Source organism: Triticum aestivum, chromosome 3A, assembly GCF_018294505.1.
Source record: "Triticum aestivum cultivar Chinese Spring chromosome 3A, IWGSC CS RefSeq v2.1, whole genome shotgun sequence".
Classification (NCBI taxonomy): Eukaryota; Viridiplantae; Streptophyta; class Magnoliopsida; order Poales; family Poaceae; genus Triticum; species Triticum aestivum.
The window spans coordinates 319,592,232-319,880,589 of NC_057800.1; positions in this window are offsets into that span (position 1 = coordinate 319,592,232).

The window sequence follows — 288,358 nt, forward strand, 5'->3', positions numbered from 1 at the left end:
GGTTCCTTCCCTTAAGCGCGCGACCCCTTAGGTTCAAGTCGGCTTGGTCGCAGGTCAGATCACCTCCGACCTACCCGGCTGGTAGTGTCCTCTAGCAAGGTGTGCCGACCACCAAGTAGACAATGAAGCCGGTTGGCGAACCTGTACATCACACTTCCATTCCTTTTGCCACATCGGGCTCAAGGCGAGTCTGTCATCCTTGTGCTAGCTCGACCTCTTTCTCGTTCCAGTGATGCCAACCACAAACCGGATTATCTCATAATCCTTGTCGCATGGCCATGCTTATCCTGGTCGGATCACACGAGGGGCCTAGAGTATATCTCTCCCGATCGGAGGGGCAAATCCCATCTTGCTCGACCATGTCTCGCAGCATGGGTCTGGACAAGCCCAAAACCTACCTTTGTATCTTCCTAGTCACAGAGTAGTGTTTGGTTGGCCCAAAACAAGTCTGCCACCATCCCGAGTACATGCGCCAGCTCAGGTCTTAGGACATAGAACGTATGTTGTACTAGAGACTCACATATGACATATCGCTGTGTCTCATGGTTGGGTCTGTCCGACTCGGACCTTATCTTAATTCGGATCCGACTATGTCGAAACCGACCAGATCCTTCCGAGTCCATATTATCCGGTTAGCATCCAATGCTCCATGGCTAGTGAGACCAAGCCATCGACCGTGTCATATGCTAGTCTAGTCGGTTGCACGTCCACACAGCCCTTTCGACTAGGGACCTTTTAGGATAGTCATCATACAATGCATAGTCCCACAAACAAGTCACATAGTTGTTGATACACATCATTGATAATGTCCAAGGACTATCTTTACTCATAAACACATAGGAAATATCGTCATACATGATTGCCTCTAGGGCATATCTCCAACAGTCTCCCACTTGCACTAGAGTCAATTAAATAGACATCGAATGCCCATAGCTCTAACATGCCCCTCATGCTTGGTTTGTGGAAGTGACTCAGTCAACTGATCTGCAACATATGTATCCATGTGAATTTTGCATAACTCAACATCACCATTCTTTACGATCTTTTGTATCAGGTGATATTTCTGATCTATGTGCCTGGTCTTGTGGTGATTCCTCGGCTCCTTGGCTTGTGCGATGGCACCAAGATTATCACAATAAAGGTCCAATGGTTTTATCGAGGCTGGGAAAATTCCAAGATCATCTAGAAAGTGCCGGATCCAAACACCTTCCTTTGCAGCTTCACAAGCCGCATTGTATTTGACTTTTGTGGTAGAATCGGCCAACGTATCTTGCTTGTAACTCATCTAGCTCACTGCTCCTCCGTTCATGATGTACATGAATCCGAACTGCGATCGACAATCATCGCTGTCGGTTTGGAAACTAGCGTCGGTGTAACCCCTTACGACGAGCTCTTCCTCACCTCCATAAACTAGGAACATCTCTTTAGTCCTTTTCAGGTACTTCAGAATATTCTTCACCGCTGCCCAGTGACTCTCACCTGGGTTGGCCTGGTCTCTGCTTGTTAGGCTTATTGCAAAGGCAACATCAGGCCTACTACATGTCATGGCATACCTGATGGATCCGATTGCCGAGGCATACGAAATCCTACTCATCTTGCTTCGCTCATCATATGTCAAGGACTCTGAGTCTCGCTTAGCCTTATACCTTGTGAGAGTGCCAATAACCCTTTCTTGGCCTCACTCATGTTGAACCGCTTTAACACTTTATCTATGTACGTGCTTTGGCTCAAGCCGAGCAGCCTCCTCGATCTATCTCTATAGATCTTGATGCCTAAAATGTAAATTGCTTCACCGAGGTCCTTCATTGAAAACTTGTCATTCGATGATTCCTTGACCGAGTTCAGCATCGAAACATCATTTCCGATCAGTAGTATGTCATCCACAAACAAGAACAAAAACACTATCAAGCTCCCACTTAACTTCTTGTATAAACAAGAGTCCTCTTCGCTTTTGATGAAGACGAGACCAGTGATGACCTCATCAAAACGAATGTTCCAGCTCCGAGATGCTTTCCTCAACCCATAAATGGATCTCTTAAGCTTGCATATCTTACTAGTCCTAGTCAGATCGACAAAGCCCTCGGGCTGTATCATATACACATCCTCAGTTAAATTTCCATGAAGGAAAGCTGTTTTGAAATCCATCTGCCATATCTCGTAATCAAAATATGTAGCTATAGCTAGTACCATCCTCACCGACTTCAGCATCGCTACCGGCAAGTAAGTCTCATCGTAGTCAATTCCTTGAACTTGACCATAACCTTTAGCGACAAGCCGAGCTTTGTGGATCTAAACATTTCCATCCACATCGGTTTTCTTCTTGTTTACAGCCAATGGCCTTTACGCCAAGCAGCGGATCAACCAAGTCCTAGACTTGATTCTCATCCATGGACTTAAACTCGGATCTCATGGCCTCTAGCCATGCCTCGGAATCCAGGCTCACCATCGCTTCCGCATACGTGGCCGGCTCATCGCTTTCTAGCAACAATACATCATGCACTCTACACAATCTTTCCGACCTCCGTGGTTCCGGTGCCGCTTCCACCACGGGTTCCCTGACTGACTCCGGTATGATCCCATCACCCGCCGAGCTGTCCCCGAGTGGTACTCGAATTTCTTCGAGTCGGACCGTCCTCCCACTGGCCTCCCGAATGTCTTTCTCAAGGAAAACCCCGTTTCAAGCAACAAACACTTTGTTCTCTTCACGGTTGTAGAAGTTGTATCCCAAGGTTTCCCTCGGATATCCCACGAATATGCATTTATCCGACTTGGGTGTAAGCTTGTCTGACATAAGTCGCTTGACAAATGCTTCACAGCCCCAAATCTTTAGAAAAGACAAGCTGGGACTCTTCCCGGTCCACATCTCATGTGGTGTCTTGTCTACGGATTTTGATGGTACCCCATTAAGTGTGAAAGTTGCAGTTTCTAGAGCGTATCCCTAGAATGACAAGGGTAAATCTGATTTGCTCATCATTGACCGAACCATGTCCAACAAGGTCCTATTCCTCCGTTCCGACATGCCGTTTCTCTATGGCGTACCCGAAGGTGTGAGCTGAGGTACTATACCTCGGCTTTTTAGATGATCATCAAACTCCTGGCTCATGTACTCACCTCCACGATCTGACCGTAGAAGTTTTATAGTCTTGCCAAGATGATTCTCAACCTCATTCTGAAACTCTTCAAACTTTTAAAAAGTTTCTGACTTGTGCATCATCAAATAGATATATCCATATCTACTCAAGTCGTCGGTAAAATTCAGGAAGTACTGATGGCCACCTTTGGCAGTTGTGTTCATTGGACCACACACATCACTATGTATAAGTTCCAATATCCCAGACACCCTCTCGCAACTCTTTGCAAAAGGAGACTTAGTCATCTTGCCAAGCAAGCATGATTTGCATGTCTCGAACGACTCAAAGTCGTACAAACTTAGGAGCCCATCATCATGGAGCTTCTTCATGCGTTTCAGACTAATGTGTCCAAGCCAGCAATGCTAGAAGTATGTCGGATTTATCTCATTAGGCTTATGCCTCTTGACATTCACGTTATAGACTGGTTCCTGTTCTAGATTCAATATAAATAGCCCATCAACAATGGGTGCATAGCCGTGGAACATACCATTCAAATAAAACGAACAACCATTGTCCATTGAATTGAATTCATAACCCTGACTCATCAAGCATGAGGCTACACTGGGTGCTCGATGAGGGCGGGAGCATCGACGGAGCCTGCGCCTGCTGGAAGTTGGGTCGTCTCCTGAGGTGACGGGACCCCAAGAGCCTGGTCGCCCACTAGGGCCTCTGCTGGCCCGCGAACGCCGCCTTGCTGGGCCTGGTCACTCGTTGGCGCTGTTGGAGCCTTTGTGGTGCCCTCTGGGTACTGTATCGCCCTGGCTGGGGGCGCGGCAGACCCTTGGCCCGGCGCTCTTCCTGAACCGCCACTAGAGCTACACTAGCGGAGTAGGGAGTGGCGGAAAGGTAAAGCACCAGGGGCTCGAGAGGGCGAGGCGCCACCATCACCGGTGGGCTGGTCAAGTATCTTTTGAGGTCTTGAAATGCTTGGTCAGCCTCCATGGTCCACTCGAACGGGCCCTTCTTCTTCATCAACTTGAAGAATGGCAGGGCGCGCTCTCCTAGCTTGGAGATGAAGCGCCCCAGCGAGGTCACACAGCCTGCAAGCTTGTGTATCTCCTTGAGAGTTTGTGGTGGGCTCATGTCTTCTATCGCCTTGACCTTCTCGGGGTTAGCCTCGATCCCCCTGTGGGACACGAGGAAGCCTAGCAGCTTTCCTGAGGGGACACCGAACACGCACTTCTCTGGGTTGAGCCGCAGGTCTACCTGGTGCAGGCTTGCGAAGGTCTCCTCCAGGTCTTGAATCAAAGTTCTTGCCTCCCGAGATTTTACCACAATGTCGTCGATGTAGGCCTCAGCGTTCCTCCCGAGCTGCTGACCCAGGGCGATGTGCATCAGTCATTGGAAGGTCACGCCTGCATTGCGCAGCTCGAACGACATGCAAGTGTAGCGGTACACCCCACACTAGGTCAGGAAGGCCGTCTTCTCCACATCCTCCACTGCCATCTTGATCTGGTGATAGCCTGAAAATGCGTCCAGGAAGCACAATAGGTCGCACTCGGTGGTGGAGTCGACAATCTGGACGATGCGCGGGAGCGGGAACGGGTCTTGGGGACAGTCCTTGTTAAGGTTGGTGAAGTCAACACGCATGCATGCGCTCCGTCTCGCCTTTCTTTGGTACGACGATGGGGTTTGCCAGCCACTCGGGGTACCGAACCTCGCGAATGACACCTGCTGCCTCCAGCTTGCAGGTTTCCTGGACGATGAAGGACTGCTTCTCTGTGGACTGTCGTCGCGCCTTCTGCTTCACAAGGCGCACATTGGGGCACACCCTCAAGTGATGCTCGATCACCCCTCTTGGGACCCCTACTAGCTGCTTGGGTTCCTAGGAGAATACATCCTTGTTCGCGCGCAGGAACCACACCAATTTCTCCTCTTGATCTAGGTCGAGGTTGGCGCATATGGTGAAGGTGGCTCCTGAGGACCCATCTTCCTCAACTAGCACCTGCTTGGTTTCGACCCTATCTTGAGTGAACAACTGCTTCTTCTTTGCTGGCGCGGCCTCCTTAACCCCTGGGGTGGCCTCGTCGGCTGGTCGCGCTGCCGCGGCGGTTTTGAGGGCACACTTGAGCGCCGCCAGAGCCTCCTTGGTGTCTCAAACTACGGTGAGGACGTCCTTGATCCCGTGCATCTTCATGAGGTTGTAGGCCGGATGGGTCGCCTCCGTAAACTGTGCCAGGGCTGCGTATCCGAGGATGGCGTTGTATGGGAGGCCGATGCAGGCAATGTCGAAGTCGATCAACTCAGTGTGGTAGTTGTCGCAAGTGCCGAAGGTCATAGGAAGGCGGATCTGCCCCAAGGGGCAGGTGGATCCGCCACCGACCCCGGAGAAGGGCTTGCTGGGGCGGAGCCGTTCGAGTGGTACGTGAAGAAGCCTAAAAGCCTCCACAGAGAGCACATTGAGACCGGCGCCACCGTCGATGATGGTTTTGGTGACAGCTAGGCTGCAGATGGTGGGTGAGGGAGTCCTGGATTAGGTGTCTCCGGATAGCCGGACTATTGGACTATGAACATACAAGATTGAAGACTTCGTCCCATGTCCGGATGGGAGTCTACTTGGCGTGGAAGGCAAGCTAGGCAATACGGATATGGGTATCTCCTCCTTTGTAACCGACCTTGTGTAACCCTAGCCTCCTCCGGTGTCTATATAAACTGGAGGGTTTTAGTCCGTAGGACAACATACAATCATACCATAGGCTAGCTTCTAGGGTTTAGCCTCTCCGATCTCGTGGTAGATCTACTCTTGTAATACTCATATCATCAAGAACAATCAAGTAGGACGCAGGGTTTTACCTCTATCAAGAGGGCCCGAACCTGGGTAAAACATCATGTCCCCTGCCTCCTGTTATCATCCGCCTTAGACGCACAGTTTGGGACCCCCTACCCGAGATCCGCCGGTTTTGACACCGACATTGGTGCTTTCATTGAGAGTTCCTCTGTGTCGTCACCATAAGGCTCGATGGCTCCTTCGATCATCGCCAGCGATGCGGTCCAGGGTGAGGCTTTCCTCCCCGGACAGATCTTCATATTCGGTGACTTTGCACTGCGGGCCAACTCGCTTGGCCATATGGAGCAGATTGAGAGCTACGCCCCTGGCCATCAGGTCAGATTCGGAAACTTGAACTACATGGCCGACATCCGCGGAGACTTGATCTTCAACGGATTCGAGCCCATGTCGGACGCGCCGAACAGTCTTGACGAGCATGGCGTAACTCTGCCATCGGACAGTATTCGGGAGATCGCATCCGCAGCTACTCCGTCCATCAATCCGGAGCAAGTCGCGCCATCCGAGAGCGGAGGAATGGACTCCACCATGGAGGCCGCACTCTCAGCGGCGATAGAGCCGGATACTGACTTCACCCCTTATGAGCACCATGTTGCCGAATCACTGGATTCATCTTTGGTCACGGACTCTGAGCCACTCGTATCCGCGCCCGTCGAGTCCGACTAGGCGCCGATCATGGAGTTCACCTCCGCGGATATCTTTCAGCACTCACCTTTTGGAGATGTGCTAAATTCATAAAGGTCTCTCTCCCTATCAGGAGAACCTTGGCCGAACTATGTCCAGATAGAATGGGATGAGGACGACGAAGAAATTTGCCGCCCACCCACCACCCACTTAGTAGCCACTATCGACGACTTAACTGACATGCTCGACTTCGGCTCCGAGGACTTCGACGGTATGGACGACAAAGCCGGAGACGAACCGGAACCGCCGCCCACAAGGTGATGGACCGCTACTTCATCTCATGACGTGTACATGGTGGACACACCCAATGAAGCCAATGTCGACGAGAAAGCGGAGGATGACCCCTCCAAGAAGCAACCCAAGCGCCGACGTCAGCGGCGCCACCCTAAGTCCTGCCATAGCAAAAACAGCGATAACAATAGTCCATGCAACTCTGGAAAAGACGACAACTGTACCACCCCGCTGGCAAAAAACGATCAAGATGCAAACAACAAACATAGTACGGATCCGACGTCTGAACACGATGACGCCAAAGATAAGCATCATCAATCCCCATCTAGGGAAGAAAACAGTCCGGACGATGATGCACCCATCATCCTGGAAATACACTTGGAGCAAGAGAACCTCCGCAAGAGGCTTACTACCACAGCGAGAAGCCTGAAGAAACAGAAGCAAAGGCTCAAGGTCGCACAAGATACACTCAACAACAAGTGGAACAAAGTAACAAAGTATGGTAGAAGTTACCACCCAAATAGCTATCCAAAGCACAAGCTATTACCGGAACTCGACGACGAGGCTTTAGAGCCCATACAGCCGATAAGTGATACGGCCAACCGGCCGGATCCACCGCCCTGTGAACGCGATAGAGAGGCTAACAAAGACACGCATAAGTCAACACACGTTCTACGTGAGAACTTGCGTCAAAAATCCGGCGTGACTAGATCTATCTATGGATCTAGGAAGCGCGCTACGGTACACAACCAGCACCGAATACAACAACCGTCCGAACACTATGGCGCATTCCAATACAGGGGTGCCGCACACCCACTATGTTTCACTGATGAGGTGCTGGATCAGGAATTCCCAGAAGGATTCAAACCAGTAAACATAGAGGCGTACGATGGAACCACAGAACCTAGAGTCTGGATAGAGGACTTCATCCTCCATATTCACATGGCTCGTGGAGACGATCTCCATGCCATTAAATACTTGCCTCTCAAGCTTAAAGGGCCAGCTAGGCACTGGCTGAAAAGCCTCCCCGAAAACTCAATTGGAAGTTGGGAGGAGCTCGAGGACGCTTTCCGGGCCAATTTTCAAGGGACTTATGTCCGACCTCCGGATGCTGACGATTTAAGTCATATAATCCAACAATCCGAAGAGTCCGCCCGTAAGCTTTGCAACAGGTTCCTCACCAAGAAGAACCAAATAGTCGACTGTCCGGATGCCAAAGTCTTAGCAGCTTTTAAACACAGCGTCCGAGACGAATGGCTCGCCAGACACCTTGGTCAAGAAAAACCGAAAACAATGGCAGCCCTAACAAGCCTCATGACCCGCTTTTGTGCGGGCGAGGACAATTGGTTGGCCCGTAGCAGCACCAGCGACCCAAGCACATCCGAAGTAAGGGATGGCAATGGTAAATCACAATGCAACAAAACAAGCGTCGAAATAAAGAAGGTAGCCAGATAATATGGCGGTAAACGCCAGATTCAGAGGCTGCCGACCAGGTCAGCGGAAAAAGCCTTTCAAAGGCAGCAGAGAAGGACAATTTGGCCTAAACAAAATTCTTGACAAACTCAGTCAGATTCACGACACCCAGACAAACCTGCAAATCATACCCACAGAAAATGTTGGGTCTTCAAGCAGGCCGGTAAGCTAAACGCCAAACACAAAGGGGAAGAGACACCAAGCGAAGACGAGGATGAACCTCGCCAGCTGAGAGCCGGAGGATAGAAAAAGTTCCCACCGGAGGTTAAAGCGGTAAACATGATCCATGTGACAAGGAGGAGAAGCAATCACGCACTCTGGTACACACGCGCCATAGAGCCCGTCACCCCTAGGTCCAACCCCTGGCTGGCCTACACGATCACTTTTGATCGTAGGGATCATGATACACATATCCAGCGTGAAGGACTGACGGCCTTGGTGTTAGACCCAATAATAAATGGGTACCATTTCACAAGGGTCCTCATGGACGGCGGCAGTGATATCAATCTGATATATCAAGACATAGTCTGCAAAATGGGGATAGACCCGACACAAATAAGCCACAGTAATACTACCTTCAAGGGAGTAATACCAGGCCAAGAGGCCCACTGTACGGGCTCTCTACTACTAGAGGTGGTATTCGGTTCTCCCGATAACTTCCGAAGTGAAACGTTAACTTTTCACATCGCTCCATTCCGAAGTGATTTTCAAGCACTACTCGGAAGGGCGGCTTTCGCTAGTTTTAACGCAATACCGCATTATGCTTTTCTCAAGCTCAAGATGCCTGGTCCACGAGGCGTCATTACAGTTAGCGGAAATACCAACCGTCCTTCACGTACGGAAGAGGACGCGACGGCTCTAACAGCTGCACACTAGGCGGCCTCACCAACCAGAAAAATGGCAGGTCGTCAAGACCACGGACACGGTTAGACGAGTCCGGCGTTCCATCATACATGCATGAGATTGGTTTTCGAACCCTCATAAAATAATACTAGGGGCTTCCCACGTATAATCAGGGCCAGCCCAGCTCAACAAGGGTTCTCTGGAATTCTGATAACTTATTCTTCTTTTCAGCACCTAAATTCTTTCCTTTTGCAGGTTGCAATCGTGCTACACCCGTCCAGGACACGGCACAACGGAGATACAGGCGCAGACGTGCAACAGGGACCCGCCCAAAGGTTTCTTTTTAAATTAAGGCCCTGCGTAAACCTTTTTTACTGTCTCTTGTTGCTCACATCCTCTGGATACTCCATACAACCGAGAAGGATGCCGGCGTTATTGGCATGTGGCCACGTCAGGATTTTGCACATACCTAGACACATGGGGTTTCTTATAAAGGGCATTGTTTAGCCCGGTATCTGTTATAAAGAACAAACACCTTAGGGAGTGTTTGGCGTCGCGAGTTTGGCCCTATATGCATCAGCTTCGAATCATGTCTTTGGTCAAATGTTGGGTTTGCCCGGCTCCCACATTTTGGTACCTTACGTTCCGTTATATCGGCTAAGGTAGCACTGGCAGAACTACTGCGATTGTGCCCTGGTTCATCCAGATGAGCACCTTAGTAGAGAAAGCCGAAAACTGACTGTCATGATATAGCGAGAGATTGGTCAACCACTCGATGACTAATCGGAATCTTTGGGATTCCTCCGCATTAACGAAAGGCCATTTCCTAGCCATGTATGTACGCGCACCGTATTCGGACGAGCGCAGAAGTGCCAGGGGCTATATAGTAGCCCCACTGTCAAACTCCTATGGCTAAGTGAAAGTGTTAAAGCAATATAGTCCAATTGCCTTGTTCGCTATGCTATCACCTCCTTAATGGACCAAGACATTGGATCAAGTGTGGATATGCATCTTTTGCAAACACCCCCGCATTATATGCGTGGGGGCAGAAGCCGACGACTGCAAACTTTCAGGCTATATACATATATACACAAACAGCCGCACAAGAGGCATCATAGTACTTTCGGGCAAAAGTATAAATACAGCTCTGATTAATTCAGAAAAACATTGTTTGTACAATGGGACTACATGTCACTGGAAAATAATATTCTTCGAGCACTGAGCCTCTATCGAGCGAGCGCCTTAAAGGACTTCTTCAAAGTAGTGCTCGACAGCCACTCGGCCTATGGCCGAACCCTGTGCCACAACAGTGGTGGCCTCCATATCCGCCCAGTATGTTTTGACACGGGCTAGGGCCATCCGCGCGCCTTCTATGCACGCTGATCTCTTTACAGCATCGATGCATGGCACAACTTCAAGGAATTGTTGCACTAAGCTAAAGTAGCTACTCGGCCTTGGCCCTCCCGGCCACAGGTGATCCACAACAGACCTCATGGCATGTCCGGACAACCTATGGAGCTTGGCCCAACCGGTCAATCGCTCATTCAGCAGCAGCGGACGGACTGGAGTGTGAAACTGTGACCAGAAGAGCTTCTCCACTTCAGGACCTTTCTGTCCTTGAAGTACTCGGCTGCATCAGGAGCACCTGCAGTCAAATCCATGTACTCATTCGCAGAACTCCATAGCCGGTCCAGTGGAGCATACTTCGGATCTCTGAACTTAGTCCGCAACAAGAAGGGCTTCCCAGACACTATATCTGCAGCTTGATTCATCTCCTGCTTCATCGCTCAAATTTTGGAGCGGGCTTCCTTGGCAGCCACCCGGGCCTTCTCCAGGTCCGTCGCTTTCGCCCGGTCTTCTTCTTGAAGCCGGTAACGGTCAGCAGCATATTTTAATTCTATAGCCATCTTGGCTATTTTCTCCTTGCTCTCGCAATGCGTGGCTTGTTCGGCCCTTAACTCTTCGACCTCCTTTAAAGCGGCCGCATTGCTACTCCTCGCTTGCTCCTTGGCTCGGGCAAGCTCTGCCCGAAGGGTCTCCACGATGGCAGCTCCATCTGCAGTCACAACATATTAAAGATGCTGGCATCATGCTGCTCTTACTATGTGACGATCACCAGAAAAATCACTCACCCTGCGCCTCGTCAAGCCGCTTGTTGACAAGCACGATGTCGGCATCTGCCGCATTCAGCTGCCGCTTTAGTTCGGCAAACCCATCAGTCCGGCTAGCCATCGGAGCTTCAACCACCTGCACATAAAGGCAGTCTGGTTATTACATGGGACTATAATCCTCTGTTTGCCGTCGTTCTCGACGACAACCAGAGTCTCAGGGGCTACTATCTGCATGGGCATACCTAACGTATGCAGCACCATTAAAGGCATACATTATTTCACATACCTCGAAGCCTTTCAGTAGACTCATAAAAGCTTCATGCAAACCGCTTTTGGTGGATGAAATCCTTTCAATTACCGTACCCATTAGCGTACGATGTTTTTTCGAGACGACAGCTTGCCCCAGAAGATCCTTCAGCATGTCCGACCGCACACTGTATGGACCTTTGATGTTGCTCTCCTCGGGAGCCGGATACTGGGGACGCCGGGTAGCCAAAGGGTTATCTTCCGGCAATAGTGGATCCGGAGATACCCTTCGTGACGACACTTCAAGGTCGGCCACTTCTTGAGTTGGGGAGTCCGGGGGAGGTGTTTCGCTCTCCATCATCTCCGGAAGAAGATCCCCCGAAGATGAACTCTGTTGAGAAGGGATACGATCCAGACTACAATTTATAAGCATCGATCATTGTCTTCGGAAGTAAGATAGGATATCTTCACTATTAAGTACTTTTTGACTACTTACAGCTCGGTAGACGGCTGATCCCTGCGCGGACATTGTGCAGCAAGAATACCCTCTGAGGCAGGACCCTCAGGCGGAGATTTCTTCTCCCGTTTGGAAACCTTAGTTTCCGGATCTTCAGAGGTAGTCCTCTTCCTTCCCCAGGAAGGGAGAATGTCACATTCTTCCCCTTGGTTATCCTCCCTTGCGGAGGCGCTCATTCCTTCGATTGGAATAGGTAGCGATGGAGGCCCACTTTCTCCCTCTTTATTCCCCCCTTCATCTTCCTTTGGGGGCACTAGACGAGGTGCTGGCTCGAGCATCTTTTCCAGCACCGGATTGTCCAAGCCTTCAGGAAGGGGGCCGAACACCGGATCATCTTCGCCTTTGCTATCAAGTCCTGGTCAAAGAGCGATTCGTCAGAATGATGTCATGGTAAAGAAAAGGATAGTGTGTTCGGCCAGGGGATTACTTACTTGGGCAGCGGGGCGGTTGCAGCTCGGGCCCATGTCCTCGATGGTGTCCGGACACTCTATTTGGGGTCCGAAGAACGATTTGTACATCTCCTCATGCGTCATGCCGAGGAAATGCTGAATAGTGCGCGGTCCTTCCGGGTTGAATTCCCACATGCGGAGGGGCCGGCGTTTGCAAGGCTGGACTTCACGAATCAGCATAACTTGCATTACCATAACCAAACTGAAATCTCCCTCTAAGAGATCTCGGATACGGCTCTGCAGTATTGGCACGTCCTTGGCTGGACGCCAACTCAACCCCCTGCTGATCCATGACATCAGTTGTGGTGGGGGGCCCGAGCGAAAGGTGGGGGCAGCTACCCATTTGGCACTTCGGGGAGCTGTGACGTAAAACCACTCCCGTTGCCACAATCCGGACACCTCTGGAAAGGAAACCTTTGGCCATGGAGCGTCAGCAATTTTGCTTATTAGAACACCTCCGCACGCTGCGTACTGCCCCCCGACCATCTTCGGCTTCACATCGAAGGTCTTGAGCCACAGGCCGACGTGAGGGGTAATGCGGAGGAAGGCCTCACACATGACAATTAATGGCGAGATGTGAAGAAGGGAATCTGGGGCCACATCGTGAAAATCCAGCCCGTAATAGAACATAAGACCCCTAACAAAGGGATCCAGAGCGAGGCCTAGTCCTCGAAGGAAGTGGGAGACGAACACAATGCTCTTGTTGGGTTCGGGAGTAGGGACGGCCTGCCCTCGGGCGGGCAGCCTTTTGGCGGTCAGATATCTGGCCTCCCTCAACTTCTTGATGTCCTCCTCTGTGAAGGAGGAAGGCACCCGCCGGCCTTGAAGGCTGGGTTCGGACATGATTGAAGGTCAGAGGAACCTGACCTGAGCTTTGGGTGTTAGAACTCGAGGCGGGGGAAGGATTCGATTGAGCACAAGAGGGAAAAAGAAAAAGCCTTGTCCCTTTATAAAGGGGATGAATATCAGCCGTCCTCCACGTGGCTGTTCGAGACTTACCTAAGATATAGGAATCATACCAACAGGCACGGTTGGGTTACCCACGTTCGTATTGATGAGAATCCCGTGATAAGGGGAACATGATCTCTGCTTTGACAAGACGTGTCAAGAAACCGCCTCGCGTTATGTGCGGGGCTGGTTAAATAAAAACGGTTCCAATGATTACCGGGCCGTGGCATGATGTCATGCTGCCAAAATGCGTCAGCAGATTAGATTTGTGGAAATATTATTCTCTCTATGGTGGTATGTGGAACTTATTTTGCAGGGTCGGACACTATCCTTGTATTCAAACTCTTCCGTGGTGTATTCGGAGGAGGAACCCGCCTTGCAATGCCGAAGACAACACTGCACGCCGGACTCATCGTCATTGAAGCCTGGTTCAGGGGCTACTGAGGGAGTCTTGGATTAGGGGGTCTTCGGATAGCCGGACTATATCCTTTGGCCGGACTGTTGGACTATGAAGATACAAGATTGAAGACTTCGTCCCGTGTCCGGATGGGACTCTACTTGGCGTGGAAGGCAAGCTAGGCAATACGGATATGGGTATCTCCTCCTTTGTAACCGACCTTGTGTAACCCTAGCCTCCTCCGGTGTCTATATAAACCAGAGGGTTTTAGTCCGTAGGAAAACATACAATCATACCATAGGCTAGCTTCTAGGGTTTAGCCTCTCCGATCTCGTGGTAGATCTACTCTTGTAATACTCATATCATCAAGAACAATCAAGCAGGACATAGGGTTTTACCTCTATCAAGAGGGCTTGAACCTAGGTAAAACATCGTGTCCCCTACTTCCTGTTACCATCCGCCTTAGACGCACAGTTCGGGACCCCCTACCCGAGATCTGCCGGTTTTGACACCGACAGTGGGCGTACAAAGCATTGGGAGCATCCCCGAGCCGACGGTGGTGACAGGGTGATCCCCCGGGTCGAAGGTGAGGTCGGCCTTGGGCGTCGCCCAATCCGGGGGAGCTCCTTGCCGCAAGGAGGCGGTGCCAATCTGAAGAAAGAATGGCTTGGTGTGACGGTCTGAGGGTGTTGCTTTCGAGCCGCCGAGGAGGGCCGCGACGGCGAGGGGCGCCGGTGCCGCGAAGCACGCGATGAAGAGGCCGCACAGCTCCTCCCACGATGCCACTGAGGATCCTGGGAGAGCGAGCAACTAGGCATGTGGCACACCAGCGAGGGCCATGGGAAGCCAGTTAGCCATGACCTTGTCGTCGCCTCCAGCCTTCAGGACAACCTCTTCATATGCCAGTAGGAAGGCCGACGGGTCCGCTGCGCCGTCATAGCACGGCGGCATCTCCGGTTTGAACTTGGGCGGGCATTGTACCTATCGCATGGCGGGGGCAAAGGCCCTGAGCCTCCTGGCGCTGTTGTGGCCGTCCGTCATCCCAACCGGGGAAGCAACATCGGCCATGGGGACAAGGCGCGGAGGTGGCGGAGCGTGGATTGACGAAAGGAAAGCTTCAGTGCAGCCTTACCTGGTGCGCCAAATGTCAGATTTCGGGTTCCAGCAAAACCCTTGAGGTTCGAACTATGGGGTGCGCATGAAGATCTCTCCCCCCTAGCTCATGCTCTCATCGCAATCTCAAAGCTTAGCACATCGAACTCGTAGAGCAAAGGACATAAGGTTTATACTAGTTCGGGCCACCGATGTGGTCTAATACCCTACTCCAGTGTGGTGTGGTGGATTGCCTCTTGGACTGAGGATGAACAAGTACAAGGGAAGAACAGCCTCCTGAGGAGAGGTGTCCTTGAGCTCGATGAGCTGGTGAGATGGCCTTGGTGGAGTGGATCTAATCCAAGATGAGCCGATCCTTGACTACGGTGGTGGCTAGTGCTATTTATAGAGGCCCTGGTCCTGTTCCCAAATGTAGGAGGGAAGGGATCCAACAACAGCCAAATTTGACGGGAGACAACTAGTACAAGTTATCCTAACAAAATGTGGTCTTCGCATGCCAAAGGTTCTGGTGGTGACACCGTCCTGGGCTCCACGGTGACCTCCATCCTGCCATCCTGCTGGTCTTGGTCTTGGTGCACTAATACGGAAACCTTTGCCTGATGCCTCGGGACTCCTCGCCTGCGCTTGCCTCTTTAGCACCACAGAGGAAACGAGTACACTATGTGTGCTGGCGCCCGCCTGGCGCCCGTCTAGCCTTGGTCGTCATGGCTTGCGTCACAGGGACCTCGCGAGGTGCCCCTCGCCTTGATCTCTCCGCCCCTCGCGAGCCATCCTGGTGAGGCCGCCCCCGAGGAGGTCTTGCGTCATCCGCCTCGCGAGGCTTGGCCCCTCGCGAGGGTCTTGAGTGTTTGCTGATGAAGATGGGCCGTACAGGGCCGCTGGTGGAGCCACGCCGTGGGCCATAGGTAGGCAAGTCTGGGGACCCCTGTTCCCAGGACGCCGACACCCATTGTCTATGACATGAAATGGGTTACCTAGAAATTCATTGATGAGAATGAGGACTAGTTCCCAGGTGTGCATGACAGCTTCATAACAAATGAAGTTGACAAGTTTGCTGGTCAGAAGTTGACTAAGTGGAACGATGCGATGATCATGCAATTCTATTCCACTGCTCACTTCTACCCTGATGGAAGGATTGTCAAGATGACTGAAGGAACAAACTATCAATCAACAATCTCAGAATGGGCCAAGTTGATCAATGCCCCAATGGAAGAGGAGGATGCCACTGATGCATATGCCAATCCTAGGAAGGATCATAACTCCATGGCCAAAATGTACAATACTATTCCTGATGATGCCTTGGAGACTCACAAGCTTGGACCCATATACTATCTAATGTCTGGATTGACCACTATCAACACTATCTTGAGGCACACTGTTTTGCCCAAGTCAGGAGATTATAGAATGATCCGTGGTCACTTAATCAATTTGCTTCACATGTTTGATGTACCTTAGAAGTTCAAGGTGATGAGCTTGATTGTTGAGGTTGTGAAGAGAACAGTTGCTGATCAAAAGAGATCTTGTGGATATGCCCCTCACATTCAAATGTTGATCAATTCCAAGATGGGAACCAGGAGATATACTCTTGATAAAGAGCATCTTCCCCTGAAGCCAGATTTTGAGGACAACGAGGTTGTCATGGATGCATCCCATCCTACTTGTGCAAAAGCCCAAGAGAAGAGAGAGAAAGCAAAGGCTACAAAAGCAGCAAGTGCACCACATGCTTCTAAAGTGATGCTCAAGACCAAGAAAGATCAACTCAGTTATCTGCTTGAAGCTAAAATCGGAATTGAAAAGGGCTTGGCCACCCTGACTCAAAATCAAGAAAGTATTGAGAGGATCATAGAGACAAAATTTCATGACCTAGATGTGAAGGTGACTGAGATACAGACCACAGTGGAGAAGCTCCAAGAAGAAGCTAAGGACAGGGAGGATAGACCAACCACTAATACTTTCTAGAGAGTTCCAAGGGCATAAAGGTTGTCAGCGGTGTCAGTTGTCAGAAGACTCCAGGACTACTACTTCAGCACCTGCAGCAACTGACACGGTTGCACCTCCAGTGTCAACCCCTCCGGCTCCATAGACATATTCCGAAGCATTTGCAGATGTCGTCCTCCCGACGCCATCTATGCAGACCAGGGCAACCAGCCAGAAGACCCCTTCAGGAGCTCCTAGAGATTGTGCCTAGAGTGCCGTATAGCACTATGCATTTTCAAACTCTTTGGTAACTTGTTGCTAAGGGGGAGTGTATAGATCATTAGGCTTCGAGAGAGAGTGTGTGTCTCATATTTTGTTGGTTTTATTTGCTACTCTTGCTACTTTGATCATTTGGTTAATTAATTCCTATGCTACAATTTGTGTTATGCTCGTGAGATACTCTTGTGATCATGTATTTGATCGTACTATGCCTTAATGTGTTCTTGCATGATGATATCTATCATATTTATGTATGATCAATCATGTTTACCCTTGGTGATGAGTGCATGTTATTTAAATCTTATCATTTTGAGCGCTCCACCAAGATGTATGTGACATGGAAGAGTGACCCGTGATCCTAAACAATTGTGCATTTGCATTCAAAAGCAAATTTTAAATAATGCACAAATTTAGGGGGAGCTCTTGCTTATCACATACTTCTCAAAGAGACGATGTATTTCATTCATATTATCATGTGTCGAAGCTTTGATCTATATGTTGTCATCAATTACCAAAAGGGGGGATTGAAAGTGCAACTAATCCGCGGGTGGTTTTGGTAATTCATAACAACATATAGCTCATTGAACTAATATCCATTCAAGTTAAATATTTCAAAAATTTCAATGATTGGCATGGCATGGACGAGAGATGTGGACCCCTCAAAATGCTAAGGACAAAGATTGGCAAACGCTCAAGACTCTTCATTTCTATTTTAGTGATCCAAGATCACATTGAGTCCATAGAAAAGCCAATACTATTAAAAGGGGATGAGGTGTTGCTTAATGGTCTACTTGCTCAAAGTGCTTAGTGATATTGCTCCAAAACCCTTAGCCACTTTCTCATTTCCACATATGTCCAAAACTCAAAGTCAAACTCGGCCCCACCAAAATGATCCATCCAGCGCCACCAAGTTCATTTGACCTAGCCACTGCCAGAAACCCTAGACAATTCGGTCAAACTTATACGGATCTCAGTCTCACTGAGTTGGCCCTGCAAACTATATGTTGCCTATTGTAATTATTTCGGTCTCACGATAATGTGCAATCGGTCCCACTGAGTTTGCTTGACCAACTCTTTGTTTGCTCTTTGCTGAAATCGGTCTCACCGAGTTCAAGCAATCAGTCTCATCGAGATGAGGTTTTTCCCTAGCCCTAGCACATCGGTCCCACCGAGTTGCTCTAGTCAGTCCCACCGAGATTCCTAATGTTCACATTTTGAACAAAATCGGTCTCACCGAGTTCTTCTATTCAGTCTGACCGAGTTGGGTCAAATGTGTGTAACGGTTGGATTTTGTGTGGAGGCTATATATAGCCCTCCACCCCCTTCTCCATTTTAGAGAGAGCCATTAGAACGTGTCTACACTTCCACTACTCATTTTTTGAGACAGAGCCACCTACTCTTATGTTGAGAGACCAAGACATTCCAATCCTACCACAAGAATCTTGATCTCTAGCCTTCCACAAATTCCTTTCCACACAAATCATCTTCCCACCATAGCCAAATCTGTGAGAGAGAGTTGAGTGTTGGGGAGACTATCATTTGAAGCACAAGACCAAGGAGTTCATCATCAACACACCATTTATTACCTTTTGGAGAGTGGTTTCTCCTAGATTGGTTAGGTTTCGCTGAGGGAGTCCTAGACTAAGGGGTCCTCGGGCGTCCGGCCTGTTATCCATGGGCCGGACTGGTGGGCTGTGAAGACATGAAGGCCGAAGACCGTACCTGTGTCCGGATTGGACTCTCCTTGGCATGGAAGGTAAGCTTGGCGACCGACTATGAAGATTCCTTCTTATGTAACCGACTCTATGTAAACCCTAGATCCCCTCGTTGTCTATATAAACCAGAGGGGTTAGTCTGGAAAGGATACATTCATTACCGTAGTCATATAGGCTAGACATCTAGGGTTTAGCCATTACAATCTCGTGGTAGATCAACTATTGTAACACCCATATTCATCAATATCAATCAAGCAGGACGTAGGGTATTACCTCCATAGAGAGGGCCCGAACCTGGGTAAATATTGTGTCCCCTGTCTCCTGTTACCATCAATCCTATATGCACAGTTCGGGACCCCCTACCCGAGATCCGCCGGTTTTGACACCGACATTGGTGCTTTCATTGAGAGTTCCACTATGACGTCAACAAAGGGTTCGATGGCCCCTTCAATCGTCTATAGTTACGCTGTCCAAGGAGAAACCTTCCTCCCCGGACAGATTTTCGTGTTCGGCGGCTTCATACTATGGGCTAACTCGTTTGGCCATCTGGAGCAGATCGGTAGCTAGGCCCCTGGCCACCATGTCAGATTTGGAAGCTTGAACTACGTCGCGGATATCCGTGGAGACTTGATCTTCAATGGATTTGAGACCGCAGCGATCGCTCCCCCTCACCCCGATGAACATACCTTAAATATGTCATCGGATCAGACCTAGGAGATGGCCCTTGTTGCTGCAACGTCCTTAGAACCGGAGCAGATCGTGCCATCCGAGGCCACCGAGTCCGCGGCGTTGGAGCTGTACACGGACTCGGCACCCTGCAATCTTTGCGTCAATGGAATTTCGGACTCATCTCCGGCTATAAGTCCCGGGCCGTATACGCCTGCGGACACCGAGCTGGATCGGTTATCGATTTCCGAATTTAGCGCCGTAGACATCTTCCAGCACTCACCTTTGGGTGATGTGCTAAACTCTTTAAAGAACTTGTCCTTGGAGAAGGACTCACTGCTGGCCTATATTCGGTTCGAACTAGAGGCTTTCTGAGACACAGTCCAAGCGCTGGCGCCCTAAACACCGCTCTAAGCCTCGTCGCTCAAATGACGGCAACACTGGCACTGGAGAAAATAGTACTCCGGGTGACGCCGAAAACAATGAAGACCCTGTTGGAGCTGCATCCGAACAGGAGGAACAACACAACGGGCAAGATGAGCCTAATAAATAGGCCATGCCCAATGACCCGGATGATGATAGTTATCGTCTAGTCTCCGAAGATGAGGAGAGCCTCAGCAGCGAGGATTTCATCGTGCCTGAGGCACCCCTGGAGCAGGAACACTTCAAGAACCAGTTAATAGCTACTGCCAGAAGCCAGAAGAAGCAACAGCAACAACTCCAGGCTGATCAAGACCTGCTCATTGAAAGGTGGACTGATGTCCTGGTAGCTAAAGAATACGACCTCGAGCGCACAGTCAAGAGTTACCCAAAGCGCAAACTGCTACCTCAGTTCGATGTGGAGGAACCAGATCCCATACCTCCCTCATGCAATGCGGACCGACCACCACGTGGTCAGGATAGTGCGGCGGACCGACCACCCCGGGGTCGGGATAAAATGGCAACTCAGGCCGAACAACAGCCTGCCACACCGCCTCGCAAAATCAGGGACAAAACAGCTCGGGACCATACATACGACCTTCGGCAGGAGCTGGACAGTAGAGCAGGACACACCAGATCAATCTATGGATCGCGAGGACGCTTCCCGACTCGGGATGATGGCTACCTATTCGGACGTGACAAACCTAGTCACACCCGGGCCAATAACCGCAGACGGACTTCATCGGAGGTGCACAGTGACACGGCCCGATATAGAGGCGCTGCACACCCTCTCTGTTTCATAGATGAGGTGCTGGATCACGAATTACCCGAGGGGTTCAAGCCCGTCAATATTGAATCATACGACGGAACAACCGACCCCGTAGTATGGATTGAGGACTTTATTCTCCACATCCACATGGCCCATGGAGATGACCTCCACGCCATCAAATACCTCCCACAAAAGCTCGAAGGGCCAGCTCGACACTGGCTAAATAGCCTGCCCGAAAATTCCATCGACAGCTGGGAGGACTTGGAAGAAGCCTTCCTTGACAACTTCCAAGGTACATATGTCCGGCCACCCGATGCCGATGACTTAAGCCACATAGTTCAACAACCTGGAGAATCAGCCAGAAAATTCTGGACTAGGTTCCTAACCAAAAAGAACCAGATCGTTGACTATCCGGATGCCGAAGCCCTAGCGGCCTTCAAACACAGCATCCGTGACGAATGGCTAGCACGCCACCTTGGCCAAGAAAAGCTGAAGTCCATGGCAGCCCTTACGGCACTCATGAACCGCTTTTGCACGGGTGAGGACAGCTAGCTTGCTCGTAGCAAAAACACAGCTAGCGACACGGGCCCCTTCGAGGCCAAGAACAACACTAGCAAGCTCCGACGCAATAGACACAAACGCTGAAGCAATGGTGACAACATCGATGACACCACCATTAACGCCGGATTCAGTGTCTCCAAGTCCGGCCAGTGAAAGAAGCCCTACAAAAGGAACAGTGAGGGACCATCCATCCTGGATCACATACTCGATCGTTCGTGCGAGATACATGGTACCCTAGATAAACAAGCCAATCACACCAACAGAGACTGATGGGTTTTCAAACAGGCTGGCAAGTTAAATGCCAAAAACAAGGAAAAGGGATCACAAAGTGAGGACGAGGATGAAGAGCCCTAGCAGCCGAACACCGGGGGGCAGAAGAAATTGCCCCCTCAAGTCACAACGGTGAACATGATATACGCTACACACATCCCCAAAAGTGAGCGTAAGCGAGCACTCAGGGACGTCTACGCGGTAGAGCCAGTCGCCCCAAAATTCAATTCGTGGTCGTCATTCCCGTCCACCTTCAATCGTCGAGATCAACCCACTAGTATCCGGCATGGCGGTTCAGCCGCACTGGTCCTCGACCCAATCATCGACGGATTTCACCTAACACGAGTCCTAATGGACGGTGGTAGCAGCCTCAACCCGCTCTATCAGGATACAGTGTGGAAGATGGGTATTAATCCCTCACGAATCAAACCAACAAAGACTACCTTTAAAGGAGTCATACTAGGCATAGAGGCCCGCTATACGGGCTCAATCACGCTGGAGGTGGTCTTCGGTTCTCCGGACAACTTCCGAAGCAAAGAGATAATCTTCGATATCGTCCCTTCCGTTGCGGCTACCACGCACTGCTCGGACGAACCGCGTTCGCTAGGTTCAACGAAGTGCCACACTATGCTTATCTCAAGCTCAAGATGCCCGGTCCACATGGCATCATAATAGTCAATGGCAATACTGAACGCTCCCTCCAAACAGAGGAGCACACCGCCACCCTAGCAGCAGAGGTACAAAGCGGCCTTCTCAAGCAGCACCAGAGTATGGCTGCCGAGCCCCTGGACATCATTAAGAGGTTCTAGACTACACTGCAGCAGGATAGCGCGGCTTGTAAAGAGCTCGACTAGAAATTCGGCCTCCGTCCCAGTCCCGATGAAGTAGTGGCATTCATACCACGCGTACATAATTACACACTCGAAATTCCATGGACATCGACGGAGGCACAAGCCAGCCCGGGATCTACAGTTCGGCCAGACCGATCCTAGACACACATATAACTTTACTATCTCCTTTTCTTTTTCTTTCAAGTTTCTCTTATGTGGGCCTCCTTCGACGGCCTGATTAATGGCCCTGTCAAAGGATAAACACACCAGATTGACACGGAGCACAGGCGTACATGGGAAGCCCTAGAGGCTAACTAAACGATTACTCTATCCATTTTTAGGACCCACCCACAGCTCGCCTTTTGTCGCGGCATGTCAAACAGCCGGTTGCTTATTGCATTATTTCATACTAATGCGCTTGGACGCATTAACCCAACTATAATGGAAACAGTTCATGACCCAAGGGCCCTAGATCCTATCTCTGTTCTCCCTCTGTTTTCCTTTAAATTACTTATTTCCTAGCAACCATACACTCTGGTACGTTTCATATTTGCTAGGGGCTCCCCATCGCCCCACGATACGGCAACAAAGTCCAAACAATCCTTAAAGATAAGTTCGGCACCCCGAATTTAGCATTATATGCATTGGCTCCGAATCATGTCTTTGGTCAATAGTTGGGTTGCCCGGCTCCTGTGCTTGCTACCCTATGTTCCGCTAAATCGGCTAGGGTAGTAAAGGGAGAACTACTGCGATTGTGCCCTGGCCTTGACTAGATGAGCACCTTAGTAGAGAAAGCCGAAACCTGACTGTCATGATACGGCGAGAGCCGGTCAGCTATTCGAGGGTTACAAATCGTTGGAGATTTTTTCCGCATTACGCGAAAGATCGGCACTTCCCGATCACATGCTGACAGCACCTTGGCTTGAACCAGGGGCTACGCTCATGCTTTATTATAAAACTCCTATGGCTATGTGAGGGCTTATAAGCCGTATAGTCTAATTGCCTTGTTCGTTGCGCTAAACAACTCCTTCAAGGACCATATAATTGGATCAAGATTGTTTAGATTCCATCCCGAACACCTCTGTACTACCTACATGAGGGCAGAAGCCGACGACTGGCCAACCCTCAGATTACATATAACACGGCCGCACAGGAGGAAACAATTCAAAGCATAACAAAATTACATTACAAAACAGGCTTTGTTCTCATAATACAAGGCAAAGGCAACATGAATACATTTATTCAAATACAATGTCCTGCAAACATTGTGCTGCCGAAAGGCGAGACCCCTCCAGGACATCCGCAAAATACCGTTTGGGTGTGCGGTGCTCCTTGCCCTCCGGTGGCCCTCTGGTCACCTCGACGACGTCCATCTTCGCCCACCACATCTTGCAACAGGCGAAGGCCATGCGCGCACCTTCAATGCAGGCCGAGTGCTTGAAGACATCCAGTTGAGGACAGGCGTTCACCATCCGCCTCACGAGTCCGAAGTAGCTGCTTGGCATAGCTTGGCTGGCCACAACCGGATTATCAAATCCTTAATGGCTAGTTCGGCCACCCTATGCAGCTCCACAAGCTGTTTCAGCTGATCGGTAAAGGACACGAGATGCTCTGATGCCGCATATTGTGACCACAATAGCTTCTCCATAGAATCCCCTCCTTCGGCTCGATAGAACTCTGTGGCGTCTGATACACTGCGTGGGAAATCCGCAAAAGCCCCCGGGGAACTCCGAACCCGGGTTAGTAAAAGGTACTGCTTCTCCGTACACTTGCTTTGCATCTTAAATGCCTTACCTGCCGTGATCTTCTTGGCCTCCTGGATCTCCTGGAGGGCGGCCTGGGCCTCATTCCGTGCGGTCTCCGCGCTCTGACGAGCCTTGGTGAGTTCGGCCCCCCGAACCGATGCATCATGCTCCAAGGCTTCGCATTTCTTGACCACATCCTAGAGCTCCTGCTGGACTTCTTTGACCCGGGCCTTGAACTTCTTACGGGCGGCTTGCTGCTGGACAACCTTCTCCTCGGCCTCGCCCAGGGCTTTCTTCAGGGCCTCGACCTCAGTCGCAACTCCTGCACATATTACGACACCGTAGTCAATATACAATGCCTACTCCTTCCGAGCACATAGCAAGTCATCACTCACCTTGCTTCTCCTGGAGCCGAACCGTAACCTCGCCGAGCTCGTTCTTGGTCCGCTCCAGCCTCTGCCTCAGCTCAGAGACTTGGGCAGCATGCAAGGTTGCGGCCAACAGCGACACCTGCTTATGCATCCATATTACGTTAGTCTCATATAACAAAAGATTGATCCTCTGTCCGGTTCTTTTTGTCGAACACCGGACAATTTCTCAGGGGCTACTGGCTACACGGGGTTCTTCTCTTTCTTACCTCAAAACCTTTCAACAGGCTACTACAGGCTTCATTTAGTCCACTCTTGGCGGACTGAATCTTCTCAATCACCGCACCCATAAGGACACGGTGCTCGTCCATGACGGAGGTGCCTCGAAGCGCCTCCATCAGGTTATCCGGCGCCCCTGGATGGACAGGGGCCACCGGTGGAAGTGGCGCACCCCCTCCTTCAGAGGGGGCTGCTCGCCCGACTCCGGAGCCATATGGGTCTCCGGAATCGTATTCGGCAGAGGGCCGAACTGGATATGGCCCTCTTCGCTAGTCTCCATGGGGATCGGCTCCCCCATGTGTCCGGTAGTGGAGATCTCACCTTTGGCGCCTCCTGGACAGCATCCTGGGCTCCTCCCTGGTTTGGAGCGGTCCTTCGGGATAACACTTCGGTGTCGTGCTTGGCCCCAAGGGAATAAGCAGGTGGTGGCGACATGCTCGCCATCTTCGATGGAGCTAGCGAGCCTACAGATGAGGATCGCTGGATAAGGTCGTGGGCCGGACTGCAATAGTACAATTAACTATGTCAAGATACCGAAGAGAAAGGGCTGGACACGTGCATGATCGAGCCATGTCACTTACGATGCGGCCAGGGGCTTGGTCTGAGGGCGTCTTTCCAGACTGCTATTAGCATCCTACGCGGTGTTGACCGCAGGGACGCTCTTCCCCTTCTTGGGCGTTTCCGCCTCCGGATGCGTCGAAGTCGCCCTCTTCTTCTTCCTATCCTCCTCCTCCTCCTCTTCCTCGCCATTGTCCTTAGGGATAGAGGAATGAACTTTGTCGTCTTCGGACGTCACGTCCGAAGTGCCCTTACGATGGGGGCCACTCTTGCCCCCTTTGGCCTTCTTCTTGGCGTTCTTCTCCAGCGCCTTATAAGGCGCCGGCACCAGCATCTTCGCTAGACGCGGGATGACTGGTTCTTCAGGCAGCGGAGCCGGACACTGGATCCGCTTCGCCCTCTCCATCCAGTCCTAAAAAAGCAACAATAAAAGCTCATGCATCACCCTCGAAACAAACAAGTGGAGCATGCATCAAAAAATACATACCTCGCTGGCGAGGTGTTTACAGTCGTGACCATGGTCTGAATCCGTGGCTGGTGGTTTCTCGTTGCCCTTAAAGAGCAACTTCCATGCACCTTCGTGAGTAGTCTCGAAGAGCCTCACCAGGGTCTGATACTTCTTCGGGTTGAACTCCCATAGAGGGCAGCTTCAGCGCTGGCACGGAAGGATCCGGTGAACTAGCATCACCTGGAACACATCAACAAGCTTGAATTTCTTGGTCACCATGCTTTGAACGCACGTCTGCAGCGCTATCACCTCATCAGGAGAACCCTAGTACGGACTCTTCTCGACCCAGGAGGTCAGTCGCATGGGAGCGCCGGAGCGGAATTTGGCAGCTGCGGCCCAGGTAGTGCCGCTAGGTTCTGTGATGTAGAACCACTGCTTCTGCCACTCCTTTACCGTGTCCATGAAGGTACCTTTGGGCCAGGAGACGTTGGATAGCTTGCTCACCATGGCTCCTCCGCACTCTGCATGCTGGCCATCCACCACCTTGAGCTTCACGTTGAAGACTTTGAGCCACAACCCGAAGTGGGGTTGGATATGGAGGAAAGCCTCACACACGACGATAAACACCGAGATGTTGAGGAAGGAATTTGGGGACAGGTCATGAAATTCTATCCTGTAATAATACATCAGCCCACAGACGAAAGGGTGGAGTGGAAACCCTAGCCCGCAGAAGAAATGGGGGAGGAACACTACCCTCTCGGAGGGCTTCGGCGTGGGGACGACTAGTCCCTCGGTCGGCAGGCGGTGGATGATCTCCTTCGCCCAGTATCCGGCCGACCGAAGCTCCGTAATGTTCTCCTCCTTGAGGGAGGAGACCATCCACTTGCCCTAACCTCCGGATCTGGACATGGTTGTTTGAGTGGAAAGGAGACGAGAACTTGGGCGCTGGAGCTCGAGATTAGAAAGGCGAAGACAGAGAGAGGGCCTGAGAGAGGAAGAGGGAACCCTTATCCCCTTATAAAGGCAACGAATATTAAACGCCTCCTCACTCGCCTTCAGATTCGCCTATTCCCAAGGGCTGTATAAACGACACGGTTGGGTTACCCATGCCCGCATTGATGAGAATCCCGCGTTAAGGGGAAACGATCTCTGCTTTGACAAGACGTGCCAATGGCAACCGCGTCTCGGGACGTGGGGCGTCGAAACATGAAAACGGTTCGAAATTATGACCGGACAGACGTGATGTCATATTGTAAAAACTGTCGGTGGATTAGACTCGTGCAAAAATATATTCTCTCTGCGGTTGTGTATGGTGTGTGTGACAGGAACGGATACTATCATCGCATCTGAAGACTATCTTGAAGTTTGGATAGAAGGGAACCTGCCTTGCAATGCCGAAGACAATTTGCGCGCCGGACTCCTCGTCATTGAAGCCAGGTTCAGGGGCTACTGAGGGAGTCCTGACTAAGGGGTCCTCGGGTGTTTGGCCTGTTATCCATGGGCCGAACTGGTGGGCTGTGAAGACAAGAAGGCCGAAGACTGTACGTGTGTCCGGATTCGACTCTCCTTGGCGTGGAAGGCAAGCTTGGCGACCGACTATGAAGATTCCTTCTTATGTACCCGACTCTATGTGAAACCTAGATCCCCTCGGTGTCTATATAAACCGGAGGGGTTAGTCCGGAAAGGATACATTCATTACCATAGTCATATAGGCTAGACTTCTAGGGTTTAGCCATTACGATCTCATGGTAGATCAACTCTTATAACACCCATATTCATCAATATCAATCAAGCAGGACGTAGGGTATTACCTCCATAGAGAGGGCCCGAACCTGGGTAAACATTGTGTCCCCTGTCTCCTGTTACCATCGATCCTATACGCACAGTTCGGGACCCCCTACCCGAGATCCGCCGGTTTTGACACCGACAGTCGCTTGGGAGCTTTCGACAAGATTGTGGAGGTGAACCAAGAAGTTTGTAAGGGAAAGGAGATCGCCTACTTCATGAAGATCTACCTAAGTGAGGCTAGTCCTTCGTGGGCGATGGCCATGGTGGGATAGACAAGGTTGCTTCTTCGTGGACCCTTCGTGGGTGGAGCCCTCCATGGACTCGCGCAACCGTTACCCTTCGTGGGTTGAAGTCTCCATCAACATGGACGTATGATAGCACCACCTATCGGAACCATGCCAAAGATCTCCATGTCTACATTGCGTTTACCTTCTCCAAACCCTTCCCTTTAACTTCATATGCAATGTTTTACTTTCCGCTGCTACACTCTTAGAATTGCATGTGTAGGTTGATTGCTTGACTTGTGCTAAGTTATTAAATCTGCCAATTCTTAAACTTGGGAAAATGTTAGATTTTTATTTGGTCAAGTAGTCTAACCCCCCCTCTAGACCTACTTTCGATCCTACAGTATGTCGCTTGCAAGTAGATGCTTGCACTCTGAAAGGTTTCCCATCTTTGGTGGAAATGACTATGTAAACTGGAAGGAATGAATCAGAATCAGAATTCAAGCTGTCAACTATGATCTGTGGAAGATTGTGGAATATGGCCATACCATTCGGTAACAAAACAATTTGACCTCCGATGGTAAGGCAAATCTATAGTTGGATGCTCAAGCGAAAGATATCATCTCTGGCAGTCTATCAAAAGACATTTTCTTTCGGTTCCACAGGCTCAACACTACAAAGCAAATTTGGGATGGTCTCAATAGTGCTCACATAGATTTTGTTGCCCGATTAGACCCTCACATTCAAATGCTTCGTGCTATGTTCACTGGATTCAGAAGCCTGTGCAAGAAAAGTATTATGGAACTCACTAATCGGTTGACAAACATTTTTGAAGGACTAAATCAGTGAGGAGTAACTGATATCACTCATAGAGATGTTGTCAACAAGCTTCTAGGTGCACTTGATGAATCCTTTGACTCTATTGTGTATGAAATCAAGCAAAGAACTGGCTATGAAGAGCTTCACTATGTTGAGGTTATGACACTGTTGTCCATTCATGAAGAAAAGATAGAGCTGGAAAATGCTAATAAAGAATCTTCTTCGGAAAACGAAGGAGAAATTCTCTCATATTATGGCAGTTCTCAAGAAGAAGAAGAAGAAGATGTCGAAAATCAACACACCATCAATCAAGAACTTAAAATGCTCACTCAAAGGCTAAGTGATCTAAAACTACACAATCTCTATCTCATCAATGATGAAGAGTTTCATGCACCTGAATCATCGAGAAGACAATTGCCTCTGAAAGACATGAAGTGCTTCAAGTGCAAATTATACGGCCATGTCATTGCTGATTGCCCTGGTTGGGAAGGAAAACCTAGAAGCAGATGGAAATACCTTCACTTAAGTGGTTTTACTCGAGTGGATCGTCATACTAAGGTCTTGAAGGAAATTAAATCTCCATCATCTTTTCAACGAGACCAGTCACTGACCTAGAAGCTAGCGCTATCACTGAATCTAATATGAAGGGAATGTCTCTCCTAAATAGAGCATGTGCTAATCTGACGATGGACTCTGAAGAAGAAGCCACTGATACTGATTTAGATGATGAAGAATTCTACAAAAAATAATGGGAGCAGCAATGCTTATGTTGCCATTGAATCATCAAAGAATACTAGTAGATCAGATACTAATGATGATGCTTCAAGCTACGATGATTCAAGTGATGATGAATCAGCCGCCTTCTATCTCATGGAAAAATCTTCTAAGGATCAGATATCCGTAGAACACCAAATATCCATGAATGAATATTCTCCGGAATATATATCATATGCCAAGCTAGTCAAGATACCTAAATCCCAACATGATGAACTTGAAATGTTTGAGAGAAATCTCAGGAAAACTGAAGGATTACTGGTCAAAGAAATGGAGAAAGATCAGAAGTTGATTGAAGAGGAAGATGCTTTTTCATCAACTATTGATAATCTTACCATTTGATATGACTCACTTGTTGTTGACTATGAGAGTTTGTCAAATGAACTCCTTAACAGGAATCAAGAACTCGTGTCACTGAAAGAGTCTCATAACGAGCTAGCATTAGAAAGAGCTTATCTCTTTGCCGAGCATTTTTTTCAACTTCCTGATGGTTTTGTACTCCCGTGTTTAACTTGTCTATAACGTAGCAAGGCAACAAATAGGCCCAACTCCATTAAAGGCAATGCCCTGGTGTCAATTTCTTAGGGAATCAAGTTTGACATTCCTAGCCTCTTTATTTGGAATCTGGCATGTGCTACAGACAACCCTCAATCATTGAAGACCTATGCTCCTTGGATTATGTTTGCCATTGAGTAGCTCACAAATGAAAAATTCTTCTAGGCCTATGCATCAAAGGTTTTCATGGCACATGTCCGTGACACTCTGCGCATTGTGAAAGAATATAAAAAAGGGAAGGAACATGTTGATGCTGCTGCAACTGCTTCTACATCAGAGGATGTACCGAACGTTAAAGAACCCAAGATTGGAGTTCCTCATGAGGAAAATGCATCACTCTATGAGAGTTGCATTCGCACGCTGCAGACTCTGGAAAGACACATCAGAATGGATAGAAAGGAAAAGATGGAATTGCTGGCTAAACTGAATCTCCTTCATAATCACACCCGACAAATTCTTCTGCATGGGAAGGATGCAAGGAAGAGATCATGGAACTTGTTGAGAAGGCATTTCTCTTGCAAGCACTATGACCATCTGGACTTGCTCGTAGTACCGCGAATCCAAAGACAAACTCCAGTGCTCCCACAACGTTCTGCTTCAACGGATATGTTGTTTGTCAACCATGATGATGAAATCACAGACACTACCGACACTCGTATCTACAAGCCAGATGCCCATCCTTCGAAGCCCTTCAAAGCCAAGGCTGCCACACCTGCTTCTACCTCAACCATTCCGCATTTCTTCTGCCTCTGATTCATCGAGTGGTTTCAATTCTGATTCATAAGAAACTCCAATGGAGTAATTCCTTGTGTCTCTTTGATGTCTACTACACACCTTTATTATTGTAGACTCATGTTGGGCCTCCAAGCGCAGAGTTTTGTAGGACAGTAGCAATTTTCCCTCAAGTGGATGACCTAAGGTTTATCAATCCGTGGGAGGTGTAGGATGAAGATGGTATCTCTCAAACAACCCTGCAACCAAATACAAGAAATCTCTTGTGTCCCCAACACACCCAATACAATGGCAAATTATATATGTGCACTAGTTCAGCGAAGAGATGGTGATAAAAGTGTAATATTGATGGTAGAAATATATTTTTATAATCTGAATAAATAAAAACAGCAAGGTAGCAAATAGTAAACGGGCACAAAAATGGTATTGCAATGCTTGAAAGTGAGGCCTAGGGTCCGTACTTTCGCTAGTGCAATCTCTCAACAATGCTAATATAATTGGATCATATAACTAGCCTCAAAGTGCGAGGAAGAATCACTCCAAAGTTCCTATCTAGCAGAGAACATAAGAATAAATTGTTCGTAGGGTACGAAACCACCTCAAAGCTATTCTTTCTGTTTGATCTATTCAAGTGTTTGTACTAAAATAACACAAAGCTATTCTTTCCATTCGATCTATCCTAGAGTTCGTACTAAAATAACACCAAAGCAAATTCATATTCATAATACTCAATCCAACACAATGAACTTCAAAGAGTACCCCAAGATTTCTATCGGAGAAACAAAGACAAGAACGTGCATCAACCCCAATGGATAGATTACCCCAATTCCACCTTGGGAATCCGTGAGTTGAGTGCCAAAATATATATCAAGTGAATCAATACGATACCCCATTTTCACCACGAGTATTCAATTGCAAGACATATATCAAGTGTTCTCAAATCCATAAAAGTATTCAATCCGATAACAACGAAATCTCAAAGGGAAAAACTAAATCCATCACAACAAGATAGAGAGGGGAAAACTCCATATGATCCGATTATATTAACAAAGCCCATGATACATCAAGATCGTGACATCTCAAGAACACGAGAGAGAGAGAGATTAAACACATAGCTACTGGTACAAACCATCAGCCCCGAGGGTGGACTACTCCCTCCTCATCGTGGTGGCCGCCGAGATGATGAAGATGGCCACCGGAGATGATTCCCCTCTCCGGCAGGGTGCCGTAATGGGGTCTAGATTGGTTTTCGGTGGCTATAGAGCCTTCCGGCGGTGGAACTTCTGATCTAGGTTAACCCCTAATGGTTTCTCTATTTATAGGATTTTTTGGCGTTGATTTTAAGGTAAGATGGGCCCACCAAGCCCGCCCTGGTGGGTTGTGCCCTCCTCGTGGCTATTCTGGCCCTCCCACGAAGCTTCGGGGGTCTCTTTTGTTCCAAAAAAAACCGTCAAAAAGTTTCAGCTCATTTGGAGAACTTCCATTTCTGCACAAAAAAACAACACCACGGTAGTTCTACTGAAAACAACGTTAGCCCAGGTTAGTTTCATGCAAATCATACCAAAACCATATAAAATTGTTGTAAACATGGCATGAATACTTCAGACGTATCAGTCGTCTATTTAATTTTTGACACATGTTGACAAAAAGTGGGAGAATTACATCGAGTGATAGTTTATTGGGGTTTGCAGGGTGTTTTGCTTCTAAATTTCATTTGGTTTTTCTTCGAACAAATTGCTTCAAGAACCTTCTCGGACTACATTTGGTGCTAAAACTATCGATCGTCATGTAAGGTTAATAACCCCCCGCCTGCAATGCTATTTGTTTTGCTTTATTTGTCTACAGGTACCTTTAAATATGTTGTTGCTATGAATGACTATAACAGACGATTATCTATCTTACAGGGACACATAACTATGCCTCGAAGAAGAACAGAGAACCATCAAATGATGATACCATGTTGTGGTTGGATAAGCCCTGATTGCTATCTCATTATCTATCCTTGTAGGAAGATAAAATCAGCCTATGCACGACTCCCTCATTAAAGGTTATCTATTTGACTGACAAAGTGTTTTTCCTCAAATATATCACATCCTTCATCTTTATTGAAGGAAAATCACCCCCGAAGCATATCCACTCCGAGCAATATATTACTAGTCTATCCTGCTCTGATATTATGGAATGACTGACTTGCAGGAAAACTACGTCTCGTAAGGATTCAAATTGTGCTCTAAGAAAACCTTCAGTACATGCCCTTGTCACAAATCACTCAAAAACGTGTCTTACATCTAACCCTTGCCGAAGTTTCTGTGACAGGAACTGCCCGAGACACCATCGAGTGCATTGAAAGAACTCTAGTATGAAATTTGATGTCAATGACACTCATACGAAGAGAAATATATTTTCCCGAGCCGAAGCATATATTAAGGGGGAGAATATCTTATCTTCATACATTCCACTCATTATCTATCATTCGATGTGATCTATTTTTCGAACAATCATCCAAAAAGGGGGAGATTGTTGGTGCAATATCTGCCTTCCTTATGTTTTGGAGATTATTGACAGAAACAGGTATGGACTAATTTGTTTGCTACTTCATACATAGAGAAAAAGGTCCATACACAACCAAAGACAATGTTGTCTCCGGTGCTGAGTTCAAAGAACTTCACTGAAGCATATCCGCGCTGCAGAGAAGAATGAGCTATACTTGTTGAAGTGATAAAGTCGAGAAGATTAATGAGAAGAAATCTACCCCTCAAAAGTTTACTTCTTAAGCAAACTTTGTTTTTCTTCGAAGAAATTGACTGGAGTGATTGAAGTTGAAGACAAAGTGAAGATGTAGAATTCATTTTGTTTTTCTTCTTTCAGTCTTTCGAGTCATAGGACCACTGTACTATTAAGAGGGGTATAGGTTCTTGATGCTTAGATCAGCTATGATGCTTAGATGCAACCTATGAAGGTTGCGAGAGAGATCTCTTTGTGCTTCGAGCAAATACTTGCCAGCAAGAGACTGTCATCTTCTTCGCTGCAAGGGATTTGCCTCGAACCGAGGAGTTAGCATTACTTGCTCCGTAATAAATGTTACCATTGTGCTCAAATCCAACCATTGGAATCGTGTCGTTCGGCCATTAGCTGAGCCCGATGTCGAATTTGGTCATTTCCCATTAGGGAAGGATGAGGCTATAAATAGCCACCCCGCTCCAATGTTGTCCACTGGTTGGTCCACTTGAGATTTCTGAGAAGATTGATTTGAGCAACCCCTCTATGAGTGATTTGAGTTTAAGATCCACCGAGAGAAAACCAAGAGCCCAAATTTATACATTGGTTTAGTATCATAGCAGTTCTGAGTCAGAGTTCTTGTACCTATTACTCTTTAGAGCTGTACACTCTCTAGACGGATAGGTTTGTCTTCAAGTGTTGAAGAGTTGTTGTCTTCACCGAGCCTGATCTTCAACAACCAAGAGTGATTTTGGGTCGCAAAGGTCGACCGAAGGTTTGAAGATCACCAAGAAGGATCTACCACGAGTGTTATCGACCTGAGTCTCATTAGATATGCGTTGAAGGAGAATAGAGTGAAGAGAGTTTATCTTCCGTGTTGAATCACAGCCCCTCCAACCAGATGTAGCCCTTTGGCAGAAGGGTGAACTAGTCTACCAAATCTCTTGTCGCCATCAAGCACCACTAGTTATATCTTCTCTATTGCAATTCATTCAATAGTTTGTCATTCATGCTCTATGCAGATAGATTACCTGATCATTTATCCTGTTCTGTGGCCCTCACCATGTGTATTTGTGTTTATTCCTATCACTGATGACCATTCAAATGAAACTCACCGTGTCCTCTATACTCTCAGATTCAACTATCTGTACCTTCATTTTAGTTGTGTAATCATTCAGTTGCATTACTCTCAGATTCAGCTATGTTATGTCTCATTCTGTTACATCTTGTTGGTTGCTGCATAACCCTTGTTGTAGTTAAACCTATAATCTATCAAGCTCATTCTATTGTAAATGCTTTTCTCGATGAATATTCTTCTGACGAAGAAAACTGATTCAGTGCATTTCTCCTGATACTCTATTCTGCTGATATGTTTGAATCTCCCATTCACCCCCCTCTGGTCGATATACTCTCGATCCTAACAATTTATTATTGATTGTCTTCCTTAGCGTGGAGGTCGGGAGCGGGTAATGGTTAACTCCTACCAACCTCCCCCATAGAGGCATGTGTAGAACTTTGCTTCGAGGGCTAATTAACTTTCACAATAAGTCTGTGTGTTCTTTAAGACTAATGTGAGTTCATGGATTAAACGCGCTCTCACCTTTCCGCAATATGCTAGCCTCTTCGGTACCGTGCATTGCCCTTTCTCACCTCGAGAGTTGGTGCAAACTTCGCCGGTGCATCCAAACCCCATGATATGATACGCTCTATCACACATAAGCCTCATTATATTTTCCTTAAAACAGCCAGCATAGCTACCTATTATGGCATTTCCATAGCCATTCTGAGATATATTGCCATGCTCCATCATCATATACATGACTTGAGCATTCATTATCATAGTGCTTTGGATGATCGTAAGATAGCTAGTATGATATTTTCATGGCTTGTCTTTTTTTATATTTTTGCTACGCTAGATTATTGCACATCCTGGTACATTGTCGGACACATTCATATAGAGTCATACTTTGTTCTAGTATAGAGTTGCAATTTTTTGAGCTGCAAGTAAGTAGAAGTGTGATGATCGTCATTATTCATTATTAGAGCATGTCCCCGTGAGGAAAGGATGATGGAGACTATGATTCCCCCACAAGTTGGGATGATACTCAGGATAAAAACAAAAAAAGAAGAAAAAAAGTGAGGCCAAAAGGAGCCCAAGAAAAAAATGAAAAACATAAAAAAAATGAGAGAAAAAGAGAGAATGGGCAATGTTACTATCCTTTTATCACACTTGTGCTTCATTGTAGCACCATGTTTTTCACATGGAGAGTCTCCTATGTTGTCACTTTCATATACTAGTGGAAATTTTTCATTGTAGAACTTGACTTGTATATTCCGATGATGGGCTTCCTCAAATGCCCGAGGTCTTCGAGCAAGCAAGTCCGATGCACACCCACTTAGTTTCATGTTGAGCTTTCATACACTTATAGCTCTTAGTGCATCCGTTGCATGGTAATGCCTAATCCTCACATTGATATAAATTGATGGGCATCTCCATAGCCCATTGATTAGTCGGGTTGATGTGAGACTTTCTTCCTTTTTGTCTTCTTCATATTAATATCTACCATCGTATTCTATTCCACCCTTAGTGCTATATCCAAGGCTTCTGCGCATGTATTGTGTGGCGGTTGAAAAAGTTGAAGCACGTTAAAAAGTATGAATCAAGTGCTTGGCTGACACTGGGTAGTATGATACGACTCCAATGTATCTACTTTTCCTAACGCTTTTCCACTTGTTTTGGACCCTAATATGCATGATTTGAATGAAACTAACCCCAGACTGACGCCGTTTTCAGCAGAACTACCTTGGTGTTGTTTTTGTGCAGAAATAAAAGTTCACAGAATGGAATGAAACTTTGCAAGGAATTTTTATACAATAAACAATAATTTTTGGAGCCAAGACCTACCGGAGAGGCGCACCCGGGTGGGCACAACCAACCAGGGCGCGCCCCCTCTCCTGGCCTGCCCAGGTGGGTTGTCCCCACATGGTGGCCCCGCAGACCCTGAAACTGACGCTATAAAATCCTATTTTTCCAGAAAAAATCACGGAGAAAGAATTATCACGATCCAATGCCTACGAATTTACCTTATATTGTTCTTGCTAAGTTACAACTGCTATCATCACTTTTACACTTGCTACAAAATTACTGCTATCACTATTACCGTTACCGTTGCAGCTGCTACTATTATGAAAACTATCATACTACATTGCTACTGATCACTTTGCTGCAGATAATTAATCTCCAGGTGTGGTTGAATTGATAACTTAGCTGCTAATGCCTTCAAATATTCTTTGGCCCCCCTTGTGTCGAATCTATAAATTTGGGTTGAATACTCTAGTGTCAGAAACTTTTGTGATCCCCTATACTTGTGGGTTATCAAGACCTTTTTCTGGCGTAGTTGCCGGGGAGCATAGTTATATTTGTTGAGTCACTTGGGATTATTATTATTATCAATTTATCACTATGAAGAATCTGAAGGATGCTAAGACTAAGATTTTTTCCCTCAAAGACGAGGGGAGGTAAGGAACTGCCATCCAATTCTGCTTTAGATTCACCTTCTGTTATAAGTAAACTTGCAACACCAACACATGATATCAATTCTAATATGTCGCAGGTTATTGATGATGCTACTTCTCCTATGGATGATAATGATGCTACTTCTCCTATGGATGATAATGATGATGTACCTTGCTTGATAATGATGATGTGCCACTTGGTGAATTTCTTGATGAATAAATTGCTAGAGTAATACAACAAGATGTTGTTGAATCTGATAATGAGCTTGAAACTGAATCTCCTAAAACACCTACTAGAACTAGTGTTCCTAGATATGAATTGCCTAAGGTACTGGAAGGTTATGTTATGAGTGAAGAAACAACTAGAGATATTTTTGCTTGCAGAGATAGAGATGATCTAGAGAAATTATTATACAAGTATAAAGAAAAATCTCTGAATGCTACAAGGAAATATGATCCTAAGTTTTCTACTTCACCTATTTTTATTCATGATCAGGATTATGAATTCTCTATCGACCCAGAGTTAATTACTTTGGTTGAATCTGATCCTTTCCATGGTTATGAAACTGAAACTTTTGTGGCACATCTTACTAAGTTGAAGACATAGCCACCCTTTTTACTAATGATGAGAAAACTCGCTATTACTTTATTCTCAAAATATCCCCTTTCTCATTAAAGGGTGATGCTAAAGCTTGGTACAATACTCTTGCTCTTGGTTGTGTGTGTAGTCCACAGGATATGATTTATTACTTCTCTGAAAAATATTTCCCTGCTCATAAGAACAAGCTTCTTTACAAGAAATATTTAACTTTGTGCAAATTAAAGAAGAGAGTCTCCCACAAGCTTGGGGGAGGCTTTGCCAATTACTTAATGCTTTGCCTGATCATCCTCTGAAGAAAAATGAAATACTTGATATCTTCTATAATGGACTAATTGATGCTTCTAGAGACTTCCTAGATAGTTGTGCTAGTTGTGTTTTTAGGGAACGAACTGTTGGACAAGCTGAAGAATTGCTGAACAACATATTGAAAAATTATGATGATTGGACTCTTCCTGAACTACCAGCTAAACCCACTCTGAAGAAGAGGGGTATATTATATCTCAGTCCTGAGGATATGCAAGAGGCAAAGAAATCTATGAAGGAAAAGGTATTAAAGCTGAGGATGTTAAAAATTTACCTCCTATTGAAGAAATACATCGGCTTAATACACCACCACTGTCTAAGGTGGTAGAGGTAAATTCTCTAATGAAGTTCAGTGATAATGACAGTCCTCACAATATGCATCCTAGCCAATGCCTTTATGAGTTTAAAAATTATATTAGAAAACAAGATCACTTCAATGCAAATGTTATGAAACAATTGAAATATAATTCTGATATGATTGCTCGCTTGAGTGACTTGTTATTTAGAATCTCAAATGATGTTAGAGGTGTTGGAAAACACACTTCTATGGTTCAAACTCAGTTAGAACAAGTTGCTAAATCACAAACAAAATTGCTTGATGAAATAATTAATAATATACATGACTTTGCTGTTAGAGTTGCAACTAGAGGAGGCAAAATGACTCAGGAACCACTTTATTCTAAGGGACACCCAAAAAGAATACAACAAGATTCACAAAGGAACAACATCACTACACCTAGTCCTTTTAAAAAGAAAAATAAAAAGCAAAATGGTAGGACTTGGCACACTTCTATTGAACCTGAAATAGAAAAACCTCATGATAATTATAATGAAACTTCCATCTCAGATGCTGAAACTCAGTCTGGTAACGCACACTCACATAGTGATAATGAAAAAGATAATGCTGATGTTCATGAAAATACTCAACCAAACAATAAAGAACAAGACAATGATGTTGATATAGAACCACCAGTTGATCTTGATAATCCACAACCTAAGAATAAAAGGTATGATAAAAGAGACTTCATTGCTGGAAAACACGGTAAAGAAAGAGAACCGTGGGTTCAAAAAGCTATGCCTTTTCCACCCAAGTCAACTAAAAAGAATGATGATGAAGAATTTGAATGCTTTGCTGAAATGTTGAGGCCAGTCTTTTTGCGTACTCACTTGACTGATATCTTGAAAATGCCTCCTTATGCAAAGTACATGAAAGACATGAACACAAATAAGAGAAAAATACCGGAAGCTGAAATCTCCACTATGCCTGCTAATTACACTTTTAAAGATAGAGTACCTAAAAAACTTGGAGATCCAGGAATACCAACTATACCTTGATCCATCAAAAAGAATTATGTGAAAATTGCTCTGTGTGATTTAGGAGCTGGTGTTAGTGTTATGCCTTTCTCTTTATATAAAATACTTGATTTGAATAAACTCGCACCTACTAAAATATCTTTGCAAATGGCTGATAAGTCAATTGCCATACCTACCGGTATCTGTGAGGATGTGCCCGCTGTTGTTGCTAATGTTACTATTTTGACTGACTTTGTTATACTTGAGATGCCAGAGGACGACAACATATCAATTGTCCTCGATAGACCCTTCTTGAATACTGCAGGGCTGTTATTGATTGCAATAAAATCAAGGTCACTTTTCATATCAATGGTAATGAGCATACGGTGCACTTTCTGACAAAACAATTCCAAGTGAATGGTATTAATGTTATTGAAAAATCTCTGACAATCACTGTTGGAACTTTTCAAATACCTCTACCTACTGTCAAAAAGAAATATGAAATGCTTATTGTTGGGTACATTCATATCCCCATTGAGGTTACGTAGTGATTTACGAAAGTTCTTCGGTTTCATGCTAATCGAAGGTGGTTGTTAATAAGACTTGATCAACCTTATTAATGGATCATTTTTGAACGGTATGAAGTTGATGAATTTAGTAAGCACTACCTTCTGTCCTTACTTTTTGTTCTCTGATTTTATTAGTGAAATAAAATAAAATGCCATGTTTTGTCTATTTTCTGAATTTCCCGTGCAATAAAAAATGTCCCAAAAATAAAAGTTCTCAGAATGCCCTGAACATTTACTACGGCTTTTTCTGATTATTTTTGAATTTCTGGTGCAAATAATATCAGAGGGAGGTGCACCACGTGGGCACAACCCACCTGGGCGCGGCAGGACCCCCAGGCGCGCCCTGGTGGGTTGTGGTCCCCACGTGCCCCCCTCACTTATCTCTTTACACCACATCATCACCTACCTCCAGAAAAAATTCTCCATAGCTCTCTCTCTCTCTCTCTCTCGTGTTCTTGCTCTCAAACCCGCGGATTTCGATCTCTTTGCTCGAAGCTCCATTTCCGAAACTGTTTCGGGGGATTGTTGCTTGGTATGTGACTCCACCATTTGTCGAATTAGTTTTTGTTGTAGTGGTTTATATTTTGAATAATAGCTACTCTTGTTGCTGCTGTAGATGAGCTTGCACGTTGAATTATTAGAGTTCTAAGTAGTTCGAATGCTTGCTATGGCCTCTATGTATCCCTATGAGTAGTTGGTATCATTTTTGTGAAGTTCTGTTGAGAAAATTTTGTGGGCTAATAAATTTTAAAATTTTGTTCATAGGAAAACCATGAATATCTTTACGAAGTTTGGCTCTAAGAACTCCAAGGGTGTTATTGGGGAGTCATTTGATAGTGATCTTCATCCTCGGAGGTTGGCGGAAGTACAGCCGTGTGAATGGCCTCACACCACGTTCATGGAAGAGGCTGGAATCCTTCAGGAGTTCACACAATATGCTGCTAATGCCAGCCCCACCGACTTCGTCGCAGATGAGTGTGAACAGCACCAAATCCTCACAAACATCTTTGTTCAAAGCTTTACTTTCCTGCCTAGGAATAATCCTCCTGAAGTGAGTTTTTATTTATATGCTAAAAACCATCAGAAACCACTTACTGAATTTTGTGACATATGCATGATCCCTTCTGATAGGACCTTAGCCGAGCCTAGGCTAGCTGAGTTTGAGGATTTTTATCGCACTTTGACAGTGGGAGATGAGAGAGGGGTGTCAGCTATCCCTAGCGCTAGCTTACATTTTCTTCCTATTCATTATTTTGCTCTTTTCATTGCAAAAATCTTGCTTCCTAGAGAGAAGGTGGGCACACTCAGTTCACCAGACCTTGCTGTTTTACGTTGTGCACTGGAGGGCGACAACACTTATAGCTTGGGAGCTATTGTGGCTCGTCGCCTCCACATTAATAAATCCAAAGTAAAAATACATGGTGGGATTTTTGCTACTCGTTTGGTGGCTCACTTTAATGTTGAGATATGCCATCATGATTACCCTCTGACTAAAGATTACCTAGACCGCACAGCCATGCATCACCACCATTTCACTAATAAAGAGTCTCCTAACATCCCTGTTCCACATAACCTGGTTTTCAGTGTCATTGTTGGGGAACATAGTAATTTCAAAATAATTCCTACGCACACGCAAGATCATGGTGATGCATAGCAACAAGAAGGGAGAGTATGTCTATGTACCCTCGTAGACCGAAATCGGAAGCATTTATCAATGCGGTTGATGTAGTCGTACACCTTCACGATCCATCCCGATCAAGTACCGAATGTACGGCACCTCCGCATTCAGCACACGTTCAGCTCGATGACATCCTCGCCTTCTTGATCCAGCAAGAGGGGCGAAGTAGTAGATAAGTTCCGGCAGCACGACGGCATGGTGACGGTGTTGGTGAAGAACAATCTCCGTAGGGCTTGGCCTAAGCACTAAGAAAACTATTACGGAGGATAAACTAGAGGGGACAGGGTTACCGACACACGGCTTGGTGTTTCTTGATGTGTCTTGGGTGCTAGCCCTACCCCTCTATTTATATGTTGAGCCTTAGGGTCGAAACTTGGAGAAAAAGCCTCCACAAAGTCGGTTTCACCCGAAAGGCAAGAGTCCTTCTCGGACTCCAGGGCCAGAAGCCAGGCTTCCTGGCGTCTGGCCCCTGGACTCCGCAAAACTTCCTTTTGCGCTTTCCAAAAACCTTGTGGGCTTTCCCCTTTGGCCCAAATAAAGTGTTCTCGTACCCAAACATTTTGGGAAACATTGGGAACCCCTTCCGGTGAATTCCGGAACCCTTCCGGAGACCAAACACTGTTATCCCATATATCAAACTTTATCTCCGGACCATTCCAGAGTTCCTCGTTATGTCCGTGATCTTATCCGGAACTCCGAACAACATTCGGTTACCAACATACATAACTCATAAATACTATATCGTCAACGAACATTAAGCATGCGGACCCCACGGGTTCGAGAACTATGTAGACATGACCGAGGCACTTCTCTGGTCAATAACCAATAGTGGAACCTGGATGCCCATATTGGATCCTACATATTCTACGAAGATCTTTATCGGTCGAACCGCATAATAATATATGTTATTCCCTTTGTCATCGGTACGTTACTTGCCCGAGATTCGATCGTCGGTATCTCAATACCTAGTTCAATCTCGTTACCGACAAGTCTCTTTACTCGTTCCGTAGTGCATCATCCCGCAACTAACTCATTAGTTACATTTCCTACAAGGCTTATAGTGATGTGCATTACCGAGAGGGCCCAAAGATACCTCTCCGACAATCAGAGTGACAAATCCTAATCTCGATCTATGCCAACTCAACAAGTACCATCGGAGGAACCTGTAGAGCACCTTTATAATCACCCCGTTACGTTGTGACGTTTGGTAGCACACAAAGTGTTCGTCCGGTAATCGGGAGTTGCATAATCTCATAGTCATAGGAACATGTACAAGTCATGAAGAAAGCAATAGCAGTAAACTAAAATGATCAAGTGCTAAGCTAACGGAATGGGTCAAGTCAATCACATCATTCTCCTAATGGTGTGATCCCGTTTATCAAATGATAACTCATGTCTATGGTTAGGAAACATAACCATCTTTGATCAACGAGCTAGTCAAGTAGAGGCATACTAGTGACACTCTCTTTGTCTATGTATTCACACATGTATTATGTTTCCGGTTAATACAATTATAGCATGAATAATAAACATTTATCATGAAATAAGGAAATAAATAATAACTTTATTATTGCCTCTAGGGCATATTTCCTTCAGTCTCCCACTTGCACTAGAGTCAATAATCTAGATTACATAGTAATGATTCTAACAGCCATGGATCCTTGGTGCTAATCATGTTTCGCTCGTCAGAGAGGCTTAGTCAACGGGTCTGCAACATTCAGATCCATATGTATCTTGCAAATCTCTATGTCTCCCACCTGGACTTGATCGCGGATGGAATTGAAGCATCTTTTCATGTGTTTGGTTCTCTTGTGAAATCTGGATTCCTTTGCCAAGGCAATTGCACCAGTGTTGTCACAAAAGATTTTCATTGGACTCGATGCACTAGGTATGACAACTAGATCGGATATGAACTCCTTCATCCAGACTCCTTCATTTGCTGCTTCCGAAGTAGCTATGTACTCCACTTCACACGTAGATCCCGCCATGACTCTTTGTTTAGAACTGCTCCAACTGACAGCTCCACCGTTCAATATAAACACGTATCCGGTTTGCGATTTAGAATCGTTCGGATCAGTGTCAAAGCTTGCATCGACGTAACCATTTACGACGAGCTCTTTGTCACCTCCATAAATGAGAAACATATGCTTAGTCCTTTTCAGGTATTTCAGGATGTTCTTGACCGCTATCTAGCGATCCACACCTGGATTACTTTGGTACCTCCCTGCTAAACTAATAGCAAGGCACACATCAGGTCAGGTACACAACATTGCATACATAATAGAGCCTATGGCTGAAGCATAGGGAACACTTTTCATTTTCTCTCTATCTTCTGCAGTGGTCGGGCATTGAGTCTTACTCAACTTCACACCTTGTAACACAGGAAAGAACCCTTTCTTAGCTTGATCCATTTTGGACTTATTCAAAACTTTATCAAGGTATGTGCTTTGTGAAAGTCCAATTAAGCATCTTGATCTATCTCTATAGATCTTGATGCCCAATATATAAGCAGCTTCACCGAGGTCTTTCATTGAAAAACTCTTATTCAAGTATCCTTTTATGCTATCCAGAAATTCTATATCATTTCCAATCAACAATATGTCATCCACATATAATATTAGAAATGCTATAGAGCTCCCACTCACTTTCTTGTAAGTACAGACTTCTCCAAAAGTCTGTATAAAACCATATGCTTTGATCACACTATCAAAACGTTTATTCCAACTCCGAGAGGCTTGCACCAGTCCATAAATGGATCGCTGGAGCTTGCACACTTCGTTAGCACCATTTGGATCGATAAAACCTTCAGGTTGCATCATATACAACTCTTCTTCCTGAAATCCATTCAGGAATGCGGTCTTTACATCCATTTGCCAATTTTCATAATCATAAAATGCGGCAATTGCTAACATGATTCGGACGGACTTAAGCATCGCTACGGGTGAGAAGGTCTCATCGTAGAAACTCCTTGAACTTATCGAAAACCTTTCACAACAAGTCGAGCTTTGTAGACAGTAACGTTACCGTCGGCGTCAGTCTTCTTCTTGAAGATCCATTTATACTCGATGGCTTGCCGATCATCGAGAAAGTCAACCAAAGTCCACACTTTGTTCTCATACATGGATCCCATCTCAGATTTCATGGCCTCAAGCCATTTTGCAGAATCTGGGCTCATCATCGCTTCCTCATAGTTTGTAGGTTCATCATGGTCAAGTAACATGACCTCCAGAACAGGATTATCGTACCACTCTGGTGCGGATCTTACTCTGGTTGACCTACGTGGTTCGGTAGTAACTTGATCTGAAGTTTCATGATCATCATCACTGGCTTCCTCACTAATTGGTGTAGGTGTCACAGGAACCGGTTTCTGTGATAGACTACTTTCCAATAAGGGAGCAGGTACAATTACCTCATCAAGTTCTACTTTTCTCCCACTCACTTCTTTCGAGAGAAACTCCCTCTCTAGAAAGGATCCATTCTTAGCAACAAATGTCTTGCCTTCGGATCTGTGATAGAAGGTGTACCCAATAGTCTCCTTTGGGTATCCTATGAAGACACATTTCTCCGATTTGGGTTCGAGCTTATCAGGTTGAAGCTTTTTCACATAAGCATTGCAGCCCCAAACTTTAAGAAACGACAACTTTGGTTTCTTGCCAAACCATAGTTCATAAGGCGTCGTCTCAACGGATTTAGATGGTGCCCTATTTAACGTGAATGCAGCTGTCTCTAAAGCGTAACCCCAAAACGATAGTGGTAAATCAGTAAGAGACATCATAGATCCCACCATATCTAGTAAAGCACGATTACGACATTTGGACACACCATTACGCTATGGTGTTCCGGGTGGCGTGAGTTGCGAAACTATTCCACATTGTTTCAAATGAAGACCAAACTCGTAACTCAAATATTCTCCTCCATGATCAGATCGTAGAAACTTTATTTTCTTGTTATGATGATTTTCCATTTCACTCTAAAATTCTTTGAACTTTTTAAATGTTTCTAACTTATGTTTCATCAAGTAGATATACCCATATCTGCTCAAATCATCTGTGAATGTGAGAAAATAACGATACCTGCTACGAGCCTCAATATTCATCGGACCACATACATTAGTATGTATGATTTCCTGATAGAGGCGAAGGTGTCCCGATGTTTTGATGAGATAGATTTTGTTTTCTGTGGGAGTCGACTTTGACGATCCGACTACGATCGTGCGAACATGTCGCGCCTTAGCAATCGCTAAACAAATTCCGAGGGTTATTGACCACGCCGGAGCACGATCAACCTGACCACGAGGGTCTGTTTCCTGTGAGCAAACAAAGAACAGGCAAGAAAATGAGATTGCAATCTGGATATTGTGAATAAAGAGGAAAGCTTTATTATTGAAGGTGGGGTTCTATGACGTCTTGGTCTAGTCGTTGGACACAAACAAAGTACGCAAAGTTGCAGCTATGGTGAACTTTTAATCTAAACAAAACCCGAAGTCTAAGCGACACCCTAAGGGCTGTATATATGGAGGAAGAGGGGGGAATCTCGTGGCCCTTGGAGGAGGGGTCCGAAACAAACCCTAACTCTTGTTTCCTCACACATGCGGACTCTAAAAACAGCCTATACTTAAGTATTTCGAAAATACATGGGCCTGACCCAATAATAAGGTGACGCAGCACCTAGAATAGCCTCTAGACGAATTTATGAAGTGGCATCTTGTATATTTCGTCCAAGGCTTCTTGCACTCCTTACAGGGGCTTCAAAGTCCTGAAATCATCACTTGTAACTCGATCCTTGATCCCCTTGCGCATGCCATCATCTCCATGCTTGGTCTTGCTCCATTGTTAGTCCCTCTTATCCATGCTAGGCCCTTCATTTGAAAGCAAAACAAATGTATCCAATTTAGGCAGCGTCATATTCTCATGAACATCAAAATCATTACCAAGAAATGAAAGTACCTGATAATTCAATTGGCGTGCACGAGCTCTAGTAATTGGTCCAGTATGTATAGCAGCAGGGGCTGTGATTGCAACAATGGTATTAATGTCCTCATCATCCTCCCCTTCTTGAAATGAAGTCGTCCTCGACGGAAGCTCATCTTCCTCACCCAAATAAGGCTTCAAATTTGCAATGTTAAAAGTGGGACTAACCCCAAAATCTGCAGGAAGCTCAAGTTTATATGCATTATCATTTATTTTCTCTAACACCATAAAAGGACCAGCATCACGTGGCATTAGCTTTGATTTGCGCAAATTAGGAAATCTATCCTTACGCAAATGTAACCAAACAAGATCTCCAGGTGCAAACACAACATGTTTTCTACCCTTATCTCCAGCAAGTTTATATTTAGCATTCATACACTCAATGTTTTCCTTAGTTAACTCATGCATTTTTAAAATCAATTCAACACGTTCTTTAGCATCAAAATTAACCTTCTCCGAAGATGGAAGAGGCAACAAATCAATAGGTGCATGAGGTACGAAACCATACACAATTTCAAAAGGGCACATCTTAGTAGTAGAATGCAATGAACGATTATAAGCAAATTCAATATGAGGCAAGCATTCTTCCCACATTTTGTTATTATTCTTCAAAACAACCCTAAGCATAGTAGACAATGTTCTATTGACTACTTCAGTCTATCCATCAGTTTGGGGGTGACAAGTAGTACTAAAAAGCAGTTTAGTCCCCAACTTAGCCCATAAATATCTCCAAAAGTGGCTAGGAAATTTAGTATCATGATCTGAAACAATAGTATTTGTCACACCATGCAAGCGAATAATTTCAGAAAGAACAAATCAACAACATTAACAGCATCATCGCTTTTATGACATGGTATAAAGTGTGCCATTTTCGAGAATCTATCCACGACAACAAATATGCTATCCCTCCCCTTCTTTGTTCGAGGTAAACCTAAAACAAAGTCCATTGATATATCCTCCCAAGGAACACTAGGTACAGGAAAAGGCATATATAAACCATGAGGATTGAGTTGTAACTTAGCTTTTTGACATGTAGTGCAACAAGCAACAAAACGCTCAACATCCCGTCTCATCTTTGGCCAAAAGAAATGTGTAGCAAGTATATCCTCCATCTTCTTGACGGCAAAGTGTCCCATTAATCCTCCTCCATGCGCCTCCTGCAACAACAAAAGACGAATGGAGCTAGCTGGAATGCATAGCTTGTTAGCATGAAACACAAATCCATTGTTAAGAACGAACTTGTTCCAAGTTCTCCCTTCCTTACAATTCTGCAATACATTTATAAATTCAGCATCATGCACATATTGATCTTTGATGGTCTCCAAACCAAATATTTTAAAGTCAAGTTGTGAAAGCACAGTATAACAAGGAGACAATGCATCAGCAATAACATTTTCTTTACCCTTCTTGTGTTTAATGACATAAGGGAAAGTCTCAATGAATTCAACCCATTTAGCATGTCCATGGTTCAGTTTTGCTTGACTTTTAATGTGTTTCAAAGATTCATGATCAGAATGTATAACAAATTCCTTGGGCCATAAATAATGTTGCCATGTTTCTAAGGACCGAACAAGAGAATATAATTCTTTATCATAAGTAGAATAGTTCAGACTAGGCCTACTCAATTTTTCAGAAAAGTATGCAATAGGTTTGCATGTTGTAATAACACACCTCCTAATCCAATTCCACTAGCATCACATTTAAGCTCAAAAGTCTTATTAAAATCAGGAAGTTGGAGTAAAGGAGCATGTGTCAACTTATCTTTCAATACCGTGAAGGCTTTTTCCTGTGCGGTACCCCAAACAAAAGGCACATCCTTCTTTGTAAGCTCGTTGAGAGGAGGTGCAACAATGGTGCTGAAATCTCTCACAAAACGCCTGTAGAAACCAGCGAGGCCAATGAAACTCCTCACTTGTGTGACCATTTTGGGTTGCAGCCAACTCTCAATAGCTTCAATATTGGCTTTATCAACTTCAATTCCCTGTGGAGTAACAACATAGCCAAGAAAAGATACTCGATCGGTGCAAAAGGTGCACTTTCCAAGGTTACCAAACAAACGTGCATCACGTAGAGCAATAAAAACAGCACGTAAATGTTCCAAATGTTCCTCCAAAGATTTGTTATAAATCAATATGTCATCAAAGTAAACTACCACAAATCGTCTAATGAAAGCACGTAAAACTTCGTTCATTAATCTCATGAAAGTACTAGGTGCATTACTTCACCTAAAAGGCATGACTAACCACTCATATAATCCAAACTTAATTTTAAAGTTTGTTTTCCATTCATCTCCCAATTTCATACGAATTTGATGGTATCCACTACACAAATAAACTTTGGAGAAAATTGTAGAGCCACTCAATTCATCAAGCATATCATCTAGCCTAGGAATAGGATGACGATAACGAATAGTAATGTTATTAATGCCTCTACAATCAATGCACATACGTGACGTACCATCCTTTTTGGGCACTAAAATTATAGGAACAACACAAGGACTAAGGGATTCACGTATATAACCTTTGTCGAGCAGCTCTTGTACTTGACGCATAATCTCCTTCGTCTCCTCTGGATTGGTACAGTATGGTGCACGGTTGGGTAATGATGCACCGGGAATTAATTCAATTTGATGCTCAATCCCTCGAATAGGTGGTAATCCCGGTGGCACGTCTTGTGGAAAGACGTCAGCGAACTGCTGCAAAATGTTAGTGACAGTAGGAGGCAAAGAAGAAGGCACGTCCTAGAATGAAAATAATGCCTCTTTGCACACAAAAGCATAGCAAACAGATTTGCTAAAATCTAGATCATCAATATCAGATTTGGTGGCAAGTAAACATGCACTTTTCAATTTAATTTCAGAAGCAAGGCTAGATGGTTTATTATTAGGCTTCATTTAGTGCTCAAATTTCTTTGCCACAATCTGATTTTCACTCTTATTTTGCTCCTATTTTGCTTTATTAGCTCTATTAATATCATCTTTCAAAATGGAATCAGGAGTCATGGGAAGCAAATTAATATTTTTATCGTTATGAACAAGAGTATACTGATTGTTTCTACCATGGTGTACAGAATTTTTATCAAATTGCCATGGTCTACCAAGTAATAAGGAACAAGCTTGCATAGGTGCCACATCACAATCAACATAATCAGCATATGTAGAGATACTAAAATGCACACGAATAGTATGTGTTACCTTAACCTTGCCGTTGTTGTTGAACCATCAGATGTAGTAAGGATGTGGATGTGGTCTTGTGGTGAGAGATAGCTTCTCCACCATATCCATGCTAGCCAAGTTGTTGCAGCTCCCTCCATCTATGATGACGCGAACAGAATGTTCCATCACAACTCCCTTTGTATGGAACTAATTATGCCTCTGATTTTCCTCAGCTTGTCTGACCTGCACACTCAAAACACGTTGATCAACTAAACATTCATACCTGTGAGCATCTTCAGGAGCCATGTATTGCGTCTCATGATGAAAATCATCTCCACCGTGTTCTTCACATGTAATAAGAGCCAAAGTCTCCTCATCATAGTCACTAGCGGACTCATACCCACCATCCTAAGTAGCAACCATCAAACGCTAAGATTTGCATTCTCTCGCAAAATGTCCCCTTCCCTTACAATGACGACAAATAATATCACTTGTGTTCCATGTTGATGCCATGGAAGAAGAAGAGCTTTGCGTAGGCCCGGCAGGTGTGCTCTTGGTAGATAGTGGTGGTTGTGCCTGCTTTCTTGTATCATGGCTGGAGGTGGCACCTGATGGAGATGCTGGTGTAGTGGAAGTAGAGCATGCACGTGGTGTCCATGATGAAGGTCGACTTGCAGAAAAATTAGTTCACGCCAATGCTTGTCGATCTTGCACTTCACGTTCAGCTTTACAAGCAAGATGGAATAAACGAGTGATATTAGTATACTCCTTATACTCTAGAATGGTCTGAATCTCTCTATTTAATCCACCCATAAAACGTGCAAGCATAGCTTCATTCTCCTCAACAATACCACATCTAATCATGCCATTTTGTAATTTCTGATAATATTCTTCTACACAATTTTTTCCTTGTCTTAAACGCTGCAATTTTTGAAGTAATTCACGTTGATAATATGGTGGAACCCAACGAGTATGCGTAGTAGTTTTCAAAGCAGCCCAAGTACCTGGAATAGGATATAATCTACAATGCTCAGACCACCAAACACATGCAAAACTAGTGAAAGCACAAATAGCAGCAGGAACACGTCTCTCCTCGGGATATTGTAAACATGTAAATCGTTGTTCAGTTTCTAACTCCCAAGTAAGATATATATCAGGAACATATCTACCATCAAATGGTGGAATATTCAGTTTCAGTTTAGGGAGATGGTCATGATCTCGTACCTGAGCGGGAGCCCTACCATTGCCATTATTTGCATGTGGACGACCTGGTGGTTGTGGTGCTGGTGGTTGCACGTAGTTCTGATTTTGATCAACCTCATCCTCGTAATCTCCCACAACATCATCCTCCTCTGCATCAGCAGCAGGAGCCAAAGAAGTATCAACAGCAGCACCAACAGTTTGGCCAGGCGCAAGAGGGAGACGGCTTGCTCGGCGGAGGGCTATTTCGCGACGTGGAGGTAGTCGTTGTTGTTGTTGTAGAGGTGCGTTAGGTGCAGCCGGTGGTGCTGTAAGATGCGCGAGCAATTCATTAAACTTGTTATCAAGCTTTGTTTCAAACGTCTTCTCCATGCCATCTATCTTCTACATAGCCTCTTCAAATCTGTTTAGCACATCTTGCACCTGTCCACTCATCATTTGATGAAATTTATCATGCAACTCCTTATTCATCATGTTCTCCCAGTCAGTCTTGTCAGCTTGTGATCCTGCCATGGTTAGCAGCAATAGAAACACACAAGAATATGATACTATAGACTACTAACAAGAGGTGGTGGTGGGTGTCACAAATCCGTCAAGCAAATCTCAAATTCTTACCAGTTCTTACCCAGCAGCAGGCCGTGATCGGCAACCGTCATAGTCAAAACTCTCAAAGCTTGGATAGAGCGATTACCAGGGAGAGTCAAACGCACGACGTAGATGTATGTGGAGCTGGGAAGGCTTATAAGATGGTAGCAAAAAGGGTCAGCAATAATCAATTCAGAGATGCAAAGTTGAATAAACGCTCAACGACGGTACTGTGCAGCTCCTAGGCTAGACCGTGCTAGAAACGCGAGCCTAGAACACTAACGAAATCACGACGCTATACAGAAACAAGGGAGGAGCACGCTCTGAATTTTTATTTTTGCACTTTTTTTCCTCTTTTTTTGCTCCGCAACAATTTTTTTTTGAAAAAGTCTACAAATGGTCTAAAAACTGCCTAGCCAGAATTTTCCGGACTTAGTTTTTTTTTGAGTTTGGCACTATTTTTCTACTGTGGGTAGCACAGAAGTTGGGGAGTCCTACTCTGTCACGAATCGAAGTATCGCGTGATCTAGAACTCGAACGCAAGGCAACAAATACTGGACTCGGACTACGACTGATGGCGGAGATGAATCTGGTGGAACTCGGACTGGTGGCGAATATATGTAGGGCGGTGGAACACAGACTCGTGGCGAATTTGTGATGGAGGTGGACTCAGATTATCGTGACGGCGGTGGATATGTGGTATATGGCAACGGCGATGACGATGGTGGTATATGGCAGTGGTGATTACCATGGTGGTATATGGCAGCGGTGATGATGATGATGCGGCGGCGGCGTGACTACTTGTGAACAGAACTCGAAACTCTAAAGGACTAGACACTAAGACCAGCAACTAGACACGATGATGCAACCACAAACTCAACAATGCAAAACCCTAAAAAGATTATACAAAGGCTCAGATTGGTTCGGATATGATGAACTAACCCTAATTTTTTTCTGGCTTTTTCATGGACTGTAGGTATGAAGAACAGACTTGATCTAAACTACGAAGAACTATAAAATCTCACCGAGCAACCTGAAAATCTGATACCACTTGATAGAGGCGAAGGTGTCCCAATGTTTTGATGAGTTAGATTTTGTTTTCTGTGGGATTCGACTTTGACGATCCGACTACGATCGTGCGAAGACGCCGCACCTTAGCAATCGCTAAACCAACTTCCGAGGGTTATTGACCACGCCGGAGCACGATCTACCTGACCACGAGGGTCTATTTCCTGCGAGCAAACGAAGAACAGGCAAGAAACTGATAATGCAATCTGGATATTGCTAATAAAGAGGAAAGCTTTATTAATGAAGGTGGGGTTCTGTGACTTCTAGGTCTGGTCGTTGGACACAAACGAAGTACGCGAAGTTGCAGCTATGGCAACTTTTAATCTAAACAAAACCCAAAGTCTAAACGACACCCTAAGGGCTGTATATATGGAGGAAGAGGGGGGAATTCCGTGGCCCTTGGAGGAGGGGTCTGAAACCAACCCTAACTCTTGTTTCCCCACACATACGGACTCTAAAAATAGCCTATACTTAAGTATTTCGAAAATACATGGGCCTGGCGCAATAATAAGGTGACACAGCACCTAGAATAGCCTCTGGATGAAATTTATGAAGTGGCATCTTGTATACTTCGTCCAAGGCTTCATGCACTCCTTATGGGGGCTTCAAAGTCTTGAAATCGTCACTTGTAACTCCGTTCTTGATCCCCTTGCGCATGCTATCATCTGCATGCTTGGTCTTCCTCTAGTGTACATCCCTCTTATCCTTGCTAGGCCCTTCATTTGTAAGCAAAACAAATGTATCCAATTTAGGCAGCATCATATTCTCATGAACATCAAAATCATTACCAAGAAACAAAAGTACTGATAATTCAATTGGCGTGCGCGAGCTCTAGTAATTGGTCCAGTATTTATAGCAGCAGTGGCTATGGGTGTAACAATGGTATTGATGTCCTCATCATTTCCAACAAATCTGTTGCTCACTCCATAGTTCCGGAGAACGGCATTTTAGTCATCTTGCCCATGAGGCACGGTTCACAAGTACCAAGTGATTCATAATCAAGTGATTCCAAAAGTCCATGAGAATGGAGTTTCTTCATGCGCTTTACACCAATATGACCTAAACGGCAGTGCCACAAATAAGTTGCACTATCATTATCAACTCTGCATCTTTTAGCTACAATATTATGAATATGCGTATCACTACTATCGAGATTCATTAAAAATAGACCACTTTTCAAGGGTGCATGACCGTAACAGATATTACTCATATAAATAGAACAACCATTATTCCCTGATTTAAATGAATAATCGTCTTGCATCAAACAAGATCCAGATATAATGTTCATGCTCAACGCTGGCACCAAATAACAATTATTCAGGTCTAAAACTAATCCCGAAGGTAGATGTAGAGGTAGCATGCCGACGGCGATCACATCAACTTTCGAACCATTTCCACATGCATCATCACCTCGTCCTTAGCCAATCTTCGCTTAATCCATAGTCCTTGTTTCGAGTTGCAAATATTAGCAACAGAACCAGTATCAAATACCATGGTGCTACTACGAGCTTTAGTAAGGTACACGTCAATAACATGTATATCACATATACCTTTGTTCACCTTGCCATCCTTCTTATCCGCCAAATACTTGGGGTAGTTCCGCTTCCAGTGACCAATCCCTTTGCAGTAGAAGCACTCAGTCTCAGGCTTAGGTCCAGACTTGGGTTTCTTCTCTTGAGCAGCAACTTGTTTGCCGTTCTTCTTGAAGTTCCCTTTCTTCTTCCCTTTACCCTTTTTCATGAAACTAGTGGTCTTGTTGACCATCAACACTTGATGCTCCTTCTTGATTTCTACCTCCGCAGCTTTTAGCATTGCGAAGAGCTCGGGAATCGTCTTATCCATCCCTTGCATATTATAGTTCATCACGAAGCTCTTGTAGCTTGGTGGTAGTGATTGAAGAACTCTATCAATGACACTATCAACAGGAAGATTAACTCCCAGTTGAGTACAGTTGTTATGGTACCCGGACATTCTGAGTATATGTTCACTGACAGAACTATTCTCCTCCATCTTGCAACTGTAGAACTTATTGGATACTTCATATCTCTCAATCCGGGCATTTGCTTGAAATATTAACTTCAACTCCTGGAACATCTCAGATGCTCCATGACGTTCAAAACGTCATTGAAGTCCCGGTTCTAAGCCTAAAGCATGGCACACTGAACTATCGAGTAGTCATTAGCTTTGGTCTGCCAGACGTTCATAACATCTGGCGCTGCTCCTGTAGCGGGTTTGGCACTTAGCGGTGCTTCCAGGATGTAATTCTTCTGTGCAACAATGAGGATAATCCTCAAGTTACGGACCCAGTCCGTGTAATTGCTACCATCATCTTTCAACTTTGCGTTCTCAAGGAACGCATTAAAATTCAATGGAACAACAGCACGTGCCATCTATCTACAGCAACATAGAGAAGCAACATACTATCAGGTACTAAGTTCATGATAAATTAAAGTTCAATTAATCATATTTAAGAACTCCCACTTAGATAAACATCCCTCTAACCATCTAAGTGATTACGTGATCCAAATCTACTAAACCATGACCGATCATCACGTGAAATGGAGTAGTTTTCAATGGTGAACATCACTATGTTTATCATAGCTACTATATGATTCACGCTCGACCTTTCGGTCTCAGTGTTCCGAGGCCATATCTGTATATGCTAGGCTCGTCCAGTTTAACCCGAGTATTTCTGCGTGTGCAAAAATGGCTTGCACCCGTTGTATGTGAATGTATAGCTTATCACACCCGATCATCACGTGGTGTCTCGGCACGACGAACTTTGGCAATGGTGCATACTCAGGGAGAACACTTGTACCTTGAAATTTAGTGAGAGATCATCTTATAATGCTACCGTCAATCAAGCAAAATAAGATGCATAAAGGATAAACATCACATGCAATCAATATAAGTGATATGATATGGCCATCATCATCTTGTCCCTGTGATATCCATCTCCAAAGCACCGTCATGATCACCATCGTCACCGGCATGACACCTTGATCTCCATCGTAGCATCGATGGCGTCTCGCCAACTATTGCTTCTACGACTATCGCTACCGCTTAGTGATAAAGTAAAGCAATTACAGGGCGATTGCATTGCATACAATAAAGCGACAACCATATGGCTCCTGGTAGTTGCCGATAACTCCGTTACAAAACATGATCATCTCATACAATAAAATATAGTATCATGCCTTGACCATATCACATCACAACATGCCCTGCAAAAACAAGTTAGACGTCCTCTACTTTGTTGTTCCAAGTTTTACGTGGCTGCTAAGGGCTGAGCAAGAACCGTTCTTACCTACGCATCAAAACCACAACGATATTTCGTTAAGTTAGTGTTGTTTTAACCTTCAACAAGGACCGGGTGTAGTCACACTTGGTTCAACTAAAGCTGGAGAATCTGACACCCGCTAGCCACCTGTGTAAAGCACATCGATAGAACCAGTCTCGCATAAGCGTACGCGTAATGTTGGTCCGTGCCGCTTCATCCAACAATACCGCCGAACCAAAGTATGACATGCTGGTAAGCAGTATGAATTGTATCGCCCATAACTCACTTCTATTCTACTCATGCATATAACATCTACGCATAAACCTGGCTCTGATACCACTGTTGGGGAACGTAGTAATTTTAAAAAAAATTCCTACGCACACGCAAGGTCATGGTGATGCATAACAACGAGAGGGGAAAGTATGTCTACGTACCTTCATAGACCAAAAGCGGAAGCGTTTATCAACGCGGTTGATGTAGTCATACACCTTCACGATCCGTCCCGATCAAGTACCGAACGTACGGCACCTCCGTGTTCAGCACACGTTCAGCTCGATGACGTCCTCGCCTTCTTGATCCAGCAAGAGGGGCGAAGTAGTAGATGAGTTCCGGCAGCACGACGGCGTGGTGACGGTGTTGGTGAAGAACAATCTCCGCAGGGCTTCGCCTAAGGACTACAAAAACTATTATAGAGGATAAACTAGAGGGGAGGGGTTGCCGGCACATGTCTTGGTGTTTCTTGATGTGTCTTGGGTGCTAGCCCTACACCTATATTTATAAGTTGAGCCTTGGGGTCGAAACTTGGAGTAAAAGCCTACACAAAGTCGGTTTCACCCGAAAGGCAAGAGTCCTTCTCGGACTCCAGGGCCAGACGCCAGGGTTCCTGGCGTCTGGACCCAGACGCTAGGGACCCTAGCATCTGGCCCCTAGACTCTGCAAAACTTCCTTTTGCGCTTTCCAAAAAGCTTGTGGGCTTTCCCCTTTGGCCCAAATAAAGTGTTCTCGTACCCAAACATTTCAGGAAACATCCGGAACCCCTTCCCGTGAATTCCGGAACCCTTTCGGAGACCAAACACTATTATCCCATATATCAAACTTTATCTCTGAACCATTCCGGAGTTCCTCGTTATGTCCGCGATCTTATTCGGAACTCCGAACAACATTCAGTTACCAACATACATAACTCATAAATACTATATCGTCAACGAACGTTAAGCATGCGGACCCTACGGGTTCGAGAACTATGTAGACATGACCGAGACACTTCTCTGGTCAATAACCAATAGCGGAACCTGGATGCCCATATTGGTTCCTACATATTCTACGAAGATCTTTATCGGTCGAACCGCATAACAATATACGTTGTTCCCTTTGTCATCGGTATGTTACTTGCCCGAGATTCAATCATCGGTATCTCAATACCTAGTTCAATCTCGTTACCGGCAAGTCTGTTTACTCGTTCCGTAATGCATCATACCGCTACTAACTTATTAGTTACATTGCTTGCAAGGCTTATAGTGATGTGCATTACCGAGAGGGCCCAGAGATACCTCTCCGACAATCAGAGTGACAAATCCTAATCTCGATCTATGCCAACTCAACAAGTACCATCGAAGACACCTGTAGAGCACCTTTATAACCACCCAGTTACGTTGTGATGTTTGGTAGCACACAAAGTGTTCCTCCGGTAATCGGGAGTTGCATAATCTCATAGTCATAGGAACATGTATAAGTCATGAAGAAAGCAATAGAAGTACACTAAAATGATCAAGTGCTAAGCTAACAGAATGGGTCAAGTTAATCACATCATTCTCCTAATGATGTGATCCCGTTTATCAAATGACAACTCATGTCTATGGTTAGGAAACATAACCATCTTTGATCAACGAGCTAGTCAAGTAGAGGCATACTAGTGACACTCTCTTTGTCTATGTATTCACACATGTATTATGTTTCCGGTTAATACAATTATAACATGAATAATAAACATTTATCATGAAATAAGAAAATAAATAATAACTTTATTATTTCCTCTATGGCATATTTCCTTCTGTCATCACTCGTGATATTATCTCGTTGCCTGCTCATGCTTTGTTTGATTCTGTTGCTAGGGCGGATATAGGATTATGCATGCGGACATCATCGCCTACCAAAACACTCAGGCTGCTGCAGAGGCAGCGGAGGAGCTTCAGCAGTGGGATGAGTGGATGCCCGCTCCTCAGTACCCCAACTACTATCCAGGTTTCTGATCCACTACCAAGTTAGGCCAAAAGCATAAGCTTGGGGGCGTACGTGTTTCTCACCGACATTACATTCATGCCCACTTATTTTCTTTTGTCGTTGCTCACACTTTTTCATTGTATAATCCATGGTTAGGTTTATTGTTCTTGCTTCCTTCTTGTGTGTTTGAAAAACTTTAGAAAAACCAAAAAAATAGTTGTAGTTATTTTACTTCCTATGCATGCTTAGTTGTAGCATTAAAAATAAAATCCAAAATGATTTCCTTGTTCTTCTTTTGCTTGTTGGGAGCTTTCCGGTGTAAATAGTTTTTTTGGTTTTTTCTTTTTCCCTTTTTATTTGTGTAGGATCAAAAGTATGTCTAGAGGGGGTGATTAGACTACTTGACCAAATAAAAATCTAACCTTTTTTCAATATTAAGTTTTGGCAGATTTTAGCAAATTAGAACAAGTCAAGCAATCAACCTACACATGCAAGTCTAAGAGTATAGAAGCGGAATGTAAAACATTGCATATGAAGGTAAAGGGAGGAGTTTGGAGGGAGCAAACGCAATGTAGACATGGAGATTTTTGGCGTGGTTCCGATAGGTGGTGCTATCGTACATCCACGTTGATGGAAACTTCAACCCATGAAGGGTAACGGTTGTGTGAGTCCACGGAGGGCTCCACCCACAAAGGGTCCACAAAGAAGCAAACCTTTTCTATCCCACCATGGCCATCGCCCACGAAGGACTTGCCTCACTACGATAGATCTTCACGAAGTAGGAGATCTCCTTGCCCGTACAAACTCCTTGGTTCAACTCCACAATCTTGACGGAGGCTCCCAAGTGACACCTAACCAATCTAGGAGACACCACTCTCCAAAAGGTAATAGATGGTGTGTTGATGATGAACTCCTTGCTCTTGTGCTTCAAATGATAGTCTCCCCAACACTCAACTCTCTCTCATAGATTGGGATGTGGTGGAAAAGATGATTTGAGTGGAAAGCAACTTGGGGAAGGCTAGAGATCAAGATTCATATGGTTGGAATGGAATATCTAGGTCTCAACACATGAGTAGGTGGTTCTCTCTCGGAAAATGTATGTTGGAACTGTAGGCACGTTCTGATGGCTCTCCTTACTAATTAAGGAATAGTGGAGGGGTATATATAGCCTCCACACAAAATCTAACCGTTACACACAAATCACCAAACTTGGTGGGACCGAATCATGAAACTCAGTCAGACCGGTTTAGTTCAAAATGTGAACGTTAGGTTTTTCGGTGGGACCGACATGTCAACTCGGTAGGACCGATTTCATTAGGGTTAGGGCATAACATAATCTCGGTGAGACCGATCACATAAACTCGGTAGGACCGATTTCTGTAATAGGCAAACAGAGAGTTGGTCAGGTAAACTCAGTGGGACCGATTCACTCATTTCGGTTGGACCAAAATGTTACGAAAGGGAAACACATAGTTTGCATTGGGAACTTGGTGGGACCGATTGCTCATCTCTGTTGGACCAAAATGTTACAAAGGGAAACAGACAGTTTGCAATCCCATCTCGGTGAGAATGAGATCGCTACCGGTAAGACCGAAGTGACTAGGGTTTCTGGCAGTGGCTATGTCAAATGAACTCGGTGGCGCCGGATAGATAATTTTGGTGGGGCTGAGTTTGACTTTTGGTTTGGGACATATGTGGATATGAGAAAGTGGTGGGGTGCTTTTGGAGCGTATCACTAAGCATTTTAAGCAAGCAAGCCATTAAGCAACACCTCATCCCCTTTTAATACTATTGGCTTTTCCTATGGACTCAATGTGATCTTGGATCACTAAAATGAAAATGTAGAGTCTTGAGCTTTTGCCAATATGTGTCCTTAGCATTTTGAGGGGTCCACATTCCTAATCCATGCCATGCCAATCATTGAAATTTCTGAAATGATCATCTTGAAATAGCATTAGTTCAATGAGCTATATGTTGTTAGTAATTACCAAAACCACCCAGGGATAGTTGCACTTTCAATCTCCCCCGTTTTGGTAATTGATGACAACATATAGATCAAAGCTTCGACAAATGATAGTAAGATTTAGTACATCATCGCTTTGAGAAGTATGTGATAAGCAAGAGCCCCCCTAGATTTGTGCATTATTTGAAATTTCCATTTGAATGCAAATGCACAATCGATTAGGTTCATGGGTTACTCTTCCATGTCACATACATCTTGGTGGAGCGCTCAAAATGATAGGAATTAAAACATGCACTCATCACCAAGCAAAGTGAATGATCATATATGAGATAGCAAAGATAATATCATCCAAGCAAGCATTAAAGTTGAATATGATCAAACACATGATCATACAAGTATCTCACACACAGACATAAAGAGTATCAAACGAGCACGCACAAAAGTATCAACCAAATAGCAAGAGAGACAAACAAGAAAAACACAACACTCTCCCTCGAAGCCTATGATCTATACATTTCTCCCCCTTTGGCAACAAGTTACCAAAAAATTTGAAAATGCATAGTGCTATGCGTATCTCTAGGCTTGATCTTCGGGAGGTGGTGTAGAGAGGAATCCAAGTACGAAGACATCAGTAGATGTTGTTGGAGCTGATGGAGTAGCAACTAGAGGTAGCACTGAAGCTGTTGATGTTGGTGCTGAAGTAGTTGCTCTAGAGTTAGGCACTGGCACTGCAGCAGATCTCTGACCTCTAGGCACTCTCTGAAAAGCATCTGTAGTAGCCTGCCCTTTCCTCTCCTCTGCTTCCTCCTGGAGCTGCTCAACAGCTGACTGCGTCTCAGTTACTTTAAGATCAAGATCATAAAATTTGGTCTCTATGATCCTCTCCAAGCTCTCCTAATTCTTGTCCAGGGTGGCCAAGCCCTTCTCAATACTCAAAGTTGCTTGAATTAGATATGCAAGCTGATCTTGTCTTGACTTCAGCAAAACTTGAGATGCCTCCTCAACACTTGGCATTTTTGCAGCCTTCTCAGCCTTTGCCTTTGCTCTTTTCTCTTGTGCTTGCACTAATGTGGGATCATCCTCATTCATCACAAATGTGTTATCCTCAAATCTGGTCTCAAGGGTAAGTGCTCCTTGTCCAACAAATAAGTGCATGTGCCCATGTTGGAGTTCATGAGCACCTGAATGTGTGTCGCATACCCACAAGATCTCTTTTGATCAGCAACTGTCCTCTTGATTGTTTCAAAAATCAGACTCATGACCTTGAATTTCTAAGGCACATCAAATATCTGCAGCAAGTTGATTGAATGGCCTCTGGTCATCTTGTGATCTCTAGATTTGGGAAACAATGTATCCCTCAAGATAGTGTTGATTGTAGCTAGACCAGACAACATGTAATGTACATATCCAAGCTTATGTGTTTCCAAAGCTTTGTCTGGGATCTCTTTGTACATGTTGTACATAGAGTTGTGGTCTTTCTTCTTCTTGGCATAGACATCCAAGTCATCTTCATGCTCTTCATGGGCATTTATCAACTTGGCCCACTCATCAACAGTTGACTGGTACCTTGTACCCTCAAACATCCATACAATCCTAAGATTTGGATAGAAATGAGCAGTGGAGTAGAATTGCATGATGAGTTCATCATTCCATTTTGTCAGCTCTTGACCCACAAACTCAACACCACATGATTTGAAGCTCTCATGTACACCGGGAAAATAGTCTTCATTCTCATCAATGAATTCCCAATTAACCCATTTCATATCACAGACTATAGGCTTCTTGTCAAGCAAAATAGTCTCATAGAAATCTTGTTGTTCTTTGGTGTGGAACCTATAGTCCACTACAGTCTTCCTCCTCACAGCATAGGGATCAGACTATCTCCAAAGTCTCAGACCTGCATCCTTATCCTCTACCACTGGATGGGTGTCATTGTGATCTGGAATCTTTGGCTTAAGTTTCCATAGCACTTGAGCTTTAGCATCTTCTTCTTCCATCTCAGGCACTAGGGCCTTGTTCTTCTCTTCAGCTGGAATGTTCCTAGTGCTTCTCTTGGGCTTAGAAGTCTTTTGAGCTTGAGCAGCAGCCTTGGGGGCAGTCTTGGGCTCTGAAGTGGCAGCCCCTGACTTAATGGCATCCCCCATCAGCTTTTGGGACTTGGGTGCTGGTGCAGCATCCTCTTAATCTTCATCTTCTTCAGCTGGATCTCTCATTATAGAGGATCTACCAATGACTCTGGCAGTGGTCTTCTTGACCCTTTCTTTCCTTTTCTTACTCTCTCCAGCAGCCTCTTCAGTTGGCTTAAAAGTTGTCACACCCACGATGCAGCTATATCTCCCACATGTCGGAGCACGACTTAGAGGCATAACCGCATAGTAGCCATGTCTCAAGAGGGGTAATCTTTACACATCCCATGTACTGAATAAGATAGAGATATAGAGTTGGCTTACAATCTCCACTTCACACAATACATAAATATAGCATTACAACATCCAGAATACAAACGAGGTCCGACTACGGAACCAAAATAAAAGAAGACCACCCCTAATGCAAAAGATCCCCGATCGCCCCGATTGGACTCCACTACTGATCAACTAGAAACGAAACAACACAACGAACATGAACTTCATCGAGCTCCTCCTTGAGCTCAGTTGTGTCACCTGCACGATATCATCAGCGCCTGCAAACTGGTTTTGGAAGTAATCTCTGAGTCACGGGGACTCAGCAATCTCACACTGTTGCGATCCAGACTATTTAAGCTTATGGGTAGGAAAAGGTATGTGAGGTGGAGCTGCAGCAAGCACTAGCATATATGGTGGCTAACATACGAAAATGAGAGGGAGAAGAGAAGGCAAAGCACGTTCGAGAATCTATGATCAAGAAGTGATCCTAGACTACTTATGTTCAAGCATAACTGCAACACCGTGTTCACTTCCTGGACTCCGCCAGAAAGAGACCATCACGGCTACACACGCGGTCGATGCATTTTAAGTAAGTTAAGTGTCAAGTTCTCTACAACCGGACATTAACAAATTCCCATCTGCCCACAACCGCGGGCACGGCTTTCGGAAGTTCAAAACCCTGCAGGGGTGTCCCAACTTAGCCCATCACAAGCTCTCATGGTCAACGAAGGATATTCCTTCTCCCAGGACGGCCCGATCAGACTTAGAATCCTGGTTACAAGACATCTCGACAATGGTAAAACAAGACCAGCAAAGCCACCCGAATGTGCTGACAAATCCCGATAGGAGCTACACATATCTCGTTCTCAAGGCACACTGGATTGTCCAAGGTTCCAGTAGGCCAACCCAGAGTTGCCTCTGGTGGCCACCGACAGCTGACAGGTTGGACCAACACTCTTAGGAGCACTGGCCCGGGGGGATTAAAATAAATATGACCCTCGGGCTCCGGAAACCCAAGAGAAAAGAAAAGGCTAGGTGGCAAATGGTAAAACCAAGGTTGGGCCTTGCTGGAGGAGTTTTATTCAAAGCGAACTGTCAAGGGGTTCCATTATGACCCAACCGCGTAAGGAACGCAAAATCAAGGAACATAACACCGGTATGACGGAAACTAGGGCGGCAAGAGTGGAACAAAACACCATGCATAAGGCCGAGCCTTCCACCCTTTACCAAGTATATAGATGCAATAATTAAATAAGATATATTGTGATATCCCAACAATAATCATGTTCCTACATGGAACAAACTCCAAATCTTCACCTGCAACTAACAACGCTATAAGAGGGGCTGAGCAAAGCGGTAACATAGCCAAACAACGGTTTGCTAGGACAAGGTGGGTTAGAGGTTTGACATGGCAATATGGGAGGCATGATAAAGCATGTGGTAGGTATCGCGGCATAGGCATAGCAATAGAGCGAGCAACTAGCATGCAAAGATAGAAGTGATTTCGAGGGTATGGTCATCTTTCCTGAGATCCCGCAAGGAAGAAGAACGAATCCATGAAGAAGAAAAACAGACGTAGTCAAACGGATCCTCACACACGCGACATTACGGGAACCAACAAGAAGAAGCAACACCGGAAAGGAGCAAACAACATAGTGAACAACCATCACAAAAGCATGGCATGATGCGCAAGCAAGTATGATGCATGTCCGGTTTAAAGAGGCATGGCATGGCAAAGTGCACAAGCAAAACTACAAGTTAAGTGGAGCTCAATATGCAACGAGATGCATATTGACAAAACAACATATCCTGTTATTTAGTTCGATCTCGTTTATGTACCCAACAATATTAAATGTTGATTAACATGGCAAGAGGTGAAGCAAATGAAAACTACCTATCTAGTCAAGTTTAAATGAGGCCGGAACAACAAGCAACAAGTCCGAAAAAAATCCTCATATGCAATTTATGGATTTGGTACTGTTCTGCCCTAAACCATATTTTAGATTTATTAAACATGCAATAAGAGTGCACCATGTTAAACTAGGCAATTTTCTACCCCATTTACATATAAAGTTTATTAAATTCCGAGTTACGGTTATTTAGTTATGAATTAAATCATTTTAGCAAGCCATTTATGAAAAAAAGCAAACAACAATTTTAAGCAATTTTATCATGGATGAAAGTGTGTGATATTGTTAAATCAGATGAAAATATGAGCAAGATGCATATATGACATATTTCATTTGGATGCATGGATCTTTTGTTATTAACATTGCAAAACAATGGCAGTTATGTAATTATGCATGCACTTAGATAAATACTAAAAAACCACAGAGAAGGAAAAGAAAAAAACATACGCGAGCCAAATGCAACAAAGTGCAGCGGCCCAGGAGGAGATTTGGCCCAGTGGTTGGGGTGAGTGTGCAAATCTAAAGAAGCTGGTAAAAAGAGGGGCGCCTGGGACTCAAACCCCAGACCCCTCGGATGGATAGAGGCTGCGCTAGCCACTAGGCTAGCCATGTCTTCTTGACAACGAGAGCTCCCTGCATATAATGACTTATCTCATAACAGAACGAGCTTGGCAAGGCTGCACGGCGACAACCGGCGTCGACTGCAGCGACCAAAGGCGGCGACCTCTACAACAATAGAGAGGCGCCGGGGTGCGGAAATAGGTGGCGGGTGCTGCTACATGAACCACGGAGCAACAGCGGGGCATGCGTGTGCATGTGTGGGTGTGCGCGGGCAGAAGCCTGCTGCCATGCAGCGAAGCACAGCGAGGCGAGGCTACGAGCGCGCTGCAGCATGAGCGCGGGCTGTGGAGCGCTGCTCTGACATGCGCGTAAGCCAGAAGCAGGGGAAACAAGAGGATCCTAAGCCTACCGTTGCAAGGAAAACAGGCAGGATGCCACCGGAGGAGCTCCGGCGATGACGACGCGCGAGGGCGCTCTTGGCTGGGAAGGAATCGAGAGGGACATGAGTCAAGTCATAGGATGCAATCGAGCAAAACAAGGACATAGGGAGGGCCGAGTGCTCACCACAAACACGCAAGCGTGCTTGGATTGTCGAGAGGTGGTCGGAGACGTCCGGAATCGAGGACGCTCTTCGGCGGAGGCATTCATGGCTCCGAGAAGAAGAAGCCGAGGAGTGGAGCGACGTGGACGACGCCGGGAAGGCGAGATGGCGTCCGATCCATGGCATAGAGGAAGTAGTCGACGTCGGGGCCGGAGACACGAAGTTGAGGCCGAGGTGAGGCGCTGATCGTGGTGGCGTCCGGCTCCCTGAAGAAGAGGAAGCAGAGGAGGCCAATCCAGGGCTCTAGGGACTTGCCGCGGGGTCGAGGACAAAGGCAGGGAAGGCGTGCATCGCTCCCCGAGGAAGAAGACGACAACGTCGAGCTGGGCCACGCCGGAGTATAGCTCGGGGCCTCGGGCATGGCGTGGCGAGGCTTTTTTTGGAGGCGGGGATCTCACCTGGCGGCGGAGGAGGAAGGAGAGGGGAAGAAAGGAGGAAGGAGGAAAAACCCTAGGGGGCTGGCGCGGGTCTTATTGAGAGGGGCGCGGCGCCGTGGTGGCCACGGTGGCCATGTGTGCTGCCCCTCTAGTTTTACTGTGAGAAGGAGCACCTGACAGAGGAGGAAGAAAAGGAGCGAAGGGAGAGGCTGCCAGGTGGGGCGCGTGGGTGTCCAGCATGGAGTTACCAGCGAAGGAGGAGTCTCACGGGGATCGGTGTCCAGGTGGGCTGGGCTACGACTGGCCTTCGCAGAGAAGCGGGTAAGTGGGCTCTGCCCTGTTTGTACCATTTCCTTTTTCTGTTTGAAATTTCAAACAGAACACAAAGGAAAATACACAGGGGCTAGAAGAAAGAGTATATGATATATGAGAGTATACCTGGACTCCTGGAATTATTCACAATTTGAAAAAAATGGTTTGGGTATTTTTAGAGATAGAAAAATAGTTCAAGTTTGAATGGAATTCAAACTTGATCCATTTTTCAACCCAACCAAATCAATTCCAAATAAGCTGAAATTTGACAGAGAGGTTTTTGGCATGGTGTAAGATTTACAGAAAAATAAACGAACATTTTAGTGGGATAGGAAAATGCCACTTGCAATAAGTGGGTGAGAATTGAAAGGAAGAAGCTAGTGATGGGGTGTTGCACTTGATGATTGTTTAGATGAAAAGGGCAAGATGAAACAAAAAAAGATGAGGAGAGGGAGTTCACAAGGATGACAAGCACACAACAAATATGCACACTACAATGATGATCATGATGCAAATACAACAACAAGGATGGCACAATGCAATATAGTAAAAGATGGACATGATGCAAGACGGAAGATATTTCAAAGGCAATCATCATGTTCAGGCATAAACACATCGGAATGAAATATGCAAAACAATTATGATAAAGCAACAAACACAACAAACACACGACAACAACTAAAATAAAGGAAGGTATCTGGAGCATTAGACTCGGGGCGTCACAAAACTCCACCACTATGAGAGGATCTCGTCCCGAGATCTAGTATGGCACCGGAGGGAAAATGGAAGATGAATAGGTAAAACAAAGTTGCTTCTTCGACAAACGAGTGACACCATGAACCTTGAGAGGTTAAACCATTTGAGAAAAGAATATAACAGAGATGATCAGAGTTGAAAACACTCCATTAGAAAAGACGAACGAGGAAGAACAAATTCGAACAACACTCCGGTTGGGAAGATATGGAAGACTTGATAAGATGAAAAGAACTTGAGCAGAGGACACAACACTCCGGTTAAATGGATAAGCATGAAAAGAACACGATCCTCGCAACTCGAGATGATGAGAGAAGAGAGCAACATCACAATGCCTCCGAAAGAAAAGAAAGAATGGAATTAAAGGAACGGGGAAGAAAACAACATCCTCTACCTCCAATGAGCTTGAAAAGCTTATTTAGGAGAAGGGTCGAACGGAGTTGTTGGAACACCAACAACGAAAGGATAAGCTTGAAGTGGCCTTATGGAAAGCATGTCCAAATTATGAGGTGAAATTCTGCCACTAGCGGAAAAAATGGATTTGGATTGATATGAACAAGGAGACGAGAAACTATTTCACCGGGAGGATAAATGAAGAACTTGGGTCATTTATAAGCACCATAAATAGCAAAATCCTTAGGGAAAGCTTTAGGTGAAATATAACCCAATATAACTCCAATGAAGAGATTGATGGATTTAAAATACCTCATTCTTAACAACATGTGAATCATGAAACATGAACTCAAATTATCTAGAATGACATAATACCACCTCAAATGATACTGTAGAAAGAATTGCACTTCGAAATGCAAGAAGAGGAATAATTGAGCTCCTCTGAAGAGAATCTCAATGAACACTTCGAGAAGAAATTAAATCCTTGATGAACCACCATGTAAAGCCTTCATGAAGAACTCCGGTAACAAAAGGATGATCAAACAAAAGGAAAGAGAAATTGAAAACACAAGGTGAAGCCTTGCAATGATTAAATGGAGCTTTGCAACGAGATAATGCGGAAAACTTGAAACTCCGGAAAAGAAAAGATGAAAACAATTGAAATAGAGAATTTGATGAACCTCCGGAATAAAGAAAGAATCACTTGGAAGAAACAAGAATAAGAATTACATTATGCGTATCCCTCACCAATTAAATTGATGACAAGCAACGGATTTGGCATACCACTTATTCTTGTAAAAAGGATTAAGATAGCTATAGTGCAAACTTGGGAAAAAGACTTCAACGAACCACCGTTAGGATTTGAAAGAACGAATGAATTAATAAGAAACCAAGACAAGAGTAATCTTGAATGGACCACCGTAAGAATTGAAAATGGAAGTAGCAAGGGCACAATTCACCAGGAAGAATTGGAAAAAATGAATGATGATACTTGAGGGAACTTAGATACATGAGAACGAATAGATCATGAGCTGATTAGATAATACTTGAATGATGCACCGGTAAGATTTGGAGAATCATAGCTGAAAACTGGAATGAATACTTCTGAGATGATGGGCTCCGGAGAATCAAACTGAGAAGACTCTTGAATTGCTCCGGATGGGTGAAAAGAATTGTCACAATTGAAAACAATTATGAGAGGATGGCATAAATCTAGCACCAAGAATCTTCAAGAGAACGGATATGATTGCAGAGAAAACTCTTCTTCGGTCTTCAACTCCGAGAATGACGACGAGAAACACCACCATGAATTGTTGAGATACTCCAGAATGATTAAAAGATGAGAGGTTGAGCCAAAGATGAAAAGAATTTGACCGATCTTGGAGAAATACATATGACTGATGATAATTCATTCTTACGTCAAACTTTGAAAAGTATTTGGGAATCACTCCGGATAAATTAGAAGAGTCAGGTAAGATCCTGGAAAAGACCTGTGGGTTAGGGCCCACTCAAAAGAAAAGCACCGTTGAACGATTTAAAAGATAGATTGCGCCAGTTGAGTTAAATGGCTTGAATAAGGTAAGACCTCGAAATAGATTGAACGATTGCAAAGTGGAAACACGAATCTTCGAGATATCTTCGGCGCTCCAGAACAATTGAATAGCACGCGGGGAATGATTATGAGGTGCACCGGCATGAGAAGGTATTTGAAACGAGGAAAAAGATATGATCGACAAAACTTGAATTGAAACCACTGTAGAAGAAAGCGAACAGAGAATGATAAACTTGAGGCCCCGTTAGAATCTTCATGAGAATCACCGAATAAGAACATTGATTGAAAATAAAGAAGAGACGTCACATGAATAAAAGAATGCTTGATTAAGAAATCCGAGTCCTTGAAGAAACAAGGGGTGGGAGGGTGGGAAAACAAAGGCAACTTGGGACGGATGAAACAAACAACATTGAGAAGACTTGAGCTGATCTTGCGGATGTTGAAAAAGATCGGATCCACTTGAAGAGAGAACACGTCGGTTGAAAAATAATTAACATGACAAACTCGATGATCAAGAAGGATTAGTACTCCCATAGGAATATGTGAACACCACTTAGAAAAGGTATGGAATCAACATTTGACTTCGGAGCAACTCGAATACCACAACTCAAAACAAAAAACAAAGGATTGGCTTGCAGAATAAGCCGGAACAAACATATGATAGAGATTTCATCTGAAGTTTTCCTGGTGGGGCCCACACGGGCTCGATTGTACAGCACCATCATGTACAAGGCAGTGCACATGACATACGAAGCGTCCCCGAGTCAGCATAGCCAAGGACTTTTTAAGACACAACGAGACCACTGTAAAACCAACCGTGGATAGGCGGACCACTAGACGTCAAACCCCAATCTCATATCATGCATCTGTCGGAAAGATATCCTAAGAGCTACTTGAATTCCCACTTATAAACTCCTGAAACTTTCCAGTTATGCAATCAGGTGTTGGGGATACAGGGGAAGAATAATATCTCACCCAAACTAACAATACCTACATCCAGCTGTATCCATCCTTCAACACATAACCAAGAAACCTTCGGAAATCATTTACCTCAACCTTCGAAAAGCATCCGTTATACGATTTATGGCAATACTCCCGAACTCCCGCCCCAGTACTAGGTGGCGTCGAGGTTATCTCACCAACAACTGCATAAAGGAGATTTTTTATGTCGGTGAAACTCAGGTATTCCAGAACTGCAACGATAAAATTGTGACGACAACACCTCGGAGCTCAACTCCTCGGGACACTGCCACAACCCCTAAATGTCAGGAGGCACCAAGAACAATGTTCTCATCACAAAACCATCAGAACGATTCCAAAATACCCGCGTGATCCTAAATTTTTTTAGTGAAATTTGAGGAGAGAAGAGTCAAAACTCTACGTCAGGAGGCCTCACCAGAGCGACGAAGGGACTGAGGAGTAAAAAGAATCCTACTCTCTGATAAATATAATCCTATAAGACTCAAAACATTTTTCTAGACTCAACAATGCCAGCGATTCGATCAAGCAGGGGGCTCCTAAGTCGGGGAAGGCTTTGATTACCAACTTGTCACACCCACGATGCGGCTATATCTCCCACATGTCGGAGCACGACTTAGAGGCATAACCGCATAGTAGGCATGTCGCAAGAGGGGTAATCTTTACACATCCCATGTACTGAATAAGATAGAGATACAGAGTTAGCTTACAATCGCCACTTCACACAATACATAAATATAGCTACTACAGAAGCAAAATAAAAGAAGACTACCCCTAATGCAAAAGATCCCCGATCGCCCCGACTGGGCTCCACTACTGATCAACTGGAAACGAAACAACACAACAAACACGAACTTCATCGAGCTCCTCCTTGAGCTCAGTTGCGTCACCTACACGGTATCATCAGCACATGCAAACTGGTTTTGGAAGTAATCTATGAGTCACGGGGACTCAGCAATCTCACACCCTCGTGATCAAGACTATTTAAGCTTATGGGTAGCAAAAGGTATGTGAGGTGGAGCTGCAGCAAGCACTAGCATATATGGTGGCTAACATACGCAAATGAGAGCGAGAAGAAAAGGCAAAGCACGTTCGAGAATCTATGATCAAGAAGTGATCCTAGACTACTTACGTTCAAGCATAACTCCAACACCGTGTTTACTTCCCGGACTCCGCCGGAAAGAGACCATCACGGCTACAGACGCGGTTGATGCATTTTAATTAAGTTAAGTGTGAAGTTCTCTACAACCGGACATTAACAAATTCCCATTTGCCCATAACCGCGGGCACGACTTTCGAAAGTTCAAAACCCTGTAGGGGTGTCCCAACTTAGCCCATCACAAGCCCTCACGATCAACGAAGGATATTCCTTCTCCCAGGACGACCCGGTCAGACTCGGAATCCTGGTTACAACACATCTCGACAATGGTAAAACAAGACCAGCAAAGCCACCCGAATATGCCGACAAATCCCGATAGGAGCTGCACATATCTCGTTCTCAGGGCATACTGGATTGTCCAAGGTTCCGGTAGGCCAACCCAGAGTTGCCCCTGGTGGCCACCGGCAGCTGACAGGTTGGACCAACACTCAGAGGAGAACTGGCCCGAGGGGTTTAAAATAAAGATGACCCTCGGGCTCCAGAAACCCAAGGGAAAAGAAAAGGCAAGGTGGCAAATGGTAAAACCAAGGTTGGGCCTTACTGGAGGAGTTTTATTCAAAGCAACTGTCAATGGGTTCCCATTATTACCCAACCACGTAAGGAACACAAAATCAAGGAACATAACACCGGTATGACGGAAACTAGGGCGGCAAGAGTGGAACAAAACACCAGGCATAAGGCCGAGCCTTCCACCCTTTACCAAGTATATAGATGCATTAATTAAATAAGATATATTGTGATATCCCAACAATAATCATGTTCCAACATGGAACAAACTCCAATCTTCACCTGCAACTAACAACGCTATAAGAGGGGCTGAGCAAAGCGGTAACATAGCCAAACAATGGTTTGCTAGGACAAGGTGGGTTAGAGGTTTGACATGGCAATATGGGAGGCATGATAAAGCATGTGGTAGGTATTGCGACATAGGCATAGCAATAGAGCGAGCAACTAGCAAGCAAAGATAGAAGTGATTTCGAGGGTATGGTCATCTTGCCTGAGATCCCGCAAGGAAGAAGAACGAGTCCATGAAGAAGACAAACGGATGTAGTCGAACGGATCCTCACACACACGACGTTACCGGAACTAACAAGAAGAAGCAACACCGGAAAGGAGCAAACAACATAGTGAACAACCATCACATAAGCATGGCATGATGTGCAAACAATTATGATACATGTCCGGTTTAAAGAGGCATTGCATGGCAAAGTGCACAAGCAAAACTACAAGTTAAGTGGAGCTCAATATGCAACGAGATGCATATTGACAAAACATCACATCCTGTTATTTAGTTCAATCTCATTTATGTACCCAACAATATTAAATGTTGATTAACATGGCAAGAGGTGAAGCAAATGAAAACTACCTATCTAGGCAAGTTTAAATGAGGCAGGAACAACAAGCAATAAGTCCGAAAAAATCCTCATATGCAATTTATGGATTTGGTACTGTTCTGCCCTAAACCTTATTTTAGAGTTGTTAAACATGCAAGAAGAGTGCACCATTTTAAACTAGGCAATTTTCTACCCCATTTACATATAAAGTTTATTAAATTCCGAGTTACAGTTATTTAGTTATGAATTAAATCATTTTAGCAAGCCATTTATGAAAAAAAAGCAAACAACAATTTTAAGCATTTTTATCATGGATGAAAGTGTGTGATATTGTTAAATTAGATGAAAATATGAGCAAGATGCATATATGACATATTTCATTTGGATGCATGGATCTTTTGTTATTAACATTGCAAAACAATCGCAGTTACGTAATTATGCATGCACTTAGATAAATACTAAAAAACCACAGAGAAGGAAAAGAAAAAAACATACGCGAGCCGAATGCAACAGAGTGCAGCGGCCCAGGAGGAGATTTGGCCCAGCGGTTGGGGTGAGTGTGCAAATCTAAAGAAACTGATAAAAAGAGGGGCGCCTGGGACTCGAACCCCAGACCCCTCGGATGGATAGCGGCTGCGAGCACTGGTCTAGCCATGTGTTCTTGACAACCAGAGCTCCCTGCATATAATGACCTATCTCATAACAGAACGAGCTTCGCAAGGCTGCACGGCGACAACCGGCGTCGACTGCAGCGACCAAATGCGGCGGCCTCTGGAACAACAGAGAGGCGGCGGGGGTGCGGAATTAGGTGGAGGGTGCTGCTACGCGAACCACGGAGCAACGGCGGGGCATGCGCGTGCATGTGTGGGTGTGCGCGGGGAGAAGCCTGCTGCCATGCAGCGAAGCACAGCGAGGCTACGGGTGCGCTGCAGCACGAGCACGGGCTGCGGAGCGCTGCTCTGACATGCGCGTAAGCCAGAAGCAGGGGAAACAAGAGGATCCTAAGCCTACCATTGCAAGGAAAACATGCAGGATGCCACCGGAGGAGCTCCGGCGATGACGACGCACGGGCGCGCTCTTGGCCGGGAAGGAATCGAGAGGGACAGGATGCAATCAAGCAAAAAAAGGACATGGGGAAGGCCGGGTTCTCACCACAAACACGCGAGCATGCTTGGATTGTCGAGAGGTGGTCGGAGATGGCCGGAATCGAGGACGCTCTTCGGCGGAGGCATTCCTGGCTCCGAAAAGAAGAAGCAGAGGAGTGGAGCGACGTGGACAACGCCAGGAAGGCGAGATGGCGGCCGATCCATGGCATAGAGGAAGTAGTCAACGTCGGGGCCGGAGACACGATGTCGAGGCCGAGGTGAGGCGCTGATCGTGGCGGCGTCCGGCTCCCTGAAGAAGAGGAAGTAGAGGAGGCCGATCAAGGGCTTTAGGGACTTGCCACGGGGTCGAGGACGAAGGCAGGGAAGGCGTGCGTCGCTCCCCGAGGAAGAAGACGACATTGTCGAGCTGGTCCACGCCGGAGTATAGCTCGGGGCCTTGGGCATGGCGTGGAGAGGATTTTTTGGAGGCAGGGATCTCACCTGGCGGCGGAGGAGGAAGGAGAGGGGAAGAGAGGAGGAAGGAGGAAAATCCTAGGGGGCTGGCGCGGGTCTTATTGAGAGGGGCACTGCGCCGTGGTGGCCATGTGTGCTGCCCCTCAAGTTTTAGTGTGAGAAGGAGCACCTGACAAAGGATGAAGAAAAGGAGCGAAGGGAGAGGCTGCCAGGTGGGGCGCGTGGGTGTCCACCGTGGAGTTACCAGCGAAGGAGGAGTCTCAGGGGGATCGGTGTCCAGGTGGGCTGTGCTACGACTGGCCTTCACAGAGAAGCGGGTAAGTGGGCTCTGCCCTGTTTGTTACCATTTCCTTTTTCTGTTTGAAATTTCAAACATAACACAAAGGAAAATACACAGGGGCTAGAAGAAAGAGTATATGATATATGAGAGTATACCTGGACTCCTGGAATTATTCACAATTTGAAAAAAATGGTTTGGGTATTTTTAGAGATAGAAAAATAGTTCAAGTTTGAATGGAATTCAAACTTGAGCCATTTTTGAACCCAACCAAATCAATTCCAAATAAGCTGAAATTTGACAAAGAGGTTTTTGGCATGGTGTAAGATTTACAGAAAATAAATGAACATTTTAGTGGGATAGGAAAATGCCACTTGCAACAAGTGGGTGAGAATTGAAAGGAAGAAGCTAGTGATGGGGTGTTGCACTTGATGATGGTTTAGATGAAAAGGGCAAGATGAAACAACAAAGAAGATGAGGAGAGGGAGTTCACAAGGATGACAAGCACACAACAAATATGCACACTACAATGATGATCATGATGCAAATGCAACAACAAGGATGGCACAATGCAATATAGTAAAAGATGGACATGATGCAAGAAGGAAGATATTTCAAAGGCATTCATCATGTTCAGGCATAAACACATCGGAATGAAATATTCAAAACAATTATGATAAAGCAAAAAACACAATAAACACACGACAACAACTAAAATAAAGGAAAGTATCTGGAGCATCAGACTCGGGGCGTCACAAAGTTTCAGCAGTTGAGACCCTGGCCTTTAAGGTTGGCACCCTCTTGGCAGGGGCCTTCTTATGCAATCCAGGCTTTGTTGTAGCAGTAGTACCATATTCCTTCTTCAGTACTTTCTTTTTGGAGCTCACTTCTTCCTCAACAGCCACATAGTTCTTATCCTCAAAATCTGAGGTTTTCTTCTTCCTTGATCTGGTGGCTGCCTTGGGCATATTGCTTGGAGTGCTCCTGCTGCCCTGATCATAACAGCTTGACGGATAGTACCCTCACTCATGTGCACTTGCTCTTCTAATTTGTTCTGGCTATCACTCTAGTTAGACATCCTGGAAAGAAAACTGACACCAGACCCTGTGAATAGATATAGATGAGGTAGAGTGGATGAGCATCACAAAGGGCAGAGTTTTTGCCAAACAAATGAGTCAAAAACTTAGTTTTAGTTCTCCTCAGAAAGCATTTCAGAGCTATCGATTTGTTAAACTCAGTGACACCGAATAACTTTTGGAGTCTAAACTAGTGAACTCGGTCAGACCGAGTCACAGTTCGGTGGCCCCAAGATCGCTAGGGTTTCACAGAGAGTCGAACTCGGTCGCACCGATTTGCAACTTTCGGTCAAACTGAAAAGTGCAAGTGCAATGGCCTAAGCCAAATCAGTGAGACCGAATTCTACAACTCGGTCGGTCCAAGATGAGTTCGGCGGAAACCTAACCCTAAATTTTCAAATCAAACCTAATCTAAGGAATGGTTTCTATGGATAGATTGATATCATACGAGGTAAAGAACATGGCATTGCATTGTGCTAAGAATCGGAGTAAGGAATTAGCACAAAAGGTCGAACTCATACCCTAGTTCGGCGGTGAGTTCGCTACGGCGGCAATGGTGGGGTTGAATCCCGTTGACGGCAACGGAAACCAGTGGCGGGAGGTCACTGGCGACAAGGAGATGATCCGGAGACCCGAGACGACAGAGCAAGACACGCGCGGGATGGAGGGTTTTGAAGAAATTTCCAAAATCTCAACCGTGGGTATATATATCGTGACCCTATCGGTGTGACCGAGTGGAACAACACGGTGGCACCGAGATGCAGAATCGCAAGCGGTTACTGCAACTCGGTGTGCCCGGAAAGTTCAAATCGGTTGCACCGAGATTGAAAACCTAGATCAACTTGGTGAACTCGTTGTGACCGAAGTGGATGGATCGGTCAGACCGAAATGCACAGAGAGGTTTTGGAAGTTTAAGTCTATGACGAATCGGGGACTCCGAGTGCTCCTCACACAGAGTGGTTCGAATCTGACTTCATCAAACTTTGTGATGTATCAAGAATAGAGTTTGAGACGAGAAAAACGTAGATAGATAGAGGTAGTTCTTAGGCATTTTTGTCCATCCACTTGGCAAAAGAGCCAAAAAATCAAAGCAACAAGTGGATGTCCTTGAATGAGTAAAAAATGCAATCAACATGCTCACACAATAAAATGGATAATGGAATATGTGACAAAGCATGCACAAACACTCTAGCATCTACCAAGCAATTGGCAATGACTAGGTCATCTATATATGAGTATATTGACTTAGGAGTCAAATGAGAACATTTGATCATAGGTCATACTCATCGTTTAAGCACAAGTGCAGTTGCCACTTTTACATAAAGCATAGTTGTATTCACACCATTAGAGTTGCTTTAGCTCCCCCTAGATGTGATATCCCCCCTAAGAGGGATGAACTAACCTTGGGTTTTGTCGATGATGACTTCATGTAGATGTTGAAGATGTGGATGCTCTATGTTAATGTAGATCATTTGGAGCAATCCATTGGAGTGAGTTGCACTTTCAATACCTACACGAGTTAGTCCCACAAGGAACATACAAGGATATCCATAGACATAGAGTGATATACACACAATATGATGTCCATGAAAGCATTAGGTTAGCTTGTCCCTTATCTTACCAACAAGAAGGTTTGTGACTCCTTGAACTAGTGCAAGATGTGGAAGTTGTTTGCACTTGTCCTCGCCAAAATAATATGAGTGAAGTATGTTGGCGGAGTCACCCTCAAGAACTCTCTAGTTCTTCTTCTTCGGGATCCACATCATCTTGATGGGAATCCTTGGAGTTGTAGTCGTACTTGATGTAGTCTTGGGAACCCACTTGACCAAGGCCTTAGGAGCTTCTTAAAATGCATCAATCTCCTCTTGAAGCTTGTCCTTGCCCTTTTTCTTGTGGTCTTGTGGTGGAAGATCATCTTGAGCTTGTGTCCCATGGAAATAAGTAGGATCATACTTCTTTTGTTTAGGAACAAACTTTGTCTTGGGGTATTGATTTTCATCCCACTCAACTCCATTGGCATTGAATTTCGTTCAAAACCAATACCTTGATTCTTCTGGTGCCTTCATTGCTTGCGTACAATTTCCTCAAATTTCTTAATCCCGGCAGGGATCTTGTAAACACCTTTCTCTATAATTCCCTTCACTAAGCTATTTTCTTGCTCAAGTGTAACTTGGCTAAGAGAATCGTTAGTGGAATCAAGAAAACTTACTAGAAGCAACAATATTGGGTTTAACATGATTATTGTTACTACCAGAAGAAGAATCTTTCTTACTCTTGTTGCTAGATTTTACTTGTGGCATATAAGTAGACAAGAGTAAACACTTGGCAATGTAAGAAGAACTTTTCTTGCAAAGATCATCATTGATTGCTTTTAAGAACCCATGCTCTTGCTCAAGGTTGAGCTTTTCAAAGCGTAGCTTCTCATGAGTGTTTAGAAGCTCTCGATGATTTTCCAAGGTAGTTTCATCAGCTAACTTAAGAGTGTTTAGTTCTTTAGTTAGATGCTTAATCTCCTTCTTATCATCATCATCATTCGTTTTATCTTGATTAGCATGATTAATAGCAATTTCATCATAGTTTTCATCACTAGAGTTGTCAACAAGTAAATCATCATCACCTAGCAAATCATCTTCATCACTATTGAAATCAACATACTTGGGGTGTGATACCTTTGGGCCTTTAGCCATGAAGCATCTTCGAATCCCTTCATTTGGTGAGTGAAATATGTCGTAGGAGTTCGTTGACACAAGTGCTAGATCAGCAACACCTTCATCTTGAGTATATTCGGAGATGGAGTGATAACTTCTCTCGGAGTGATTGACGGAGTCAGAGCCCGATACCCATTCACCAACATGAGCTTGATGTCTTCGTTTTGTGTAGCTCCTTAATGACTTGTCCTTCCTTTCCTAATCCATGCTTCTCCGAGATGTTCTTTTCATAATGATGATCTCTACTCCTCCTTTCTCTTGGTGGTGATTCTTCTCTTCTACTTCTCCTTTTGGGTGAATCTTATCTTTGTTTGTAGGGATCCATACACTCATTTGAGTAGTGTTCGGGTCTTCCACAGTTGTCGCAATTACGTTCATGACTCGAAGATCTTTTTTCATTGTAGGACCTTGACTTGGAACTTCTTTCCTTGCTTCTACTCTTGTAGAACTTGTTGAAGTTCTTCACCATTAGGTTCAGTTCCTCATTGAAGGTTTGTTTCTCACTTGATGATGTAGGAGAATCACATGAGGCCTTGTAAGTACCACTTGACTTGTTGTGAAGCTCTTCCTTATCCTTGAGTGACATCTCATGAACAACTATTCTTCCATTGACTTCCGTTGGCTTGAGATCTTTGTAGTTGGGCATCATTTGGATCAATGTGCACACGGTATCATATTTTCCATCCAAGGCTCTTAGGATCTTCTTGATGATGAATCTATCGGTCATCTCCTCACTTCCTAAGCCGGCAATCTCATTTGTGATGAGAGCATGCCTAGAGTACATTTCAGCGACACCTTCACCATCCTTCATTTTGAACTTGTCAAGTTGACTTTGAAGCACATACAATTTGGATTCCTTGATGTAGTCGGTACCCTCGTGCATATCAATCAAAGTATCCCAAATTTCCTTTGCATTCTCAAGATGGCTGATTTTGTTAAATTCTTAGGGGCACGGTGCGTTGAAGAGGATATCGCAAGCCTGGGCATTGTATTGCAGCATCTTGAACTCTTCCTCGCTAGCTTCACGGTTCGGTTCTCTCCCATCAAAGAATCCACATTGCAAGACAATACACACAATAGCCCAAACGGCGGGGTTATGTCCAAGAATATGCATTTTCATCTTATGCTTCCAACTAGCAAAATTAGTACCATCAAAGGAAGGACCTCTACGGTGGTAATTTCCCTCGCTAGATGCCATACTCTCCTAGGTTGTGAGACCAATGCTATGAACACCAAAAGCTATGGAAATCAAGGAAAATGGAGACCAAAGCTCTGATACCACTTGTAGGATCGAAAGTATGTCTAGAGGGGGTGATCAGACTACTTGACCAAATAAAAATCTAGCCTTTTCCCAATTTTAAGTTTTGGCAGATTTTTGCAAATTAGAACAAGTCAAGCAATCAACCTACACATGCAAGTCTAAGAGTATAGAAGCGGAATGTAAAATATTACATATGAAGGTAAAGGGAGGAGTTTGTAGGGAGCAAACGCAATGTAGACACGGATATTTTTGGCGTGGTTCCGATAGGTGGTGCTATCGTACATCCACGTTGATGGAGACTTCAACCCACGAAGGGTAACGGTTGCGCGAGTCCACGTAGGGCTCCACCCACAAAGGGTCCACGAAGAAGCAACCTTGTCTATCCCACCATGGCCATCGCCCATGAAGTACTTGCCTCACTAGGGTAGATCTTCACGAAGTAGGCGATCTCCTTGCCCGTACAAACTCCTTGGTTCAACTCCACAATCTTGACGGAGGCTCCCAAGTGACACCTAACCAATCTAGGAGACACCACTCTCCAAAAGGTAATAGATGGTGTGTTGATGCTGAACTCCTTGCTCTTGTGCTTCAAATGATAGTCTCCCCAACACTCAACTCTCTCACGGATTTGGATTTGGTGGAAAAGATGATTTGAGTGGAAAGCAACTTGGGGAAGGCTAGAGATCAAGATTCATATGGTTGGAATGGAATATCTTGGTCTCAACACATGAGTAGGTGGTTCTCTCTCAGAAAATGAATGCTGGAAGTGTAGGCCATTCTGATGGCTCTCCTTACTAATGAAGGAATGGTGGAGGGATATATATAGCCTCCACACAAAATCTAACCATTACACACAAATCACCAAACTCGATGGGACAGAATCATGAAACTCGGTCAGACCGATTTAGTTCAAAATGTGAATGTTAGGTTTTTCGGTGGGACCGACATGTCAACTCGGTAGGACCGATTTCATTAGGGTTAGGGCATAACGTAATATCGGTGAGACCGATCACATAAACTCGGTAGGACCGATTCCTGTAATAGGCAAACAGAGAGTTGGTCAGGCAAACTCGGTGGGACCGATTCACTCATTTTGGTTGGACCGAAATGTTACGAAAGGGAAACAGAGAGTTTGCATTGCGAACTCAGTGGGACCGATTGCTCGTCTTGGTTGGACCGAAATGTTAAGAAGGGAAATTGAGAGTTTGCAATCCCATCTCAGTGAGACCGAGATCCCTATCGGTGAGACCAAAGTGACTAGGGTTTCTGGCATTGGCTATGTTAAATGAACCCGGTGGCGCCGAAGAGATAATTTCGGTGGGGCCGAGTTTGACTTTTGGTTTGGGACATATGTGGATATGAGAAAGTGGTCGAGGGCTTTTGGAGCATATCACTAAGCATTTTGAGCAAGCAAGACATTAAGCAACACCTCATCCCCTTTTAATAGTATTGGCTTTTCCTATGGACTCAATGTGATCTTGAATCACTAAACTGAAAATGTAGAGTCTTGAGCTTGAGCCAATATGTGTCCTTAGAATTTTGAGGGGTCCACATGTGATAGCCTGGCTTATTAGGGATGATAGACTACTCATATCAATAAGGAATTCCTTCTTTTCTGGGAGCCCATTCGTAAAGAACTCCAAAGTTAAGCATGCTCAGCTTGGAGTAATTTCAGGATGGGTGACCGACTGGGAAGTTTCTGTCTGGTGCGCACGAGTGAGGACAAAGTGCGCAGGAAAGACTAGTATTGGTCTGTGGGGCCAGTCTAAATCCTGCCAGGAGTAACGACCACCAGCGGGTGTGTCCAGGGCATTGGGAACTCGGTGGGACCGATCGCTCATCTCTGTTGGACCAAAATGTTACGAACAGAAACAGACAGTTTGCAATCCCATCTCGGTGAGAACGAGATCCCTATCGGTAAGACCGAAGTGAGTAGGGTTTCTGGCAGTGGCTATGTCAAATGAACTCGGTGGTGCCAGATAGATAATTTTAGTGGGGCCGATTTTGACTTTTGGTTTGGGACATATGTGGATATGAGAAAGTGGTGGGGTGCTTTTGGAGCGTATCACTAAGCATTTTAAGCAAGCAAGCCATTAAGCAACACCTCATCCCCATTTAATACTATTGGCTTTTCCTATGGACTCAATGTGATCTTGGATCACTAAAATGATAATGTAGAGTCTTGAGCTTTTGCCAATATGTGTCCTTAGCATTTTGAGGGGTCCACATTCCTAATACATGCCATGCCAATCATTGAAATTTCTACAATGATCATCTTGAAATAGCATTAGGTCAACGAGCTATATGTTGTTAGTAATTACCAAAACCACCAAGGGATAGTTGCACTTTCAATTTGCTTGTTCAAGAAACTCCAAAAACTCTAAAAATATTTCAGTGTGTTTCTCTGAATTTCTTTTCTTTTTATTCGAGTTGCACCAAGGAGAAGACCACGATGAAAATGTTGAGAGGCTCGCATATGAATAATTGTTGAACTAATAAAGAGCACTGAGGGAGTACTGGATTAGGGGGTCTCTGGACAACCGGACTATATCCTTTGGCCGGACTATTGGACTATGAAGATACAAGATTGAAGACTTCGTCCCGTGTCCGGATGGGACTCTACTTGGCGTGGAAGGCTCGCATATGAATAATATGTATATCTCCTCCTTTGTAACTGACCTTGTATAACCCTAGCCCCCTCCGGTGTCTATATAAACCGGAGGGTTTTAGTCCGTAGGACAATAGACAATCATACCATAGGCTAGCTTCTAGGGTTTAGCCTCTCCGATATCGTGGTAGATCAACTCTTGTACTACTCATATTATCAGAAATAATCAAGCAGGACGTAGGGTTTTACCTCCATCAAGAGGGCCCGAACCTGGGTAAAACATCGTGTCCCCTGCCTCCTGTTACCATCCACCTTAGACACACAGTTCCGGACCCCCTACCCGAGATCCCCCGGTTTTGACACCGACATTGGTGCTTTCATTGAGAGTTCCTCTATGCCGTCACCATAAGGAAGGATGCCTCATCTCGTTGTTAAGAACAACATCACCGCCAGGGGAGCCCTGCTATCGGCCAAACTCTCCGGCTAGGCAGTTTCATCATGACCGCCCGTTCGGCTGCTGCCCCGACGATGACTTCTCGGGTCATCAAAAACAACCTCCACGTCGGCTCGGAATTCGCCGAGCAGATGGATCCAATGGAGCTCTCTTCCCTAAACAAGCTCTTGGATCGCATCGCCGCCTTGGGAGTTGCTACGGACTATGATCGGATTGGGCTTAAACCCGATCAAAGGGAGATTAACTCTCCACTGGTCACCCACCATGTTGCAGTGGTGGAGGAACAATGCGGCGATTCCTCTTCTATCTTGAGGACTAACTATGTCCGAATTCCTGAGCTCTCCGAGCCGGATACCCGTTTACGGGAGGACACCACCCAGGCCTTGAACCTAGAGCTAGGCAGCGGGCCAGACTTATCGGGCAACATACCGGAACCCAAAATTCCAATATTGGAAACACCTCGGCCCCTGGGTCTCAGATTGGGCAGGGGTTCGGACTCAATTCCACCCACCCACCCAGACATAAACGATCTTTCCCACATCAGGCAAGAGCCCCATGAAATAGTACATCATTATTGGGCCAGATTCCTCCCCTGTGATGAACAAGGTTAAGGACTGTCGTGAGGAAGACGCCATCTCATTTTTCTGCAATAATTGCACGAACAAGTGAATCCTTAACGCCTTAAGTCGCCGTGACATATCATGCTTCGCTGACCTGGCGTCCATAGTATGAAAGTACTGTACGATGGAAAGCGCCTGGAAAACCAAAACCAAATTTTGGGATAATCCGGCTAAGAATATACACCCAGTCTGAATAAAAGGGTGCACTATCATAAGACACCCGAGTTTGTTACAAAGAAACAAAAACCCTCTACAGGGCATGGAACCGTATTGGAGGGATGGCTTAATGGACCCTGCAAAATTCATAGCACAGCGGATACCATACCAACGCACAGCCTTAGAGCATGTTGGATACTCCAGCAGGTGGACAAAAGTGGTGAGGATCTTCTTATCCCAAATGCCACAGAGCGCCATACTGTGGATAACAATACGGTATTAATAGTTTTTGAAACCTTCGCATCAAATAATAGGCGCAAGCGAACACTCCGCAGCCTCGCCGAAATCTGGCACATAGCAGCGTTGAATCCATGGAGTGACACGGCTATTACCTTCAATGCGAGTGATGAACCTAAATTCCGAACGGCCCGAGCACCAGCTGCACTGGTGCTCAGTCCAATCGTGGACGGCTTTCGACTGACCAAAGTACTCATGGATGTCGGCAGTGGATTAAACCTCATCTATGAGGAAACTCTTCAAAAATGGAAATAGACTGGAACCGCATTGAGCAAAGCAGCACAACCTTTAGAGGAATCATCCCCAGTAGGGAAGCACACTGTGCTGGGAAAATCACACTAGATGTGGTATTCGGCACACCGGAGAACTATAGGTCCGAAGAAATTACATTCCAAGTGGCCCCGTTCAGTAGTGGATACCACGCCCTTTTAGGATGGGAGGCGTTCACGATCTTCCAAGCCATACCCCATTATGGGTACATGAAGCTCAAAATGCCCGGGCCTAATGGAATCATCACTTTCGCTAGTGATCCGAACACAACACTCCGCACCGAAAACAAAACAGCCGCATTGGCCCTCGAGGCATTATCTGAAGCCCTCTCGACCGAGGAACTAACTGCGCTACGCTCCTCGGTGGACAGGGATGACATAATACTTGACAAGAGATCCAAGTCCACCTATTTTAAACCAGCGGATGAAATAGTCAAATTCCAAGTCCACCCAACGGACCCTACAAAAACAGCCTCCATCGGGGCACAGTTAAACCCCGCCGTGGACGCCACACTACGAGAGATCCTGCGCGAGAATTGGGACATATTCGCCTGGCACCCCTCAGACATGCCAGGAATCCCACGCAGGCTGGCTGAGCAGAGTCTCAATATCCTAAAGGGATTCAAGCCGGTCAAGCAGGCTCTTTGGCATTTCTCTGAACCTAAGAGACATGCTATGGGAGAGGAACTAGCCAAGTTATTGGAGGCCGGATTCATTAGAGAAATAAAACAGCCAGACTGGCTAGCAAACCTGGTGATGGTACCAAAGAAGGACAAATCCTGGCGCCTATGTGTCGATTTCAAGGACCTCAACAAGGCTTGCCCAAAGGATCCCTTCCCCCTTCCCCGCATCGATCAAATTATCAATGCTACCGCATGACACGAGTCATTGTGTTTCCTCGACGCATACTCCGGCTACCACCAAATCAACATGGCGGAGTCCGACCAAGCCGCAACGGCATTTATCACACCATACGGCCCTTTCTGTTTCAACACAATGCCTTTTGTGCTCAAAAACGCTGGCACAACATATCAGCGCATGATCCAGACATGTCTGGAGAAACCGATCGGCAAAACAGTAGAGGCACACGTAGATGATGTGGTCGGTAAAACCAAACACGTCGACTTTCTAAAAGATGACTTGAGGCTCACATTCGACAACCTCCAAACATACGACATCAAGCTCAATCCGGAAAAATACGTTTTTGGCGTACCAGCCGGAAAGCTCCTGGGCTTCATTGTCTCCAGTAGAGGAATTGAATCTAATCCGGCGAAAATCCGAGCTCTATCACAGTTGGCTACCCCAACGGACCTCAAACAAATCCAGAAACTAACTAGATGTGTGGTGGCTCTAAGTCGCTTTATCTCCCACTTAGGAGAAGGAATTAGCCCTTTATCGCCTCCTTCGGCGCACCGAACTCTTCGAGTGGACGGACGCTGCCACAGCCGGATTGGAAGAAATAAAAGCCATACTGGCAACCAACCCAATCCTGGCCGCGCCAAACATCGGCGAACCAATGTTGTTGTACATTGCGGCAACTCGTCAAGTTGTAAGCGCAGTGCTCGTCGTCGAACGAGAAGCTGACGGACATAAATTCCCTCTTCAAAAGCCGGTATACTATGTATCTAGTGTCCTCACTCCATGCAAATCACGGTACCCACATTATCAAAAGATAGCCTATGTGGTATTCATGGCATCCCGAAAGCTGCGACACTACTTTCAAGAGTGTTCAATTACAGTAGCCTCGGAAGTGCCACTTAATGATATTATATACAACCACGGCGCCATGGGCCAGATTGCCAAATGGGCCATTGAGCTCCTCCCATTCGACATAACATACAAACCTCGGCGAGCCATTAAATCGCAAGTATTGGCCGACTTTATCGCCGAATGGACGGAAGCCGAACTCCCTAAAGAGTACGGCGCATACTCCAATTGGATCATGCACTTCGACGGCTCCAAAATGCTGGCCGGTCTGGGGGCTGGCGTCGTCCTGACATCCCCAACCGGAGATACCATTCAGTATGTACTGCAGATACTGTATACAGACTCCAACAACGCAGCCGAATATGAAGCCCTGTTGCATGGTCTTCGGATGGCAGTCTCCATGGGCATTCAACGCCTGGAGGTGCGGGGGGATTTGAACCTCGCAATATCCCAAATAAATGGAGACTTTGATGCCAAGGATCCGAAGATGGCGGCCTATCGAAACACCGTCCTAAAGATGTCAGCTCGGTTCGAGGGGCTCGAATTTCACCATGTGGCTCGGGAAAATAATTAGGCGGCGGATATCCTCGCCCGCAACAGTGCAAAACGCGACGAGGTCCCCCCCCCCCCCAACATCTTTTTGGAGAGGTTGTTTAAACCATCGGTGGTATGGGAAGGGGACACCGGTAACAATAGTCCGGACCCGGCCTAAACGCCCGATACCGAACACTCTGACATAATCGGAGGCTCTGCCACCGAAATAACACCTTCAGCCGACGTAATAATGGCCGTCATCGCCCCGTGGACAGAACCATTCCTGGCCTACCTAACTAGGTAGGAACTCCTCGAGGACCAAAATGAGGCACGCTGCATAGTGCGGTGATCTAATGCCTATAGTGTCCACGAGGGAGAGCTGTATAAGAAAAGCACTACCGGAGTCCTTCAAAGGTGCATCTCCGAAGAGGAAGGGCGGATGCTTTTGGCAGAAATTCACGCCGGACTCAGCGGCCACCACGCCGCAACCCGGGCCCTTCTAAGCAAGGCCTTCCGCATAGGTTTTTATTGGCCGACGGCCCGGACAGACGCGCAAGACTTGGTCAGATGCTGCGCCGATTGCCAGCTGTTTGCAAACCAAAGCCATATGCCACCCACCACCCTCCGAACAATCCCCATTACCTGGCCTTTTGCGGTCTGGGGGCTTGACATGGTTGGACCCCTTAAAGGGGGAACCCATAAGAAAAAATACTTATTGGTCATGGTAGATAAATTCACCAAATGGATAGAAGCCAAACCTGTTAAAACAGCTGAATCCGGACCGGCGATAGACTTCATATCCGGGGTTGTACACCGTTATGGCGTCCCCCACAGCATCATCACGGACAATGGCACGAACTTCACGGCCGACGAGGTAAAACTCTGGTGCAACAACATGGGCGTCAAGCTCGATTATGCTTCCGTCTATCACCCACAAACCAATGGCAAAGTTGAGCGAGCAAATGGTCTTATCATGAGCGGCATTAAACCCAGATTAGTGCGATCCTTAAAGGAGTCTAACACGCACTGGATAGAGGAGATCGACTCCGTACTCTGGGGGCTGCGGACCACGCTGAATCGCACTACCGGATATACACCCTTCTTTATGGTGTACGGCGCAGAGGCAGTTTTGCCCTGCGACATAATTCATGACTCACCTCGAGTGCGCATGTACGAAGAAAGAGAAGCCGAGCTCGATCGGCAGGACAGTCTGGACACCCTGGAGGAGGAGCGCGACGTGGAAAAAGCCCGTTTCGCATTTTATCAGCAACAGGCTCGCAGATACCAAAGCAGAGAAGTACGGGCCAAAACTTATAACGTTGGCGAGTTAGTTCTACGCCTGCCGGAGAAGAAAAAGTCCAAGCTCGAGCCCAAATGGGAAGGTCCCTTCATTATTGACCAAGTTCCGAACGGTGGAGCGTACCGTCTGCGGGATGTATCGAATAATAGACTTCAGCCGAACCCATGGAACGCCGCCAGACTCCGAAGATTCTACTCCTAGTGCCAGACTCTATGTTCGTCTCCTTCCTCTGTCCATTGTTTGCATATGCATTATCTGTCTTTTTTCTCTTTCTTTCTTTTCCTCTTTCTCTAGGCCTTCAAGGGCCACCTTGTGCCTCGCTTGCACATTACAGATGCGCTAACCGCGCTCATTATACCTGGGGGCTTCTTACACAGAAGCTTAATTATCTATCCGGCGCCCCGCACATGTGTTATTCTTCCGCATGTACCTTTTCTTCGCCACTGTATGCATCGATATGACTTAAGTTTTGGCCAAGCTGGGTTGCCTGGCTCTTGTATTTATGCCCTACATTCCCGTTAATTCGGCTAGGGCATAAGGGGAGCACCTCTGCGATTGTTACTGCCGGGTCACTCGGATGTGTACCTCAGACTGGGTGAAGCCGAAAGCTAGCGTTCTTAAGGGAATATTCGGTCAGCGAACAAAAGATGATTTTTTTTTTCATTTTCCATATATGCCCCCAGATGTTTTTCCTGCGTTTCCTCTTGCAGTCCAGACATGCACTTTAGGGCATGCGTACCCACGGAAAGGAACCCTTAACGGAACTATTCTCCCTGGAAGATGTTTCTTACTACCCATGTAATATAACATAACTAGTCGGGCACTTGTCTGTTCAAGCACTAATGACCCCTATGCCTGGTCTCCATGCATACCCCGGTTCTTATATAACTGAGCAGGTATTCGGATACACTCCGGACTATCGGGTCCCGAGGTTGAAGCGAAAAGGTCCGCCATGACAAATGATCTACAATCTGGCTAGAAGGCATTAAACATGTCACTTTAATTACATAGTCATGTAGACTGACTAAATTCCTCTTCTATACCATCCAACAGGCGGTCTAGCCTACAATCCTGTTGGGAATATTTTGCGGCTAATTCTACTTGCCCACAGACTAAGCTAGCGGGGATCTCTTTTCCATCGGGCCCCACAGGTCCGACCTCGGCCATGTGATTTGGGTCAGCCTTGGTATACCGCGTCTTCACCATGGCCCAAGCTTCCCTGGCACCTTGACGGCAGGCAGATATCTTCCATAATCGGAAGCGCCGCCGCGCTCCCTTGAGCTTCTCCACAAGCTCTCCAATGCCTTCTGGCAGGGAGACGGATGACCACAAGGCCTGGGCAATGCCTTGCATCACCTGCCAAACTTGTTTGTGTAGTTGTGAGAGCTCAGATAGAAGATCACCCGTAGACCCGAGCATCTCCTCTGCGGGACGACCCGTTAGCATACCTGCAGACATAACTCTGTTAGCCGGCTTCTCCGCCGTCCCCTTCATTAAAGGTTCGTTCAAGCACTTACTAAATATGCTGTGTCGAAGCCGCTTATTCACCTTCTCGGAGTCCGCAAGCTAGGCTCGAACATCTTTCAGTTCCATGCTCAGCTTGGTATTGGCGTCTTGGAGATTGTTTTTCTCCCGCCTGACCTCAGTCAGCACGCATTCGCCAGCCTTTATCTGTCGTGCGGCATGCTGCTCCTCTGCATTCTCTCCGGATTCATCTGCAAACATCTATTGTTAGACCTGCAGCCATGCCGCATGCTATACGGTACCTGTTATTCTTTGAAAGAAACGTTACCAACTGGGGACTTTTCCGGTTCCTTCAATGCGGCAACAGCGGCCCAAAGTTGGGTCTTGCATTCCTCCAGCTCCTGTGACAGTCTACTATTCTTCTTTGTAAGAGCCTGCACAATACGATGATCCTTAAATCAGTTCTGCTAACTGTTTCATGTCTCAGGGGCTACTGATACATATAATCGTCAGATTTACTTACCCGTACATCCTTTACATACTGGTCCGTGGCTCTGGCTAGACCATCTTGAGCAGCACGGAGGTACGCCTCTCCAGAATTGAAGGCATCAAATGCCTCTGGTGAAAAGAAAGCACTGCGGAGTATGGCCCGGCGGCGCCTATGATTCATGGCGCTCTCCACTTCTGAATTTGTAGCAGATAGCCTATCTGCATCCTCTGTAGGGAGAGTATCCGGCATCCGCCCCATGTCGGCTTCTGTCTCTATGTCCGGTCCTGGAGCTCGGCTGGTGGAAGCATGATCGGCAGCCTCACCGGACATATTCCGGCGAGCATTTTTTCTGTTAAAGAAACATGGACGTCATTACATTTCAAGAAAGACGACAACCACGGAGCGGGGTTTCTGTCATACCTCTGCGCCGGTGTCTCCGTCCTGACCACCTTCCTTTTTGGCCTGCCCGGCCTCGGTGCCTCTTGTGGGCGAGTTGCTGCGGGTTTGGCATGGCGTCCCGAATGCCTTCCCTGTAAAAACACCATATGTATATGGTAGGTGAAGTGTCTAAAAGGGGATCCTAGTTTTTGGAGTTGGGATTTTTGGTTTTTCTTATGTGAGACGCAGGAAGCAGTCCGGGATAGTCGGCCGTAATGGCCACCGTGGCATTATCACAACTTAATTGATAGAACTGCCGGTTTATCAGCTCCACGAATATGTCTGGATCTTCTTCGAGTCCGGAACCGAGGGCCCGGTCAGGGTCCTCTGGTTGAGGAGATGGGTTGCTTACCTCCCTTATGGCTTTTCGCAGGTCCTGCCACAAAATGGCAGGGTGAGTTCCTATGACAGAGAATGCGGGAAGAATGGGAGCAAGTAGATATAACTCACCCAGCTTGGAGGGTTGTACATGGAGAATCCATCCCGTGGCTTGAGGCGGATGAACTCCTCTTCCTCTCCCTTGAACAATTCGGATAGAATTTTTGCTAAGGAGGCAGCATTGTCCGGGCCCTTACGCCCGCAATGGGTGGTGTCATCTTTTCCGTTAAAACACCACAAAGGGTGCCCTCGATATTGAAGCGGTTGCACTCCCCACATTATGCATATTGACATAACCTCGATTACTGTCAATCCTGATTGAGCCAGTGCTTTAATCCGGTTCATCAGGTAGAGGACTTCTCTTTTGTCTTCCTCCTGGGGGCTCCACGGGTGCCAACTTTGGTGTTTCTTCAGAGGAGCATTGCTGAACTCAGGAAGACCCCGCCAAACAGGGTCTGGAAGGGGGACGTCCTCCATATAAAACCATTCCGAAGGCCGTTCTTCGGACGTCTTCTCTGGAGTACTGGACAGGTATCCGGTTTCGGTGATACGCCATATCTCGGCTCCGCCCACTTGATAAAGTGACCCCTTCTGTGTGTGAGGGACGAGGCAAAATAACCTTTTCCACAGCTCAAAATGAGCCTCGTAGCCCAAGAATAACTTGCAGAGGGAAACATAGCCAGCGATGTGTAAAATGGAAGCAGGGGTGAAATTATGTAGTTGGAGGCCGTAAAACTCCAGGAGCCCATGAAGGAACGGATGAATCAGAAATCCGAGTCCCCTCAATAAGTAAGGGACAAGGCATACCCGCTCCCCCGTAGAAGGGCTGGGGAAGCTCTCCGCTTGCTCCCCGCCATTGTAGGTGGCGAGCCCGGCTTGGACGGGCACCATATACGCCGGAGGGAGAAATCCCTTAGTCTGCAGTTCGACTAATCGACTGTGTGGGACTGAACACCTCTCCCAATCACCGGGCTTAGGGCTACGGGGGCGGGAGGAGGAGCTGCGGAGGTCGGCCATGCTGGAGTGGATCTTTCCGAAGCACGCTCCGATGGATTCTTGCTGGGGGAGGATGGTATGGATTGGATCTAAGGATCCCCATCCCTTTAATAGAAAATTTAATTATCTGGCTAGGGGGGCGAATGTAAAAATGCACTGGCACCTTGCATTCATTCGACGCGTGGAAGATAGCCCTTATTGGGCGCAGAAGCCAAGATGTTCAACATTTATGGGACCAGACACTGCTTAGTAAACGTTCGAAATTTGGAGAAGAACCCTCCTTGCAATGTCGAAGACAACACTGTGCACCGGACTCATCATCATTGAAGCCTACTTCGGGGGATACTGAGGGAGTCCTGGATTAGGGGGTCTCCGGACAGCCGGACTATATCATTTGGCCGGACTGTTGGACTATGAAGATACAAGATTGAAGACTTCGTCCCGTGTCCGGATGGGACTCTACTTGGCGTGGAAGGCAAGCTAGGCAATACGGATATGTATATCTCCTCCTTTGTAACCAACCTTGTGTAACCCTAGCCCCCTCTGGTGTCTATATAAACCGGAGGGTTTTAGTCTGTAGGACAACAGAAAATCATACCATAGTCTAGCTTCTAGGGTCTAGCCTCTCCGATCTCGTGGTAGATCAACTCTTGTACTACTCATATTATCAAGAATAATCAAGCAGGACGTAGGGTTTTACCTCCATCAAGAGGGCCCGAACCTGGGTAAAACATCGTGTCCCCTGCCTCCTGTTACCATCCGCCTTAGATGCATAGTTCGGGACCCCCTACCCGAGATCCGCCGGTTTTGACACTGACAAGCACATTTTACCTTGTATTCTCTTGTTGAATAAAATATTTGCAGATTCCAGCTTAGTCCATGGCACTCTTGCACTATTATTATTTTCATATCGTTCAGTCATGCAAGTGAATGGCAATAATGACGATATTGGATGAACTGGTCGTGGCAAAGAGAAACTGGTATGAACTCAACTTGTTCTGTTTGTGTAAATATATTATGATTCAACCAATTATGATTAAACATGTTTGCAACGACATTAGAGATTACAGTATCTCATGCCATGCATAAGTAGCTGAGAGTGGATAATGATTTATCTTGGATATCAACATTGCGTTAAAATGATTGTGATGTAGTATGATGATATGGTATCCTCCTCTGAATGTTCGAGTGGCTTGACTTGGCACATGTTCATGCATGTAGTTGAATCAAAACCAACATAGCCTCTGTGATATTTATGTTCATGGTGTTCATATCCTACTCATGCTTGTGTTCAATGTTACTTATGCATAATGCATGTTCATGATCATTGTTGCTCTCTAGCTGGCCGCTTCTAAATCTAATTGCTAGCCTTGGCCTGTACTAAGTCGGGATTCTGTCTGTACATCAAAAACCTTGAACCCAAAAGTTATTCCAGATGATTCCACCATACCTACCTATATACACTACTACCCTGCCGTCCTAAGTAAATTTGCACGTGCCACCTCTAAAAACTTCTAAAAAATATCCTTTTTGTGTGCCTGTATCATTCATGGAATGATAGGAGGTGGTCGGTATGTTCCATGTTAAGAGGGTTATTCTCAGGTCGAGTGTTTATTCACTCGCCATCGCACGAGAAAAGGGCGGTAATAGGGATTCCCAATCTCAAACTAAAAAATGCAAATAACTAAACAAAACTCCCGCGGGACTATTGTTGGTTTGGATGGCACCCGTTGTTTCAAACAAGCCGTGGAATGTGATTGTTGGTGGAGGGGGAGTAAACCTTTACTTTTATCGCTTGGGAACCGCCACTGGTGTGCTTAGCATGGAAGATATTGATAACTGATGGGCGTGAAGTAAATGAGAAGGGTGCATGTCTCAAAGTATCATTTACCTCTGCTTTAAAACCTGAGCTCTGGCACCTCTGCAAATCACTGTCTCCCTCTGCGAAGGGACTATCTATTTACTTTTATGTTGTGTCATCACCTTCTAAAACAAGCGCCAGAACCTGAGAGCACAGCTGTCATGACTTATGCATTGTGTGTAGCTAATGTTGGGTGCATCATGACTGGATCTTTTCTACCATGAATTACAATGTCTAGTTGTTGCTTGGACTTCGGAGGTGCTCTGCATTTATGTTTTGTGGTCTCAAAAAGGCTAGCAAGATACCACTATTGTCATATTATATCATGGTTGTTTTGACAACATGTTATCGTTTGAGATATCTTATTATTGCTCGCGAGCTAATTATGTCATTGATATGAGTTAATATAATCTTTAAGAGTTATTGTCGGCATGGTTAGTTATAATGTTGGCTGAAAACCTGGGTGCTGTTTAAGCTTATTTATGAAAACAAGAGCAAAAGAGTTCATAAAAGTTTTTGCTTTTTCACTTTCAGTTTATCAATTGAATTGCTTGAGGACAAGCAAAGGTTTAAACTTAGGGGAGTTGACACATCTCCAATGTATCTACTTTTCGTAACGCTTTTCCTCTTGTTTTGGACTCTAATTTGCATGATTTGTATGAAACTAACCCCAGACTGACATTGTTTTCAACAGAACTACCATGGTGTTGTTTTTGTACAGAAATAAAAGTTCTCTAAATGGAATGAAACTTTGTGAGGAATTTTTATACAATAAACAAGAATTTCTGGAGCCAAGACCTACCGGAGAGAGGCACCCGGGTGGGCACAACCACCAGGGCACGCCCCCTCTCCTGGTGCGCCAAGGTGGGTTGTCCCCACCTGGTGGCCCCATAGCCCCAGAAACTGACGCTATAAAATCCTATTTTTCCAGAAAAAATCACGGAGAAAGAATTATCACGATCCAATGCCTACGAATTTACCTTATGTTGTTCTTGCTAAGTTACAACTGCTATCATCACTTTTACACTTGCTACAAAATTACTGCTATCACTATTACCGTTACCGTTGCAGCTGCTACTATTATGAAAACTATCATACTACATTGCTACTGATCACTTTGCTGCAGATAATTAATCTCCAGGTGTGGTTGAATTAACAACTTAGCTACTAATACCTTCAAATATTCTTTGGCTCCCCTTGTGTCGAATCTATAAATTTGGGTTGAATACTATCGGTGTCAAAACTGGCGGATCTCGGGTAGGGGGTCCCGAACTGTGCGTCTAAGGCGGATGGTAACAGGAGGCGGGGGACACGATGTTTACCCAGGTTGGGGCCCTCTCGATGGAGGTAATACCCTACGTCCTGCTTGATTGATCTTGATGATATGAGTATTACAAGAGTTGATCTACCACGAGATCGTAGAGGCTAAACTTTAGAAGCTAACCTATGGTATGATTGTATGTTGTCCTATGGACTAAACCCTCCGGTTTGTATAGACACCGGAGGGGACTAGGGTTACATAGAGTCGGACCACAAATAAAGTGTCCAGACACAACCGAGGATGCGGGTCTGAGCTGTAATCGCCCGGATACCCAAGTAAGTAATCCCGTGGCCGAACACGCTATCTTTTTATTTATCATAACATTATTCTGAAAAGTCGGTCCTTGACTAGGACTGGGTAACAAAGGAAAAGATGATTAGGTGTTCGGCCCCCCTTCCCGAAGGCTCGGCCGATCCAGTACTAGCCAGAATGCTCGAGCCGGCGCCTTATCAGGCGCCCTCAGGGGAATACAAAGGGTTGAATAAAGAGGCTGAAAGCAGGCCTCACGCATTATTCATCCCAACCGGGGGAATTAGCGCCTCCGCGAAGGAGGACAACCAGGGAGAAGAATCTGAAATCCCCTCTCCCCAAGGAAGGAAGAGGACCACCTCTGAAGACCCAGAAACAAAGGTTTCCAAACGGGGGAAGAAATCTTCACCAGAGGAAACTACCTCAGAGGGTACTCTTGCCGCACAGTGCCCGCAAGGGAATCAGCCCTCTACCGAGCTGTAAGTAAAAAAGTACTTAATAGTAAAAATATCCCACTTTACTTCTGAAGATAATAACTGAAGCATATATCTTGTAGTTCGGATCGTAGCCCTTCTCGACAGAGTTCGTCTTCGGGGGATCTTCTTCTAGAGATGATGGAGAGCGAAACACCTAACCATGCCACCCCGCCTCATGAGGCGGGCGACCCCGAAGTGTTGTCGCCGAGGGTTTCTCCTGATCCGTCAAGGCCAGAGGGTAATCCTTCGGCCACCCGAAGTCCTCAGTATTCGGCTCCTAAAGAGATGAACAGAAAGAGTCCGGAACCGTCTGGTGTGCGATCGGACGCACTGTAGGATCTTCTGGAGCAAGCGTCCATCTCAGAAGCGCATCGTACGCTAATGGGTACGGTGATTGAGAGGATTTCATCTGCCAAAAGCGGGTTATATGAAGCTTTTATGAGTCTGCTGAAAGGCTTTGAGGTACGTGGAAGAGTGTATGTTTTTGATAGTACCGCACACATTAGGTGTGCCCTATGCAGATAGTAGCCCCTGAGACTCTGGTTGCCGTCGAGAACAGCGGCAAACAGATGATCATAGTCCCAGGTAATAATCCGGCCGCCTTCATGTGCAGGTGGCTAAAGGTCCGGTGGCTAGTCGGACTGGTGAGTTTGCCGAGCTGAAGCGGCAATTGGATGCGGCGGATGCCTACATCGTGCTTTTCAACAAGCGGCTCGACGAGGCACAGTGTATGTGATTTCTTCGGTGATCGACACATAGTAAGAGGAGCATGATGCTAGTATCTTTAATATGTTGTGACTGCAGATGGAGCTGCCACCGTGGAGACCCTTCGGGCGGAACTTGCCCGAGCCAAGGAACAAGCCAGGAATAGTGATGCGGCCGCTCTAAAGGCGGTCGAAGAGCTGAGGGCCGAACAGGCTGCGCATTGCCAAAGCAAGGAAAGAATAGCCAAGATGGCCGTTGATTTGAAAGATGCCGCCGACCGTTACCAGCTTCTTGAAAAAGAAAGCCGGGCGAAGGCGGCGGACCCGGAGAAAGGCCATGGTAGCAGCCAAGGAAGCCCGCTCTAAAATCAGAGCGGTGAAGGAGGAGCTGCGTCAAGCTGGAGATATCGCGACTGGGAAGCCCTTTTTGTTGCGGACGAAGTTCGGAGATCCGAAGTATGCCCCTCTTGATCAACTATGGAGTTCTGCAGACGCATACGTGGATTTGGCAGCCAGTGCTGCCGATGCGGCCGAGTACTTCAAAGATCAAAAAGATCATGAAGTGGAAAGGCTATTCTGGTCACAGTTCCATGTGTCCAGTGCGTCCACTGCTGTTGAATGAGCGAATGGCCGAGTGGGCCGAGCTCCATAGGTTGTCCGGGCTTGCCATGAGGTCTGTTGTGGATCATCTGTGGTCGGAGGGGCCACCGCCGAATAGTTATTTTAGTCTAGTGCAATAGTTCCTTGGTGATGTGTCGCATATCGATGCTATGAAGAGGTCGGCGTGCATAGAGGGTGCGCGTATGACACTTGCCCGTGTCAAGACATACTGGGCAGAGATGGAGGCCACCACAATTGCAACCCAGAGTTCGGCCGTAGGCCGAGTACCTGTCGAGCACTACTTTGAAGAAGTCCTTGAAGGCACTCGTTCAATAGAGGCTCAATGCTCGAAGAATATTATGTTCTAGTGACATGTATTCCCATTGTAAAAACAACGTTTTATTGAATTATAAAGGCTGTGTTTATACTTTTGCATGAAAGTATTATGATGCCTCATGTGCGGCCGTTTATGTATATATGTATATAACCTGAAAGTTTGGAGTCGTCGGCTTCAGCCCCCACGCATATAATGCGGGGGTGTTCGCAAAAAACGTGTATTCACACTTGATCCAACGTCTTGGTCCATTAAAGAGGTGGTAGCGCAGCGAACGAGGCAATCGGACTATATTGCTTTAACACTTTCACTTAGCCATAGGAGTTTGATAGTGGGACTACTATATAGCCCCTGGTACCTCCGCGCTTGTCCGAATACGGTGTGCGTACGTACATGACCGGGAAACGGCCCTTCGTTAATGCGGAGGAATCCCGAAGATTCCGCTAACTCATCGAGTGGTTGACCAGTCTCGCGCTTTATCATGACAGTCAGATTTCGGCTTTCTCTACTAAGGTGCTCATCCGGATGAACCAGGGAAAAATCGCAGTAGTTCTCCCGGTGCCGCCTTAGCCGATAGAGCGGAACGTAAGGTAGCAAAACACAGGAGCCGGGTAAACCCAACATTTGACCAAAGACATGATTCGAAGATGATGCATATAAGGACAAACTCGCGACGCCAGACACTCCCTAAGGTATTCGGTCTTTATAATATATTCCGCGCAGAACAATGCCCTTAATAATAAACCCCGCGTGTCCAGGTATGTGCAATATTCTGATGTGGCGAAATGCCAATAACGCCAACATCCTTCTCGGTTGTATTGAGTGTCCGGAGGATGTGAACAACAAGAGATAGTAAAAAAGGTTTACGCAGGGTCTTAATCTGAAAAGAAACCTTTGAGCGGGTCCCTGCTGCACGTCTGTGCCTATGTCTCTGCTGTGTCGTGTCCTGGATGGGTGTAGCACGATTGTCATCTATAGGAGAGAAGAACGAAGTTGTCGTGCCAAAAAATAAAAAAATTGGTTATTCTCGATAAACCATTAAAATTCAAGATAAGTCAAGTTGAGCCGAACTAGCCCTGATTACACGCGGGAAGCCCCTGGCACCGTCTATGAGGGTTTAACCATCAAACCAATCTCAGGTATATCTAGTGATGCGCCGGACTCGCCTAACCGTGTCTGCAGTCTTGACAACCTGTCATTTATTCTGGTTGGTGAGGCCGTCTAGTGCTCGGCTATTAAAGCCGCAGCACGTTCTTCCGCGCGTAGAGAACTTTCAATATTTCCACTAACTGTGATGGTGCCACATGGACCCGGCATCCTAAGCTTAAGAGAAGCGTAATGTGGTACCGCATTAAAACCAGCGAAAGTTGTTCTTCCGAGTAGTGCTTGATAGCCGCTTCGGAATGGAGCAATGTAGAAGCCTAACTTCTCACTTCAGTAGTTGTTGGATGAACCGAATACAACCTCTAGTATTAGAGAGCCCGTGGAGCGGGCCTCTAGGCCTGGTATTACTCCCTTGAAGGTAGTATTACTGTGGCTGATTTTTGTCGGGTCTATCCCCATTTCACGGACTGTGTCCTGATATATCAGATTAAGACTACTGCCGCCGTCCATAAGGACTCGTGTGAGATGGTATCCGTTTACTATTGGGTCTAACACCAAGGCAGCCAATCCTTCGTGCCGGATGCTTGTTGGGTGATCCCTGCGATCAAAAGTAATCGGGCAGGCCAGCCAGGGGTTGAACTTAGGGGTGACGGGATCTACGGCGTGTATGTCTTGGAGTGCATGTTTGCTTCTCCTCTTCGTCACGTGGATCATGTTTACTGTTTTAACCTCTAGTGGGAATTTTTTCTGTCCTTCAGTCCTTTGTTGGCGAGGTTCCTCCTCGTCTTCGCTTGGTGTCTCCCTCCCCTTGTGTTCGGCGTTTAGCTTACCGGCCTGCTTGAAGACCCAACATTCTCTGTGGGTGTGATTTGCAAGTTTATCGGGGGTGCCATGAATCTGGCATAGTTTGTCTAGAATCTTGTTTAGGCTGGACGGTCCATCTCTGCTGCCTTTGAAAGGCTTCTTCCGCTGACCTGGTTGAGAGCCCCTGAATCCGGCGTTTACTGCCGTATTATTTGGGCTATCTTCTTTATTTTGACGCTTGTTTTTACTGCGTCGTGGTTTTCCATCGCCATCCCTGACTTCGGATGTGCTTGGGTCGCTGGTGCTACTGTAGGCTAACCAGCTATCTTCGCCCGCACAAAAGCGGGTCATGAGGCTTGTTAGGGCTGCCATTGTTCTTGGTTTTTCTTGGTCGAGGTGTCTGGCGAGCCATTCGTCTCGGATGCTGTGCTTGAAAGCTTCTAAGGCTTCAGCATCCGGGCAGTCGACGATTTGGTTCTTCTTAGTGAGGAACTTGTTCCAAAGCTTTCGGGCTGACTCTCCAGGCTGTTGAATTATATGACTTAAATCGTGTGCATTCGGAGGTCAGACATAGGTCCCTTGAAAATTAGCCCGAAAAGCATCCTCGAGCTCCTCCCAACATCCAATTGAGTTTTCGGGGAGGCTTTTCAGCCAGTGTCAAGCTGGTCCTTTAAGCTTGAGGGGCAAGTACTTGATGGCGTGGAGATCGGCTCCGCGAGCCATATGGATATGGAGGATAAAGTCCTCAATCCAGACCCCAGGGTCTGTGGTCCCTTCGTACGCCTCTATGTTCACTGGTTTGAATCCTTTTGGAAATTCGTGGTCCAACACCTCATCGGTGAAACATAGGGGGTGTGCGGCACCCCTATATTTGGATGTATCATGGCATTCGGACGGTTGTAGTATTCGGTTTTGATTTTGTGCCGGAGCGCGCTTCCTAGATCCATAGATGGATCTAGTCATACTGGATTTTTGGCGCAAGTCTTCATGTAGATCGTGTGTTGACTTATGTGCGGCCTTGTTAGCCGGTCTATCGTGGCCACAAGGTGGTTGATCCAGCCGGTTGACTGGTTTTTTTTGGCTATGTGGGCTCTAAGGCCTCATCGTCGAATTCAGGCAGTAGCTTGCGCTTTGGGTAGCTCTTTGTGTAGTAACTTCCACCATACTTTTCTTCATTGTCGAGCACTTTGTTCCATCTGCTGTTGAGCATATTTTGTGCAGCCTTAAGCCTTTGCTTCTGCTTCTTCAGACTCCTTGCTTTGGCAATAAGCCTTCTGTGGAGGTTCTCTTGTTCCAAGTGCCTTTCCGGGATGATGTGTGCACCTTCGTCCGGACTGTTTTCCTCCCCGGAGAGGGGTTGATAAGCTTTATCCTCGGCGTCGCCGTGTTTGGATATCGGATCCGTACTATGTTCGCCGCTTGTAGTTTCATCGTGCTCTGCCGCTGGGTCAATATGGTCTTCGTTTCCTCTGGAATCGACTGGGGTGTTATTTTCTCTTGGGCTATTATTGCTGTTTTTGCTATGGCGGGACTTAGAGCTGCGTCGCTGACGTTGGTGCTTGGGTTGCTTCTTGGAGGGGCCATCCTCCGCTGTCTCATCGCCATTGCCTTCTTTGGGGGTGTCCACCATGATGGGGTGGCTGTCCAGTGCTCTGTGGGCACTGGTTCCTGTTCCTCTCCTGCATCGTCGTCCATGCCATCGATGTCTTCGGAGTCGAAATCGAGCATGTCGGTTAATTCGTCGATAGAGGCTACTAAGTGGGTGGTGGGTGGGCAGCGAATTTCTTCGTCGTCCGCATCCCCTCCTAGCCGGACATAGTTCGGCCAAGGTTCTCCTGACACAGAGAGGGACCTTAATGGATTTAGCACATTGCCGCAAGGCGAGTGCTGAAAGATATCCGCGGAGGTAAACTCCATGATCGGTGCCCAATCGGATTCGATGGGCACAGATGCAGGTGGTTCGGAGCCCATGGCCGGGGACGAATCCAATGCTTCGGCAACGCGGCTCTCGTAAGGGGTGAAGACAGTATCCGACTCTATTGCCACTGAGAGTGCGGCCTCCACGGCGGGGTCTATCCACCCGTCCTCCGATGCCGCAATTTGCTCCGTATTGAAGGCCGGAGTAGTTGCAGGTGTGATCTCCTGAACACTGTCCGATGGCAGAGCTAAATTATGCTCATCATGATTGTGTGGCGCACCTAACATGGGCTCGAATCCGTCGAAGATCAAGTCTTCGCAGATGTCGGCAGTGTAGTTTAAGTTTCCGAACCTGACCTGAAGGCCAGGGGCGTAGCTCTCGATCTGCTCCAGATGGCCAAGCGAGTTGGCCCGCAGTGCGAAGCCGCCGAATACGAAGATCTGTCCGGGGAGGAAAACCTCACCCTGGACCGCATCGTTACCGATGATCGAAGGAGCCATCAAGCCTTACGGTGACGACACAGTGGAACTCTCAATGAAAGCACCAATGTCAGTGTCAAAACCGGCGGATCTCGGGTAGGGGGTCCCGAACTGTGTGTCTAAGGCGGATGGTAACAGGAGGCGGGGGACACGATGTTTACCCAGGTTCGGGTCCTCTCGATGGAGGTAATACCCTTCGTCCTGCTTGATTGATCTTGATGATATGAGTATTACAAGAGTTGATCTGCCACGAGATCGTAGAGGCTAAACCCTAGAAGCTAGCCTATGGTATGATTGTATGTTGTCCTACAGACTAAACCCTCCGGTTTATATAGACACCGGAGGGGGCTAGGGTTACATAGAGTCGGTTACAAGGGAGGAGATCTACATATCCGTATTGCCAAGCTTGCCTTCCACGCCAAGGAGAGTCCCATCCAGACATGGGATGAAGTCTTCAATCTTGTATCTTCATAGTCCAACAGTCCGGCCAAAGGATATAGTCCGGTTGTCCGGAGACCCCCTAATCCAGGACTCCCTCAAATACTCTACCCTTAAAAACGGTTGCGATCCCCTATACTTGTGGGTTATCATAGTACATGATAATTATTTTGTGTTAAGTAAATGGAGCATGACAAGACTATATGATTTGTAGGGATAACATTCTTTAGCATTGATATTTTGAAATACATGATTGTTTGTTGCGATGCCTGAGTATTGATGTCTTTATCTCAAATTATTGACTATTGCTTTGAATCACTCGTGTCCTAATAATCAGAATTAAGCTTGGGGATGATGATACATCTCCATCGTATCTATAATTATTTATTGTTTCATGCCAATATTCTACATCTTTTATACACTTTTGGCAACATTATATATTATTTTTTGGGACTAACATATTAATCTAGTCCCCAGTGCCAATTCCTGTTTGTTGCATGTTTTTTTGTTTTGCAGAGTATCCATATCAAACAAAGTCCAAACGTGATAAACAATTGTGGAGGTTTATTTTGGAATATAGGTGAATTTTTAGAACAAGAATCAATGCAATATGATGCTCGAGGGGCCGACTAAGCATCACGGCGCCCCAAGGGATAGGGCGCGTCGTGGTACCTAGTGAGCACCTCGTAGGTCGGTTACTGCCCATCTTTCGCTGCAAAAGATAATATTCGGAAAAAATCGTGTTAAAATTTTAGCGCAATCATGGTTACGGATCTCCGTGAATTTAAGAGACGGTGAAAGTCCAGAAAAGAAGAACACAAAACAAGAGAGAATAGAGAGAGATCAAATCTCGGAGGGTCTCCTGCCCCTCCATCGCCGTGGCGGCCATGGACCAGAGGGGGAACTCTCCTACCATCTAGGGGGAGGCCAAGGAAGAAGAAGAAGGAGGGGGATGTCTCCCCCTCTCTTCCGGTGGCACCGGAACACCGCCGGGGCAATCATCGTGACGGCGATCTGCACCAACAACTTTGCCGCTGTCAGCACCAACTTTATCACGTTCTATGCAGTAGTCTAACACCTCTCCTCCCCACATTAATATCTACATCAACATGGTGCTTAATGCTATATATTATTTCCCAATGATGTATGGCCATCCTATGTGTCGGTGCAACAAACCCCAGGTGTATGTTGCCTAGACTGTACACAGGCTTAAGAGCAAGGTTGCAGCATCCAAGACCAGACCAAGCTGAAGAGATAAGCTCTTTGAGAAATCAAAATGCGGATCAAAAAGACCAAGACAAGACCAACAAAAAAGATACCACTAAGGAAAAACCTGTCACATCCCTAGTTCTGACAATGCCTAGTGCATGCATTAGAGTGTTGCCTCATGTTTAAATTTCAGTTAAACCTGAAATGGGGATTGACTAAACCCTAGCACCAAATGAACTCAACTAGGGTCAAAATAAAATCTTTTTCATTAAACCCAAAATGCCCTCTAAAAATGTTCAACATTTCTGGTTTGAGGTGGAAGCATCTTCCAAAAATGATTTATATTTTGCAGGACATGTTGGGCTTTGAATTAATCCATATTTTATTTGAATTGGGGCATTTAAATACTATTAATATTTTTAAATGCTCCAACAATTCTGAAAATTGATAAGGGTCACTGGAATAATTCAGAAAGCACCCATATTTATTTCCAGGATTTTATAAAATGATTTGATATTTAAAACAAATCAAAAACAAATTGCAGAAATAGAAAAAAAAAATAAAACAGAGCAGAAATAAAAGAGGGAGAAGGACATACCTGGCCTCACCCGTGCAGCCCACCAGCCGGCCCAGCTCCCCCCCCCCCTGGCCGGCCCAGCCCGCCACCGCTACTCCCCTGTCGTCTTCCTCCTCGCCAGAAGGACGCGGACACCGCGACGCCGCCGTGCGCGCCACCTCCACCCCGCTCTGGCCACCTCCTGCTTCCTCCCCGAGCCCTCTGGTGACGCCACGCACTTCCCCTCGCCCCCTGCACCTCCCCTCTCCTCCCCTGGACCCCGTTCCCTCCTCTGCTTCCCTCCCTGCACGCGCCCGAGCGGAGCCCATCGCCGCCGACGCCGTTACCGGGGCCACAGCCACCCCCTCGCTCCCACTATGCATCCCTGAGCTCCGCCCTGACCCCGTGAAGCTACCCACGCGACGCACGCGACCAGAGGAGGCCGCAGTCGACCGGAGCATCGTCGTCTTCACCTCCGGTGCCCGGAGATCGACTCCACCGATTCGGCGCGTCCAGAGCTTCCCCGACTTCGTCGTCTCCTCCGCTAGCCCCTCCGTGAGCTCTCCTACATTTCCCCTCACCTTTCCCTCTCGCTAGCTTCCTCTAGCCACCGCCCCACGAGCTCCCGAGGCCGCCGTCCGCCATGGCCGACCTCCTGCTCACCGCTGAGCTTACCACGCCCAGCTGTGCTATCCACCGTGCTCCCTGGGCCCCCTAGATGCGGCCTAGCTACCTGGTTCCCTCGAGGGCGAGCCATAGCCCTGCGCCCGTGCACCACCGAGCTCCGGCCACCACACCTGTCGCCATTGCCGTCGCTACGGGCCGCCATAGCCACTGCTGCTTGCACTGCTCGATGCGGACGAGCACGGGCAACGCGTAGATGCCCTCCGCCATGCTTTTGGTGGCCGGAGGAGCGTTCCCGAAGCCCTCCGCCGTGCCTGTTGCCGCCGGCATTGAGCCGCCGGCCTGTTTGGGCCATTTGACCCGGGTTTGACCCCCCCCCCCCTCTCTCTCTCTCACTGACCTGCTGGCCCCGCGCGGCTAATTAGGCTAGGATTAGTATTAACTAAATATTAGTTAGTTTAATAGACACTGACAGCAGGGCCCCACCTGCTAATTAATCATAGATTAGTTTCTGTTTAGTTTTAAACTAATCCAGTGGCCCCACCCGTCAGCATTGACTCTGCTGACGTGGCCTTTGACCCGGCCCCACCTGCCATTGACACTAAACAGCCCTGGGTCACTGACCAGTGGACCCCACTGGTCAGGTTTGACCCGGACCAGCCCGTGTTGACTATGCTGAGGTCAGCATGACCTAGTGCTGACGCAGTAATTCCTTTCTGGAATTTAAATAAATCCTAAATGATTTATAAATTCCAGAAAATGCCTAAAACTTCAATAAATCATAGAAAATTAACCGTAACTCCAAATTAAATAAATTATATATGAAAAATTATCAGAAAAATTCAAGGAATCCATCTGTACCATTTTCATGCATGTTAGAACAACTTATCACTACTGTTTAGGGCAAATGAAGTGAATGACATTTAAATAACCACATACGGAGTTTGAATTTGAATCTTGTATTCAAACCAACTTCATTTAATCTGGTTTTAGGTGCATTAGCCCAAAACACATTCATATTGCCATGTCATAGCATGCATCATATTGTGCATTGCATTGATCGTGTCTTTTCTGTATTTGCCGGTATTTGTCCCCTCTCGATAGACGTGTACCGATGATGTGATCGTTGACACTGATGAAGACTCAATGTTATCTTCAGAAGTGCCAGGCAAGCAAAACCCCCTTGTTCATTCCGATACAATCCTACTCTCTCGCTCCTGCTCTCTTTTAATGCATTAGGACAACACCGATTCATCTGTTACTTGCTGCGGTAGCTGAACCCCTTCATCCTCTGCATGACCTGTCATTGCCACAGTAAATAGATGAAACCCACTAGCATGAGTAGGAGTTGTTTGAGCCCTGTTGTGCCTACTCATTCATGTTTGTTTGTCATGCCTGCTACTGCTTAGAGTTGAGTCAGGTCTGATTCATCGGGGATGAATCAGAGGCGTGTGAACATGTCCTACTGTGTGTGAGCTAAGTGTGTGAACACGATTTGGTAAAGGTAGCGGTGAGAGGCCATGTAGGAGTACATGGTGGGTTGTCTCATTGTAGCCGTCCTCAGGAACTGAGTTCTGTGTTCGTGATCCATGATTCAGCTACTACCATACATTGGGCCCTGAAATATGACCCCGCTCGACTTCTTATTCACCCTTGTCCTCTGTCCAGGAGTTGCAAGTAGTTTCTGGTGTTTGTAGCTTACTGGAGGCCGTGGACAGCGCTGACCGTAGGGGTGGGCTGTGATGCGGTAGGTACGTGGCACGGTGTACCGGATGCCCGTTAGGTATCTCGGGAACCCTGTTCACATCGTTTGGGGCTGTGAGCGAAACTCCGGCCGGATCTTCTCATGGATGGAACCCGAATAGGCGATAAACCTGGACTAGAGACTTGAGTGTTTAGGTAGGTCATAGGTCGGTTACTGCCCATCTTTCGCTGCAAAAGATAATATTCGGAAAAAATCGTGTTAAAATTTTAGCGCAATCATGGTTACGGATCTCCGTGAATTTAAGAGACGGTGAAAGTCCAGAAAAGAAGAACACAAAACAAGAGAGAATAGAGAGAGATCAAATCTCGGAGGGTCTCCTGCCCCTCCATCGCCGTGGCGGCCATGGACCAGAGGGGGAACTCTCCTACCATCTAGGGGGAGGCCAAGGAAGAAGAAGAAGGAGGGGGATGTCTCCCCCTCTCTTCCGGTGGCACCGGAACACCGCCGGGGCAATCATCGTGACGGCGATCTGCACCAACAACTTTGCCGCTGTCAGCACCAACTTTATCACGTTCTATGCAGTAGTCTAACACCTCTCCTCCCCACATTAATATCTACATCAACATGGTGCTTAATGCTATATATTATTTCCCAATGATGTATGGCCATCCTATGTGTCGGTGCAACAAACCCCAGGTGTATGTTGCCTAGACTGTACACAGGCTTAAGAGCAAGGTTGCAGCATCCAAGACCAGACCAAGCTGAAGAGATAAGCTCTTTGAGAAATCAAAATGCGGATCAAAAAGACCAAGACAAGACCAACAAAAAAGATACCACTAAGGAAAAACCTGTCACATCCCTAGTTCTGACAATGCCTAGTGCATGCATTAGAGTGTTGCCTCATGTTTAAATTTCAGTTAAACCTGAAATGGGGATTGACTAAACCCTAGCACCAAATGAACTCAACTAGGGTCAAAATAAAATCCTTTTCATTAAACCCAAAATGCCCTCTAAAAATGTTCAACATTTCTGGTCTGAGGTGGAAGCATCTTCCAAAAATGATTTATATTTTGCAGGACATGTTGGGCTTTGAATTAATCCATATTTTATTTGAATTGGGGCATTTAAATACTATTAATATTTTTAAATGCTCCAACAATTCTGAAAATTGATAAGGGTCACTGGAATAATTCAGAAAGCACCCATATTTATTTCCAGGATTTTATAAAATGATTTGATATTTAAAACAAATCAAAAACAAATTGCAGAAATAGAAAAAAAATAAAACAGAGCAGAAATAAAAGAGGGAGAAGGACATACCTGGCCTCACCCGTGCAGCCCACCAGCCGGCCCAGCTCCCCCCCCCCTGGCCGGCCCAGCCCGCCACCGCTACTCCCCTGTCGTCTTCCTCCTCGCCAGAAGGACGCGGACACCGCGACGCCGCCGTGCGCGCCACCTCCACCCCGCTCTGGCCACCTCCTGCTTCCTCCCCGAGCCCTCTGGTGACGCCACGCACTTCCCCTCGCCCCCTGCACCTCCCCTCTCCTCCCCTGGACCCCGTTCCCTCCTCTGCTTCCCTCCCTGCACGCGCCCGAGCAGAGCCCATCGCCGCCGACGCCGTTACCGGGGCCACAGCCACCCCCTCGCTCCCACTATGCATCCCTGAGCTCCGCCCTGACCCCGTGAAGCTACCCACGCGACGCACGCGACCAGAGGAGGCCGCAGTCGACCGGAGCATCGTCGTCTTCACCTCCGGTGCCCGGAGATCGACTCCACCGATTCGGCGCGTCCAGAGCTTCCCCGACTTCGTCGTCTCCTCCGCTAGCCCCTCCGTGAGCTCTCCTACATTTCCCCTCACCTTTCCCTCTCGCTAGCTTCCTCTAGCCACCGCCCCACGAGCTCCCGAGGCCGCCGTCCGCCATGGCCGACCTCCTGCTCACCGCTGAGCTTACCACGCCCAGCTGTGCTATCCACCGTGCTCCCTGGGCCCCCTAGATGCGGCCTAGCTACCTGGTTCCCTCGAGGGCGAGCCATAGCCCTGCGCCCGTGCACCACCGAGCTCCGGCCACCACACCTGTCGCCATTGCCGTCGCTACGGGCCGCCATAGCCACTGTTGCTTGCACTGCTCGATGCGGACGAGCACGGGCAACGCGTAGATGCCCTCCGCCACGCTTTTGGTGGCCGGAGGAGCAATCCCGAAGCCCTCCGCCGTGCCTGTTGCCGCCGGCGTTGAGCCGCCGGCCTGTTTGGGCCATTTGACCCGGGTTTGACCCCCCCCCCTCTCTCTCTCACTGACCTGCGGGCCCCGCTCGGCTAATTAGGCTAGGATTAGTATTAACTAAATATTAGTTAGTTTAATAGACACTGACAGCAGGGCCCCACCTGCTAATTAATTATAGATTAGTTTCTGTTTAGTTTTAAACTAATCCAGTGGCCCCACCCGTCAGCATTGACTCTGCTGACGTGGCCTTTGACCCGGCCCCACCTGCCATTGACACTAAACAGCCCTGGGTCACTGACCAGTGGACCCCACTGGTCAGGTTTGACCCGGACCAGCCCCTGTTGACTATGCTGAGGTCAGCATGACCTAGTGCTGACGCAATAATTCCTTTCTGGAATTTAAATAAATCCTAAATGATTTATAAATTCCAGAAAATGCCTAAAACTTCAATAAATCATAGAAAATTAACCGTAACTCCAAATTAAATAAATTATATATGAAAAATTATCAGAAAAATTCAAGGAATCCATCTGTACCATTTTCATGCATGTTAGAACAACTTATCACTACTGTTTAGGGCAAATGAAGTGAATGACATTTAAATAACCACATACGGAGTTTGAATTTGAATCTTGTATTCAAACCAACTTCATTTAATCTGGTTTTAGGTGCATTAGCCCAAAACACATTCATATTGCCATGTCATAGCATGCATCATATTGTGCATTGCATTGATCGTGTCTTTTCTGTATTTGCCGGTATTTGTCCCCTCTCGATAGACGTGTACCGATGATGTGATCGTTGACACTGATGAAGACTCAATGTTATCTTCAGAAGTGCCAGGCAAGCAAAACCCCCTTGTTCATTCCGATACAATCCTACTCTCTCGCTCCTGCTCTCTTTTAATGCATTAGGACAACACCGATTCATCTGTTACTTGCTGCGGTAGCTGAACCCCTTCATCCTCTGCATGACCTGTCATTGCCACAGTAAATAGATGAAACCCACTAGCATGAGTAGGAGTTGTTTGAGCCCTGTTGTGCCTACTCATTCATGTTTGTTTGTCATGCCTGCTACTGCTTAGAGTTGAGTCAGGTCTGATTCATCGGGGATGAATCAGAGGCGTGTGAACATGTCCTACTGTGTGTGAGCTAAGTGTGTGAACACGATTTGGTAAAGGTAGCGGTGAGAGGCCATGTAGGAGTACATGGTGGGTTGTCTCATTGTAGCCGTCCTCAGGAACTGAGTTCTGTGTTTGTGATCCATGATTCAGCTACTACCATACATTGGGCCCTGAAATATGACCCCGCTCGACTTCTTATTCACCCTTGTCCTCTGTCCAGGAGTTGCAAGTAGTTTCTGGTGTTTGTAGTTACTGGAGGCCGTGGACAGCGCTGACCGTAGGGGTGGGCTGTGATGCGGTAGGCACGTGGCCGGGTAACCGGATGCCCGTTTGGTGTCACGGGAACCCTGTTCACATCGTTTGGGGCTGTGAGCGAAACTCCGGCCGGATCTCCTCATGGATGGAACCCGAATAGGCGATAAACCTGGACTAGAGACTTGAGTGTTTAGGTAGGTCGTGGTCTACACCCACGTCGGCTTTCGCTTGAAGTCTGCCGAGCACATGTCGTGTGCAGACGCTAAGTGGTGGAAACATGTATGAAGAAGTACACCCCTGCAGGGTTATCATCATCTATTCGAATAGCCGTGTCCGCGGAAAAGGACTTCTGGGTTGCTTATATCAGTTCATAGACAAGTGAAAGTGGATACTCTAAAATACGCAAGATAAGCGTGAGTGCTATGGATGGCGTTCTCGTAGGGAGACGGGAGCGATTCCATAGTGGTGTATTGATATGGGGAATATGTGGACTCGTGTGCGCCACCTCAAAAGAGTTACTTGCAGTCGTAGTTCAGGATAGCCACCGAGTCAAAGCTGGCTTGCTGCAGTTAAACCCCACCATCCCCTTTGTTGATAATGAAGCATATGTAGTTAGTTCTGATGTAAGTCTTGCTGGGTACATTTGTACTCACGTTTGCCTATTTATGTTTTTGCAGAGAGACTTCGGTCTCGCTAGTAGTTCCGCGTGGACTTCGACGTTTAGCTTGTTACCTCAGCTACGATCTTGTGCCCTCGGCAGGATCTGGTAGATAGTCAGGCTTCTCAGCCTTTTTCATTTATAGATGTCTGTACTCAGACATGATAGCTTCCGCTTGTGCTTTGACTTGTATGCTCTGATTGTTGGGTCATGAGACCCATGTTTGTAATATCTCGCTCCTCGGAGCCTATTGATTAAATTACTTGAGTCATAGAGTCATGTTGTGATGCCATGTTGTGTTTGCACATATCGAGCATATTGTGTGTATGTTATTGAAATGCTTGGTATGTGTGGGATCTGACTATCTAGTCGTTTATCTTCAGTAGCCTCTCTTACCGGGAAATGTCTCCTAGTGTTTCCACCGAGCCATGGTAGCTTGCTACTGCTCCGGAACACTTAGGCTGGCCGGCATGTGTCCTTCTTCGTTCCTGTGTCTGTCCCTTCGGGGAAATGTCACGCGATGAATACCAGAGTCCTGTTAGCCCGCTACAGCCCGGTTCACCGGAGTCCTGCTAGCCCAGTGCTACAGCCTGGATTCACTCGCTGATGACCGACACGTTCGATGCTGGGTCATGGATGCCTGTCCCTGTAAGTCTGTGCCACTTTGGGTTTACGACTAGCCATGTCAGCCCGGGCTCCTTATCATATGGATGCTAGCGACACTGTCATATACGTGTGCCAAAAGGCGCAAACGGTCCCGGGCAAAGGTAAGGCGACACCCGTGGGAATACCGTGCGTGAGGCCGCAAAGTGATATGAGGTGTTACATGCTAGATCGATGTGACATCGAGTCGGGGTCCTGACAGCGTTGGTATCAGAGCTTGACTGCCTGTAGGATTACCAAGCCAAACTGGTCGAAGTTGAGTCTAGAAATTCTTTAGTTATATAAGGGAATTGATTGTGGGATGGAACGTAAGGCTCTTTTTACTCCTTATACCTTATGCCTTCTGATCTGAGTCATCTTATCTTTCCTGCGGGGATTAAGAACTAGGCTATCTCTTCTTTCCATCAGGATCACGTGTTACTAATCCGTAGACTTATAAGATTGTTGGACTTAAGCCTCGTTTCAGTTCCTACTACTTCTGTATGTTAATTATTGATCTCGAGACCTTGATATTGTGCTTCTGAGTGGTTATGCCACCATTTTTGTGAATGTCTCAAATCTTTTCTGAGCATTTACAGCCGTTATGCTGTCCGAGTCATCCCAGGTTTCTAAGTAGTCTGATGCAATTGCAAATCCTTTCTTCCTGTTTCAATGTTCCCATGGGCCAGATTAACCACACTAATCAGTGAGTTGAGGTACTCCGTTACCTTGACATATATGTTGGAGATACTATTATGGCCCTAGGTGTTTAGGGAGTCACCTAGTAATCTAGCAATGTTTTGTGATCCCCAGTGTGATGATTCTGGCTTTTATTCTCGAAAGCATCCCGTGATGCCACTTAGTAGTAGGTATTCTATTCCTTGGGCTTTGAACCCGAGATTCACTCTACTTACTTCATGTTGATAGTGTTTGCTAGTTCCTTCAGGATATTAGTAACTTTGCGATAGTCCTCGAGGTCCGTGGTATTTCCTTCTTCCAAATACTATGAACCGCTTATGGCAGATGTTTATTGGATCAAAAGATCACAATTAGAGTACTCTTGAGGAGTTCTCCATTCATAAATCGTGACTCTGCCAGTTCTACCTTTCTGCATGGGTTATCCGGAAGAAATATGTTGAACTTGGTTCGACATACTAATCTATGCATCCACAACTCAGAAAATTATATGTTCCTTTGAGTTGTTCTCCGTAGTTGCATTCTGACCCTCGTCTATCAATTGATAGTCAAGAGTATGCGTGCGTTCGTTTATCGATGCCTATTACTCTTGTGGTCCGTCAAGCCATTCTGTCCTGAATGACTTGGAGAAACAAACTCCAGTACCTCTTCCATATCCAGGATTGGGTCAAAGAAGTTGTGCTCCGCAGATCTAATTGCTAATCCAGCTTTTGGTTCTGTTCTACCTTGGAGTATTACCTTATTCTATATCGAGATTGTTATAGGAATTGCACACCATCCTATGAACTCTTGGTACAGTGATACTTCTCACCATCATTAGTCATTCCTCGGCCCTCGTGTTGATGCAACCGGAATACCGACAAATGAGTTGTGATGTGTGAGATCAATACTCCCAGCAACCTCGTTGCTTGGTAGTTAAAGGATAATAATTTCATTCTTAGTATGTTGGTTTTTGAATCATCCTTCTAAGACTGATCGTGCTACCTAGTCCTTATTTCGGTGCACCCTTCGATTGATGAATTAGGATCTTGTCAAGCCCTCGCTCACTTGATCATATCATCTTGCCCCGAAAAGCAAGATTGTTCTCGAGCTTAGTAACATATCGGTGGTTCGTGATTTTCCGAAGATCTTCTCGGAAGTACTACCAGGTTGTCACCTGACCGCTATGTTGAGCTCGTGATCAAGTTGGTTTATTGTAAACCACCCTTTCTCCAAGAATCTGTGATGGATATCCCTGAGCTAGTTGGTTAAGCTAGACAACAACTTGGAGAGTTGGAAGGTAAAAGCTTGCCTGACTTAGTTCGTTCCAAAGGGATATTCTTGTGTAGTGTGTGTTGAAGAAAGATGATATCTTCATCGGTTGGTCCCTGTGATCAGTTGCTGGACCTATTGCCTTATCAATCCTTTGATTTGAGTGTGGGCTATCGTCAAATCAAATCAATACCAATGATGCTCGTAATGTTGTCTTGTTCGTGGTTGATCCCTCGAGCATACACCATTACATCTTTGGCCTGACCAATGCTATCACTTGTTCACTTAACTATGGAATTCCTTTTAAAAGGAAACCCAGATGAATTGTTGTTGAGCCCATTGACAACATCCTTATCTCCTCCATAATTTTGTTGGACATTAAGCTAGTGTTGGAAACTTTTGAAAGCATTTTCTTCATGCTAGCTCATGAAGTATTTGTTGATGAAAGGAGTGACTTCCTTTTATACACGTGCATTTGGTGAAAGATGCCGCCGTGAATTTGAGAAAGTTAGTTTTGCTTCCTCTGGAATCATCCCAAGTCAGTCATGCATACGTGCGAAGTATTCTGTGGTCTGGAGATTTGCAACCTCCATTCTATATGTATATCCTAGCACACCAAGCCACTGATTGAGTTGTTCAAAGATAAAGGAGTCTGTCCAAGGTGAACTCTTTGGACTTCCACGCGTGGAGACTTCGATGTCATTAATGATGGTTCCCCCTCCTGAACTCGGTAGTGTTTTATTATAAGACTACCTTGTGATCATGCTTGTCTTGGACAACATGTTCACATGTTTGTAGCAGAACCAGCTCATGTTTTGGAGCTTGCTATCGTAGTTCATCTCCCGAGAATCCCGCAACGTCATCTCGTCGATTTGTGTTGCAAACTTTCATTTTCTTCCTAGACTCGATGAGTCTGGAATATCCGGACACCAACCAGATCTGAATCTCAGGTAGATATGATGGTTTGGAACATTTCCCAAGAACTATAATATCGGTCTCTCGATAACCGGTAAAGTGGATGTTGTGGCCAACACACCCAGCCGGAAGACCTATTATTGTAGTATCTTGTTTGAGGAAGTTGGCCACCTCCCCATAGGGATTTCGTAGGATTTACTCCCTAGTTACCCCTATGGATTTATGTGTTCCGAAGTCCGACCTTTTACTTGATGTTCTAGTTATCAAACCATATCTATGAATGGGATACACTAGCACGTCAAGGAGAACATTAGAAGCGGAGTGCTAAATGTCTCTCGGTCGATCGCCCAGATTTTGTCTCCTTGGCCTCGCTAGGGTGAAATCTGAGATGATGTTATCTTCCTTTGCATCTGCATCATCCATCATCATTCATCATGGCAGCAAGTTGTGTTACCGGACCCTTGACACGGATGTTGGTAAAACCTTGATGAATATGGAAATGCTCAAGTTCTTGAGAGCACGCACAAGCTCTAGGTGTTATCGTCGGCACTAACTGGGTTTGCTCTCAGTTTCCTCGGCAATGCTATGACCTACTCAAACAGTGAATTCACTCTCTATTGTTGAGTCTCTCCCCAGTTACTAGAATCATTCCCAGCATTTGCATTTTGTTCCCAGCTTGCACCGCCAATGTGCCATTCTACCACGGGTCTCTTCCATCTCCGGTGACAAGCAAATTCATCCATTACGTTGTCTTCAACAAGGTAATCCACATCATCCAAGTCCGAGTATGCCATTCTACTGACCCCCTCCAAACGATCGCTCGAAAATTGCATTAGGCTGGTTCAAAGAGTTTCAATGATCTTTGAATCAAAGGTAATTCTTGTTGCCACTTAAGGGGATATTTCTATGAGTCACCTTCCCTAAGGTGCATCATTATGGTGTCATGGCAACTCAACTCCTCGCTACGTTGACAATCGTTTACCACCTTCTTAGGTGTGGAATTGTTGTCTACCTAGTGAACCTTCGTCATCCGTTTCTTCCCCCCCCCTCTTGATGTGTATCTCGTGTCTCAACCGAGAGATGGTTCTATGTCTCATTCCGTGAGTTAATCCTGAGTTGTTCGACCTTCGAGAAGACCGATCCTTCTAGAGTTTTCCTTTCCTCTTCTTTTCATGATTAGCTGGAGTTCTCAGAGCAAGACGACAAGACAAAGATGGTGTTCGAATCAACGTTTCTATGAAGTGCACCCTGGATCGTGAAGATTATGCTAGTTTGCATTCCCCTTTCACCTTACCCTATGCTTGAATCTCGAGACGAGATTCTTGCTTAGTGGGGGTGAGTTGTCACATCCCTAGTTCTGACAATGCCTAGTGCATGCATTAGAGTGTTGCCTCATGTTTAAATTTCAGTTAAACCTGAAATGGGGATTGACTAAACCCTAGCACCAAATGAACTCAACTAGGGTCAAAATAAAATCTTTTTCATTAAACCCAAAATGCCCTCTAAAAATGTTCAACATTTCTGGTCTGAGGTGGAAGCATCTTCCAAAAATGATTTATATTTTGCAGGACATGTTGGGCTTTGAATTAATCCATATTTTATTTGAATTGGGGCATTTAAATACTATTAATATTTTTAAATGCTCCAACAATTCTGAAAATTGATAAGGGTCACTGGAATAATTCAGAAAGCACCCATATTTATTTCCAGGATTTTATAAAATGATTTGATATTTAAAACAAATCAAAAACAAATTGCAGAAATAGAAAAAAATAAAACAGAGCAAAAATAAAGAGGGAGAAGGACATACCTGGCCTCACCCGTGCAGCCCACCAGCCGGCCCAGCTCCCCCCCCTGGCCGTCCCAGCCCGCCACCGCTACTCCCCTGTCGTCTTCCTCCTCGCCAGAAGGACGCGGACACCGCGACGCCGCCGTGCGCGCCACCTCCACCCCGCTCTGGCCACCTCCTGCTTCCTCCACGAGCCCTCTGGTGACGCCACGCACTTCCCCTCGCCCCCTGCACCTCCCCCCTCCTCCCCTGGACCCCGTTCCCTCCTCTGCTTCCCTCTCTGCACGCGCCCGAGCGGAGCCCATCGCCGCCGACGCCGTTACCGGGGCCACAGCCACCCCCTCGCTCCCACTATGCATCCCTGAGCTCCGCCCTGACCCCGTGAAGCTACCCACGCGACGCACGCGACCAGAGGAGGCCGCAGTCGACCGGAGCATCGTCGTCTTCACCTCCGGTGCCCGGAGATCGACTCCACCGATTCGGCGCGTCCAGAGCTTCCCCGACTTCGTCGTCTCCTCCGCTAGCCCCTCCGTGAGCTGTCCTACGTTTCCCCTCACCTTTCCCTCTCGCTAGCTTCCTCTAGCCACCGCCCCACGAGCTCCCGAGGCCGCCGTCCGCCATGGCCGACCTCCTGCTCACCGCTGAGCTTACCACGCCCAGCTGTGCTATCCACCGTGCTCCCTGGGCCCCCTAGATGCGGCCTAGCTACCTGGTTCCCTCGAGGGCGAGCCATAGCCCTGCGCCCGTGCACCACCGAGCTCCGGCCACCACACCTGTCGCCATTGCCGTCGCTACGGGCCGCCATAGCCACTGTTGCTTGCACTGCTCGATGCGGACGAGCACGGGCAACGCGTAGATGCCCTCCGCCACGCTTTTGGTGGCCGGAGGAGCAATCCCGAAGCCCTCCGCCGTGCCTGTTGCCGCCGGCATTGAGCCGCCGGCCTGTTTGGGCCATTTGACCCGGGTTTGACCCCCCCCCCCTCTCTCTCTCTCACTGACCTGCGGGCCCCGCCCGGCTAATTAGGCTAGGATTAGTATTAACTAAATATTAGTTAGTTTAATAGACACTGACAGCAGGGCCCCACCTGCTAATTAATCATAGATTAGTTTCTGTTTAGTTTTAAACTAATCCAGTGGCCCCACCCGTCAGCATTGACTCTGCTGACGTGGCCTTTGACCCGGCCCCACCTGCCATTGACACTAAACAGCCCTGGGTCACTGACCAGTGGACCCCACTGGTCAGGTTTGACCCGGACCAGCCCCTGTTGACTATGCTGAGGTCAGCATGACCTAGTGCTGACGCAATAATTCCTTTCTGGAATTTAAATAAATCCTAAATGATTTATAAATTCCAGAAAATGCCTAAAACTTCAATAAATCATAGAAAATTAACCGTAACTCCAAATTAAATAAATTATATATGAAAAATTATCAGAAAAATACAAGGAATCCATCTGTACCATTTTCATGCATGTTAGAACAACTTATCACTACTGTTTAGGGCAAATGAAGTGAATGACATTTAAATAACCACATACGGAGTTTGAATTTGAATCTTGTATTCAAACCAACTTCATTTAATCTGGTTTTAGGTGCATTAGCCCAAAACACATTCATATTGCCATGTCATAGCATGCATCATATTGTGCATTGCATTGATCGTGTCTTTTCTGTATTTGCCGGTATTTGTCCCCTCTCGATAGACGTGTACCGGTGATGTGATCGTTGACACTGATGAAGACTCAATGTTATCTTCAGAAGTGCCAGGCAAGCAAAACCCCCTTGTTCATTCCGATACAATCCTACTCTCTCGCTCCTGCTCTCTTTTAATGCATTAGGACAACACCGATTCATCTGTTACTTGCTGCGGTAGCTGAACCCCTTCATCCTCTGCATGACCTGTCATTGCCACAGTAAATAGATGAAACCCACTAGCATGAGTAGGAGTTGTTTGAGCCCTGTTGTGCCTACTCATTCATGTTTGTTTGTCATGCCTGCTACTGCTTAGAGTTGAGTCAGGTCTGATTCATCGGGGATGAATCAGAGGCGTGTGAACATGTCCTACTGTGTGTGAGCTAAGTGTGTGAACACGATTTGGTAAAGGTAGCGGTGAGAGGCCATGTAGGAGTACATGGTGGGTTGTCTCATTGTAGCCGTCCTCAGGAACTGAGTTCTGTGTTTGTGATCCATGATTCAGCTACTACCATACATTGGGCCCTGAAATATGACCCCGCTCGACTTCTTATTCACCCTTGTCCTCTGTCCAGGAGTTGCAAGTAGTTTCTGGTGTTTGTAGCTTACTGGAGGCCGTGGACAGCGCTGACCGTAGGGGTGGGCTGTGATGCGGTAGGTACGTGGCACGGTGTAACCGGATGCCCGTTTGGTATCACGGGAACCCTGTTCACATCGTTTGGGGCTGTGAGCGAAACTCCGGCCGGATCTCCTCATGGATGGAACCCGAATAGGCGATAAACCTGGACTAGAGACTTGAGTGTTTAGGTAGGTCGTGGTCTACACCCACGTCGGCTTTCGCTTGAAGTCTGCCGAGCACATGTCGTGTGCAGACGCTAAGTGGTGGAAACATGTATGAAGAAGTACACCCCTGCAGGGTTATCATCATCTATTCGAATAGCCGTGTCCGCGGAAAAGGACATCTGGGTTGCTTATATCAGTTCATAGACAAGTGAAAGTGGATACTCTAAAATACGCAAGATAAGCGTGAGTGCTATGGATGGCGTTCTCGTAGGGAGACGGGAGCGGATCCATAGTGGTGTATTGATATGGTGAATATGTGGACTCGTGTGCGCCACCTCAAAAGAGTTACTTGCAGTCGTAGTTCAGGATAGCCACCGAGTCAAAGCTGGCTTGCTGCAGTTAAACCCCACCATCCCCTTTGTTGATAATGAAGCATATGTAGTTAGTTCTGATGTAAGTCTTGCTGGGTACATTTGTACTCACGTTTGCCTATTTATGTTTTTGCAGAGAGACTTCGGTCTCGCTAGTAGTTCCGCGTGGACTTCGACGTTTAGCTTGTTACCTCAGCTACGATCTTGTGCCCTCGGCAGGATCTGGTAGATAGTCAGGCTTCTCAGCCTTTTTCATTTATAGATGTCTGTACTCAGACATGATAGCTTCCGCTTGTGCTTTGACTTGTATGCTCTGATTGTTGGGTCATGAGACCCATGTTTGTAATATCTCGCTCCTCGGAGCCTATTGATTAAATTACTTGAGTCATAGAGTCATGTTGTGATGCCATGTTGTGTTTGCACATATCGAGCATATTGTGTGTATGTTATTGAAATGCTTGGTATGTGTGGGATCTGACTATCTAGTCGTTTATCTTCAGTAGCCTCTCTTACCGGGAAATGTCTCCTAGTGTTTCCACCGAGCCATGGTAGCTTGCTACTGCTCCGGAACACTTAGGCTGGCCGGCATGTGTCCTTCTTCGTTCCTGTGTCTGTCCCTTCGGGGAAATGTCACGCGATGAATACCAGAGTCCTGTTAGCCCGCTACAGCCCGGTTCACCGGAGTCCTGCTAGCCCAGTGCTACAGCCTGGATTCACTCGCTGATGACCGACACGTTCGATGCTGGGTCATGGATGCCTGTCCCTGTAAGTTTGTGCCACTTTGGGTTTACGACTAGCCATGTCAGCCCGGGCTCCTTATCATATGGATGCTAGCGACACTGTCATATACGTGTGCCAAAAGGCGCAAACGGTCCCGGGTAAAGGTAAGGCGACACCCGTGGGAATACCGTGCGTGAGGCCGCAAAGTGATATGAAGTGTTACATGCTAGATCTATGTGACATCGAGTCGGGGTCCTGACAAAACCTCCCTTGCCGGGAAGGTGAGCCTGGCAAGGCCGAGGTTGCCCCGAAGACAAATCTCAAGATTGCCCCGGCAAGCTTTCCAGGGACGACGAGGGCAGATTGCCCTGCCAAGGCCCCACCGCTCCCTCACAGCAACGCAAGTCACCTATCAGAGTGGTGTCGATCCCTCAAGTGACTAAGTGGCTATTATTTGGCACGTGGCAGCCATCTCCGAAGGAAATCACCTCCAAATGACACTCGTCCAGGGATGTCTCACACAGGCAGGTAAGGAGGTGGCCGAATGGCACGGCAAGGCTAGCCGGACTATGCTACGATGTGAGACTAAGCGGTGCATTTCATGCACCTTGTCCTGTCTGCAGAGTTAGGTATGATAGCATGGTTTGCTATCTAATCAGTACGCAATCACTAATTTTCTATTTTGGTGACCACTTGTCCTATAAAAGGAGGGCCGTGGCAACCTTAGAAAGGATTCAGACCCTTGTACACTCATACGCGCATAGGTACTCTCGTCCCGAGGCAACCTTGCCGGGCTAGAGCGATGCATCTCCATCACGGTTCTTTCATCAATCCACCAAAGGAGGAGTAGGGTTTTATGCCTCGCAGCGGCCCGAACCCGGGTATATGCTGCCCGTGCGATCACTGACGTGCTACTCTGCACCCTCCACTCTTTGCTCAATGTGTTCTTCCCCCCTGCCGAACCACAAGGGGCTGATGGCGCCATAGGTGGCCGTGTTTTCCCGTGACATCTTTGGCATGCTAGGTAGGGCGAAGCGCTTGCACGAACCTGAGAGTGTAAGAAGTGTGTCGTATTCATCATCATTTTCTCCTTCAACGGCTTCATCATCCATGGCGCCCAAGAAAAAGCCCGGTGTTGCAGCTCAGCCGTCCACCACGAAGGCCCCTTTGCACGTGGCTGCCGATGTCATGGGGGCTACGGGGATGCACAGGGACATGGACGCTGCGGGGGACATGGCCGGCGCAGGCGGCATTGTCACCACTCCCCCTGCGGTCGAAACAGGAGTGGGAGGCACCGGAGAAGGACAGCGCTAACAGCATCCCAGTGGCCACACTCCACAATGTGCGGGTGGAGAGATTATTTCGTCTCCGCCTCTTCACCCCACCGAAGGACACAGCTGCAGCGATGGCGCTTGCTCTAGCGTGAACTGCGACCCTCTGGCCGCCCCGCTGCGGGGGTGGCTATAGGACACGCGCCACCCGCGTGAAGAGCTAGCTGAGCCGATGCGCCAAATGGAGCCGCCGATCCCCAAGCGCATCCACCTCGTCACCATGCCACCCTGGCAACATGGCGACAAGAGCACGACACTGCCACTACCAGCACCGTTAGAAGCCAGGTAACATCGGGATCTGCGGTGTAGTCCATGTCGAGCACCACTTCAGAGGCAATGGCGCGGGCCCAGCTCCTATTGAGATTTTCGCCAGCGGCCGATCAGATGGATGAGTGGAGAGCCACCATTCAGAGCTTGGTTGGTTTCGCTGAGGCGGGAGGATCATAGTGAGCAGGCCCGCCACTGCCTCCAAAGGCGGCGACAACGGCCCGAGCCACTGGCTATACTGAGGGGGCCACCCCCACCGTGCAATCATCCTCCCCCACGGCAGCCAGTGCAGGGGCCGCAGCAAGAGCCACGCGACCAAGAACCCAATGATGTATCAATGGCTTCATCCGATCCTCGAGCACGCCGAGACCAGTGACGAGTATTGGAAGTTAGGCAGAGGGAAGACGCGCATGTCACCATTGAATGATGTTGCGAAACCCGCCGCCAGTCTGATAGGCGCAACGGCCCCGATGTCGACGAGTCCATGCCCGGTGAAGGCGTGTACCTGCCTTTCGAGGTTGGGTGCCCTGCCTTCACTCGCGAGTTGTGGCAAGTCGATTGGCTGCTTCTCACACGTTCAAGTCAGAGATACCAGAAAAGTACGATGGAAGGTTGAACCCGGCAGAGTTCTTAAGCATCTACCCCATTGCTGTTCAAGCTACCGGGGGAAGAGACAAGAAGGTATTCGCCAACTACTTCCCTTTGGCACTCAAGCCAAACGTGAGGTCATGGCTGATGCACCTACCAGAGAACTCCATCTCGACCTGGGCTGTAATGCCCCGTATGTAACTTGCCATATTTGTATTCCAACTCTTGTCATTTTCGGCACTAAGTTATGATATTCCATCGTGGTTGGGTTTTGTCTTCGTTTTGCTTTTTGCCCATGTCATGCATCTCATATCATGTCATCATGTGCATCGCATTTGCATACGTGTTCGTCTCATGCATCCGAGCATTTTCCCCATTGTCCGTTTTGCATTCCGGCACTCCTATGTTCTCCGGCGTCCCCTTTTGCATCTTTTCATGTGCGAGTGTTAAACGTTCCCGGATTGGATTGAGACTTGCCAAGCGGCCTTGGTATACCACCGGTAGACCGCCTGTCAAGTTTCGTGCCATTTGGACTTCGTTTGATACTCCAACGGTTAACCGAGGAACCATAAAGGCCATGTGTGTGTTGCAGCCCAGCACCCCTCCAAAGTGGCCCAAAACCCATCTAAACCCCCTCCATACTATCGGTCGTTCGATCACGATCGCGTGGCCGAAAACTGCACCTCATTTGGACTCTCCTAGCTCCTCCTTCCTATAAATATGTGTCTCCCCCGGATTTTCGCGCAGTACAAAACCCTAAAACTTTCCCTCTCCGCGCCGGACGTGTTCGCCCGCCGCCGGACACGCATCCGCCACCACCGCGCCCAATCGGGGCTCGCCATGTGGCGCGCCGCCGCCTCCCACCGTGCCGGCCCTCCCAGCCCGAGTCCCCGCGCCGCTTCGCCCCCTCCCCGCCGCCCGAGCGCCGCCAACGCTGCGCCGCCTCCGCCTCGTCGCGACGACCCGGCCGCCACCGTGCGCTGCCACATTGTCGGTCGCCTAGCCGGTCGCCACCAACCGCCGGCCTCCTTCTCCGCCGCCCCCGACCCTGTCCTCGCCGCCCCTTGCCGTGCCGAGCTCCGGGATCCGGCGCCCCCCCTACTCCGGCGAGAGCAGCAACTCCGGCCGCCACGTCCCTCCACTACGGCGAACTTCCCGACCAACCTTGGTTCGTGTGCCGGCCAAATCCAGCTGCAATAAACCCTAGGTCAATTTTGCCTAAGTCCTTTTTCTGCATATTTTTTTAGCTATGTTCATCAGGCCATATCTCATCATCCGTAGCTTTGTTTTGCGCGTGTGAGATATCGAAATGTTTGTTAGGATGCGCTCTTCATTTCATTCAATTGCACCATGCTCGTTTGAGACCATCTTGATGCCTAAAATGCTGTTGCAAGAGTGCTATAGAATGTTAGTTTCTGTTTCTTAACAGATTATGGACATTTGTCATTTTTGCCATGATTATTGTGTGCCTCCTATGAACTTGAGCCCTACATGTGTTTTGGGCTATGACATGCCATCTTTACAGGGGTGTATGCCATGTATTTTTGTGATCAATGTGGTGACTAGCACATGCATTCAAAGTAGCTCTCTTGATGTTGCTGATTTCAGGGACTTAGAATTCTTCTAAGTCATTTCCCTGATGTTATTTTTATGCCATGTATTCATGTTGCTATAGAGTGCTCCATGCCTCTTTCGAGCGTGTTCAGTAAGGATGATTTTGAGATATTGTTATGTCCTATCCATCCATGTCTTTGTTTGCAATTAAGGAGTACCCTAGCATGACTCAATCTTGCTCTACTTTTGCTACAAAATGTTCCTGGCAGATTGTTTAAATTTTATTCAATTTTGCCAAGGTTGTTGTAGTTGATCCATGCATGCTATGAGGTTGTTCTTGCCATGTTTAGCTTCTTGATCATGTCTTGTTGCTGGGTGTATGCTTAGTTTTTCATGCAATGCCTTGTGGTGAGTGCATCGAGCTTGCAAACATGCCTACGTAACTCTGTTTGTGACATTTGCAAACCGTGCATCCGATTCCGGTGATCTTTATATCGATTCCAACCGAAATCAACTCATCTTTCCAGCGGCACTCTTGGTTTGCCAAGTTGAGGCCTGGATCCGGCGAGCCCCCCTACTCCGGCGAGAGCACCAACTCCGGCCGCCACGTCCTTCCACTCCGGCAAACTTCCCAACCAACCTCGGTTCGCGTGCCGGCCATATCCAGCTGCAGTAAACCCTAGGTCAATTTTGTCTAAGTCATTTTTCTGCATATTTTTTAGCTACGTTCATCAGGCCATATCTCATCATCCGTAGCTATGTTTTGCGTGTGTGAGATATCGAAATGTTTGTTAGGATGTGCTCTTCATTTCATTCCATTGCACCATGCTCGTTTGAGTCCATCTTGATGCCTAAAATGTTGTTGCAAGAGTGCTATAGAATGTTAGTTTCTATTTCTTAACAGATTATGGACATTTGTCATTTTTGCCATGATTATTGTGTGCCTCCTATGAACTTGAGACGTACATGTGTTTTGGGCTATGACAGGCCATCTTTACAGGGGTGTATGCCATGTATTTTGTGATCAATGTGGTGACTAGCACATGCATGCAAAGTAGCTCTCGTGATGTTGCTGATTTCAGGGACTTAGAATTCTTCTAAGTCATTTGCCTGATGTTATTTTTATGCCATGTATTCATGTTTCTACAGAGTGATCCATGCCTCTTTTGAGCATGTTCAGTAAGGATGATTTTGAGATATTGTTATGTTCTATCCATCCATGTCTTTGTTTGCAATTACGGAGTACCCTAGCATGACTCAATCTTGCTCTAATTTTGCTATAAAATGTTCCTGGCAGATTGTTTACATGTTATTCAATTTTGCCAAGGTTGTTGTAGTTGATCCATGCATGCTATGAGGTTGTTCTTGCCATGTTTAGCTTCTTGATCATGTCTTGTTGCTGGGTGTATGCTTAGTTTGTCATGCAATGCCTTTTGGTGAGTGCATCGAGCTCTCAAACATGCCTACGTAACTCTATTTATGACATGTCCAGTTTTCTGCTAAGTCTGAATCTGTTAATGAAACTTGCTATGTTTACATGGGTGCCATCATATCTTCTGATCCTTTTTGGCTTATGGTCAGTAAGGGACTTTTGTTATATGCTTTGAGTAGTTTCATACCATGCCTCGTGTCTCTATGTTCTGATCCTGTAGCATGTTCATATCTTGCTCTAAACATTGCTTCCTAATGTTAATTCCTGGCATGTTGTTATTTTCACTAAGCCTATGATGTTGTTATCTTTTGCACATTTGCCATGCTTGTTTGAACCTGCTATTGTGTGCTTTAGCCGTAGCTCAGTGTTCATCTTTTGTCAAGCATCTTGAGGGGATCACTACCATGTGCTTTGTTGCTATGTTGGAGTGCAGTAGCTTAGTTTCTTGTTGCATTCTATGTGGCATTGTGCTGTTAATCGCAGAATAGTGCCATTATTGTTTTGCTTGACATTTGCAAACAGTGCATCCGATTCCGGTGATCTTTATATCGATTTCGACCGAAATCAACTCATCTTTCCAGCGGCACTATTGGTTTGCCAAGTTGAGGCCTGATTCAATCTTTTCCTTCGGGAGCACACATATGCATTGCATATTACATCCCGCATATCATGCCATGTTTTGCATCATGTTGCTTGCGCATTGCACCGTGGTTGATTGTGTTTCCCTTGATTGTGTTCTAGCCTTGGGTAGAGCCGGGAAAAGAGTATGTGATCGAGGAACCCATTGAGTATGCTTACGAGGATCAAGCTTACGTAAATCCGGAGAACTTTGCAGGCAAGATGACCATTCCCTCGAAATCACTTCTATCTTTGCTTGCTAGTTGCTTGCTCTATTGCTATGCCTATGCCGCGATACCTACCACATGCTTTATCATGCCTCCCATATTGCCATGTCAAACCTCTAACCCACCTTGTCCTAGCAAACCATTGTTTGGCTATGTTACCGCTTTGCTCAACCCCTCTTATAGCATTGCTAGTTGCAGGTGAAGATTGGAGTTTGTTCCTTGTTGGAACATGATTATTGTTGGGATATCATTATTATATATTGTTTAATTCAATGCATCTATATACTTGGTAAAGGGTGGAAGGCTCGGCCTTATGCCTGGTGTTTTGTTCCACTCTTGCCACCCTAGTTTCCATCATACCGGTGTTATATTCCTTGATTTTGCGTTCCTTACGCGGTTGGGTTATAATGGAAACCCCTTGAAAGTTCTCCTTGAATAAAACTTCTCCAGCAAGGCCCAACCTTGGTTTTACCATTTGCCAGCTAAGCCTTTTTCCCTTGGGTTCCACGGACTCAAGGGTCATCTTTATTTTAAACCCCCGGGCCAGTGCTCCTCTGGGTGTTGGTCCAAACTAGAGTCCTTTGCAACGCCCCCTCGGGGAAACTCGAGGTTTGGTTTTAGTTGTACGGGGCGCTCGTCCGGTGTGCCCTGAGAACGAGATATGTGCAGCTCCTATCAGGATTTGTCGGCACATTCGGGTGGCTTTGCTGGTCTTGTTTTACCATTGTCAAAATGTCTTATAACCGGGATTCTGATTCTGATCGAGCCGTCCCGGGAGAAGGAATATCCTTCGTTGACCGTGAGAGCTTGTGATGGGCTAAGTTGGGACACCCCTGCAGGGATTTGAACTTTCAAAAGTCGTGCCCGCGGTTATGGGCAGATGGGAATTTGTCAATATCCGGTTGTAGAGAACTTGACACTTAACTTAATTAAAATGGTTCAACAACGTGTGTAGCCTTGATGGTCTCTTTTCGGCGGAGTCCGGGAAGAGAACACAGTCTCGTGTTATGCTTGAACGTAAGTATTTCTAGGATCACTTCTTGATCATAGATTCTCGAACGTGCTTTGCCTTCTGACAAGCAAAGATGACCATACCCTTCTCTTCTCGCTCTCTTTTGCGTATGTTAGCCACCATATATGCTAGTTCTTGCTGCAGCTCCACCTCATACATTTTCCCTACCCATATGCTTAAATAGTCTTGATCGCGTGGGTGTGAGATTGCTGAGTCCCCCTGACTCACAGATTACTTCCAAAACCAGATGCAGTTGTCGATGATGCCATTCCAGGAGATGGGACTGAACTCAAGTGGGAGTTTGACGAGGACTCAGGATGTTATTACGTTTCCTTTCCAGACGATCAGTAGTGGAGACCAATTGGGGCGATCGGGGATCTTATGCATTTGGGGTTGTCTTTATTTTGGTTCTGTAGTTGGACCTTGATTGTATCTTGATGATGTAATGCTATATTTATGTATTGTGTGAAGTGGCGATTGTAAGCCAACTCTGTACCTCTTTCTTATTCAGTACATGGGAGGTGTAAAGATTACCCCTCTTGCGACATGCCTACAATGCGGTTATGCCTCTAAGTCGTGCTCTGACACGTGGGAGATATAGCCTCATCGTGGGTGTTACAAGTTGGTAATCAGAGCCTCCCCCGACTTAGGAGCCCCCTGCTTGATCGAATCCCTGGCGTTGTCGAGTCTAGAAAAATGTTTTGAGTCTTATAGGATTATATATATCGGAGAGTAGGATTCTTCTTACTCCTTAGTCCCTTCGTCGCTCTGGTGAGGCATCCTGACGTAGAGTTTTGACTCTTCTCTTCTCAAATTTCACTAAAAAAAAATTAGGATCACACGGGTATCTTGGAATCGTTCTGATGGTTTTTTGACGAGAACATTGTTCTTGGTACCTCCTGACATTTAGGGGTTGTGGCAGTGTCCCGGGGAGTTGAGCTCCGAGGTGTTGTCGTCGCAATTTTATCGTTGCAGTTCTGGAATACCTGAGTTCGCCGACATCGAAAATCTCTTTTATGCAGTTGTTGGTGAGATAACCTCGACGCCACCCAGTACTGGGGAGGGGAGTTCGGGAGTATTGCCATAACTCGTATAATGGATTCTTTTCGAAGGTTAAGGTAAATGATTTCCGAAGGTTTCTTGGTTATGTGTTGATGGATGGATACAGCTGGATGTAGGATTTGCTAGTTTTGGATGAGATATTATGCTTCCCCTATATCCCCAACACCTGATTGCATAACCGGAAAGTTTCGGGAGTTTCATAGGTGGGAATTCATGTAGCTCTAGTATTTCTTCCGCAGATATTGGATTTGTGATTGGGTAATCCTTACCAAGTATTTGTTCATGTCCGTACCTTGTTGTTTTATTCATGTACCTCTATCTAAGTGGCTTCTCAATTTATGGAAGTGTGACCATTTAATTTGGAATTCATTCGTTCATTTTTGTTCGAATGTTAAGGCTATATGTTGCAATTTTGATCCATTTGATTCAGCTTGAATATATATCTTTCAAGATGCTAACGGATGTCACCCTCTTCAGGATGGCTCCTCCAACGCGTCAGAATCCGGAACCGCCGCCACCACCTCCACCTGTGGAGGCATGGCAAGCTGTGATGGCCGTTACCAAAGCCAACACGCAACTGATTATGCAACTCTTACAAGAGCGCAACCAAGGAAATCAAGGCAATGGCAACAAGCAAACTCAGTTTGCTACCCTCAACCAGTTCCTCGCAAACCAGCCGAAGCCTTTCAGTAACTGTGTCGAGGCCACAGACGCTGATGATTGGCTCATGGATATCTGTAAACATTTTGAGTGTAGCAACGTCAGGCCTGAGGACTTTGTCAAGTTTGCTTCGTTCCAACTCAAAGACCAAGCTGCTGAGTGGTATCAACAATACAAAGATTCCAGAGGAGGTCGTGTGATTACCTGGGATGATTTCCGCCAAGACTTCAAAGCTCACCACATTCCTTAGAGTGTTGTTGAGAGTAAGCGTGAGGAGTTCCACAATCTGAAGCAAGGCAGCTTGTCTGTTTACCAATATAACATCATGTTCCAGAAGCTCGCTCGCTTCGCCAAGCAAGACGTCCCTGACGAGAAGAGCATGATTTATTAGTTCAGAGGTGGCCTCAGAGAAGATCTACAACTAGCCCTTGTGCTTTTTGAGCCGAAAAAATTATGATGAGTTCTACAATATGGCATTAAAGCAAGAGGTTGCTCAGCTCAAGTGCGATGCTTCCAAGAAGAGAGTCAGGGATGCAACTCCTTCTTCTTCTTCAACTCAAGTGGCAGCTAAGCAGCAAAAGTATTGGTTGCCTCCTCCTCCTCCGTTCCGTCAGCCTTATCAGCAAAAGACCAAAGGTGGCAATGGATCCTCCCACCGATCCAACCCAGGCTTTAGAACAAAGCTTCATCTCATGCTCCAAGGTCAAGTGCTCCATATCACCGGCCGCTCTTAGAGGTTACGTGCAACAAGTGTCAGCAGAAGGGTCACTATGAAAACAAATGCTTCAACCAGAGGCGTCTTCCGCCTCCTCCTCCTGTGAGATCTGCCAGCAATGCAGTGGTCAAGCATAATCCCAAGCATGTCAAGGTTAACATGATGAACGCAGCTCAGGCAGAGGACTCGTCAGAAGTGATCATGGGTAACCTTCCAGTTAACTCTATTCCGGCAAAAGTTCTTTTTGATACTGGTGCATCGCATTGTTTCATTTCTAAACCTTTTGCATTAAAGTATGAGTGTGATTATCAACATTTGCCAAGAACTTTATCAATTGTGTCCCCGGGCAAGCAAATGTCAGCTAATATCTGCGTCCCGGATGATTCTATCGAGATGGGCGACTACAAATTTCTAGCTTCTCCTATTGTTCTTGGTGACTCAGATATTGATCTTATTCTCGAAATGGACTAGCTTTCTAAGCACAAGGCTCAACTTGATTGTGCTGCCAGGCAGATTCAATTGACACACTCGTCGGAGGATGTGATCGTCTTTGCCACTCATGATGATACCATCCGACTGTTTTCTATCAATGAGAAGGGCGAGTTGAATGCCATCTCTCAGATTCCAGTCGTTTGTCAATATCAAGACGTCTTTCCAGAAGAGCTTCCAGGAATGCCTCCTCACCGGCCAGTTGAATACGTCATTGATCTTGAGCCTGGCACGGAACCTGTTTGCAAACGTCCTTACAAGCTTGGACCAGAAGAGTTGAAGGAGCTGAAGAAACAACTCGATATACAAGAGCATATGGGTCTCATCCGACCAAGTTCTTCTCCATGGGGTTGTGGTGTTCTTTTTGTCAAGAAGAAGGATGGAACGGACCGACTTTGTGTCGACTACCGTCCATTCAACAAGAAGACCATAAAGAACAAGTACACACTTCCCAACATCAACGAGCTTTTCAAGCAACTCAAAGGTTCTCAAGTATTCTCCAAGCTTGACCTCCCTATGGGCTATCATCAGATTCACAATCGTGAACAAGACATCCCCAAGACAGTGTTCAGAACAAGCTATGGTTCTTATGAATACACTGTCATGTCTTTCGGCCTTGTCAACGCTCCTCCAATGTTCTCTCGCATGATGAACTTCATCTTCAACCCTTACACAAATGACTTCGTCTTGGTCTATCTCGATGACATTTTGGTCTTTTCTAAGAACAAAGAAGATCATGCCAAGCTCTTGAGATTGGTGCTGGACAAACTCAGAGAACATCAGTTCTATGCGAAGTTTTCAAAGTGCAAGTTTTGGCTCGATGAGGTTCTCTACCTTGGGCATATCATCTCCGCCAAGGGCATAGCTATTAATGCTGAGAAGGTGTCTGCAATTGTGAATTGGGAACCACCTCAGAATGTGAAGCAACTCCGCAGCTTCCTTGGGCTCGCAAGCTATTGTCGAAGGTTCGTTGAGAATTTCTCTAAGATCGCGAAGCGTCTTTCCAACCTTCTCCAGAAGCATGTGAAGTATGTCTGGACGCCTGAATGTGACATCGCTTTCAACACCCTCAAAGAGAAGTTAGTCACAGCTCTAGTTCTGACTCCTCCTGATGAATCCAAACCATTCGAGGTTTTCTGTGATGCTTCCCTACAAGGTCTCGGCGTTGTGTTAATGCAAGAGAAGAAAGTTTTCACCTATACCTCTCGCTAGTTGAAGCCCAACGAAAAGAACTACCCCACTCATGACCTCGAGTTGGCGCCAGTTGTCCATGCTCTTTTAACATGGAGACATCTCTTGTTGGGAAGAAAAGTGGACATCTTCACTGATCATAAGAGTCTCAAGTACATCTTCACTTAGCCCAACCTCAACCTCAGGTAGACTCATTGGGTCGAAATGATTCAAGAGTATAATCTGAGTATCGAATATACTCCAGGCAAGGCCAATGTCATTGCTGACGCATTGAGCATGAAGGCTTACTGTAACAGTTTGATTCTCAAGACCTTCCAACCGGATATTTGTGAAGTTTTCCACAAACTTAATCTCCAAGTTGTTCCTCAAGGATTCCTTGCCAACCTCCAAGTCTCTCCTACTTTGGAAGATCAGATTCGTGAGGCACAACTTCTTGATGCAATGGTGAAGAAGGTGAAGATTGGGATCGCCAAGAGCCAAGCCAAGTACAAGTGCTATCGCCTTGATGACAAAGATACTCTTTTCTTTGAGGATCAAATTGTTGTTCCTAAAGGTGACCTTCCTAAAGTCATTATGAACGAGGCTCACAATTCACTTCTATCTATTCATCCTGGAAGTACAAAGATGTACCATGACCTCAAGCAGTCGTATTGGTGGACTCGAATGAAGCGCGAGATTGCTCAGTTTGTGAATGAATGTGATGTCTGCAGAAGAGTGAAAGCAGAACACCAACGGCCAGCTGGTCTCCTCCAACCTCTTGCCATTCCAGAATGGAAGTTTGACCATATTGAGATGGACTTCGTGACTGGATTTCCCAAGTCCAAGCGTGGCAATGATGCTATCTTCGTTGTCATCGACAAGCTCACTATAGTGGCTATTTTCTTCCTATCAAAGAATCTATCACAGCAGCTCAGTTGGCAGAGCTATATACCTCTAGGATTGTCTCTTTGCATGGCATTCCGTAGTTGATATCTTCAGATCGTGGAAGCATCTTCACTTCTATGTTCTGGGACACCTTTCAGAAGGCCATGGGCACCAGCATTCGCTTCAGCACAGCCTTTCATCCTCAAACTAGTGGACAAGTCAAGCGAGTCAATCAAATTCTTGAAAATATGCTCAGGGCTTGTGTCATTGCTTTCGGTATGAAGTGGGAAGATTGTCTTCCATATGCCGAGTTCTCCTACAACAACAGCTTCCAAGCGAGTTCGGGCAAGGCCCCATTCGAGATTCTCTATGGCAGAAAGTGTCGTACTCCACTTAATTGGTCAGAGACTGGTGAACGCCAACTTCTTGGCAATGACTTGATCACAAAGGCTGAAGAAATGCAAAGTCATTCGTGAAAATCTCAAAGCCGCGCAATCACTCCAGAAGAGTTACTATGATAGCAAGGGCCAGTTCTTTTGGGCGGCTTAAAAAATAAGCTGCCTCTCCCCAGCTTAAAAAATAAGCCGCTCCCAAAATTCATGGAGTCTTCTAGATTAGTAATCCCATAACTAGTTCAGAAGCCTCAATAAATAAGGGAGGGGGCTTATGACAAAAGCTAGGGAGGAGGCGGCTTATTTTTTAAGCCGCCAAAAGAACTGGCCCCAAGCATCGTGACTTGGCTTTCGAGATCGGAGACCATGTCTACCTCCGCGTCTCTCCAATGAAAGGTACTCCTCGCTTTGTTATCAAAGGGAAGCTTGCCCCTAGATACGTGGGTCCTTTCAAGATCATTGGCAAAAGAGGCGATCTTGCCTATCAACTTGAGCTTCCATCCAACTTTGCAAATGTGCATGATGTGTTTCACGTGTCTCAGCTTTGCAAGTGTTTCAAGACTCCTGACCGCACCATCAACTTCGAAGAGATTGATCTCCAAGAAGACCTGTCTTATCATGAGCATCCCATTGCTATTCTTGAAGAAACTGAGCGCAAGACTCGCAACAAGTCTATCAAATTCCTGAAAGTGAAGTGGTCACATCATTCTGACCGTGAAGCCACCTATGAACGCGAGGACCACCACCGTTCTGAATATCCGGAGTTTTTCCATTCCTAGATCTCGGGACGAGATCCTTTCGTAGTGGTGGATTGTTGTAACGCCCCATATGTAACTTGCCATATTTGTATTCCAACTCTTGTCATTTTCGGCACTAAGATATGATATTCCCTCGTGGTTGGGTTTTGTCTTTGTTTTGCTTTTTGTCCATGTCATGCATCTCATATCATGTCAACATGTGAATCGCATTTGCATACGTGTTCGTCTCATGCATCCGAGCATTTTCCCCGTTGTCCGTTTTGCATTCCGGCACTCCTATGTCCTCCGGCGTCCCCTTTTGCCTCTTCTCGTGTGCGAGTGTTAAACGTTCTCGGATTGGACCGAGACTTGCCAAGCGGCCTTGATATACCACCGGTAGACCGCTTATCAAGTTTCGTGTCATTTGGACTTCGTTTGATACTCCAACAGTTAACCGAGGAACCGTAAAGGCCTCGTGTGTGTTGCAGCCCAACACCCCTCCAAAGTGGCCCAAAACCCATCTAAACCCCCTCCATTCTATCGGTTGTTCGATCATGATCCTATGGCCGAAAATCGCACCTCATTTGGACTCTCCTATCTCCTCGTTCCTATAAATATGTGTCTCCCCCGGATTTTCACGCAGTACAAAACCCTAAAACTTCCCCTCTCCGCGTCGGACGTGTCCGCCTGCCGCCGGACACGCATCCGCCGCCGCCCGCGCCCAATTGGGGCTCGCCACGTGGCGCGCCGCCGCCTCCCACCGCGCCGCTCGCGGGGCCCGACCGCGGCCCTCCCGGCCCGAGTCCCCGCGCCGCTTCGCCCGCCTCCCCGCCGCCCGAGCGCTGCCCGAGCGCCACCCGCGCTGCGCAGCCTCCGCCTCGTCGCCGGGACCCTGCCGCCACCGTGTGCCTCCACCTCGCCGATCGCCGCGCCACTCGCCGCCAACCGCCGGCCTCCTTCTCCGCCGCCGCCCGACCCTCTCCTCGTCGCCCCTTGCCGCGCCGAGCTCCGGGATCCGGTAAGCCCCCCTACTTCGGTGAGAGCAGCAACTCCGGCCGCCACGTCCTTCCACTCCAGCGAACTTCCCGACCAACCTCGGTTCACGTGCCGGCCAGATCCAGCTACAGTAAACCCTAGGTCAATTTTGCCTAAGTCATTTTTCTGCATATTTTTTAGCTATGTTCATCAGGCCATATCTCATCATTCGTAGCTTCGTTTTGCGCGTGTGAGATATCGAAATGTTCGTTAGGATGTGCTCTTCATTTCATTCCATTGCACCATGCTCATTTGAGTCCATCTTGATGCCTAAAATGCTGTTGCAAGAGTGCTATGGAATGTTAGTTTCTGTTTCTTAACAGATTATGGACATTTGTCATTTTTGCCATGATTATTGTGTGCCTCCTATGAACTTGAGCCCTACATGTGTTTTGGGATATGACATGCCATCTTTATAGGGGTGTATGACATGTATTTTTGTGATCAATGTGGTGACTAGCACATGCATGCAAAGTAGCTCTCGTGAAGTTGCTGATTTCAGGGACTTAGAATTCTTCTAAGTCATTTCCCTGATGTTATTTTTATGCCATGTATTCATGTTGCTGCAGAGTGCTCCATGCCTCTTTTGAGCATGTTCAGGAAGGATGATTTTGAGATATTGTTATGTTCTATCCATCCATGTCTTTGTTTGCAATTATGGAGTATCCTAGCATGACTCAATCTTGCTCTACTTTTGCTATAAAATGTTCCTGGCAGATTGTTTACATGTTATTCAATTTTGCCAAGGTTGTTGTAGTTTATCCATGCATGCTATGAGGTTGTTCTTGCCATGTTCAGCTTCTTGATCATGTATTGTTGCTGGGTGTATGCTTAGTTTGTCATGAAATGCCTTGTGGTGAGTCCATCGAGCTCGCAAACATGCCTACGTAACTCTATTTATGACATTTGCAAACCGTGCATCCGATTCCGGTGATCTTTATATCGATTTTGACCGAAATCAACTCATCTTTCCAGCGGAACACTTGGTTTGCCAAGTTGAGGCCTGGTTCTATATTTTCCTTCCGGAGCACGCATATGCATTGTATATTACATCCCGCATATCATGCCATGTTTTGCATCATGTTGCTTGCGCATTGCACCATGTTTTGCATCATTGATTCCGGTTCTATATTTTCCTTCCGGAGCACGCATATGTGTTTCCCTTGCTTGTGTTCTTGCCTTGCGTAGAGCCGGGAGACGAGTACGTGGTCCCGATACAGTCGGCGCCCGTTGACCCCGCGCTCGGATGGCCCTGTCCCGGGGATCCGCTCGACCAGTGATCCAAACGCGTCCCCGAGCCATCCCGTACCCCTCCATCCAGATTTCCGCGAGGTGATAATTCTGCTAAGTCCCAAAAATCTCATATTCTGGAGCCCTGTTTATCATGCCATAACTTTGTGTGTGCTGCTCCGTTTTGTGCGCATGATACATTAAAATGTCCATCATGATGTGTTCTTCATTTCATTCCATTGTGGCATGCTTGTTTGAGTCCATATTGTTGCCCAAATCATTGATGCAAGAGTGCTATAAACTATTAGGTGCTGATTCTTATCAGAGTATGAGGATTTGTCATTTTTGCTACAATTATTGTGTGCTACATATGGGCATGATCTCTACATGTATTTTGGTCTATGCCATGGCATCTTTACAGGAGTGTATGCCATGTATTTTTGTTATCTTTGTGGTGACTAGCACAAACATGCAAAGTAGCCTTCGTGTTATTGCTGATTTCAGGATCATGGAATTTCACTAAGTCATTTCTCTTCTGTTATTTTTTATGCCATGTATTCATGTTGCTACAGTGAGATACATGCTTTATTTGAGTTGCTTCAATAAGGATGTTTTGGACATATGGTTATTCTATATCCATCCATGCCCCTGTTTGCAATTATGGTGTACCCTAGCATGTTTAAATCTTGCTCTACTTTTGCTATAAAATGTTCATGGCAGATTGTTTACGTGTTAATCAATATTGCCAAGGTTGTTGTAGTTGATCCATGCATGCTATGAACTTGTTCTTGCCTTGGTTAGCTTCTTGAACATGTCTTATTGTTGATGCTATGCTTATCTTGTCATGCAATGCCTTGTGTTTAGTGAATCGAGCTCGCAAAGATGCCTTCATAATTCTGTTTATGCCATGCTCTGTTTTTCTGCTAAGTTTGAATCTATTAACGAAACTTGCTATGTTTACATGATTGCCATCATATCTTCTGATCCTTTTTGGCTTATGGTTAGTAAGGGACTTTTGTTATATGCTTTGAGTAGTTTCATGCCATGCCTTGTGTTTCTATGTTCTGATCCTGTAACATGTTCATATCTTGCTCTAAACATTGCTTCCTAAGGTTAATTCCTGGCATGTTGTTATTTTCACTAAGTATGTGATGCTGTTATCTTTTGCACTTTTGCCATGCTTGTTTTAACCTTCTATTGTGTGATTTAGCTGTAGATCAGTGTTCATCTTTTGTCAAGCATCTTGAGTGGATCACTGCCATGTGCTTTGTTGCTATGTTGGAGTGCAGTAGCTTAGTTTCTTGTTGCATTCTAGGTGGCATCGTGCTATTAATCGCAGAATAGTGTCATTATTGTTTTGCTTGACATTTGCAAACCCTGCATCCGGTTCCGGTGATCTTTATATCGATTTCGCCCGAAATCAACTCATCTTTCCAGCGGCACTCTTGGTTTGCCAAGTTGAGGCCTGGTTCTATCTTTTCCTTCCGGAGCACGCATACGTATTGCATATTACATCCCGCATATCATGCCATGTTTTGCATCATGTTGCTTGCACATTGCACCGTGGTTGATTGTGTTTCCCTTGCTTATGTTCTTGCCTTGGGTAGAGCCGGGAGACGAGTACGTGATCCCGATACAGTCGGCGCCCGTTGACCCCGCGCTCGGATGGCCCTGTCCCGGGGATCCGCTCGACCAGTGATCCAAACGCGTCCCCGAGCCATCCCGTACCCCTCCATCCAGATTTCCGCGAGGTGATAATTCTGCTAAGTCCCAAAAATCTCATATTCTGGAGCCCTGTTTATCATGCCATAACTTTGTGTGTGCTGCTCCGTTTTGTGCGCATGATACATTAAAATGTCCATCATGATGTGTTCTTCATTTCATTCCATTGTGGCATGCTTGTTTGAGTCCATATTGTTGCCCAAATCATTGATGCAAGAGTGCTATAAACTATTAGGTGCTGATTCTTATCAGAGTATGAGGATTTGTCATTTTAGCTACAATTATTGTGTGCTACATATGGGCATGAGCTCTACATGTATTTTGTTCTATGCCATGCCATCTTTACAGGAGTGTATGCCATGTATTTTTGTTATCTTTGTGGTGACTAGCACAAACATGCAAAGTAGCCTTCGTGTTATTGCTGATTTCAGGATCTCGGAATTTCACTAAGTCATTTCTCTTCTGTTATTTTTTATGCCATGTATTCATGTTGCTACAGTGAGATACATGCTTTATTTGAGTTGCTTCAATAAGAATGTTTTGGACATATGGTTATTCTATATCCATCCATGCCCCTGTTTGCAATTATGGTGTACCCTAGCATGTTTAAATCTTGCTCTACTTTTGCTATAAAATGTTCATGGCAGATTGTTTATGTGTTAATCAATATTGCCAAGGTTGTTGTAGTTGATCCATGCATGCTATGAACTTGTTCTTGCCTTGGTTAGCCTCTTGAACATGTCTTATTGTTGATGCTATGCTTATCTTGTCATGCAATGCCTTATGTTTAGTGAATCAAGCTCGCAAAGATGCCTTCATAATTCTGTTTATGCCATGCTCTGTTTTTCTGCTAAGTTTGAATCTATTAACGAAACTTGCTATGTTTACATGGGTGCCATCATATCTTCTGATCCTTTTTGGCTTATGGTTAGTAAGGGACTTTTGTTATATGCTTTGAGTAGTTTCATGCCATGCGTTGTGTTTCTATGTTCTGATCCTGTAACATGTTCATATCTTGCTCTAAACATTGCTTCCTGAGGTTAATTCCTGGCATGTTGTTATTTTCACTAAGTATGTGATGTTGTTATATTTTGCACTTTTGCCATGCTTGTTTTAACCTTCTATTGTGTGATTTAGCTGTAGATCAGTGTTCATCTTTTGTCAAGCATCTTGAGTGGATCACTGCCATGTGCTTTGTTGCTATGTTGGAGTGCAGTAGCTTAGTTTCTTATTGCATTCTAGGTGGCATCGTGCTATTAATCGCAGAATAGTGTCATTATTGTTTTGCTTGACATTTGCAAACCCTGCATCCGGTTCCGGTGATCTTTATATCGATTTCGCCCGAAATAAACTCATCTTTCCAGCGGCACTCTTGGTTTGCCAAGTTGAGGCCTGGTTCAATATTTTCCTTCTGGAGCACGCATACGCATTGCATATTACATCCCGCATATCATGCCATGTTTTGCATCATGTTGCTTGCACATTGCACCGTGGTTGATTGTGTTTCCCTTGCTTATGTTCTTGCCTTGGGTAGAGCCGGGAGACGAGTACGTGATCCCGATACAGTCGGCGCCCGTTGACCCCGCGCTCGGATGGCCCTGTCCCGGGGATCCGCTCGACCAGTGATCCAAACGCGTCCCCGAGCCATCCCGTACCCCTCCATCCAGATTTCCGCGAGGTGATAATTCTGCTAAGTCCCAAAAATCTCATATTCTGGAGCCCTGTTTATCATGCCATAACTTTGTGTGTGCTTCTCCGTTTTGTGCACATGATACATTAAAATATCCATCATGATGTGTTCTTCATTTCATTCCATTGTGGCATGCTTGTTTGAGTCCATATTGTTGCCCAAATCATTGATGCAAGAGTGCTATAAACTATTAGGTGCTGATTCTTATCAGAGTATGAGGATTTGTCATTTTTGCTACAATTATTGTGTGCTACATATGGGCATGAGCTCTACATGTATTTTGGTCTATGCCATGCCATCTTTACAGGAGTGTATGCCATGTATTTTTGTTGTCTTTGTGGTGACTAGCACAAACATGTAAAGTAGCCTTCGTGTTATTGTTGATTTCAGGATCTCGGAATTTCACTAAGTCATTTCTCTTCTGTTATTTTTTATGCCATGTATTCATGTTGCTACAGTGAGATACATGCTTTATTTGAGTTGCTTCAATAAGGATGTTTTGGACATATGGTTATTCTAGATCCATCCATGCCCCTGTTTGCAATTATGGTGTACCCTAGCATGTTTAAATCTTGCTCTACTTTTGCTATAAAATGTTCATGGTAGATTGTTTACATGTTAATCAATATTGCCAAGGTTGTTGTAGTTGATCCATGCGTGCTATGAACTTGTTCTTGCCTTGGTTAGCTTCTGGAACATGTCTTATTGTTGATGCTATGCTTATCTTGTCATGCAATGCCTTATGTTTAGTGAATCAAGCTCGCAAAGATGCCTTCATAATTCTGTTTATGCCATGCTCTGTTTTTCTGCTAAGTTTGAATCTATTAACGAAACTTGTTATGTTTACATGGGTGCCATCATATCTTCTGATCCTTTTTGGCTTATGGTTAGTAAGGGACTTTTGTTATATGCTTTGAGTAGTTTCATGCCATGCCTTGTGTTTCTATGTTCTGATCCTGTAACATGTTCATATCTTGCTCTAAACATTGCTTCCTGAGGTTAATTCCTGGCATGTTGTTATTTTCACTAAGTATGTGATGCTGTTATATTTTGCACTTTTGCCATGCTTGTTTTAACCTTCTATTGTGTGATTTAGCTGTAGATTAGTGTTCATATTTTATCAAGCATCTTGAGTGGATCACTGCCATGTGCTTTGTTGCTATGTTGGAGTGTAGTAGCTTAGTTTCTTGTTGCATTCTAGGTGGCATCATGCTATTAATAGCAGAATAGTGCCATTATTGTTTTGCTTGACATTTGCAAACCCTGCATCCGGTTCCGGTGATCTTTATATCGATTTCGCCCGAAATCAACTCATCTTTCCAGCGGAACTCTTGGTTTGCTAAGTTGAGGCCTGGTTCAATCTTTTCCTTCTGGAGCACGCATACGCATTGCATATTACATCCCGCATATCATGCCATGTTTTGCATCATGTTGCTTGCACATTGCACCGTGGTTGATTGTGTTTCCGTTGCTTATGTTCTTGCCTTGGGTAGAGCCGGGAGATGAGTACGTGATCGAGGAACCCGTTGAGTACGCTTACGAGGATCAAGCTTACGTCAACCCGGAGAACTTTGCAGGCAAGATGACCGTACCCTCGATATCACTTCTATCTTTGCTTGCTAGTTGCTCGCTCTATTGCTATGCCTATGCTGCGATACCTACCACATGCTTTATCATGCCTCCCATATTGCCATGTCAAACCTCTAACCCACCTTGTCCTAGCAAACTGTTGTTTGGCTATGTTACCGCTTTGCTCAGCCCCTCTTATAGCGTTGCTAGTTGCAGGTGAAGATTGGAGTTTGTTCCTTGTTGGAACATGATTATTGTTGGGATATCATTATTATATCTTGTTTACTTTAATGCATCTATATACTTGGTAAAGGGTGGAAGGCTCGGCCTTATGCCTGGTGTTTTGTTCCACTCTTGCCACCCTAGTTTCCGTCATACCGGTGTTGTGTTCCTTGATTTTGCGTTCCTTACGCGGTTGGGTTATAATGGGAACCCCTTGACAGTTCGCCTTGAATAAAACTCCTCCAGCAAGGCCCAACCTTGGTTTTACCATTTGCCACCTAAGCCTTTTTCCCTTGGGTTCCGTGGACTCAAGGGTCATCTATATTTTAAACCCCCGGGTCAGTGCTCCTCTGAGTGTTGGTCCAAACTAGAGTCCTTTGCAGCGCCCCCTCAGGGAAAATCGAGGTTTGGTTTTAGTTGTACGGAGCGCTCATCCGGTGTGCCCTGAGAACGAGATATGTGCAACACCTATCGGGATTTGTAGGCACATTCGGGCAGCTTTGCTGGTCTTGTTTTACCATTGTTGAAATGTCTTGTAACCGGGATTCCGAGTCTGATCAGGCCGTCCTGGGAGAAGAAATATCCTTCGTTGACCGTGAGAGCTTGTGATGGGCTAAGTTGGGACACCCCTACAGGGATTTGAACTTTCGGAAGTCGTGCCCGCGGTTATGGGCAGATGGGAATTTGTTAATATCCAGTTGTAGAGAACTTGACACTTAATTAAAATGGTTCAACAGCGTGTGTAGCCGTGATGGTCTCTTTTCGGCGGAGTCCGGGAAGAGAACACGGTCTCGTGTTATGCTTGAACGTAAGTATTTCTAGGATCACTTCTTGATCATAGATTCTCGAACGTGCTTTGCCTTCTCTTCTCGCTCTCTTTTGCGTATGTTAGCCACCATACATGCTAGTGCTTGCTGCAGCTCCACCTCATACCTTTTCCCTACCCATAAGCTTAAATAGTCTTGGTCGCGAGGGTGTGAGATTGCTGAGTTCCCGTGACTCACAGATTACTTCCAAATCTATATGCAGGTGTCGATGATGCCATTCTAGGAGATGCGTGTAACACCCTTGATGCGACTATATCTCCCACGTGTCGAGGCACGACTTAGAGGCATAATCGCATTGAAGGCATATGTCGCAAGTTAGGTAATCTTCACAACATCCCATGTAATATAATATATAAAGGGGAGATAACATAGTTGGCTTACACTCGCCACGTCAATCAAGTACATAAATAACATTACATCATCCAAACACTCATGGCCCGACTACGGCGCCAAAATAAAAGAGAACCCAACATGCGACAACGGTCCCATTCACCCCCAACTGGGCACCACTACTGATCATCGGGAAAGGAAAACATAGCAACATTGAGAGTGTTCGTCGAACTCCCACTTGAGATCATACGCGTCTGCTGGAGCGGAATCATCAGGCCCTGCATCTGGTGTAATAGTTATCTGTGAGCCATAGGGACTCAGCAATCTCGCACCCTCGCGATCAAGACTATTTAAGCTTATAGGTAAGGCAAGGTAAAATATGAGTGGAGCTGGAGCAAGCGACTAGCAAGTATGGTGGCTAACTTATTCGCAAAAGAGAGCGAGAAGAGGAGGCAAAGCGTGAGCGAGAAACTAGAGAGCAATCCTGCGCAAACATTACTCCAACACCGTGTCCGCTTCCCAGACTCCGCCGAGAAGAGGCCATCACGGTAACACACTCAGTTGATTCATTTTAATTATTTAATGTTCAAGTTATCTACAACCGGACATTAACAAATTCCCATCTGCCCATAACCGCGGGCACGACTTTCGAAAGTTCAAATCCCTGCAGGGGAGTCCCAACTTAGCCCATGACAAGCTCTCATGGTCAACGAAGGAATAGACCTCCTCCCAAGACGTTCCGATCAGACTCGGTATCTCGGTTACTCAAGACACTTCGACAGGTTAAAACAAGACCAGCAACACCGCCCGAATGTGCCGACAAATCCCGATAGGAGCTGCACATATCTCGTTCTCAGGGCACACTCAGATAGGTCAGGCTACGAGTAAAACCAACCCTCAAGTTTCCCCGAGGTGGCCCCGCAGGCTGCCCGGTTCGGACCAACACTCAGAGGGAGCACTGGCCCGGGGGAGTTTAAAATAAGATGACCCTCGGGCTCTGGAAACCCAAGGGAAAAAGAGGCTAGGTGGAGAATGGTAAAACCAATGTTGGGCATTGCTGGAAAAGCTTTAATCAAGGCGAACTATCAAGGGGTTCCCATTATAACCCAACTGCGTAAGGAACGCAAAATCCGGGAACATAACACCGATATGACGGAATCTAGGGTGGCAAGAGTGGAACAAAACACTAGGCGAGAGGTCGAGCCTTCCACCCTTTACCTAGTATATAGATGCATTAAAATAACAAGGCAATATAGTGATATCCCAACAAGTAAATAAAAGATGTTCCAACAAGGAACGTCCTCCAATCTTCACCTGCAACTAGCAACGCTATAAGAGGGGGGCTGAGCAAAGTGGTAACATAGTCAATCAACGGTTTGCTAGGACAAGGTGGGTTAGAGGTTTGACATGGCAATTTGGGAGGCTTGAAAGCAAGTGGTAGGCATCGTAGCATTGGCATAGCAAAAGAGCGAGCAAAACTAGCATAGCAAAGATAGTAGTGATTTCGACGGTATGATCATCTTGCATGCACAGTTGTCAGAGTTGACTGGATCCTCAAAAGCAAACTCAACGGGCTCCTCATTAGCGAACTCGTCTCCCGGCTCTACCCAAACAAGACAAACAAGCAACAAGGGCACAATCAACCACGTGCAAACTCAAACAACACAATGCAAAGATGGTATGCTATGCGAGATGCGATGCGGGATGCAAAATGCAAGATATGATAGGAAATGCAAGAAACTGGCCTCGACTTGGAAATCCAAGTGTGCCCGTGGAAAGATGAGATGAAATCGCTTGAAAACGATATAAAGAACGCCGGAATCGGAGTTACGGTTTGGAAATGGCAAGCGATTCAAAAATGACACCGGTCTGCGATTTACAGCAAGTAGGCATCTAAATGCAATGAGATGAACATGCTACAGCACCCAAACATGACAGCAAAATACATGGCAGGGATGCACACAAGATGCTTAACAAAAGTCTAGCACTGAGCTACGGCCAAATCATCCATTAACAGGTTCAAACAAACATGGCAAAAATGCATATGACAAACAGATTTTAGACTTGGTGAAATTAACACTTGTCTGGAATTTCAGATCAGGTAGCCCTCTTCGGAGCCATAAAACTACATGCTACAGGATCCGAACATGGCAAAGTAAAGCATGGCATGGAGCTACTCAAAGAGCTTAACAAAAGTCCCTTAGTGACCTTGAGCCAAAAGGGATCAGAAAATACAATTGCAAGCATGTGAACATGGCAAAAACATAATCAGTTTTCGTACTTAGTGAAAACTGGGACATGCTGAAACATAACTCAAGTAGGCATGTTTACGAGCTTGATGCACTCACTATGGAGCAAGTCATGGAAATACAAGCATACACCCATGAAGAAGGCACAAAATGCAAGATAGACATGGCAAGAACAATAGGATAGCATGCATGGATCAACTACAATATCATCGGCAAAATTGCAAACAAGTTGACAATCTGCCCAGATTCACAAAGTAGCAAAAGTAGAGCTCGATTAACTCAAGCTAGGGTGCTCCATAATTGCAAACAAAGACATGGATGGATAGAGCACTACACGATTAACAAAACATCCTTATTGATCATCCTCAAAAGAGGCACGGATCACTAGGAAACAACACGAACATATGGCATCATGAGATAAACAGCTCCAGGACTTAGTGAAATTGCTAAGTCCCTGAAAACAGAATTAGCAAGTGCACCACTTTGCAAGCTTGCACAAGTCACCACATACATCCTAAAAATACGTGGGTTGCACCTCTGGAAAGATGATAAAACCCTTAACAAAACACATGTAGAGCATCAGGGCATATCATGCACACAGTAATCATGGCAAAAATGACAAAAACCTAAATGGAGTAGCAGATCTGACAATTTACTTAAGTAGCCCTCTTCTAACAGCATTCCGGGCATCAAGATGAGCTCAAATGAAAATGATGCAATGGAATGAAATGATGCACTCTCTGAGATGAACATTTTGATATGCTATATGCATGAATCGGAGCTACGGATGCGAAGTTACAGAGCTACGAACATGTGCACTTGGACTGAGAATTTCGGGAGTTAGAGAAAAAAACGACCTAGGGTTTCCAGATCTGCACGCAAAGCGAGGCGGCGGCACGAGCACTGTTCACGGCGGGGACGAGGACGGCGGCCGGCGAGGGCGAGGTCGCCGGTGGCCAGGGCCGGCGGCGCAGGGGCCCGCGGTGGCCGGAGCTGGGGCCGGCCGGCGTCGCGGGGCTGGGCCGGCGTCGAGGCGGACCGCGTCGACCGGCGCGGAGGCGGCTTGGCGGCGGCGGCGGTGGCGGCTTGGCGGCAGCGGCGGCTGGCGGCGGCGGCGGTGGCGGCTTGGCGGCGGCGGCGGCTGGCGGCGCGAGGCGGGAGGCGGCGGTTAGCGCGGCGCGGCGGCGGCGCTCGGTGGGGGTGGAGTGAGGAGAAGGGCGCGGGCGCGCGGCGGCGGAGGGAGTGGGCCGCGGGGGCCTGGCCCGGACCCCGGATGTAACTTTCCCAATTTGTACTCCAACTCTTGCCGTTTCCGGCGTTAAGTTATATTTATTTCCTCGGGTTCGGGTTTTGTCTCCATGTGTTGTTATCGTTGTCATGCATCTCATATCATGTCATCATGTGCATTGCATTTGCATACGTGTTCGTCTCTTGCATTCGAGCATTTTCCCCGTTGTCCGTTTTGCATTCCGGCGCTTCGCTCTCCTCCGGTGGTCATTTCTAGCTTTATTTCGTGTGTGGGGATTAAACATTTCCGGATTGAAACGAGACTTGCCAAGCAGCCTTGGTTTACTACCGGTAGACCGCCTGTCAAGTTTCGTATCATTTGGACTTGGTTTGATACTCCAACGGTTAACCAAGGGACCGAAAAGGCCTCGTGTGTGTTGCAGCCCATCACCCCTCTATTTTGGCCCAAAACCCACCTAACTCTGCTCCATCATCTAGAGCGTTCGATCACGATCGCGTGGCCGAAAACCGCACCTCATTTGGACTCTCCTAGCTCCCTCTATGCCTATAAATAGGACCCCCTCGAAATATCCCGGATCCCCTCTCCCCGAAACCCTAAATCCCAGATCCGCGCCGGCCGGACACGTCCGCCCCGGCCGGACGCGTCCGCTTCGCCGCCCGCGCGAACCACCGCCCGCCACGTGGCATCGCGCCGCCGCCGTCGCCGAAGCCCGCCGCGGCCCGGGTCAGGCCCCCGCGGCCCAATCCCTCCGCCGCCGCGCGCCCGCGCCCTTCTCCTCGCTCCGCCGCCATCGAGCGCCGCCGCCGCGCCGCGCTGCCGCCGCCTCCCGCCTCGCGCCGCCAGCCGCCGCCGCCGCCAAGCCGCCTCCGCGCCGGTCGCCGCGGTCCGCCTCGACGCCGGCCCGGCCCCGCGACTCCGGCCGGCCCCAGCTCCGGCCACCGTGGGCCCCTACGCCGCCGGCCCCGACCACCGGCGACCTCGCCCTCGCCGGCCCCAGCTCCGGCCACCGTGGGCCCCTACACCGCCGGCCCCGACCACCGGCGACCTCGCCCTCGCCGGCCGCCGTCCTCGTCCCCACCATGAACAGTGCTCGCACCGCCGCCTCGGTTTGTGTGTAGATCTGGAAACCCTAGGTCGTTTTTTTCTCTAACTCCTGAAATTCTCAGTCCAAGTGCACATGTTCGTAGCTCCGTAACTTCGCGTCCGTAGCTCCGATTCATGCATATAGCATATCAAAATGTTCATCTCAGAGAGTACATCATTTCATTCCATTGCATCTTTTTCATTTGAGCTCATCTTGATGCCAGAAACGCTGTTAGAAGAGGGCTACTTGAGTAAATTGTCAGATCTGCTACTCCATTTAGGTTTTTGTCATTTTTGCCATGATTATTGTGTACATTATATGCCCTGATGCTCTACATGTGTTTTGTTAAGGGTTTTGTCATCTTTCCAGAGGTGCAACCCATGTATTTTTAGGATGTGTGTGGTGACTTGTGCAAGCTTGCAAAGTGGTGCACTTGCTAATTCTGTTTTCAGGGACTTAGCAGTTTTCACTAAGTCCTGGAGCTGTTTATCTCATGATGCCAAATGTTCATGTTGTTTCCTAGTGATCCGTGCCTCTTTTGAGGATGATCAGTAAGGATGTTTTGTTAATCTTGTAGTGCTCTATTCATCCATGTCTTTGTTTGCAATTATGGAGCACCCTAGCTTGAGTCAATCGAGCTCTACTTTTGCTACTTTGTAAATCTGGGCAGATTGTCAACTTGTTTGCAATTTTGCCGATGATGTTGTAGTTGATCCGTGCATGCTATGCTATTGTTATTGCTATGTCTAGCTTGAATTTTGTGCCTTCTTCATGGGTGTATGCTTGTCTTGCCATGACTTTCTCCGTAGTGAGTGCATCGAGCTCGTAAACATGCCTACTTGAGTTATGTTTTAGCATGTCCCAGTTTTCACTAAGTATGAAAACTGATTATGTTTTTGCCATGTTCACATGCTTGCAATTGTATTTTCTGATCCCTTTTGGCTCAAAGTCACTAAGGGACTTTTGTTAAGCTCTTTGAGTAGCTCCATGCCATGCTTTACTTTGCCATGTTCAGATCCTGTAGCATGTAGTTTTGTGGCTCCGAAGAGGGCTACCTGATCTGAAATTCCAGACAAGTGTTAATTTCACCAAGTCTGAAATCTATTTGTCATATGCATTTTTGCCATGCTTGTTTGAACCTGTTAATGGATGATTTGGCCGTAGCTCAGTGCTAGACTTTTGTTAAGCATCTTGTGCTCATCCTTGCCCTGTATTTTGTTGTCATGTTTGGGTGCTGTAGCATGTTCATCTCATTGCATTTAGATGCCTACTTGCTGTAAATCGCAGACCGGTGTCATTTTTGAATCGCTTGCCATTTCCATACCGTAACTCCGATTCCGGCGTTCTTTATATCGTTTTCAAGCGATTTCATATCATCTTTCTAGTGGCACACTTGGATTTCCATGTTGAGGCCAGGTTCTTGCATTTCCTGTCATATCTTGCATTTTGCATCCCGCATAGCATACCATCTTTGCATTGTGTTGTTTGAGTTTGCACGTGGTTGATTGTGCCCTTGTTGCTTGTTTGTCTTGTTTGGGTAGAGCCGGGAGACGAGTTTGCTAACGAGGATCCCGTTGAGTTTGCTTTTGAGGATCCAGTCAACTCTGACAACTGTGCAGGCAAGATGATCATACCCTCAAAATCACTACTATCTTTGCTATGCTAGTTTTGCTCGCTCTTTTGCTATGCCAATGCTATGATGCCTACCACTTGCTTTCAAGCCTCCCAAATTTCCATGTCAAACCTCTAACCCACCTTGTCCTAGCAAACCGTTGATTGGCTATGTTACCGCTTTGCTCAGCCCCCCTCTTATAGCGTTGCTAGTTGCAGGTGAACATTGGAGGTCGTTCCTTGTTGGAACATCTTTTATTTACTTGTTGGGATATCATTATATTGCCTTGTTATTTTAATGCATCTATATACTTGGTAAAGGGTGGAAGGCTCGGCTTCTTGCCTAGTGTTTTGTTCCACTCTTGCCACCCTAGTTTCCGTTATATCGGTGTTATGTTCCCGGATTTTTCGTTCCTTACGCGGTTGGGTTATAATGGGAACCCCTTGATAGTTCGCCTTGTTTAAAGCTTTTCCAACAATGCCCAACATTGGTTTTACCCTTCGCCACCTAGCCTCTTTTTCCCTTGGGTTTCCGGAGCCCGAGGGTCATCTTATTTTAAACCCTCCCCCCCGGGCCAGTGCTCCCTCTGAGTGTTGGTCCGAACCGGGCAGCCTACGGGGCCACCTCGGGGAAACTTGAGGGTTGGTTTTACTCGTAGCCTGACCTATCTGAGTGTGCCCTGAGAACGAGATATGTGCAGCTCCTATCGGGATTTGTCGGCACATTCGGGCGGTGTTGCTGGTCTTGTTTTAACCTGTCGAAGTGTCTTGAGTAACCGAGATACCGAGTCTGGTCGGAACGTCTTGGGAGGAGGTCTATTCCTTCGTTGACCATGAGAGCTTGTCATGGGCTAAGTTGGGACTCCCCTGCAGGGATTTGAACTTTTGAAAGCCGTGCCCGCGGTTATGGGCAGATGGGAATTTGTTAATGTCCGATTGTAGATAACTTGAACCTTAACTTAATTAAAATGAATCAACCGAGTGCGTTACCGTGATGGCCTCTTCTCAGCGGAGTCCGGGAAGTGGACACGGTGTTGGAGTAATGCTTGCGCAGGTTGCTCTCTAGTTTCTCGCTCGCGCTTTGCCTCCTCTTCTCGCTCTCTTTTGCGTATGAGTTAGCCACCATATTTTTGCTAGTCGCTTGCTGCAGCTCCACTCATATTTACCTTGCCTTACCTATAAGCTTAAATAGTCTTGATCGCGAGGGTGCGAGATTGCTGAGTCCCTATGGCTCACAGATTACTATTACACCAGATGTAGGGCCTGATGATTCCGCTCCAGGAGACACACTTGAGCTCAAGTGGGAGTTCGACGAAGACTCTCAACGTTACTATGTTTCCTTTCCCGATGATCAGTAGTGGTGCCCGGTTGGGGGTGAACGGGACCGTTGTCGCATGTTGGGTTCTCTTTTATTTTGGCGCCGTAGTCGGGCCATGAGTGTTTGGATGATGTAATGTTATTTATGTACTTGATTGACGTGGCGAGTGTAAGCCAACTATGTTATCTCCCCTTTATTTATTATATTACATGGGATGTTGTGAAGATTACCTAACTTGCGGCATATGCCTTCAATGTGATTATGCCTCTAAGTCGTGCCTTGACATGTGGGAGATATAGTCAAACTTCGAAAAGCAATTTGAGGATAGCTCCGGGAAGATTGGAAGAGTTAGGTAAGATCCTGGGAAAATACCTATGGGTTAGGGCCCACTCAAAATAAACACTATTGAACGATTTAAAAGAGAGATTGCACCAGTTGAATTAAATGACTTGAATGAGATAACATCCTCGAAATAGGTTGAACTGATCTTGAATGAAAAGACGAGCCTTCTGAGATATTTTGAGCACTCCGGGACAAATGAATAGTGAGAAGTGAATTATTATGAGGTGCACCAGTATGAGAAGGCATTGAAATGAGGAAAGGGTAAGATCACCAAAGCTTGACTTGAAACCACCGGGGAAGATAAAAGAAACGAAGAATGATGAACTAGAAGCTCCGTTAGTATCTTCATGAGAATCACTGGATAAGAACCTGAAGGAAAAAGAATGGAGAGGCTTCCATAATAAAATGGATACTTGATAAAGAAATCCGAGTCCTTGAGGAAAAAGGGTGGGTGGGCGGGAAAAACAAAGGCAACTTGGAGACGGATGAAAAAAACACCGTTGAGAAGAACTGATAATTGATCTTACGAATGTTGAAGTGATAGGATTCACTTGAAGAGAGACACACCGGTTGAAAAGAATTGACATGACAGACTCGATGATCGAGAAGGATTAGTATTCACATCAGAGTATGAGAACACCGCTTAGGAACAGGTATGGAATCAACATTTGACATTGAAGCAACTCGAATACCACAACTCAAAACAAAACAAAGGATTGGCTTGCGGAATAAGCCGGAACAAACATATGATAGAGATTTCGTCTGAAGTTTTCGTGGTGGGTCCTACACTGGCTCGATCGTACAGCACCATCATGTACAAGGCAGTGCACATGACATACGAAGCGTCCCCGAGTCGGCATAGCCAAGGACTCTTTAAGACACAACGGGACCACTGTAAAACCGACCGTGAATAGGCGGACCACTAGACGTCGAACCCCAATTTCATATCATACATCTGTCAGAAAGATATCCTAAGAGCTACTTGATTCCCACCTATGAAACTCCCGAACCTTTCCGGTTATGCAATCAGGTGTTGGGGATATAGGGGAAGCATAATATCTCACCCAAACTAGCAAATCCTACATCCAGCTGTATCCATCCTTCAACACATAACCAAGAAACCTTCAGAAATCATCTACCTCAACCTTTGAAAAGCATCCGTTATGCAAGTTATGGCAATACTCCCGCACCCCCAGCCCCAGTACTGGGTGGCGTCAAGGTTATCTCACCAGCGAACTGCATAAAAGAGATTTTCGATGTCGGCGTACTAAACTCAGGTATTCCAGAACTACAACGATACAATTATGATGACAATACCTCAGAGCTCAACTCCCCGGGACACTTCCACAAAACCCCTGACAGGAGGCACCAAGACAATGTTCTCATCATAAAACCATCGGAACAATTCCAAGATACCCGCGTGATCCTAAATTTTTTTAGTGAAATTTGAGAAGAGAAGAGTCAAAACTCTACGTTAGGATGCCTTACCAGAGTGATGAGGAGACTGGGAAGTAAAAGAATTCCTAAACTCTCCGATATATAATTCCTAAATGACTCAAAACATTTTTATAGACACAACTCAGCTGCTAAAAACGATCAAGCAATGGGGCTCCTAAGGTCGGGGAAGGCTCTGATTACCAACTTGTAATGCCCTCGATGCGGCTATATCTCCCACGTGTCGAAGTACAACTTAGAGGTATAGCAAAAGAGCGAGCATCTAGCAAGCAAAGATAGAAGTGATTTCGAGGGTATGGTCATCTTGCCTGAAATCCCGCAAGGAAGAAGAACGAGTCCATGAAGAAGACAAACGGACGTAGACGAACGGGTCCTCACAAACACGACGTTAACAGAACTAACCCGAAGAAGCAACACCGGAAAGAAGCAGACAACATGGTAAACAACCATCACATAATCATGGCATGAAGCACAACCAAGTATGATGCATGTCCGGTCTAAAAATATGCATGGCATGGCAAAGAGCACAAACAACTCTACAAGTTAAGTGGAGCTCAATATGCAACGAGTTGCATATTGACGACACGCCACATCAAATATTTAGTTCTCTCCCGGTTAGGTACTCAACAATATTAAATGTTGTTAAACATGGCAAGAGGTTAAGCATATCAAAACTACACCATCTCAACAATTTAAATGGGGCCGAATATAACAAATAAGGAATCCGGTAACTCCCCATATGCATTAGTAATTTAATGCAAACAACAATTTTAAACATTTAAATGTTATTATCATGATGCGAATGACATGAACAAGTTTATGCAATTTTTATTAAAAGTTGACAAGAGTATTATGAAGCATTTGTCACCGTGGTGGAAACGAAAGGGGTGCCACGGCAACGATAACGAAAACGGTGCCACGGCAATGTTCCGGTTCCGACAACTCATTGAGACGTCGATGCAAAAGAAAGTGTGGCGGGAGCGTGCAAAGGATGGTGGGGTGATCCCGGTTACCGGGTTCCCACGGGTTAGCTGCAGAAGAGGAGGACCGAGCAAGTGACAACTCGGGCACGGTGCAAACATAGGGTGCAACTCATACATCACACAACATGCATTCGTTCCACGGGTCATTGTCTCGGCGGTTATACCTTCGAAGTGTGCAAATGGGACGGTTCTCATTCGATGGGACGTAGTGGAAGTAGGCGTTCTCGCGATGGTAGAGGAAGTAGTGGTACACGTCTCGAAGAAGGACTTGACGCATTCAATGTTTCCGAGGGGACGGTAGGGGAACATGGTGTTAGTGCTGCACGGGTCTTCGGTGACGGTCGATGTACATGGCAAACATAGAGGTACTATGCTTTGGTCGACATGGTACTTGGTGATAGTAGTGGTACAAGGGTTGTAGCCGGCCTTGGCGGTTCATCGTGTAATCGTAAACGTTCCGCAGATGTTCATGTCGTCGTAGCTGTTCAGATCATGGAGCGATGGTAGTGGTACATGTCATCGGTAGTCGAACTTAGCAATCCGAAGGGGTACTTGGCGAACAACGGTCGTCAAAGTACTTGTCGGTCCACGAAGTCGATCTCAGAGGTCTTGCCGGATCCACAGCGACGGTTGTTGTTCACTTGACGGCCCTCGGCGACGGTAGTTGTACATGGTTCGTAGAGGTACTTGACGTCCACGGGGTCGACGGTAGGCGTTCTAGGCATCGGGCGTCCAGGTACTTGCCGGGCTTGAAGAACCGAAGGGGTACTTGTCGACAGGAAACCATAGAGGCAGTCTTGTGTCCTTGTGTTCACTAGTCTTGGCAACGACAAGAAAGGCAGTGGGGCGACGTCCTTGTCGGACGGAGCTGGTACATGCGAACCATGGTGAGGCCGAAGGTGGGTCTCGGGCAGGAGGTGAAGAAGACGACATGGACGCAATCTCCGGCAAGAAGGCAAAGCAGAGGAGGCTGGGGTCGAGCACGGGGAGGCTGGATGTCGGCAGCGAGGAAGGACGACGTGGCGCGGAGAGCTGGTGGTGGCGCTCCTGGATGCAGCGGGAGGAAGAGCATCCAGGCACTGCTCGGGAGGCGCGAAGCAGAGGCGCGGGGAGGGAGCCGCACGGAGAAGAAGCCACTCGGGGCGGAGGAAGGCAACGATGCAGGTGGCTAGAGATGAACTTGGCGCGTGCTCCAGCGAAAAGACGGACGACGAGGCGTCTGAGGCAGGGAAGGAGCACGGGCGACGCGCTTGGGGGCCGGCACAGTGGTCTCCATGGTCGTGCGGTCTACGAGAAGGTACAGGGCAGCGCCCCTCACCGGAGGCAGGGAGGCAGCGGCGATCTGGCGACGCGGTGCAGTAGAGGGAGGCAAGGGGACGCGAGCTCCTGGCGCTGGCTGTGGGGTGCGGTGCAGGTGTGTGTGTGCGGCGGCGTTGGGAGGGAACGAGGGAGAGAGAAGGGATCGAGAGGGAGGACTCTGGTGCGCGAGAGCGGCGGCGCAAGGGGAGGTCGAGGGAGAGAGGTGGAGATCGAGAAAGAGGACTCTGGGGAACAGCTCGGGATAGGCTAGGGTTTGGAGGGGCAGCTGGGCCTTAGGGAAATTGGGCCGGCCTGGCTGGGATGGGCTCTCTCTCCCTCTATCTCTTCTCATTAACAGAAGAAAGAAAGGAAAGAGTGGAAAGAAAGAAAAAAAGGAGAGAAGAAAATGGAAAAACAAAGAATCTGGGCACAGGGATTATTTTTCATGGACTCACAAAATTGAGCTTGACCCAAGAAAAATGGAAAAACGCATGTGAATGAAGTTTGGATTCAAACTCATTCAAAATATTTCAAATGGGTTCAAAAGTAAGGGGGTTTGGAAGGCCCCAAAAATGTTCGGTTTTAGAGGAACCTTGATAAAAGAGATACAGACTTGTGGACAAGATTTAAAGGTCAAACTCGAAGTGGAAATAGGCATGAGGATCATTTGTGCACGTGTGGTATGGTGAATATCAAATTAAAGAAATATTGAACATAGCTCCCTACTATCGGGAGGATAGGTTATAAAGAGAAACCACCATGTGAGTTCCCTTGATTTAAATGGACCGAAGATCCATGCAATTTATTTAGTGAGTTGAGGTGCAAAGATTAATGGCATGATGGCATGATGACATGATGCAATGCACAAATAAAAGGGCAGGCACAAATGAAACACACGGCGAAACCCGGAACATATGGAAGTCTTCTCGAGCATCGGTCTCGGGGCGTCACAACACTCCACCACTACGAGATATGGTGGTTGATAAGGCTTAAGAATCAGACTGTTGTAGTAAGCTTTCCTGCTCAATGCGTCAGCAATCACATTGGCCTTGCCTGGAGTATACTCAATACTCGGATTATACTCTTGAATCATTTCGACCCATCGAGTTTGCCTGAGGTTGAGATTAGGCTGAGTGAAGATGTACTTGAGACTCTTGTGATCAGTGAAAATGTCCACTTTTCTTCCCAATAGAAGACGTCTCCAAGTCAAAAGAGCATGCACAACTGCCGCCAACTTGAGATCATGAGTGGGGTAGTTCTTCTCATTAGGCTTCAACTGGCGAGAGGTATAAGCAACAACTTTCTTCTCTTGCATCAATACTGCGCCAAGACCTTGGAGAGAGGCATCACAAAAGACCTCGTACGGCTTGGATTCATCAGGCGGAGTCAAAACTAGAGCAGTGATCAATTTCTCTTTCAAAGTGTTGAAAGCAATGTCACACTCCGGACACCAAACGTACTTGACGTGCTTCTGAAGAAGATTTGAGAGAGGCTTCGCGATCTTAGAAAAGTTTTCAACGAATCTTCGGCAATAGCTTGCGAGACCGAGGAAGCTACGGAGTTGCTTCACGTTCTGAGGAGGTTCCCAATTCACAATTGCAGACACCTTCTCAGGATTCACGGCAATGCCCTTGGCAGAGATGATATGACCAAGATAAAGAACCTCATCAAGCCAAAATTCACACATGGAGAACTTGGCGTAGAACTGATGTTCTCTGAGCTTATCAAGAACCAAACGCAAGTGCTTGGCATGATCTTCCTTGTTCTTGGAGAAAACCAGAATGTCGTCGAGATAGACCAAAACGAAGTCATTGGTGTAGGCGTTGAAGATGAAGTTCATCATGCGAGAGAACGTCGGAGGAGCGTTGACGAGACCAAAAGACATGACAGTGTATTCATATGAACCAAAGCTTGTCCTGAAAGCCGTCTTGGGAATATCTTGCTCACGGATTCGAATCTGATGATAACCCATATGGAGATCAAGCTTGGAGAATACTCGAACACCTTTGAGTTGTTCGAACAGCTCATTGATGTTGGGAAGGGGATATTTGTTCTTGATGGTCTTCTTGTTCACTGGACGGTAATCAACACAAAGTCGGTCCGTTCCATCCTTCTTCTTCACAAAAAGAACACCACAACCCCACGGAGAAGAACTAGGCCGGATGAGACCCATTTTCTCTTGAATATCGAGTTGCTTCTTCAGCTCCTTCAACTCTTCAGGTCCGAGCTTGTAAGGACGTTTGCACACAGGTTCCATGCTAGGCTCAAGATCAATAACGAATTCAACTGGCCGGTTCGGAGGTATTCTTGGAAGCTCTTATGGAAAGACGTCTTGATATTCGCAAACGACTGGAATTTGAGAGATAGCATCCAATTCACCCTTCTCATTGAGAGAAAATAGATGGATGGTATCATCACGAGCGGCAAAGACAATTACATCCTTAGACGAATGAGTCAATTGAATCTGCCTGGCTGCACAATCAAGCTGGGCCTTGTGCTTAGAAAGCCAATCCATTCCGAGAATAAGATCAATATCCGAGTTACCAAGAACCATTAGGGAAGAAAGGAACTTGTAGTCGCCCAATGTGATAGTAACATCTGGCACCTCCAGACTAGCACTCAAATGTTTGCCAGGAGAAACGATATCCATTTGTTTACCCAAATGAGAAGAAACGAACTCATGCTTGGTAAAAAATGGCTTTGACATGAAACAATGCGATGCACCCGTGTCAAAAAGAACTTTTGCAGGAATATCATTAACAGGAAGGTTACCCATGATGACATCTGAAGAATCCTCTGCCTGAGCTGCGTTCATCAAATTGACCTTGGCGTGCTTGGGGTTATGCTTGACCACAGCTATACTTGCCGATCTAACAGGAGGAGGAGGAAGACGCCTCTGGTTGAAACACTTGTTGGCATAGTGACCCTTCTGTTGGCACTTGTTGCATGTGACCTCTGAAAGCGGACGGTGATACGGAGCACTCGATCTTGGAGCTTGAGACGAAGTCTTGTTCTGAAAGCCAGGGTTGGGTGGGTGGGAAGAACCACTGCCACCTTTGCTCTTCTGCTGATACGGTTGACGGAACGGAGGAGGAGGAAGCCAATACTTCTACTGCTTGGCCACTTGAGTAGAAGAAGAAGGAGTAACATCTCTGACTCGCTTCTTGGAAGCATCACACCTCAACTGAGCAGCCTCTTGCTTCAGTGCCATGTTGTAGAACTCATCGTATCTCAAGGGTTCAAAGAGAACAAGAGCTAGCTGAATTTCTTCTCTGAGACCACCCCTGAACTGGTATATCATGCTCTTCTCATCAGGGACGTCCTGCTTGGCAAAGCGGGTGAGCTTCTGGAACAACTTGTTGTAGTCATAGACAGACAAAGAGCCTTGCTTCAGATTGCGGAACTCCTCACGCTTGCTTTCAACCACGCTCTGGGGAATATGATGAGCTCAGAAATCTCGACGGAAATCATCCCAAGTGACAACATGTCCACCTCGGGAATCCTTGTACTACTGGAACCATTCTGCAGCTTGATCTTTCAGTTGGAAGGAAGCGAACTTAACAAAGTCCTCAGGCCTGACGTTACTGCACTCGAAATGCTTACACAGATCCACAAGCCAATCGTCAGCATCAGTTGCCTCAACACAATTGCTGAAAGTCTTTGGCCCGTTAGCAAGGAACTGGTTGAGTGTAGCAAAGTGATTCTGATTGCTGCCTTGATTCCCTTGGTTGCCTTGATTGCGCTCTTGGAGAATTTGCATGATCAACTGTGTGTTTGCATTGGTTGCGGCCATCACAGCTTGCCATGCCTCTGGAGGAGGTGGAGGTGGTGGCGGATCAGGATTCGGAGTCGCGCGCGTTGGAGGAGCCATCCTGAAGAGGTTGACCACCATTAGCACATTGACAGACAATATTGAAGCTGAATCCAACGGAATGAAAATTGCAACATATAGTCTTCACATCCGAACAAAATGAACGAATGCATTCCTCTTGAAATGGTCACATATCCATAAATTGAGAAGCCACGTAGAATTAAGGTAGAGAAATAAATCAACAAGGTACGGATCAAGAACGAATAATCGGTAAGAAATCCCAATCTCAAACCAATATCCGTGGAAGGAGAATTAGATCTACTAGAATTCCCACCTATGAAACTCCCGAACCTTTCCGGTTATGCAATCAGGTGTTGGGGATACAGGGGAAGCATAATATCTCACCCAAATCTAGCAAATCCTACATCCAGCTGTATCCATCCTTCAACACATAACCAAGAAACCTTCGGAAACCATCTACCTCAACCTTCGAAAAGCATCCGTTATACAAGTTATGGCGATAATCCCGAACTCCCGCCCCAGTACTGGGTGGCGTCGAGGTTATCTCACCAATGAACTGCATAAAAGAGATTTTCGATGTCGGCGTACTAAACTCAGGTATTCCAGAACTGCAACGATAAAATTATGATGACAACACCTCAGAGCTCAACTCCCCAGGACACTTCCACTAAACCCCTGACAGGAGGCACCAAGACAATGTTCTCATCATAAAACCATCGGAACGATTCCAAGATACCTGTGTGATCCTAAATCTTTTTTTAGTGAAATTTGAGAAGAGAAGAGTCAAAACTCTACGTCGGGATGCCTTACCAGAGCGATGAGGGGACTGGGAAGTAAAAAGAATTCCTAAACTCTCCGATATATAATTCCTAAAGACTCAAAACATTTTTCTAGACACAACTCGGCCGCTAAAAACGATCAAGCAATGGGGCTCCTAAGGTCAGGGAAGGCTCTGATTACCAACTTGTAACACCCTTGATGCGACTATATCTCCCACGTGTCGAGGCACAACTTAGAGGCATAATCGCATTGAAGGCATATGTCGCAAGTTAGGTAATCTTCACAACATTCCATGTAATATAATAAATAAAGGGGAGATAACATAGTTGGCTTACACTCGCCACGTCAATCAAGTACATAAATAACATTACATCATCCAAACACTCATGGCCCGACTACGGCGCCAAAATAAAAGAGAACCCAACATGCGACAACGGTCCCGTTCACCCCTAACTGGGCACCACTACTAATCATCGGGAAAGGAAACATAGTAATGTTGGGAATCTTCGTCGAACTCCCACTTGAGCTCATATGCGTCTGCTGGAGCGGAATCATCAGGCCCTGCATCTGGTGTAATAGTTATCTGTGAGCCACAGGGACTCAGCAATCTCGCACCCTCGCGATCAAGACTATTTAAGCTTATAGGTAAGGCAAGGTAAAATATGAGTGGAGCTGCAGCAAGCGACTAGCAAGTATGGTGGCTAACTTATTCGCAAAAGAGAGCGAGAAGAGGAGGCAAAGCGCGAGCGAGAAACTAGAGAGCAATCCTGCGCAAACATTACTCCAACACCGTGTCCGCTTCCCGGACTCCTCCAAGAAGAGGCCATCACGGTAACACACTCAGTTGATTCATTTTAATTATTTAAGGTTCAAGTTATCTACAACCGGACATTAACAAATTCCCATCTGCCCATAACCGCGGGCACGGCTTTCGAAAGTTCAAATCCCTGCAGGGGAGTCCCAACTTAGCCCATGACAAGCTCTCACGGTCAACGAAGGAATAGACCTCCTCCCAAGACATTCCGATCAGACTCGGTATCTCGGTTACTCAAGACACTTCAACAGGTTAAAACAAGACCAGCAACACCGCCTGAATGTGCCGACAAATCCCGATAGGAGCTGCACATATCTCGTTCTCGGGGCACACTCAGATAGGTCAAGCTACGAGTAAAACCAACCCTCAAGTTTCCCCGAGGTGGCCCTGCAGGCTGCCCGGTTCGGACCAACACTCAGAGGGAGCACTAGCCCGGGGGGGTTTACAATAAGATGACCCTCGGGCTCCGGAAACCCAAGGGAAAAAGAGGCTAGGTGGTGAATGGTAAAACCAATGTTGGGCATTGCTGGAAAAGGCGAACTATCAAGGGGTTCCCATTATAACCCAACCGCGTAAGGAACACAAAATCCGGGAACATAACACCGATATGACGGAAACTAGGGCGGCAAGAGTGGAACAAAACACTAGGCGAGAGGCCGATCCTTCCACTCTTTACCAAGTATATAGATGCATTAAAATAACAAGGCAATATAATGATATCCCAACAATTAAATAAAAGATGTTCCAACAAGGAACGGCCTCCAATCTTCACCTGCAACTAGCAACGCTATAAAGAGGGGGGCTGAGCAAAGCGGTAACATAGCCAATCAACGGTTTGCTAGTACAAGGTGGGTTAGAGGTTTTACATGGCAATTTGGGAGGCTTGAAAGCAAGTGGTAGGCATCATAGCATTCGCATAGCAAAAGAGCGAGCAAAACTAGCATAGCAAAGATAGTAGTGATTTCGAGGGTATGATCATCTTGCCTGCACACAGTTGTCAGAGTTGACTGGATCCTCAAAAGCAAACTCAACGGGCTCGTCGTTAGCGAACTCGTGCCCCGACTCTACCCAAACAAGACAAACAAGCAACAAGGGCACAATCAACCACGTGCAAACTCAAACAACACAATGCAAAGATGGTATGCTATGCGGGATGCGATGCGGGATGCAAAATGCAAGATATGACAGGAAATGCAAGAACCTGGCCTCAACTTGGAAATCCAAGTGTGCCACTGGAAAGATGAGATGAAATCGCTTGAAAACGATATAAAGAACGCCGGAATCGGAGTTACGGTTTGGAAATGGCAAGCGATTCAAAAATGACATGGCATCTAAATGCAATGAGATGAACATGCTACAGCACCCAAACATGACAACAAAATACATGGCCGGGATGCGCACAAGATGCTTAACAAAAGTCTAGCACTGAGCTACGGCCAAATCATCCATTAACAAGTGCAAACAAGCATGGCAAAAATGCATATGACAAACAGATTTTAACTTAGTGAAATTAACACTTGTCTGGAATTTCAGATCAGGTAGCCCTCTTCGGAGCCACAAAACGACATGCTACAAGATCCGAACATGGCAAAGTGAAGCATGGCATGGAGCTACTCAAAGAGATTAACAAAAGTCCCTTAGTGACCTTGAGCCAAAAGGGATCAGAAAATACAATTGCAAGCATGTGAACATGGCAAAAACATAATCAGTTTTCATACTTAGTGAAAACTGGGACATGCTGAAACATAACTCAAGTAGGCATGTTTACGAGCTCGATGCACTCACTAAGGAGCAAGTAATGGCAAGACAAGCATACACCCATGAAGAAGGCACAAAATGCAAGCTATACATGGCAAGAACAATAACATAGCATGCACGGATCAACTACAACATCATCGGCAAAATTGCAAACAAGTTGACAATCTGCCCAGATTCACAAAGTAGCAAAAGTAGAGCTCGATTGACTCAAGCTAGGGTGCTCCATAATTGCAAACAAAGACATGGATGGATAGATCACTACAAGATTAAGAAAACATCCTTACTGATCATCCTCAAAAGAGGCACGGATCACTAGGAAACAACATGAACATATGGCATCATGAGATAAATAGCTCCAGGACTTAGTGAAATTGCCAAGTCCCTGAAAACAGAATTAGCAAGTGCACCACTTTGCAAGCTTTCACAAGTCATCACACACATCCTAAAAATACATGGGTTGCACCTCTGGAAAGATGACAAAACCCTTAACAAAACACATGTAGAGCATCAGGGCATATCATGCACACAATAATCATGGCAAAAATGACAAAAACCTAAATGGAGTAGCGGATCTGACAATTTACTCAAGTAGCCCTCTTCTAACAGCGTTTCTGGCATCAAGATGAGCTCAAATGAAAAAGATGCAATGGAATGAAATGATGTACTCTCTGAGGTGAACATTTTGATATGCTATATGCATGACTCGGAGCTACGGATGCGAAGTTATGGAGCTACGAACATGTGCACTTGGACTGAGAATTTCGGGAGTTAGAGAAAAAATGACCTAGGGTTTCCAGATCTGCACGCAAAGTGAGGCGGCGGCGCGAGCACTGTTCACGGCGGGGACGAGGATGGCGGCCGGCGAGGGTGAGGTCGCCGGTGGCCAGGGCCGGCGGCGCAGGGGCCCGCGGTGGCCGGAGCTGGGGCCGGCCGGCGTCGCGGGGCCGGGCCGGTGTCGAGGCGGACCGCGGCGACCGGCGCGGAGGCGGCTTGGCGGCGGTGGCAGCTGGCGGCGGCGGCGGCTTGGCAGCGGCGGCGGCTGGCGGCGCGAGGCGGGAGGCAGTGGCAGCGCGGCGCGGCGGCGGCGCTCGATGGGGGCGGAGCGAGGAAAAGGGCGCGGGCGCGCGGCGGCGGAGGGAGTGGGCCGCGGGGGCCTGGCCCGGGCCGCGGCGGGCTTCAGCGGCAGCGGCGGCGCGATGCCACGTGGCAGGCGGTGGTTGGCACGGGCGGTGGAGCGGACGCGTCCGGCCGGGGCGGACGTGTCTGGCCGGCGCGGATCTGGGATTTATGGTTTCAGGGAGAGGGGATCCGGGATATTTCGAGGGGTCCTATTTATTGGCATAGAGGGAGCTAGGAGAGTCCAAATGAGGTGCGGTTTTCGGCCACGCAATCGTGATCGATCGCTTTAGATGATGGAGCAGAGTTAGGTGGGTTTTGGGCCAAAATAGAGGGGTGACGGGCTGCAACACACACGAGGCCTTTTCGGTCCCTCGGTTAACCGTTAGAGTATCAAACCAAGTCCAAATGATACGAAACTTGACAGGCGGTCTACCGGTAGTAAACCAAGGCCGCTTGGCAAGTCTTGGTTCAATACGGAAATGTTTAATCCCCACACACGAAAGAAAGCTAGAAATGACCACCGAAGGAGAGCGAAGCGCCGGAATGCAAAACGGACAACGGGGAAAATACTCGAATGCAAGAGACGAACACGTATGCAAATGCAATGCACATGATGACATGATATGAGATGCATGACAACGATAACAACACATGGACACAAAACCCGAACCCGAGGAAATAAATATAACTTAACGCTGGAAACGGCAAGAGTTGGAGTACAAATTGGGAAAGTTACATCTGGGGTGTTACAATGCGACTGAACTCAAGTGGGAGTTCGACGAGGACTCAGGACGTTACTACGTTTCCTTTCCAGATGATCAGTAGTGGAGCCCAGTTGGGGCGATCGGGGATCTTATGCATTTGGGGTTGTCTTTATTTTGGTTCCGTAGTCGGACCTTTATTGTATTTGGATGACGTAATGCTATATTTATGTATTGTGTGAACTGGCGATTGTAAGCCAACTCTGTACCTCTTTCTTATTCAGTACATGGGATGTGTAAAGATTACCCCTCTTGCGACATGCCTACAATGCGGTTATGCCTCTAAGTCATGCTCCAACACGTGGGAGATATAGCCGCATCGTGGGTGTTACATGGGCTGACATGTGCCATGAGTTTGTTGGCACCTTCACAGGCGGCCATCAGGAACCAGGGCAACCCAGCGACTTGCAGCTTCTCCCACAGAAGGAAGGAGAAATTTTGCGGAAGTACATGTAGAGGTTCAGCCGGGTGCATAGGAACATTCCAGACATCCACCCTGCAGCTGTGGTAGTTGCATTCCAGTCCAACATGCACAACCGCAGGATACGTTCTAAAATGAATGCCCGGTTTCCCAAGACTGTGAATGAGCTATACACTCTGGTGGATAAGTGTTCCCGTCAAGAGGAGGGTAGGTGACTCCCCGGTGAAGAATATGGCGTCGACGTTGACTCAGAGGACGACGATGATGCCGCCAATCAGAAGAAGAAGAACAAGAAACACAACAAGAAGTGGAAGGACAAAGCAATGCTGGTTGTTGAAGGACCGAGCACCCCAAGTACCGGCAAGATGGCTAAGGCCGAGGCTCCCGGAAAGGAAATTGCCGCATGCACTGATTGCCAGGAAGTCACGGCTGCCGAGAAGGCTGGGAAGGCTGATGGGCCGTACTGCAAGATCCATCAGACCAAGGGTCATGATGATGCAGAGCATCCTATGGACATCACCATGTCAAGAGTCCATTTGGCAAGTGACACGTGCGACATCTACTTGACATACCCAAAGGTGAATCATCTCCTTTACACGTGCTCACTTGACCCCTTCGAGGATGGTATACTACTAGACACCCCTCTCGTGCACATGCATAGGTATTGTCGGAACACTACGGACGACGAGGAGGAGTGCAAGCGCCAAGGAACAACTACACCATACGCGAGGGAAGCATGGAAGCAACGACGAAAGAAGACGGAGACATCTCCCAGGACCCGGACATCCAGCCCTTGCCCCGACATCCGGCCCTCGCCCGCACATCCGGCCCCTGAAGATGTCAACAACAGCAGCAGCCCTGCAGCCGAAGTGCTACAGGTCCGGGACATTCAGCGTCAGCCCCGGACATCGGGCGCCTCGCCAACACCTGGACATCCGGCCTCGCCCCCGGAAATCCGGACAAGCCATTCCAGAGAGCACCATGACCAGCTCCGTCAGCCCGGACATCCGGCCTGCCTGCCCGGACATCAGGCTCCCCGTGAAGCCCCGGACATCCGGCCCGACGCCCGGACATTCGGCCCTCCCTGCCTGCGTGCAGTGCTTCTGGGCCGAGGCCCATGTACCCCTTCGCCCCTTAGACTATATATACTTTCCCTCCACCTACGTTTTAGGGTTAGCATTGGTTTAGCTCATTTTAGAGATAGAGCATTGCTCATCCACATCGGATCTACTCCACGAGAGAGACTGCGGCCTCTACGGAGAAGATCCCTTAGGATTCAAGACCTCCTTGCGGAGAAGATCATCAAGACCCCTTCTTGGGCGGCCCCCTCAAGACCTCCTCATGGAGAAGACCGTTACCTCTTGTATCGTCTGTTGTTGACTTTGGATCTTGTATCTCTCTTTGTGTTCATGGATCTAGCGCATGTGTGATCATTCTTGTTGGTTTGAGTGTTCTCTTGTGTTCCCCTCGTGATTTTCGCCTCGTTTCCCTCCTCGTGTTCTTCGTGTTCATTGTGATATTCGCTCCTTTCTGAAAGATCGGGCCACTAGGGTTCTACCCTACATCATCTTGGTATCATGAGCCACGTTGATCACGATTTCGGAGCCTCCCCGTTGTGTTTTCTAGCCTAATTTTGTTATTTCGTCCTAAATTCGAAATTTCCCCACCAAAAATAGCCCCAATTTTTTTGTGATTTGTTGGCTTTGATGATGTTTTGTTGATTTTGATCCACGGTTTTGCTTGGTTTCAAGTGGATCTAGCATATCCCCAATTTTCCCCACTTTCCATCCATGAAATCCATCAAATTTTTCCCTTGGAATCATCAATTTCCGCCCCCAATTCGAAAACTTCCGCCCCAAACAAGATCTATATTCGTCGGGACGGACATCCGGGCCATCGGGCCGGACATCCAGCTCCTGGAGCATAAAACCCGCACGGTTCTAGACATCAGCGCCCGGATATCCGGCCCCCACCCCCGGATGTCCAGCCCCTGGCATTTCAGCCTTCACCATTTCACCATTTTGTCCATAACTAATTCATCTGGAGTCCATTTTTGACGTTCTTTAGCTCGTTGAAAAGCTATTGACATCCCCCTTCCCAAAAAAATACAACCATCACCATTTGACTCCACCAAAATTTTGGAACTTTGGCATCTTTGCCTAGGGCTTCCACCACAACCTCCGCATAACCACCACTGACTTACGCAACCTAACCAATATTGTTCCCCATCGCATTAGTGGTTGCTTGAGGAGTGATTTGAGTCTCCTAAGGTGTCTAGGCTACTTAGGGGCGGTTGCTTGTTCATCAACCACCACCACCATAACTTCCGCATAGGCTTGTCCACCATACACTTCCATCATCCCAACTTAACACAATTTTGTTTGTGTTGTGCGTTGTGTCTCCTAATGTGTTTAGGCTACTTAGGGACCGTGCTTCCAACTCCGACACTGTGTATAGCCAACCTTACCCTCCACTTCCACATCGCCTACTCTTATAACCCATCATTGCACTTCCACAAAACCACCACCGCATTCCTGCTACCACCATTTGACGTTTGAGATTTTGAGTTCGCGGTTTTTTCGTTTCCTAAGGTGTTTCGGCTTCTTAGGGACGAGTCTCCATCATCTTGGTATCTCCATCAAGATCACTGCCACTCATCATCACCGCGGACGGTAAACTCCATATCATCTTGGTATCGTGGTATCCGTCCATTGTATATTCCCTTGCCATTGCATTGATAACCCCTAGCCCATTTTGTGTCACTTGCCTATCGAGACTAGCCATGTGAGATGATGCGGAGCATCCTATGGACATCACCATGTCAAGAGTCCGTTTAGCAAGTGAGACGTGCGACATCTACTTCACATACATAAAGGTGAATCATCTCCTTTACACGTGCTCACTTGACCCCTTCGAGGATGGTATACTACTTGACACCCCTCTCGTGTGCATGCATAGGTATTGTCGGAACACTACAGACGCGGAGGAGGAGTGCAAGCGCCAAGGAACAACTATACCACCCGCGAGGGAAGCATGGAAGCGACGACGGAAGAAGACGGAGACAGCTTCCAGGACCCGGACATCCGGCCCTGGCCCAGACATCCGGCCCCTAGACGGGTCACCAGCAGCAAGGAGCCAGCAGCCAAGTCTACAAGGCCCAGACATTCGGCGACCAGCCCAGACATCCGGCGCTTCCTGAGCCCCCGGACATCCGGCCTCCAGCATGGAAATCCGGACCCCGCCATTCCAGAGAGCAGCAAGGTTGGACCCTGCCAGCCCGGACATCCGGCCCCAGCGCCCGGACATCCGGCGTCTCGGGAAGGCCCGGACATCCGGCCCGAAGCCCGGACATCTGACCCCCCTGCTTGCGTGCAGCGCATCTGGGCCGTGGCCCATGTACCCCTTCGCCCCTTAGACTATATATACTCCCCCTCCACCTACGTTTTAGGGTTAGCGTTGTGTTAGCTCATTTGTGAGATAGAGCTTCGCTCATCCATATCGGATCTACTCCTTGAGAGAGACCGCAGCCCCTCTTCAGAGAAGATCCACCTTGGATTCAAGACCTCCTTGCGGAGAAGATCATCAAGACCCCCTCTTGGGCGGCCCCCTCAAGACCTCCTCACAGAGAAGACCGTTACCTCTTGTATCGTCCGTTGTTGACTTTGGATCATGTATCTTCCCCTTTCTACTCGAGGATCTAGCACATGTGTGACTATTTCTTGTTGGTTGAGTAATTCTCTCGTGTTTCCCCTCATGATTTCCCTTGTTTTCCCCCTCGTGTTCCTCGTGTTCTTCGCGGGATCTGCTCCTTTCATGAAAGATCAGGCGATTAGGGTTCTACCCTACATCATCTTGGTATCAGAGCCATGTAGATCACGATTTCGGAGCCTCCCTGGTGTGTTTTCTAGCCTAATTTTGTTGTGTTCTTCCCCAATTTCGAAAATCCCCAGCAAAAATAGCCCCAAATTTTTTTGTGATTTGTTCGTTTGATGATGTTTTGTTGATTTTAATCCATGGATTCGTTGTGTCTTGAGTAGATCTATCTTTCCCCCAAGTTTCCCCACTTTCCATCCACGAAATATCTCCAATTTTGCCTTTGGAATCATCCATTTCCGCCCCCAATTCAAACATTTCCGCCCCAAACGAGATCTGGATTCTTCGGGCCGGACATCCGGGCCATCTGGCCGGACATCCGGCTCCTGGAATGCAAAATCCGCATGGTTCTGGACATACACCCTCGGAAATCCGGCCCGAGCCCCGGATGTCCGGCCCCTGTACATTTCAGCTTCCCCGTTTCACCGTTTTGTCCATAACTAATTCATCCGGAGTCCGATTTTCACAGTCTTTAGCTCATTTAAAATCTCTTGACATCCCCCTTCCTACAAAAATACCACCAACATGTTTTGACTCCATCAAATATTTGGAACTTTGGCATCTTTGCCTAGGGCTTCCACCACAACCTTCGCATAACCACCGCCGACTTCCGCAACCTAACCAATTTTGTTCCCCTTAGCATTAGTGGTTTCTTGAGGAGTGATTTGTGTATCCTAAGGTGTCTAGGCTACTTAGGGACGGTTTCTTCTTCATCAACCACCACCACTTCCGCATAGGCTTACCAACCATACACTCCCGCCACCCCGACCAAACCCAATTTTGTTTGTGTTGTGGCACAACGGGGAGTGGATGAAGCAACAACCGCAACCACTATCCCCTCTGGAGAGGAAAGTGAACTCATCCCGGCAAGGCCAGATACAGACCAGAACAAGGAGGAGCGGAGCAACAAGGACAGTTCCAAGATCACGGCAAGGAAGAAGGTGGTGCAGCGGCCAGTGTACTTCATCAGCTCCCTACTGCGGTGGGCTAGGTCAAGGTACTCTGGTGTGCAAAAGTTGATTTTTGGCCTCATCATGGCTTCAAGGAAACTGCACCACTACTTCTAAGCCCACGAGATCACGGTAGTCACCCGTTTCCCCTTGCAACGCACACTCAGAAACCACGAGGCCATTGAAAGAATAGTGGAATGGACTTTGGAGTTATCCAGCTTTGGTTTGAAGTTTGAGAACACTTCAACTATTCAGGGCAGAGAACTAGCAGAGCTCATTGCGGAGCGGACATCTACCCCTGATGAAGAAGTGCTGGAGATAGTTATCCACGGCAAGGAATCACCCCAATAATGGATCATGTATTTTGATGGTGCCTTCTCCCTACAAGGTGCAGGAGCTAGCGTGCTTCTCGTTGCTCCCACTTGGGAGAATCTCAAGTACGTCGTTCAAATGCATTTTGCTTGGGGGAACGCTACCAACAATTCTGCAGAGTACGAAGGACTCCTTGTCGGGCTTAGGATTGCAACAGAATTGGGAATCAAGAAGTTGATAATTCATGGAGATTCGCAACTTGTGGTGAGGCAAGTAAACAAGGATTATCAAAGCCCATTGATCGAAGCTCTCGTCGAGGAAGTGAGAAAGTTGGAGGATCGCTTTGATGGATTGCAAACAGAGCATGTGCCACGTGTGAAAAACAACATTGCCGATCATCTGTCAAAATTCGCTGCACAAAACTCCCTATGGAACCAGGGACTTTTGTTCTCCATCTGACTGAACACTCCATATCGCCGGCAACAATCTCCAGAAAGAGGAGGAAACTGGATTCTGGCAAGCCCCTCCCAGCAGAGCTTCCCGAAGCCCCTAGCAAAGAGCTTGGCGGGCACAACTTCACTTCGACCGGTGAGTTGCACCCTCCCGCCAAACTACCAATCTTTGTGGTTGAGGCGTGCGCTCTCGTGAACAAGGAGGTGCCACTGGTCCTTGTTGTCGAGCCTCAGACTCTAACTTGGGTGCGGCACATACTCTATTTCCTCTAAACAGGAGAACTTACAGAAGAGCAAGAATAAGCTGAAAGAGTAGCCCAGAGGGCCAGTTGTATCAGTTCATTGACGACACCCTATACAAAAGAAGGCCCAACGGTGTGAAATTGAAGTGCATTTGCCGGGAAGAAGGGTATGTGTGTCTCCCATATTGGATCAAGTGCCTTGGTTGGGAAAGCTTTCCGGCAAGGTTTGTACTGGCCCACGGCCCTCTGATGCAATTGAGCTAGTCACCAAGTGTGAAGCCTGCCAGTTCCACTCCAAGAATATCCATCAGCCTACTCAAGCTCTCCAAATGATCCCTTTGTCATGGCCATTTTTGGTCTGGGGCATCGACATCCTGGGCCCCATCCCCCATGCTACCGGGGCTTTGAATTCTTATAAGTTGCAATCGACAAGTTCAAAAAGTGGCTAGAAGTGGAGCCCGTGAGGAAGGTGACCGCACAGTCAGCTATCAAGTTCTTCAAAGGATTGTTGTGCCGTTCGGGAGTACCCGCCAGAATCATCACCAACAACGGCACCCAATTCACAAGCCGCGCCTTCATGCAATACGTTCATGCCCTCGGAAGCAAGATCTCATTTGCCTCTGTTGCCCATCCCAGAAGCAACGAACAAGCTGAGAGGGTAAACACTGAAGTGCTGCAAGGTCTCAAGACAAGAACATTTGATAGGCTGTAGAAGTGTGGCAAGCGATGGATCGACAAGTTGCCGGTGGTTCTTTGGTCCCTCCGTATGACACCAAATTGAGCTACCGACCAGACTCCCTTCTCCCTAGTATATGGATCACCTCGAGTACTTGCCTACGATGAAGTAGTGCAAGAACAGCACCGACGTGATAATGATGTGCTACTTGAGGAGAACCGTCTTTGGGCTGCTACGCGCGCTGCACTCTACTAGCAAGCCCTGCGTCGCTATCACAATTGTAGGGTTCATGCTCAGAGCTTTGAGGAAGGCGACCTTGTCCTTAGGCGTGTTTAGTCTGCCAAGGGTACAAACAAGTTGACGCCAAAGTGGGAAGGTCCTTACTGGGTAGTACGAGTCACCAGACTCGGCGCAGTCCGTCTAGAGGCCGGAGATGGCATTCAGTTGCAAAACTGATGGAACATTGAGCATCTCCATAAGTTCTACCCGTAAGGCACGGCTGTCAGTCCCTGCCTGGTAGCCACCCTTTTGTACAAGCCTTGCTGATGTTGCATGTAAACCTTTGTACAAAGCCAGGCGCAGACCCTGAGCAACAGATAAATAAACGAAGCGTTGGGGCCCCAAAGAAGATTGCATGGATGCATAAGCATATTATGAGCATAGCATGATCATGTAGATAAGACCGTGTGTAGCTCTGTTTTCATCTGCACTAAGATGCACGATTCTTACTGCAGACTTGGTCCCGAAGAGAAGAAACGAAGACAAGCCTACATAGAGGTCCCCGGCAAGCCAAACAGATAAGTTCCTTCTTATCCATATGTGTTCTGTAAAGTGGAACTTTTGCATATGAAAACCTTGCCGCCTTCGAAACATAGGTGCTCCCATCCTTTGGTCCGAACGTTGCTTCGGTCAAAGATGGTCGAAGTGGCCTTTGACGGAGAATGGTTCGGTGAGGGGCTGGTCTCTCTTTCATAGTTTTGTGCCCGACAGGCCTAGCCCTGCGGCAACAAATTGAGGGCACCAGGAGGATAGCCTGTCGGGGAAAACTTGTTGACTTAAATGTATAGAGGCATCTCACCTCTGCATGGACATGATACATGCACAAGTACCTGGCAAGGCTTGTCTTTTTCATTAATATGCTGATAAGCAAGTACAGATTTTACAGAACACAAACATGGATAAAGAAGATTACATAATTTAGACTAAAGTTTGGCAAGTGCCTACGCATTTTAGACTAAAAAAGATAAGTACCCCGTAATCCCCTTTCTTGTCCCTCTCCTCCTAGTCATTGCAGTGGGAGGTGAAGAGGGCAAAGGGACTGCCTGAGCAGAAGCCGAGCTCGATCCCGTCAGGACCTGTCGAGCGCAGCCTGACAAGATCGGGAGTGGCAAGGCTGCGAAGGATGAGGGCGGAGGGATCAGCTCGGCGGTGCCCTGGTCACCACCCCCAAGGCCATCAAGAAGCCCTGGCACAAGCACCGGCGGGGAGAGCCGCCGAAGCTTAGCTGGAAGACTGTTCGAGAAGGCGAAGACACCAAGAGAGAGAGACAATCTTGTAACGCCCTCGATGCGGCTATAACTCCCCGGGACACTGCCACAACCCCTAAATGACAGGAGGCACCAAGAAGAATGTTCTCGTCATAAATCGATCGGAACGATTCCGAGATACCCGCATGATCCTAATTTTTTTTAGTGAAATTTGAGAAGAGAAGAGTCAGAACTCTACGTCAGGATGCCTTACCAGAGCGATGAAGGGACTAGGGAGTAAAAAGAATTCCTAAACTCTCTAATATATAATTCTAAATGACTCAAAACATTTTTCTAGACTCAACAACACCAACGATTCGATCAAGCAGGGGGCTCCTAAGGTCGGGGAAGGCTCTGATTACCAACTTGTAACGCCCTCGATGCGGCTATATCTCCTACGTGTCAAAGCACGACTTAGAGGCATAACCGTATTGAAAGCAATGTCGCAAGTAAGGTAATCTTCACAACAACCCATGTAAATAAATAAAAGGGGAAATGATACATAGTTGGCTTACACTCAACACGTCACACAAATACATGAATAACATTACAATCATCCAATACCCTCATGGTCCGACTACGGTACCAAAATAAAAGATCAACCGCAACATGTGACATGGTCCCCGATCGCCCCAACTGGGCACCACTACTGATCATCTGGGAAAGACACATAGTAACGGCAAGAGTCTTCATCGAACTCCCACTTGAGCTCAAGCGCATCGTCTGGAACGGTATCATCGGTCCCTGCATCTGGTTTTGGAAGTAATCTGCGAGTCACGGGGACTCAGCAATCTCGCACCCTCGTGATCAAGACTATTTAAGTTTATAGGTAAAGGTAAGGTAATATGTGGAGCTGTAACAAGCGACTAGCATATATGGTGGCTATCCTGTTCGCAAAAGAGAGTGAGAAGAGAAGGCAAAGCATGAACGAAGAACTATGATCAAGAAGTGATCCTAGAACAACCTACGTCAAACATTACTCCAACATCGTGTTCACTTCCCGGACTCCACCGAGAAGAGACCATCACGGTTACACACGCGGTTGATTCATTTTAATTAAGTTAAGTTTCATGTTATCTACAACCGGACATTAACAAATTCCCATCTGCCCATAACCGCGGGCACAACTTTTGAAAGTTCAAATCCCTGCAGGGGAGTCCCAACTTAGCCCATCACAAGCTCTCATGGTCAACGAAGGATATTCCTTCTCCCGAGACATTCCGATCAGACTCGGCATCCCGGTTTTACAAGACATCCTCGACAATGGTAAAACAAGTCTAGCAACACCGCCCGAATGTGCCGACAAATCCCAATAGGAGCTGCACATATCTCGTTCTCAGGGCACACTCGGATGAGACATCCTACGAGTAAAACCAACCCTCAAGTTGCCCCAAGGTGGCCCCGCAGTCTACTCGGTCGGACCAACACTCAGAGGAGCACTGGCCCATGGGGGTTTAAATAAAGATGACCCTCGGGCTCCGGAAACCCAAGGGAAAAAGGGGCTAGGTGGAAAATGGTAAAACCAAGGTTGGGCATTGCTGGAGGAGTTTTATTCAAGGCTAACTGTCAAGGGGTTCCCATTATAACCCAACCGCGTAAGGAACGCAAAATCTGGGAACATAACACCGATATGACGGAAACTAGGGCGGCAAGAGTGGAACAAAACACTAGGCAAAAGGCCGAGCCTTCCACCCTTTACCAAGTATATAGATGCATTAAGTTAACAAGATAATATGGTGATATCCCAACAATAAACAATGTTCCAACAAGGAACAATCTCCAATCTTCACCTGCAACTAGCAACGCTATAAGTGGGGCTAAGCAAAGTGGTAACATAGCCAATCAAAGGTTTGCTAGGACATGGTGGGTTAGAGGTTTGACATGGCAATTTGGGAGGCATGATAAGCAAGTGGTAGGCATCGTAGCATAGGTATAGCAAAAGAGCGAGCATCTAGCAAGCAAAGATAGAAGTGATTTCGAGGGTATCATCATCTTGCCTGCAAAGTTGTCAGAGTTGACTGGATCCTCAAAAGCGAACTCAACGGGCTCCTCGTTCGTGAACTTGTCTCCCGGCTCTACCCAAACAAGACAAACAAGCAAAAGGAACACAATCAACCACGTGCAATGCTCAAACAACATGATGCAAACATGGTATGCTATGCGGGATGCGATATGTGATGCATATGCAAGATTTGACAAGGAATGATTGAACCTGGCCTCAACTTGGAAATCCAAGAGGTCCACTGGAAAGGTGAGGTGATTCCGGTTAAAATCGATATAAAGATCACCGGAATCGGATGCACGGTTTGGAAATGGCAAGCAAAACAAATATGGCACCGGTCTGCGATAAACAGCAAGTGACCAACTAAATGCATCAAGATAAATATGCTACAACACTCAAACATGACAACAAAATACATGGAAGGGATCCACTCATAATTCTTGACAAAAGATGAACACTGAGCTACGGCTAATTCATCCATTAACAGGTTCAAACAGGCATGGCAAAAATGCAAATGATAACAGGTTTCAGACTTAGTGAAATTAACACAAGTCTGGAATTTAACATCAGGAAGCACACTTTAGAGCACGAAAACTACATGCTATAGGAACTTATCATGTCAAAGCAAGGCATGAAATGGAGCTACTCAAAGCACTTAACAAAAGTCCCTTAGTGACCTTGAGCCAAAAGGGATCAGAAAATACAATTGCAAGCATGTGAACATGGCAAAAACATAAACAGATCTCAGACTTGGTGAAAAACTCGAGCATGCAAAACAGTTAACGAGTAGGCATGTTCACGAGCTCGATGCACACACTACAGAGCATGGCATGACAAACTAAGCATACACACATCAATAATACATGACATAGAAGCTAGACATGTCAAGAACAACAACATAGCAAGCACGGATCAACAGCAACATCCTCGGCAAAATCGCTAACAAGTCAACAATCTGCCAGGAATCAAGAAATAGCAAAAGTAGAGCTCGATTGGCTCAAGATAGGGTGCTCCATAAATGCAAACAAAGACATGGATGGATATAGCACCACAATATTAACAAATCATCCTTACTGATCATCCTCAAAAGAGGCACGGATCACTAGGAAACAACATGAACATATAGCATACCGACAAAAACAGAGCAAGGACTTGGAGAAATTCCAAGTCCCTGAAATCAGCATTACCGATTACGCTACTTTGCAAGCTTGTGCTAGTCACCACACATATCACAAAAATACATGGTAAGCACCTCTGTAAAGATGGCATGGCACTAAACAAAACACATGTAGAGCTCAGGAGCATATCATGCACACATTAAACATGGCAAAAATGAAAAATAGCTATTTGATGCAACAGATCTGACAAATTAACCACATAGCCCTCTTCCAACATCATTTCGGGCACCAATATGAGCTCAAATGAAAATGATGCAATGGGATGAAATGATGTACTCGTTGAGGCGAACATTTGATATGCTACACGCGCAAATCGGATCTACAGATGGAGAGTTATGACATGACAAAGATTGCAAAAAAATGACTGAGAGAAGGCAAAAGTCAACCGAGTTCAATCTCAGATCTAGGGTTCCTCCGAGGTACTGTAGCAACTGCACGCGAACCGAAAACTCCGGCGAGGAACTCCTGCTCCGGCGAGGAAGAAGCGCCGATTCGGCGAGGGGGCAGCCGGATCCGGCGGGTGGGGGTGGCGGCGCGGCTTTCTGGCGCCTCAGGACGCCGCGGCGCCGTCGGAGAAAGAGGGCGGCGAGGTGGCGAGGAGGGACGCGGCGGCCGGCAATGGCGGGCGCGGCGGCCGGCGCAACGGCGGCGAGGTGGCGGGGCGGCGCAGGCGAACGGCATCGGGGAAGACGAGGCGGCGCGGGCAAGATGCCTGTGGCCCGGCTCGGCGGCGGGGAGGGCCGCGCGCGGGCCAGGCGGGCCGGCACGGGCGAGGCGGCGATGTGGGGCGCGCGCTGCCATGTGGCACGCCCCGGTTGGTGGCAGCGATTTCGTCTGGTGTGGGCGGACGTGTCCGCGTGCGGAGAAAGAATTTCTAGGGTTTCGGGGGAAGAAGACCCGTGATTTCGGAAGGGGATCTATTTATAGGCATAGAGGGAGCTAGGAAGCTCCAAATGGAGTGCGGTTTTCGGCCACGCGATCGTGATCGAACGAACGAGACGATTGAGAGGGTTTAGGTGAGTTTTGGGCCAAAATGGAAGGGTGTTGGGCTGCAACACACACAAGGCCTTTTCGGTCCCTCGGTTAACCGTTGGAGTATCAAACAAAGTCCAAATGGCACGAAACTTGACAGGCGGTCTACCGGTAGTAAACCAAGGCCGCATGGCAAGTCTCGGTCCAATCCGGAAATGTTTAACCCCCACACACGAAAAGAGGTAGAAAGGGGCACCGGAGGAGATAGGAGCACCGGAATGCAAAACGGACAACGGGGAAAATGCTCGGATGCATGAGACGAACACGTATGCAAATGCAATGCACATGATGACATGACATGATATGAGATGCATGACAAAGGCAACAACACACGGAGACAAAAACCCGAACCCGAGGAAAATAAAATAACTTAGCGCCGGAAACGGCAAGAGTTGGGATACATATAAGGTAAATTACATCCGGGGTGTTACAAATCTCCCTGGCAACCGTCCTGAAGAGGCCTATGATGTTGTTGTCGGGGAGGGAGGGGAAGAGAGGAAAGATGAGGCAACGGGCCGGCAATACGAGACGAAGGCGTCAGTGCCATCATACTTCGACCTGACTCCCTGCCACCCACCTTCTCCACCTTCCCTTGTTTTTTCCTCATCACCACTGCTCCAGGAAGACGATGGACCCTCGGATCGTCACCTTCCCCGTAGAAGCAGCGGACAACGGCAACTTCCGAGGTGCGCGGGGAGCAATGCTCCCCACTTTGGCGGGCGGGAAGGCTCCACCATCTTCAACATTAACCCCGGATCCACTAGAAGGAGCAGTGATGGGATTGCCAAGGATCCCGAGCACTGCACCCCAGACAGGCGCCGGAAGACCCAAGAGCCCTATCGTCGGAACGACGAGCCTCGGAAACTCACAGTAAGGGCTAGTGCCCCCCACCAAATGGCGGGCTCTTGTGGGGGGATGAGTGTTTCACCTTTTTGGAGAAGCGCAACACCTCCCACACTGCGGGTGACTCCGCGCTCACATCTTCGACTGCCGCACCCCCTTTGGCCCCGGACCAGACTCACTCCTCGACCATTGACACGAGTGTCCGGCGTCATCGACCCCAAGCTAGAGCCCGGGGCCTGGCCCCAGTATCTCCCCCTCAACATAGTAAAGAAGAAGGCAAGGAACGAAGGACGAGAGGTGCGTGAATGAGCACTTCCACTCCTTCTCACCCCCTTTTTATAAGCAGACCAGGGCTGGGGGCTGGTCCTTCACCCTAACCTCAGGGGGGTTCTCTCTGATCTGACCCGTCTAAACCACCATCGACGGCCGGATACAACCGTCATCCCTCTCCACGAACCCAAGAAGACCGGGGCCCTGCCATGACACTATCTCCCGCACCAGGCAACATAAGTGGCAAGGGATAAGAATGTGGTGGGAAGAGTGAATTGGCAGTTACTCCCTTGTGCGTTAAAGTCATTCTCGGGCCATTACAAAGATGGCCCCACTACAATTGGCGTTACGCGACGCACGGGGAAACCAAAAATAGATTCAAGCACAGGTTAATGAAGAAGCAAAGAAGATCTCAAATGGTGAACTACCGCAACTTCCTCGCCTATGTACTAGACAGGGCCTACCCCGACGACGCTCAGCATCGCGTTCTGGCTAGGCCCTGGGGCTCCTGTCGGTGGAACAAACCCCAGGCGTATGTTGCTCAGACTGTACACAAGCTTAAGAGCAAGGTTGCAGCATCCAAGACCAGGCCAAACCGAAGAGATAAGCGCTTTCAGAAATCAAAGGGCGGATCAAGAAGACCAAGACAAGACCAACAAACAAGATACCACTAAGGAAAAACCTCCCTTGCCGGGCAGGCGAGCCTGGCAAGGTCGAGGTTGCCCTGAAGACAAATCTCAAGACTGCCCCGGCAAGCTTGCCGGGGACGACGAGGGCGGATTTCCCCGCGAAGGCCCCACCGCTCCACCTTGCAGCAACACAAGTCACCTATGGGAGCGGTGTCGAGCCCTCGAGTGACTAAGTGGCTGTTATTTGGCTTGTGGCAGCCATCTCCAAAGGAAATCACCTCAAAATGACACCCGTCCAGGGACGTGTCATGCAGGCAGGCGAGGAGGTGGCCGAACGGCATGGCAAGGCTTGTTGGGCTACGCTACGATGTGACACTAAGCAGTGGATTTAATGCACCTTGTCCTGTTTGTAGAGTTAGGTATGATAGCACTGTTTGCTATCTAATCAGTATGCAATGACTGATTTTCCATTGTGGTGACTCCTTGACCTAGAAAAGGAGGGTCGTGGCAACCTTAGAAAGGATTTGGACCCTCGAACACTCATACGCACGTAGCTACTCTCGTCCCAAGGCAACCTTGTCGGGCTAGAGTGCTACGTCTCCACCACGGTCCTTTCATCAATCCACTAAAGCAGGAGTAGGGTTTGATGCCTCGTCGCATCCCGAACCTGGGTAAAAACTGCCTATGCGATCACTATTGTGTTGATCTAGACCTTCCGCTCTTTGTGCAATGTGCTCTTCCCCCCTGTCGAACCACAAGGGGCTGATGGCCCCATAGGTGGCCGTGTTTTCCCATGACACTATGATGTTTGAGTAGATCTGTTTTGTCCTTGTGACGCCCCCGATTTAATCGTACACTAATCATGCACGCAAATGTGTACGATCAAGATCAGGGACTCACGGGAAGATATCACAACACAACTCTAAAACATAAATAAGTCATACAAGCATCATAATACAAGCCAGGGGCCTCGAGGGCTCGAATACAAGTGCTCGATCATTGACGAGTCAGCGGAAGCAACAATATCTGAGTACAGACATAAGTTAAACAAGTTTGCCTTAAGAAGGCTAGCACAAACTGGGATACAGATCGAAAGAGGCGCAGGCCTCCTGCCTGGGATCCTCCTAACTACTCCTTGACATCGTCAGCGGGCTGCACGTAGTAGTAGGCACCTCCGGTGTAGTAGGGGTCGTCGTCGACGGTGACGTCTGGCTCCAGGGCTCCAGCAGCTGGTTGCAACAACCAGAAAGAAAGGAAAGGGGAAAAAAGGGGGAAGAAAGCAACCGTGAGTACTCATCCAAAGTACTCGCAAGCAAGGATCTACACTACATATGCATGTGTATATGTGTAAGGAGGCCATATCAGTGGACTGAACTGCAGAATGCCAGAATAAGAGGGGGATAGCTAGTCCTATCGAAGACTACGCTTCTGGTCACCTTCGCCTTGCAACAGGCAGAAGAGGGTAGGTCGAAGTCCTCCAAGTAGCATCGCATAGCATAACCTACCCGGCGATCCTCCCCTCGTATCCCTGAGGGAGAGCGACCACCGGTTGTATCTGGCACTTGGAAGGGTGTGTTTTATTAAGTATCCGGTTCTAGTTGTCATAAGGTCAAGGTACAACTCCAAGTCGTCCTGTTACCGAAGATCACGGCTATTCGAATAGATTAAACTTCCCTGCAGGGGTGCACCACATAGCCCAACACGCTCGATCCCATTTGGCCAGACACACTTTCCGGGGTCATGCCCGGCCGCGGAAGATCAACACGTCGCAGCCCCACCTAGGCAAAACAAAGAGGCCAGCACGCCGTTCTAAACCTAAGCGCGCAGGGGTCTGGGCCCATCGCCCTGAGCACACCTGCATGTTGCGTGGGCGGCCGAAAGCAGACCTAGCCTAGTGGCGTTCCAGTCCAATTCGGCGCGCGCCGCTCCGTCGCTGACGTCTGAAGTGCTTCGGCTGATACCACGACGTCGGGATACCCATAACTACTCCCGCGTAGATGGTTAGTGCGTATAGGCTCGTAGCCAGACTCAGGTCAAATACCAAGATCTCGTTAAGCGTGTTAAGTATCCGCGAACGCCGAACAGGGCCAGGCCCACCTGTCTCCTAGGTGGTCTCAACCTGCCCTGTCGCTCCGCCGCAAAGTAACAGTCGAGGGCCGTCGGGAACCCAGGCCCACCTCTACCGGGATGGAGCCACCTGTCCTTTCAGCCCCCTCGTCAGAATCACTTGCGGGTACTCAATGAGCTGACCCGACTTTAGTCACCATCTGTATAGTATGTATGTATGTATGTAAAGTATATACCCGTGATCACCTCCCGAGTGATCACGGCCCAATAGTATAGCAAGGCAGACTGACAAGAATGTAGGGCCAATGATGATAAACTAGCATCCTATACTAAGCATTTAGGATTGCAGGTAAGGTATCAACAGGTGTAGCAACAATGTCAGGCTATGCATCAGAATAGGATCAACGGAAAGCAGTAACATGCTACACTACTCTAATGCAAGCAGTATAGAGTAGAATAGGCGATATCTGGTGATCAAGGGGGGGGCTTGCCTGGTTGCTCAGACAAGGAGGGGTCGTCGGTGACGTAGTCGTACACGGTGGCATCAGCGTCGGTCTCGTAGTCTACCGGAGATAAGAGGGGGAAGAAACAATGAATACAATGCAAACATAAACACGACGATGCGTGACGCGACAATGAGCGGTGCTAGGTGTGCCCTAACGTGGTATGAGGTGGTACCGGTTAAGGGGGGAAACATCCGGGAAAGTATTCCCGGTGTTTTGCGTTTTCGGACAGATGAACCGGAGGGGAAAAGTTGCGAGTTCGATAGTTTAGGGGTGTGTGGCGGACGAACGGACTGCGTATCCGGATTCGTCTCGTCGTTCTGAGCAACTTTCATGTTGAAAATATTTTAATCCGAGTTACGAATTAAAAGATATGATTTTCTAAAGATTTTATTAGTTTTTGGAATTTAATTAATTATTTAATTTAATTCGAAATTTGGTTTTATGACATCAGCATGATGTCATGCTGACGTCAGCAGTCAACAGAGTTGACTGGGTCAACTATGTGTGGGACCCTCATGTCATTGATTGATTAGTCTAATCAGGAGGTTAATTAAGTTAACTAGTAATTAGGTTAATCTAATCAAGACTAATTAATTTAATTAAGCCTTTAATCAATTAATTAATTATCATTTTAATTAATTTTAGTTATTATTTATTAATTCATTTTTAAAAAAAATTAATTTAATTAGTATTATATTTTTTTTTTCGTTCACAGGGGGTGGGCCCCGTTGTCTGTGGCACAGAGGCCTTGCGGGTCGGGCCCTGGGTGCGGGCGTGGTGCCCGTGCCCGAGGCCGAACGGGGCTGGCCTCGGACGCGGCCCGTGGCGTGGGCGCCGGCAGCCAGTCGGGGGCGAGCTGCGGTGGATGCAGCTGCAGGCCGGCGGCGGGGCGCTGCGACTCGAGGCGAGGTGAGCGACGGGCTGCGCGAGAGGAGGCGCCCGAGCGAGGACGGATGCAGGGGAGTGTGGGCAGCGGCGGCAGTAGGGCGGGCTACGGTCGTGCGCGCGCGAATGAACGGCGCCGGTGACGGAGAATAAGGGGAGAGAGGGAGGAAGGCCGGAGCTCACAGCGGGGCGCAGGGCACGAGGCAGTGGTGCTCGAGGTGGGGGACGGGGACGACACACGCGGAGGAGGCAGTCCGGCGAGGTGGCTAAGGCGGAGGCGCAGCTCCGGGCGGCGAGGATCGGCGGCGACGCGTCGTGGGGAGGAGACGAAGTCGAGGTGGCGTTGGGCGACGGCGGAGCGGTGGCGGCCCGGTGACGAGGGGCGATGGAGAGGAGAAGAGGATGCGGCTGTCCGGTGGGGAGGCGGCGCTGGCGAGGTGGCTTCGGGCGGCGGCGACGGGCGATCCGGTCGACGTCAGGGTCGGGCCCCTCCCCGATCCAGATGGGATCGAGAGGAGGGAGGGGAGAGGGAGACGTGGGGAGTGGGGGGGAATGTGCGGTCGTGGGTGCTAGGGTTTCGGGATGTGGGGGTGGATAAGGGAGCGGTGGTGGGCTGGCCGGTTGGCCCTTGCCAGGTTCGGCCGGCCTGGTGGGGTGGTCGACTGGGCCGGCTGGGTCGAGGCCCAGTGGGGGAAGCGGGGGTTCTTTCCCCCCCCCTTTTTTTCTGTTTCCTTTTCTTTTCTTTTTTTTATTCTATTTCTTTTCAGTTTTCTTTTATTTTTGTTTTATAAAATATAAAAGTTGTATCTTAAATAGTAACACTAATTATACCTCTGCCACAAAAAGGTTTAACCCCCAAATAATATAGTTTAGTATTTTATAAAAAATCAACACATTTATTTATTTGTTTTACCGACAGTTTTAATTAATTGAATGCATTTAGACATTTTATAAAAATGTGGTTTCATCACCATAATTACCCATGTATTATTTGGTTCACTCCGAACATTTAAATTTTAATATTAGCAAACTTTTATTGTTTGCTCGATTTTGAATTTGAAATTCGAACTAGGTTCCGAACCAACGCGAGTTTATCCACAGTAACCGAGGTGACGTGGCATCATTAGCGGGGATTACTGTAGCTTAATTACCCGGGCGTCACAATTCTCCTCCACTACAAGAAATCTCGTCCCAAGATTTAAGAGGGGAGTAAGGGGGAACGGTCTGGTTACGAAATCCTAACGAATCTTCTCAGTCTTGGTTGCTCTTCTCGAAGAGGTCGACCCATTTTATTGATGTCTTCCTTTCTCTGCTTCAGGTCATCATGATGAAGTCATCATCCTTTCTTCGGAAATTTCATCGTACTAACGAAAGATTAAGGGGGTATACCGAAGAATGGATCTCTGCAGGGTAGATTATTTGGTAGACAACAACGAGGAAGGTGGCGGAAAGTAACTCTCGAATTGAAATTCAAGACAATATCGAGAGCAAATCAAGAAGGTGCAAAATAGAAGTTTCAAGCGCATAGGCAATCGTTCATTGCCTGAAGCGAAGTGTGAAAGGGGTTCAGAGCAATGGGAATAAGTATTGCGTCTGATACCAGATTGATGATCTCATTGGAAGGTGGCTCGTGAATTACACACGAGGCCACGCGTGAGGAATAACTTTGGAAACATGAGGGTGTACAGGAGAGTCAGGTTTCGATCCTGGGACCTGTGCGTTATGGGCCCACCTTGTGGTTTTATTTATTATTATTAATTTAAATTTTTAAATTTTTTTTTAATAGGAGCAGTGACATCTTACACGGTCATGATAGCAAGGCATGTCAGAGAGTACCATGTCAGTTATGTCGGCAACAACGCTGGTACCAAGGGCGAGGGACGAAGAGAACCATTTTCCTGCTCGTTGAACGAGGCGGACCAGTAGGCAAAGTTCTCGTCCATCGGTGGTTACCGGAATGTCATCAACAAAAGTAACAGGGTCTTACTGACAGAATTGTACAACAAGGTGTTTACATAAGCAGGAAAATATTACTTCTCAGATCATATAGATCACAAGAAAGGTTAAACCAACAATGGAAGGAAAATATGATCATCAGATTAAACAGAACAATGGAAAGGAAAATGTGTTTAAGCACATATTTCAGGGGTATATCCTTCCCAATGACAAGCAGAGCATGATATCCATGACAGGATATAAAGTAGAAAACCATTTAGGTAAGGGGGAAGGAATCTCATGATATTACCCATACAACGGTGTTAGGATAAGTGATAAATAAAATTTGGCATCGTGCTTCAAATGTTCCTGGTGAAAATCGGAGTACCATTGACATGCTTCCAGATAGCATTGACATGGTCTTCAGGTGAAGATCAGACTTTGGAAACACGAAGGATCCATCAGGGATAACTTGTAGAATAAGTCTTACAATTTCCTCATGGATGAATGGATAACCTTGCTGAAAAGGAATCTATAATGATAGGTCCTCCAGCCGGGGGGGGGGGTGCTAGGCATGACATCATGTTACCGGGTCATCAAAGGATCAACATTATAACTCTTGGATAGTTGTCCCAACCATCATATCTGACCGAGATTCATATCCAATTGGCGTCATGAAACCTCAGACTCAAGGGGTCCGAGATGAAAAGGTGCAACACAAATAGACGAAATGACATTTCAGGATTCTCAGGAGATGAACTATGGGAGTAAGTTCCGAAACAAGAGTTCATCATTAAATAAAGAAGAGGATGAGGAGGTGACTGATGGACTCAGCGATAATTCATCGAGGTATCCAAAGGATGGATCTCCACAATTATGTGGATAAGGAGATAACATTTGTCATATCAAATGATATAAGGAAGTAAGCTCGAGGAAAACATACACAATTAAACACTGGTTGAAGGGTGCGCCCGAAGTACGGGTCGGGTTGCACGACCAATGTTAGAATGGTGATTCAATTAGCGAAGGACTTAGAATGAACTATCGCCCATTCACTTCAAAGCAATAGGGTTGTTAGAAGTTTTGAATTCACACGTCATAGCTCCATTGTCGGTATTCCGGTTGAAAACAATACGGGGACCAAGGAATGAACGAAGATGGCAAGAAGTATTATGATATCAAGAATTATTAAGAGGTGGTGAAATTCTCACCACATTCTTGACAAAAAGAGATGGTAATACTTCCGAGGTAAGGAAGATCAACTGCTGGGTAGCAGTGATCTCAAGGTTTACACAAAACACGAACAAGTTGTGTTGAACGGAAGGCAATAAGGTGGTCGATGAGAACAGGAATCATCGAGGGGCAAGGATGGTATTACCCATTATGAATTCAATTGAATTCCTGGAAGAGCTCATAAGGTTGATGATGACCACGACACAATTGTCGAGAGATTTCATGCAGATATAGTCAATCAGCGACGACATCAAGTCAAAGGAATGATGAAGCAAGAGGTTATTGGAACCACAGTTACGACACAAACTCGAACTCAAGCTTGTTGTTTAAGGTGAAAGGTTATGACGAGGAAAATCGACGTAAGGTTAGTTCATCGTCGAAAATTGGTGCTCCGAGAATAAGGACCAGGTAGCACCGTTAGAATCGTCACGACAATGAGATAGCCAAACAGGCTAGGAATGGCGTGATCGGGTAACAAACTCGTACTTATAGAAGCTTACTGAAGAGTTGTTGAACCGTAGAGCGGACTCGGTTCAGTTATCGGTTTCTTTGAGTGTTCAATAACTCAGAGCCCGCAAAAAAAAATTGGAATCAGTGGGAAGGTAGCACTTGATGAAGAACTCATAAAAAATTATGCAGTTCCATGATAATCTCGAGATACCAGGGGGGTAATACTCGACACAAGATCAAAGTAAAGGTTGGACTGGTGTATTGATCCATAGAAGACAATTGTTTTAACTTGTCCGAGAAATGAGATCAAAGAAGAACAATCATGGTCGGAACCACGGTTGCAAGGGATCAATTCACAGATACCATATGTTAGTTATCAAGGAAATAGTTATTGTTACAAGAAGCTTCCATGATAGGATATACATCGCGTCCATGGGCATGAACACAAGTTCAAGGTCGACTCCCACTTCTTCAATGTATAACCCTCCATTCACTTCTCGCTTTGATAAAGGCATTAGTGTTGAAAGTTTTACCTGGTGAAATACCAGATGAGTATGACTCGTGAAAACTTCCGAGTTCACACATATTAAGGAAGGCATAGGTTCAACCCATCCGGGCATCTTACGAACATATACCACAAACTTCAGGGTAATTAATACAAGCTCGAAAGTAGAGCATTGTTGGTCAAGCAGAGGATACAATGTACCAAAGGCATTATGTATCAGGGGAAAGAACTCACAAGGTGATTAATTACGAAGGACATAAAATCCAACAAAGGAACCGATGGTCCACAACGGAGCTGGTGTGGGTATCGGTACTCTATCAAAGGAAGAAGGAATGCAAGTGCACCGGATTATAGAAACAACTGACTAACTCAATTGTCAAATGCAAAGGAATTATGATTCCCAAATCAAGGGATCAGAAGCAATGTTCTGATTAGGGGTGGATAAGTTGAATAGCCTTAGGGTACAATCAATGACAGATAGTTTGGTCGAGAACCAACTCATGTTCAAAATGACGTCTGAGCCGGAAGGATGAATTCTAGGATCTATTTGAGTATTGCGAGAATTCGCAACATATTGAATCAACAGACTCAAAATGATAATGACAAGGTATGCCATTAAGATTACGAGACTTATGGGATTAATCATATTGCAAGCAAGCAAGAATTTCAAGAGCAATAGGCTGCTCAGGATTTTCGGAAGATCGAGTAGTATTTGAAAGTATTTTGTGAATCACATGAACAACTGGGTTGAGCGGATACTCGACAAGTGCGAGGATTTATTTGAAGGGGTATTCATGTGGCAAAGAACTGCTAGGCAGTAGGCACAAAGTATTCTCGGAACAATAGAGAAAACTTCGGAGTATCTTGCAATAATAAGATCAATGGGGGATGATCGTATGAATGGCAAGTGTAAGTAGTTATCCACGGATTTATCGGTGGTCAGGAATAGCAAAAGTGATGGGCACAAAGTCTCGAGAGAATATCCGAGAGTATCTTCGGAATCTTCTGATTAGCAGACGATCATCTGAAGTGAGGGGCTCTCCGGGAGAAAGTACTTGCGAGAACCTAAAGTTAGTTTTGTTTTTAGCAAAATCGTTTAACCCGAATAGAAGAGAGTTTAGAATCCCAGAGTAAAGATCGAGGAGTAAAAGATCCTAATACCACCCAATGGCAACGTGGGCCCATGGGCCGCACCGCCATGTTAGTAAAAGTTTTGTAAAGTCTAGACTCGACTTCGGCCAAGGAGTTGGAAGGGGGATTCCTACAGGCAGTCGGCTCTGATACCAACTTGTGACGCCCCCGATTTAATCGTACACTAATCATGCACGCAAATGTGTACGATCAAGATCAGGGACTCACGGGAAGATATCACAACACAACTCTAAAACATAAATAAGTCATACAAGCATCATAATACAAGCCAGGGGCCTCGAGGGCTCGAATACAAGTGCTCGATCATAGACGAGTCAGCGGAAGCAACAATATCTGAGTACAGACATAAGTTAAACAAGTTTGCCTTAAGAAGGCTAGCACAAACTGGGATACAGATCGAAAGAGGCGCAGGCCTCCTGCCTGGGATCCTCCTAACTACTCCTTGACATCGTCAGCGGGCTGCACGTAGTAGTAGGCACCTCCGGTGTAGTAGGGGTCGTCGTCGACGGTGACGTCTGGCTCCAGGGCTCCAGCAGCTGGTTGCAACAACCAGAAAGAAAGGAAAGGGGAAAAAAGGGGGAAGAAAGCAACCGTGAGTACTCATCCAAAGTACTCGCAAGCAAGGATCTACACTACATATGCATGTGTATATGTGTAAGGAGGCCATATCAGTGGACTGAACTGCAGAATGCCAGAATAAGAGGGGGATAGCTAGTCCTATCGAAGACTACGCTTCTGGTCACCTTCGCCTTGCAACAGGCAGAAGAGGGTAGGTCGAAGTCCTCCAAGTAGCATCGCATAGCATAACCTACCCGGCGATCCTCCCCTCGTATCCCTGAGGGAGAGCGACCACCGGTTGTATCTGGCACTTGGAAGGGTGTGTTTTATTAAGTATCCGGTTCTAGTTGTCATAAGGTCAAGGTACAACTCCAAGTCGTCCTGTTACCGAAGATCACGGCTATTCGAATAGATTAAACTTCCCTGCAGGGGTGCACCACATAGCCCAACACGCTCGATCCCATTTGGTCGGGCACACTTTCCGGGGTCATGCCCGGCCGCGGAAGATCAACACGTCGCAGCCCCACCTAGGCAAAACAGAGAGGCCAGCACGCCGGTCTAAACCTAAGCGCGCAGGGGTCTGGGCCCATCGCCCTGAGCACACCTGCACGTTGCGTGGGCGGCCGAAAGCAGACCTAGCCTAGTGGCGTTCCAGTCCAATTCGGCGCGCGCCGCTCCGTCGCTGACGTCTGAAGTGCTTCGGCTGATACCACGACGTCGGGATACCCATAACTACTCCCACGTAGATGGTTAGTGCGTATAGGCTCGTAGCCAGACTCAGATCAAATACCAAGATCTCGTTAAGCGTGTTAAGTATCCGCGAACGCCGAACAGGGCCAGGCCCACCTGTCTCCTAGGTGGTCTCAACCTGCCCTGTCGCTCCGCCGCAAAGTAACAGTCGAGGGCCGTCGGGAACCCAGGCCCACCTCTACCGGGATGGAGCCACCTGTCCTTTCAGCCCCCTCGTCAGAATCACTTGCGGGTACTCAATGAGCTGACCCGACTTTAGTCACCATCTGTATAGTATGTATGTATGTATGTAAAGTATATACCCGTGATCACCTCCCGAGTGATCACGGCCCAATAGTATAGCAAGGCAGACTGACAAGAATGTAGGGCCAATGATGATAAACTAGCATCCTATACTAAGCATTTAGGATTGCAGGTAAGGTATCAACAGGTGTAGCAACAATGTCAGGCTATGCATCAGAATAGGATCAACAGAAAGCAGTAACATGCTACACTACTCTAATGCAAGCAGTATAGAGTAGAATAGGCGATATCTGGTGATCAAGGGGGGGGCTTGCCTGGTTGCTCAGACAAGGAGGGGTCGTCGGTGACGTAGTCGTACACGGTGGCATCAGCGTCGGTCTCGTAGTCTACCGGAGATAAGAGGGGGAAGAAACAATGAATACAATGCAAACATAAACACGACGATGCGTGACGCGACAATGAGCGGTGCTAGGTGTGCCCTAACGTGGTATGAGGTGGTACCGGTTAAGGGGGGAAACATCCGGGAAAGTATTCCCGGTGTTTCGCGTTTTCGGACAGATGAACCGGAGGGGAAAAGTTGCGAGTTCGATAGTTTAGGGTTGTGTGGCGGACGAACGGACTGCGTATCCGGATTCGTCTCATCGTTCTGAGCAACTTTCATGTTGAATATTTTAATCCGAGTTACGGATTAAAAGATATGATTTTCTAAAGATTTTATTAGTTTTTGGAATTTAATTAATTATTTAATTTAATTCGAAATTTGGTTTTATGACATCAGCATGATGTCATGCTGACGTCAGCAGTCAACAGAGTTGACTGGGTCAACTATGTGTGGGACCCTCATGTCATTGATTGATTAGTCTAATCAGGAGGTTAATTAAGTTAACTAGTAATTAGGTTAATCTAATCAAGACTAATTAATTTAATTAAGCCTTTAATCAATTAATTAATTATCATTTTAATTAATTTTAGTTATTATTTATTAATTCATTTTTAAAAAAATTAATTTAATTAGTATTATATTTTTTTTTGTTTTCGTTCACAGGGGGTGGGCCCCGTTGTCTGTGGCACAGAGGCCTTGCGGGTCGGGCCCTGGGTGCGGGCGTGGTGCCCGTGCCCGAGGCCGAACGGGGCTGGCCTCGGACGCGGCCCGTGGCGTGGGCGCCGGCAGCCAGTCGGGGGCGAGCTGCGGTGGATGCAGCTGCAGGCCGGCGGCGGGGCGCTGCGACTCGAGGCGAGGTGAGCGACGGGCTGCGCGAGAGGAGGCGCCCGAGCGAGGACGGATGCAGGGGAGTGTGGGCAGCGGCGGCAGTAGGGCGGGCTACGGTCGTGCGCGCGCGAATGAACGGCGCCGGTGACGGAGAATAAGGGGAGAGAGGGAGGAAGGCCGGAGCTCACAGCGGGGCGCAGGGCACGAGGCAGTGGTGCTCGAGGTGGGGACGGGGACGACACACGCGGAGGAGGCAGTCCGGCGAGGTGGCTAAGGCGGAGGCGCAGCTCCGGGCGGCGAGGATCGGCGGCGACGCGTCGTGGGGAGGAGACGAAGTCGAGGTGGCGTTGGGCGACGGCGGAGCGGTGGCGGCCCGGTGACGAGGGGGCGATGGAGAGGAGAAGAGGATGCGGCTGTCCGGTGGGGAGGCGGCGCTGGCGAGGTGGCTTCGGGCGGCGGCGACGGGCGATCCGGTCGACGTCAGGGTCGGGCCCCTCCCCGATCCAGATGGGATCGAGAGGAGGGAGGGGAGAGGGAGACGTGGGGAGTGGGGGGGGGAATGTGCGGTCGTGGGTGCTAGGGTTTCGGGATGTGGGGGTGGATAAGGGAGCGGTGGTGGGCTGGCCGGTTGGCCCTTGCCAGGTTCGGCCGGCCTGGTGGGGTGGCCGACTGGGCCGGCTGGGTCGAGGCCCAGTGGGGGAAGCGGGGGTTCTTTCCCCCCTCTTTTTTTTCTGTTTCCTTTTCTTTTCTTTTTTTTTATTCTATTTCTTTTCAGTTTTCTTTTATTTTTGTTTTATAAAATATAAAAGTTGTATCTTAAATAGTAACACTAATTATACCTCTGCCACAAAAAGGTTTAACCCCCAAATAATATAGTTTAGTATTTTATAAAAAATCAACACATTTATTTATTTGTTTTACCGACAGTTTTAATTAATTGAATGCATTTAGACATTTTATAAAAATGTGGTTTCATCACCATAATTACCCATGTATTATTTGGTTCACTCCGAACATTTAAATTTTAATATTAGCAAACTTTTATTGTTTGCTCGATTTTGAATTTGAAATTCGAACTAGGTTCCGAACCAACGCGAGTTTATCCACAGTAACCGAGGTGACGTGGCATCATTAGCGGGGATTACTATAGCTTAATTACCCGGGCGTCACAGTCCTTTGGTTTGATTGATGATCGTGATTGGTTTGACTTGTATGTTTTTATTTTTGTGTTGTCCTATGGTGCCCTCCATGTTGCGCAAGCATGTGGGATTCCCGTTGTAGGATGTTGCAATACGTTCATGATTCTCTTATGGTTGGTGGCGAGAATGACAGAAGCTTATACCTGAGTAAGGGGTTGTTGCGTATAGGAGTGAAGAGGACTTGATACTTAATGCTATGGTTTGGTTTTACCTTAATGATATTTGGTAGTTGCAGATGCTTGGTAGAGTTCCAATCATAGGTGCATATCATCCAATTACGGGAAGTATGTTAGCTCATGCCTCTCCCTCATATAAAACTGCAATAATGATTACAGGTCTAGTTATCAATTGCCTAGGGACAAAATGCTTCTCTTGTATTAGAAGAATATTTCTATTAAACAACTAACTATTATTATCTAGAAAAGTACTAGTTTATTCTTGCAATGTAGTTCTAGCATCACACCTACAAAATACTTGCATACTTGTTCCAGGTAAAGCGAATGTTAAGTGTGCGTAGAGTTGTATCGGTGGTCGATAGAACTTGAAGGGAATATAAATCCTACCTTTAGCTCCTCATTGGGTTCGACACTCTTATTTAACGAAAAAGCTACAATTCATACCCTACACATGCGGGTTATCACCCCCGCGTGGCTGCTTCACGAGGCAGGGCGTACAACGCCAACCCTGGGGCTCCGAGTCCATCACATGGATGATGTCCCGCTCTCAGGATAAGGATGGCGAGCCATGACCAAGACCAGTTTCCATTCTGGTGATAGGGGGTAGAAGCGTCTACCTCCCCCAAAGCAAGTCCAAAAGCCTTCCGCTTTGGTGCAATGAGATCAGGACGGATCAAAGCGCTAGGGAGGACGTCATCATCAAGCCCACAAGCGCGTCAGGATGGCATCTTTGACAGGCGAAGACCTCCTTTAGTCGAGATAAGCCTGGGCACATGTTGCCCTTTGAATTTCCACCCTATGGCCACCCTTTCCCGCTCATATTTCGCGGAAGAGGTCCACAACACTACAAAAGGGGCAGTGCCGCTTCCATGTAAGGGGATCAAGTCATTCTCACCCCACACCTCGTGTACCTCGAGCTCCAAGCGCTCAATTACACAGCAATCCAACACAAGCAGGAGTAGGTTATTACACCACACAATGGCCTGAACCTGGGTAGCTCGCGCGTCCCCGCACTACTAGGGAAAACCTTATACAAAGAGTTATAGCAGTAGCGCTGGACAGAACAAAGCGCTCCTACTACTTAGTAGTAGCGCGCGTCAACAAAGCATGCTACAACTATAGTTGTAGCAGTAGCGCGTCTGCATGAAAAAGCGCTACTACTATAATTCCCACACTATTGCCGGTAGGCTAGGAATAGTAGTAGCAAACCTAAGGAAAACCACGCTATTGCTAAGTGCCTCGTAGCAGCGCATTTCTGTTGCCGAGCGCTACTGCCAAGAAAAATAAAATAAGTTGAAAAATAAATAAAAAAGTAAAGGAAAATGAAAGAAATAGAAAAGGAGAAATGAAAAAAATGAAAAACAAAAGGAAAAGGAAAATAGAGGAGAAAGGCATAGCAGTGGCGCTTGTTTTCACAATGCGCTATAGCTACCTTAGCAGTAGCGCTTTTTGCGTTCCCGCGCTATAGCTAAGTTCCTTAGATAAAATGAAAAGAAAAAGGGAAATAATTAGCTACTTCCTGTAGCAGTAGCATGTTTTGTTGGAAAGCGCTATAGCTAACTTAGCTATAGCACGTTTTTCCTACAAACGCTACTACTAGTTTGACTTAACCACACATGGGCTCAAAGTTTTGCAAAGTCATTTTGTAACGCCCACGATGCGGCTATATCTCCCACGTGTCGAGGCACGACTTAGAGGCATAACCGCATGGTGGTTTTGTCGCAAGAAGGGTCATCTTCACACAATCCCATGTAGTGAACAAGAAAGGGATAATAGAGAGTTGGCTTACAATCGCCACTTCACACAATACTTAAATAAGACATACATCATCCAAAATACACACATAGACCGACTACGGTCAAATCCAAATGAAAAGGAAGATGACCCCAAATGCTAGATCCCCGATCGTCCCAACTGGGCTCCACTACTGATCATTAGGAAACGAAACATAGTAACGACCAAGGTCGTTGTCGAACTCCCACTTGAGTTCGGTAACATCACCTGCACTGGCATCATCGGCACCTACAACTGTTTTGGTAGTATCTATGAGTCATGAGGACTCAACAATCTCAAAACCCACGAGGTCAAGACTTTTTAAGCTTATGGGTAGGATAAGGTAATGAGGTGGAGTCGCAGCAAGCACTAAGAAAATATGGTGGCAAACATACGCAAATAAGAGTAAGATGAGAAGCTACGCAATGGTCGTGAAGCTAGAAGTGATCAAGAAGTGATCCTAAAACTACTTACGTTCAAACATAACCCAAACCGTGTTCACTTCTCGGACTCTGCCAAAAAGAGACCATCACGTCTACACACGTGGTTGATTCATTTTTATTAAGTCAAGTGTCAAGTTCTCTACAACCGGATATTAACAAATTCCCATCTGCCACATAACCACGGGCACGGCTCTTGAAAGTTTATACCCTGGAGGGGTACCCCAACTTAGCCCATCACAAGCTCTCATGGTCAATGAAGGATATTCCTTCTCCCGGAAAGACCCGATCAGTCTCGGAATCCCAGTTACTAGACATTTTGACAATGGTAAAACAAGACCAGGAAGACCGCCCGACTGTGCCAACAAATCCCGATAGGAGCTGCACATATATCGTTCTCAGGGCACACTGGATGGGTCAAGCTACGAGTAAAACCAACCCTCGAGTTTCCCCGAGGTGGCCCCGCAGGTTGCCCGGTTCGGACCAACACTCAGAGGAGCACTGGCCCGAGGGGTTAAATAAATATGACCCTCGGGTTTGCAACTCCCAAGGGAAAAAGGCTTAGGTTGTTAGGCAAATGTAAAACCAAGGTTGGGCCTTGCTGGAGGAGTTTTATTCAAAGTGAACTGTCAAGGGGGTCCCATAACCCCAACCGCGTAAGGAACGCAAAATCAACGAACATAACACCGGTATGATGGAAACTAAGACGGCAAGAGTGGAACAAAACACCGAGCAAAAGGCCAAGCCTTCCACCCTTTTCCAAGTATATAGATGCATTAATTAAATAAGAGATAAAGTGATATCCCAACATATCCATGTTCCAAGATGGAACAACCTGCAAGGCAAAACCACAGAGAGCCCAAATTTAATCCAAATGCCATGATTCAAATTCCTAGATACTTCTATGTTCATAACTTAGTTTATGAACATTTGTTCCAACACTTTCTGTGCCACATCAAATATTGGTCCATCTCTTGATGAATAGCCAACTTCTAAAGTTCATAGGAAATTCCTCTCAACCCCAAATATAGTGAAAACAACTCCTAGATGATTCTAAAATAATGCTTTGTGAAATGGGTGCCTTTGCTCATTTTTCAAAATAATGTTTCTGTACACTTCTTGCAAATCCACAAATCCCTTGATCCCATCATATTGAAATGTTCAAAAATATCCAATGATCCACTTCCAAAGAAACCACCTTGCTCATTTTTCATATGACCAAAGGAATCATAGAAGAGTATAAATCACATTTTTAGAGCACTTTTGTTTTTGCCTTGTTGCGTTGCTTATGGTGATTCTTTCCAACGTTAGTTGACGAGGTAGACGGAATACTCAGAGATGGACCAGAAGGATTTAAGACCTTGAGGATCTAGGCAAGCCGCCGCCCATTGACCATGCCTATGAAACCCTTTTTATCCATGTCATATAGCACCTTATTATTGTTGCATCGGAATCATGAAGAGGTGGTAACCACTTTGATGGGTTTCCTCAGTTACTTGTTGATACTTGCATTGTGCATGACCCTACCTATTGGGAAACTTAGCATGCAGTTTCAAAAAAATTCCTAGGATCACGCAAGATCTATCTAGGAGATGCATAGCAACGAGAGGGGGAGAGTGTGTCCACATACACTCGTAGACCGAAAGCGGAAGCGTTAGGTTAATGCGGTTGATGTCGTCGAACGTCTTCGCGATCCAACCGATCAAGTACCGAACATACGGCACCTCCGAGTCCAGCACACGTTCAGCTCGCTAACGTCCCCCGAGGGAGAGTTTTGTCAGCACGATGGCGTGGTGATGGTGATGGTGATGTCACTAGTACAGCGAGGTGATATACAAACGGTTTTTAACCCCTTTCTGCGATGGCATTTGGAACCGTCGCCTAGTGAGTGTGGGCGATGGGGGGTCCTTCCCACACGACCCAGAAACCGTCGGGGATATGCCCTCCTGGCACACACGCTCGGCAAAATGAGGTTGTGTGCGACCGGCAAGCGACCAAATACGGTTATACATACAGTAGTGCTAAAAAATACAATTATATAGGCGAAATAATTTCCGGTCGTAAGTACATCCTACACAGTCAGTCCCCGCTAAACGTTTTTGTTCGTATATACATCCCACATAGACAGTCCAAGGAAACCGTTTCTGTTTGCAAATACATCACACACAATTTTTCCCGTTAAATCGTTTGTGATAATGTTTCCATTGCACACAGTATTAACAATTTTATCATTTGCGTTATTGAATGCATCACACACGGTGCTTAGAGGAAATTGTGTGTCAAAGGTTGTCCATCACACACAGTTTTTATGTGGTAAACGTTTGCGCCAGGTGGCCTAACGCAAACAGTTTCTAAGAGGATGTCGTGTGTGATTGTTCATTAATCTAACACGGTTTATTCCTAGAAACTATGTGCGTCATTGAATGCATCGCACACAGTGTTTTTTCAATAACCGTTTGCAATAGAAAACCCCAATTAGCAAGAAAATTATTTGATTATTAATAATCCATTTATTAATCTAATTGACATTTCATATTAAGCACACAATATATTTCATTTTCATAATTGAAATACATCAGAGTACAACATCATATAGCTTCAGCACTCAGCTACCCCATTACACAACTACACCAGCACAAAGTTTCACATGCAACATCTATAACCTTTCAAAATTACCATCATAGACTGTACATAGACATATGTATTTCATCTGGAAAATTGCTGAAGCAGAAGGCGAATATTGAGCCTTCATTGATGTTGAAGGTCTTTGTAACTTTAGGCCAGTGCTTGTGGATGATTGACCGTCCATCCTTCGTCCTCTTCAGGAACACTTCAATATTGAACTGTGGGTGTTGTATGAATACCTTCCTCACCTCCTGACCATACAAGTGGTTTGAGAGGTAATCATCAGTGAACTGCTTTGGAAAGGCCTGGAAACAAGGATGTGCATAAATATCTTGTTTATCTTGGAAATGAGGCAAAAGAATAAAAAAGGCAAGGTATAATAGTTAGTACCATCCTATAGTAAACTGATGTCTTCTGCATTGTGCAGACAAAGATCTCATTGTTTTTTGTTGCTAATTTCTTTATCCTAAAAATCTTTCTGAGTTTCTTGACTTGACTGATATTCATGCACAACTCATTTCTCCATATGCAAAAAAGGTCGAACAGTGGGTCAAAACCTCTGATAGGAAGACCTACATGTGCAAGACCAAATTGTTAAAAACCTAAATATTAGAATGGTTCCTACAATTGCACAATAATGTGCTATTAGACAACGGCCATGCACGTGCTAACCTCGATTGTAAACCTCAGTGCTTCCCATTGTTTCCCTGCAACACATATAAGGTAGTTAGTCATCAGGTTAAGTAAGGGTTCGCATGCTATCGGTAAAATTTGTTGATGAAAAATAAGCGCATTGCAGATTCATTAGATTAATTCAAGCCACATGGAAAAACCCATTTATCCAAACCAAGCATGATTAAGAACTAGGAAATATAGAACTTGTATATGTTTCTCATGTATTAAGTGCAGCCAAATTCAATTTATTCCTCACATGCACACCAATACAAAATTCTACCCGCGACAATTGGACATTGCATTGCAGAATTGAACCAGGCAGTTAACTGAACACCACAACAAATGAACCAAACATTAACTGAGCACCACATTGCACAATATAACATACTCCTAATAGAAGATCAGATAGTTAACCAAACCAAGCATGCTTAACAACTTGGAAATATAGCAATTGTATTTGTTTCTCATGTATTTAGTACAACCAAATACAATTTATTCCTCACATGGTATACAATAATAGAATGCACCCACAAGAATTGAACATCGCATTGCAGAACTGAACCAAACAGTTAACTAAACACCACAACAAATGAACCAAACATTAAATGAGCACCACATTGCACAATATAACATACTTCTACTATAAGATCAGACAGTTAACCAAACCAAGCGTGCTTAACAACTTGGAAATATAGCAATTGTATTTTTTTTCTCATGTATATAGTATAGCCCAATTTGATTTGTTTCTCACATGGTATACGATAACAGAATGCACCCACAATAATTGAACATAGCATTGCAGAATTGAACCAAACAGCCAACTGCGTCGCGTCGGCAGCGCGCGAAGCGTCGACGGTGGCCTCAATGGCAAGGTGCTCCTCCAAGATCCGGGGGTCGACACGAATGGCAGCCATCGCGACCTCATCCGCGTGTGCGGCCGCGATTTGCTTCTCCGCTGCAAAATACTCCTTGAGATCCTGGCTATATTGCGCGCACCATGGCTTTGGGTGGCGCTTATTTGGTGGAGGGGTCGGTTGTAACGCCCCAGATATACTTTCCATATTTGTATCCAACTCTTGTCGTCTCCGGCGCTAAGTTATATTTATTTCTCGGGTTCAGGTCTTTGTCTCCGTGTGTTGTTTTTCTTTTTCGTGCATCTCTTATCATGTCATCACGTGCATTGCTTTTGCATACATGTTCATCTCATGCATTCGAGCATTTTCCCCGTTGTCCGTTTTGCATTCCGGCGCTTCGTTCTCCTCCGGTGGCCTTTTCTAGCTTTCTTTCGGGTTTGGGAATTAAACATTTCCGGATTGGACCGAGACTTGCCAAGCGGCCTTGGTTTACTACCGGTAGACCACCTGTCAAGTTTCGTACCTTTTGGACTTCGTTTGATAGCCCAACGGTTAACCGAGGGACCGAAAAGGCCTCGTGTGTGTTGCAGCCCAACACCCCCCAAATTTGGCCCAAAACCCACCAAACTCTGCTCCATCGTCTCGGTCGTTCGATCACGATCGTGTGGGCGAAAACCGCACCTCATTTGGACTCTCCTAGCTCCACTTATGCCTATTTATACCCCCTCCATTCGGATCTCTTCTTCCCCCGTCCGAAACCCTAGTTAAAAAAAACAGATCAACCCCGCCACCGACGGACGTGTCCGGATCCGACCGGACAACGTCCGCCCGCCGCCGCCATCCAACCCGCCGCCGCCACGTGTCCCCGCGGGACCAGTTCGCCGCCGCCACCGACGCGGGCCCGAGGCCCAGCGCCGGCCCCCGAGGCCCGATCCGCCGCCGCCTCCTCCTTCGCCCGAGGCCGCCGCCGCCCGACGCTCCGCCGGCCGCCGCCCTCGTCACCGGCGCGCCCCGCCGCCGCCCGCATCGGCGCCGGCCGCCGCCGCCCTCGCCGGCACGCGGGCCGCGTCCACCGCCGCCGGGCGCCGCCACCGGTCTTCCCCGGCGCCACCCCGGCCTCTCCCCGCCGCCTCGCCGGCCTCCCCTCCTCCACCGGCTCCGGCGACGAGCTCCTCCGGCGACTCGTGCTACAGTGCCCCGGCCGCCTCGTAATCCGTGCCGCTGGATCTAGATCTGGGTTGACCTCTCTCCCCCGAAACCCTAATTTTCGTGCTATCTTTGACTGCTTGTATCTCCGCAACCGTAGCTCCGTTTTGGGCATATGATATATCAAAATCTTCGCCTCGACATGTACATCATTTCATTCCATTGCATCATTTGCATTTGAGGTCATCTTGATACCCAAAATGCTGTTAGAAGGAGGCTTCGTGAGTTAAATCGCAGATCCGTTAGTTCATCATGCACTTTTGTCATTTTTGCCATGTTTAATTCGTGCATGATATGCCTGTGCCCCTTTGGGATGAATTGTTAAGCATTTTGTCTTCTTTCCAGAGGTGCCACCCATGCATTTTTAGGATGTGTGTGTTGTCTTGTGCAAGCTTGCGAAGAGAGGTACCTGAGATTGCAGATTTCAGGGACTTAGTGATTTTCACTAAGTCTGGGATATTTTAGTTCATGATGCTATATGTCCAGCTTGTTTCCTAGTGATCCGTGCCTCTTTTGAGGATGATCAGTAAGGGAGTTTTGATATTTATGTTATGCTCTATCCATCCATGTCTTTGTTGGCATATGTGGAGTGCTCTAGGTTGACTCAATCGAGCTCAACTTTTGCTTCGTTGTTAATCTGGGCAGATCGTCAACTTGTTTGCGATTTTGCCGATGCTACCGTTAGTGTTCCATGCATGCTATGCCTTTGTTCTTGCCATGTCTAGCTTGTATTTTGTGTCTTCTTAATGGATGTATGCTTGCCTTGCCATGACTTGCACCGTGGTGAGTGCATCGAGCTCGTTTACATGCCTTCGTGAGTTATATTTCAGCATGTCTCAGTTTTCACTAAGTCTGAAAACTGATTGTGTTCGAGCTATGTTCGTGAGCTCGGTAGAGTATTTTGTGAACCCTTTTGGCCCCAGGTCACTTTGGGTGTTTTGTTAAGCTTGTTGAGTAGCTCCATGCCATGTTCTTACTTGTCATATTCAGGTCATGTATCATGTTGTTTTGCTGCTCCGAAGAGAGCATCGTGATCTGAAATTTCGGGCTAGTGTTAATTTCACTAAGTCTGGAATCTGTTTTGCATATTCATTTTTTTCCATGCTTGTTTGAACCTCTTAGTGGATGAATTTGCCTATGGCTCAGTGCTAGTGTTTTGTTAACCATCTTGTGTACATCACTGCCATGTATTTTGTTTTCATGTTGGGTGGCTGTAGCATGTTCATTTCGTTGCATTTAGGTGCCTACTTGCTGCAAATCGCAGACCGGTGTCATATCTTAAAACGCTTGCCATTTCCAAACCGTAGCTCCGATTCCAATGATCTTTATATCGTTTTCAAGCGATTTCATCCCCTCTATCCAGTGGCACACTTGGTTTTCCAAGTTGATGCCAGGTTCATGCATTTCCTGTCATATCTTGCATTTTGCATCCCGCATCGCATCCCGCATAGCATATCGTCATTTCATCATATTGCTTGGTCTTGCCCGTGGTTGATTGTATCCTTGTTGCTTGTTTGTCTTGTTGGGTAGAGCCGGGAGACGAGTTCGCTACCGAGGAGCCCGTTGAGTTTGCTTGCGAGGATCCAGTCAACTCTGACAACTGTGCAGGCAAGATGATCATACCCTCGAAATCACTACTATCTTTGCTATGCTAGTTTGCTCGCTCTTTTGCTTTGCCACTGCTACGATGCCTACCTTTTGCTTGTCAGCCTCCCAATTGCCATGTTGATCCTCTAACCCACCATTGTCCTAGCAAACCGTTGATTGGCTATGTTACCGCTTTGCTCAGCCCTTCTTATAGCGTTGTTAGTTGCAGGTGAAGATTGGAGCCGTTCCTTGTTGGAACATTTATTTTCTTGTTGGGGTATCATTATATTGCTATGTTATCTTAATGCATCTATATACTTGGTAAAGGGTGGAAGGCTCGGCCTCTCGCCCAGTGTTTTGTTCCACTCTTGCCGCCCTAGTTTCCGTCATATCGGTGTTATGTTCCCGGATTGTTGCGTCCCTTACGCGGTTGGGTTATAATGGGAACCCCTTGATAGTTCGCCTTGATTAAAGCTTTTCCAGCAATGCCCAACATTGGTTTTACCTTTTGCCACCTAGCCTCTTTTTCCCTTGGGTTTCCGGAGCCCGAAGGTCATCTTATTTTAATCCCCCCCCGGGCCAGTGCTCCTCTGAGCGTTGGTTCAAACTAGAGTCCTGTGCAGCGCCCCCTCGGGGAAACTCGAGGTTTGGTTTTAGTTGTATGGAGCGCTCATCTGAGTGTGCCCTGAGAAAGAGATATGTGCAGCTCCTATCGGGATTTGTCGGCACATTCGGGCGGTGTTGCTGGTCTTGTTTTAACCTGTCGAATTGTCTTGTTGTACCGGGTTGCCGAGTCTGATCGGTGTGTCTCGGGTGGAGGTCTATTCCTTCGTTGACCGTGAGAGCTTGTCATGGGCTAAGTTGGGACCCCCCTGCAGGGATTGATCTTTCGAAAGCCGTGCCCGCGGTTATGGGCAGATGGGAATTTGTTAATGTCCGGTTGTAGATTACTTGAACTAAACTTAATTAAAATGAATCAACCGTGTGTGTTACCGTGATGGCCCCTTCTCGGCGGAGTCCGGGAAGTGGACACGGTGTTGGGGTTATGCTTGCGCAGGATGTTCCTTTAGCTTCTCGCTCGTGCTTCGCCTTCTCTTCTCGCTCTCTTTTGCGTATAAGTTAGCCACCACATATGCTAGTCGCTTGCTGCAGCTCCACATATTTTTTGCCTTATCCATTCCTATGAGCTTAAATAGTCTTGATCGCGTGGGTGTGAGATTGCTGAGTCCCTGTGGCTCACAGATACTACAACTCCAGATGCAGGTCCAGGTGTTTCTGCTCCAGTTGACGATTACGAGCTCAAGTGGGAGTTCGACGAGGACTCTCAGCGATACTATGTGTCTTTTCCGGATGATCAGTAGTGGTGCCTAGTTGGGGTTATCGATTCAGGACCTTGTCGCACGTTGGGTTCTTTTCTATTTTGGCGCCGTAGTCGGGCCATGAGTGTTTGTTTGATGGATGTTATTTATGTACTCTGATGTGACGTGGCGAGTGTAAGCCAACTATGTTATCTCCCCCTTTTTATTATGTAATACATGGGATGTATGACGATTTCCCGACTTGCGACATTGCTTTCTATGCGGTTATGCCTCTAAGTCGTGCCTCGACACGTGGGAGATATAGCCGCATCGAGGGCGTTACAAGTTGGTAATCAGAGCCTTCCCCGACCTTAGGAGCCCCCATTGCTTGATCGTTTTTAGCAGCCGAGTTGTGTCTAGAAAAATGTTTTGAGTCCTTAGGAATTATATATCGGAGAGCTTAGGAATTCTTTTTACTTCCCAGTCTCCTCATCGCTCTGGTAAGGCATCCTGACGTAGAGTTTTGACTCTTCTCTTCTCAAATTTCACAAAAAAAATTTAGGATCACGCGAGTATTTTGGATTTGTTCCGATGGTTTTGTGACGAGAACATTGTTCTTGGTGCCTCCTGTCTTTAGGGGTTGTGGCAGTGTCCCGGGGAGTTGAGCTCCGAGGTGTTGTCGTCACAATTTTATCGTTGCAATTCTGGTATACTTGAGATATGTGCGCGACATCGGAAATCTCTTTTATGCAGTTCGTTGGTGAGATAACCTCGACGCCACCCAGTACTGGGGCGGGAGTTCGGGAGTATCGCCATAACTTGTATAACGGATGCTTTTCGAAGGTTGAGGTAGATGGTTTCCGAAGTTTTCTTGGTTATGTGTTGAAGGATGGATACAGCTGGATGTAGGATTTGCTAGTTTGGGTGAGATATTATGCTTCCCCTGTATCCCCAACACCTGATTGCATAACCGGAAAGGTTCGGGAGTTTCATAGGTGGGAATTCTAGTAGCTCTAGTTCTTCTTCCACGGATATTGGTTTGAGATTGGGATTTCTTACCGATTACTCGTTCTTGATCCGTACCTTGTTGATTTATTTCTCTACCTTAATTCTACGTGGCTTCTCAATTTATGGATATGTGACCATTTGAAGAGGAATGCATTCGTTCATTTTGTTCGGATGTGAAGACTATATGTTGCAATTTTTCATTCCGTTGGATTCAGCTTCTATATTGTTGTCTATCAATGTGCTAATGGTGGACAACCTCTTCAGGATGGCTCCTCCAACGCGCACGACTCCGAATCCTGATCCGCCTCCACCTCCGCCTCCTCCGGAAGCATGGCAAGCTGTGATGGCCGCTACTAATGCAAATACACAGTTGATCATGCAAATTCTCCAAGAGCGCAATCAAGGCAGTCAAGGGAATCAAGGCCATAATCAGCACCACTTTGCTACACTGAACCAGTTCCTCGCAAATGGCCCAAAGACGTTCAGCAGTTGTGTTGAGGCTACCGATGCTGACGATTGGCTAGTGGATCTGGGCAAGCATTTTGAATGCAGCAACGTCAGGCCTGAAGATTTCGTCAAGTTCGCTTCTTTCCAGCTCAAAGATCAGGCTGCAGAGTGGTTCCAGCAGTACAAGGATTCCAGAGGTGGACGTTTGATCACTTGGGATGATTTCCGTCAAGATTTCCGCGCTCATCACATCCCTCAAAGTGTGGTTGAGAGTAAGCGTCAGGAATTCCGCAATCTGAAGCAAGGCTCTTTGTCTGTCTATGACTACAACAAGTTGTTCCAGAAGCTCGCCCGTTTTGCCAAGCAGGATGTTCCTGATGAGAAGAGCATGATCTATCAGTTCAGGGGTGGTCTTCGTGAGGAAATTCAGCTCGCTCTTGTCCTCTTTGAGCCGTTGAGATACGATGAGTTCTACAACATGGCACTGAAGCAAGAGGCTGCTCAGATGAGGTGTGATGCTTCCAGGAAGCGTGCCAGAGATGTTACTCCTTCTTCCTCTACTCAAGTGGTCAAGCAGCAGAAGTATTGGCTTCCTCCTCCTCCGTTCCGTCAGCCGTTTCAGCAGAAGAGTAAAGGTGGCAGTGGTTTCTCCCACCCACCCAACCCAGGTTTTCAGAACAAGGCTTCGTCTCAAGCTCCAAGACCGAGTGCTCCGTATCACCGTCCGCTTTCAGAGGTCACGTGCAACAAGTGCCAACAGAAGGGTCACTATGCCAACAAGTGTACCAACCAGAGGCGTCTTCCTCCTCCTCCTCCTGTCAGATCGGCAAGTACAGCTGTGGTCAAGCACAATCCCAAGCACGCCAAGGTCAATATGGTGAATGCAGCTCAGGCAGAGGACTCGTCAGATGTGATCATGGGTAACCTTCCTGTTAACGATGTTCCTGCAAAAGTTCTTTTTGACACAGGTGCATCGCATTGCTTCATTTCCAAACCTTTTGCATCAAAGTATGAGTGTGATTATCAGTATCTGCAAAGTTCCTTGCAAATTGTGTCACCGGGCAAGCAGATGACAGCTAACACCTGCGTCCCTGAGGTTACTATCACATTGGGTGACTACAAGTTCCTTTCTTCCCCAATTGTTCTCGGTAACTCGGATATTGATCTTATTCTCGGAATGGATTGGCTTTCTAAGCACAAGGCACATCTTGACTGTGCTGCCAGGCAGATTCAATTGACTCATTCGTCTGAGGATGTCATTGTCTTTGCCGCTCGGGATAATACCATCCGGTTGTTTTCTCTCAATGAGAAGGGTGAATTGGATGCTATTTCGCAGATTCCGGTTGTTTGTGAGTATCAAGACGTCTTTCCAGAAGAGCTCCCAGGAATGCCTCCGCACCGGCCAGTTGAATTCGTTATTGAACTTGAGCCTGGCACGGAACCTGTGTGCAAACGTCCTTACAAGCTCGGACCTGAAGAGTTGAAGGAGCTGAAGAAACAACTCGATGAGCAAGAAAGATTGGGTCTCATCCGGCCTAGTACTTCTCCGTGGGGTTGTGGTGTTCTTTTTGTGAAGAAGAAGGATGGATCGAGTCGACTTTGTGTTGATTACCGTCCAGTGAACAAGAAGACCATCAAGAACAAATACCCACTTCCCAACATCAATGAGCTGTTCGAACAACTCAAAGGTGCTCAAGTATTCTCCAAGCTTGATCTCCGTATGGGTTATCATCAGATTCGTATTCGTGAGCAAGATATTCCCAAGACGGCGTTCAGAACAAGCTTTGGTTCATATGAATACACCGTCATGTCTTTTGGCCTCGCCAACGCTCCTCCGACGTTCTCTCGCATGATGAACTTCATCTTCAGCCCCTACACCAATGACTTCGTTTTGGTCTATCTCGACGACATTCTGGTTTTCTCCAAGAACAAGGAAGATCATGCCAAGCACTTGCGTTTGGTTCTTGACAAGCTCAGAGAACATCAGTTCTACGCCAAGTTCTCCAAGTGTGAATTTTGGCTCGATGAGGTTCTTTATCTTGGTCATATCATCTCTGCCAAGGGCATTTCCGTGAATCCTGAGAAGGTGTCTGCAATTGTGAATTGGGAACCTCCTCAGAACGTAAAGCAACTCCGCAGTTTCCTCGGTCTCGCAAGCTATTGCAGAAGATTCGTTGAAAACTTTTCTAAGATCGCCAAGCCTCTCTCAAATCTTCTTCAGAAGCACGTCAAGTACGTTTGGTCTCCGGAGTGTGATATTGCTTTCAACACTTTGAAAGAGAAATTGATCACTGCTCCAGTTCTGACTCCGCCTGATGAAACCAAGCCGTACGAGGTCTTTTGTGATGCCTCTCTCCAAGGTCTCGGTGCTGTACTGATGCAAGAGAAGAAAGTTGTCGCTTATACCTCTCGCCAGTTGAAACCTAATGAGAAGAACTACCCCACTCATGATCTCGAGTTGGCGGCAGTTGTGCACGCTTTGTTGACTTGGAGACATCTTCTATTGGGAAGGAAAGTGGATATTTTCACTGATCACAAGAGTCTCAAGTACATCTTCACTCAGCCTAATCTCAACCTCAGGCAGACTCGATGGGTCGAAATGATTCAAGAGTACAATCCGAGTATCGAGTATACTCCAGGCAAGGCCAATGTGATTGCTGACGCTTTGAGCAGGAAAGCATATTGCAACAGTCTGATTCTCAAGCCTTATCAACCCGAGCTTTGTGAAGCTTTCCGCAAGCTGAATCTGCAAGTTGTTCCTCAAGGTTTCCTCGCCAACCTTCAAGTTTCTCCTACCTTGGAAGACCAGATTCGCCAAGCCCAGCTTCTTGATGATATGGTGAAGAAGGTGAAGTTTGGTATTGCAAAGAGTCAGTCCAAGTACAAGTGCTACCGACTTGATGACAAGGACACTCTCTTCTTCGAGGATCGAATGGTTGTGCCCAAAGGTGAACTTCGTAAGGTGATCATGAACGAGGCTCACAATTCTCTCCTCTCCATCCACCCTGGGAGTACGAAGATGTATCAGGACCTCAAGCAAGCTTATTGGTGGACTCGAATGAAGCGCGAGATCGCTCAATTCGTGAATGAATGTGATGTCTGCAGAAGAGTGAAGGCAGAACACCAAAGGCCAGCAGGTCTCCTCCAACCTCTTGCCATTCCAGAATGGAAGTTTGACCACATTGAAATGGACTTCGTGACTGGGTTTCCAAAGTCCAAGCGTGGCAATGATGCTATATTTGTTGTCATCGACAAGCTCACCAAAGTGGCTCACTTTCTGCCTATCAAAGAGTCAATCACTGCAGCTCAATTGGCGGAACTCTATACCTCTCGCATTGTCTCTCTGCACGGTATTCCTCAAGTGATATCTTCAGACCGTGGCAGCATCTTTACCTCCAAGTTTTGGGATTCTTTTCAGAAGGCCATGGGCACCAGTATCCGCTTCAGCACAGCTTTTCATCCTCAAACGAGCGGTCAAGTCGAGCGTGTCAACCAAATTCTTGAAGATATGCTCAGGGCTTGTGTGATTTCTTTCGGCATGAAGTGGGAGGACTGTCTTCCTTATGCTGAATTCTCATACAACAACAGCTTTCAAGCAAGTTCGGGCAAGGCCCCCTTTGAAATTCTATATGGCAGGAAGTGCCGTACCCCTCTCAACTGGTCTGAAACCGGTGAACGTCAGCTGCTGGGTAATGACTTAATCACAGAAGCAGAAGATATGTGCAAAGTCATTCGTGATAACCTCAAAGCAGCTCAATCCCGCCAGAAGAGCTACTATGATAGTAAGCACCGTGAATTGGTTTTCGAGATCGGAGATCATGTTTACCTCCGCGTCTCTCCCATGAAAGGTACTCGTCGCTTCGGTATCAAAGGGAAGCTTGCCCCTAGATACGTGGGACCTTTCAAGATTGTCAGCAAGAGAGGCGACCTCGCCTATCAACTCGAGCTTCCTTCAAACTTTGCAAATGTTCATGATGTGTTCCATGTCTCTCAGCTTCGAAAGTGCTTCAAGACTCCTGACCGCACCGTCAACTTCGAGGACATTGAGCTCCAAGAAGATCTCTCTTATCGTGAGCACCCAGTTGCTATTCTTGAAGAGACTGAACGCAAGACTCGCAACAAGTCAATCAAATTTCTCAAAGTTAAGTGGTCACACCATTCCGACCGTGAAGCTACCTGGGAACGCGAGGATCACCTCCGTTCTGAGTACCCGGAGTTCATTCAGTCCTAGATCTCGGGACGAGATCTTTTCGTAGTGGTGGAGTGTTGTAACGCCCCAGATATACTTTCCATATTTGTATCCAACTCTTGCCGTCTCCGGCGCTAAGTTATATTTATTTCTCGGGTTCGGGTCTTTGTCTCCGTGTGTTGTTTTTCTTTTTCGTGCATCTCTTATCATGTCATCACGTGCATTGCATTTGCATACATGTTCATCTCATGCATTCGAGCATTTTCCCCGTTGTCCGTTTTGCATTCCGGCGCTTCGTTCTCCTCCGGTGGCCTTTTCTAGCTTTCTTTCGTGTGTGGGGATTAAACATTTCCGGATTGGACCGAGACTTGCCAAGCGGCCTTGGTTTACTACCGGTAGACCGCCTGTCAAGTTTCGTATCATTTGGACTTCGTTTGATACTCCAACGGTTAACCGAGGGACCGAAAAGGCCTCGTGTGTGTTGCAGCCCAACACCCCCCAAATTTGGCCCAAAACCCACCAAACTCTGCTCCATCGTCTCGGTCGTTCGATCACGATCGTGTGGGCGAAAACCGCACCTCATTTGGACTCTCCTAGCTCCACTTATGCCTATTTATACCCCCTCCATTCGGATCTCTTCTTCCCCCGTCCGAAACCCTAGTTAAAAAAAACAGATCAACCCCGCCACCGACGGACGTGTCCGGATCCGACCGGACAACGTCCGCCCGCCGCCGCCATCCAACCCGCCGCCGCCACGTGTCCCCGCGGGACCAGTTCGCCGCCGCCACCGACGCGGGCCCGAGGCCCAGCGCCGGCCCCCGAGGCCCGATCCGCCGCCGCCTCCTCCTTCGCCCGAGGCCGCCGCGCCCGACGCTCCGCCGGCCGCCGCCCTCGTCACCGGCGCGCCCCGCCCCGCCCGCATCGGCGCCGGCCGCCGCCGCCCTCGCCGGCGCGCGGGCCGCGTCCACCGCCGCCGGGCGCCGCCACCGGTCTTCCCCGGCGCCACCCCGGCCTCTCCCCGCCGCCTCGCCGGCCTCCCCTCCTCCACCGGCTCCGGCGACGAGCTCCTCCGGCGACTCGTGCTACAGTGCCCCGGCCGCCTCGTAATCCGTGCCGCTGGATCTAGATCTGGGTTGACCTCTCTCCCCCGAAACCCTAATTTTCGTGCTATCTTTGACTGCTTGTATCTCCGCAACCGTAGCTCCGTTTTGGGCATATGATATATCAAAATCTTCGCCTCGACATGTACATCATTTCATTCCATTGCATCATTTGCATTTGAGGTCATCTTGATACCCAAAATGCTGTTAGAAGGAGGCTTCGTGAGTTAAATCGCAGATCCGTTAGTTCATCATGCACTTTTGTCATTTTTGCCATGTTTAATTCGTGCATGATATGCCTGTGCCCCTTTGGGATGAATTGTTAAGCATTTTGTCTTCTTTCCAGAGGTGCCACCCATGCATTTTTAGGATGTGTGTGTTGTCTTGTGCAAGCTTGCGAAGAGAGGTACCTGAGATTGCAGATTTCAGGGACTTAGTGATTTTCACTAAGTCTGGGATATTTTAGTTCATGATGCTATATGTCCAGCTTGTTTCCTAGTGATCCGTGCCTCTTTTGAGGATGATCAGTAAGGGAGTTTTGATATTTATGTTATGCTCTATCCATCCATGTCTTTGTTGGCATATGTGGAGTGCTCTAGGTTGACTCAATCGAGCTCAACTTTTGCTTCGTTGTTAATCTGGGCAGATCGTCAACTTGTTTGCGATTTTGCCGATGCTACCGTTAGTGTTCCATGCATGCTATGCCTTTGTTCTTGCCATGTCTAGCTTGTATTTTGTGTCTTCTTAATGGATGTATGCTTTCCTTGCCATGACTTGCACCGTGGTGAGTGCATCGAGCTCGTTTACATGCCTTCGTGAGTTATATTTCAGCATGTCTCAGTTTTCACTAAGTCTGAAAACTGATTGTGTTCGAGCTATGTTCGTGAGCTCGGTAGAGTATTTTGTGAACCCTTTTGGCCCCAGGTCACTTTGGGTGTTTTGTTAAGCTTGTTGAGTAGCTCCATGCCATGTTCTTACTTGTCATGTTCAGGTCATGTATCATGTTGTTTTGCTGCTCCGAAGAGAGCATCGTGATCTGAAATTTCAGACTAGTGTTAATTTCACTAAGTCTGGAATCTGTTTTGCATTTGCGTTTTTCCATGCTTGTTTGAACCTCTTAATGGATGAATTTGCCTATGGCTCAGTGCTAGTGTTTTGTTAACCATCTTGTGTACATCACTGCCATGTATTTTTTTTTCATGTTTGGTGGCTGTAGCATGTTCATTTCGTTGCATTTAGATGCCTACTTGCTGTAAATCGCAGACCGGTGTCATATCTTAAAACGCTTGCCATTTCCAAACCGTAGCTCCGATTCCAATGATCTTTATATCGTTTTCAAGCGATTTCATCCCCTCTATCCAGTGGCACACTTGGTTTTCCAAGTTGATGCCAGGTTCATGCATTTCCTGTCATATCTTGCATTTTGCATCCCGCATCGCATCCCGCATAGCATATCGTCATTTCATCATATTGCTTGGTCTTGCCCGTGGTTGATTGTATCCTTGTTGCTTGTTTGTCTTGTTGGGTAGAGCCGGGAGACGAGTTCGCTACCGAGGAGCCCGTTGAGTTTGCTTGTGAGGATCCAGTCAACTCTGACAACTGTGCAGGCAAGATGATCATACCCTCGAAATCACTACTATCTTTGCTATGCTAGTTTGCTCGCTCTTTTGCTTTGCCACTGCTACGATGCCTACCTTTTGCTTGTCAGCCTCCCAATTGCCATGTTGATCCTCTAACCCACCATTGTCCTAGCAAACCGTTGATTGGCTATGTTACCGCTTTGCTCAGCCCTTCTTATAGCGTTGTTAGTTGCAGGTGAAGATTGGAGCCGTTCCTTGTTGGAACATTTATTTTCTTGTTGGGATATCATTATATTGCTATGTTATCTTAATGCATCTATATACTTGGTAAAGGGTGGAAGGCTCGGCCTCTCGCCTAGTGTTTTGTTCCACTCTTGCCGCCCTAGTTTCCGTCATATCGGTGTTATGTTCCCGGATTGTTGCGTCCCTTACGCGGTTGGGTTATAATGGGAACCCCTTGATAGTTCGCCTTGATTAAAGCTTTTCCAGCAATGCCCAACATTGGTTTTACCATTTGCCACCTAGCCTCTTTTTCCCTTGGGTTTCCGGAGCCCGAAGGTCATCTTATTTTAACCCCCCCCGGGCCAGTGCTCCTCTGAGCGTTGGTTCAAACTAGAGTCCTGTGCAGCGCCCCCTCGGGGAAACTCGAGGTTTGGTTTTAGTTGTATGGAGCGCTCATCTGAGTGTGCCCTGAGAAAGAGATATGTGCAGCTCCTATCGGGATTTGTCGGCACATTCGGGCGGTGTTGCTGGTCTTGTTTTAACCTGTCGAATTGTCTTGTTGTACCGGGTTGCCGAGTCTGATCGGTGTGTCTCGGGTGGAGGTCTATTCCTTCGTTGACCGTGAGAGCTTGTCATGGGCTAAGTTGGGACCCCCCTGCAGGGATTGATCTTTCGAAAGCCGTGCCCGCGGTTATGGGCAGATGGGAATTTGTTAATGTCCGGTTGTAGATTACTTGAACTAAACTTAATTAAAATGAATCAACCGTGTGTGTTACCGTGATGGCCCCTTCTCGGCGGAGTCCGGGAAGTGGACACGGTGTTGGAGTTATGCTTGCGCAGGATGTTCCTTTAGCTTCTCGCTCGTGCTTCGCCTTCTCTTCTCGCTCTCTTTTGCGTATAAGTTAGCCACCACATATGCTAGTCGCTTGCTGCAGCTCCACATATTTTTGCCTTATCCATTCCTATGAGCTTAAATAGTCTTGATCGCGTGGGTGTGAGATTGCTGAGTCCCTGTGGCTCACAGATACTACAACTCCAGATGCAGGTCCAGGTGTTTCTGCTCCAGTTGACGATTACGAGCTCAAGTGGGAGTTCGACGAGGACTCTCAGCGATACTATGTGTCTTTTCCGGATGATCAGTAGTGGTGCCTAGTTGGGGTTATCGACTCAGGACCTTGTCGCACGTTGGGTTCTTTTCTATTTTGGCGCCGTAGTCGGGCCATGAGTGTTTGTTTGATGGATGTTATTTATGTACTCTGATGTGACGTGGCGAGTGTAAGCCAACTATGTTATCTCCCCCTTTTATTATGTATTACATGGGATGTTGTACGATTTCCCGACTTGCGACATTGCTTTCTATGCGGTTATGCCTCTAAGTCGTGCCTCGACACGTGGGAGATATAGCCGCATCGAGGGCGTTACAAGTTGGTATCAGAGCCTTCCCCGACCTTAGGAGCCCCCATTGCTTGATCGTTTTTAGCAGCCGAGTTGTGTCTAGAAAAATGTTTTGAGTCCTTAGGAATTATATATCGGAGAGCTTAGGAATTCTTTTTACTTCCCAGTCTCCTCATCGCTCTGGTAAGGCATCCTGACGTAGAGTTTTGACTCTTCTCTTCTCAAATTTCACAAAAAAATTTAGGATCACGCGAGTATTTTGGATTTGTTCCGATGGTTTTGTGACGAGAACATTGTTCTTGGTGCCTCCTGTCTTTAGGGGTTGTGGCAGTGTCCCGGGGAGTTGAGCTCCGAGGTGTTGTCGTCACAATTTTATCGTTGCAATTCTGGTATACTTGAGATATGTGCGCGACATCGGAAATCTCTTTTATGCAGTTCGTTGGTGAGATAACCTCGACGCCACCCAGTACTGGGGCGGGAGTTCGGGAGTATCGCCATAACTTGTATAACGGATGCTTTTCGAAGGTTGAGGTAGATGGTTTCCGAAGTTTTCTTGGTTATGTGTTGAAGGATGGATACAACTGGATGTAGGATTTGCTAGTTTGGGTGAGATATTATGCTTCCCCTGTATCCCCAACACCTGATTGCATAACCGGAAAGGTTCGGGAGTTTCATAGGTGGGAATTCTAGTAGCTCTAGTTCTTCTTCCACGGATATTGGTTTGAGATTGGGATTTCTTACCGATTACTCGTTCTTGATCCGTACCTTGTTGATTTATTTCTCTACCTTAATTCTACGTGGCTTCTCAATTTATGGATATGTGACCATTTGAAGAGGAATGCATTCGTTCATTTTGTTCGGATGTGAAGACTATATGTTGCAACTTGGAAAGGAAGGCGGAAATAGGGGAAATGTGGCTTTTGGTAAGGGGAGGGGGGGCGGGGAGGTCGATATTTCCGCAGATGCCGAAAATTTGGATTTGCTTCAGCGAAAAAAAGGGCGCGCAAAGTGTCATCAAACACGGCCCCTTATTCAGAACTATGTACGATATGTGAACATCACAAACGATTCAGATAGCTTAACCCGTGTGTGATGAGTTTGAACATCAAAAAATTTGGTTTGAATTTCCCTGGTTACAGTGGTCATCCACGTCATTGCATAATTGGGTACACAAAGGAGACTATAGCACACCCATGCTTCTTAATCGAGCAAGTTCAGCAATTAAATAGAGCTAGCTAACCTAAACATTACTCTAACAAATTAAAGATCGGCGCTCCTAATTGAAAAAAGAGAGTACTACTATAGCTGGTGTTCGTCGATCTCTGTCGCCGCCTCCATGTCCAGCTCGCGCCCGATGGTCTCCTAGGGAAGGGGCTCCATGGCATCAATCGCACCATACTCGGCAAGCATCCCGCCATCCACGTCCGCCATATCTTTGGAATAGGCCGCCATGAGCTGGGCATGGGCGGCCGCGATTTGGGCTTTGGCGAGATCCGTCCTTGCAAGGTATGCCGCGGAGGAACGGACGGCTGCTCGAACTCTCTCGGCGATTGCCAACTCTTCGGCCGTGGGTTGCCAACCGTTGTTGGAGAAGCTTAGTTCAATTTTTGCGGTGACCGCCATGAGCCGGGCGTGGATGGCCTCCACATGGTCGTGGGCAGCCTCCATCAGGGCTAAGGCCGCTGCTGCAAAATGGACGGCTATTGTGCCACTCTTGCCAGTTGCTATCCCTAAGGCAGATGTTGCTGCCGCCGCTGAGAAGCAACATCGGCCGTTTGGGCTGCCTTGGCCGCCCGGACGCAGAGTGTGGTCGCCCTCACGAAGCTTGTTAGCATGCGCCTGGCGGCTGCGGCCGTGCTGTCGCCTGAGTAGGCCGCCGAAGTTGCCCTCACGATGCGGGTCCACGTCCACATCTTTCACCGGCGATGATTGGACAGTGAAATGATATTTGAGGAGCGGCCTAGTGTGCTTGACACTCCGACGGTGCTCCAAGATATTTTGTGCTGCATCTCGAACGGTTGGTGATAATAAACTGTGTGCAATCTACTTGATTTTTCGTCTTGATTTGAATTACATAATGGCATCACAGCTGCAAAGGATGGTGTTGGAATTGCTGGAACTTTTATCTGTAGTGAACATGCAACTATAGGTGTGTCGTCAAAAAATTGGAATTATTCAGGGTTCGTTTGGACGTTTTATACATTAAATTGGTTTTGTAGGCATTTCAGGTGCATAATTCAAATTTGAACTGCATGCACATGCTCCAGTGCATGTAAACGGGTTGAAAAATCAAATCCGTGTCCTTAGTTGCATGCTTAGGTGCCATGCAAGTAATGGGAATGAATGTCAAACACCCTGCCACCGTCACTCGGCCGCAAACATTGAGATACTTGGTTTTTAAATTCTAGTAAATCCAAAACTCATCTGAAATTCATAAAACTTGGCATGCTATCATGGAGCGGCATCACCATGCCGTGGTAAAATTTTTGTCCCATTTGGGGCAGGTTTGGATCTAAATTTCTCAAAACAAGAGTGATGGTTTCGGTAGGGAACGTGCCACCTTTGGGGACGAAACGATATCGATTGCCTCTTATTGCTGTCAAAAAAATTCTAGTGTCAACATAGAACAACAGGAGTGTTATGTTTAATTTTGGAATTTTTCGGGGTTCCTTTGGACATTTTTATGCATTAACTGGGTTTTCTAGGCTTTTTATGTGCAAAATTCAAATTTGAAATACATGCACATTGATAGAGGCGAGGGTGTCCCGATCTTTCGATGAGATGATAACTATCGATTTGGTGGAGACGACTTTGACGATCCGACTACAAACATGCACGATGTTGTGCCTTAGCAATCGCTAAACCAATCTCCTGAGGTTACTGACGATGCCGGAAGCACGGTCAGCCTGACCACGAAGGTCTATTCCTGCAAGCAATCGAAGAACGAGCAAGAATATGATAAAGCAATCTGAATATTGCAAATATATATGAGGTATTGATAATGGTGGGGATCCGGAAGCGGTCTTGGTCTGGTCGTTGGACACAAACGAAGTACACGAAGTTGCAATGGCTAACTTTTAACTAAACAAATCCCAAGGAAAAAGCTACTAGATGGATCTACTTATATAGGAGCAAGGGGTGGCGGCCAAGGAGGTGGGAGGACGTCCCAAGGCAGCCTAAAACTAACCCTAGGTCGTACAAGGCTCATGGGCCCAAGTGGAGGTGATGCAACACCTTTGGGCTTGTAGTTTGACTCGGATTCTGCTGCAATGTCAGATTGTTTCGTCCGTAACTCAACGCTCCGGACGAATTTGAAGGTGAATCCAATTGGGATGGAAAGAGCACGAAATCTAGTTTCCAACAAAAAAAGAATCACCCAATTCGGAGTCCGTATGAAAAAGTTGTTGGCGTTTTGAGTCAGGTATGTCTGTGCAGTCCGAATCTGAATCCAGAACGTGAGAGACTTGGACTCTATCTTCTCTTGGCCCAAAAGTGACGTGAGAGGACTTTTTGAACACAACCTAAACATCTCCTTTTCCCTTATCTTCATATGTGGATTGTACAAATGTCCCATACACCTGCAATTAGACAAAACACAAAAGTATGTGAAGTATTTTTGTTCTGGATAACATAAATAGACTATTGAATAGTTTGCATTTGAAATCACCTGATAAATATGCATGTATGCAATATTTTTGGTCGTATCCAAGGTAGTCATGTCCTCATCATCCTCCCCTTTTTGAAAACAAAGCCGTCCTCGGCATTGCTTAGTCTGAAATGTGGCTAACAAAAGAGACAAGGTGTACATGTTGTATATGTATATGTCATCCATTTTAACTTCCCTTGATTTTTGCACATATGTCACATGTATACATGAGTAACTTTCATTGTTCATAAAATCTAAAGCCAAAAAATTATCACAAGAAGTAGAAGGCATGAAAATATTGCAACTCAGTTTGCACATATAAGTGAAGCTCTTATTCACTTCAAAAGATTGGCAATGTTCATCATTAAACCATCCTAACTTCGATGAATAAACCTTACTTGCATCAAATTTACATGCTACAACATGCTTAAATAAGCAAACATGCAATAAGTCATTGGACACAGAATCATCATCAAGATTAGAGGTCATATCAAAATGATTAAACATTGGTTCTTTTGCATCAACAGTTAATTCAATGGGTGCACTCAAAATTGTTGATATTTCAGTTGTTTGATCACATGACGCATTCATGACAGTAAAAAGAGTCTCTAAAATAGGTGGTGTGCTCAAATCAACAGGTAACTCAACACATGATGCATTCAAGTTAACTAGGCATGCTTCATTCTCATGTGAAGTTATATCATCAAGACCTTTACTGTTACCTCGCAGAGATGTAGCTGATGTAGGTACGGACGTTGACAATGTACCATACTCTTGAGATGATATCGCGCTCACAATCCGAGGTGGGGCTGCTCTAGTAGGTGCAATAGTGGAGTAACCAACCGGCGGTGGTGAGCATGAACTGGAATAGTAGTTGTTGTAGTCACCCAATGCATCCTCCTGTATTTGTCTCTCAAAGGTACAAGCACGGACATACATACCAGTAATGCAACGAGGAATATACTGAAATCTTGCCTGAATATCATGGTTCAAACCACCAAAAAATCTATTCATTGTATCATCCTCAGATTCTTCTATGTCACAATGATGCATATAAGATTTGAACTCTTGGTAGTAAGCATGAACAGTGTTACTGCCTTGTTTTAATTGCTCCAATTTGCGACGCAATTCACGACGATAGTAAGGAGGAAAAAATTGTTGTCTCATTACAGCTTTCAAAACTTTCCAAGTTGTGGGTTGGTTATCAATGTTTTTCTTACAATGTACACTCCACCAAACAGAAGCAAAACCAGTAAATGCTCTAATGGTAGCTCGTACTCTCTCAAGTTCAGAAAAATCATGGTGACTAAAAACTTGTTCTACTTCAAGCTCCCAAGCTAGATAAATAGCAGGATTAAATCTACCCTCAAATGATGGTAAAGAGATAACCTGACCATATGCTTGTGTGTGTTGTCCCAACTCTCGTGATGGTGAAGATGTGTCCGTCATCCAAGAACTTCTATCTCTGGAACCTGTCATGATTAGTAGAAACAAGAACCAAAATTCGAGAATAATGTTCCTATGAACTACTAGGATGTGGTTGTAAAGTGCTCACAGTAAAGCAAATATCAATATCTTACAAGTTCTTACCATGCGGCAGGTGGTGACAGGCAACCAGCGGTGTCAAATAACTCCGAAGATTGTGTAAAACGATTGCCAGGGGAACGTACGTATACACGGTGTAGAAATATGTGGAGCTGGGTTGGCTATATATGGTAGCAAAAGATTAGCAATAATCAATTCAGAGATGCAATGTTGAATAAACGCTCAACGACGGTACTGTGCTGGTCCTAGGCTAGACCAAACTAGAGACGCGAGCCTAGAACACTAATGAGGTCACGTCGTAGCACAACTAGCATCAATAAAGGATATGAAGTAGCTCTGGACAGCAAGATATAAGTGAAGATCACAATAGCAGTAGACCTATTTAGAAGCTGATGTTGAGGTGCCAAATACTGAACTAGCTTCTGCAACTATTTAGATGCGGCTCGTCGCTAGCTTTCATTTGAGTACTCGCGGAGCCAAAACAGACTTCATATGAGGAAGTTATGCCTGTTTTACTGAACAGTGCACAAAACAGATTCCAATCCGAATTCAACTACGAGATTGAGTCTAGATAGATCCGAATTTTGTTTTTTTCTCCTCTCTTTTTTTCTCACACTTTTTTTCTTTCCTTTCTTTTTTTCTCTGACTTTTTTTTACTTTTTTTCTCTCGTTTTTTTCTCTATCTTTTTTTCTCTCTCCCTCTTTCCAAAACAAACTAGATAAGATGTAGATTGGATCAAGCGAAGATGGGAACGATCTCAACTATGATTATGACAATGAACGGTGGGTAGCACGTGGAGGAAATTGATGGATGGGTGGTGGACAGCGGAAGGGATAATGATGCAGCGGCGACGTGACTAATGTGAACAGAACTCGAAACTCTAAACGACCTAGACACTAAGACCAGCAACTCGACACGACGATGCAACCGATAATTCAACTATGCAAGCAATGAAAAGAAAATTGCAAAGGCTCAGACTGGCTTGGACAAAGGATGAATAGATCTAACTCTTTTTTGTGGATTTTTCTTGGACAATAGGTAAGAAAATAAATCTAATCTAGGAAAACTGGAAATTCTCACCGAGCAACCTGAAAACTGATACCACTTGATAGAGGCGAGGGTGTCCCGATCTTTCGATGAGATGATAACTATCGATTTGGTGGAGACGACTTTGACGATCCGACTACAAACGTGCACGACGTTGCGCCTTAGCAATCGCTAAACCAATCTCCTGAGGTTACTGACGATGCTGGAAGCACGGTCAGCCTGACCACGAAGGTCTATTCCTGCAAGCAATCGAAGAACGAGCAAGAATATGATAAAGCAATCTGAATATTGCAAATATATATGAAGTATTGATAATGGTGGGGATCCGGAAGCGGTCTTGGTCTGGTCGTTGGACACAAACGAAGTACACGAAGTTGCAATGGCTAACTTTTAACTAAACAAATCCCAAGGAAAAAGCTACTAGATGGATCTACTTATATAGGAGCAAGGGGTGGCGGCCAAGGAGGTGGGAGGACGTCCCAAGGCAGCCTAAAACTAACCCTAGGTCGTACAAGGCTCATGGGCCCAAGTGGAGGTGATGCAACACCTTTGGGCTTGTAGTTTGACTCGGATTCTGCTGCAACGTCAGATTGTTTCGTCCGTAACTCAACGCTCCGGACGAATTTGAAGGTGAATCCAATTGGGATGGAAAGAGCACGAAATCTAGTTTCCAACAAAAAAAGAATCACCCAATTCGGAGTCCGTATGAAAAAGTTGTTGGCGTTTTGAGTCAGGTATGTCTGTGCAGTCCGAATCTGAATCCAGAACGTGAGAGACTTGGACTCTATCTTCTCTTGGCCCAAAAGTGACGTGAGAGGACTTTTTGAACACAACCTAAACATCTCCTTTTCCCTTATCTTCATATGTGGATTGTACAAATGTCCCATACACCTGCAATTAGACAAAACACAAAAGTGTGTGAAGTATTTTTGTTCTGGATAACATAAATAGACTATTGAATAGTTTGCATTAGAAATCACCTGACAAATATGCATGTATGCAATATTTTTGGTCGTATCCAAGGTAGTCATGTCCTCATCATCCTCCCCTTTTTGAAAACAAAGCCGTCCTCGGCATTGCTTAATCTGAAATGTGGCTAACAAAAGAGACAAGGTGTACATGTTGTATATGTATATGTCATCCATTTTAACTTCCCTTGATTTTTGCACATATGTCACATGTATACATGAGTAACTTTCATTGTTCATAAAATCTAAAGCCAAAAAATTATCACAAGAAGTAGAAGGCATGAAAATATTGCAACTCAGTTTGCACATATAAGTGAAGCTCTTATTCACTTCAAAAGATTGGCAATGTTCATCATTAAACCATCCTAACTTCGATGAATAAACCTTACTTGCATCAAATTTACATGCTACAACATGCTTAAATAAGCAAACATGCAATAAGTCATTGGACACAGAATCATCATCAAGATTAGAGGTCATATCAAAATGATTAAACATTGGTTCTTTTGCATCAACAGTTAATTCAATGGGTGCACTCAAAATTGTTGATATTTCAGTTGTTTGATCACATGACGCATTCATGACAGTAAAAAGAGTCTCTAAAATAGGTGGTGTGCTCAAATCAACAGGTAACTCAACACATGATGCATTCAAGTTAACTAGGCATGCTTCATTCTCATGTGAAGTTATATCATCAAGACCTTTACTGTTACCTCGCAGAGATGTAGCTGATGTAGGTACGGACGTTGACAATGTACCATACTCTTGAGATGATATCGCGCTCACAATCCGAGGTGGGGCTGCTCTAGTAGGTGCAATAGTGGAGTAACCAACCGGCGGTGGTGAGCATGAACTGGAATAGTAGTTGTTGTAGTCACCCAATGCATCCTCCTGTATTTGTCTCTCAAAGGTACAAGCACGGACATACATACCAGTAATGCAACGAGGAATATACTGAAATCTTGCCTGAATATCATGGTTCAAACCACCAAAAAATCTATTCATTGTATCATCCTCAGATTCTTCTATGTCACAATGATGCATATAAGATTTGAACTCTTGGTAGTAAGCATGAACAGTGTTACTGCCTTGTTTTAATTGCTCCAATTTGCGACGCAATTCACGACGATAGTAAGGAGGAAAAAATTGTTGTCTCATTACAGCTTTCAAAACTTTCCAAGTTGTGGGTTGGTTATCAATGTTTTTCTTACAATGTACACTCCACCAAACAGAAGCAAAACCAGTAAATGCTCTAATGGTAGCTCGTACTCTCTCAAGTTCAGAAAAATCATGGTGACTAAAAACTTGTTCTACTTCAAGCTCCCAAGCTAGATAAATAGCAGGATTAAATCTACCCTCAAATGATGGTAAAGAGATAACCTGACCATATGCTTGTGTGTGTTGTCCCAACTCTCGTGATGGTGAAGATGTGTCCGTCATCCAAGAACTTCTATCTCTGGAACCTGTCATGATTAGTAGAAACAAGAACCAAAATTCGAGAATAATGTTCCTATGAACTACTAGGATGTGGTTGTAAAGTGCTCACAGTAAAGCAAATATCAATATCTTACAAGTTCTTACCATGCGGCAGGTGGTGACAGGCAACCAGCGGTGTCAAATAACTCCGAAGATTGTGTAAAACGATTGCCAGGGGAACGTACGTATACACGGTGTAGAAATATGTGGAGCTGGGTTGGCTATATATGGTAGCAAAAGATTAGCAATAATCAATTCAGAGATGCAATGTTGAATAAACGCTCAACGACGGTACTGTGCTGGTCCTAGGCTAGACCAAACTAGAGACGCGAGCCTAGAACACTAATGAGGTCACGTCGTAGCACAACTAGCATCAATAAAGGATATGAAGTAGCTCTGGACAGCAAGATATAAGTGAAGATCACAATAGCAGTAGACCTATTTAGAAGCTGATGTTGAGGTGCCAAATACTGAACTAGCTTCTGCAACTATTTAGATGCGGCTCGTCGCTAGCTTTCATTTGAGTACTCGCGGAGCCAAAACAGACTTCATATGAGGAAGTTATGCCTGTTTTACTGAACAGTGCACAAAACAGATTCCAATCCGAATTCAACTACGAGATTGAGTCTAGATAGATCCGAATTTTGTTTTTTTTCTCCTCTCTTTTTTTCTCACACTTTTTTTCTTTTCCTTTCTTTTTTTCTCTGACTTTTTTTTACTTTTTTTCTCTCGTTTTTTTCTCTATCTTTTTTTCTCTCTCCCTCTTTCCAAAACAAACTAGATAAGATGTAGATTGGATCAAGCGAAGATGGGAACGATCTCAACTATGATTATGACAATGAACGGTGGGTAGCACGTGGAGGAAATTGATGGATGGGTGGTGGACAGCGGAAGGGATAATGATGCAGCGGCGACGTGACTAATGTGAACAGAACTCGAAACTCTAAACGACCTAGACACTAAGACCAGCAACTCGACACGACGATGCAACCGATAATTCAACTATGCAAGCAATGAAAAGAAAATTGCAAAGGCTCAGACTGGCTTGGACAAAGGATGAATAGATCTAACTCTTTTTTGTGGATTTTTCTTGGACAATAGGTAAGAAAATAAATCTAATCTAGGAAAACTGGAAATTCTCACCGAGCAACCTGAAAACTGATACCACTTGATAGAGGCGAGGGGTCCCGATCTTTCGATGAGATGATAACTATCGATTTGGTGGAGACGACTTTGACGATCCGACTACAAACGTGCACGACGTTGCGCCTTAGCAATCGCTAAACCAATCTCCTGAGGTTACTGACGATGCTGGAAGCACGGTCAGCCTGACCACGAAGGTCTATTCCTGCAAGCAATCGAAGAACGAGCAAGAATATGATAAAGCAATCTGAATATTGCAAATATATATGAAGTATTGATAATGGTGGGGATCCGGAAGCGGTCTTGGTCTGGTCGTTGGACACAAACGAAGTACACGAAGTTGCAATGGCTAACTTTTAACTAAACAAATCCCAAGGAAAAAGCTACTAGATGGATCTACTTATATAGGAGCAAGGGGTGGCGGCCAAGGAGGTGGGAGGACGTCCCAAGGCAGCCTAAAACTAACCCTAGGTCGTACAAGGCTCATGGGCCCAAGTGGAGGTGATGCAACACCTTTGGGCTTGTAGTTTGACTCGGATTCTGCTGCAACGTCAGATTGTTTCGTCCGTAACTCAACGCTCCGGAAGAATTTGAAGGTGAATCCAATTGGGATGGAAAGATCACGAAATCTAGTTTCCAACAAAAAAAGAATCACCCAATTCGGAGTCCGTATGAAAACGTCGTTGGCGTTTTGAGTCAGGTATGTCTGTGCAGTCCGAATCTGAATCCAGAACGTGAGAGACTTGGACTCTATATTCTCTTGGCCCAAAAGTGACGTGAGAGGACTTTTTGAACACAACCTAAACATCTCCTTTTCCCTTATCTTCATATGTGGATTGTACAAATGTCCCATACACCCACAATTAGACAAAACACAAAAGTGTGTGAAGTATTTTTGTTCTGGATAACATAAATAGACTATTGAATAGTTTGCATTAGAAATCACCTGACAAATATGCATGTATGCAATATTTTTGGTTGTATCCAAGGTAGTCATGTCCTCATCACACATGCTCCATTGCATATAAATTGGTTGAAAAATCAAATCTGTGTCCTTGGTTGCATGCTTCGGTGCCATGCAAGAAATGGGAATGAATGCCAAACACCCTGCCGCCATCACTCGGTCGCAAACATTGAGATACCTGGTTTTAAATTATAGTAAATCCAAAACTTGTCTGAAATTCATGAAACTTCGCATGCAATCATAGAGTAGCATCAACATGCCATGGTAAAAAATTTGTCCCATTTGGGGCAGGTTTGGGTAAAAGCTTCTCACAAACCAGAGCTTCTCACAACAAGTGTGATGGTTTCGGTAGGGAATGTGCCACCTTCGGGGACGAAACAATATCTGTTGCCTCTTATTGCTTTCAAAAAATTTCTAGTATCAACATAGAACAATAGGAGTGTTGTGTTTAATTTTGTAATTTTTCGGGGTTTGTTTGAACATTTTTATACATTAACTGGGTTTTCTAGGCATTTTATGTGCATAATTCAAATTTGAACTACATGTGCATGCTCCAGTGCATATAAATTGGTTGAAAAATCAAATCTGTGTCCTTGGTTGCATGCTTAGGTCCCATGCAAGAAATGGGAATGAATTTCAAACACCCTGCCACCGTCAATCGGTCGCAAACAATGAGATACTTGGTTTTTAAATTATAATAAATCCAAAACTCGTCTGAAATTCATGAAACTTGGCATGCTATCATGGAGCAGCATCACATGTCGTGGTAAAAAGTTGGTCCCATTTGGGGCATGTTTGTGTATAAGCTTCTCACAAACCAGAGCTTCTCACAACAAGCGTGAAGGTTTCGGTAGGGAATGTGCCACTGATACGTCTCCAACGTATCTATAATTTTTTATTGTTCCATGCTGTTATATTATCAATATTGGATGTTTTAAAATCATTTTATAGTCATCTTATATCATTTTTTGGTACTAACCTACTGACATAGTGCCAAGTGCCAGTTGCTGTTTTCTGCATGTTCTTTACATCACAGGAAATGAATACCAAATGGAGTCCAAATTCAACGGAACTTTACAGAGATTTTTTATGGACCATAAGACACCTAATGGGATAAGGCAGCGCCTAGGGGGTGCTCCGAGGGGAGCACAAACCACCAGGGTGCACCAGGAGGCCCAGGCGCGCCCTGGTGGGTTGTGCCCACCTCGGGTGCCCCCGGACTGCCTCTTTTCTCTATAAATACCACAACATTCCAGAAACCCTGGGGGAGTCAACGAAATCAATTTCAGCCGCCGCAGAGTCCCAAACCACCAAATCCAATATGGACACCATCACGGAGGGGTTCACCACTTCCATTGGTGCCTCTCGGATGATGCATGACTAGTTCTTTGTAGACCTTCAGGTTCGTAGTTAGTATCTAGTTGGCTTCCTCTCTCTCGTTTGATTCTCAATACAATGGTCTCTTGGAGATACATATGATGTAACTCTTTTTGCAGTGTGTTTGTTGGGATCGGATGAACTTTGAGTTGATGATCAGATATATCTTTTTATATCCATGAAAGTTATTTGAGTTTCTTTGATCTCTTATATGCATGATTGCTTATAGCCTCGTATTTATTCTCCGATATTTGGGTTTTGTTTGGCCAACTTGATCTATTTATCTTGCAATGAGAAGAGGTGCTTTGTAGTGGGTTCAATCTTATGGTGCTTGATCCCAATGACAAAAGGGGAACCGACACGTATGTATCGTTGCTACTTAGGATAGAACGATGGGGTCTATATCTACATAGATAGATCTTGTCTACATCATGTCATCGTTCTTATTGCATTACTCCGTTTCTCCATGAACTTAATACACTAGATGTATGCTGGATAGCGGTCGATGTGTGGAGTAATAGTAGTAGATGCAGGCAGGAGTCGGTCTACTAATCTTGGACGTGATGCCTATGTAATGATCATTGTCTGGATATCGTCATGATTATTTGAAGTTCTATCAATTGCCCAATTGTAATTCGTTTACCCACCGTCTGCTATTTTTCTCGAGAGAAGCCACTAGTGAAACCTACAGCCCCCGGGTCTCTTTCTCATATTATTTGCCTTTGCGATCTATTTTATTTGCCTTTTATTTTCAACCCTATTAAACCAAAAATACAAAAATACCTTTCCGCATTTTATTTTATTTGGCGTTCGATCTATCAATATTTACAACTCTCTCACGTTCGTGTGCCAATTTCCGGCGTCGTTACCCGAAGGGGATTTACAACCCCTTTTAACACGTCACATTGCGAGTATTTGTTATTTGTGTGCAGGAGCTGTTTACGTTGTGTTGCTTGGTTCTCCTACCGTTTTTATAACCTTGCTTTCATATCTGAGGGAAATACCTACTGCTGCTGTGCTGCATCATCCCTTCCTCTTTGGGGAAATACCGACGTAGCTTCAAGCAACATCAAAAGGAATTCCTGGCGCTGTTGCCGGGGAGGATCTTCAACATATACCAGGTTCCTAATCACAAATCTCATCTCCTCGTAATTTACATTATTTGCCATTTTCCTGTCATTTTCCTCTCCCCCACTTCACAAAAATATGTCATTTTATTCGCCCCTCTTTTTCGTTCGCCGTTTTCTTGCCGGATCTGTTTTTGTGTGTGTTTCTGTTTGCATAGTCATGATGCCTCAAAGAAAATAGTATGATGTTCCTTACCCCAATATTTTTCTTGAAATTGAAAAAGTACTAGGGAATATATGACTACACAGTTTGAGCATAATAAGTATTTTACCGACGAACTTAAGGAACACTCCGTTGTGCTTGATGCTATAACAAAACATCTTGATGATATTAGTAGACAAGTTTGCAATCTCCAATCTAAGTATGCTTTTACTAAAACTTTGTTAGGAAAGATATCCAATGCACAAGCTACTCTAGTAAATCAAATGGCAGCTAAACCAATCTCACTAGAGGATAAAAACGAAGATCTTAAAATGATTAGTGTTTCTTCTATTGATTCCTTGTTTAGTAAAGTTAAGATTGATGAAAAAGAGAATGGAGAAGAGTCAACTTTAGTTAGAAGGCGTCCCGATATTTTGGAGGGTGATAATCTTGTTGAGAAAATTGATAAAAGGTGGGTTTGAAGAGGTCAAAACTTTAGCTAGTGATGTGCCCACTCTTTTGGATTACAAAGACTTTAATTATGATAGTTTCTCTTTGATTGATTGTATTTATTTGTTGCAATCCATGATAAATTCACCCCCATGCTTATGAACAAAATAAAGCTTTTACTAAACATATTGTTGATGTTATGATGAAAGCTTTAGAAGAAAAGTTGGAATTAGAAGTTTCAAGTCCTAGAAAATTGCATGATGAATGGGAACCTACTATTAAAGTCAAGATTAAAAATTATGAGTGCTTTGCTTTGTGTGACTTGGGTGCTAGTGTTTCTACAATTCCGAAATCTTTATGTGATGTCCTTGGTCTTATCGATATCGAATCATGTTCTTGGAATTTGCACATGGCGGATTCCACTATTAAAAAACCTATGGGAAGAATTAATGATGTTCTTATTATTTCAAATAGGAATTATGTGCCCACATTTTATTGTGATATTGATTGCAATCCGTCTTGTCCAATTATTCTTGGTAGACCATTTTTACGCACTATCGGTGCCGTGATTGATATGAAAGAAGGGAATATTAAGTTCCAATTTCCTTTGAGGAAGGGTATGGAACACTTACCTAGAACAAGATTAAGGCCACCATATGAATCAATCATGAGTGCCTCTTATGGATCTCGAACCGGAGATGACAAAACTTAGATCCTTGCTTTATACCTAGCTAGGGGCGTAAAACTATAGCGACTGTTGGGAGGCAACCCAATAAATAAAATTTATTTTTGCTTCCTGTTTTTGAGTGTTAGCATAATTATGCTACTGTTATGATTGTGTTTTTATGTTTTAATTAGTTTTTGTGCCAAGTAAAGCCTTTAGGATCTCCTTGGGTGATAGTTGTTTGATCTTGCTGGAAAAAAATAGAAACTTTTGTGCTTGAATTTTCATTTTTAACCAGAGAGCAATAAAATATAAATTCCTTTTGAAGTAGATTAATTTACAAATTGCCAAGATCGTCCTAATTTGTTAGAGTTTTTGGAGTTACAGAAGTATTCGAAATATCTAGAATGCTACAGACTGTTCTATTTTTGACAGATTCTGTTTTCTTTTCGTTGTGTGCTTGTTTTCATGGCTCTATGGTTTACTTTGATGAGTTTTTGCCATAAAAAAGTTAGAATACAGAAGATATAATGCAAGAACAAAATATGAATTGGTTTACTACAACACTTATAGTAGTGATTTGTTTTCTTATACTAATGGATCTCACGAAGACTTTTGTTAAGTTTTGTATGGTTGAAGTTTTCAAGTTTTGGGTTATCTTACAATGGATGAAGGAATAAGGAATAAGAAGAGCCTAATCTTGGGGATGCCCCAGCATCCCTAGCTATTATCCAAAAGAGAGCAAGCAACTAAGCTTGGGGATGCCCCCTAGTTGCATCCCCTCTTTCTTCTAATGACCATCGGTATTTTACTTGAAGCTATATGTTTATCCGTGACATACTATGTGTTTTACTTGGAGCGTCTTGTATGATATGAGTCTTTGCTTGTTTTATTTTTTGTTTTAAGTCTTGATTTCTTGCTGGACACACCTATTTGAGAGAGCCAAAATTATTTCATGACTTGCTAGAATTGCTCTCTATGCTTAACTTAAATTTTTATGAGCTATGGACTTGCTCTAGTGCTTCACTTACATCTTTTTGAGCACCGTGTGCTTTAGTATTTTTGAAGAAATGCTCTCTTTCTTCACTTAGATTTATTATAGAGTTAGTAAAATTTTCAAGAAGTTTTCTCTTGATTCACTTATTAATTTGAGAGAGAGAAATATTATGCTCATATTCTTCACTTATATTTGTTTGAGCTTGTCAAAACCAACACATGAAAATTAGTTCCAAAGTGATAGATATCCAAGAAGGATATAATAAAAACTTTCATGAAGATCATTCGACAAAATAACCTTGATTCTTAGTAATAGTTTTGAGATATGATGATGTGATATGTGAGTCATGTTGATGATTAATTATGCTTTAGTAAGAATATTGGTGTTAAGATTTGTGATTTCCTATGCAAGCACGAAAGTCAATAATTGTGCAATGAAATTATATCCTACTTGTGGTGCATTATTCGGTGTTAATTATGCTTAATGCTCGCTTATGAGATTATTCGTTTCTTGGTTGGTCGCTTCTCAATCTTTTGCTAGCCTTCATTTTGCACTAAGTATGATCACTACTTGTGCATCCAGAAACCTTTCAACCAGTTTTGCCACATGTGTCCACTATATCTACCTATATGCGGTATTATTTTTCCATTCTAAGCAAACTTGTATGTACTTGATGACCCACAAGTATACGGGATCAATTGTAGCTCTTTTCGATAAGTAAGAGTGTCGAACCCAACTAAGAGCAGAAGGAAATGACAAGTGGTTTTCAGTAAGGTGATGTCTGCAAGTGCTGAAATTGTAAGTAGCAGAGTAGTTTGATAGCAAGATAATTTGTAACCAACAAGTAACGATAGTAGTAACAAAAGTGCAACAAGGTAGCCCAATCCTTTTGAGGCAAAGGACGGGCCAAAATGGTCTCTTATGATAAGCAAAGCGTTCTTGAGGGTACACTAGATTTTCATCTAGTCACTTTCATCATGTTGGCTTAATTCATGTTCGGTACTTTGATAATTTGATATGTGGGTGGACCGATGCTTAGGTGATGTTCTTACTTGAACAATCCTCCTACTTATGATTAACCCTCCCTCAAGCACCCGCAACTATGAGAAAAGTATTAGGAATAAATTCTAACCATATCATTAAACTTTTGAATCCAATCGGTCCCTTACGGAATAGCGCATAAACTGAGGTTTAAGCTTCTGTCACTCTCGCAACACATCATCTAATTGCTACTCCATAATGTGTTACCTTAGACCCAAATATGGTGAAGTGTCATGTAGTCGACGTTCACATGACACCACTAAGGGAATCACAACATACATACTATCAAAATATCGAACACATATCAGGTTCACATGATTACCTGGAACATGATTTCTCCCGTGACCTCAAGAACAAAAGTAACTACTCACAAATGATAATCATACTCTAGATCAGAGGGGTATTAAATAGCATATTGGATTTGAACATATAATCTTGCACCAAATAAAGCATATAGTAATCAACTATAAGATGTAATCAACACTACTAGTCACCCACAAGCACCAATCTATAGTTTCGGTAATAAGATTGAACACAAGAGATGAACTAGGGTTTGAGATGAGATGGTGTTGTTGAATATGTTGATAGAGATTGCCCTCCCCAAGATTTGAGAGTTGTTGGTGATGATGATGACGATGATTTCCCCCTCCGGGAGGGAAGTTCCCCCGGCGGAATCGCTCCGCCAGAGGGCAAAAGTGCTCTTGCCCAAGTTCCGCCTCAAGACGGCAGAGCTCCATCCCAAAAGTACTCTTCGGATATTTTCTAGGTCAAAATGGCTTATATACCAGAAGATGGGCACCGAAGGTGGCCCTGGGTGAGCACAACCCACCAGGGCGTGCCCAGGTGGGTTGTGCCCACCTGGTGGGCCCCCTCTCGTAGTTATTTGCTCCAATATTCTTCATATATATGATAAAAATCTCGGTAAAGTTTTAGCTTGTTTTTAGTTGTGCAGAATAGGTGGCCTGATGTAGCTTTTCCAGGTCCAGATTTCCAACTTCTGGAATTCTCCATCTTTGTGTATACCTCGCATATTATGAGAGAAAAGGCATTAGAATTACTCCAAAAAGCATTATTATGGATAAAAACATCATAAATAATAGTAAGAAACATGATGCAAAATGGTCGTATCAACTCCCCCAAGCTTAGACCTCGCTTGTCCACAAGCGAAAACCAAAATCGAAAAACATATCCACATGCTTAGAGAGAGAAAGAGGTGTCGATAAAAACAAAATACAGACATAGAAACATCATGTTCATTATTATAACAGCAACAAACTTAAACATAAAACTTTTATCAAAGAACTTTTATCATAGAGTTGACGAGGACATGACTACCTTGGATATGACCAAAAATATTGCATACATGCATATTTGTTAGGTGATTTCTAGTGCAAACTATTCAATAATCTATTTATGTTATCCAGAAGAAAAATACTTCACACACTTTTGTGTTTCGTCTAATTGCAGGTGTATGGGACACTTGTACAGTCCACATATGAAGATAAGGGAAAATGATTAGTTTAGGTTATGTTCAAAAAGTCCTCTCACATCATTTTTGGGCCAAGAGAAGATAGAGTCCAAGTCTCTCACGTTCTGGATTCAGATTTGGACTGCATAGACATACCTGACTCAAAACGCCAACAACTTTTTCATACGGACTCCGAATTGGTGATTCTTGTTTTGTTGGAAAGTAGATTTCGTGATATTTCCAACCCAATTTGACTCACCTTCAAATTCGTCCAAAGCATTGAGATATCAACGAAACAATCTTACGCTGCAGCAGAATCCGAGTCAAACAACAAGTCCAAAGGTGTTGCATCACCTCCACTTGGGCCCATGAGCCTTTGTACGACGTAGGGTTAGTTTTAGGATGCCTTGGGGCATCCTTCCATCTACTTGGCCGCCACCCCTTCCTCATATATAAGTAGATCCATTTAGTAGCTTTTTGCTGGGGATTTGTTGTGACGCCCCTGATTTGACCGTACACTAATCATACACGCAAACGTGTACGATCAAGATCAGGGAATCACAGAAAGATATCACAACACAACTCTACAAATAAAATAAGTCATACAAGCATCATATTACAAGCCAGGGGCCTCGAGGGCTCGAATACAAGAGTTCGATCATAGACAAGTCAGCGGAAGCAACAATATCTGTGTACAGACATAAGTTAAACAAGTTGCCATAAGATGGCTAGCACAAACTGGGATACGATCGAAAGAGGCGCAGGCCTCCTGCCTGGGATCCTCCTAACTTCTCCAGGTCGTCGTCAGCGGACTGCACGTAGTAGTAGGCACCTTTGGTGTAGTAGGAGTCGTCGTCAATGGTGGTGTCTGGATCCTGGGCTCCAATATCTGGTTGCGACAACCAGGTAGAAGGGATAGGGGAAAAGAAGGAGAAAGCAACCGTGAGTACTCATCCAAAGTACTCGCAAGCAAGGAGCTACACTACATATGCATGGGTATATGTGTAAAGGGGCCATATCGGTGGACTGAACTGCAGAATGCCAGAATAAGGGGGGATAGCTAGTCCTATTGAAGACTACGCTTCTGGTAACCTCCATCTTGCAGTAGGAGAAGAGAGTAGATGGTAAGTTCACCAAGTAGCATTGTGTAGCATAATCCTAACCGATGCTCCTCCCCTCGTCGCCCTGTGAGAGAGCGATCATCGGTTGTATCTGGCACTTGTAAGGGTGTGTTTTATTAAGTATCCGGTTCTAGTTGTCATAAGGTCAAGGTACAACTCCAAGTCGTCCTGTTACCGAAGATCACGGCTATTCGAATAGATTAACTTCCCTGCAGGGGTGCACCACATAACCCAACACGCTCGATCCCATTTGGCCGGACACACTTTCCTGGGTCATGCCCGGCCTCGGAAGATCAACACGTCGCAGCCCTACCTAGGCACAACAGAGAGGTCAGCACGCCGATCTAAATCCTATGACGCAGGGGTCTGGGCCCATCTCCCATTGCACACCTGCACGTTGTGAGGGCGGCCGGAAGCAGAGCTAGCCTAGCAGGCGTTCCAGTGCAATCCGGTGCGCGCCGCTTAGTCGCTGACGTCACGAAGGCTTTGGCTGATACCACGACGTCGAGTGCCCATAATTGTCCCCGCGTAGATGGTTAGTGCGTATAGGCCAGTAGCCAAACTCAGATCAAATACCAAGATCTCGTTAAGCGTGTTAAGTATCCGCGAACGCCTACTAGGGCCAGGCCCACCTCTTTCCTAGGTGGTCTCAACCTGCCCTGTCGCTCCACCACAAAGTAACAGTCGAGGGCCGTCGGAAACCCAGGCCCACCTCTACCGGGATGGACCCACCTGCCCCTTTAGCCCCCATCTCCGAACAGTATCATAAGTAATGTAACAGTATAAAGTATATAGCATGTGCCCGTGATCACCTCCCGAAGTGATCACGGCCCAGTAGTATAGCATGGCAGACGGACAAGAGTGTAGGGCCACTGATGATAATCTAGCATCCTATACTAAGCATTTAGGATCGCAGGTAAGGTATCAATAGTGGTAGCAACAATGACAGGCTATGCATGAGAATAGGATTAACGGAAAGAAGTAACATGCTACACTACTCTAATGCAAGCAGTATAGAGGAGAGTAGGCGATATTTGATGATCAAGGGGGGGCTTGCCTGGTTGCTCTGTAGGCAAAAACGGACCCTCGAAGATGAAGTAGTCGATCACTAGTTCAACCGCGATCTCGGGTCTATCGGAAAGAAGTAACGGAGGGGAACACAATAAATAATAGAGCAATCAAAGCATAACATGGCAAGACGCGGTGTTAGGGTGACCTAACGCAGTACTAGGTGCTACCGGCGAAGGGGAGTAACATCCGGCAAAGTATTCCCGGTGTTTCGCGTTTTCGGACAGCCGTACCGGAGGGGGAAAGTTGCGTGTTCGCTATGCTAGGGATGTGTGGCGGACGAACGGGCTACGTATTCAGATTCGTCTCGTCGTTCTGAGCAACTTTCATGTATAAAACTTTTTCATCTGACTTACGGATTATTTAATATGATTTCTCAAAGTTTATAGTACTTTATATAATTTCTGGAATATTTTATTTAATCTAATCCGAATTTGACCAAGTCAAACTGACTAGTCAAAAGGGAGGATGTGGCCCACATGTCATTGACACACAATTTAATTGATGGATAAACTAAAATGGAGGGGTTAAATTAACATAGGGGGCCACATGTCATAGGCTAGCAATTATCCAAAGTAGTACTAATTAGTCTAACTACTCATTAGCTACTAACCTAAATAGGGCCGGTCACATCCAGAGATGCAGCCGGCCACACACACACGCTGCACACACACACACATCTCACAACTACAAAGGGCCAGCCAGAGGCACATCCAGCTATGCACGTTGTGCACACACACGCCATGCCGAAGCAGCAGCAGTAGCCTGCTGCAGCAGCAAGCGGCAACAGTAAACAGAGCAGCAGCAAAGCAAAGCAGATCGGCAACGCAAGAAGGAGGAGCAGCAGCGCGAGCAGGGGGCAAGAGGAGCAGCGGCGGCGGAGTCGGGCGAGCAGCGGTCAGGCCATGCACGGGTGTCGGGCTGCGTGAACGGGCGGTGCGCCGTCTCGCAGAGGCGGGCTCCGGCATGGCACGAGGCCAGGGCGACAGCAGCACGGGACAGCGCGGGCACGACCAGGAGCAACGACAACAGCGTAGACAACAGCAACACGCACGCACATATATGCACGAGCTCGGGGACGACGGCAAACGGCGACGAACCAAATTGGAAAAGAAGGGGATCGACAGAGGAGCTCACCACAGAGCTTGTGGACGTGATTAGAGAGCGCGGGGGTGACCGAGTGTGTCGAGCTCGATGGCGAGATGTGACGCCCGTGGCGGATAACTAGCTCGATCCCGAGCGCACGGTGTAGGTCCGGTCGAGCGGATGCACGGGGGTGACGGATTCGACGGCGAGGAAGTCCCTGGACAACCTCCCGGTCGCCGGTGAGGCCAGTGGCCTCGAGGATGGCGACGATGCGTCAACGGCAGTTCGGGAGGGAGAGAAATAGAGAGGGAGAGGACAAGCGAGGGGATAAGTGAGGGCCAGGGTTTGTCCTGGGGGTTGGGGTGGTCTTAAGCTCCTCCTGGCGTCCCTGTAGTGCCAGACGTCGAGCATCGGCGGACCAGGCGCCGTGGATTTCTGCCACTCCAAGCCTCTGTACAGGGAGGAAGGAGATGGCTCTAGTGGGCTGGGTGATGCACTGTAGCAATGGGCTACAAGTGCACAGTAGTAGTTAGGCCTTTCTCTTTTTAGTTTGTTTTATTTACTGTTTTGTATTTTCTCCAATGTTTTGCATTTTAATGTAATACCAAATGAATTTTATTGATTACACCACTTGTCACATAAATCAAGCACGATATTTTGGAGAGGCCCAAGAAGTTTCAAGTTAATTGGAAATACATAAACATTTGTTTATTTTGAAATGGTTATGTTTGTCTGAGTTGGACCACTTTATAATTTGCTAGAGATTAATCAGAGAGCCAAATGATGTTGGATTGATCTGACAAATGATCAGGGGAAAATATACTAAATTTCGAACATTCAAGTTTTATAGTTTGAAGAAATAATTTATTTGACTTTATTTTAAATTTGAATTTGAACAGAGGGTTTGAATCAATGCGAGTTTATCAACAGTAACTATGGTGACGTGGCATCATGAGAAGAGGTTTACTGTAGCTTAACTATCCGGGCGTTACAATTCTCCTACACTGCAGGAAATCTCGTCCCGAGATTTAAGAGGAGAGTAAGGGGGAAGGGATTTGGTTACGAAATTCTAATGAGTCTTCTCAGTCTTGGTTGCTCTCCTCGAAGAGGTCGATCCATAAAGCTGATGTCTTCATACTTTAGCTTGAGGTCAACATGATGAAGTCGGCATTCTTTCTTTGGTAACTCCATCGTACTTACGAAAAGATAAGAGGGGAAAAACTCTATAAAGACGGATTCTAACAAAATTGAGCATCAGACGGTTAACTCAAGGGAAGAAGCATAAGTATCCCTTGAATTAAAACTTAAGAAGATATCAAGAGCGAAGTAAGATGGTACAATGAAAAGTTTCAAACGGATAGGCAATGGTTCGATGTCTGAAACAACGTGCGAAAAGGGTCCTGAGCAACGAGATTGAGTATTGCGTCTGTTACCAGAATGGATCACTAGGACGGTGGCCCGTGAATTACATACGAGGTCACACGCGAGGGATAACTTTGGAACCCATGGGTGTACATGAGAGTCAGGTTTCGATCCTGTGGAACTGTGGGTTATGGGCCCACCATGTGGGTTAAACCTAGGAAGGGCGGTGACGTATTTTATGATCATGTAGGAAAGACATGTCAGAGGATAGCCTTTCAGTTATGTTGGCAACAATGTCGGTACCAAGGGCGAGGGACGAAGAGAACCATCTTCCCGCTTGTTGAACGAGGCAGACCAATAGGCAAGGTTCTCGTTCATCGGTGGTTACCGGAATATTGTAAAGAATAGTAACAAGGTCTTGCTGACAGAGTTGTACAACCGAGGTGTTTGCACAAGGAGAATATTACTGCTTAGATCATGTAGATCACAAGAAAGGTTAAACCAAACAATGGAAATGAAGATATGATTATCACAATTAAATAGAACAATGGAAAGGAAAATGTGTTTAAACACATATTTCAAGGGTATATCCTTCCCAAGGACAAGCAGAGCATGATATCCAGGACAGGATATAATGTAGAAAACTCTTTAGGTAAGGTGAGAGAAATTTGTTGACATTACCCATACAGTGGTGTTTGGATAATTGAGTAGGAAACATTTAGCATTGGGCTTCAAATGTTGTTGTTGAAAATCGGAGTACCACAGACATGATTCGAGATAGCATTGACATGGTCATCAGGTGAAGATCATACTTTGGAAACACAAAGGATCCATCGGGAATAACTTGTAGAATAAGTCTTACAATTTCCTCATGGAAGAATGGATAACCTTGCTGAAAAGGAATCTATAACAATAGGGCGTCCGGCCAGGTGTGTTAGGCATGACATCACATTACCGGGTCATATAAAGACCAATGTTATAACTCTTGAAAATATATTCCGACCATCATATCTAACCGAGATTCGGATCTGTTTGGTGTCAGGATACCTCAGACTTTGGATGCCTGAGCAGAAAAATGTGCGACACAAATTGATGAGATGACATTATAAGATCCTCGGGAAATGAACTATGGAAGCGAGTTCTAAAACAAGAGTTCATCATTAAACCAAGGAAATGACGAGGGGGTGGCTGATGGACTTAGCGACAATTCATCAAGATTAACAAAAGATGATTTCCACAATTATGTGAATAAGGAGATAACATTAGTCAGATCAAATGATATAATGATGTATGTTCAATGAAAACATACACAATTGAACAATGATAGAAAGGTGCACCCGGAAATCTGGACTAAGTAGCACGATCAATGTTCGAATGATGATTCAATAAGAAATAGACTTAGAATGGAGCTATCGACCATTAACGTCAAAGCAATAGGGTTGCTAGAAGTTTTGAATTTACACATCATAGTTCAATTGTCAGTTTTCCAGTTAGAAACAACATGGGAACCAAGGAGCGAACGGATATGGCAAGGAGTATCACTTTTATCAAGAATTCATAAGAGGTGGTGAAACTCTCACGACATTCTTGACATAAAAGATGGTAATACTCCAAGGTAAAGAACAAATGCTGGATAGCAAGGATCTCAAGGTATATCATGAAACACGAACAAGTTTGTGTTAAATGGAAGTCAATAAAGTGGTCGATGATAACACAAATCATCAAGGGCAAGGATGGTACTTCTCATCATGAATTCAATTGATGTCCTAGAAGGAGTCAAAATGTTGATGATGATCACGACAATTTGTTGTCGAGGGGATCCACGAAGAAGCAATTGAATAGCGACTGCATCAAGCAAAAGGACTGATGCAACAAAAGATTATTGGAGCCACGGATACAATACAAACTCGAAATCAAGCTTACTGTTTTTATGGCGAAATTATATGAGGAGGGAGATCGACGTAAGGTTAGCTCATCATCGAAAATTGTGCTCCGGAAAGGAGGACCAAGTAGCACAGTTAAAATCATCATGATAATGATATAGCCAAATAGGCTAGAAATGACGTGATCGGGTACAAACTCGTAAGTAAGGAAGATTGCTAAGAGTTGTTGAACCATAGTATGGACTCAATTCAGTTATCGGGGTACTCAAGTGACTAACCACTCAAAACCTAGGAAAAATTGGAATCGATGAGAATGTAGTACTTGATGAAGAACTCATAAGAAGTTATGCGGTTCTGTGATAATATCGAGATACCAGGGGGTAATACTCGACGACAGATCAAAGTAGAGGTTGGACTGGGGTATTGCTCTGTAAAAGACAATTATTTAAACTTCCCCGAGAAATGGGATCAAAGAAGAACAATATGGTCGGAACCATAGCTACAAGGGATCCAATCTAATGACATCGAAAGAACTACCCAAATGATTAAATATTTTGCAAGAAGCTTCCATGATAAGTTCCACATCGGGTCCATGGGCATGAACACAAAGTTCAAGGTCGACTCCCACTTCTTTAATGCATAACCTTTCATTCACCTCTCGTATTTCAAAAATGACATGACTTGTTGAAAGTTTTTACCTGGTGCAATACCAGATAAGTATGACCCGTGAAATCTTTTGGGTTCACACGGTTTTAGAGAAGGTATAGGTTCAACCCATAGGGGCATCTTAGGAACATATACCACAAGCTTCAATCGTAAATACCACCAGCTCGAAAACAGAGCATGGTTGAGAAAACAGAGGATACAATTTACCAAAGGCATTATGTATCCAAGGAAAAGGCTCACAAGCTTATTGAATATGAAGGACGTTGTTGGATAAAATCTGGCAAAGGGTCTGGTGGTCCGCAAGGGATCCGACGTGAGCATTGATACTCAACTAGAGGAAGAAAGAAGGCAAGGAGATCAGGTTATAGAAACAACTGACTAACTCAAAGCTCAAATGCAAATGAATTATGAATTCCAAGACAAGGGATCAGAAGCAAGGGCTCTGATTAAGGATGGGTAAGCCGAGTAGGCTTAGGGGAATAATCGATGGCAATTAGATTGGTCGAGATCCAGCTCCAGTTAAAAATGACGGCTGAGCCGGAAGGATGAATTATAGGATCTGATTGAGGATTGCGAGCATTCGCAACATATTGAATCAAACGACTCAAAATCATAAGTGACAGAAGATGTCAACGGAGATTACTAGAAATATGGAATTAACCATAATGCAAGCAAGTAAGAATTTCAAGAGCAATAAGCTGCTCAGGATTTTTGGACGACCGAATGGTATTTCGAAGACTTTTGTGTAATACATGAATCATCTGGGGATAAGCGGATACTCGATAAGTGCGAGTAATTATCCGTAGGGGTATTCAGGTGGCAAAGAACTGCAAAGCAGTAGGCACAAAGTATTCTCGGAACAATAGAGAGAATTTTGGTGTATCTTGTAATAACAAGATCAACTGGGAATAAAAGTAAGAACGACAAGTGTAGGTATTTATCCATAGGGATATTCCGGTGGTAGGGAATTGCAAAAGCAACAGACACAAAGTCTCGAGAGGACATCAGAGAGTAACCTCGAAATCTTCTGGTGCAGCGGGCGATCATCTGGACTGAAGGGGCTCTCCGGGAGAAAGTCTTTTCGAGAACCTAAAGTTAGGTTTTTAGAAAATCATTTAACCCGAATAGAAGAGAGTTCAGAATCCCGGAATAAAGATCGACGAGTAAAAGATCCTAATACCACCCAATGGCGACGTGGGCCCATGGGCCGCACAGCCATGCTAGTAAAAGTTTTGTAATTACTAGACTCAACTTCGGCCGAGGAGTGTGGAAGGGGGATTCCTACAGGCAGTCAGCTCTGATACCAACTTGTGACGCCCCCGATTTGACCGTACACTAATCATACACGCAAACGTGTACGATCAAGATCAAGGACTCACGGGAAGATATCACAACACAACTCTACAAATAAAATAAGTCATACAAGCATCATATTACAAGCCAGGGGCCTCGAGGGCTCGAATACAAGAGCTCGATCATAGAAGAGTCAGCGGAAGCAACAATATCTGAGTACAGACATAAGTTAAACAAGTTGCCATAAGATGGCTAGCACAAACTGGGATACAATCAAAAGAGGCGCATGCCTCCTGCCTGGGATCCTCCTAACTTCTCCAGGTCGTCGTCAGCGGGCTGCATGTAGTAGTAGGCACCTCCGGTGTAGTAGGAGTCGTCGTCAATGGTGGCGTCTGGATCCTGGGCTCCAACATCTGGTTGCGACAACCAGGTAGAAGGGATAGGGGAAAAGAAGGAGAAAGCAACCGTGAGTACTCATCCAAAGTACTCGCAAGCAAGGAGCTACACTACATATGCATGGGTATATGTGTAAAGGGGCCATATCGGTGGACTGAACTGCAGAATGCCGGAATAAGGGTGGGATAGCTAGTCCTATCGAAGACTACACTTCTGGTAACCTCCATCTTGCAGCAGGAGAAGAGAGTAGATGGTAAGTTCACCAAGTAGCATCGTGTAGCATAATCCTAGCCGATGCTCCTCCCCTCGTCGCCCTGTGAGAGAGCGATCATCAGTTGTATCTGGCACTTGGAAGGGTGTGTTTTATTAAGTATCCGGTTCTAGTTGTCATAAGGTCAAGGTACAACTCCAAGTCGTCCTATTACCGAAGATCACGGCTATTCGAATAGATTAACTTCCCTGCATGGGTGCACCACATAACCCAACACGCTCGATCCCATTTTGCCGGACACACTTTCCTGGGTCATGCCCGGCCTCGGAAGATCAACACGTCGCAGCCCTACCTAGGCACAACAGAGAGGTCAGCATGCCGGTCTAAATCCTATGGCGCAGGGGTCTGGGCCCATCGCCCATTGCACACCTGCACATTGCGAGGGCGGCCGGAAGCAGACCTAGCCTAGCAGGTGTTCCAGTCCAATCCGGTGCGCGCCGCTCAGTCGCTGACGTCACGAAGGCTTCGGTTGATACCATGACGTCAAGTGCCCATAACTGTCCCCGCGTAGATGGTTAGTGTGTATAGGCCAGTAGCCAGACTCAGATCAAATACCAAGATCTCGTTAAGCGTGTTAAGTATCCGCGAACGCCGACTAGGGCCAGGCCCACCTCTCTCCTATGTGATCTCAACCTGCCCTGTTGCTCTGCCACAAAGTAACAGTCGGGGGCCGTAGGGAACCCAGGCCCACCTCTACCGGGATGGAGCCACCTGCCCCTTCAGCCCTTATCTCCGAACAGTATCATAAGTAATGTAACAGTATAAAGTATATAGCATATGCCCGTGATCACCTCCCGAAGTGATCATGGCCCAGTAGTATAGCATGGCAGGCGGACAAGAGTGTAGGGCCACTGATGATAATCTAGCATCCTATACTAAGCATTTAGGATCGCAGGTAAGGTATCAACAGTGGTAGCAACAATGACAGGCTATGCATGAGAATAGTATTAACGGAAAGCAGTAACATGCTACACTACTCTAATGCAAGCAGTATAGAGGAGAGTAGGCGATATCTGGTGATCAAGGGGGGGCTTGCCTGGTTGCTCTGTAGACAGAAACGGACCCTCGAAGATGAAGTAGTCGATCACTGGTTCAACCGCGATCTCGGGTCTATTGGAAAGAAGTAACGGAGGGAACACAATAAATAACAGAGCAATCAAAGCATAACATGGCAAGACGCGGTGTTAGGGTGACCTAACACAGTACTAGGTGCTACCGGCGAAGGGGAGTAACATCCGGCAAAGTATTCCCGGTGTTTCGCGTTTTCGGACAGCCGGACCGGAGGGGGAAAGTTGTGTGTTCGCTATGCTAGGGATGTGTGGCGGACGAACGGGCTGCATATTCGGATTCGTCTCGTCGTTCTGAGCAACTTTCATGTATAAAACTTTTTCATCTGACTTACGGATTATTTATATGATTTCTCAAAGTTTATAGTACTTTCTATAATTTCCGGAATATTTTATTTAATCTAATCTGAATTTGACCAAGTCAAACTGACTAGTCAAAAGGGAGGATGTGGCCCACATGTCATTGACACACAATTTAATTGATGGATAAACTAAAATGGAGGGGTTAAATTAACATAGGGGGCCACATGTCATAGGCTAGCAATTATCCAAAGTAGTACTAATTAGTCTAACTACTCATTAGCTACTAACCTAAATAGGGCCGGTCACATCCACAGATGCAGCCGGCCACACACACACGCTGCACACACACACATCTCACAACTACAATGGGCCGGCCAGAGGCACATCCAGCTATGCACGTTGTGCACACACACGCCATGCCCAAGCATCAGCAGCAGCCTGCTGCAGCGGCAAGGGATAGGGATCAGGTGACATGCACCTTTGCTTGTCACCATGTGACTTGCGGTCCAAATTCATATTTAAACATTGTAAAAAAATCTGAAAAAAAATCATAGATGTTCATAGCACATATTAAGATAATCCCTAAAAAATTCAGATCAAAATTCGAAACATACACCAAGAAGCAAAAAAGAGAAACTCATATGTGAATAGTATACAGAGAACCATTCGCAACTATTCATAACAGATTTCTCTTTTTTGCTTCTTGATGTATGTTTTGAATTTTGATCTGAATTTTTTAGGGATTATCTTAATATGTGCTATGAACATGCATGATTTTTTCAGATTTTTTTGCAATGTTTAAATATGATTTTAGGCCGCAAGTCACACGATAACATGCAAAGGTGCATGTCACCTGATCCCTGTCTAAACAGAGCAGCAGCAAAGCAAAGCAGATCGGCAACGCAAGAAGGAGGAGCAGCAGCGCGAGCAGGGGCAAGAGGAGCAGTGGCGGCGGAGTCGGGCGAGCAGCGGTCAGGCCATGCGCGGGTGTCGGGCTGCGTGAACGGGCGGCGCGCCGCCTCGCAGAGGCGGGCTCCGGCATGGCACGAGGCCAGGGCGACAACAGCACGGGACAACACATGCGGTAGGCACGAGCGGAGGCCAGCGGTAGCGGCAGGCACGGGGCTGCGCGGGCACGACCAGGAGCAACGACAACAGCAACACGCACGCACATATATGCACGAGCTCGGGGACGACGGCAAACGGCGACGAACCAAATTGGAAAAGAAGGGGATCGACAGAGGAGCTCACCACAGAGCTTGTGGACGTGATTAGAGAGCACGGGGGTGACCGAGTGTGTCGAGCTTGATGGCGAGATGTGACGCCCGTGGCGGATAACTAGCTCGATCTCGAGCGCACGGTGTAGGTCCGGTCGAGCGGATGCACGGGGGTGACGGAGTCGACGGCGAGGAAGTCCCTGGACAACCTCCTGGTCGCCGGTGAGGCCAGTGGCCGCGAGGATGGTGACGATGCATCAACGGCAGTTCGGGAGGGAGAGAAACAGAGAGGGAGAGGACAGAGAGGGGATAAGTGAGGGCTAGGGTGTGTCCTGGGGGTTGGGGTGGTCTTAAGCTCCTCCTGGCGTCCCTGTAGTGCCAGACGTCGAGCATCGGCGGACCAGGCGCCGTGGATTTCTGCCACGCCAAGCCTCTGTACAGGGAGGAAGGAGATGGCTCTAGTGGGCTGGGTGATGCACTGTAGCAATGGGCTACAAGTGCACAGTAGTAGTTCGGCCTTTCTCTTTTTAGTTTGTTTTATTTACTGTTTTGTATTTTCTCCAATGTTTTGCATTTTAATGTAATACCAAATGAATTTTATTGATTATACCACTTGTCACATAAATCAAGCACGATATTTTGGAGAGGCCCAAGAAGTTTCAAGTTAATTGGAAATACATCAACATTTGTTTATTTTGAAATGGTTATGTTTGTCTGAGTTGGACCACTTTATAATTTGCTAGAGATTAATCAGAGAGCCAAATGATGTTGGATTGATCTGACAAATGATCAGGGGAAAATATACTAAATTTTGAACATTCAAGTTTTATAGTTTGAAGAAATAATTTATTTGACTTTATTTTAAATTTGAATTTGAACAGAGGGTTTGAATCAATGCGAGTTTATCAACAGTAACTATGGTGACGTGGCATCGTGAGCAGAGGTTTACTGTAGCTTAACTATCCAGGCGTTACATTTGTTTAGTTAAAAGTTAGCCATTGGAACTTTGTGTACTTCGTTTGTGTCCAACGACCAGACCAAGACCGCTTTCGGATCCCCACCTATATCAATACTTCATCTATATTCGCAATATTCAAATTGCACTATCATATTTTTGCTTGTTCTTCGATTGCATGCAGGAATAGACCTTCATGGTCAGGCTGATCGTGCTTCCAGCATCGTCAGTAACATCGGGAGATTGGTTTAGTGATTGCTAAGGTGCAACGTCTTGCACGTTTATAGTCGGATTGTCAAAGTCGACTCCACCAAACCGATTGTTATCATCTCATCGAAAGATCGGGACCCTCGCCTCTATCAAGTGGTATCAGTTTTCAGCTTGCTCGGTGAGAATTTCTAGTTTTTCCTAGATTAGATTTATTTTCTTACCTATTGTCCAAGAAAAAGTCACAAAAAAAGTTAGATCTATTCATCTTTTGTCCAAGCCAGTTTGAGCCTTTGCAATTTTCTTTTCATTGCTTGCATAGTTAAATTATCGGTGGCATCGTCATGTCCAGTTGTTGGTCTTAGTGTCTAGTTCGTTTAGAGTTTCGAGTTCTGTTGACATTAGTCACGTCGCCGCTACATCGTTATCCCTTCCGCTGTCCACCACCCATCCATTAATTTCCACCATGTGCTACCCACCGTTCATTGTCATAACCATAGTTGAGATTGTTCACATCTTCGCTTGATCCAATCTGCATCTTATCTAGTTTGTTTTAGAAAGAGGGAGAGAGAAAAAAAGACAGAGAAAAAAAAGAGAATAAGGTAAAAAAAGTCAGAGAAAAAAAGAGAGAAATAAAAAGAAAAAATTTGTGAGGAAAAAAAGAGAGAAGAAAAAAACAAAATTTGAATCTATCTAGACTCAATCTCGTAGTTGAATTCGGATTGGAATCTGTTTTGTGCACTGTTCAGTAAAACAAGCATAACTTCCTCACACGAAGTACGTTTTCACTCCACGTGTACTCAAATGAAAACTAGAGGCAAGGTGTATCTAAATAGTTGCAGAAGCTAGTTCAATATTTGGCACCTCAAAATCGGCTTCTAAATAGGTCTGTCTGCCCTCTGAAGTTCGCGAACACATCTTATTCCAGTTTTTCAGGCCAGTTTTAGAATTTTTTGACTCCTCATATCAACTCGGAATTGAGTGATTCCTTTTGCGTTTGAAAGCTTGAGTCAATACTATTCTTGAAAAAAACTATCAAAAAATTGGCACAAACTTTTCCAGAGAAAAGTTGGAGAGAAAGTGGTTGATATATCCTGCTTGGTTGTTGTTTCACATCATTATCTTTACGTCTATTGTGATCTTCACTTATATTTTGCTGTCCAGATCTACTTCATATCCTTTATTGATGCTAGTTGTGCTATGAGGTGACCTCATTAGTGTTCTAGGCTCGCGTCTCTAGTCCGGTCTAGCCTAGGACCATCATAGTAGCGTCGTTGAGCGTTTATTCAACATTGCATCTCTGAATTGATTATTGCTAATGTTTTGCTACCATATAGTTAAGCCTTCCAAGATCCACATATTTCTACACCATGTATACATACGTTCCCCTGGCAATCGCTTTACTCAATCTTTAGAGTTATTTGACACTGCTGGTTGCCTGTCACCACCTGCTGTTTGGTAAGAACTTGTAAGATATTGATATTTTCTTTACTGTGAGCGCTTTACCACCACATCCTAGTAGTTCATAGGAACATTATTCTTGAATTTCGTTTCTTGTTTCTACTAATCTTGACAGGGTCCGAAGATAGAAGTTCTTGGACGACAGATACATCTTCACCATCACAAGCGGTGGGACAACACACACAAGCATATGGTCAGGTTATCTCTTTACCATCATTCGAGGGGAGATTTAATCATGATATTTATCTAGCTTGGGAGCTTGAAGTAGAACAAGTTTTTAGTCACCATGATTTTTATGAACTTGAGAGAGTATGAGCTACCACTAGAGCATTTACTGGTTTTGCTTCTGTTTGGTGGAGTGTACATTGTAAGAAAAAACATTGATAACCAACCCACAACTTGGAAAGTTTTGAAAGCTATAATGAGACAACAATTTTTTCCTCCTTACTATCGTCGTGAATTGCTTCGCAAATTGGAACAATTAAAACAAGGCAGTAACACTGTTCATGCTTAGTACCAAGAGTTCAAATCTTATATGCATCATTGTGACATTGAGGAATCTAAGGATGATACAATGAATAGATTTTTGGTGGTTTGTACCATGATATCCGTGCAAGATTTCAGTATATTCCTCGTTGCATTACTGGTATGTATGTTTGCGCTTGTACCTTTGAGAGACAGATACATGAGGATGCATTGGGTGACTACAACGACTACTATTCTAGTTCATGCTCACCACCGCCGGTTGGTTCCTCCACCATTGCACCTACTAGAGCAGCCCCACCTCGGATTGTGAGCGCGACATCATTTCAAGAGTATGGTACATTGTCAACGTCCGTACCTACATTAGCTACATCTTTGCGACAAGGTAACAGTAAAGGTATTGATGATATAACTTCACATGAGAATGGTGCATGCCTAGTTAACTTGAATGCATCATGTGTTGAGTTACCTGTTGATTTGAGAACACCACCTATTTTAGAGAACCTTGTTACTGTCATGAATGCATCATGTGATCAAACAACTGAAATACCAACAATTTTGAGTGCACCCATTGAATTAACTGTTGATGCAAAAGAACCAATGTTTAATCATTTTGATATGACCTCTAATCTTGGTGATGATTCTGTGTCCAATGACTTACTGCATGTTTGCTTATTTAAGCATGTTGTAGCATGCAAATTTGATGCAAGTAAGGTTTATTCACCAAAGTTGGGATGGTTTAATGATGAACATTGCCAAATATTTTGAAATGAATAAGAGCTTCACATATATGTGCAAACTGAGTTGCAATATTTTCATGCCTTCCACTTCTTGTGATAATTTTTTGCCTTTAGATTTTATGAACTATGGAAGTTACTCATGTATACATGTGTCATATATGCAAAAATCAAGGAAAGTAAAAATGGATGACATATACATATACATATACAACATGTACACCTTGTCTCTTTTGTTAGCCACATTTCAGATTAAGCAACGCCGAGGACAGCTTTGTTTTCAAGAAAGGGAGGATGACGAGGACATGACTACCTTGGATACGGCCAAAAATATTGCATACATGCATATTTGTCAGGTGATTTCTAGTGCAAACTATTCAATAATCTATTTATGTTATCCAGAACAAAAATACTTCACACACTTTTGTGTTTTGTCTAATTGCAGGTGCATGGGACATTTGTACAATCCACATATGAAGATAAGGGAAAAGGATAAGTTTAGGTTATGTTCAAAAAGTCCTCTCACGTCATTTTTGGGCCAAGAGAAGATAGAGTCCAAGTCTCTCACGTTCTGGATTCAGATTCGGACTGCACAGACATACCTGACTCAAGCCAGCAACTTTTTCATACGGACTCCGAATTGGGTGATTCTTTTGTTGTTGTAAAGTAGATTTCGTGATCTTTCCAACCCAATTTGACTCACCTTCAAATTCGTCTGGAGCATTGAGATATCAATGAAACAATCTGACGCTGCAGCAGAATCCGAGTCAAACAACGAGTCCAAAGGTAATGCATCACCTCCACTTGGGCCCATGAGCCTTGTACGACCAAGGGTTAGTTTTAGGATGCCATGGGACGTCCTTCCACCTCCTTGGCCGCCACCCCTTGCTCCTATATAAGTAGATCCATATAGTAGCTTTTTGCTGGGGATTTGTTTAGTTAAAACTTAGCCAATGCAACTTTGTGTACTTCGTTTGTGTCCAACGACCAAACCAAGACCAGTTTCGGATGCCCACCTATATCAATACTTCATCTATATTTGCAATATTCATATTGCATTATCATATTCTTGCTTGTTCTTAGATTGCATGCAGGAATAGACCTTCGTGGTCAGGCTGATCGTGCTTCCAGCATCATTAGTAATCTCGGGATATTGGTTTAGTGATTGCTAAGGCGCAACGTCTTGCACGTTTGTAGTCGGATCGTCAAAGTTGACTCCACCAAATCGATACTTATCTTCTCATTGAAAGATCGGCACCCTTGGCTCTATCAACACTTGTAATGAATAAGTGACAATTCATCATACTATTGAAGTATAAAGCAAAAACTCTATTAGAAACAAACTAACTATGTTCTCAGTCAACTTTGCAACTACAATTCATAATATTTTCAGGAAGGGTCACGTATCGGAGCCTTTAGGCAAGTCCACATACTCAACCATCATATAGTCTTCTATGATTGCTAACACCCACCGTGTACACATGAGCAAAACATTTCAACCGGACAGATAGAAAGATAGGGGCATATAGTTTCGCCTCCTAACGTATTCACCTCAAGGGTGATGTCAACAATAATAATTCATGCTACCTATATTCAACTAGACATATGTGCCTAGATCTTTCCTCACCACATGATGCTTGCCAAAGGAGAAAAAATAAAAAGGAATAGAAGGAAACTTTAACTCTTTGCATAAAAGTAAATACATAAAAGTAAAAGACAGGCCCTTCGCAGAGGGAAGCAGAGGTTGCCATGCGCTTATTTGTTTGTATGCTCAACCCCTTACTGCAAAAGAACATCATGTTGCATTTCCCCTTGTGATAGCGACCTTTATTATGCAGTCTGTCGCTTTTATTCTTCACCATCACAAGTTCGGCAACACTCAATTTTCTCTTAACTAAATGATCTCGTACTTTTAGAAGCAATTTTTATTGCCTTTTTGCACCGATGACAACTTACTTGAGGGATCTTGCTCAATCCCTAGGTAGGTATGGTGGACACTTGAAAATAAGATTTGGGTTAAAGGGTTTTTGGATGCACAAGTACTATCTCTACTTAGTGCGGAATTTTTGGCTAGAAAAGATAGGGGGCAAGCACCACATGTGATACATCGTATAATTTTTGATTGTTCCATGCTATTATATTATCTATTTTGGATGTTTTATATGCTATTGTATATGATTTTTGGGACTAATCTATTAACCTAGAGCCTAGTGCCACTTTCTGTTTTTTCCTTGTTTCTGAGTTTTACAGAAAAGGAATACAAAACAGAGTCCAATTGACGTGCCAATTTTTGATGATTTTTATGCACTAAAAGAAGCCCCCGAAGTAAAAGAGTTGGGCCAGAAGAGTCCCGAGCCATCCACGAGGGTGGATGAAAGTGCGTTATATCGACTAGAGGGGGGTGAATAGGCGATTTTTATGAAAGTCTCCAATACATGGGAGTTTTGAAGACAAACGATAGAAATGAACCTATAACCATGCAGCGGAAGGTAGACTACCCTAGACAAGCCATAGTCAAGTATTCAATGAAGTGAAAGCACAAAGACTAACAGCAGCTAGGCAGTACGGATCAGGATGGAAGATAATATGAAACCAATCTGAACAAACAGCCACACAGTGAAGACAAATGGACAATGCAAATATGCAATGACTTCACAAGGACCAACTGTAAATAAAGAGATGGGAAGGATAGAACCAGTGAGCTTGGTGAAGACAAAGATTTGGTAGACCAGTTCCAACTGCTGTGACAGTTGTACGTCTAGTTAGGGCGGCTAGGTATTTAAACCTGAGGACACACAGTCCCAGACACCCAGTCCTGAACACGCAGCTCAGGACACTCAGTCCTCACCGTATTCCCCTTGAGCTAAGGTCACACCGACCTCGCCCAATCACTCTGGTAAGTCTTCAAGGTAGACTTCCAAACCTTCATAGATTTCGTTCACCGGCGATCCACAATGACTCTTGGATGCTCAGAACGCGACGCCTAACCGGCTGGAGGATTCATAGTCCTCAAGTGTAATAAGTCTTCAGATCACACAGACAGGAAGACTTAAGTGATGCCTAACACTCTTTGGCTCTGGGTGTTTAGGGCTTTATCCTCGCAAGGAATTCTCTCTCAAAGGCTTCGAGATGGGTTGCTCTCAAATGACAAAAGTCGTACTCTGAGCAGCCAACCGTTTATGGTTGTAGGGGGTGGGCTATTTATAGCCACTGGGCAACCCGACTTGGTTTGTCTGAAATGACCCTTGGTCACTAAGGAACTGACACGTGTTCGAACGGTCAGATTTCAAACACACATGACAACTTTACTTGGACTACAAGAAAAGCTGACTTATCCAACTCTGTACAAGATTTGCTCTCATAGTCTTCACTTGAAGACATAGCATTTTGGTTAAGCATCACTTCAGTCATTCTGACTGGTTCTCTTGGATCCCACTTAACAGTACGGTGGTTCCCATGACACCACAAAGAAAAACACAGAATGACGAAACTGCTAAGTCTTCGCGCTCCATAGTCTTCACGCGATGTCTTCTCTTATCATAGTCTTCAATGTGAATGTCTTCACATACCACCTCTAACTTCAATGTCTTCATACATTTTTAGGGGTCATCTCTGATAGGAAAACCGAATCAATGAGGGACTTCTACCTGTGTTATCCTGCAATTCTCACAAACACATTAGTCCCTCAACTAGGTTTGTCGTCAATACTCCAAAACCAACTAGGGGTAGCACTGGATGCACTTAAAATCTCCCCCTTTTTGGTGATTGATGAAAAACTAGTTGAAGTTTTCAACGGGGAATAAAATATGTGAAATTGTAAAGGATTGGTTATTGTCTTCATAAGTGGCAAAGGCTCCCCCTGAAGATGTGCATATAAGTAATTTGCTTTTGGTATGCAAATGCACATGGCAGGTTGTACTTGTGGAGATCCTCTTCAACTTATGATGACAATTTATCATGCATGAAAAGTATGTGAAGATAATGACATGCATAATGAAAAATGGACGTCTGCAAAATGATCTAAGTGCGGAATTTAGCGTTGCACATGCGGAATTTATCATCGCATCACAGAATAGCAAATAAGTAGCAGACGACCATCGAGTTTGAGTGTTACAACTCAAAGAACCAAATGTATCAAGACGCGAGAGTTGTAAACACTAGGCAAAATATAAAACTACCGCCCATATGAACTCGCTTAAAGACTATCAAACTCATATGCTTCTCCCCCTTTTGTCAGTAAGGACCAAAAAGGTTTGAAGACATAGAGCACCTACTCGTCCCCATGAGGAGTTGGTGAAGCAGCAGGGTCTTCGGTGTTGGTTGGCGGTGCAGACGAACTCGGTGCAGTGTTGATTCGCGCCGAAGGTGGTGAAGTAGCATCGTCTTCATCATCGATGACACATGCATTCACTGTTGCAGCAGAGGAGGAGAACTCAGAGTCTTCAAGAGACGGAGTACGCCGCAGCACAGTCCTTCTTGGAGGTGTTGAGTCAAACTTGAAGCGTTCAGAGAAGCCATCCTCTTGAAGATCATCTTCATAACACATAAGCGTCAGCCCTTTCCATGTACGCCGACAAGTTTCATGGGCAACAAAGGCATTCTTGGTGGCAAGGTTGCAAATCCTGTTTACGTCCACCAAGAGGCTTTGCATTTGGCGCTTCAGCCAGTCATGATGCTTATCCTGTTTCTGATGAAGGGCAACTAGAAGTTCTCGGTCGTTGAGAACACGAGATCGCTTCTTGGGCCGTTGGGCAATGGTGCTTTTAGTTGCTTCAGTGAGGGCACGATGAGGTGCACGGGTAGTACCAGCCAGAGGATAAACACGAGCGACTGCTAGATCTCCGTCAATGTGTTGTGAGAAACTTTGCTTATCAGCATTCTGAAGACTAAGGGGCTCCTTAGCAGGCTCTAGATAGATGGATTCAACTGACATATCGACGTCAGGCATAAAGATCCGATGACTGCGAGCAGAGCGCTGATAGGTGACAGCTGCGTGTAGTTTGATCAGCCGCATAATCCATGGAGCGTAAAACTTCAAGCCAAAGAGATCAGATCCTGATGCAGCAAGTTGGCGAATGAAGAAGTATTGTGCATTGAAGCATTTGCCGTGAAGAATATGGAAGACCAAAGTCTTCATTGCACCTTCCAGCTTTGCATGTGGAGAATGTCCTTTGATGGGCCAGAGAGTTCGCCTTATAATGTGATAGATAGTGCGTGGCAGATACTCAAGGTCTTCAACAAGGAACTCCTTAGGATATGCAGCATCTGGAGGCAAAGGCTTCATCATGCTAAGCATCTGACTCATGTTTGGTTCAGGCTTGTGAAAAATGCCTCTCCATAGCTGCACTGTGAAGCTGACAACTAGGTTCATAAAGATCTCCTGGAGTGGGAAGACCAGTGAGCTCAATGATATCAAAGGCTTTGGCTTCATGATGAACATTGCCTGTCATCCACTCAAGGACCCAAGTCTTCGGATCTCTGTTATAGCCACGAATATGAAGAGTGGCATAGAATTGGAGCAGCAATTCTTCGTTCCAGTGCTCCTTGTCAGTGACGAACGACAACAATCCAGACTCTTTGAAGCAATCCAGAGCTTCTTCCAAACAAGGCAGACCAGTTATGGCTTCAGTGTCAAGACGCATATGTGGGAAAATGCGACCTTGATTGTACAGAATGCATGAGTAATAACTGCGCTGCTGATAGCTCCAGAACCGATCAGAAGATATTCTTGCCTTGGTGTAGGGGTTCTTGGTGCTATCAAAGAAGGTGTTGTGTGCCTTGAAGCCATTGATATTAAAAGATCCGGGTGCAGATGCAGTACCAGGAAACCTGGGCAACCTTGGCATTGGCTTCTGAACCTGAGGCCTGTGCTCAACGTGATAGTCAAACTGAGGACCAGCAGCAGGCGAAGGAGTCAGAAAAGGCCATTTGACAGTGATAGTTGGCCATAGTTGAATGCTTGCTCGATAGTGTGTGGCCTTGGTGGCGGAACAGGAGCAGTGGCATCAACAGAGGCGTTAGGCTGCACATCTGTTGCAGGTGCATCATTGGCTTCATTGGCCTCTGGCACAGTGTTAGGTGCAGGCTCCACAGTGTCTTCAGCCATGACCACGTCATTGGCTTCAGTGGTGTTAGTGGTGGCAGCCTCAGGATTCTCAACCTCCACTTCAGAAGCTGGAGGGTTGGTCACGTTCTCCTCGAGAACAACATCTTGGTGAGACGAGGGTGTAGCAACTCTTGGGGCTTCTTCTTCATCGGCTGATGCAGCCGGAACATCTTCAGCCATTTTGGCTTCGGATTCAGAGACAGTCACAGTAGGAGTGGCATCTGGAAACACTTAACGTGCAACAGATTGGTGGTGCACTTCTCCTTCTGGAACGCTCGAAAGAGGGACTTGAGGCCTTGGTCCTTTGCGAAGCCTGCGTAGCGCTGGCGACGCCTGTGGAGATGGAGTTGGCTAGGCCTCAAAGTCGTCTTCTTCATCTTGCACAGGTGGTGTGACTTGTTGTTGTTGGGGAGTACTCGGGGTGTCTTGTTGTTGTGGGTGATCAGCTGAAAGATCGTGGATGTCGCCTAGAGGGGGAGGGTGAATAGGCGCTTTAAAATAATTACGGTTTAGGCTTGAACAAATGCGGAATAAACCTAACGGTTAATTTGTCAAGCACAAAACCTAAAACAACTAGGCTCACCTATGTGCACCAACAACTTATGCTAAGCAAGATAAACTACTTAGGTGATAGCAAGATATATGACAAGAAACAATATGGCTATCACAAAGTAAAGTGCATAAGTAAAGGGCTCGGGTAAGAGATAACCGAGGCACGCGGAGACGATGATGTATCCCGAAGTTCACACCCTTGCGGATGCTAATCTCCGTTTGGAGCGGTGTGGAGGCACAATGCTCCCCAAGAAGCCACTAGGGCCACCGTAATCTCCTCACGCCCTCGCACAATGCAAGATGTCGTGATTCCACTAAGGGACCCTTGAGGGCGATCACCGAACCCGTACAAATGGCAACCCTTGGGGGCGGTCACCGAACCCGTACACTTTGGCAACCCTTGGGGCGGTCACCGAAACCCGTCAAATTGCTCGGGGCGATCTCCACAACCTAATTGGAGACCCCGACGCTTGCCCGAAGCTTTACACCACAATGATTGAGCTCCGAACACCAACAACCGTCTAGGGCGCCCAAGCACCCAAGAGGAACAAGCTCAAGGGTACCAAGCACCCAAGAGTAATAAGCTTCTCAACTTGTAACTTCCACGTATCACCGTGGAGAACTCAAACCGATGCACCAAATGCAATGGCAAGGGCACACAGAGTGCCCAAGTCCTTCTCTCTTAAATCCCACCGAAGCAACTAATGCTAGGGAGGAAAATGAGAGGAAGAACAAGAAGGAGAACACCAAGAACTCCAAGATCTAGATACAAGGGGTTCCCCTCACATAGAGGAGAAAGTGATTGGTGGAAATGTGGATCTAGATCTCCTCTCTCTTTTCCCTCAAAAACTAGCAAGAAACCATGGAGGGATTGAGAGTTAGAAAGCTCGAAGAAGGTCAACAATGGGGGCAGAACACGAGCTCAAAAGGATAAGGTTCAATGGGGAAGAAGACCCCCTTTTATAGGTGGGGAAAAATCCAACCGTTACCCACCAACCAGCCCGCGGCCAGCGGTACTACCGCGCCTGGCCAGCGGTACTACCGCAAGGCCGCGCGGTACTACTGCTTGCATCCAAGCGGTACTACCGCACGGCTATGCGGTACTACCGTACCAACCCACGGTACTACCGCAACCCCAGCACAGAACCGATAAACAGACGCACAGGAGCTGGGGGCGGAACTTCCGCACGCGCGGTACTCCCATGCGGTACTACCGCGAGGCAAAAGTCCCAGCCAGGGGAAAAGGGAAACTTCCGTGCCTACTTCCGCAAAGAAACGGAAGTAGCAAAAACCCGACACAGTAGTACTGCCGAGGGGCGGTACTACTGCTTGACCGCATAGCGCGGTACTACCGCACGGCGAAAGCGGTACTACCGCGGTAGGTGTGGATGTAAAAAATTACATCCGCTCCTACTACCACAAAGGGGCGGCACTAGCCTGGTGGGCAGCGGTAGTGTGGCTCCAGGGGAGCGGTACTACCGTGGGCACCTGCAGTACTACCGTGCCACTACACGGTACTACCGCTGATGCCTACGGTACTACCGCTTTCCTGGGAGCAGTACTACCGCAACCAACAACGGCAGCCACACAAGGGAGGCAAGAAAATGAAGGAAGCTCCAAGGAAGAAGGAGGGGAAAAGAAGGAGACATGTACGTGATGAATCCACCCAAACCTTTCCAACGTGGACCCTGACAAAACCACACTCAAGAGAACAAGAACTGCCATAACTTCTGCATATGAACTCCGAATTGAGCAAACTCAAGCTTGTTGGAAACAAGACGACTAGTAGCATCAAAAAAGCGATTGGTTATAGTAATAAGAGGCAGGGGAGGTATGCCAACAAATAGAGGAGTGAAACCTCCAACCGAGAAGAACTGGCAAAACCTCCAACAACGAAAACATCATAGAGTATGCAAGCGAACTCCGTTTTCGATGAACTCAAGCTTGTCATCAAGATGACCAAAAGCTCTAAGACTCTCAAAGAGAAACAAACAAGAACCAAGAAAGATGATGCAAGGATGCAATGGTTTGAGCTCTCAGTGAACGATATGATCAAGCTACTCATCAAGAGCCCCCCTTGATAGTACAGCAATCGATCCTATAACCCAGTCTCCCAACTACCATCATGAGACCGGTAAAATAGAAAACCTATCAAGGGCAAACCTTTGCCTTGCACATGGTCCACTTGAGCTAGATGAAGACGATCTTGACTCCCTCAAGTTGGACCACCTTTCTTGATTGGGTTGACTTGATGAAGACTACTTGATTGCTCCCCCATACTCCACTATGGGTGAGCCACTCTTTTGCACATCTTCACAAGTCCATTGTCACCACAAAGGACGGCAAGCTTCAAGCATTTGATCTCTTCGTGATGCTCCACTTGAACTTGCACACCGCAACCTAACCCCACAAAGAATCCTCACGAAGACCATGGGTTAGTACACGAAGCGTAATTGATAATGCTTACCATACCATGGGATCACTTGATCCCTCTCGGTACATCTTCTACGCTTTGTGGGTCGGTCAACTTGATTCACTCTTTGACTTAGTCTTGATCAACCTCTCACAAGAACAATCTTTAGGTAATTCCTTGAATAGCACCTTGGTCGACACAAACTCTCCTTGAAACCAACACATGTACTCCAAGAAAAGCCTATGGACAAAAACCTTCAAATATAACTCAAGGCAACCATTAGTCCATAGAGATTGTCATCAATTACCAAAACCAAACATGGGGGCACCACATGTTCTTTCATCAGCCCATGATGCATCCTGAGCAGTTGGCGTTAGAGGACGACCAATGCTGATGAGTTCGCTGTGCGTGAGCACAAGCGATGATACCAGTTGGTGCTCGATCTGAGGAAGGACTTCATCATCTTCAACATTGTCATGGTGACCAATGTCTTCAGCAGCGGTGGGGTCAACTGCTGGAATGTCTTCAGCTTCAGGAGCCTCTGTGGAAGCAGGCTCATGAACTACTATCCATCGTTCTTGATGCGAGAAATCAGGGCGAGCAATAGAGATGGGTTCTACAACAAGGGGCTCTGTGGGAGCATCCCGATCTTTCTTAGTTCTGCGCTTCTTCTTGGAGGGAGCGACATCAGAAGCATCAGGATTTTCCCTCTTTCTAGCTTCAGCCTCGGCAGTCCTCGTCTTCTTCAGTTCTGAAGCGGTTGACCGGACCCTTGGCTTCGAGCCAGTCATGCTGCTTGGAAAGACTATGCGTGGCTCTTCCCGCCTTGAAGGTGCAGATTGGTCTGTTGATGGCTTCTTCTTCTTTGCAGCCATTCTTGGGTCGATGCCAGGACGACCAAGAGCCTTGCGCTTCTTAGCCTCATTGTAGGCTTGCACACACTTGTCAGCCAGGCTCTTCATGCGCTCACGAGAACCTTTAGCTTCTTCACGTTTCTTGAGAAAGGCTTCCTTGAGCTCGTGCAGCATAATCTTGAAGTTTTTCACATCTTGCACGCTGAGCTTGGCCATGTGCTTCTTGAACTGAGCTTTCTCATAGTCGATCTTTTGATTCAGTTCAACGATGCGCTGAGCTAGAGCTAGCTTAGAAGCAATGGTGCCAGTGAAGGCGACACTGGGGCCAATTGGAAGTTGCGGATCTTCAAAGCTGAGGTTGGGCGTGTCAAACCACTCATCAATGAAGTTATGGATGATTGCCACATCAAAGAGAGGCAAATCATTGAAGATCTCTGCTTCTTCCTTGCTCTTGATCAGTTGCTCAAGAGCGTCATCTACAAGATCTTCATCGCTGGACAGATCAATGGCGTCATTGCGCAGAATAGCAGCAGCAGTCAGTTCTTGGCTGGTGGGCTGCAAGGGCATCTTTACTCTCGAGGGCTTGGAGATGCGTGACAAATCTTCAGACTGCACACTGTGTTCAGGAGGTGCAGTGGCTAGAGGCTTCACCTGTAAGACCTTTGGTGCAGGAGCAGGCTTTGAAGCTTTAGGCTTCTTCAGTTTCTTTGGCTTCGGCGGTGCAGGCGCTTCATCAGATTCAGCATCATCTGCAGGTTGATCCACGACTGCCCCTTGAACCATAATATGAGTGATGAGACCTTCTAGGTTGTAGAAGGGCCCAACCAGATTGGGTTCAGCTTCTCGTGTGCCATCAACACGTGGTGCAGAGGGGCCTGGGTTGAAGTCTAATCCCAATGACTTCTTGTTTTCCTTGGCAGAGTTCTGTGCAAACTGATAGTTGCGCTTGAAGAGATTGTCTTCGCGACACCATAACAAAGAGGATGGGTCGGCATTAGCAGGCTGAGGTCCACGAAGCATGCAGGGGTAAAAGCCTTGAGCAATAGCTTCGGACTATGATTTGGGCTGAAGACCTTTGTATATGATATCTCCCCATGGGCCCTTGATGGCATTCTTCTCAGCATATTCGTCAGTGACGAATCTGTACTTGAACCATTCCTCTGCCCAATGTCTTCGAATCCATTGGATTCGGTTCTTGCGTTCTCCATAGGTTTCTTCTGGATCTGACTTGTATAGCTCATAGAGATCCGGTGGCAGGTCCTTAGCAGTGTTTCCACGGCGCTGTCTGCCTCCCTTCCTTGTAGATTTCTCTGTAGCCATGAACTTCAAACTGAATGGCTTCAACACGTTCAAAGGTTTCAAAGGCTTCCGCCTGCGGGTCAAACAGGAACTGGCTTCGGGAGAATTTATATGATGCTGTAAGAATTCTGCAAATGAATGCAGACTATGAGAACCAAGGGATTCTCCCACAGACATGTACCTGTGACAGCATTAAGGTGCGAGGGAAGGGGAAGAGGTCATATGCATTCTCAGAAGATTTTGAAGATAAATCAGTTTAGAAGACATTGACCTCATAGTGCGAAGATATTCACTCATAGATAGAGAGTTGGTTCCAGATTTGTATGAATCCACGAATAAGTACAAGTGAGGAATCTAACTACTTTGTGAAGCATAAGTGAACATACTAGGCATATTATGAGATGCAGTATGAAATAGATCCAACTTGTGTGAAGAGAAACTGCTTGTGGTAGAAAATGATGAATCTATAGGATCAAAGGGGCCGTAAAAAGGAAGTTTTATTTACCACACGAAGAACTGCTAGACGGAGTGGGAGAGGAGGTCGAGCAGTTCGATCGTTCATGCCCTAACTTGGCGACGGAGGACACCTATGGCGACGGCGGAGAAGACGATGTCCGCGGCCAGCGTGAAGACGGCGTCGGTGAGGTTGCGGCAGCTAAGAGCTTCGTCGCCGGTGTCGTCGAGGGCTAGCAGTGGCACTAGGGTTTGTGCGAGAGTGGAAGAAAGGATAATGACTGTGGTGAGGCGTGTATTTATAGGGACAGGGACGGCACAGTGTTATTACACAGGTGCCCCTGGCGATTCACATCTAAAGGGCACGTGGCTATCATGCAACATATCAGAGGTTGTTCCACGTTCCCACGCACGCCTGGATTGTCGGGTGGTCGTTCCCACTTCTCCGGGTTTCAGGTGAAAGGATTTAGCATTGAAAACAGACTTAATGTTTGTCTCTGTATCTTCTGCTGACAAGGATGCAGAGAAGATATTCGACAGTTTCAATAGAATGCATATGATTTGGAGAGATAGAGTTTGAGATAGAAAGCATAGAGAGGTTAGGGTCCGATCACATTCACTTAGTTCAAAAGATTCAACAAGAAGACATAGCTATAAGTGAATGCTGTAGAGGACAGAACACTGGTATATATATATGAGAAAGACAATCAAATCAACATAGTGAAGATAATCATGAAGATAAGTTGAGATTGAAGCCAAACCAAATGTGAAGACATACCAAACGTAACACCATGAGTGAAACACTTCAAACAGAAAATTTTGGTGGTGGTGTTACCCACCGTATAGGAAGTATTAGACCCAGACACGGCGCACAATTATCATGGCGCTCCGAAGTCAAATTCCACATTAATGTATTCACACTTAGAATGTAAGTCTTCATTGATCGAAGATATACTTTACTTCGTGTGTTGTACATCTAAGTCATCAATATGCATAAGTGTTAGGATGTGTGCCTGATCACAGGACATTTGAGGATTCCAAGATATTTAGCTCACACCGTAACTTGCAAAACCTCTTCTCATCCAAGGGCTTGGTGAATATATCTGCCAATTGCTCTTTAGTGTTGACGTGTATGATATCAATATCTTCCTTCACAACATGATCTTTGAGAAAGTGATGACGAATTTCAATGTGCTTTGTCTTCGAGTGCTGAACTGGGTTGTTGGCAATCTTGATGGCGCTTCCGTTGTCGCAATAGAGTGGCACTTGCTTCAGATGAATGCCATAGTCTTTGAGTGTTTGCTTCATCCATAGAAGCTGAGCGCAGCAAGATCCAGCAGCAATGTATTCAGATTCAGCAGTGGAGAGAGATACACAGTTCTGCTTCTTTGAAGACCAACATACAAGTGATCGTCCAAGAAAATGACATGTGCCTGATGTAGACTTGCGATCCACCTTGTCACGAGCATAATCAGCATCCGAGAATCCAACCAGATCAAACTCTGAGCCCTTTGGATACCATAATCCTAATGTTGGGGTGTAAGCCAAATATTGAAGAATTCGCTTCACAGCTAAGTGATGCGATTCCTTTGGTGCCCTTGGAATCGAGCACACATGCAAACACTAAGCATAATATCTGGCCTAGATACACATAGATAAAGTAAAGAACCAATCATGGAGCGGTATACCTTTTGATCGAACTCTTTACCATTGTCGTCGGGACCCAGATGATGTTTGGCTGGCATTGGCGTCGTGAAGCCTTTGCAGTCTTGCATCCCAAATTTCTTCAGGCAATCTTTGAGGTACTTCTCTTAAGATATGAAGATGCCGTTGCGTTGCTAACGTATTTGAAGACCAAGGAAGAACTTCAGCTCACCCATCATGGACATCTGATATTGCTCTTGCATCATATATCCAAACTCTTCACTATATTTCTGATTGGTGGAGCCGAAGATAATGTCATCCACATATATTTGGCACACAAACAGTTCACCATCATATGTCTTCGTGAAGAGAGTGGGGTCGAGGGAACCAGGTTTGAAGCCTTTGCTCTTCAGGAAGTCTTAGAGTGTGTCATACCAAGCCCGAGGGGCTTGTTTGAGGCCATACAGTGCCTTGTTGAGCTTGTACACCATGTCAGGATGTTTTGGATCTTCAAAGCCAGGCGGTTGTGCAACATACACTTCTTCTTCAATCATGCCATTGAGAAAATCACTCTTCACATCCATTTGATACAGAAGAATGTTATGGTGATTTGCATAGGCCAGAAGTATGCGTATGGCTTCAAGTCTAGCCATAGGAGCAAATGTTTGATCGAAGTCAATCCCTTCAACTTGAGTGTACCCTTGAGCAATGAGACGAGCTTTGTTTCTAACAACTTGACCATGCTCATCTTCCTTGTTGCGATATATCCATTTGGTGCCTATTATATTGTGCTTGCGAGGATCAGGACGCTTAACCAGTTCCCATACATTATTCAGCTCAAACTGTTGAAGCTCTTCTTGCATAGCTTGAATCCATTCAGGTTCCATGAAGGCTTCTTCAACTTTCTTGGGTTCAGATATTGAGACGAATGCGAAGTGCCCACAGAAATTTGCTAGCTGTGTTTCCCTCGAACGAGTGAGTGGACCTGGTGCATTGATGCTATCAATTATTCTCTCAATCTGTACTTCATTTGCAACACGAGGATGTACAGGACGAAGATTTTGCTCCTGCTGATCATTGTCATCGTTAGAAGGATTGTCTTCAGGCTGAGCATTGTCTTCAGTTTGATCAGGTGCGGAGATGATAAGTTCCTCTTCAGGCTGAGATTCAGATGGTATGATTTCTCCAGTTCCCATAAGTTTGATTGATTCACTGGATGGAACTTCATCTAGCACGTTTGGCAGGTGCTCTCTTTGTGAGCCGTTAGTCTCTACAAACCGCACATCCACTGTTTCAACCACTTTATAGTGAAAAAGGTTGAAGACTCTGTAGGAGTGTGAATCCTTTCCATATCCAAGCATAAAACCTTCATGTGCTTTTGGTGCAAATTTTGAAGTGTGATGTGGAACCTTGATCCAGCACCTGGCACCAAATACTCTGAAGTAACTGACATTTGGCTTCTTGCCAGTAAGGAGCTCATAGGATGTCTTGTTGAGAAGCTTGTGAAGATAAACATGGTTGATGATATGGCATGCAGTATCAATGGCTTCAGGCCAGAACTTTCTTGGAGTCTTGTATTCATCAAGCATCGTCCGGGCCATCTCAATAAGTGTTCTATTCTTGCGTTCCACGACGCCATTCTGCTGCGGTGTGTACGGAGCTGAGAATTCATGTGTAATGCCCAAAGTATCAAGATAAGTGTCTAGACCAGTGTTCTTGAATTCAGTGCCATTGTCACTTCTGATGTGCTTGATCTTGACGCCATAGTTGTTCATGGCTCGATTAGGGAAGCGTCTGAAGACATCCTGCACTTTAGTCTTGTAGAGGATTATATGCACCCAAGTATATCTTGAAGAATCATCAACAATGACAAAGCCATAGAGACAAGCAGTAGTAGTAAGAGTTGAGTAATGAGTGGGACCAAAAAGGTCCATGTGGAGCAGTTCGAAGGGTTGAGTCGTTGTCATGATTGTCCTCGAGGGATGCTTGGCCCTCGTCATCTTTCCTGCTTCACAGGCACCGCATAAGTGATCCTTATTGAACTTGACGCCCTCGATGCCCATGACATGCTTCTTCCTTGCAAGGGTGTGGAGGTTCCTCATGCCAGCATGCCCTAGCCTCTGATGCCAGAGCCAGCATTCAGAAGCTTTTGCTAGAAGACATACGACAAGTTGTGGTCCTGCTGAGAAATCTACCACGTACAAATCATCTTTCCGATACCCTTCAAACACTAGAGACTTGTCAGATTCCATTAGAACAAGGCAACGATATTTTCCAAACATCACAATCATGTTTAAATCGCAAAGCATTGAGACAGACATTAAGTTGAAACCAAGGGATTCAAGAAGCATGACTTTATCCATGTGTTGATCCCTTGAGATTGCAACTCTACCTAGACCCAATACCTTGCTTTTACCAGTGTCAGCAAATGTGATGTGACTTTTGTCAGATGGACGTAAGGTTGAGTCCATGAGAAGACTTCTCTTACCAGTCATGTGATTAGTACACCCACTATCAATAATCCATTTTGAAGCAGCTGGTGTCGTACCCTACAGTGCAGTTAGGGGGATAGGCTTCATGAAGAGAATTGTGAAGCATAAACATTTGACGAGCAAGTGGATTATGAAAGCTTAGATCAAGGTTAGGACTGATGGGGCAAGCAGCAAGCGACTCAGGAACAAAATACATAATAAGACCATTTGGGCATTTGATCTTGCGCCCTACAAGATGTTTAAGGTCCCCAGCAATAGCTTCAGACGATTTTGGTTTTCGGCTGGAGACCTTTCCCTGCAAAAAGAGAGTTAAGCTTTCTTAGCCACCCACATCTTCAAGGGTGGCTTCGAAGCAATGATTCTAAGTGCAGCATCTGAGAACTTTGGCTTTGGAGCCCTAGCAAAAAGTCTTGCAGGTGGACAATAGTACTCATAAGGATAAGTAGAATAGTTTTTGGTCTTATGAACATGGCGGTTTGATGAAACGCGCTCATATTCATAGGCCTGAGTAAGGTTTCCCTGCAAAACATTTGCGTTAGTGCGACTCAGGTGAGTCCTCTGTCTGTATGAAGCCTTTGGACCATATGAAGCCTGTGGTCTAGGGTTTGTCTTCTTCACTTGTGGTGTCATGACGACATCCACAGGAAGATTCTCCAAACACCTTTCGGCACCCAGACTTTCTTCATAGGCGGCCCATTCCTGCAGTTACTACCAATATACCTGGCAAACACTTCACCATTCTGATTCTTAAACAGTTTATAGTTTGCATCAAAGGATTCATCAATAACAATGGGATTAGCACAAGTGAAGCCAGATAGGGTGGATGGATCCGCTGAAGGTTCCTTTGCAGCAAACCATGTGGTTTTGGGGTACTGCTCAGGTTTCCAGTAAGAGCCATCAGCATTCATTTTCCTTTCGAACCCAACACCCTCTTTCCTAGGGTTTCGGTTCAGGATCTGCCTTTTGAGGACATCACATAGTGTCTGATGCCCTTTGAGACTTTTGTACATCCCTGTTTCAAGCAATGTCTTCAACCTAGCATGCTCATCAGCAATAGCAGTGGTATCCTCATCAGAGGGGTTAGTTACCACATCAACAGTTGAAGATATTGCAATAGTAGCAGCAGTAGAACACCCAGCAACAGAAGTAGTGTTGTCACGCTCGATGCATTAAAGACATGGTGGTTCAAATCCTTCCTGAGCTGAACTGATCTGTTCGGCGCGAAGTGACTCGTTTTCCTTTTGAAGATCTTCATGAGCCGCTCTCAATTTCTCAAGATCCTGCTTCCTTTGAAGATAATCATAGGAAAGCTTTTCATGAGTTGTTGAGAGTGTTTCATGACGACTTTCAAGTTCCTCATACTTAACGTGAAGATTTTTTATGTCTTCAATTAAGGACTGAGATCGAGTCATTTCAGCGTCTAACAAATCATCGCTTTTGTCTAACAGTTTTTGAATATGTTCCATAGCTTTCTGTTGTTCAGTTGCAATTTTAGCAAGTGTTTTGTAGCTGGGTTTGGAACCACAATCAGAGTCATCTTCACTAGATGTTTGATAGTGAGTAGTGCGTGTGTTTACCTTGGCACCACGTGCCATGAAGCAGTAGGTAGGAGCGGAGTAGTCCTTGTCATTTGCATCGGTGTCGGTGATGAAGTCATTGTCTTCAGTGTTGAAGATGGACTTGGCAACGTATGGTGTAGCGAGACTCGCAACGCCAGAATCGGACTCCTCCTCAGACTCCACCTCCGCCTCCTCAGAAGAGGACTCCTCCTCTGAATCCATTTCCTTGCCAACAAACGCACGTGCCTTGCCAGATGAGCTCTTCTTGTGTGATGAAGACTTTGAGGAAGACTTGGAAGAAGACTTTGAGTATTTCTTCTTCTTCTTGTCATCAGAGTCATACTCCTTGCTCTTCTTCTTCTTGTTGTTCTCATTGTCCCACTGCGGACACTCAGAGATGTAGTGGCCAGGTTTCTTGCACTTGTGGCATGTTCTCTTCTTGTAGTCATGAGAAGAAGCTTCATCATTCCTTGAGCTTGATCGTGAAGACTTTCTGAAGCCTTTCTTCTTGGTGAATTTTTGGAACTTCTTCACAAGCATAGCAAGCTCCTTTCCAATGTCTTCAGGATCATCAGAACTGCTGTCAGATTCTTCTTCAGATGAGGAGACAGCTTTTGCCTTCAAGGCACGAGTTCGCCCATAGTTGGGACCGTAGATGTCTCTTTTCTCAGAAAGCTGAAACTCGTGTGTGTTGAGCCTCTCAAGTATGTCAGACGAATCGAGTGTCTTGAAGTCAGGACGTTCTTGAATCATCAGGGCTAGGGTGTCAAATGAGCTATCAAGTGATCTCAGGAGTGTCTTGACGACTTCATGCTTGGTGATCTCAGTGGCGCCGAGAGCTTGAAGCTCATTTGTGATGTCAGTGAGTCGATCAAACGTGAGCTGGACATTCTCATTGTCATTTCTCTTGAAGCGGTTGAAGAGGTTGCGAAGGACACTGATTCTCTGATCTCTCTGGGTTGAGACGCCTTCATTGACCTTGGAGAGCCAGTCCCAGACTAGCTTAGATGTTTCCAAAGCACTCACGCGGCCATACTGTCCTATGGTCAGATGCCCACAGATGATGTTCCTGGCAGTGGAGTCTAGTTGAACGAACTTCTTGACATCAGCAGTGGTGACACCTTCACCAGCCTTGGGAACGCCATTCTTGACGACATACCATAGGTCGACATCAATGGCTTCAAGATGCATGCGCATCTTATTCTTCCAGTAGGGATATTCAGTTCCATCAAAGACGGGGCATGCAGCGGAGACTTTAATTATCCCTGCAGTTGACATAGCTAAAACTCCAGGTGGTTAAACCGAATCACAAAGAACAAGGGAGTACCTTGCTCTGATACCAATTGAAAGTGCGTTATATCGACTAGAGGGGGGTGAATAGGCGGTTTTTATGAAAGTCTTCAATACATGGGAGTTTTGAAGACAAACGATAGAAATGAACCTATAACCATGCAGCGGAAGGTAGACTACCCTAGACAAGCCATAGTCAAGTATTCAATGAAGTGAAAGCACAAAGACTAACATCAGCTAGGCAGTATGGATCAGGATGGAAGATAATATGAAACCAATCTGAACAAACAGTCACACAATGAAGACAAATGGACAATGCAAATAGGCAATGACTTCACAAGGACCAACTGTAAATAAAGACATGGGAAGGATAGAACCAGTGAGCTTGGTGAAGACAAAGATTTGGTAGACCAGTTCCAACTGCTGTGACAGTTGTACGTCTAGTTAGGGCGGCTAGGTATTTAAACTTGAGGACACACAGTCCCGGACACCCAGTCCTGAACACGCAGCTCAGGACACTCAGTCCTCACCGTATTCCCCTTGAGCTAAGGTCACACAGACCTCGCCCAATCACTCTGGTAAGTCTTCAAGGTAGACTTCCAAACCTTCACAGACTTATTTCACCGGCGATCCACAATGACTCTTGGATGCTCAGAACGCGACGCCTAACCGGCTGGAGGATTCACAGTCCTCAAGTGTAATAAGTCTTCAGATCACACAGACAGGAAGACTTAAGTGATGCCTAACACTCTTTGGCTCTGGGTGTTTAGGGCTTTATCCTCGCAAGGAATTCTCTCTCAAAGGCTTCGAGGTGGGTTGCTCTCAAACGACAAAAGCCGTACTCTAACTCTAAGCAGCCAACCGTTTATGGTTGTAGGGGGTGGGCTATTTATAGCCACTGGGCAACCCGGCCTGGTTTGTCCGAAATGACCCTTGGTCACTAAGGAACTTACACGTGTTCCAATGGCCAGATTTCAAACACACACGGCAACTTTACTTGGACTACAAGCAAAGCTGACTTATCCAACTCTGGACAAGATTTGCTCTCATAGTCTTCACTCGAAGACATAGGATTTTGGTTAAGCATCACTTCAGTCATTCTGACCGGTTCTCTTGGACCCCACTTAACAGTACGGTGGTTCCTATGACTCAACAAAGAAAAACACAGAACGACGAAACTGCTAAGTCTTCGCGCTCCATAGTCTTCACGCGATGTCTTCTCTTATCATAGTCTTCAATGTGAATGTCTTCACATACCACCTCTGACTTCAATGTCTTCATACATTTTTAGGGGTCATCTCTGGTAGGAAAACCGAATCAATGAGGGACTTCTATCTGTGTTATCCTGCAATTCTCACAAACACATTAGTCCCTCAACTAGGTTTGTCGTCAATACTCCAAAACCAACTAGGGGTGGCACTAGATGCACTTACAGTGGAGTGTGCGCCCTACCCCCTAGGCTCGCCCCCTATCTCGTGGATGACTCGGAGACCCCCCTGACATGAGACCGACGCCAAAAATTCCTATAAATACAGAAACCCTCGAAAAGAAACCTAGATCAGGAGTTCCGCCGCCGCAAGCCTCTGTAGCCACCAAAAAACAATCGGGACCCTGTTCTGGCACCCTACCGGAGGGGGAATCCATCACCGGTGACCATCTTCATCATCCTGGCGCTCTCCATGACGAGGAGGGAGTAGTTCACCCTTGGGGCTGAGGGTATGTACCAGTAGCTATGTGTTTGATCTCTCTCTCTCTCTCTCTCTCTCTCGTGTTCTTGATTCTCATGATCTTGATGTATCACGAGCTTTGCAATTATAGTTGGATCTTATGATGTTTCTTCCCCTATATTCTCTTGTAATGAATTGAGTTTTCCCTTTGAAGTTATCTTATCGGATTGAGTCTTCAGGGATTTGAGAACACTTGATGTATGTCTTGAATGTGCTTATCTGTGGTGACAATGGGATATTCACGTGATCCACTTGACATATGTTTTGGTGATCAACTTGCGAGTTTCGTGACCTCGTGAACTTATGCATAGGGGTTGGCACATGTTTTCGTCTTGACTCTCTGGTAGAATCATTGGGGCACTCTTTGAAGTTCTTTGTGTTGGTTGAATAGATGAATCTGAGATTGTGTGATGCATATCGTATAATCATACCCATGGATACTTGAGGTGACATTGGAGTATCTAGGTGACATTACGGTTTTGGTTGATTTGTGTCTTAAGGTGTTATTCTAGTACGAACTCTAGGATAGATCGAATGGAAAGAATAGCTTCATGTTATTTTACTACGGACTCTTGAATAGATCGTTCAGAAAGAATAACTCTGAGGTGGTTTCGTACCCTACAATAATCTCTTTGTTTGTTCTCTGCTATTAGTGACTTTGGAGTGACTCTTTGTTGCATGTTGAGGGATTGTTATATGATCCAATTATGGTATTATTGTTGAGAGAACTTGCACTAGGGAAAGTATGAACCCTAGGCCTTGTTTCAACGCATTGCGATACCGTTTGTGCTCACTTTTATCATTAGTTACTTTGCTGTTTTTATATTTTCAGATTACAAAAACCTATATCTACAATCCATATTGCACTTGTATCACCATCTCTTCGCCGAACTAGTGCACCTATACAATTTACCATTGTATTGGGTGTGTTAGGGACACAAGAGACTCTTTGTTATTTGGTTGCAGGGTTGTTTGAGAGAGACCATCTTCATCCTACGCCTCCCATGGATTGATAAACCTTAGGTCATCCACTTGAGGGAAATTTGCTACTGTCCTACAAACCTCTGCATTTGGAGGCCCAACAACGTCTACAAGAAGAAGGTTGTGTAGTAGACACCAACATGTTAAAGGATCCATGAAAATACGACTTCTATGTGAATATAAACAAACATAAACCATTAAGTTGTCTTCCTTGTCCAACGTCAACAATTTTGGTATATAATATTTTGACAAGTGCTCACAATCACAAAATATTTCTAGGATGGTATATTTATATGTGAATATTCTCTTCCCTTATTAATTCTTTCAAGAGTTGCATCATTGACTAATGCTATGTTTGTCAATCTCTAATAAAATGGTCTACTTATACTTTTTCTTATGTGGTGTCATCACGTACCATAAGATTAGTATATGATCTTTTTCATTTATTTCCTTCCTTTCATTTATTTACCTTCTTTCATTTATTTCCTTTCTTTTAGTTGCAACATGAAAGTAAAGAAAGCAAAAAACTCAAACTAAACTTTATTATATATCTTGCACACGGTTACAAGGATAGACCACTAAGCAAACTCTCGAAATGAAAGGATCAAACTAAACTTTTATTCATCTAAAGCAAAAGATCGAACTAAAATAAGTAAAAGCAAAAAGATAGTGGGATGATACGATACCGGGGCACCTCCCCCAAGCTTGGCGAAAGCCAAGGGGAGTGCTCATACCCGATACTGAGTTCTATTTTGGTGGTGAAGATGATGGTGGTGGTGATGAAGCGATCCTATCCTTAAGGATCAAGAGATTCTCCAATCGACGGATGACGCTCCGGAGGTGGATGATATGCTCTTGATGTAGAATATTTTCACGAGTGAGATACTTATTTTGTATGCAAACTATTTCAATGACGCGAAAGGCTTGAATCTCGGTAGGAGTAAGGTGAACAAGGTATGGTTTAAGGATATCTTGCTCTTCTTCCTCAGTTGGCAGTGCTTGTTCGAAGATCGGAGGGTGATTTATGGTAACCTCCTTGCTCTCATCTCCTCTGACGGCTTCCACGGGCTCTTCTCTCTTCAGCTCGATCTTTTTCAACCAAGCATCCTCTTCCATGTTGTTGGAGGACGAAGAAGACATGATGCCTGACTCAACAGATCTGACAGAAAACAACAAGAAAAGAGAACATGGGATTTCTCCGCGATACGGTGTCCAGCAGGTTCGGGAAGTATATATAGATTTTTTTATCTTGGTGGAAAAGCAAACGGAAGAAAAACGGAGTTCGGAAGGTGTCCCAGGTGGGCACAACCCACCTGGGCACACCAGGCAAGCCTAGCGCGCCCTGGTGTCTTGTGCCCACCAGGGTACGCCCCCTGGAAGTTTCTTATTTTCCTCTTTTTCTAAATATTCCAAAAATGACAAAAAATATTTTTGCGGATTTTTTGGAGTCGGTTTACCTACCGTATCACATACCTCTTTATTTTCACGATTCTGGAGTGTTCCGGAAGGACTCTTTTATGTGTTCTTCCGGTGTCATAGTTTGGATAATATTACTTTCAACATTAATGGGCGTACCTGAGATATATTGTTTTATTCGTTGCCCATTGACAAACTTCGGGTTAGTACCTTGGGCATTATTTATTTTGATGGCTCCAGACCGATAAACCTCCTCGATAACGTAGGTGCCTTCCCATTTTGAGAGGAGTTTTCCTGCAAAGAATCTGAAACGGGAGTTGTACAAAAGAACATATTCTCCGACTTTAAACTCGTGCTTTTGGATTCTTTTGTCATGCCATCTTTTAAATTTTTCCTAGAATAATTTTGCATTTTCATAAGCTTGGGTCCTCCATTCATCTAATGAGCTAATATCAAATAACCTCTTTTCACCAGGAAGTTTGAAATCATAGTTGAGATCTTTGATGGCCCAATATGCTTTATGTTCTAACTCAAGAGGCAAGTGACAAGCTTTTCCATTAACCATTTTATAAGGAGACATACCCATAGGATTTTTATATGCTGTTCTATAAGCCCAAAGTGCATCATCTAATTTCTTAGACCAATTCTTCCTGGACCTATTCACAGTCTTTTGCAAAATTAATTTTATTTCTCTATTGCTAAGTTCAACTTGACCACTAGACCGAGGATGATAAGGTGATGCAATTCTATGGTTAACATCATACTTGGCAAGCATTTTATGGAAAGCACTATGAATAAAGTGTGAACCACCATCACATATCTAGGGACTCCGAACCTTGGGAAAATAACTTCCTTAAGGATTTTAGTAGAGGTGTTGTGATCAGCACTACTGGTTGGAATAGCTTCTACCCATTTAGTAACATAATCAACAACAACCAAAATATGTGTATAGCCATTAGAGGAAGGAAAAGGTCCCATGTAATCAAATCCCCAAACATCAAATGGTTCAACAGCAAGTGAATAATTCATAGGCATTTCTTGATGCTTACTGATATTACCTATTGTTGGACATTCATCACAAGATAAGACAAACTTACGGGCATCCTTGAAGAGAGTAGGCCAATAAAATCCAGATTGCAATACCTTGTGAGCAGTTCTATCTCCAGCATGATGCCCTCCATAAGCTTTGGTGTGACATTTCCATAAGATTTGTCCCTGTTCATGCTCAGGTACACAACGTCTAATAATACCATCTACTCATTCTTTATTAAGATGTGGGTCATCCCAAAAGTAATGTCTTAAATCATAGAAGAATTTTTTCTTTTGTTGATACGTAAAGCTAGGTGGTAAATATTTAGCAACAATGTAATTAGCATAGTCAGCATACCAAGGAGTACTATGAGCAACATTTATTGCAGCTAACTGCTCATCAAGAAAACTATCGTCAATAGGTAGTGGGTCATCAGGCACATTTTCAAGCCTAGACAAGTTATCAGCTACGGGGTTCTCAGCTCCTTTTCTATCAATGATATGTGAATCAAATTCTTGTAACAAGAGAACCCATCGAATAAGTCTGGGACAAGTAATAGTGGTATTTTCTTGATCAGGTTGAGAAACAGGTATTTGTGAAAAACTAGAATATCCATCAAGCAAGCAAAAATGTGTGTGCTTAGATAATCTTTCAAGCATTTGATCAATAAAAGGCAGAGGGTAATGATCTTTTCTAGTTGCTTTGCTTAATTTTCTAAAGTCAATTACCATTCTATAGCCTGTAACAATTCTTTGTGGAATAAGTTCATTCTTATCATTAGGAAAAACAGTTATACCTCCTTTCTTAGGAACACAATGAACATGACTTACCCATCTACTATCATCTATGGGATATATTATACCTGCTTCCAGAAGTTTTAACATTTATGTTCTTACCACTTCCTTCATTTTTGGATTTAACCAACGTTGGTGATCAACAACGGGTTTAGCATCAGGTTCCATATTAATTTTGTGCTGACATAGAGTGGGACTAATGCCCTTTAAATCATCAAGAGTATATCCAATAGCAGCTCTGTGCTTCCTTAGAACTTTCAATAATCTTTCTTCTTGATGTTCTGAAAGGTTAGCACTAATAATAATAGGATATATCTTCTTTTCATCAAGATAAGCATATTTCAAAGTGTCTGTCAATTGTTTTAATTCAAACACAGGATCACCTTTAGGTGGAGGAGGACCTCCTAGAGTTTCAATAGGAAAATTGTGTTTAAGCAGAGAACGTTGTTCAAAGAAAATCTTATCTATTTCATTTCTTTCATGCATATGTAAATCATTTTCACGGTCTAGCAAATATTGTTTGAATGGATCAGTAGGAGGCACATCAATAGAAGTAAGACCAATTAATTCATCTTTACTAGGCAATTATTTTCATGAAGCTTTCTACTAAACTTGGAAAAATTAAACTCATGAGACTCATCACCAAAACTAACACCGACAGTTTGCTTCTCACCGTCACTTTTAGCATTAACGGTGTTCAAGAAAGGTCTACCAAAGATAATGGGACAGAATTCATCTTGTGGGGAACCAAGAACAAGAAAATTAGTAGGGTATTTTATTTTCCCACACAAGACTTCAACATCTCTAACAATCCTAGTTGGTGATATAGTGTCTCTATTAGCAAGTTTAATAGTAAAATCTATGTCTTCTATCTCGGCAGGTGCTATGTCATTCATAATTTCTTGATATAAGTTGTAAGGAATAGCACTCACACTAGCACCTACGTCACATAAATCATGATAACAGTGATCTCCTATCTTAACTGAGACAACGGGCATGCCAACAATAGTTCTATGTTTATCCTTTTTATCAGGTTTGGCAATTCTAGTAGCTTCTTCACAAAAGTAAATAACACGCCCATCCATATCTTCTTCCAAGAGATCTTTAACCATAGCAATACTAGGTTCTAGTTTAATTTGTTCGTCAGGTTTAGGTGTTCTAATATAGCTTTTGCTGACCACAGTTGAAACTTTGGCATGTTCCTTTATCCTAACAGGGAAAGGTGGTTTCTCAATATAAGAAGAAGGAACAACTGGATCAATATTGTAAAGTATAGTTTCTTCTTTAACTGGCACATGTTCTTTAACTTTTTATTTAATAGGTGGGTGATATTTAAACCACTTCTCTTTAGGGAGATCAGCATGAGTAGAAAATGATTCACAAAAGGAGGCTACTATCTCAGAGTCAAGTCCATATTTAGTGCTAAACTTTTGAAAAGCATCGGTATCCATAAAAGATTTAACACAATCATACTTAAGTTTAATACCTGACTCTTTACCTTCGTCGATTTCCCAATCTTCAGAGTTGCGTTTAATTCTTTCCAAAAGATCCCACCAGAATTCAGTAGTCTTCTTCATAAAAGAACCAACACAAGAAGTATCAAGCATGGTTTCATCATTACGAGAAAGCTGAGCATAAAACTTTTGGATAATAATTTCTCTTGAGAGCTCATGATTGGGGCATGAATGTAAAATTGACTTAAGCCTCCCCCAAGCTAGAGCAATAGTTTCTCGTTCACGGGGCCAAAAATTATATATATAATTCCGATCATGATGAACTAGATGCATAGGATAATTTTTTTGATGGAACTCCAATTTCAAACAATTCCAGTTCCAAGATCCAATATCATCACATAGCCTATACCATGCCAATTCGTTTCCCTGCAAAGATAAAGGGAAAACCTTTTTCATAACTTCATCTCCGGGTAAACCTGCAAGCTTGAACAATCCACAAATTTGTCCTACATATATCAAGTGCATATCATGATATTTTGTTCCATCTCCTGCATAAGGATTAGCTAGCAGTTGTTCTATCATACCCGAAGGAATTTCACATTCAATATTTTCAGTAGGTGCAGTAGGTTGAGGGGTAGCTAATTGTGGTTCCGGTCAAGGTGAAGATACCCCAAACAAACTCCTCAAAGGATTGCTTTCCATATTAACAACTGACAATAAATTTCCACGCACTATATAAATATTTCCTTACCAAATTCCACTTACCAAAGGTGCTTCACTCCCAACGGTGCCAGAAAATAGCCTTGATGACCCACAAGTATAGGGATCAATTGTATCTCTTCTCGATAAGAGTGTCGAACCCAATGAGGAGCAGAAGGAAATGACAAGTGGTTTTCAGCAAGGTGATGTCCGCAAGTGCTGAAATTGTAAGTAACAGAGTAGTTTGATAGCAAGATAATTTGTAACCGGCAAGTAATGATAGTAGTAACAAAAGTGCAGCAAGGTAGCCCAATCCTTTTGAGGAAAAGGACATGCCAAAATGGTCTCTTATGATAAGAAAAGCGTTCTTGAGGGTACACGGGATTTTCATCTAGTCACTTTCATCACGTTGGCTTAATTCGTGTTCGGTACTTTGATAATTTGATATGTCGGTGGACTGGTGCTTAGGTGATTTTCTTAGTCGAACAAACCTCCTACTTATGATTAACCCTCACACAAGCATCTGCAACTACGAGAAAAGTATTAAGAATAAATTCTAACCATAGCATTAAACTTTTGGATCCAATTGGTCCCTTACGGAATAGCGCGTAAACTGGGGTTTAATCTTCTGTCACTCTCGCAACCCATCATCTAATTGCTACTCCAAAATGCATTCCGTTAGGCCCAAATATGGTGAAGTGTCATGTAGTCGACGTTCACATGACACCACTCAGGGAATCATAACATACGTACTATCAAAATATCGAACACATATCAGGTTCACATGATTACTTGGAACATGATTTCTCCCGTGACCTCAAGAACAAAAGTAACTACTCACAAATCATAATCATACTCTAGATCAGAGGGTATTAAATAGAATATTGGATTTGAACATATAATCTTCCACCAAATAAACCATATAGTAATCAACTACAAGATGTAATCAACACTACTAGTCACCCACAAGCACCAATCTATAGTTTCGGTAATAAGATTGAACACAAGAGATGAACTAGGGTTTGAGATGAGATGGTGCTGTTGAAGATGTTGATGGAGATTGCCCTCCCCAAGATGGTAGAGTTGTTGGTGATGATGATGACGATGATTTCCCCCTCCGTGAGGGAAGTTCCCCCGGCGGAATCGCTCCACCGGAGGGCAAAAGTGCTCCTGCCGAAGTTCCGCCTCAAGACGGTGGCACTCCGTCCCGAAAGCCATGTCCTCATTTTTTTCTAGGTAAAAATGACTTATATACCAGAATATGGGCACCGGAGGTGGGCCTGGGTGAGCACAACCCACTAGGAAAAATCTCCGTGAAGTTTCAGCTTGTTCGGAGTTGTGCAGAATAGGTGGCCTGACGTAGCTTTTCTAGGTCCAGATTTCCAGCTGCCGGAATTCTCCCTCTTTTTGTATACCCTGCATATTATGAGAGAAAATGCATTAGAATTACTCCAAAAAGCATTATTATGGATAAAAACATCATAAATAACAGTAAGAAAACATGATACAAAATGGATGTATCAGTGCCATCTCTAATTTTTAAAATAAACTTCTCTTTTGTGTGTTCGTTCCGCTCATGGAGCGGTGAGGGGTGGCTAATATTTTCCGTGATAGATGTGTTATTCTCACAATGAGTGTTTCTTCACTTGTCATTGCACGAGAGTAAGGCAAATGTATTAGGTACGCCCAGTCCCAAAATGAAAAATGAATTTACTTTATGTTGTCAAATAATAAATTCCTTGGAAAGAGTTGGTATGGAAGGCACCCGTGGATATGGTTAGCCATGGCAAGTGAAAGTATGGTGGAAAAAGGAATAAACTTTTTTTTCTGTATGGGAACCGCCTATGATATATCTAGCATGGAAAGTGTTGGGTACTCTAAGTCGTTTTCGTTGGTGGGAAAAACACACTTCCCAATATATTTTTATCTCTAAGTTTTTCTCTTTGAGCTCTAGCACCTCTACAAATCCCTAGTTTCCTGTACGAAGGGCCTTTTCTTTTACTTTGTGTGAGTTTTATTTTGAATTTGAGTCTCCATCTTCTCTTATAAAGCACCAACTAGGAGGCACTATGATCATACTTGAGTATTGAGTGTAGTTAATATGCGAGTGTGTTTCATGAATGGATCAATGATTAGGCAACATTCCACATCAAAACTTCTGTTTTTATCACTTACCTACTCGAGGATGAGCAGGAGTTAAGCTTGGGGATGCTGATACGTCTGTAGCATATCTATAGTTTTTGATTGTTCCATGCTATTATATTATCGATCTTGGATGTTTTACAATCATTTTATAGTCATTTTATATCATTTTTGGTACTAACCTATTGACATAGTGCCAAGTGCCAGTTGCTGTTTTCTGCATGCTTTTTACATCGCAGGAAATCAATACCAAACTGAGTCCAAATGCAATGAAACTTTACGGAGATTTTCTATGGACCAAAAGACACACAATGGGACAAGGCAGCGCCTGGGGGTACTCCGAGGGGAGCACAACCCACCAGGGCGCGCTAGGAGGCCCAGGTGCGCCCTGGTGGGTTGTGCCCACCTCTGGTGCCCCCCGGACTGCCTCTTTGCTCTATAAGTACCCCAATATTCCAGAAACCCAGGGGGAGTCAACGAAAATCAATTCCAGCCGCCGCAGAGTCCCGAACCAGCAGATCCAATCTAGACACCATCAGGGAGGGGTTCACCACTTCCATTGGTGCCTCTCCGATGATGCGTAAGTAGTTCTTTGTAGACCTTCGGTTCCATTGTTAGTAGCTAGATGGCTTCCTCTCTCTCATTTGATTCTCAATTCAAAGGTCTCTTGGAGATCCATATGATGTAACTCTTTTTGTGGTGTGTCTGTTGGGATCAGATGAACTTTGAGTTTATGATCAGATCTATCTTTTTATATCCATGAAAGTTATTTGAGTTTCTTTGATCTCTTATATGCACGATTGCTTATAGCCTCGTATTTCTTCTCCAATATTTGGGTTTTGTTTGGCCAACTTGATCTATTTATCTTGCAATGGGAAGATGTGCTTTGTAGTGGGTTCAATCTTACGGTGCTTGATCCCAGTGACAGAAGGGGAACCAACACGTATGTATCGTTGCTACTAAGGATAATACGATGGGGTCTATCTCTACATAGATAGATCTTGTCTAGATCATGTCATCATTCTTATGGCATTACTCTGTTTCTCTGTGAACTTAATACACTAGATGCATGCTAGATAGCGGTCGATGCATGGAGTAATAGTAGTAGATGCAGGCAGGAGTCAGTCTACTAATCTTGGACGTGATGCCTATGTAATGATCATTTCCTGGATATCGTCATGATTATTTGAAGTTCTATCAATTTCCCAATAGTAATTCGTTTACCCACCGTTTGTTATTTTTCTCGAGAGAAGCCACTAGTGAAACCTACGACCCCTGGGTGTCTTTCTCGTATTATTTGCCTTTGCGATCTATTTTATTTGCCTTTTATTTTCAAATCTATTAAACCAAAAATACAAAAATACATTGCTGCAATTTATTTTATTTGGCATTCGATCTATCAATATTTACAACTCTCTCACGTCCATGTGCCAATTTCTGGCGGTGTTACCCGAAAGGGATTGACAACCCCTTTAACACTTCGAGTTGCTAGTATTTGTTATTTGTGTGCAGGAGTTGTTTATGTTGTGTTGCTTGGTTCTCCTACTAGTTCAATAACCTTGGTTTCAAATCTGAGGGAAATACCTACTACCGCTGTGCTGCATCATGCCTTCCTCTTTAGGGAAATACCAACATAGCTTCAAGCGACATCAGCCACCTTTGGGGATGAAACTATATTCGTTGCCTCTTATTGCTTTCGAAAAATTTCTAGTGTCAACATAGAAAGATAGGAGTGTTGTGTTTAATTTTGGAATTTTCGGGGTTCGTTTGGACATTTTTATACATCAACTGGGTTTTCCAGGCATTTTATGTGCATAATTCAAATTTGAACTACATGCACATGCTCTAGTGCATATAAATTGGTTGAAAAATCAAATATGTGTCCTTGGTTGCATGCTTAGGTCCCATGCAAGAAATTGGAATGAATGTCAAACACCCTGCCACCATCACTCGGCCACAAGCATTGAGATACCTAGTTTTAAATTCTAGTAAATCCGAAACTCGTCTGAAATTCATGAAACTTGGCATGCTATCATGGAGCGGCATCAGCAACAAGCGTGATGGGTATAAGCTTCTCACAAACCAGAGCTTCTCACAACAGGCATGATGGTTTCGGTAGGGAACGTGCCAGCTTTGGGGACGAAACGATATCCATTGCCTCTTATTGTTTAAAAAAAGTCTAGTGTCAACATAGAACAACAGGAGTGTTGTGTTTAATTTTCGAATTTTTTGTGGTTCGTTTGGACATGTTTATACACTAACTGGGTTTTCTAGGCATTTTATGTGCATAATTCAAATTTGAACTACATGCACATGCTCCAATGCATATAAATTGGTTGAAAAATCAAATATGTGTCCTTGGGTGCATGCTTAGGTCCCATGCAAGAAATGGGAATGAATTTCAAACACCAGGGCACTGTTGATTGCCGGCAAAATGTTGAGATACTTTGTTTTTAAATTCTACTAAATCCAGAACTCGTCTGAAATTCATGAAACTTGGCATGCTATAATGGAATGGCACCCGACATGTTGTGGTATTTTTTGTGTCCATTTTGAGAGAAGGCGCACTCGAATAACATCCAACAAAGGCATTTTTAAACAAATAGCTGCCACTATAACATCTCAAACATTTTGTATAATTTAAATTGTGTGCATTCTATTAACCATTCACATGACGCCACGCCTCACTCTTTTAATGTCTAGGAGGTGCCGTGCGGACATGTGCTTGAGTGCTGACTAAACGGGAGGCATGCGAGCTATACTCCAATGCAGAGGCTCATCGGGAAACGTGCGATTTGTAGGCCGCACAGGCTCACCGAGAAGCGAGCCCTTTGACTTTCATGGCCGCCCGCCTTGCTCGCATCCTCTCCATTAATGGTGCCCAAGCTGCAGTTTAATACGTTTTCAAATATAAAATACTCATCGCAAACGTTTTAGTTAGAACACCTGTATGCAAAACCGACAACTTCCCCAGGAAGCCAAGGGAAAATGTGCCTAGCAAAAGTTTTAGTTAGAACACCCATATGCAAACCAACAGCTGTCGGATTTCGGGTTCTGGCAAAACCCTTAAGGTTGAAACTCTGGGGTGCGCACGAATATCTCTCCTTCCCCCTAGCTCACTCACTCACCACGATCTCAAAGCTCAGCTCGTCGAACTCTAAGAACAAGGGACACAGGAGTTTATACTAGTTCGGGCCACCGATGTGGTGTAATACCCTACTCTAGTGTGGTGTGGTGGATTGCCTTGTAGGCTCAGGATGAACAAGTACAAGGGAAGAATAGCGTCCTGAGGAGAGGTGTTCTTAAGCTCGGTGAGATGGTGCATATGAGGGTGGAATGGATCTGATCCCCCGTCCCTGGTGGTGGCTAATCCTATTTATAGAGGCCCTGGTCCTCCTCCCAAATATTAGGCGGGAAGGGATCCCACAACGGACAATTTGAAGGGGGCAGCTAGTACAAGCTATCTTGACAAAAGGTGGTCTTCGCCTGCCAAAGGCTCTCGTGGTGACGCCGTTGTGGGCTCCGCGATGACCTCCATCCTGCCGTCCTGCTGGTCTTGGTGTCGTTGCACTGATATTGAGACCTTTGCCTGATTCCTCAGGACTCCTTGCCTGCTCCAGCTCCTTTAACACCAAAGAGGCAACTGGTGCTCTACGCCCGCCTCGCACCCGCCTGGCCTTGGTCATCATGGCTCACGTCACGGGAACCTTATGAGGTGCCCCTCACCTTGATCTCTCCGCTCCTCGCGAGCTAGCCTAGTGAGACTGCCCCTGATGAGGTCTTGTGTTTTCCGCCTTGCGAAGGTCTTGAGTGTTTGCCAGTGAAGATGGGCCGTACCAGGTCGCTAGAGGAGCCACGCCGTGGGCCGCAGGCAAGCAAGTCTGGGGACCGCCATTCCCAGAGCATCGAGAGTAGCCCCGGGCCCAAGGCACGCTCGGACTTGCCTTTGAGGCGAAGCCAAGGGGCAAGTGCGAAGCACTGCAGGCCCCAACCGCCTGCAGCCTTGATTGACGCATGGCGACTGACGGGACGTGGGCGTCTCCGCTTCCCCATGCTGCCTCGGCAACTGCCCGACTTGACGAGTCCCTGTTGCATGCAGAAAAGCCATCATTACCTGCAATCGTGGGGGTCGTCGGTTGGGCTTCTCTTGCTATAAATGGGGAGGGGGGCGGAGCCCCCGTCGCCCATCTCTTCCCGTTTCGCTTGCCCCTTCCTCCTTGCTTCACTGCTAGCTGGGCCATCCATGGCGCCGATTGAAGAGGTTCTCTGCCGTGGAGAAGGGAAAGGCTCGCCAAGAGGGGCCCACTTCTCCTCCGCCCAAGAGGGGGCGTGGTCGCCCTCGCAAGCACGCCTTGACCCCCGCTGCGGCTCCTTGTGGTAGAGGGCGGATCTCTTTGGGGTTCGGTACCGCTCTGGGCATCCGAGGCGGCGTTTTCCTCCCGGTGGAAGTCACTTGGGCCGTGTCGGTCCGGTCAACAAGGGGAGGCGCACCATGGTCGCCAGGCCTCCCCGACCACGCTTACACTCGGCGGAGGTGCTGCCGTAGTTCGTTGTGTGGTCGGAGAACCCGGCCGTCACCTGGCTCCAGATTCCGTGCTTCTTTGTCAGAGAGCTAGCGGCTTCATGTCCAGGCGGCCTCTGGCTGCAGGCGGACGGCTGCTGTAGCAAGGCCTCGGGGGGGGGGAGTGGAGATCTCCGCCACGGGCAATGTAGCCCTGGCCCGCGGCTGGCAGATGTTTGCCGTGCGCATGACCTGGGCAGGCGGTGCGCCCTCCACTTCAAGTACGACGACGCAGCGCCCCTCTTCGTGAGGGTGTTCGAGGAAGACGGCCGCCGTGCTGGATGCTGCCCTAAAGATGACGACGACGATGGCGAGGTGCTTGGCCTTGGCGATGGTCACGACGAGCACAAAGGCGACCTTCCCCTCAACGGCGACCACGATTCTCCCAACTACGGCAGCTCCTCCTTCGGCGAAAGCTCCAGCAGCGGCGGTTACGACCAGCCACCACACCATCGGGACCGCTTCGAGGATGGTGGCGGGTCATCCCGCCGTCGCGCCCCGGTGAAGCGTGAGGAAGGCTCTGGCTGAGTCCGGGGCCGACCCTCGTGAGCAGGCTCGTCGTAGGAGCCGCTTTTGCTTGTCCTCTCCTTCCCTTTCCCCTGCATTATCAGAAACAAATTCGGGGCCCTGCGAGGGTGTGTAATGAACCGTGGTGCTTATGTTGCTTTTATGGCGCGTTTATTGTTTCCGGGTTGTGTTGTGAGATCTATGCCTTATACGGGTGTAGAGGGGATAACTTAGCTCGATGCATCCGCGGCAACTTTGTCCTCTTGAGGGCGCGCGTCTCTGGGTACCTGGTGGGGCTTCCCCGCTGTTCATTTGGGTGACATCGCGAAGCTGCAAAATTTCGTTAAGAAATCCATAGCCTTTCTTGGGCAAAGCCTCAGGTATGGGATGGTTATGGCCAAACGCACCATGTCGTGGTACCCGTGGGGCACTGACTAAAAGGGGGATGCGCCGATCACAAGCTCAGACGAGGACACCTCACGGAGACCAGGGAAGTGCGCACGCGCATACTACCTGTCTATCCCACCTCACGGGGCGTGCGAGGGAGAGCACCGGGCAACTGCCGCCCTCCCTCGCGAAGAAACAAAGGACCGAGGGAAGAATCAGAAAGAAGAGGGGGTTCAACCAAACCAACGAGAAATGCTAGAACTCCAAATTTCATTAATGGCAAAGGGGCGAGCCAACTTCAGAAAGCAAATGAACAGCCGCGTCCGGCACCTAGTCTAGTCTTCTCACCAGCGCGGAGCTAAGTGCTACCACTAGGACGTGGGAGGGAGCCCCCAAGGCCCGAGGGCGGCACTCCTGAGACTCCGGGGCGTGTACAACCCCACTCATTATTACGTGAAAGTGTCACGAGCGGAGACCTTCACAGGCACTAGGCCTTGCTTCATGGGTAGAACTTCCGGAGGTGCTGGATGTTCCAGGCGTTCTGGATGGGGATCCCGTCCTGCATCTCCAGGCGCGCGGTGCCAGGCCTGGAGACACGGGCAATCCTAAACGGGCCCTCCCACATGGGCGAGAGCTTGTGCAACTCTTCCTTGGAGAGCACCCGCCTCAGGACGAGATCACCTCGAGCGTCCTAGAACGGACGCTATGACAGTGGTACCATCGCAGCGCCTGCTGGTATCTTGCCGCTCGGAGCGAGGCTTCACGGTGGCGTTCCTCCTCCAGCACAAGGTCCATCCCCCGCATGGCGCCCTGCTGCATCTCATCAAATGCCAGGACCCGCACGGAGCAAGGCCTGACCTCGTGAGGGAGAACCGCTTCTGCTCCCTAGACGAGGAAGAAAGGGGTCTCGCCTTTTGGCTTGGTGGCGGTGGTCTGGATGGACCACAACACGGACTAGAGCTCGTCGTGCCATCCCCTGCCGCATGCCTCGAGCTTCTTCTTGAAGGTCCTGGTCTTGAGGCCTCTCAGCACCTCCGCGTTGGCGCATTCGGCTTGGCCATTGCTCCTGGGGTGTGCCACCGAAGCGTAACAAATCTGCATTCCAAGGTTAGCACAATATGTCTTGAAGAGATTGCTAGTGAAGTGCAAACCGTTGTCGGTGATGATGTGGTTAGGGACCCCGAACCAGCTCACGAGGCCCTTGATGAACTTAACTGTGGACCCGGCCGGGATGGTGCGGACGGCCTCCAGCTCTGCCCACTTGGTGAACTTGTCGATGGCGACATAGAGGTAGCGGTAGCCCCCATGCGCTCAAAGGAACGAGCCTAGCATATCCAGCCCCCAGACCGTGAATGGCCACGAGAGCGGCATAGTCTGGAGGCCCTGAGCTGGCTGATGGATCTGGTTGGCTTGGAATTGGCAGGCCTCGCAGGACCTTACCAACTCGGTCGCGTCGTTGAGTGCCGTGGGCCAGTAGAACCTTCTGCGGAATGCCTTGCCGGCCAGGGTATGAGACGAGGAGTGATGCCCGCAGGCTCCATCGTGTATGTCAACCAGCAGCTCACTCCCCTGCTCCCTGGAGATGCATCTCAAGGAAACATCATTTGGTCGCTTTCTGTACAGCTCACCGTCCTGGATGCAATATGTCGCAGCCTTCCGGGCCACATGCTCCGCATCTTCCTCCTTCTCCGGCAGCGTCCCATGCACGAGATACGCCTTGAATTCCTTGGTCCAGCAGCCCTCCCGAGGCTCGAGCGCCAGGAGCAGACGCGCTCCTGAGGCCGGGCCGCAAGCGGGGGCTCCCGGGGCTGGTGGCTGAGGGAGTTCTTCTCGAGGTGATGTAGTCTCCGCGGAAGTAGGGGTCGCCGAAGGCTTGAAGAGTCGCTCTTCGAGGACACCAAGTTCTTGGGGTAACCGCCTTGATGCCCTCTTGGCGATTTCATTAGCCTCCTTGTTGGTGCCGCGTGGGACGTGCTGCAGCTCTAGGCCCAAGAATTGCTTCTCTATCTTATGCACCTCCGTGAGGTATGGTTCCATGTGCTCGTCCCTTGGTTCGTACACCTTGTTGGAGAAGTTGACAAGGAGCTGAGAATCGCCCTTGATTGTGAGACGCTTCACTCCCAAGGCCGCCGCTGCCTTGAGACCGGCGATCAACCCCTCGTACTCCGCAATGTTGTTGGAGACCTTCTCGCCCCGCTGGAAGCAGAGCTTTACGGCGTAGTAGAGCTTATCTTGGGTGGGAGAGATGATCACGGCTCCAGCCCCCGCGCCTTGGCATGCGAAGGTGCCGTCGAAGTACATGACCCAACCATCTGGTGCTTCACTTCCTGGCGAGAGAGACGGGCTCCTGCCATCGTCAGGTTCCGAGACGTCGGTCCATTCGGCCACGAAGTCGGCTAGGTCGGCCCCCTTGATGATCCTGGTTGTGCTGAACTCGAGCTGAAATGCCTGAAGTTCGATATTCCACTCGGCAACCCTTCCCACGGCATTAGGGCTCTGGAGCACCCTCTCCAGTGGGTAAGCCGAGACAACTTTGATCGGGTGGCCTCGGAAGTAATGGCGCAGCTTACGCGAGGCCACCAGGAGTGCGAACAGAAGCTTCTGTGGCATGGGGTATCGCGCCCTTGCATCCCGCAGCACCGTGCTAACAAAGTACACTGGGTGCTCGACAAGGGAGGGAGTGTCGATGGAGCCCGCGTTTGCTGGAGGTCGGGGCATCTCCTGACGTGATGGGACCTCAGGAGCCTGGTCATCCATTGGGGCCTCTACAGGCTCGAGGACGCCGACCTGCCGGGCCTGATCATTTGTTGATGTTGTCGCAGCCTCTGCGGTATCCTCCTGGTGTCGTATCGCCCCGGCTAGAGGTGTGGCATGGCGCGGTGGGCCCTTGGCCTGGCGCTCTTCCCGTACCGCCACTAGTGTCGCGTTGGCGGAGTAGGGAGTGGCGGCAAGTTAAAGCACCAGGGGCTCGAGGGGACAAGGCGCCACCATCACCGGAGGGCTGGTCAGGTATCTCTTGAGGTCTTGAAATGCCATTTCGGCCTCCGGGGTCCACTCGAACGGGCCCTTCTTCATCAGCTTGAAGAACGGCAAGGCACGCTCCCCCAACTTGGAGATGAAGCGCCCTAGTGAGGTCATGCAGCCCGTGAGCTTCTGCATTTCCTTGAGAGTTTGCGGTGGCCTCATGTCTTCTATCGCCTTGACCTTCTCCGGGTTAGCCTCGATCCCCCTGTGGGACACGAGGAAGCCCAGCAGTTTGCCGGAGGGTACACCGAACACACACTTCTTCGGGTTGAGCCGCAGGTCCACCTAGCGCAGGCTTGCGAAGGTCTCCTCCAGATCCCAAATCAATTTTCTTGCCTCCCGAGATTTTACCATGATATCGTTGACGTAGGCTTCAGCGTTTCTCCCGAGTTGCTGACCTAGGGCAATGTGCATCAGCCGTTGGAAGGTCACACATGCGTTGCGTAGCCCGAATGACATGCAAGTGTAGCAGTACACCCCGCATGGGGTCAGGAAGGCCGTCTTCTCCACATCCTCCACTGCCATCTTGATCTGGTGGTAGCCCGAGAATGCGTCCAAGAAACACAGTAGGTCGCACTCGGCGGTGGAGTCGACAATCTGGTCGATGCGCGGAACCGGGAACGGGTCTTGGGGGCAGGCCTTGTTGAGGTTGGTGAAGTCAACACACATGCCCTCCTTTCCGCCTTTCTTTGGCATGATGATGGGGTTCGCCAGCCACTCCGGGTACCAGACCTCATGAATGACGCCTGCTGCTTCCAGCTTGTGCGTCTCTTGGATGATGAAGGACTGCTTCTTCGTGGACTGTCGTCGCGCCTTCTGCTTCACAGGGCGCACATTGGGGCACACCCTCAGGTGATGCTCGATCACCCCCCTCGGGACCCCTACTAGCTGCTTGGGTTCCCAGGCGAATACCTCCTTGTTCACGCATAGGAACCTTACCAATGCCTCCTCTTGATCCGGGTCGAGGTTGGCGCCTATGGTGAAGGTGTCTCCTAAGGGTCCACCTTCCTCGACCGGTACTTGCTTCGTCTCGGCCCGATCTTGAGTGAACAACTGCTTCTTCTTTGCTGGCGCGGCCTCCTTGGCTCCAGGAGTGGCCTCGTTGGCCGGGCGTGCTGCCGCGACGACCCTGAAGGCGAGCTTGAGTGTCGTCAGAGCCTCCTTGGTGTCTCTAGCCACGGTGAGGATGCCATTGCTTCCTAGCATCTTCATGAGGTTATAAGCAGGATGGGTAGCCGCCATGAACTGGGCCAAGGCTGGGTACCCAAGGATGGCTTTGTATGGGAGGCCGATACGGGCGATGTCGAAGTCGATAAGCTCGGTGCGGTATTTGTCGCGGGTGCCGAAGGTCAGGAAGGCGGATCTGCCCTAGGGGGCTGGCGGGGCCGCCGCCGACCCCAGAGAAGGACTTGGTGGGGCGAAGCCGTTCATGCGGCACATGAAGCATGCCAAAAGTTTCAACGGAGAGCACATTAAGGCTGGCCCCGCCATTGTTGAGGGTCTTGGTGATGGCTACGTTGCAGATGGTGGGCGTGCAGAGCATTGGGAGCATGCCTGAGCTAGTGGTGGCGACGGGGTGGTCCCTCGAGTCGAAGGCGAGGTTGGCCTTGGGCGCCGCCCAACCTGGGGGGCCCCTTGCTGCATGGAGGCGGCGCCGATCCGACGGAAGAACTGCTTGGTGTGGCAGTCCGAAGGCAGTGCTTGTGAGCCGCCGAGGAGGGCTGCGACGGTGATGGGCGCTGGTGCCGCAAAGCATGCGACGAAGAGGCCACGCAGCTCCTCCCAAGACGTCACTGAGGATTCTGGGAGGGTGAGCAGCCGGGCGCACGGCACGCCAGCAAGGGCCATGGGGAGTCAGTCGGCCATGACCTTGTCGTCGCCTCCAGCTTCTAGGACGGCCTCCCCGTATGTTAGCAGTAAGGCCGACGGATCCGCCGCGCCATCGTAGCGAGGCGGCATCTTTGGCTTGAACTTTTGCGGCCACTGCACCTGCAACAAGGCGGGGGTGAAAGCCCTGAGCCCCCTAGCACCGTCGTGGGTGCCTGTCGCCCCGGCTGGAGGAGCAACGACTGCCGTGGGGACAAAGCGTGGAGGTGGTGAAGCGTGGATCGATGGAAGGAAAGCTTCAGTGCACCCCCTACCTGGGGCGCCAAATGTCGGATTTCGGGTTCCAGCAAAACCCTTAAGGTTCGAACTCTGGGGTGCGCATGAAGATCTCTCCTTCCCCCTAGCTCACTCACTCACCACGATCTCAAAGCTCAGCTCGTCGAACTCGAAGAACAAGGGACACAAGAGTTTATACTAGTTCGGGCCATCATCGATGTAATACCCTACTCCAGTGTGGTGTGGTGGATTGCCTTGCAGGCTGAGGATGAACAAGTACAAAGGAATAACAACCTCCCGAGGAGAGGTGTTCTTAAGCTTGGTGAGGTGGTGCATATGAGGGTGGAATGGATCCGATCCCCCGTCCCTGGTGGTGGCTAGTCCTATTTATAGAGGGCCTGTTCCTCCTCCCAAATATTAGGCGGCAAGGGATCTCACAACGGCCAATTTGAAGGGGGACAGCTAGTACAAGCTATCCTAACAAAAGGTGGTCTTCGCCTGCCAAAGGCTCTGGTGGTGACGCCGTCGTGGGCTCCACGATGACCTCCGTCCTGCCGTCTTGCTGCTCTTGGTCTCATTGCACCGATATAGAAACCTTGGCCTGATCCTCGGGACTCCTCCTCCCTGCTCCTTTAGCACCAAAGAGGCAACTGGTTCTCTTCGCCCGCTGGCACCTACCTGGCCTTGGTCGTCATGGCTCACGTCACGGGAACCTCACGAGGTGCCCCTCACCTTGATCTCTCTGCTCCTCGCAAGCCAGCCTAGTGAGGCTTCCCCTTAGGAGGTCTTGTGTCATCCGCCTCACGAGGCATGGCCCCTCGTGATGGTCTTGAGTGTTTGCCGGTGAAGATGGGCAGTACCAGGCCGCTAGAGGAGCCACGCCATGGGCCGCAGGCAGGCAAGTCTGGGAACCCCCGTTCCCAGAGCGCCGACAACAACTTCCCCAGGAAGCCTAGAGAAAATGTGCCGAGTAGGATTTCTGCAGCTCTTGATCGCAAACGTTTTAGATAGAACACCCGTATGCAAAGTGAGAGATGTGGTCTTCCCCCTTAAGTCAAGGGAAGTTTTGCAGCGCAGAATTTGTGCATAGAGTGGGGATGTCTAGCGGCGCTCCAATGGAGTTCGGCAAGCATAGAGTGGAGACCCACACGAGGAAGACGGATCTCTCGGTGGTGTACACCATCGACCCGGCCGTGGTGGACGACAACATTAATAGAGTTGAGCAGTTGCTTGCTCGAGACAAGTACAAGGTGGTCGGCATTGACCTCCAGTACACCATCGGTCATCCCCGCATAGATCAGAAGGTTGACATCGCCTAGTTGTGCGTGCGCCATCATGTCCTCATCTACCACTACTGCATGGCTACAGAGCCTTGCAACCATTTCAACAGGTTTGTCAACATCATCGACTACAAGTTCGCCATGGTGGAAACCACCGACGATGTAAAAGTGCTTAGGGTTACGGGCTTGGCCTGCAATAACCTTGTCGAAATCCGTGAGCACTACAGGGTCTGGGGAAGCATGAAGAAGGACTCCCTGGTTGAACTCGCCTTGGCCACCATCAACCCCTACTACGAAAAGATGAAGCAGGATGCCCGGAGAACAAGTCCCGTATCCTGGCACAGGGCTTGGATGCGACAACTGGATGAACCTCACCTTAGGTTCGCGGCCAAGAGCGTGTACACATGCTACGAGATGCACAGGCGCATCGTTGACATGAGGAAGTGCCTTGTTACCCAAATTGACGAGCCTGGATCGAGCCACAAGCAGAGCAAGTGTCACAACAAGTAGATGATGATCAGATGATCATTTATGCTAGTTAATCATGCATATAATATATAGTTTACTTTATTGGTGTGTGGAAATGTCATGTGTGTAGTAGCCACCTATGTAATTATGCATGTAATAGTTTACTTTGGTGTGTGCAAATGCCATGGTTGTACTAGGCACCAACGTAAGTGGATGTTTAATTTGGTTATGCAACCATGTCCTTATAAGTGTGCGTGTGTGTGTGTGTGTTGTTCTGTATGCAATCCCATCGCACAACACACAGGTCATATTAGCAGCAACCGCCTGTGTTATTATTGGTCTTCGCACACATTTATGATTACAGACCTATTTGCCGCGTTTCACACACATCTTGTTATATTGAACCATTTCTGTTCTCTTGTCTCAACACAAACAGTCCATCAGAGTGAACCGCATGCCGTATATCTCACACACCTTGATCCGGCTGACCGTTTCTTTTGTGTTGCCTAATCACAAACAGTTCATTCGAGTGAACCGTATGCTGTATATCGCACACACCTTCATCTCATTGCCCGCTTCTTTAGTTCCTCCTCACCGCAAACAGTTAATTAAACTGAACCATATGCCCTACATCGCACACGCAACTAAAATCTAAACTGTCTTTGATGCATCCTCATCGCAAATGTTTTGCACATTTTTGATGATTTTTTACACCACTGTTTTTGATTATTGCATCACACACAGTTTCATCGAAGGGTCTCTGATAGTAGTGTCGCGTTAGTAGCATCCTGCAGTAGTGTGTGATCGGCGCAGGGCTTCGCCTAAGCATTACCACGCTATGACCGGAGGAGTAAACTGTGGAGGGGGGCACCGCACACGACTAAGAGAACAATTGTTGTGCTTTGGGGTGCCCCCTGCCCCGTATATAAAGGAGGGGAGGAGGAGGCGGCCGGCCCTAGGGGGTGCGGCATGGGGGGAAACCGAATAGGACTCCAAGTCCTATTTGGCCCCCCTTCTATTCTTACGGAGGGGGAAAGGAGAAGGGAGAGGGAGGAGATGAAGGAAAGGGGGGTGCGCCCCCTCCCCTAGTCCAATTCGGCCTTGCCGTGGGAGGGGGCGCGGCCACCCCTTGTGGGCTGCATCCTCCGTCCCCTATGGCCCATGTAGGCCCATTACTTCCCCAAGGGGTTCCGGTAACCCCTTGGTGCTCCAAAAAATACCCGAGCCACTCTGAAACCATTCCGGTGTCCGAATACCATCTTCCAATATATCAATCTTTACCTCTCAACCATTTTGAGACTCATAGTCATGTCCGTGAGCTCATCTAGGACTCCAAACAATCTCCGGTCACTAAAACACATAACTCATAATACAAATCATCATCAAACATTAAGCGTGCGGACCCTACGGGCTCGAGAACTATGTAGACATGACCGAGACATATCTCTGGTCAATAACCAACAGCGGAACCTGGATGATCATATTGGTTCCTACATATTCTACGAAGATATTTATCAGTCAAACCGCAATGGCAACATACGCCATTCCCTTTGTCAGCGGTATGTTACTTGCCCGAGATTCGATTGTCAGTATCCTCATACCTAGTTCAATCTCATTACCGGCAAGTCTCTTTACTCGTTCTATAATGCATCATCCCACAACTAACTCATTAGTCATATTGCTTGCAAGGCTTACCATGATGTGCATTAGCGAGAGGGCCCAGAGATACCTCTCCGATACTCGGAGTGAGAAATCCTAATCTTGATCTATGCCAACCCAACAAACACCTTCGAAGACACCTGTAGAGCATCTTTACAATCACCCAGTTGCGTTGTGATGTTTGATAGCACACAAGGTGTTCCTCCGGTATCAGGGAGTTGCATAATCTCATAGTCAAAGGAATATGTATAAGTCATGAAGAAAGCAATAGCAATAAAACGTAACGATCATTATGCTAAGCAAATAGATGGGTCTTGTCCATCACATCATTCTCCTAATGATGTTATCCCGTTCATCAACTGACAACACATGTCTATGGTCAGGAAACTTAACCATCTTTGATTAACGAGCTAGTCAAGTAGAAGCATACTAGGGACACTCTGTTTTGTCTATGTATTCACACATGTATCAAGTTTCCGTTTAATACAATTCTAGCATGAATAATAAACATTTATCATGATATAAGGAAATATAAATAACAACTTTATTATTGCCTCTAGGGCATATTTCCTTCAGTCTCCCACTTGCACTAGAGTCAATAATCTAGACTACATTGTAATGATTCTAACACCCATGGAGTCTTGGTGCTGATCATGTTTTGCTCGTGGAAGAGGCTTAGTCAACGGGTCTGCAACATTCAGATCCGTGTGTATTTTGCAAATCTCAATGTCGCCCTCCTTGATTTGATCGCGGATGGAGCTGAAGCGTCTCTTGATGTGTTTGGTTCTCTTGTGAAATTTGGATTCCTTCACTAAGGTAATTGCTCCAATATTGTCACAAAAGATTTTCATTGGACCCAATGCACTAGGTATTACACCTAGGTCGGATATGAACCCCTTCATCCGGACTCCTTCATTTGCTGCTTCCAAAGCAACTATGTACTCTGCTTCACATGTAGATCCCGCCACAACGCTCTGCTTGGAATTGCACCTACTAACAGCTCCACCATTCAATATAAATACATATCCGGTTTGCGACTTAGAGTCATCCGGATTAGTGTCAAAACTAGCATCAACGTAACCATTTACCACAAGCTCTTTGTCACCTCCATAAACAAGAAACATATCCTTAGTCCTTTTCAGGTATTTCAAGATGTTCTTGACTGCTATTCAGTGATCCACTCCTAGATTACTTTGGTACCTCCCTGCTAAACTTATAGCAAGGCACACATCAGGTCTAGTACAAAGCATTGCATACATGATAGAACCTATGGCTGAAGCATAGGGAATGACTTTCATTTTCTCTCTATCATCTGTAGTGGTCGGGCATTGAGTCTGACTCACCTTCACATCTTGTAACACAGGCAAGAACCCTTTCTTTGACTGATCCATTTTGAACTTCTTCAAACCTTTATCAAGGTATGTGCTTTGTGAAAGTCCAATTAAGCATCTTGATCTATCTCTATAGATCTTGATGCCCAATATATAAGCACCTTCACGGAGGTCTTTCATTGAAAAATTCTTATTCAAGTATCCTTTTATGCTATTCAGAAATTCAGTATCATTTTCGATCAGCAATGTGTCATCTACATATAACATCAGAAATGCTAAGGAGCTCCCACTCACTTTTTTGTAAATACATGCTTCTCCAAAAGTCTATATAAAACCATATGCTTTGATCACACTATGAAAGCGTATATTCCAACTCCGAGAGGCTTGCACCAGTCCATAAATGGATCGCTGGAGCTTGCACACTTTGTTAGCACCTTTTGGATTGACAAAACCTTCTGGTTGCATCATATACAACTCTTCTTTAAGATATCCATTAAGGAATGCAGTTTTGACATCCATTTGCCAAATTTCATAATCATAAAATGCGGCAATTGCTAACATGACGCGGACGGACTTAAGCATCGCTACGGGTGAGAAGGTCTCATCGTAGTCAACTCCTTGAACTTGTCGAAAACCTTTTGCAACAAGTCGAGCTTTGTAGACAATAATATTACTGTCAGCGTCAGTCTTCTTCTTGAAGATCCATTTATTCTCTATGGCCTGCCGATCGTCAGGCAAGTCAACCAAAGTCCACACCTTATTCTCATACATGGATCACATCTCAAATTTCATGGCCTCAAGCCATTTTGCGGAATCTGGGCTCATCATCGCTTCCTCATAGTTCGTATGTTCGTCATGGTCTAGTAACATGACTTCCAGAATATGATTACCGTACCACTCTGGTGCGGAACGTACTCTGGTTCACCTATGAAGATTGGTAGTAACTTGATCTGAAGTTTCATGATCCTTATCATTAGCTTCCTCACTAATTGGTGTAGGCATCACTGGAACTGATTTCTGTGATGAACTGCTTTCCAATCCGAGAGAAGGTACGACTACCTCATCAAGTTGTACTTTCCTCCCACTCACTTCTTTCGAGAGAAACTCCTTGTCTAGAAAGGATCCATTCTTAGCAACAAATATCTTGCCTTCGGATCTGTGATAAAAGGTGTACTGTCAGTGTCAAAACCGGCGGATCTCGGGTAGGGGGTCCCGAACTGTGCGTCTAAGGTCGATGGTAACAGGAGACAGGGGACACAATGTTTACCTAGGTTCGGGCCCTCTCTATGGAGGTAAGACCCTACTTCCTGCTTGATTGATCTTGATGAATATGAGTATTACAAGAGTTGATCTACCACGAGATCGTAATGGCTAAACCCTAAAAGTCTAGCCTGTCTGATTATGATTATGAGGATATATCTCTACGAACCTAGCCCTTCGGTTTATATAAACACCGGAGGGATATAGGGTTACATACGGTCGGTTACAGAGAAAGGAATCTTCATATTTGGACGCCAAGCTTGCCTTCCACGTCAAGGAGAGTCCCATCCGGACACGGGTAGAGTCTTCGGTCTTCGTATCTTCATAGCCCATCAGTCCGGCCCGCGTCTAATAGGTCGGACGCCTGAGGAACCCTTAGTCTAGGACTCCCTCAGTAGCCCCTGAACCAGGCTTCAATGACGAGGTGTCCGGCGCGCTGATTGTCTTCGGCATTGCAAGGTGGGTTCCCCTCTCCAAATACTCCAAGATAATCTTCGGACGCAATAAACATGCTCAGATCTACAACACAAGTACCACACACAACCGTAGAGAATATAATATCGCACGAGTCCAATCCGCTGACAACTTTTTGTAATGTGACATCACATCTCTTCGGTCATCGTGTCGAACCATTTTTCGTCTGCCATTCCACGTTTCGAGATGCGGTTTTAATAGGCACGTCTTGCCGAAGCAGAGATGGTGTCCCCTTATTGTGGGATTCTCATCAATACGGGCGTGGGTAATATAACCGTGCCGTTTACACAGCCCTTGGGAACAGGCAAGTTTTAAGGCGAGTGGGGAGGTGCTTGATATTCACCGCCTTTATAAGGATATAAGGATTCCCTTTCTTCACCCACGCCTTCTCTCTTCCTCTGCCCTTCCATTCTTGAGCTCCAGTGCCCAAGTCCTCATTCTTTCCGCCTCAAGGAAGCACTCAGCCATGTCCGGATCTAGAGGGCAAGA